This window comes from Eubalaena glacialis, chromosome 5 (genome assembly GCF_028564815.1).
Source record: "Eubalaena glacialis isolate mEubGla1 chromosome 5, mEubGla1.1.hap2.+ XY, whole genome shotgun sequence".
Taxonomy (NCBI): Eukaryota; Metazoa; Chordata; class Mammalia; order Artiodactyla; family Balaenidae; genus Eubalaena; species Eubalaena glacialis.
In genome coordinates, this window is record NC_083720.1 from 28,266,956 (window position 1) to 28,555,313 (window position 288,358).

The following is a 288,358-nucleotide window of genomic DNA, read 5'->3' on the forward strand; positions in this document are numbered from 1 at the left end:
ATAGTTGCCGGAGTGAGGCAAATTCAAGTTTTGCTTTTTGGAACTTTCTAGAATTTTTTTTCAAATATTTTTGATCTGTGTTTGGTTGAATTTGTGAATGCAGAACTTGTGGATTTGAGGGCTGACTGTATACCACAATTTCTTTATCCACTCATCCACTGATGGACACTTAGGTTGTTTCCATATCTTGGTTATTTTAAGTAATGCTTCAGTGAACATGGGGTTGCATATATCTATATAATTTATAGTATATTAAAGTTAACAGAGTTCTAAAACCTAATGAACAGAAAACATTGGTGTTGCAGAATTGTTTCTGGGCCAACCTTTTCTCTTTTTTCTAGCCCACCTGCATAATTTACCATATGAAGCAGTCCTTTACACAAGGCACCTTAGAAAAGAAAAAGAAGTAATAGTGGTGTGAGAAAAAAAGAGAAGAGATGGAAATGACTCCGTCTATCTTCTTTTGCTTCCCTCAGCCCAGGGTGGAGATTCGCAGTTTGGGCTTTCTTTCCCTCTGGGTGGACATGACTTACAGTGGATATGGTGTTGGTGTCTTTTTCTCTGGTTCTCATCTTTCCTATCCTGGAGAGAGACTATCTGGATTGGCTCACAGAGCACCATCCCAGGGTGTACCATCTGGCCATCTGGTGCAGCAGGTCTGGAGAACATGCAGGGGTCAGAGCCTACAGTGTTCTTGCCCTAGCTCCTGCCCATCAGAGCACAGTCAGGCTTCACTCATTCCTTCTCCCCAACGCTGTTACAACAGAAATGGGGTGAGGGACACTTAGCTCTCACTTCCTTATTTCCTTCAAAAACTCACTCAGTAAGAGGAGCTGGGGAATCTATTGACTTTCTCAAAGATTAATTTAATAAATCAAAACATTCTTCTGATTGGGTAGTGTTGACCACTGTAGAGTTGTTTTTGGTTCATGATCTATTCTGAGCAAAAACACACTGTCTGAACCCTGAATATTAGTAGGGCCTTAATTTCTATTTTCAAGAAGAAAAGGGCCATAAAAATTCTTGATAAAGAAAAATCTCCAAAATCCAGACTAATGCCTGCTTTATCTTTTTCATCTCAAATACCAAGGTTAGAAAGACACAAACTGAACTTGAAGGAGTATCCCATTCAATAAACAACAAATATTAAAATTTCTCATGATTTTACAATATACTCAAAGTAGCAGGCCAGTTTTACAGCTAGAGCCATCATATATCTACAGATAGCAATAATATATATATATTTTTGGCCACGCTGCTTGGCATGCAGGATCCTAGTTCCCCAACCAGGGATCGAACCCGTGCCCCCTGCAGTGAAAGTACAGAGTCCCAACCACTGGACCGCCAGGGAAGTCCCCAGATAGAAATAATATTAAAACAATGTTTCCCATCTTGTGCTCAGTAAGTGATAGAATTAAATAAGAATGTTCTCTAAATTTTTATTTATAAGAAAGGTCTGTTAGTTTAGGCATCACATAATGAAACAATGAAATTTCTAGGCTTTAATCCACTCACCAATTGCCTTTGCTTTACACAGGGTATATGTGTGAGGTTTCTTCCAAGATTCTTTCACAAACATCACAATGATCCTTAGGGAGGAGAACAGGTATTTCCCCATTTTATAAATGATGAAGCCAACAGTCAGAGAAATTGAAGTGATCCATCTAATCTACCATACAACGCAGGATACAGGCAGGGCTGGAACCCAGACTAATCCAGCGGAGTCTTTTCTGCTATACTGCACTGCCTGCGTGGTAAGTCACTTCACTTTATCAAGCAGTGAAAGACACTAAAACCAAAAATCATCTTTGACCGAACCAAACAGACTCATTTTCTGATAATTTAACTTGGTTAATTTATTATGCAAAACTTTATTAACAATTTATTTGTTTGAAAAATCTATACCTTCCTGGTAAATAAATTTTGCTAGAAAATGGGATTGTTGATTTTTCTTTGAAGGTCTTGAAGGTCTACATTTGCTACTAGAAGATCTGTTTAGATTTAATGCAAGAAAAACTGATTATTAACAAAAATGTAGTAATAGCTGAGCTGGTGACTCTGTTCTTATTATCAAAAGTCAGTTAAAAACTAATAATTATGTTTCATACTCTGCTCCACTCTGCAGTCAACCCCTGTCCTTAGAAGCATACCTTTCAATATTTGAGTTACTTGTGAAAAATCACAAGTTAAAATCTGAGATTATGAAGCCCGGCTTTAAACTTCAAAATAAAACATAACTATTGGTATTGTTCTTTAATATTTGAACAAAAAGAATGTTTGATTTGGAGATGCCAAAGCAAGCCCCAAATGCTGCATGCTCTTCATTATGATTTAATTTAAAGACAGCTGTGAAATAGCTTTATACTAATTTGATTTTTTTATATTAAATAAGAATGAAATGGAAATTGGTGATTTACTCGACAGATATTGGATGCTGAAAATTAAATAATTGTTCTAAAAGCATTAGCTCAACACTGGTTTGAAATGCCTGCTTTGTAATTAGTCATGAGTGAAATGTATGTTTAGTTCAAGTTGTGTTTTTGTTTTATATTAGCATGACTTGATTATAAAGTAAAGGAAAAATACAATCCAAATATCTCTGCAAGCCCCTGAGTTCCTTTCATCCTGAAACACTAGTTAGGTTGATTTTTTTAAAAAAACTCTTCTTGTTAGTCTCTTAATTATAGATATTCCTTACTATTCTACTTTCTAATTGGGCAAATCTGATCTTGATAATACAGTAAATGAAGGTGTGTGTGTGTGTGAAAAATCAGGAAGCAATCAACTTTCAGGTTAAAAAATTAGTAAAGAATACTTCCTAAGTGAAAGTTTTAAGGTACCTATTGCTTCTTTTAAAACAAAAACTTCCAGTACATTGATTTTATTGGCTGAATGATGATGGATTTGTGGCTTCTTGGAATAGATTCTTTGGTTCCATTGAAGTCAGTGCATTCATTGAGCATCTACTCTGTGGCTGGTCCTGTGTAAATGGAGAGCAGTCTGGTTCAGTCTGGAAGACATGTGCAGCTTGTTTTATTTCTCAGCCCAGGTGTGGAGTATAGGTGAACTAGTTACATATCACTCTACCCCTACATGGGGCAAGCTAAAGCTCTCCCTGATGGAGAAACTTGGTGGAATTCTTGAGGTAAGAAAATTGGGCTTCTTCGGCCATTCTTTTGGAATGTACACTTCTAAATGAACCAAGAACCAACATGGCCATGATGCTCTGGGAGCTCAGATACATTGTCCTCTACATCCTCAGGTTCCTTATCTCTAGAGTTAATGTCAGGCTTTCAGGCTTTGGGTTGTGAGGCAGAGACCAGACCTTTGAGGACCAAGTAAGGCAGTGAGAAGTAAAAGAGGGACGGATATGCACGGTGAGGAAGACACATGGTTGACAAATTCTGGGGCCTGAAAAGATCCTAGGTCTTTCAGCACAGATGGTGTGTGTGTGGGGGAATGTGGGTGTAAAACCAGATCATCTGTGACTTCTTTTAGGTCTCACAGGCCCTATCTAGTGTTTTGAATGGATAATGATAACATTCTCAACCCGCATGGTGACATCACATGAGTACAGGATCAGGGCATCAGGCAAAGTGTAATTGCTGAGTCTAGATGTTGTATGAGACTTGCTTTTTTTTTTTTTTTAATTATTGCCACAAGGTCAATCTTTTCTTTTTTTTAATAAATTTATTTATTTATTTATTTTTGGCTGCGTTGCGTCTTCATTGTTGTGCCCGGGCTTTCTCTAGTTGCGGCGAGCGGGGGCTACTCTTTGTTGTGGTGCGCAGGCTTCTCATTGCGGTGGCTTCTCTTGTTGCGGAGCATGGGCTCGAGGCGCGGGCTTCAGTAGTTGTGGCACGTGGGCTCAGTAGTTGTGGCTCATGGGCTCTAGAGCGCAGGCTCAGTAGTTGTGGCGCACGGGCTGAGTTGCTCCACGGCATGTGGGATCTTCTCGGACCGGGGCTTGAACCCGTGTCCCCTGTATTGGCAGGCGGATTCTTAACCACTGTGCTACCAGGGAAGTCCGAGACTTGCTTTTATGTGCTGGCATACTCTAAGCAAGCTGACTGAATATAAAGGACCAAGGACAAAATAGACAATATATTGTGAAGAAGCTACATGAATAACTTTAGTGCCAATGGCTCTTCAGAATCATATTTTGCATTAATAATTTGGGATCAGCACCAGCATAGTAGGTGCTAAGTGTTTAGCCATTAGATAATATAATCTAGAATGTCCAGTGATCTGCTTTTTTTTTTCTTTTTCTTTTTTTTTTTTTGATTGCCTTCTTTTTAAGCATTTTTGTCTATATTCTAAAACAAATCAGGGACTTCCCTGGCGGTCCAGTGGTTAAGACCCTGTGCTTCCACTGCAGGGGGCACAGGTTCGATCCCCGTCAGGGAACTAAGATCACACATGCCACGCGGCTAATAAATAAATAAATAAACAAATCAAATAGGGCTTGTTTCTCTTACCATCTAGTACTGGTTCACATATGTGCCTAAGCGTATATATATTTGAAGCATACCTTTATATGTGAAGCATGAATACCTCACTTTGCGTTCTGTTTTTATTCATTATCTCACATCTATTTTCTTTTTCCTTGCTTTTTAAATTTTATTTATATATTTTTAATAGGTAATAACATACACATGGGTCAATATTCAAGAGGAGCAGAAGGGAAGAGAGCGAAAAGTCTCCTTCCCTCCTGTGGCCCCCAGCTACCTAGCTCTCCTCCCCAGAGTCAACTGATGTTATAAGGTTCTTATATTTCCTTCCAGAAATAGTTTACTAACATGCAAGTACATACATATAAATGGTCTCCCCTTTTACCTGGTAGCCTACTATACACATCTTCCTGGATCTGGTCTTTTTCACTAAACAGCGCACCTTAGAGTTCATTCCACGTTGTCTAGACTTTTAAAGAATTGCCTGGGATTTGTCAGCCCCTAGATTACTCCAGCACGCCACTGACCACAGCCTCTCCCTCACTTCCCCTACACATACTTTCCTGCCCCGTCATGATCTCGCATCTCCTGACTCCTTACTATTCTATCAGCTGCTTTTATCTCTTCCTGTCACCATTATTTTGAATGATTCTCAGTTGCCTTGGTGCATGGCCTCTTTGCTACACGTTCTTCCATGGATTAGTCCAAACATCCTCTTCCATTTTCTTACACCTGGGCTGCTGGTGCTCTAGGGAAAAGTATACTAATGTGCAGATTAGTGCCACAACACATTTATGATAACTGATCTCACAGGTCCCACAGGCCCAGAAGTTATATGGCCCTAATAAGCTCTTCAACTCATTGCCTCCAGTCACTCTTCCCACCAGAATTTTTCAAACATGCAAAAATCCCACTAATTCAATCAATCCCTCCACCCAAGGTAACCACTAATCCACTCTGTCACCACAGATCAGTTTGACCTGCCTTAAAACTTCATGTAAATCGAACCACACAGTATCTACTCTTTCGAGTCTTTTTACTCAGCATGTTTTCAGGTATATCCATGTAATTACATGTCTCAGCAGTTCATTCCTTTTAATGCTGAGTCATATTCTCTTGTATGAATTTTGTTGTTGTTGTTTTAAATCTGTTCACCAGTTCTTCACTTCAGAGATACTTTCATCTTCTCTATTTTCTCTATCCTCTCTGAAACTCCTACTGGTCAGACGATGGACTCCTGGACTGATAAATGTCAATATCTTTTCCTTACTGTTGTTTAATCTTTGACTTTTTTTTTCTATACTCTGGGAGATTCCTTTGAATTTATTTATTTATTTATTTTTTGAAAGGACTTTATTTTTTTAGAGCACTTAGGTTTACAGCAAAATTGAGACGGAGGTACAGAGATTCCCCATATACCTTCTGTCCCCGCACACGCACAGCCTCCCCATTATCAACATCACTCATCAGAATGGTACATCTTTTTTACCAAGGATGAACCTACATTGACACATCATAATCACCCAAAGTCTAAAGTTTACCTTAGGGTTCACTCTTGGTGTTGTACATTCTAATTCTATGGGTTTGGACAAATGTATAATGACATATAGCCATCATTATAATATTACACAGAGGGACTTCCCTGGTGGTGCAGTGGTTAAGAATCCACCTGCCAATGCAGGGGACACGGGTTCAAGCCCTGGTCCGGGAAGATCCCACATGCTGCAGAGCAACTCAGCCCGTGCGCCACAACTACTGAGCCTGTGCTCTAAAACCCGCGAGCCACAACTACTGAGCCCATGTGCCGCAACTACTGAAGTCCACGCGTCTAGGGCCCATGCTCCGCAACAAGGGAAGCCACCGCAATGAGAAGCCCGCACACCGCAACGAAGAGTAGCCCCTGCTCGCCGCAACTAGAGAAAGTCCGTGAGCAGCAACGATGACCCAACACAGCCAAAAATAAAAAAATATATATATAGTAAAAGAAAAAAAATCATGTGAGTATTTCCCCTGCCCTAAAAAATCCTCTGTGTATACATTATTTGTAGACACTTAATGACAGCCAAATGACACTGTCCTAAGATTTCTCAATACATCTAAAAGAAAAAAGTGGTGGGCATCATCATACAATACTGATGTGATACTAAAGGCACCCAAACTTGAAACTTCACAGTGGCAGGCTGTATAAAATTTGTGTTGTGAGGTCCTTAGGGGAAAAAAAATATAAAATCTATCACATCAAACTAATATTGATTTGGATGGAATTGCCTTTATAGTTGTGCTTATATTTAATTAGTAAATTTGTTGGTTTCCATGGTTTCATAAGAGATTTAAACATAAGAAATGTACACCAAGATTTATGCTTATAGATCTTTAAATAACATCATAACAATAGCCATGGTCTACACTGAGTGGAACACAGAGAATCTTTTCCTTTACAGAAGGATCAACATATTACTCAAAGAAGGGGCACAGGCCTGGAATTGTCAAGTCTTTGTAAACAGTGTGACAGGTCTAGACAGCGATCGGCATCCTGACCTTTAGCCAACATGTGACCTTGGGCAATAGTTTCCTCATTTGTGAAGATGGTAATGCCAATAATGCTCTCCTTGGGATTTGTGTGAAGACTAAGCAAAATAATATATTGAAAATTTCTACCTGGTACAGGGCCTGGCCCACTGTAGGTCTGCTTCCCCTCCACAAGAGGTAGTTTCTATTTCCTCAGTTTTCATCAGGTATCAGCCACAGATAAGCCTATGAGAAAGCACTCCAGAAAACGCTGCCTCCTTGGCCACTCACTGCAACCTAAAAATATAGGGAAAGACTAAATGAAGGAAAAACTGCAAAAGAAATCATTCCTGTAGAAGACAGTTTTGGGAATTCCCTGGTGGTCCAGTGGTTAGGACTCGGTGCTTTAACTGCCAGGGAACTAAGATCCTGCAAGCCGGGCGGTGCGGACAAAAAAAAAAGACAGTTTTGTCAAGAGCGCTGATATTGGTCTGCTCAGCCTTAGCACAGCCATGAACTATGTACCATCCAATCAATATTAATTAAGAGGAGGAAGTGAAAAAAGTGATGGTCCTCATTCCTATGAATGCCTTGTTGACCTAAATTCTGACTTAGCTCCCCTACAATGATTAAATTCACTCTGTGTTCTATAGATACAGATTTATTTCTTCTTAAATATTGAGTTAGAATTTCCAGTTGCCCGCAATTATGACTGAAATCACCATCAAGGTATTCTTTCTTGGCCAAATGCTGGGAACAAAGGAATGTATTACTGACTTCTTATTGGACTGTATGCATATGTTTTTATCTATTATTTTAAAATTCTGTGTGGTATATTTTATTTCATCCCTATTTTGTGCGGAAAAGAAAAACACTTTGAGCTTTTGGGATAAGAGGAAAGGAAAAGGCTGCTATTTTCATAAGATGCTACTTCATAATTAGCTTATTCTGAACAAAGGAATTGTTTCCAAGCATCAGCTCTGGGAAAAGTAAGCATTGTTGATGCCAATTTCATGAGACTGAGGACCAAAGGAAGATTCAGAGCAAAAAACCAGAATACCATGTGATTCTTTGGGAGTGGCCAGCAATTTACCCTAAGGAACAATGCACAAAGCCCCAAAAAAGTCCTTAAACCTCCAATGACTCATTTTCTGAGAAACAGTGTTGGTCTCAAATCCAGTGTAACTCAAATAATTTGTAGTATAAGAGTAGAGGTCACTAGACTCATGAAAATAATAAAACTGTACTTTCCTCTCATTTTTAGTGGCACATTAGATTCTCCACAGCTGGGAAATTTTTAAAAAGGAAAGGAAAAGCTATGTTCTATTTAAGGCATTAACAGGAGTTCAAATTTGGGTTAATATTGACATGAACTTTTAGTTTTTAATTCTAGCCTGTTTTATGTTTTCAGAATTTCTTAGTAAACATTTACCATGAAAATATATTGATTTTTCTGTACAATATTGCATAGTGAGATTATTCTTTCTTTTCTTTCAAGAGAAAATGAACTCTCAAATCCTCAAAAATAAAAACCCTGGAGAAAAAAAGAATTTGCTTAGAAGAATGCCATTATCCTCTTGTAAATCCTTTTCTTTCTCTTATTCTGAGTCCTGCTGTCTCATGCACTGACAATAATACAACATAGTTTCAGTGTGGTGATTGGTGCTATAAAAATGCAGAGTTAAACAGAAACCCACAGTAGCCTCCTTCAGTGTAAAGCTGGCTTCTGTCAACAGAGAAAGCCAAAAGCCTAAAAGCATAGGAAAGCAAAACTCAGAACTAAATATTTTCTGGATCCTGATTATTTTTAAAATAGAAGCATCAGATGCTATATTTTGAAGCACAGAATGACAGAGGAGGAAAGTTTGTAATCACCACTGAGGAGTGGTCAATAAACGCATTTAAGAAAGATTAGACATAAATAATTTTCTGTTACCAAATATTATTAAATAAGGGAATATATTACCTTGAGACACTGGTAAAAAGTCTTTCTTTAAAAATCCATCAAGTCGGGCTTCCCTGGTGGCGCAGTGGTTAAGAATCCACCTGCCGATGCAGGGGACACAGGTTCGAGCCCTGGTCCGGGAAGATCCCACATGCCGCGGAGCAACTAAGCCTGTGCGCCACAACTACTGAGCCCGTGCGCCACAACTACTGAAGCCCGCACGCCTAGAGCCCGTGCTCCGCAACAAGAGAAGCCACCGCAATGAGAAGCCCGCGCACCGCAACGAAGAGTAGCCCCCTCTCACCACAACTAGAGAAAAGCCAGTACGCAGCAATGAAGACCCAACGCAGACAAAAATAAAATAAATAAATAAAAATTTTTTAAAAAGGGGCTTCCCTGATGGTGCAGTGGTTGAGAATCTGCCTGCCAATGCAGGGGACACAGGTTCGAGCCCTGGTTTGGGAAGATCCCACATGCCGTGGAGCAACTAAGCCCGTGAGCCACAACTACTGAGCCTGCGCGTCTGGAGCCTGTGCTCCGCAACAAGAGAGGCCGCGATAGTGAGAGGCCCGCGCACCGCGATGAAGAGTGGCCCCCGCTTGCCGCAACTAGAGAAAGCCCTCGCACAGAAACGAAGACCCAACACAGCCAAAAATAAATAAATTAAAAAAAAAAAAATCCATCCAGTCCCTGGGATGTGATCTCACATCTCTGGGAAAATTAGATGTGATTTACCCAGAAAAGAGAAAATAATAGCACTGAGGAGCTTTCCTTTCTCTGTCCAACCCCAGGAATTGTGATTTGACAAAAATTAAATTTAAAAATTAGCACTGAATGTTTCTCTTCTTTACAACGTTTCCATTATAGTTAAATGTTTGTTTTTAAGTTATAGTATCCCATGTCAACACAAATGGTCCAGCTCCTGGGGACTTAATTTTAACTGTGAGCAAGGTTTATGATATAACTCACCCCACTTCAGACATCTCTGATCTGAAATTTACTCCCAATCTTTAATGAAGACTAAAAAAGACAGAGGCATTTCCAGAAGGCCACTGTTGTTGTTGTTTTTTTTTTAAATAACAATTTCTGACTATAAATGTTCCAAAATTTACTTGGAAAACACAAAAAAGAAAATTTAAATTACCAATAACAAAAAGATAAGTACTATGAATATTTTTCTCTCCTGGATGTATGTGTTTGTATTTCCCTCCAAATCATTCAGAGATATAAATCATCTACATATTGGGGTCATACTCAGCATTATATCAAATTTGAAAAAAATTAAATATCCATCAAAAATATGATTTTAAAGTCTGCACGACATTTTGTTACTGTGGCAGTATTATATTTATTATTAGTTAGTCTCTACTGTTGGTAAGCGTGGACAGCTTAAAAGATTCACCGGTAAAGTGCTAAAATAACACGTCCTTAAGTTGCTTTTGACCCTTGGGAAAGCACAATTTGCCTGACAAAGTTAAGGACAAGCAAATTTAAGCAAGAAAGAGATGAAGCAGAGCGGAGATAGGAATTCGGGCGTCTGGATCCAGGGGATGAGGCCTAACGCGACTGGCACCTTGAGCCTCTTAGACTCCTCCCCCAACATTTTACACGCATGACATCTAGCTAAAATGAGCGTTAAGCACCAATTCGGAAGAGAATAAAAAATACCAGGGGAGCGACAAGCCCTCTGGAGAATGAATCTGGAAGTGGCTCTGGGTGTGAGGAGAATCACAGATCTGTACTGACATAGTATATACCCGCTAAGTGCATATGAGGTCCTTTTAACAGTCTGGAGTCTAAGTCTTGCCTCCAAACTATTGAGTCTTGGCGTCGCTTCTAGCGGCTGAATAGCTAACTCCTCAAAACAACAGTCTTGGGACCGAGGCCCGCTCGTTCTCAAACTTGGCAGCCATCAGAACCACTGGAGGAGGTGTCTTATAGGTCAGTTTATTTCGGCTCCGAGGCGCACACCACCGACGCTTTTGAGCCTGAAGGTTACAGGTGGCCACGTACCTGCGTTCGAAACCCGAGCCGCAGGGGAAGGCCCCAGAGCCGGTCCCGGGAGGGACTGCGAAGCGACGCCCAGCCCAACGCGGTGTCTGCGGCCGGCGGGCCGGGCAGGGGGCTTGTCCGCGGACCCCGCCAGAGGGCGCCAGGACCTCGCCGCGCGCCCAGCCGCCCCGGACCTTAGGCGAGACCTGAAAACGCTCAGGTGCGACAGGAAGGGCGCGTGATCCCGGGCCGCAGCGGGCTGTACGGGCGCCTGCTCCAAACCCATCCGCGCTCCAGCTCCCTCGGCTATCGCCCGAGCGTAAGACCTTGTTTTGTGTTTTGTTTTAAAAGCCTTCTCCGCCCCCGTACTGCTTGAAGCCGTAAATGAGAGAGGGTGGGAGGGGTGAGAGGGGGAAATGGAGAAAAGAGGCGCTGGAAGCCTGAATGCCTTCTTTAAATTACTGCTGACACCTCGGTTCCAGGCCCCTACAATCTCAATCAACAATCCATTAGAACTCAACAGGAGTAAAACGAAATCCTCGTTTAAGTGTATTTATCCGATCTCCTTTCTCTCTTTCAAATGCTAAATCCATTTCAGCATATGCCCCCTTCTTTCTCTCGCCTTTCTCTCAAGACTGGCAGCCCATACCACTCTTGTAAATATGAAAGATGCTAATCATATGACATATCACGTCTCCGTCGGAGCCGGAATAAAGCCTTCAGATTTGGGATCATTGCCTCCAGACAACAGCTACATCAGCCGGAAAGTTGGTTTTTTTCTCCTTTCCTTCAACTCTCAATCCCTTCTTTGTCTGGAGTAAAATGCAGCCGACTCGAGCCACCCAGGCCATATGGTTCACTCTGTATTTTCTTAGTTGAATTCTGAATTGTTTCTGTGACTTGCGAAGTTTTTTTGGAAGTGCGTATAAAGACATAGAAGAGCTACTTGTGCAGGGAGAGCTGCTGGGCGCGCCGCGGCCGCCCCCTCCCGGCCTGGAGCCCCGGCGGCTCCGCGGAGTGTAACACCGGCGACTGCATTGCCGCGCGGGCGGGGACCAACGACCAGCAGGCCGCAGCTGCCCGGTTCGCTCGCGGTGCGTACTCCGCGCCTTGCACGGCGCCCGGCACACAGCAGGCGCTTGCAGAAATATTCGGGGGGAATGAAAAAATGAATAAATCAGCTACTCGGGTTGACCCCGAATGGTTTGTGTCCTAAAGTATCCTTTTGGATCCGTGAAGAGAAAAGGTAGCCTCGCCCTCTCCCGACACACGGTTTTCTGGCATGTAACTTTCTCATTTTTTTGTCTCCTTATTTGAATGTAAGCTCTATGGGGGTGGGAATGGTGTCTATCTTGTGCATGGCATTGTTCCCAGGGGTTGGTACAGTGCTTGGCACACACTGGGTGCTCATTAAGTACATTTTGAAGGTAAAAGGGAGAGATGATTGAATGAATGCGCTAACGTAGAAGGATGATATCCTATTTCCCAAAGGAACAGATTTAAGAACTTTCTCTGCTAAAGATTCGAACTTATTTACCCCACCTCACCCTTTTAATTTATATCATCAACAAACAATAATTTCCAGAAGAGAATTCTGTGAGGTTATGTTTTTCCTTAGTGGGGAGAGGAGAGGGAAAATCGGCTTTCAGATCTTTATCCATTGCTTTGAATAAGTTTTGTGTTTTCCAGGTTCGGGACTGTCCGTGCAAGGGAGCAGGCTGCCAAATTTCCTTTCTCTCAGTCTAACTCCTTACACAAACCCCAAAGAGTTCTTTCACCAAATCATTAAATTCTACAGAGGTGGTCAAGCTCGCACTGCTTTTCATGAAACGGAGAAAGAAAAGGGTCCTTGAAGTTTAGAAGATGCCCAAGGAAAACTCCTTGAATGACATCAAAAGAATGAGTTTCCATAGCTGTTGAAGCACGAGGGCCGTGTATCCGCACAAAGAGGGACCGGGGCACCAGGACGGGCCCACCGCTCTGTCCCAGGACAATTGGGTCACTGAAATAGGGAATTAATTACCATTGGAGAGTGGGCAGCCCATTCACCACTGGCTGAGTTTTATTAAACGCCAATATAAATAACAAAACAACTCTTGTGGCTGCACTATTCCTACACGCCAAAGGAAGGATTATGCTGGGGATTAACATCTTAAAGTCTATGAGACTTTCTGACTCAAGGCTCGGAGCTGGTAATCGTGTTTGTCTCCTGGTTCAGCGATTAGCTCTCTCTTTCTTGCACTTTCCCCTGGATAGCCAATGTCCCTTTTTGCAGGCACAGAGGGGTGGGGGGCTTCTCTCCCTAGTGGGCCCCCAGCCCCCCATTCACGCGCCGGCTGTTCTTTTCCCCTTACCTGAGGCAAACAATCAGAAAGCTGGTGGAGATTGGCAAAATCTCCTACAGTGATTTCTTTCCTTCGTGGGAAAGAAGAGGGGTGCTTGGGCAGCGGGTCGCGTAAGGAGCGAAGAGAGGCCTGCCGGGCGCTGCCTTTCCGGAGCGGGTGGGGAGAGGGTAGAGTCGACGCAGAAGGAAGGGAGCCTTTCGGCACCTGCCGGGCGGATTTCGCCGCCATCAAGACGACCTGTGCGTCAAGCTGGATTTCCTGAATGTTTGACTTGAGGCACCAAAGCACGTTATGCGGGTTTAGGGCAAGGGTCTCGGAATGGGGGTCCCGGGGGAGGGGTTACGATCTTCTCTGCCTCGCTTCTCCTCTTGTAGATTCTCCCGCCTCTCCCCAAATACGGAAGGGGGAGGGGCTGGCGCGCTGACATGACAGCGCAGCATCCTAGCTCGGACCTCTGCAAGACTAGATTGACAAATCCTCCCTGACAGGATCCGAGGGAAAATCGAGGATGAGACTGAGAAATCCGCACAGGGGTCCAGTAAGAAGGTGGGGTGTGAGTTTACATTGTTACTGCTCTTGGCTTCCTTGGCTCCCCAGAAGGGGACTGCCAAAAATTCCGAGCTCACTCTGGCTCCCAAGCACTCACCATCACCGGTAATGAACTCTGACAGGGTGAGGAGTCCTCTGCTGGGGTGGTGGTGGGGGGGAGCTGATCTTTCCCACTCGGGCCTCCTCGGCGCTGGAAACTGTGTTTCTAGTCCGCGGTGAAGAACTAAAGCTCTTCAGGACTGGCTAACTTTTTCTCTCCCTCTTTCCGCCTTTCTGAGAGCTCGCCAGGCAGATTAGGATTTAGGCTACAAAGCCACCCTTGGCAGATAAGTCATCCGGTCCTTTTAGCAGAGCAGAGACCCTCCCTTCCCCTGCAGGCAGGGCGGTTTACTGTGAATTGGGGGACAGGCTTGCTGGGCGGGCAAACTTTTGCTCCTGCAAAGCTCTGGGAAAGGAGCCCTTTTCTGCCGCCGCCCTCGCCCCATTCACCTGCAACAGCAAGAGTATGGCGTGGGGACCATTTGTCCTCTCTGGCCACTTGTGAGGTCGAAGTGTGGAGGGGATGTAGCCTGTGGCTCCACAGCAACACCTACCCTAAACTTTGGGGCTTTTGGGTCGTCTCAAAGTTCAAACTTCTTAAAAACAACAAAGACTTTCTAAAGGTCTCCACCCCCTTACCCCCTCCCCTTACGTCACTTTTCTCTCCCTACATGCACTCGGGCCCCCTTTCTTTTTAAGGCTTGGGGATGAGTTTAAATCATTGGGCTCCCATTTCTTGATAACTGCCTGCTTTGAGCTTTTGTTCCCTTAAAGTAGGACTGCACACTGAAAGAGGGGCTGAAGATGAACAGCTTGACCCTTTAGGACAGTTCACGCAATGGACAGGAGCAGCTCTCGGTCACCAAACTCCCTGACGCTATTCACGCGCTCCCCTCCCCCTTCGCATAACATTTCAGCCTCGTTTCATCTGGACAATCTTTTAGACCACACAAGTGCCTCTTGAATTTATTTAAGTTAAAAGAGTGTAAGAAGAGTCCAGCTAAGGATATTTGGCGTTGGTCACGTCTTTGCAAATCTGAGTACAAATTTTTCTTTCAGCAAAACCGAGCAAAATGCTGAACATGTAAAATTTTGCAACTGAGTGTGAACGGCTGATTTCTGGATTGCACTAGTAAGTTAATTGTTCTTGGCGTTCTTTTAAAAAACAATACTCTTCATGGTGGGAGATATTATCAAGAGTGATGTTTCTCTTGAAGACTACAATGGAAACACACAACCAAAATTCTTAAAATTCCATGATAATATAGAGGGTGACTTTTTTTTTTGAACGCCTGTACTTTTTGCACAGTGATCTAACACACACCACTGCATATACCCAAAGAAGCCCTTATTTTAAAAATAAAGTCATATAAACTCCCTGATATCTTTCAATTTACATAGATTAGAGACTGATTTATGTCATGTGAATATGTACACAATATATTAGTTTCTTGGCATACTTTTTTTTTTTATAAATTTATTTATTTATTTTTGGCTGCATTGGGTCTTCGTTGCTGCGCGCGGGCTTTTCTCTAGTTGCGTCGAGAGGCGGCTACTTTTCTTTGAGGTGTGCGGGCTTCTCATTGTGGTGGCTTCTCTTGTTGTGGAGCACAGGCTCTAGGCGCACGGTCTTCAGTAGTTGTGGCACGGGGTTCTCCCTCGCGGGCTCTAGAGCGCAGGCTCAATAGTTCTGGCGCACGGGCTTAGTTGCTCCGCGGCATGTGGAATCTTCCCGGACCAGTGCTCGAACCCATGTCCTCCGCATTGGCAGGCGGATTCTTAACCACTGCGCCACCAGGGAAGTCCACTTTTTCTTTTTGAAAATAATTTCCTTTCCTGGAAATTTCCAGAATCAGAAATGTGCAATTCATCCTAATAATATTTTACTGTTACTACATATCTGTAGAAGATACACTTAAATATGCACTATTAACTTCTTACAGACAGTAGAGAAAGTTTGGATTTTTTTTTTTAGCATTCTATTTTTTTTTAATTTACTTATTTTTATTATTTATTTATTGTTTTGGCTGTGTTGGGTCTTCGTTTCTGTGCGAGGGCTTTCTCTAGTTGTGGCAAGCGGGGGCCACTCTTCATTGCAGTGCAAGGGCCTCTCACTATTGCGGCCTCTCTTGTTGCGGAGCACAGGCTCCAGACGCGCAGGCTCAGCAGTTGTGGCTCACGGGCCTAGTTGCTCTGCGGCATGTGGGATCCTCCCAGACCAGGGCTCGGAACCCGCGTCCCCTGCATTAGCAGGCAGACTCCCAACCACTGCGCCACCAGGGAAGCCTGAAAGTTTGGATTTTGACAAAGGAAAGCATCCACCGTTTCAGCGCACCATAAAAACATAAAGTCTTGGGAGAACATAAAAACTGGGGGGTCAGATATCCAAATACTGTTAAAAATCAACTAAAGAAATCCATTGTGGGGTTGCTCTGGTGGTCCAGTGGTTAAGAATCCGCCTTCCAATGCGGAGGACACAGGTTCGATCCCTGGTCGGGGAACTAGGATCCCACATGCTGCAGGGCAACTAAGCCCGAGCGCTCTGGAGCCTAGAGCTAGAGAGAAGCTTCTAGTTGAAGCTTCTTCAACTAGAGAGAAGCCCTCGCACCACAACGAAGAGCCCGGGTGCCACAGCTAAGACCTGATGCAGCCAAATAAATTAATTAATTAAGAAAAAAAAAGAAATCCATTGTGTTTTTCACTAGCCCTAATCATTAGAGCCAGCTTGATCTCAGTGTTTGTTTGGAGTTATAAAAGCTAATCAGGTCTTCCTGTAAGCCTCCACTTAACTGGATTCTGATTCTATTCTTCCCCCCAATATATTTTATCGTAAAATCAACCCAGTACTTCCTAGCTTAACCAAAAATTTAAGACCTGTCCAAAGAAACATGTTTCTATGATGCTAAAGTAAACTTTCTTTTGTTTCTATTACAAAATCTATTGGTTTGTCTTTCTTTGCAGGCAGCTCCTTCCATGAGACGTAGATATCTAAAGATTGACACTTCATAGTATCTCCCATCATTCCAGTATTTGTTTTTAGCAGTCTGATCATTTCCTCAGAACCTAGCTTTCTCATCCTCTGTTTCTTTTAAAATTAACACAAAAATCCTGCATCCACTCCCATGTGTCCCTTCAATTTTTTACCTTGGCTAGACAAGACATTAGAGGGTTTTCTTTTAGGAGGGCTGTAAAGAGTATTACTTGTTTGGTATCAGTGATCATCACCTATAAAATAATGCTAATGTGTGCATGCAACCATGGTAAGCACTTCTGCTATCTTTCACTACTGACACATCTTTTGCTTGGTCAAACTCTTTTATGAAGTTCTTATTCTGCAGGTTCATGATACAAAGATAGAGACCCAAAGAAGTGTGAGAGAGGCAAATGCTGTATTCTGGACACACTGAACATTTCTCTTCTTTCTTTTTTAATATCTGCATTTCTGCCTTATGAAATTAATCTGTTCTAAAAGGATTGAGGAGGGAACTGGGGAAATAATTCTTTTAAATTTAGGGAGTTTGTTTTTAAAGTGGAGGAGACGCAAAGCACAAATATCAACCAGCAAGGTGAAAATCGTGGCAGTTTTCAAATAAATTCAGGACAGAAGGAAGTCTGGAGGTTGGATAGCTGCAGCAGATAACAGTCTCTTTCATGGGATTCTAATTTTCATTTTCTTTACTTTGTGCCTTCCAGGCCGGCTCATGATCTCCCTGCAGGAAACATTAAGCAAATTGAAACCACTCCAAAACACTTTCATCATCCTCTTCTCTGAAATACAACTTGTTTCCAATTCCTACAATTCGAATGAGACAGAGACCACAGACAATATCCTTTTGCTCCGGCCACTTTTCAAATCCTAACATTCCAACTGTGCCTTGCTGAAACTTAAATCTGCAAAAGGGACTCCTCTCCACTCTACTGGAGTCCAGATCCATCCCCGCTACTCATGCACCATCTAACACTCGGCCCAGCACACACTTCTGGGGGCTCTGGTTCTAAGAAGTCAGCCACTTCGACAAGAGGGTGGGCGTGAGCGTGAGGAGGAGGAGGAGGACGCAGGGAGGGCTGTTGAGCAATTCAGAACTAGTTCCCTTCGAGGTCCACTAGCCCTCCAGCTCTTTTTTTCCTATTGAAAAGCCGGGAGAATCGGGAGGACGGGCCCCATGTCCCTACAACGCCCCCCAGCGCGGAGCAGAGGTCATGGAGATGTCAACGCAGCCCATCCGCTCGAGGGAGCTGCGAGTCGGCCGCTCTTCCCCCTGCCCTCCACGCAGGAAGCCTCTTTGCTGTCCCGCCCCGCCATAAACTGGGGTTAACCCTAACGCCCCCCACCCCCAGCAAACCAAAAACCTATACCCGTGCTCGGAGCCTCAGTGTGTCACACGTAAAATGAGGAGGTCCCTTTTCGTTCTCATATGTGAGTGCTTTTATTCTCACATCCCCTAAAAGCCTATCAGCTGCTCCCCTACTCTATCTGCCCTGGCAGGAGACGCCCCTATGAATCCTCCAATCTCCTCTCTCTTCATCCTCCCACGTCAGTCTTTCTGGAACCTAAACACGCTTGCCCACCAAGTGCCCACAGCTCGTCATCCATATCCCATTCCTCCTTTAACCAAATGAAAGCGTTTTTAAATAGTTTACTATTTGATACAGCTCCTAAGAAGCTTTGCCAAGAGACGTCCGGCAGCACCAAAGGGCTAACTGCTTTCCCCAGGATTCTGACCCCCATTAACTAATTCCTCGGATCCCGACGTCCGGGAGCTAGGAGGCCGGGCAGCGCCCGTTGCGGTGCGCGCGCGCGCGCGTCGGGGCGGGGGTGGGGTGCAGCCGCAAGGACCCGGGCGGGGGCGGTCGCCTTGGTCTCCCCACCGGCCCCCGGCGCCCCCGGCCCCTAATGAGCCGCTGAAAGGGAGCGGGCTCCGGTGCGCGTGGCTCGCAGGCCTCCCGGAGTCCCGGGCGCCCTGATTGGCCAGCTGCGCCTCGCGACCTCCATTCATTAATAAATTAGCGGCACGCTCCAGCCGAGCGCGAGCCACCAATCACAATGGGCAGCGGCGGCGACAACAGCCGCAGCTTGAGCCGGTGCAGCCGCCACCGCTTCAGCACTCCGACCGCAGCCTCGAGCTCCGGCAGGAGCTTTAGAACCATTTTATGCTGATTAGATAAAGGGGGAGAAGAGAGGTGGGGGCGATGGGAGGAGGAGGATGGATGGCAGGGCCAGGGGAGGGGGGAAGTGGGTGAAGAAAGAGAAAGAAATGAATGATGATAATGCAATGAAAAGAGTAAGCCGGGGAGGGAAAAGCGGGGGAGAAGGGGGGCCGGCACAGGGGGAGGAGGCGGCGGCGGCCGCGGATGGGGGGAGATGGGGGCCCCGGGGGCAGATCTGATTGTTTTCTTGGTGGTATATAAGGGGTTTTAAGGAGAGTCGTGTGCCAGACACGCAGCCACTGAACCACAAGCAGCTTCGCTTTAACTGGAGTGCCTGGGAGTCGCGTGCCAGGAGCCGCACGGCCGGGGACTGACTGACAGACAGACACGCACCACCAGCACAACACACGAGACCCGGGCGGGTCGCCGCGGCCGCCGGGGCTCTTGGCAAACTCGCACGACGGAGAGGTCCCCCGCGGAGCCGCGCCGCAGTAGCCCTAGGCCCGCTGCTTCCAAGGCAGCAGAAGGGGCAGCACTGCGCTCCGGGCTGCTCGGAGAATCGCAGCACACGCCAAAGTAATAGCGACGCCGAGGCACATTTAGAGAGAGAACCAAGTAAGTATCCGCGCGGCGGCTTCCAACTTGGAAGGGTGTTTCCCGCACTCCGCCCCACCACGCCCGAACGCCCTTCGCTCGCGCTGAATCTTTGTCACGGGGGCCGCAGCCCTTTCCGGGGCGGGAACACAGCCGTCAGGGCGGCCCGTACAGTTCGGGACTCAGTTGGCTGGCGACGGGGTCACAAGGGGCGCTCCTGAGCTTGGGGAGCACTGGAGGGGTTTCCTCCCCAATTTACCTTCCTCCTTGGCGCCGTTCCGAGGGGGTCTTCTCGGGTGCGCGCAGCAGTACATCCCGGTGACACCAAGAACATGCCTCTGCTTCTATACTGACACCGCGTTTGGTTCTTTCTCCCTCTCTGCTCTCTTCTCCAGGATGTTCGTCAAATCTGAGACCTTGGAGTTGAAGGAGGAAGAGGACGTGCTGGTGCTGCTCGGCTCGGCCTCCCCCGCCTCGGCGGCTCTCACCCCCCTATCTTCCAGCGCCGACGAGGAGGAAGAGGAGGAGCTGGGCGCGTCGGGCGAGGCGCGACGGCAGCGTGGGGCCGAGGCCGGGGCCGGGGCGCGGGCTGGCTCGCCGGGAGGGGCCGAGGGCTGCCGGCCAGCGCGGCTGCTGGGTCTGGTGCACGAGTGCAAGCGGCGCCCCTCCAGGGCGCGGGCCGTTTCTCGCGGAGCCAAGACGGCCGAGACGGTGCAGCGCATCAAGAAGACCCGTAGATTGAAGGCCAACAACCGCGAGCGCAACCGCATGCACAACCTCAACGCGGCGCTGGACGCGCTGCGTGAGGTGCTCCCCACGTTCCCCGAGGACGCCAAGCTCACCAAGATCGAGACCCTGCGTTTCGCCCATAACTACATATGGGCGCTCACCGAGACACTGCGCCTGGCTGACCACTGCGGCGGCGGCGGCGGCGGCCTGCCGGGGGCGCTCTTCTCCGAGGCCGTCTTGCTGAGCCCCGGAGGCTCTAGTGCCGCCCTGGGCAACAGCGGAGATAGCCCTTCGCCTGCCTCCACGTGGAGCTGCACGAACAGCCCCGCGCCGTCTTCCTCCGCCTCCTCCAACTCCACCTCTCCCTACAGCTGCACTTTATCTCCTGCCAGCCCGGCGGGTTCAGACATGGACTATTGGCAGTCCCCACCTCCCGACAAGCACCGCTACGCACCTCACCTGCCCATAGTCAGGGACTGTATCTAGAGCCGCCATCTCTGCTACCCACGCGAGGCCTTAGTGGCTACCCTTTCCTGTCCCCGTTCAAGCCCTCCTCCCACCCCTCTCCTGACCCCGCTTTCCATGCCCCAGAAACCATCTCACTACTCAGAGCAGGTGTAGCCGTTATGATTCCTCGGTTTGTTGCCTTCCTTGGCGAAGGGCTTCCTTCATTCAGACGGGCTCTCTAATTTATTGGTGTGATGGAGCTTATTGTCAAAGAGGATGGTAGAGTCTGGGGGGCACTTCTTAAGGCTAAAAAGATGCTGGGAAGAGATGAAGGTGGCATGTCTAAAGAGTTTGCAGAGCGGACTGACGCTCCTCCCCTCTCGGTGCAGTGCGTGTGAATCTCCCAGGGGGAATGCAACTGGTTCCTGTGATCTCTTCACCTTTGCTTCTATGTAGAGATGTTAATGTCGAGTAGAAAGAAATGTATCTTAGCATCTGAATGATTTTACCGGTAATAATATTATCCACAGATTTGCAATGGCTGGCATCTGCTTTATTCCCAGTGCTGTCTGCGGGCTGTGGGAATTTCACCTGTCAAACCAAACTTTCCCTCTCTGATGTGCACTTTGTTCTGTTTCCCAGATTCGTCACAATGCCTATTGTCCCGCCCTTCTCTTTCCTTTTTCTTCTCCATTTTGCCATCTGTCTCTTATGATTTATAAGGGGGAAAAAGTTGTTTTGTTAGAGGGCCAGGTTAGAAGTCATTGTATAATTTGTAGGCTTTGTAATGATTGAATGCAAGCGTGGAAATTTAGGCTGAACTCTCTATCAAAAGGAGAAATGTGGAGGAAAAGGGAAAAATCAGGAGGGAGGATTGCTTCATGTATTATTTATCTCGACCTTTTAGGGGAGAAGGAACTCCCCCATTCTTTCAAGAGATTAAAAATAAATCAACAGGCTGAAAACCTAAGCAGACACGGAGCATTAGCAGGATCAGCCACACACGTGTTTCCTTCTATTTATTATAAAGAAAAATTTCATGAGAAAAGTATGTATTTTTTGTATATTCTACAGAGTTTATTCTAGTATGTATTTACGTCTTGGAAGAACAAGAAAATTGTTCTTGTGATTAAACTATAAATAAAATATCTAATTTTCATAGTTTTTGTGTGTTGTATTACAATTTTTTCCTGCTTATGTGGCTTTTAGAAGAATGAGTAGTATTTTTCTGAAATTCTCCCAATATTAAATTGAGTAGAGTACTTGTATTTTTTTGTCAATGTTTGTGTAGAGATTTCACTGACACATAAGGTCTAAGCAATCACAGGAAGCTGAATTATATTCGAGACACTAACACTGATATAAAAGTGTAACTCTCAATACAGACAAAACAGTTTTTAAGAAATCAATTTCGGAGCAAACAAGATTAGTAAAAAAAGGCGGGGGGAGCATTTACGATAATTTTATTTTGATAGTTAATAATTATCATTTTAATTAATGATAAGTCATGATAAGTGCCAATGTTCAGAAACCTTGATTTTAAAAAACAGTGAAGGGCTTCCCTGGTGGCGCAGTGGTTGAGAATCTGCCTGCCAATGCAGGGGACCTGGGTTTGAGCCCTGGTCTGGGAAGATCCCACATGCCGCGGAGCAACTGGGCCCGTGAGCCACAACTACTGAGCCTGCGCGTCTGGAGCCTGTGCTCCGCAACAAGAGAGGCCACGATAGTGAGAGGCTCGCGCACCGCGATGAAGAGTGGCCCCCGCTCACCACAACTAGAGAAAGCCCTCGCACAGAAACGAAGACCCAACACAGCCAAAAATAAATATAAATAAATAAATTAATTTTAAAAAAAACAGTGAAGTTGAAATTTCTTGGTGGAGTATGTAGAAATTTGATTCTTACACTTCACTTCTTTGAGCTTCAGTTATCATCTGTGAATTACAGGGATTGGACAGTGATCTCTAAGGGCCCCTTCCAGCTCTAACATCTGTGACATAACTGAGTATAAATTCATTATTGGAAGCTGATTTCATATTAGCCAATCCAATCTTTGTTAAAGTAGTTTACACAACTTCTTCAAAGAAAAAGCAAAAATGGTTTCCTAATCTCCAGGGTACATAACTCTGTAACTTGGACCTCAATCTCCAAAGCAGAAATCAGTGACCTTTGGCCTTGGGTCAAAGATGACCAAGTGAAGGTTGACCACATTCTAGGTTTAAGCCCCTTAGGGAAGGGTGTCCAGGACAACACAAGCTAAAAAAAGATCATGTCAGTAAAGAAATGTTGGTTGTTCACTGTCTCCCCCACCCTCATGAACTTCATATCTGCTTCTGGTTTGAGCCAAATTCTCCACTCCTCTGCATAAAGCAATGATAACTCTCCTGAGATGTCTATCTTAAACTGCTCTTCCTCTCCATCCATATGGAAAATATTAAGTGTTTAATATCTCAATAACTCCATTTTTAATAAAAGGAAGAACCAACCCAGGGTTTGTCTGGCTTTCATCTCTGGATGTAAGGGAGACCTGTTGGAAAACCCCTTCTAGTTTAAAGATTGTGTTATTCTTAGCCACTCGATTATCTGATATGAGGAGAAAGTGATTTTTCTCGTACATTCACCTTTATGTTTCTAGTGTTTAAAAAGCCAAGCCAGCAAGCAAAGCAATCCTAGTATGAGAGTTTTAAAAATCACGGTTTTAATGCCAAATAACTGTTAATTTAGTGGTGATGATGCTTTTATGGTGATTATAGGCTTCTTTTGGAAACCTGCCAAGGAAACAGGTTCATGACACAAGTCTGGGGAGGTAAATCTTCAGGTGCAGGTACTCAGGAAACCTCAGCTGGTGAGGGGATCCTATAAACAGGTGGTGACCCTAAGAGCTTATTTGGAGAGGCACAGATGGGGAGAGGGTTCAATAGTCATAGTTTTGAGGAATGGTAATACACCTAATGACTTAACCTGCGACCTAGTTGAATCTAGCAGCCACCTCTGCACAGTTTCTCCAGGACCAGAGACCCGTTCAGCAAGAGTTTGCAGGTCCTCTTACACACCAGCATCACGTCATATACGGCAGGAATTCCGTCTCCCATCTGTGATCTACACGGCTTTTTCCTCCGCTATCTACAGCAGACCTTATTTGACACTAAATAGGTGCAATTATTTTTTATGGCGTCTAATCACTTTTAGCGGTTAAGAACGATGTTCTTTCTGCCTCACTTCGCGCTGGGAGTTCTCCTCCCCACCCACTGCAACCTCCGCAGCCTGTGGGTTGAGGCCCAGTCGTCCTCTCCCGTCCCCTGTAGGGATGAGAATTACAGGTCGAAGCTTTAGCGGCAGGGAATGTAGTCGCTCTTCGATTTTACCCGTTCGCCTCCCGCCCTGTGACCAGCTTGGTCTGTCTGCACCAAGCAGGTTCGTGGGCCGCTGAGCCCAGCCATTCTATTTCTGGAGCTCTCTGCTGAGAGCCGTTTCAAGCAAGGCCATGAAGATGTTGTTCTGATGACAGTCCCACACCGCAAAAGCTGCCAGATCTTTCCAGCTCCAGGGGCGCGGTGGCGTGTTTACCTAAGCGCGGAGAGGTGCGAGGGTTGGTCCTGGCCTGGGTGGATTTCTGCTTCGGCGCCGCCACGCTCCGGGCATTGATTGTATTTACTTGTTCTGAAGTGCCCAGGACTTAGGGCTGATTTTCCTTCACCAGATCTAAGACAAATCCATCTGAGGGCGAACAAGGAGAAAACGGAGAAGCAGAGAGGTGGGCCGCCAGGCGAGGCGGGGACGAGAGGAGTACTGGGGCTCCCGGAGCCCCCAGCACCTGGGCAGGAGCCGGGTAGGCTCCCTCCCGGGCACAGCCCTGCGGGCCCGGCGGAGGCGCGGGCTTCGGAAGGCCCCGGGCGGCCTTGGCCGGGAGGGAGCGAGGGTCCTGTTACCCGCGGAGCGCATCTAGGCCCAGGGCCCGCTTCTGCGGCGCCCACCCTCCGGCAGGGCCGAGTCTGAGGCAGAGGCAGGGAGTTGCGAGCCGCCGCCCGCCGCGTGCAACCCCTGCATCGCACAGCCTTGGGCAGGTTGTGACTTCTGGGCCTCGACACCTGGAACCCGTTAAAAGCGCCTCCTCCTCACGCCCGGCCTCGGTCTCTTCCCCCACCCCCAGGCTCTCGGGTCCCAGGCGAGCTTTGAATGTATTAATTAAATAAAGCAGGCAGCCCTTGAATCGCGCCAACGCAGGGCGCTCTCGGGAGCGTGAAAGTCCTGGCCTCTGAATCCGCAAAAGAAAAATGTGTGAAAAGAGAATTAGTGAAATTAGGTTAGACCAATAAAACGTGAGGGCTCCAGCACCCCCCCTTCCCGCTCCCCCAGCCTGAGGCTAGAAGGGCTATCTGGTCTGATCTATTGTTTCCCGCCCTGGCAGGGGGTTCATTGTTTGATAAATAATTCCCCCTCCATTTTATTCTTTAAAAAAAAAGGGGGGTATTTGCATAATCACTGCTTTGATGTGGCCAGAAATCGGAGGCTTGGTCTCCCCAAGTCTGCTATTGGTAGCGAAGCAACAAAGCTCGATCCAGATCTTTCACTTCGCTGGCAGCGTGTGGGGCAGATTGTCAGAAACGGCTGCGTTAAGCTGCTGCCTTCTTTTAAAAAAGGATCCACTTTAATGATTAAACCTAAGGAATGTCCCCAAAGGGGGAAGGCGGTGAAGGACGAGAGTTCTCAGCCCCCTCCACCTCCCTCTGTCCTCCAGGGTTCATTGTTCTCGGCAGTCTCTTTTCCAAAGCCCTTGCGGGCGTGCGCCTCGCTTGGGGCCTCCCCACGTGGCTCGCAGTGGGCACCCGCCGGGGTCCGCCGGGGCCGAGGTCTGCAGGAGCGGTCCTCCTCGCCCCCCACCTGTTTTTCCTTTCCCAGTTTGGTTTACCCAGCCTGGGTGGGGTTCGTCTTATGGAGGACGCCGAAGTGAGCTGCTCTTTGGTCCCCGAGTGGAAACGAGGCGGGTGGGGAGGGCCCCTGGGAACGCAAGTTGGGGGCAGTTTCAGATGGTCCCCGACAGGAGAGAAGAGCAAAGAAATTCAGTCATCCGGAAAGCGGATCGAGAAAGCCAGTGTGGCCGCAGCTATTATATCCCTGCAAGGTGGTGGGAGTCGGAAGATGGAGTGGGAAAGAGTCCTGATGGTGTGTGCGCTTCAATAAATGACTTTTTTTTTTCCTTTCCTCTTGGTGCCGGGGTCGCAGGAGGAGGGAAGGCGGTGTGAGTTCTTTGCTTTCATCTCTGCTTTCTCTCTCACCCAGCTTCTCCAAACCCTCAAGCGCGACGGGGGAAAAGTCAACTTGGATTATTGACTAGGAACGCTACGTGAAAGGCTGGGGCTTCCTGAGCAACCCGCCAGCCGCCAGCTCTGCACTCCAGCCTGGGTAGGTCTCACCTGTGGGAGAAACGCTCAGCCTCCCCGGGCCCTAAGCCCAGGATTCCGGGAAGGCGGGGGCGGGGAGACGCAGGCGGGAACGAAGGGGGATCCGCGAAGCACCTGCGCGACCGGGGTCCCATTCCTCTCCCGAGCCCCCGCACCTCACCAAGCTGGACCCCGGGCCATTCTTCAAGTGTCCCACCAGCTTTTGGACTCAGAGCTTCAACAGTTGTTTAGCTCATTGTAAATTCTCTTTTTACTTATCTTTCCTTTTTACTTTTCAAGGCTGTAATTGTATAAGCAATCGTTTTTCTTCATAACAAGTTTCTCACAAAAGTCATACTTCTTAGGAAATACAAGGACTTGGGATTCAAGATTTTTTCCCAATGGAAGCATACTTTTAATTTTGTTTGGACTTTGGCAATAGCCCCGTAGAGTCATGTTACCTGGTAGACACTGTAGGGTATACTGAATTCCAGAGATGTAAGAAATCAAGAGGCAAAAAGTTAGAGTTATTTAAAAGGACACATCTCCAAGAGAGGCTGTTTGGACTGTAGCTGGTCTTTCAAAGATTCAAAAACAAGTGTATATCTTCTCTGATCTTGTTGAATTGTAGAACAGACTGTGCCACCAGTATTTTTCTTCATTCATCCTTACCTTCTAATGATTCCATTACCACCTTCTCCTTGATTCTCTTCACTCCGGGACCTGGAGGCATACCTGGAGACATTAAACAACGAAGCAAAGAACCAAAATCTTTCACCTATCTTATTTGATCTAGAAACAATTAAGTAAAAGTGCTGAAGTCCATGTTATATGGAAACAGGAACCTTCAAAATAAGCAGAGAAAGCTGGGGGCTGGTTTCCAGGGTAGCAGCTTGCAATAAAGCCTAATTCCTTGTGACAAAGAGGTCATCTTCCTTTTCACATGTGTTTATGATCCCTTTGTGCATTGTATTTTGGCATAAAAGCTTCTATGCTCTGTCAGGCCTCCACAGGCAGCTCTATGACTCTCAAGGGGGTTTATTGCCTCTTTGGTATAAGAATAGCAGAAAGAAGCCAAACTAGTGCCAGTGTGACAAAAGACAACCCCACGGGCTTGCCATTGCTTTCTTTCTGTAACATAAATTTTGCTATGCATTGAAATAATTTAAAAATGAGGGATTCTGGGATAACTTTAATTTGATTTTGTGCTTTTTCTTCATACCTTTCACATATATTGAAACACTACATGCAAACATGTACAAGAAGATTGATTCATTGTGAGGATATGATCAATTTTTTTTTTTTGCCTTATTTTCCAGATAATTTTGGAAAAGAAATCAAATGAGGTAAAACCTTTGAAACTGTATGGAGAAAAGTCTAACCATAAACTTTAGATAACTATTGTATTAATGCATTAATACTTCTTTCATTTCACAGTGCCTAGAACATGATCAAAAATGTTTTTTCTGAATCAAACCTATCTGAACTAATATCTTCCTTAACTCAAAATTGCCATGGCAGCAGCTTGAAATAGACAAAGAAGAAAACATAATTTTGCTGGTGGAGCACTAAAGCAACTCAAAAGTTTTGAATTCAAATCCAGTGTTTCTCTTGAATTAGAAGGAAATGATTTCACCATATCTGCACGACATGGGCACTGCACAGGCAAGCCTTGCCAATAGAGCTCTTGATGGCTTTGCAAAAGAAGTTCTTATCATTTTCAGTAGACCTAGGAGAGTCTATATGACATCTTTAGTCTGGGAAGAATCAGAAAGAGTGTAGTGAAAACTGAGTTTTATTTTTCTGTGAGCAAATAATTTAAAAGGGGTTTCAGTTCTACTTGAGTAAAACAGTTCTGGAATCTTAAGACCATTCTGCTCTCCTACATTGGGGAGACTTGTCTAGACTTCCTAGAGTTTTTTTCAGAGCAAAATGGTTCTAAGCTACATAAGATGAAACTGAACTGATGAAGGCACTGGCCAGAGTACTTCCCTCACCTTCACATTACTCTGAATCTCTCAGATACTCATGTCTTCAATAACAACATGTATAAGATGGTAATGGTGGTAACACATTACAAAGCAGGCTGGAGCAAATCCCTATGGTGGCAACTACTGGTCATAGCTCTCCAGCTAATTGCTAGTTCTATCTCTTTCCACCAAAAAGACACCAAAGTTCAATGGTTCCCTTTTCCTACCCCAGCAAAACAAGTGATGTTACAAGATCTTTCGTAAGGGACTAAAAGGAGAGTATTCGTAAATGTTAGGCTTCTCAACTTTTTGGTATTCATGACACACTTTAGAATTTTGATAGCATATTTGAAGGGATTGGGAGTCTCCAAATAACATTAAACAAGGTAGCTATGATTACACCACACAGTATCTTCACTGTCTCACAGAATCTGTAACAATCACAACCGTCAGCCACTGCCCTTCATCATTGTATCACTGTTTGAGTATTACTATTTCTTGTCCTGATAGCGCCTCCCATATACACTAGGCAATATTCCTGCATGTTTCAGGAAACAGAATTTCATTGGTACTATCTTTATCCTACTCTGGAACTCTTATTCAAAGCCTGTGACTTCATTTCATTCCACCTGGACAAAATCCTGCTGCTGGATACTGTGGAGGACATTTCTAGTCTCCATGAATATCGGATGTTCTAACCCTATTGGGCATGCTCAGGCCCCTTACAATAGGGTGGGGCTCCATCTCTGGTCTCTATCTTCCTCTTCTCTTGAGAGGGTGAGGCCAACATATCAAATGTTTGGGCTGTTTGGGCCTCTGAGTGATCATATAAAGAGTAGTGGTTCTTGTGAGTCACCTCAACTCACAGTGGATGTTACATGAGGGAGAAAAAAACTTGTGAGTTGAAAGCCAGGAAGATTTGAAGGTTGTTACTGCATCATAAAAACCCACTTTGATCAATATGGAAGTATATTTATTTGAAGACTATATAACTTATTTGTAGCAAAAAAAAAAAGTCTGTAAAACTTGGTGACTCACCTCTGAATAGTTTGAAGATTCTGTTATAAAAGACAATTTTATTTTTATTTTTGGCCATACAAGAAAGCTTTATGCCTCAAAGTCTACAGCCATTCTTAGAGTGATTTTTAAAAATCATCTTAACCATTTTTAACTGTACAGTTTAGTAGTTTTAAGTATATTTGCAGTGTTGTGCAACCAATCTCCAGAATGTTTTCATCTTGCAAAACTGTAACTCTACACCCATCAAACAACAGCTCCCATTTCTCCTCCTTTCCAACCTCTGGAAACCAATATTCTTCTTTCTGTTCCTATGAATTTGACTACTTTACATACCTTATGTAATAAAAGCCATTTTTATTTTTAAAGCATATAGTGTCACTGTCCTCATTTTCTCTATTGTAATAAACTTTATTTCTGCATACTGCTGATGTGGAAGCATGTATGAAGTTCTGTCATTCACAACACATAACCTTTCTGCTATCTTGTGGGAAATAATAATATGCAGCTGTACTCTCCTTTGTATAGTGTTACTGATTGACTGAAGGCAGTTTTGCAGGAGGGCACCCATTATCTGAAGACATCTATTCTTGAGAGAGCCCTGCACGTAATTATGTGTTTGCCCCCATCCTATCCAGAAAGCGACTGAGGTGCTTCCATAGGTTCTGGAGGCTAGTTTGAAGAGTAGATTGATTCCTGGGGCTCTATGGATAAAACTCATTGTGATAATTTTATTTGATCCTGTTGTACCCAAGCCTGTAAGGGGACAGTAAAGATAAATTACACATTTGGCCGAAGTACTATAATCAGCTTATTAACTCAGAATATGTGATAAGGCTTTTCATTTTGGGGAAGCCAGAGCACTGGATTGAGTCAAGAGGCTGAATTTGTGGTGAGGGTCCTTTTTGTTACTGATTGGCTGTGTGACCATGAGTAAGTCTCTCAGCCTGATAAGCCTGATAAGACTAGATATTTCCAAAGTCTTTTCTAGTTCTGATTTTCAAAGTTTTTATAAAATACTATAGGTTTGTTTTTAGAAACACTTTTGGACAAACCCTAACTGTTTTATGTTGATACGTGTATTTTCAGGAGACATATCTTCAGAAGAAGAGCTGTGCTGATTTTCAAAAATAGATGAAGACACAAAATTTTAAGTTGCCTTTTATAACTGTGTCTTTAAAAATGGAAACTGGAGGATGGAGAAAGGCAACTGAAATGTCCCTCAAGCTAGGCTAATATTTAACACCGACATCTAAGACTTGCCTTGCACTTTGAATCCAATCTTGTTTTTTATTCAGCGCTTGCATTGAACAGAAAAAGTCAATCATTTTAGGTAAGGAAGAAGAGCAAAGCTTTAAAAAAGATTCTCTCTTTCAAGCTGCCTCTGAGCAGAGGATGACTATTTCTTTTATTCAGAGACATATTTCTTCATCTACCTCCTTTCTCCATCATCTTTAAAGGTATATCTTGATTTGGGCATCATGGATCTACAAACACATCACACAAGTAATTTAAAATTGTTCTTCTTGGGGGGAAAACAGATTAAGTCTCAGCTCCCCATGAATAGCTCTGCTCTCTCCTTTTTAATAAAGAAGAGTTAGACTGGACCAGTGCCGATGGCATATTTACCTTCATGAGCTAAAAAAAAAAAAAAAAAGAAAAGAAAAAGAAAAAAAGTTAATTACTGCTCGGAGCAAGTTAGTCTGGCTGTCCTGAGCTGTCTTTTATTAGTTGTCCCCTTCATTAATTTCCCTCACTGGATTTGCTGCTAATAGCTGCCTGGTCCCAGTCAGCTCAAAGCCACATCTGTGCCATTGAGCAGAAAAGTAGGAGCCTGGCCAAAGGGGGATGGAGATGGCGTGAGGGAGACGCTATTTACAAATCAACTCTTATTAACATGATGGTCTGGTTTGCTGAAGAGGGGAGAGGGTGGGCCTCAGAGCAGAGAGCTGTAGAGCAGAGGAGAGGTAGTGAAAGCTGAAGGAACCAGCCCCAAGCATGGCAGTTTGGATTTTTACTTCATTCCTTATGAACTAGTGTTCTCCTAGCTTCACCTTAGATTAATGTCAATACTTGTTTTCCAAAGGCTGGATGAAGTATACTACTCTGTCACTGAAGCAATAAAAGTATGGATCTTTTAGTAAGGAGGTTTGCTCTTCCCCTTATGATGCAGAGACTCTGAGAGATCCAAGTCAACACATGGCCTTTTTCCTTTATAAGTTTATACCTTATTTTTAGATATTAATTCAATTGGAGACAGTGTATTGAATACATGTATGATTTGTTTATTCTTGTCCACTTGTGTACATTGCTTTGGAAAGGTCAAACCATCTTTATTTTCCTCACACTTATCACCAACAGGTATAAGATCTTACTAAGTCATCTTGTTACCGTAAGCTCCAGGAGGAAGTGTGTGTGCACGTGCACGCACGCCCGTTCTCGTTCTCCAGCGTCTGTAACAGGGCCTCCCATACAGTAGGAGCTCAGCAAGTATTTGTGGAGTTAACGCTGACGAATGAGGAATTTTTTTAATAGACAAAGAACAATCAGTCCTAAATTCCTATTTCTATGCATACTCAATTAAGAAACATCTCAAAGCTCTCCCCCGTTTTTATTTATTTATTTAATTTATTTGGCTGCGTCGGGTCTTAGCTGCAGCACGTGGGCTCTTCCTTGCAGCGCGCCGGCTTCTCTCTAGTATTGGTGCTCCCGCTCCAGAGTGCTCGGGCTGGGTAGTTGTGGAGCGTGGGCTTAGCTGCCCCATGGCATGTGGGATCTTAGTTCCCCTACCAGGGATCGAACTCACATGCCCTGCATTGGAAGGCGGATTCTCAACCACTGGGCCACCAGGGAAGTCCCAAAACTTTTTTTAAATAAATTTTTTTCTTTTTGATGTGGACCATCTTTTAAAGTCTTTTTTGAATTTGTTACAATATATTTTTTTAAGTCTTTATTGAATTTGTTACAATATTACTTCTGTTTCTGTTTTGGTTTTTTGGCTGCGAGGCATGTGGGATCTTAGCTCCCCGACCAGGGATGGAACCTGCACCCCCTGCGTTGGAAGGCGAAGTCTTAACCACTGGACCGCCAGGGAAGTCCCTCTCCCCCGCTTCTTTGATAAGAAGAAAGTAGGGTGTTAAAATGTTAACCCTTCCCCCAACCTCTGTCATAGATGGATGTGGTCATAAATGGGTCTGCCTGAGCAATTCTTTTTTTTTTAATGCAATAGTTCATCATTTCCGGCTGCACCCAGAATCTTCCAAAGCTAAGAAGAGCAGACAGAAGGCTGAGAGGTGAGGTAGTGGACAAGGTGGGAGTTAGCAGTTCAGGGTATATGCTACATAAACACAATTGTTTGAACAGGTTAAGAGGTGACAGTAGCGCCTTTTTTTTTTTTTTTGTCATTACACATTTTATTTCGTAATGATCCTCTGATTCATATTCATTTTTATATGATAAAATTTTAATTTTAAACATTAAGAAGAAGAAACCCTTTTACCTGCATGAAAGAATAATGGACAAAATGTATGTTGTGTATATGTGGATACATACAAATATTTATCTAAAACATTTATGTATGGATATTTGTGTTTATGTGTGTCTCTATGTATGAAACATGCTTCTTGTATATGTATCTTTAAGTGTGTGTGTATATATATATGTATATATATGAAACATACTACAGAAACTTGCACAAATAATAGGCATGTAGCTTGATAAATTTTCACAAAGTGAATATAGCTTGCAAAAATCACCCAGATCAAGAAACAGAACCCTACCAGCAATGCACAAGCCCCCTTAAAACTCAACATCCAAGGGTAACTGCAATCCTAGCTTCTAACATATTGATAGATTCATTTTAGTTTTTCTCAGTAGTTTTCTTTTTTCTTTCCAGTCCGTGAAGCTTCAGAGTTTATATATAACCATATTGGGGTACGGGACTGAATGCTCAAGACTCCTCCACTCTCCAGCTGTGTCTCTCCAGTCCTTTATGATCACAATAGCTCTGCTGGTTTCTTGATTCCCAGCAGTTCTTCTTGGATGTGTAGTTTCCAGCCCTGCACCCAGAATCAGCAAATGCCTTCTGAGAAATGCTGCTGCAGAAAGCTGTGTGACCTACCCACCCTTCTCCCCTCCGTGCATCATTGCCCCTCTTTTTTTTTTTTCTTTTTTAACATCTTTATTAGAGTATAATTGCCTTACAATGGTGTGTCAGTTTCTGCTTTATAACAAAGTGAATCAGTTATACATATACATATGTTCCCATATCTCTTCCCTCTTGCATCTCCCTCCCTCCCACCCTCCCTATCCCACCCCTCTAGGTGGTCACAAAGCACCAAGCTGATCTCCCTGTGTTATGCGGCTGCTTCCCACTAGCTATTTTACATTTGGTAGTGTATATATGTCCATGCCACTCTCTCACATTGTCCCAGCTTACCCTTCCCCCTCCCCGTATCCTCAAGTCCATTCTCTGGTAGGTCTGCATCTTTATTCCCATCTTGCCCCTAGGTTCTTCTGACCATTTTCTTTTTCTTTTTTTTAGATTCCATATATATGTGTTAGCAAACGGTATTTGTTTTTCTCTTTCTGACTTCTTCATTCTGTATGACAGTCTCTAGGTCCATCCACCTCACTACAAATAACTCAGGTTTGTTCCTTTTTATGGCTGAGTAAGTAGCGCCTTTCTGTGTGCGTTGTAATATACTTGAGCTTCCATTCACATTGCTCTATCACAGTAAAATAGAAAAGTTAAATTTGAATCCTCTGAGTATGCCTGGGCTTGGGGATCAGCTTGGGTTCAAATCTCATTTCTAATATTTATTAGCTGTGTGGTCACCTTAATTTTGGCTTTAGTTCCCTATTTCTAAATAGAGTTAAATGAGCCAGTACATGTAATGTGGTTGGCACATAGTAAGTCCCAACAAATGGTTGCTATTTGGTTATTCTTCGGAAATACATGTGTACCAAATGTGAAACCAAGGGTAGTCACCAGTTAGAACCTTTAAATTGCTTAATAAATAATGGACTGTAACGTACCTTCTCTGATAAATCTCCACTTTATTTTTGCAAAAATTTGCGTGTCCTCCTAGTGTCAGGTAGCCTAAAAATGTTTGCCCAAGTTGTTCTATCTGGAACTTGGAGTCAGCTGTGTCTAGTTCGAGCCGGTTTGAGACCACTGACCCTCCAACTGGGCATGTGCGAGTGTCCACTGGTGACCCTGTGATGTCAGAGGGCCAAAAACTCCACCCTTACAGCATGCTAACCGCCGTTTTCCTCCACGAAGAGCCTTGTTATTGAGTTGCACCTGTGGCATCTACAGGGCAGGACAATTACCTCACCTTTTCCTTATCTTCAGTCACCCTTCCCCACGCTCCCCGTGCCTCAGCTTTATCCCATAAATATTCCGAGCCCCTCGCCTTGGGGGAGGCTGACTTGAGACTTGTTCTTCTTTGTCCTCACTTGGCTGCCTCCTGAATAAACCTTTTGTCTGATGCAAACCTCCACATCTCAGCATTTGGCTTGCTGGACTTTGGGGCAAAGTTCAGTAACAAAAAACATGGTATTTTAAGTATAAAAATTATACAGACTTAGGATTTTTAGTTATTTCAAAAATAACATAGAGAACAAACTAGTGGTTACCAGTGGGGAGAAGGGAGGGGAAGGGGGAGGAGGGGCAATATAGGGGCAGAGGAGTAAGAGGTACAAATTATTAGGTATAAATTAAGTTACAAGGATATATTGTACAACACGGGGAATATAGCCAATATTTTATAATAACTATAAATGGAGTGTAACCTTTAAAAATTGTGAATCACTATGTTGTACATCTGTAACATATAATATTGTACAGCAACTTACTTCAATAAAAAAATAAAGTAATAATTGAGAAAGGTAAAAAACATGAGTTCTATTGAAGTATCAAAGAAAAATCCAGATTAGTAAAAATCTAGAATAATCATAACTACCATTGACTTTAGAATGACATTATTTATAGTTAATAACTATAATTAATGTATTTCTTTGGAGAATGAAATAAGATGCTTCATCATTTGATAATACATCGTAGAACAAGAAAGGAGCCTATGTGGTGTGGTTTTGGAGGGGTTGTTTCAAAAATTAAAAAGCAGATACCCCTTGAACCCGAAATTCCATTTTTAGGAAGTTATTCTACAGAAACTCTCTAATTGTCTCTCTGTTTTTACATATACACGCACACACACTCAGATGTTTGTCACAGTGTTACTTGTAAAAAAAAAAGTTTGGAATCAATTTAAATGTTCATCAATAGGGCGTAAGTTACACAAGGCATGGCACATTCACATGGTGGAATACAATGCAAAAAAAGTTTGGAATCAATTTAAATTGATTTAATTTAATCAATTAAATGATTGACTTGGTCACTGACTTGCTGTGGTGACCACAAGCTCATTTTCCACTACTGATATGGCTAATGTGGTCTCTAGGAAACATTGATGGTCCCATTGTCTCCAAACTTGGCTGATCATTAGAATCACTTGTGTTACATTTTATAAATTCCCAGCTCCTTTTCCAGACTTATTATGGGATGAGACTTGTTGAAGCTAGAGCCCAGAATCTATATTTTTTTAAAAACTAGAATGATTCTGACACAGCCAGCTTGGCACTAGTTCTGGGATGGGCATTCAGGAACTGTGCAGTGAAACAGGACAGACAAATATAAAGAATTATTTCCAGATGGCCTTGGTTAAAATACACATATATAATTTGGGAGGGCTTTGTGAGGGAGGCTGTATTAAGGTAATGCTTCCTATTTACATTATTCCTGGTAAAGCCTATCTTGGACAAAATTGGGAAGAGGTAAGTTGTCCACAATATTTTAGTAAATGAAAATATCAATTTGTAGAACATTATGTATGGAATAAATCAATTTTAATAAAAATATCAACATATTTTTATTTGTATCCACATGTTCATATGAGCATAGGAGAACATGAAAGAATGAAAGAGTACATGCCAAATGATAATAGTAGTCACTGGGGAATGGGATTGGATTGGTGGGGTAAGGAAGGCCCTTTTCCTTTGTGCTGTATACAATACCATAGAGTATGAAATTTTATGTTTGTATTACCAGGTAATTAAAGATAACCAGTATACACATTATGATTGAGACAAACCTTCTAAGGTTCCATCAAGGTATATGTTTGGTACTGGCCAGATTGCAGTATGGCTCCTTTCTTTAAACCAGGCCTTATTTTGCTTTTATGATAAACAAAGAGGCAACAATTTTCAGGACACCAAGAAACCTGGAGACCAGTCACGGAGTAATCTCCCTGCCCCTTTATTCCTTGCTTCTCAATGTCAGACTAATTCAATCAGTTTCAGCTCCATCCTTGGGAAATTTCTTCCTTTTCCATCTAAGTGAATCTGGACTTTCCAGTAGGATTTGCCCTCAAGTTGGCATTTGCTTCAAAGTCACCTTAAAGCCCCTCATGGGGCAAATAGGATTGGCAGTGAGAACCTCCAATCCCAGTCTCATTACCTCATTTTGAGTTAGCCTGAATGGGAAGTTAGCTCTCTCCTCTTTGGCTACAACATTAAATAAACAACAAGCTGGTATAAGCTGTTTTGTGTGTGTGTGTGTGTTCTTGTGGTTTTTGTTGCTGTTGTTGTTTTCTAGATTCCACATATAAGTGAGACCATATGCTATTCGTCTTTCTCTGTCTGATGTATTTCACTTAGCATAATGCCCTCAAGGTTCATCCATATTGTTGCAAATGGCAAGATTTCATTCTATTTTATGGCTGAATGATAGTCTATTGTGTACATATGTAACATATTTTCCTTATCCATTCATCTATCTATGGGCATTTAGGTTGCTTCCCTATGTCGGCTATTGTAAATAATGCTGCAGTGAACATGGAGGTACATACACCTTTTTAAGTCAGTGTTTTTGTTTTCTTTGGATAAATACCCAGAAGTGGAATTGCTGGATCATATGATAGTTCTATTTTTAATTTTAAAAGGAACCTCCATACGGTTTTCCATAGCAGCTGCACAACCTTTCTGAACTTTTTTGATTCTACACTTGTAATACCACAAGATATTTAGACAAGTCCAGTTTTCCTCTGGTTTACCCAGTGTGGTAATAAATAGCACTGTAGCTAAAATTTGCACTCACATTTATTTTCTTACAATGAAAGAGTGCATAGGAATAAGAAATCATGTATCTTTTTATTCACAGGGAAGTATGCTTCCAATATATCATTAAAAAGAGCAGATTACAATAATGTGCAGAAAACTATCACGTAATAGGTATAATAAAGGCTAATATTCATCATGTGCTTCCCACATACGAGGGCCATTGCTATGTCTTTTACATAGATTATAGAATAAAAATGCTGTGGTGAGCATGGGAGTGCAGATGTCTCTTCAAGATACTGATTTCATTTCCTTTGGATATATGCCCAGAGGTGGAATTGCTGGATCATATAGCAATTTTATTTTAATTTTTTGAGGAACATCCAATTTTTCCACAATGGCTATACCAACTTACATTCCCACCAACAGTGTACAAAGGTTCCCTGTTCTCCACATCCTTGCCAATGCTTGGTATCTTCTCTTTTTGATAATAGCCATCCAAACTGGTGTGATGTGGTATCTCACTGTGATTTGCATTTCCCTGATGATTAGTGATGTCTAGCATCCTTTCGTACAAGTGTTGGCCATTTATATACTTTCTTTGGAAAAATGTCCATTCAGTTCCTCTGCCCATTTTAAAATCAGATTATTTGGTTTTTTTGCTATTGAGTTGTATGAGTTCTTACATATTTTGGATATTAGTCCCTTATTGGATATATGGTTTGCAAATGTTCTCTAGGTTACCTTTTCATTTTTTGGATTGTTTTCTTTGCTTTTTAGTTTGATGTAGCCCACTTGTTTATTTTTGCTTTTGTTGCCTATGCCTTTGGTTTTCTATCCAAAAAATCATTGTCAAGACCAATTTCGAGGAACTTTCCCCCTATGTTTTCTTCTAGAAGTTTTACAGTTTCAGGTCTTAGATTTAACTCTTTAATTCAGCATAAGTTAATTTTTGTGAGTAGAATAAGGTAGGGGTCCAATTTCATTCTTTTGCATGTAGATATCTAGTTTTCCCAGCACCATTTATTGAAGAGACTATCCTTTCCCCATTTGAATGTTCTTGGTGTCCTTATCAGATTAGTTGACTGTATTTCTGGGATCTCTGTTCTGTTCCATTGGTCTATGTGTTTGTTTTTATGTCAGTACCATACTCCTGATTACTATAGTTAAGCAATATAGTTTGAAATCAGGAAGTGTGATACTTCCAGCTTTGTTCTTCTTTCCAAGATTGCTTTGGGTATTTGAGGCCTTTAGTGGTTCTGTAAGAATTTTAGGATTTTTAAATATCTCTATGAACAAAGCCTTTGGAATTTTGATAGGGTTGCATTGAATCTATAGATTGTTTTGGATAGTATAGACATTTTAATATTAATTCTTCCAATTCATGAACATAGGGTGTCTTTGCATTTATTTGTCTCTTTTTCAATTTCTTTCAACAATGTCTTATAGTTTTCAGTGTATAGATCTTTTACTTCCTTGGTTAAATTTATTCCTAAGTATTTTATTTTTTTTTTATGCTATTTATTGTAAATGGGATTGCTTTCTTAATTTCTCTTTCAGGTAGTTTACTTCTATCGAAACTCTCAGTTTTGTTCATACATTGTTTTACTGAATTTGTCACATTGTCTATCTGTGTGCTCACTGAATTGTACTCACTGAGTGTCCTTAAAACAATTACTATATTTTGAATTCTTTGTCAGGCAATTCATAGATTTCTATTTCTTTGGGGGCAGTTACTAGAAGATTATTGTGCTTCTTTGATGATATCATGTTTCCTTGATTTTTCATGCTCCTTGCTTAAAGTCTTACATTGCTGTTTTCACTTTTGAAGCAGCAGTCACCTCTAGGCTTTAGTGACTGGCTTTAGGAGAGAGATACCTTCACTTGATAGCCCAGCCAGAGACTCTGAGGCTTTTTCAGACCTTTTCTATGGGTGTGCCTGCTCCACACTTTTTGTTCCTTCTTGGGGAAGTTCCTAAGAGTGTATACCTTCTCTCAGTCCTGCAAAGCCTGGCTAGGTGTTGAAAGTGTCCCATTTGTTTTCCCTAATGAGGTGTTCTGAAATGCTCAAGTCTGTGAGTCTTCATCTAATCTTGCAGAATTAGACTGGCTTTCTGTGCTTGCTTGGTAGTCATCTGCAAGCACTCGTTCTCACTGTCCACAGAAGACGGCTACGCGAGGAGGGGGGCAGTTAGGTGTTGGGGGGGGGGCTGCATGTGAGGCATCCATCATTTCTCGTGGAGGGACTTCCTGACAAGAGTCTGTGAATCAGTTAGTAGGCAGAACCATTGAAGCAGTTAGTAGTATCCCTTTGCTGAATTCTGAGCCCTGGCTGCTGTACTCTCAACTTCTCCCGACACTCAAGGTTGCAGATCCCCTCAGTAATCTGGGTGAAGTGAGAAAGAAGCGGGTCTCTTGGGTAGCATCCTGCCCGGCTGGGGAACCCGGGCACTCACTCACATGCTCTCAGTCTTCCCTGTGAAAGAAGTCATGGCTGTGGGGGTCTTTCCTGGCACTGAGCCTTAGAAGAGTGATCTGGGCAAAGTGAAACTGCTCCTCTTACCATCTTCAATGAATCTATTCTTGGATTCTTCTGCGTCAGTGGCACACTGGGGTTTCTCTGCTGGACTCCTGGACTCCCAAAAGGGTGGTCTTATCCGTGGGTGACTGTAAAAGTCGATGTACTGTGGGGGGATGAGGGCAGAGAACTCCTATTCTGCCATCTTGCTGATGTCACTTCAATTATATTTCTATGTACTAGTTAAGAACAATTGGAAATTGAAACAAGAAAATAAGACTATGTACAGCATCAAAATATAAACTACTTAGGAAAAATTTAACAAAATATGGCCAAAATGTGCATGCTGAAAACTAGAAATTATTTATGGAAACATTAAAGAAGACTTAAACAAATGGAGAGATGTATGGTACTCATGGATCAGAAGATTCCACGTTGTTAAAAATGTCAATTTCCCCCTATTGTGGTCAGCCTGCAGATGCACAATGGATCCCCTGCCCCATCCAAAATTTGGATGTCAAAACTGATGATGCCACACATGCACCAAAAGGGTGAGATTATTATTCACATAACAGGCTTTCTGGGGAGAACAAGGCAGCCTCCCAAACGAGTGTAAAATGGCTTGAAAGAATGGGCTTAGGGTTTTATGGAGTTTAGAGGGTGGGGCTGGTGTGAGAGTTCTTTCCACGGGCTGGGGTTTCATGCTTTTAACTTCCTACTGGTGCCAAAGGAGAAAGCACCTAGGCTTTCTGGTCAGCTCATCCAGATGTGGGGCAGAGAGGTTAAGGGACAGTGGAGGGGCTTCATAGCTGTCAATCATCAAACATCAAAAATGGAGTCAGACACTTTGTTAAGATTCCCAATTTGATCCATAGACTTCACACTACCCAATTAAAAACCCTCTTTATCCCTGATAATTTTTTTTCTGAAGTCTGTTTTGCTTGATTTTAGCTTTATGACGTATCCTTAATCTCAATGATGCTTGTCTGCTCTGGCTAAAGGATGAACCACACTCTTTAATTCACAAAACCTGAAAAACAGCCTTCTTAATGCACTTTAAAACACTTGGTTTCTGAGCCAAGACCAATAAATTAGGTCTTCATTATTGCTTATTTTAAAAATAATTCGGTACTTTATTTGACGCATATTATGTAATAATACATACAATGAGGGTTAGCAACATTTAGTGATCATTTTAAAAATTGGATTACTAACACATTTTGGCCACATAATAGTAGAATACTCCTGGTGATAATGATGCCTTATCACTAGAATCCAAGAACAGATGATAACCAATTTCTCCAGAGTTATATGATTGGCAGAGATATAAAATAATGATAAAAATCAACATTAATACAACGCTGGGAACCATTATTTTTTACCAATTTTAATTCATGTACCCAAAATAGTTTAATTTTCTTAATTAAATAAGCACTAAAATTAAAATCATGGAAAATAAGAGGGGAATAAATCTCCCTAAGCGATGGAGCACTTATCACTCTTTTACTTCTTTACCCAGCCAAAAAACAAAAACAAACAACAAACAAACAAACAGAAAAAACCTGTCCACCCAGGAGCTAATCCATTTTCCACACTCATTATCATTCAGATGAGTCTTTTGTAAGACAAAGATGGCGGCATAGTTTTTTTCAGTGTCTGAGAATGCCTTTCTTGTTTGGATTGTACAAATAAAGAGGACCCTCTGGATCTAATTAAGAGATTTTCACCTGCCATCATTCATTCATTCAGTTCACAAACATTTATGGAACACGTGCAATGTGCGTGGCATAATGTTAAATAGTGTATTACACCAGGAGTTATGCCACAATGGGTCAATCATAAAACTACACTCAATTAATCTTGTGATTTTTAATGATTTAATTCTCTCATTCAACAGGGCCTTATTAACGACCAAGTGCTAGGCTAGGCACTGGTGCTGACAAAATGAACTCACAATCTCTGCTTTCACATACTCATAATCTAATGGGGGAGGCAGATACATAAACAAGCAATTACTGCTCAGCTGAGGTCCCACCATAAAGGTTTGTGATGGTGTAATGGAGCCTCTGTGTGTGTGTGTGTGTGTGCGTGCAAGTGTGTGTTTGTGTGCGTGTATAACTAGAGGGAAGTAGGAGGAGAAGAGTCAGAGAAGGTTTCCCTGAGGAGGTGAAACTTGAGCTGAGTCTTGAAGGGCAAATAAGAGCTTCCCAGGAGAGGTAGGGGAGGATATTGCAGGCAAAGGCAAGAGCCTCGGGGAAACAGTTGTAGGAGGGCAGGCATACCTGGGGAACTGCAGTCAGGTGAGGCTGGGAGGATGTGGGACTACCTGGTGATGAGGTTGAAGAGAGATGGAACAAGAGGATCATGTTGAGTATTATTTAGGCTGAGCCATAGTGAACTTGTCAATATTAGACTATTTTGACTCAAAAAACAGTAATTTGATACAGTTTAAATGACATAATGATGAATAAGCATTAGTAAATAACGACATGAATGGAACCTATTACTGTTGCTGTTTTTATTATTTGCATTTCCCACTTCTTCACACCCTGATTAGAACTGACTTCTCCAAAATATTTGCAAACGATGTGACCGACAGGGCTTAATTTCCAAAATATACAAACAGCTCATACAACTCAATAACAAAAAACCAAATAACCCAATCAAAAAATGTGCAGAAGACCTAAATAGACATTTCTCCAAAGAAGACATACAGATGGCCAATAGGCACATGAAAAGATGCTCAACATCACTAACTATCAGAGAAATGCAAATCAAAACTCCAACGAAGTATCACACCAGTCATAATGGCTAACATTAAAAAAAGTCTACAAATAACAAATGCTGGAGAGGGTATGGAGAAAAGGGAACCCTCCTACACTGTTGGTGGGAATGTAAATTGGTACAACCACTATAGAGAACAGTATGGAGGTTCCTTAAAAAACTAAAAATAGAATTATCATATGATCCAGCAATATCACTTCTGGGCATATATCCAGAGAAAACTCTAATCTGAAAAGATACATGCACCCCAATGTTCATAGCAACATTATTTACAATAGCCAAGACATGGAAGCAACCTAAATGTCCATTGACAGATGAATGGATAAAGAAGATGTGGTACATATATACAATGGAATATTACTCAGCCATAAGAAAGAATGAAATAATGCCATTTGTAGCAACATGGATGGACCTAGAGATTATCATACTAAGTGAAATAAGTCAGAAAGAGAAAGACAAATATCATATGATATCACTTATATGTGGAATCTAAAAAGAAGATACAAATGAACTTATATACAAAACGGAAACAGACTCACAGACCTAGAAAACAAACTTATGGTTACCAAAGGGGAAAGGGCGGGGGGAGGATAAATTAGGAGTTTGGGATTAACAGATACGCACTACTATACATAAAATAGATAAACAACAAGGTCCTACTATACAGAACAGGGAAATATATTCAATATCCTGTAATAAACCATAATGGAAAAGAATATGAAAAAGAATGTATATACATATATATATATATATATAAACAATCACTTTGCTGTACACCAGAAACTAACACAACATCGTAAATCAACTATACTTCAATAAAAATTTTCAAAAAAAAGAAATGACTTCTTAAAAGCAAGACTATTCCCTGCATCTGGGGGGAGAGTCCGAGGTTACCTGCAGTTAAGTGGCCTTGGCCACCAAAGTTAGTGAGAGTGGAGCTGGGGAAATGAATACAGCAGGATTGCAAAGGAGAAAGAGTTTAGATAATAATGATAACAAACTTCTATCCTTTACTGAACACCAAAATGTGCCAGCCACTGAGCTAGGTCCTTCACATGCATTATCTCCACACAAGGTGTGTCTTTTTACACCCATTTTACATATGGGAACTCTAAGGCTCTGAGAGGTTAGGTACTACTCTTCTAGTAAGTGGCAGAGCCAGGGCACATACCTGTGATTTCACCAGACTCTTCCTTTCAAGGAGGCCTAATGAGAGTGACTGCAGGTAGAACTAGAAGTGACCTCACCACCTGCTGATGTTTAAAAGTTATTTCCCAGAAGAGGAAAGACCAGGAAATGGGTGTAGCCCCACCTATCAGTTCAGTGCCAGAAGTTCTCGATTTTTAATTTTAATGTTTTTGGCTTTAGAGAGGTAGAAAGGGAGAAAGAGGAGAGGGTGCAGGAGATGAGGATGGGGGTCTATAAGAAGCAGTTTGGTAACATGGGAAGAAAAGTGAAGGCAGGATGCTCTTTCCTCTCCAACCTCCCTGGCAAGCAACCAGCTGGCTCTATAATTTAACTCTTTGTTTACTGTAGCAAGGACAAAGAACACTCTGCTTAGTGAAGTCCTTCCCGACAACAGCTAAATACCAGGGGGAAAAAACTGTGTGCACATCATATAATTAAAGCATTTTCCTTGATTTATTCTCCTAAAAATGTGCATAGGAAGGAATATACAATCACCAAAATACAACATCAAAATCTGAAATACACTACTGAAGGAGTGTTCTTAGCTGGGAAACTTTAGGCAGTGTTTTCATCACTTGGGGATGATGGTCCAGTGGAGATGCTGCAGTTCTCTGCAGCCTTGTAATCTCGAAGCCACCCAGCATGCTCTCACAGTGGGAACAATGCCTCAGGAGCCCATGTGGTCCACGAGCACAGCGTCTCATTTATTATCCAAGTGGCCTATTCTAGAAACCATCTTTTGGGTGTGCCTTTTCATTTGTTTCTTCTGTCCCACATGCTGAGAGTGATGACAAGGGTCATTTCTAGTTAATGTTGTGGACAGTGCACTTAAAGTGACCTTTCTAACTGAGAAGCAGCTATTCAGTCTGGATTTTTAAACAGTTTTCTCCAAAAAAAAAAAAAAAAGTGGGTGTATTTCCTGAAAGGTCATACTTCTGAATTCAGACTTAGGTGCCTGTGGCTCTCTGAGTCTTAGTTCTTTTCACAAGAAACATGATGCTGTTAGTGTTTGAAAGAGAAAATAACTCTTGGGTTATTTTGCAGGGGCAAAAGGGAGGCGACTGTCAGCAGGGTGGAATATATATTTAGTCTTTCCAGTGGAAACACTACAATAAATACACAAATCACTTGGCAGGGTCTCTTCTCTCTTCTAGCAATTGCATGAGTTAGCTGTACTGAACTATGAAATGCTTCCTGAAAACAATATTTTCTTGATGACTGGACTGATTTTTAAAACTTATAAAATATTGACTTTTCTCAAGTACCTTTTTCAATTCACCATTTTAGCATTTGAGATACATTCTGGTTGGTAAATGTTCTGAGCAAGGCATTTTGGGCACATCTTCAAAAATCACCAAGGAACTAAAATAGCTGACATATACCAAGTGACCAAAGCACTTAATTCATCTTGATCTGTCTTTTAATTTAATTTTTAAGTTACTGACAAAATCTGGCATCTCTTCACATCCAGGGCAATTTGGAGCTTTCTATCTCCCAATCATCAGCTACTGTGTTAGCCACTGAACAACAACAATGTGTTATTGGCCTATGTAGAATGGATCTTAAACAAAAGGCTTCGTTTTGATTGTTTGCATTTTTTCCCTTCCCTCTGGTAACCGAGAATGAAATGTAATAAAAGCTGATACTTAGCAATGCAGAGTTTTAGAGATGCCAAGTTTAATTAGCCTTTATATGTGATCATGTTGTCTCAAGATGCTTAGGAATAATTTTTTGTTTGTTGATGGTGTCCTTGCTCAGCTCAGACAGGGCAGGGGCCGTGCTGCCCGGATGGAGTGACGAGAGAGCAGGCAGGAGGGGATGAGCTCGGGTCTCTTTGCAGTAGTTGTCGAGGTCACGCTGAATTGCAGAGCTCTCACTAATATCCAGCTCAATCTCACATCATCTTCCTTGGTGCTCGTCTGAAAGACCTAGGACTTAGATATTTTAAATTGCCTTTGTCAGTACAATTTATGGCTTTGAGTCTTTGCACAAGGCATGTTTCAACGGCCCCAGGCTCCACCGCACTTAACCTTTATCTACACCCATTGAAGGACCTTGCCAACATGTCCATGGTAGGGCAAAGAGGCCAGCCACTCAGATGATGCCTGTGTGCGGGTCGGGCCTGGCCTGGCTCGGCTCCTGCACTAACATGCCCCGGGGGCTGGGGAAGGCTACAGCTGGCCAGAGGCTCCCGTCCCTCATATACCGTCTTCTCCAATGCAGGTGGCTCAGTGACTGCTGTCCAGCCCAAGGGAACGCTGCACACGGTCCAGGTGCTCGGCCCAGAGAGAACGTTCCCCATTGAAACCACGTTGGGAACACGGCCCTTCAAAGCCAGTCTCTGTGGGTCCTTCTGTTATTTGGAAAAGACCATGTCAAATGTCTAACAAAAGTGTTTAAATAGTCCCTCTCCTTTTTGGTGATTTGTGTAGGAAAAGAGGGTTAAATCTGGTGTCTGTCCTTGGCAGAGAAAACTTACATATGCCAGCACTATCATTTATTCTTATAGAACATGTATAGAATATACAGATGCATATAGATAAGTAATGTTTGAAAATTTAGTTAAAAGTAACAAGATAGGGCATTCTTTGATTTGAAACCCCATTGACTAGAAAAATGATCTGTACTTTAAGGAAGAATTTGGTTTGGCAAAGTATGGGCAAAATGTACATAGTGAAGACATTTCTAACAACAGTGTTGCCTAAAATTCATGAGAACCTAAAAGAAAACAGAATTCTTTCTCTTTAACCTGTGTCATTTTCAGTGTATGGCTTAAATGGCAAAACACAAATTAAACTTTAATATCATTTTAAGTTAAAAAATTTAATTAGAGAGAAATGAATTTTTCTCATGTTAACTTTAATTAATGCACTTATTTAATATTAAACAGTTTGATACTTACTTGGGTCTTCTTCCTTTTGAAAATTACTTTTGAAAACAAATATAACAGTTACAGATTCAATTATTTAAAAATACTATTTTCTGTAATATGATCAATGTTTACCTCAGCTTGCTAAACTAAAGGCTGTAATCCCAGACTTCCATTGTGAACTCATTTCTGTATGAGATTCATTAAAAATTTTATTACTGTGTAGATCACACAATGGAATAACAGTGTTAATAACTAGATACTGTAGCTGCAGGATTTGCAACCTACTCTCATGAAGCTAACCGCCCCAGGGCCAGCGGCTGCTCATTTATTTCACCATATTTAAATCAATTGCTAAGGCAGTCAGACAACAAATTGCGTGCCCATCTCTGGTAATAAAATGGGCATCTCAAACAGCAGAGGCTTGTACAAAGATTTAATAGCTCCTCCTTTCGGGATGGATTCTTCTTTGTACCATTTTTTCAGGGAAGGTGCCTAGATGTAAAGTAACATTCTTTTTCTGCCTTCTTGTTAAATTCTCTGATTTACCACCGTATAGTTGAGTCCAACTTTTTCAGTTTCTGTAAAGCTCCCACTTACTGCTTGAGGGGAATTCTTTTGTCTGGGCAGCAGAACAAGATAACTGACTTAATCTTCCTAGTAACACGTGAGTCGCCATGTATCATTTTAATCTGCAAAACACTAGGGCTGAGTAGTGTCACATGCTGATTTTACTTTTCTATGAGAAAGTGACTCCCTGGTTCAATGATGGATTGCTTGTTCTCTTTAAACAACAGTCAAGATGGTGAATGCCCTGGGGTGATAGACAGAGTGTGCAATGGGAGTGGGGGCCAATCTGATGGCCCGGTTCAAGTTCACCTGACAAAGCTGGAGCAGTCTGCAAGCAGCATTTGAGAAAGGATTATTCACACTGGCATTATAGTTTTGAATGCATTTTTCTCCTTGTGCAGCTGCAAAGCTCCCTCACACTGAAGGTTTATGCACCATAATAAAGAGATTTATTTTTTTTCCTCTCACTCTCTCTTGCTTCTTACACTTTACACCTAGTTTCTACTGAACTGTTCAGGCAGAGGACATCTGTATAACCAAACTGCACAGAACAAGCATCATCCTCAAAACAATAGCAGTACTGAAAGACAGTAACAAAAGCCTGACATTTTTGATGTTTGAAGGGACAGAAATTGTCTCCTTACGTTGAACTCAACTCCTCTAACTTAGCTTTTAAAATACTGTCATTTCACAACTCTACACACAAAAGATTGTAATATAAATTAATTATTTAGTTCAATTTAGAAAAATGATAATGGAATTTTTCTAAAAATTACTTGAAAATTTCCTAATATCAATTTTGCTATGAGAAATTAAAGAATAGGGGGAAGAAGTTAGAAAAAAGTAAACACAATGAAGCAAAATAGTTTTCCTTATAAAAACAGAGGTGGAACTGAGGGGAATTTTGCTTTTCTTTCCTTCCAACTTTCTCCATCCTTCTGTCCATCCACTTATCTACCCACAACCCACCTTATTGCAGAATGGTTTTCTGAAGGCTGGAGAGCTCAGACATTCTTTACTTCTATAATTAAGACATAAATTATTATTGCCTCTTGCCTTATTGTAGCAAGAGGTAGTTAGCTAATAAGCACTTACTGAGCATATAAAATACATAGAATTACCATTGATGTCTCATTCATTTACTCACTTAAACAAAAATGAACTAATTACCAACTGTTAAGCAGACACTATAATATGCAGGTGTGGGATGGGGGATACAAAGGGGCCCAAGGCTCAGTTTAGGCTAGTGACATAGACAGAGTCGCCTTCGAGTTGGCCTCCGAGTGATCCCTGCCTCTTGCTATTCATGCCCTTTTGATCTCCTCCCACACGGTACCAGGGTTGGTCTGTGCGACTAACAGAATATAAAAGTGATGGTATGTCACTTCTGAAGCTAGGTTATAAAAGACATTGTGACTTCTGTCTCTCTTGCCCTTAGATTTTTTGCTCTGGTTGAGGCCAGCTGCCATGTTGTCATATGGACAGGCCCACGTGGTGAAGAACTGAGGCCTCTGACCAACAGTCATCAAGGAAGATGCCTCCTGCCAACAGTCACATGAGAAAGCTCGGAAGCAGAACCTTCAGTCCCAGTCAAGCTTTCAGATGACTGCAGTCCCACTGACATTTTGACAGCAACCTCAGGAGAGATTCTGAGTCAGCACTACACAGCAAAGCCAATCCCCAATTTCTGATCTGTAGTAACTTTGAGATGGTAGATAACTGTTATTCTCAGCCTCTAGAATTTTGGGGTCATTTGCCATGAAGCAATACATAAATAATACGACAGATAATTATAATTCACCTATAGTGTAGATAATACGACACAAGGGTATATTAGCTTCCATGGTAACTGTGCAGTGATCGTTGCATAGTTATTCGGGGAGATCAAAGGAGGGGTAACGTACCTAGGTTGTGGGACGGGAGGGAATGAGAATGAAGGGTATCAGGGAGGATTTTCTGAAGGTGGTGTTGGTTGAACTGAGTCTTCAAGGATGAGAAGATATAGGGGGTAATTGTCCCTGTAGGTATAAGCATGAAAACACTCACCAAGTGACAAAGCATCTTTGTACTGGGGTGGAAGGAGGCAGGGTGGATTACAAACTGACACCATAAGCAGCTCGGTGTTCCTAGAGAGTATGTTACAAGACTGGGAGTAGCAATGGGCTAAAGGAGAAAGCACTATATGATCGTCCGATAATGTCGACTTTCTACTGAAAAAGAGAACCGTTTGAATTTCTTATTAAATACTATTTTTTGGTATAAGTAATACATGCTTATTGCAGAAAACTTGGAAAATATAGATAATAAAGAAGAAAATAAAATTCCCTACCACCAATACACTAGCCCGGGAAAAACACAATGCACATTTCCATATATTGTATATATATTATTTTTTCTATTTACATATATATACTGAGATTGTGATCAATACTATAAATGCTATTTTATAGATTGCTTTTTTTTACTTTGAAGTTTGTATATCATTAAATATTTCTGAAAATATACAATTTCAATGGATGAATAATATTTAGGCATATGGATAAATTATAACATATAACTATTTCCCTGCTCTTGAAATATTATTTTTTTACTATTATAAGTAAAGTTATAACAGACATGCTTGTATATAAACATTTGTTCACATTTCTGATTATTTCCTCATTAGAGATTTGTAGAAGTACAGTTACTGGGTCCAAGAATGGACATTATAGATTGTCAAATTTCTTTCTGTAAAGGCTGTCATAGTTTATATTCCCTTCATCAGTTATAAGAGAGTTTCTTCCAACCTTCCCAGAATTATTACCTTTTAACACATTCGCGATTTGATGACTGAAAATAGTATTTCCTTTTTTTGTGAATTCACTATTTACACTCTTTGTCTATTTTTTCCTCCTTGTTTGTTAGTGTTTCATGGTAGGATTTAAAGCAACTTAATGACATGATAAGGTTTGTATTTCAGAGAGATCACCAGTGTCTTGGAGGATAATGTGGGGCAACACTGGAGTCACAGATCATGCAGACCTCAATTAAGGTTCTGGTCATAGGGACAGAGAAAGAAATGAATTCAAGAAGAGCTAGAGAAGGACTCACAGAGAGTTTCCTCACATTATTACCTACATCCCTATTCACGCCCGTGTGCATTGCACTCAGGGCTCTGCCTTCTCACCTGTTACCATGGGTAAACTATCCGTGCTTTGGTCTAAAGCCATTCCCTCCATTTGTATAATGATTCCATCCCTCTCACCTACTCAACGGCATTGCACCAACAATTCTTTATTCTGTTTCTCCTGTATCATCATTTCTTCAATCTCTTCTGTAACTCTCCCATCAATATGCTGTAATTTCTCCCATTTACAAAAAAAAATCTGTATCTCTCCTGATTCCACTTTCCCCACTACCTACCACACCATTCCTTTGTTCCCTAGTACAGCAAAACACACAGAGGGTTCTATTTGCTCTTCCTCCAATTCTTTTCCTCTCTTCTCTCTTAAACCCTTTTGTGTGGATACACTCTAAGGTAAACCCCAGCGAATCACAACCTTGTATAACTCCCTCCCCTTGAATGTGAGTGTAAGTTGTGAGTGGCTTCTATCCATCAGAATAGACTCTTAATTAGGTTATGTTACATAAAGCTCCCTCTTAACCTACTGGAAAGGAAAGAGATGCTCTCCTGCTGGTCTTGAAGAAGCTTAGCTGATGAGAGGCGCTGTGAAAGGGCCCCTTGGCAGGGAGCTGCAGATGGCCACTGGGAGGTGAGCGTGGCCCTCTGCCAACAGCCTACAAAGAAATGTGGGCCTCAGCCCTGCAACTGTGAGGAGATGATTCTGCAACAACCTGGTGAGCTTGGCAGTGCATTCTCCCCTTGTTAAGCCTCCAGATGAGAACAGTCTGGCCAACACCTTGATCACAGCCCAGGGAGACACCAAGCAGAGGACCAGCTAAGCTGTGCCCAGACTTCTGACCCATGGTGACTGTGACATGATAAATGAGTGTTGCTTTGAGCTGCTAGGTGTGTGGTAATTAATTAGGCAGCAATAGAAAACACACCTTTCCATGCAAGTTTTCAACCCCAGTATGAAACTATACTGCCCACATCAAGGTCAGCAGGGAACTCCACATCGCTAACTTCAACAATGTAGTTCATAGTCCTCATCTTATCTATCAGCAGCATCTGACACAATTGATCATGCCCTCCTTGATTCATTTTCTTCACCTGATTGAGAGGATTTCCTCTCCTTCATTCTCTTTTTCTCCTTTTAGAACTCCAGCTAGTGATGTTAGACCTTCTCCTTCTTTCCTCCAAATTTCTTAGTCTCTCTTTTATATTTTCCATCCCTTTATCTTTCTGCTGCATTTTGGTTAATTTCTTCACATTTCCCTTCCATTTTAATAATGCTTACTTGAACTATGCCTAGTCAGCTATATAACCTTTATATTAAATTATAAATATCAGTGACTGTATTTTTCACTTTTGAGAAAGTCTGTGGCTCTTTTTAAACCCAGCTGGTCTTTTCCTGTATTTATACAAAGCTTAAAAGTATTTCAGAAAACTAATACTGGATATTTATTGTTACTTTTATACAAAATATAAGTGTATCACATTAAATAAATGAGTAACAACATTAAGGGGAAAGAGAATCAAATGTTTCTGGGCAGCGACTGCCTCTTGGGGGGAGGAGGAGGTAGAGATCAGGGATGGATCTACTGAAGGATTCAACAGTAGTATTACATTTAATTTCTTAAGCCAGATATATGGGTGTTGGTGTAAATAAATAACAATTTAAAGAGATTTTTTAAATGTAATTTTCTGCAAATTCCTCTCAATAGTTCTATTTCTGCCTTTTGAAATACAGAGATATGTATTGTTTCAAAATCTTTATTCCTTTCAAATTCCTGACTTTGCTAGTCTCATCTCACTTAGCAGGTATCCTATCTTTTTCACTTCACAAAGAAAAATGTGTTCTGACATATGCTTTCTAATAACTTCTTTCTCTATTACCTTCAATTTCCAGTTTCTTCACCCATTATTACCCCTTTTTCTTTTATGTTAGTAGAGATATCAATATTTCTTTGTAATATGTTACCAACAAACCATATGTAACAAACTGTGTAAACATCCCGACCTTTTTTTTTTCCGCTTTCATCTTCTACAACGAGGGTTGACGAAGTTTTTTGGTAAAGGGCCAGACAGTAAATATTTTTGACTTTGCGGGACAAATAGTCTCTGACACAACTGTTCCACTCTGCCACTGTAACATAAAATCAGCCGGAGACAATACATAACTGGGTGAGTGTGACTGTGCTGCAGTAAAACTTTATTTACAAAAACAGATGGTGGCAAGATTTGACATGGGCCAGTTTGCTGATCCCTGTTCTACAACATCCAAAAGGTCACTCTGTCAGTTAATGGCTTCTTTTTGCTGCCAGCAATCTCTTTTCACTGTCCTCAGTCTCTCACCCGATACATAATTCTATTTCTTCTTGATTTTTCTGCAGGATTTTACATTGCCGAACACTCCTTATATTCATTTCTTATTAGTTTGTTTGATGTAAATCTTGGTTTTCATCATCTCTATCTATCCAGTCCTTTGGAGTTTTCTTGGTATTTTTTCCTTTATACGATCTTACATTTAAAGAAAATTTTTGGAGATTTAAAAATATATACAAAAGGGGAAAGACTAGTGTAATGAATTCTTACGTACCCCTCTCCTTGCTTCAAGACTATCAAGAAAAAGCTAAGCTTCTTTCACTTTTTTTTGGCTTTAGTATTTTTAAAAGACGTCACTTCGGGCTTCCCTGGTGGCACAGTGGTTGAGAATATGCCTGCCAATGCAAGGGACACGGGTTCGAGCCCTGGTCTGGGAAGATCCCACGTGCTGCGGAGCGACTAGGTCCGTGAGCCACAATTGCTGAGCCTGTGCGTCTGGAGCCTGTGCTCCGCAACAAGAGAGGCCGTGATAGTGAGAGGCCCGCGCGCCGCGATGAAGAGTGGCCCCCGCTTGCCGCAACTAGAGAAAGCCCTCGCACAGAAACGAAGACCCAACACAGCCATAAATAAATAAATAAATAAATAAATAAAATTAAAAAAAAAAAAAGACGTCACTTCATTAATTTTATCTAACACTCAATACACATTAAAAATCCCTAATTGTCCCCAAAATGTTATTTTATTATTGATTTACTGTCCCACTTTTAGTGATGATTGATTGAGGTGTAGAGTCACCTCATTATAACAAGAGACACTCCTCTCACCAGGAAATTCCAAGGGATTTAGGAGCTCTGTGCCAGGAACCAGGGACAGAGACAATATATATATTTTCTGATTTTTCCAAATGGTGGATAAGGTTGGTATAGTGAGCTAATTTGCTTATTCCCTTTCTCAAATGGAAAACTTTAAGTGCTTCACTATTAATTATGATATTCCTTTTAAAAAAAAAGTTAAAGTACCCTTTATCTGATTCAGAACCTTTTCCTTTATGCCTAGTTTGCAAAGAGCTTTTTTTAACCATAAACTGATTTGTCTACATCTTCGAGATTATAATATGATTTTCCTCCTTTATTTTGTTAATAAGATAAATTAAAATTTTTCCTTTAATAAACTTTTGTTAGTTTGGGTTTTTCAAGAAGCAAATGCCAAGAAGGGATTAGACATATAAGGTACTGATTGGGAGAAAAGACTGTAAAGGATCGATGGGAGGGAACAGGAGTATGCAGGGAGACCATGATGGAGGTCTGGCACTGTGAAAGGAGAGGGCAAACAGAGGAGGACTGGGCAGGAAGAGTCTCAACAGAGACCGCAGCAGAGTTCTAAGAAGGTTCTGGTCAGGCCAATGGGAAGACCTTGTGCATAGTCACCCATTAGAAGTATTTAGAGCCTGGCATCCTTACTTTACTTAGTCACTGGCTGAGAGCACACTGGGGGAGCATGACTTCAATTGTGAACACAGTGGTGGATCGAGAGGGGCGCAAGCTGGGGGTGTCAGTCAACTATACTCCCCATATCAGGAGATCTGAGTGGTTCTCACCTGCTCCATTTGCAATTATGAAAAGACATGTGCAGTAAACTCAAACTGAGAAAGGTATAACTATTTAGAATTCAGAACCTTCACGTATGTAGGCCTGAGTCACATCACTAGGTAAGGCACTCAGATTTGCTGAGGTAATAGTTAAGGGAAATTTAGAATGAATAGTGGAGGAGGGAGAGAGCGTGTACCAGTTGCAGCCCCAAAGACTCACTGCAGTAAGGGAGTATCTCACCAATCTTCTTTCTGTAAACTTCTTTCGGTGAGATCATGGAGGCGCTGATCCCCAAAACTGTGTGAAGCACCAGATCTGTGTGGTGCAAGGGCAGACTGTGGTGGCCATCAAAACGCACCGTCTTCCCTCAGACCTCTCACAAGTGTAAATGCACTAGAAGAAAATATGGGAGGATTAAAAATAACAAAACCCAGAGTAGGGAAGATCTACGGAAGACATATAACCTAGAAGCCACAAAATAAAAGACTGATGAATTCAAGTGCATAAAACAAATTCTGCATGGAAAAAAGTTTCATACAAAGTCAAAAGACAAACAAAAAAATTGGAACGCATATCACAAAGGCCTGAATTCTTTAATATATATATAAAGAACTCCTAAATCAATAAGAAAAACACCAATAGTATCAGTCTTGATGGACAGTGACAAAAGCTCCAAAATTTCCATGGCTTAAGCCAGAAAAGTTTATTTCTCATATGTGTTTTCTGTCCATCGTGGGTCAGTGGGGCTCTTTCCTGTGACTTCCTCATTGCAGGACTTATGCTGATGAGCAGCTATCTCCTGGTGTACTCTTGGTAACTGCACAGAGGGAAAGAGACTCTGCCCTGGTGTTGCCCTGGCAATTTAATATGGGCCTGAAAGTGATACTCATCAATTCCTCTCACAAATCATTGGCCGGAACCAGTCCCACGTTCCCACGTAAACCCAAGGGACCAGGCTGTGCCATAACTGGTGTCCCTGGAAGGAGGGGAGAGCCCGGCACTGGTGAGTAGCACTAAGTGGTCATTATCACTCTAGATGGTCTATGAATTATTTGGTTTCTCAATTGAAGGTCTTGTCAAAGAAAGTCGATGGCATATTTCATTACATTCCACATGCTGGTTATTAAAGAAGTAAAAAATTCCTCTCTTTCCAAAATTGGTAGTGACATCTTTCTGATCAACAGAGTGAATCTGGGGATCTGTGAGGTAGATGAGCCCTTTTCCATTACCAGTCACCCAACCTAAAAGAGAAATACATATGTCTGAGAATTAAATCCTCTATAAGTGTCAGTAAAGTGTTTCTGAAAAAAAAAAAATATGTATAATATATACAAGACACTTTAAAAACCTGGTCATCCACTGGTTTATGATAAATAAATTTCTGTTAAGGGATTTGGTGTTGCATATTCCAATTACTGCTTTAAGAAGAATAATTAAATATTGGGTAATTAAATTTGTCAAATATGACATACCAGACCCAGGAATTAGAGAGCAATAACATGCACTTAGTATAATTATTAAATCACAATATTTTCATGATTCAGAAGTTTCTTTAATGCCTCACTCATTACTTCATACATTCCTCTGTTCATTTAACAAATATTTATTGAGTGTACACACTGTATAAAACACTGTTTTGGGTGCTGGAGATACAGCAGTGAACAAGTTAGTAAAAAATCTCTGTACTCATTGGTGTAACATTCTTGTGAAGGGGGACAGATTAATAAACAATATAAGTAAGTAAAATATGTAATATAACAGAGTGATGATAAATGCTATGGAAGGGGGATAGAAAAGATCTTGGAGGATGGTCATAGAATCTTTACTAGAAATAATTATAATAAAACTCATTTATCATTCAAATGAAGTATAGAATAATGGCTAATAATTCTGATAAATAAAATACCAAACTGAAACAAAATTTAAATGTTAATGCAGATTTTAAAGGAAGTTAGATTCAAGTACACACAGCTTTCTGTTCCATAATGATTCCAATTATGAAACCCAGTACCACACCTATAATAAAGGTAAAGAGCTAGAGGAAAGAAAGTGTGGAAAGACTTTGACACATTAAAACATGCAGTCATAAGAAACCTACATCACTCAAATCCACTTGAGTGAAATTTTAAAAAATGCTGTTACGGACTTGCTCTAGAATGAAGCCCAAGAGAATGTGAGCCAGATCTTCTCACTGATTATTTGACACCTTAGACACTTGCAGAAAGCTTTAAACATTTTTTTCTAGGCATCATTTGCTACATACAGCAAAATTGATTAATTTAATTTCAAATAGTAGCCTATGCACTGAACAATCTATTTATTAAATAATGATTAGTAGAGCTAGTTACAAAACCTCACATTTACATATAAATAATACTAAAAATAAAAAAATAATTCCGTTTCACATACCTTGTAAATCGACCACAACATCTCTATGATTGGAAAACTCATAAGAAAAGTGGCCGTAAGCCAAGCCATATTCTGTGGCTTTGTATTCTGTTTTCACCACTTTCGTGTTATTTGACAATTTTACAAATTCTCCCAGTATGTAAGGTTCCACACTGACACATCCTTTTATTGTCTTGCCCTCTAAAATCTGAAAAGTAGAAATGGGAGACAGTATAACAGCGGTGAAGGCCATGGTCTTTGCGGTCAGAAGATCTCAATTTGAACCCAGGCTTTGCCACTTAGGAGCACTATTACTTCTCTAGATTTTGGTTTCCTTATTTGTAAAGTGGGTGTAATAATAGCTATAGGACCATTAAAAGGATTATATGAGACCATGCATGTAAAGTGCTTAACATGTATGTGGCATATAATGGAACCTAAAATTTTTATTATTCTTTTATTAAAAAGTGCAAATAAAAATTAGTCCATGAAGTGACCTATCCTAGGGGGCTGGCTTGCCAGGGCATGTAGCTAGATCCTGCACTGTGACTCTGCGTTGCAATATCAGCTCAAGCATTTCTGTGCAATGTGATCTATTTTGTAGACGGTAGATCTATTTTGTTTCAAAGGTTAGAGTTAATGTTTGTTTGTTAAATGCCCAGCATAGTGCTTCACATAAAGAAATTGCAAAATAGATAATAGCTATTATTAAATAAGTAACAAAATATGGGTCTAAAAATATCTCTGGCCAAAGTAAAAAAAAAAAATTCTTTAGGGTGTAAATGTGCTAAGATCCAACATCTTTGGGGAAGCAGGGTATTCTTAATCCAAAGAAGAGAAATGTCAGTGGGGATGGGTGCCTTTGCATATTTAAACAGATATCATAGCGAAGAGGGATTGGTCTCAATGGTCCCAGAGGGAAGAGCTACAATCCAGGTAGAAATTAGAAGATGACAGATCTGGGCCAACTTCCTAACAACTGGAATTATTTAAAGTAAAAAAACAAGAATTATTTTTTTCTTACTGAAGGTGTTTAAGCTATGGCTTAGTTATCACTTGATTGCAAGGGGTGGGGGTCAATGAATATGAAACAGGATTTATGCATCATGTTGAGGGAATAATTTGTATTAGATATGATCTTTAGGGTCCTTTCTCTCTCTCTAAAAGTACAAAGACAACACAAAGGAAAAGTATACTAAAAATGCTAACTCGACCATGAGGGACCAGGTACCAGGATCAACAGATCTTCAAATGTGACTTGAAGGATCCAAATGATGCATCAGGGTACAGAGGGTCATATTTCTTACATATCTTACAAGTAGTTGAAGCACATGAAGTAGATGAAGGAAGCTGGTAACTGAGTTTATTGAATTTTACCAGAATGATGGTGGAGGTAGATGGAATGGTAGGTTGGCAACAGAAATCTAACCTAATATATATTTACAGTCCTGCTTAATCAAACTCTTGATCTCTTTAATCTTACCAGTAATATTGAGGATGGTATGTAGAATATCTGTGTATGAATCTTTTGTTCATAGAGTCTCTTGTTAAACTCTGTCACGTAGTGCTGTGCAGTCATCTGCCTCTCCACGTCGATGAAGTGGTGCCAGAGCCCCTTCTGCTCCTTATATTCTTTCCCAACGTATCTGTGAATGGAGAAAAACCACACAAAGAAATGCAAAGTGATCCTACTATACAGTAAGAAAGATCGAGAGAGATGCAAAAATGCTTCAAAGATGTTACTCTTTCTCCGCCTTAGATTGTTAATGTTATCTTATCTCATGACTCAAATAATTTTGTAAGAGCCACCTGAACAGTGGAACATAATTCATACTAGCTGACTGATGGTTAAGTCTATGTGTCAACTTGATTTGTCCACAGGGTGCCCAAATATTTGGTCAAACATTATTCTGGGTGTTTCTGTGAGGGCGTTTTTGGATGAGTTTAACATTTAAATCAATAGACTGAGTAAAGTAGGTTGCCCTCCCTAATGTGAGTGGGTCTCATCCAGTTGAAGGGACAAATGGAACAAAAGGCTGACCTTCTTTCAAGTTAACAGAGAATTCTTGCCTGCTTCTGAGCTGGGACAGTGATCTATTCCTGCTTTGGGACTTGAACTGAAACATCATCTCCTCTTGGGTCTCAAGCCTGCTGGCCTTTGGACTGGAACTACATATCATCAGCCCTCCTGGATCTCCAGCTTGCCAACTGTAGATGCTGAGACTTGCTAGCCTCCATAATTATGGGAGTCAATTCCTAAAAATAAATCTCTTTATATATATATACACACATACACACACACACACATATATATGTATACACACACACACACACACACACACACATACCTTACTGGTTTTGTGTTTCTGGAGAATCCTAATACATTGACCCCAGATGATACTGATTTTAAAGAGAAAGTGTCCACTTAGTGTAGCAGTTCACCAGACTTCTTTGGTAAGTCAAGGGAGAAAGCATGGGTACTGGAAAGTGCATGGACTCTGGAAGCAGATCTTTCACTCCCTGCAGCATGACCTTATATTAGGTCAACTAATCAATCTGAAGCCTTCCTCTACCCTTTCCTTTTATTATAATTACTTCATCTGTACAAATACTGTTTTCCATCATCACCTATTATGTGCACAAACAACACTTTTTATCCTACTTGGGATTCATTGTGATTCCTGTATTTGAAGATTAGTATATTTTGGCAGTTCTGGAAAACTGTCAGAAATCATCTATTAAAATAGTAATTCTTTTCTATTTGCTCTGTTATCTTTTTCTGGTCAGATGTATGTTAGACCCTTTCACTCCATCTTCCCTGTCTCTTCTTCTCTCTTTTATTTCCCATCTCAGATCCTCCTATCATGTATCCTGGTATGTTAGTTGCTTAGGACTGCTGTAACAAAGTGCCACAATGTGGGTGGCTTAAACAACAGAAACTGATCTTTCTCACAGTTCTAGAGTCTGTAAGTCTAAGACCAAGGTGTCAACAGAGCCATGCTCCCTCGGAAGGCATTAGGGAAGGATCTTTTCCAGGCCTCTCTCCTGGCTTCTGATAGTTCCTGCTTGGTGGCAGCATAACTACAATTTTTATATGCATTCTCCCTGTGTGTGTCTATCTCCAAATTTCCTCTTTTTATAAGGATACCAGTCATAGTGGATGATGGGCCTATCCTACTCCAGTATGAACTCATCTTAACTAATTACATCTGCAATGACTCCATTTCCCAATAAGATCACAGTCTGATGTACTTGGGGTTATAATGTCAACTTGAATCTGGGGTTGGAGGGACACAATTATACCCGTAACACCTGGCTTCATCACTTTGACGTGTGAATTGGTGCAGGTTTCTTAACATCGCTGTGTCTCAGTTCCCTCATCTGTAAGATGGGGATAATAATACAGTAGTAACTACCTCATAGGGTTTTTTGAGGATTAATTAAATTAGTATATCAATGACTTAAAACAGGGCTTGGGACATAGTAAGAAATGTACATGTTTACTATTATTATTATCATCAACAACCTTTTCAAGAAATGTATTTCTACTATTTAAGAGTCACCCAATTTCTCTCTTTTTTTCTCTTCCTACTTATTTCTTACATTTTTTGGATTTGGCTAAAGATCAAGGTCTACATTAAATTAAAAGTCTTGCCTATAGGTCCTTTAAAATACGCATATGGTATAAAATTAGGCCTTAAACCTAATGAGTACCACCTGTGATCACTAATTTTCAGGTGAGTTTTTGCTTAAAGTTGTCATCAAGAACTAAGGCCAAACAAAAAACTTTCCAGGTTATTCGCCTCAGTGGGGGTGGCATATTTTTAAATAACCTATTTTTGAGCATGTAGCCATTCCTGCGTCCCTGCTTTATATCGGTGGTCTCTATGGATGGACCTAGAGACTGTCATACGGAATGAAGGAAGTCAGAAAGAGAAAAACAAATATCGTATATTAATGCATATATGTGGAATCTGAAAAAATTGGTATAGACGATCTTATTTACAAAGCAGAAATAGAGACACAGACGCAGAGAACAAACGAATGGATACCAAGGAGGGGGCGGTGGGATGAACTGGGAGATTGGGATTGACATATATACACTATTGATACTATGTATAAAATAGATAACTAATGAGAACCTACTGTACAGCATAGGGAACTCCACTCAGTGCCCTGTAGTGACCTAAATGAGAAGGAAATCCAAAAAAGAGGGGATATATGTATACGTATAGCTGATTCACTTTGCTGTACAGTATAAACTAACACAATATTGTAAAGGAACTATACTCCAATGGGGGGGGAAATATATATATATATATATATATATATATATATATATATATATATATATATATATATATATATATATCTGTGGTCTCTAAATTCATCCGCTTCCATGTGTAACTTCTGTCACTAGCTGCTCTCTCATCCCTCCCCTGCCCAAAACTTCTATGGAGGGTGTCTTAAGGATTCAGTATTCACTTACATCCCTGGATATGCTTCAACCCTGGCCTTAGAGGATTTTTCTGCCTTTTTTTGCAGGCTCACCCATTTACTTAGAAGTATGGTTTGCATAGTTTAGCCTTTCTTGCCAGCATTTTTAGTGACAGTGTTTAAGACTCTGTGGCCTGTCATATAGCCAGGAACACTATTTTTCTTATCTGTACAATGGGGTTTAATGTTCCCTAATGGGTTTGAAATCATGTATATAAAACATCCAGCCCAATGGCTGACATAATGTGGGTCCTCCATATAAGATAACTGTTATTAACTAACTAATGAGGAGGAGGAAAAAGGAGTTGAATTCTGAAAACATACATTTTAGCCATTTTTTCAGCCCTTTCAAAGTCTCATAAACAATTACTTAACAGAAGGGAAAAATTAGCCCTTTTTACATTAGTGATATAGGTGCTTTTAAGCAATACCTCCCCAGAGTTTCTTCTTGATGAAGATGATGCACCCAAAATGCATTCCTTTGTCTGCCTTTCTTCTTCACATTCAGGTAGTCCCCCAAATACACAACAGTTTCCTGGGCGGTCCACAGTTCAGATTTCTTGGAATATTTTAACAAAAGAGCATCTTGAAAAAAAGATAAGATTAATATTGATCTTATTTTTCAAAAAGATCTTACAATTCATGGATAAAACTGAAGTAACACAGGTTCCAGTCCAGCTCATTTGAAATATTCAACTTTTTAATATATTTTCTCAAACTTTATCCTCTTGTATGACTATTACTAAAAAGCTAGTGAAGTCCGATAAAAACGTAAAGCTTGAGAAATTACAATGAAGAATAGCCTTTGGTTCACAAAATCTCTTGTTTGTTATGGCAAGGTATTTAGGTCAGAGCTTCTGTATGAAAGTAATGGAAAATAAAAGGGCTTTTTAAACAGCAAAATCCCAGAGACCATCTTGGAACAAGTGATAAGTGTGTGCATCGTCTTCTAATTATCTGGGGACCTCAAATAATAGAGGCTGCTATCTATGCCAGATCACGCAGATAGAAATAAATTGAATAATTCTACCCCAAAGGTTCCTGGCAACTCCAGGAATCCTAGATTGCATATGAAAGTGCACCCTAGTTTTCTCTTACATATTTTAAGTTGGGAAAGTCCAGGAATTACTGAGAAAATATAGCTACTGTACAAAGATACAAACTCAACTGAAAAAGGAAAAGATAAGAGGAAAAAGTAAGGGTTGTTTCCACCTTAAAGAAAGGAAGACCAGTGCTAGCAAGAAAACATCTCTTTAAGGGGGAAGACCAACTGAACCCTAAGGAAGAAATGCAACATTTTGGGATCTAAGTTAAAGTGAAGTGAACAAAGACTTCCAGTGTCTAGGTTGTGATAAAGGGTAAATGAACAGGAGACTTGGGAGAGAAAATACTTAAAGTGAGATAAACCCACAGGTCTGGGATCGGGGAAGGGAGATGATGGGGTTGGGGGAGATGGTGATCGTGGTTGGGTGACTCAATCAGAGAAACTGGGGAAGGAAATGGAAGGTGAGCTGCGTGCACACACACATAGAAAGGGCAGTGAACTGAGGGAAGAAGCAAGGAGAGAATGCATAACTTGTTCAGTTTTTTCAACTTTGGGCCTTGCTTTCCTCCAACGTGTTTTTTCACCCATAAATTGGCACACAGACAAAACAATAAGGCAGCTACCTAACTCTCAGAAATGTGATTTTGAAACTGCAGAATCTCACAGTAAGCAGGGAAACCTTATTAGAAAATTTTGCTTCTTTTGGCAACAACCTGATCTGTCTTTTAGTCTGACTTCAAGGTAGCAGGCAAAACACTGAAATACTTTGAAACAGAAGTTCTTTACATTGGCTTTACACAAAGTCACTGGGGAGCTCTTAAAAAATAAGGATGCCTGGATCACATCACAGACCCATTAGACTGGAATCTCTGGGGTGAGGCACTGGAAGTTTAAAAAAGCCTCTTGGGAGATTCTCAGGACTTCCCTGGTGGCGCAGTGGTTAAGAATCCGCCTGCCAATGCAGGGGACACGGTTTCGAGCCGTGGTCTGGGAAGATCCCACATGCTGCAGAGCAACTTAGCCTGCGACAACTACTGAAGTCCGCACCTCTACAGCCCGTGCTCCACAACAAGAGAAGCCACCACAATGAGAAGCCTGCGCACCACAACGAAGAGTAGCCCTCGCTCGCCGCAGCTAGAGAAAGCCCGCGTGCAGCAATGAAGACCCAAAGCATCCTTGAAAAAAAAAAAAAAAGCCTCTTGGGAGATTCTCATGCGATACCAGTGTTGAGAACTACTTTAGTATCCAGTGCTCAGCAATCTACATAGTTTATTTCCTCTGAAATGCATTTTACAATAGTTTTTTTTTCTCATTCAAATAATTCTTCAGTACTTTGGAGGGCATTACAATGTGACCCTCTGGGCTAAGAGAAGAACCTTCTTTTTTCTTCTCCCAGCTTCTCCACCACTTCTAAGCTGTGTTGGACATGCTGATGGCTGGGTGGCCCCAGCCGAGGCTTCCTGCTAGGGGAAGAGACCTTGCGCTGTTCCTTAAGCAGGAAGCAGTTGCTAATTGTAGCTGATCAATCCACTGACTGGCAAGAAACCACTTAGCACAGGTGTGAAAATCTCTGCCCACTAGAAGGATGATGTGTAACTAGGTCAAACCCCATCTCCCTAGGATTTGAATGGGAAAAATACAGAAAAATCAGCTGGTTGGTAATGAGAATCAGTGGAGGAGACAAATGCTGAGTGTATATGGCATCGAGAGCTGTTTTAAGCCCTGACTGATGACTGCTCCCGAGTCCTGTAAGATTCTCCCTTACTGCCTTGTGTGTCTTTATAGCAGGGAAGAAGGTCCCTGAACTACACATTTCTCTATATATTCACAAAGCATAACGGGGGTCGATATCTTTCATGAGCTTTAAGTGATCTACATAACAAGAGCTTCAGAGGGCCCCGAACATGCAGAGATGCTTCCTGAAAGGCTGTACTTACTATGTGCTCCATGGAGTTGCCTGGACTTAAAAACTCCTGTATTCTCCAGTCTCCGGAACAGCCAATCATGCCTCACCCCTGCCAAGAGTTTTTCAAAGTCATCAGGCTGCAGGGTGCGAGCCTTAAGGATCTTTTGCGTTGCGATTCCTGGCAATGAAACAAAAGAACTTCCACTGGAATTCAGAAAGGACCATGGGTTTTCTCCCTCAGAAGAACCACTGGAAATTCCGGGTGATTCCAACCACCATGCCAAGGACGAGCTGGAACTCTGGCTGCAGTTTAGCAGGTTTCCAGGTTCATTTGCTTCCTCTGTGGTAGTGCAGTCCTCACTGAGGACAGGGATGGAAGTGTTACCACTTACCGAGGAATTGGGGATCTGGGCTCCCTGACCACGCAGCTGCCTCAGAGCACATGGTCTGTGAGAGCCATGTGTGCTTGTGGCGTGAACATCTGTGCTGTCCAGCAGTTGGCTCTCCTCATCCACCGTGGAGGCATCAGGGTCAATGCCCTGCTCTTTGACTGAGCCACCACTTTTCCCTGAGTCAGGATTTTGAACAAGCCAATGAGGAGTGAAAGTGCTACATGCTGTCATGGAACTTTTGCCCAGAGGCTCATCCACAACTATGTGGAAGTCTACGGGCATATCTTCTGCTCTCTCTGCTGTTTCTTCTTCTGGGTCAACCCAGCAGGGGCTATCTTTAAATGTGGGACCTGCGTCTCCTTTGATTTCTTCTCTCTTATTTTCTTCATGCCTGTCTTTGGCGTCACAGTTGATTTCTGGAAACTTATCAATTATTTCAAAGGTTTCTTCTTCTTGGATCGAAGGATATGTGGCCATGTTCTTGGGCCAACCAGAATCAGAAGACCAAGAAGCAGAACCAAATGAGGGTCTGGAATGAGTAGAAGTATTTCTGGACCTCACATTTCCGGCTTCCCACATACCTTCTGGAGCTCCTTTTAACAGTCCTGCACCTGAGGCCAACAAAGTACCTGCTGTGTTATGAGGAGGAAAAGTTGTCAAGGGCACAGGCTTGTGTAGTTGACTTTGAGAAGACTCTAAACTGTCATCCCTGGACACCTGGAGAGAGAGACCATGAAGATCTGAAGACAGTGGATGTACAGCTCTGCTCTCCCCATCGATCTCCAGTTCTTCTGCCAGGGCAGTGGAACACTGAGTGTCCACATGATGTTCTTCCTTGCTAGGCTCTCTTCTGGCTGACATATCGTCAACATGGTAATTCACTTCCTCCCAGCTTGTAGAAGAACTACCCCCTGATAACTTGCTCCAAGAACTGGAGCTCTGGCTGTCGCTCAGAGACTTGTTCAAAACAGCTCCCCCACCACTCCTATGGTCTGTTGACTCAGCCTCAGTCTCCACATCTTCATCCACGGAGACTCGAAATGCATCAGAACCGGCCCAGTTTCTCCTTCCTACCCTCCTGAGTTTCTCCCAACCATTCTTAGCCATTTGGGAGGAAGATATTACCATGCCTTTTTCAAAACGTGGTTTGTCCTCAGTAGTACTCACAGTATCTATGTTTTTTGTTTCTGTTTTTAGATCAGTGATACAGACTCCTATTTTTGTACCTTTCTGTTTATTTTTGTTGTTTCCACAAGTGCTTTCAAATATTTCACACACTGAAGTGTGGTGCTGTGAATAGGTTTCAACAATTTTTTGGAAATCCACTTGCCCATGCAAGATGGGTTTCTCCAACCCACACTTGAAACCCTCTGGAACATAAGACTTGTCATCTAAATTTGAGAAGCTTTGAACTTGTAACTGTTCCTTCACCCTGGTGATAACAGACATGATTTCCTGAGAGATAGCTTCTCTCTCCTGACTTCTGGAGGAAGTACTGAAAGTATACAGCTTTCCCATAGCTTCACTACAGAGCTGACTTGCTGTGTGGACCGTCTCCATCTCCCCATAGAGCCTCTGGTGCACCGTGGTGAGACCGAAAGCAGCTTTGAGAAAACTATGGAGCTCCTGTTTTCCAGTAACTGGTTCATCACATTTCTTGGTAAGGAGGCCAATTTCAAAGGCCTCTTTGGCTTCACACAGATATGAATTTTTCATTCCTGGACGACAGTCACTAGAACTGCTATATGACAACAGGCATGTGCCGCGAATATTCTGAGGAAAATACCAAATACAAAATCAGACACTGAATTGGAAACTGGAGGTGAATCAGGGAAAACTTTTCATCCCTGGAGGACAGTCATTAGAAATATTATAAAGAAATAAACATGTGCCATGGAAAAATACAGAAACTACCAGCTACCATCCTACTGTACCCGATACTTCTTGATCAAAGACGATAAATTTGTTATTGTTGCTATTGTTAGTTTTAGCAAACAGAGTCTATACGTGGAATGTGGACATAATAATTTTGCCATATACAAACACATCATTTGTTTAATAATAGTTGAAACAACAGATTGGTGGCTTCCAAACCCCTCTGTGCATTTGAATCGCCTGGGCAGTATTTCATAATGAAAGGTTTCTGGGTACAAATCCCAGGGATTTACATTTAGTGGATTTAGGGTAGAGCCCAAGAATATGTATTTTGAAAGGGCTTTTAGGTGATTCTGACATGCGTGGGAACCATTGTTCTAGAGCAGATAACATCAAATCCTCCGGCTGTATTAACTTAGCTCCCACCAGGATGTCACTACTCTGACTCATAAAACCTTTACATTATGTGAGGTCTGATCACAATTATCTAATGATATACACAAAGCCTATTTTAAGGTTAGACCCTTCCCTCCCACCAGTTACATCTGTCACTGGAGAGAGGAGCAGTGAGGGCTGCACTGTTTACCATAGCCGTGAGCACGAAGAGGGGCGTGTAGGGACTGAAGGCAGCTGCCAGCTTGCAGGCTTCAGCGGCTGACAGCAAATGGTGGTCAAACTCCTTCAGCAAGCCCTGTGAGAAAACAGGAGGCCGAGTGTACTGTTGACAATTATTGATCCATTAGCAAAAGACAGGCTATAAAATTCCTTTGTTTTTCTTTCAAGATTCTGAGGCATGCCCTGCGCCACATCACAACCATTTCAGAACAGGGCCAAGAAAGAGTAAGTGGGTCAAAAGACCCCAGGACAGTGTCTGTCCTTTCCCCCATACCCATACATCATCCATCCCCAACTCGTACCGCAGAGAAGGCCTCACGTGTGCAAACATTCACACTGCCTGCCTGTGCAAAGTAATTCAGACAAGTTTCTTTGGAGGATCGTGCAGCTCTTTGTTCACAGAACTCTGCACATTTTGCAGTCAGATTCACTGATGATTTCTGCATTGTTCTTGGCAAAGAGCCCTTTAATGTACGATTTCACAGCAATTAAGATTCAATCATTTATTCCAGAAATATGTATTGAGTACCTCCACATGCCAGGCACTGTTCTAGCCATGAAGGAGAGAGCAGACAGTGAGCCTGCAATAAGCTTATTTTCTGTTAAGGGGAGGGGATCAGTCAATACACAAAATAAGTAAAATGCATAGTATTTGAGATGGCAGCAAGTGTTCCAAAGAAAAATAAAGTGAGAAGAGGTTGAGGAGGTCCAAGGCAGAAGGGCAGTTTGCAATTTTAAACAGTCCTCAGAGACAACTTCACTGAACAAGGGGCATAACCCTTTTCCTGTGTTTTGGTCTGTCTGACAGCAAAAGCAACATTTTGCTAGGATTCAGATCGCTAGCAGCAAGCTGTATGTCTTCTTATGCTACACTAATTAGTACTGAGTACAGTTACTGTTGCTGCTTTGGTATTTTTTTTTATAAATGTATTTATTTTATTTATTTATTTTTGGCTGCGTTGGGTCTTCGTTACTGCGCGCAGGCTTTCTGTAGCTGCGGTGAGCGGGGGCTACTCTTCGTTGCCATGCGCGGGCTTCTCACTGCAGTGGCTTCTCTTGTTGCAGAGCACGGGCTCTAGGCATGCGGGCTTCAGTAGTTGTGGCTCACGGGTTCTAGAGCGCAGGCTCAGTAGTTGTGGCGCACGGGCTTAGCTGCTCCGCGGCATGTGGGATCTTCCCGGACCAGGGCTCGAACCCGTGTCCCCTGCACCGGCAGGCGGATTCTTAACTACTGGCCACCAGGGAAGTCCCGCTTTGGTATTTTTAAAAAGGCAATAATTGATGATACCGTTAAAAATCTCAATTTCAGTGCAGTGCAGGAGAGAAGTCAATGTCTGTGCGATGCTCCGAACTGGTTAGAGACCTGGCTTCTGCTCCCAGTTCTCTTTCTTACTGATTGTACAAGTTGCAGAGGTCACTTAGTTTCTCTGGACCTTAGTTTATTTTTCTCTAAAACGGGAGTGACACATTTTGCTCTACCTACCTCATAGGTAGATGTGGTGTATGTGGATCATATACATATATACACACACTTTTTGAATTATAAAGCAATATACAAATATTTGTAATCATTATTATCACAGATAAGAGCCTGAGCAAGTGACTGATGCTCTGATTTGAAGAGATGGTAATTAAAGTCTTAAAGTTATTACCCCTTTACTTTGTCATTGAGATAGCCCAAGTGTGGAAACTGAATTTTGTGATAATTTGAAAGGAAGTCATGGGGTTCAAAGCATTTATCACTTTGATTTCATTCATTCCTTCATCCATCAGTCTTTTCTTCCCCCAGTGCCCTCTGTAGGTCTGGTACTGGGCTAGGTGCTGGGATAATACAGCCAAACAGGACACCACAGGAACTGTCTCCAGGATTGCTCACATTACTTGAAGAGGGGAGACACTGTGCCCCCTGACTCCTGGAGACAGAACTAACCAAGCACCAAGAATAATGTTGACAGTTTTGTAGGTGATGCCACTCTGCACCATGGTTTTGACAAGTGATAGTTACCAAGTTAATTTCAGGATTGCTTTTAAACTTTTCATAATCTTTCCTGCTCATGGAAACAAAGATATCTGCCAGTATACCTAGTGATGTGGAAATGCCCTGTAAGGAAATACAAACAAAACACAGATTAGGAATTCACAGTCAATTGTTGCTCTCATCTCAAGGCCTAAAGTCAATGATTAGCCTTCTAAATAAACCATTGCTTATTATTATTGCTATTGTTATGATGACACTGCGGATACTTCTCAACTGGATGTCACCGGGCTTGAAAGATCATCACATCCTGAGGACATGGGAGTAATGTAAACTCAGCTATTTCTTAGTTGGGCTTCACTGGATCGTCAACACTAACTTGTCCATACTGCTAGGCATAATGAATTGGCCCAAGCAAGAGTCCCCATGCCCCATTACATTTGTGCTGTTAAAAGGACTGTAGGCAGCAGTGCTGCTGACACAGCTTGGGAAGATGTATAACCCAAAGCTTCAATTAACAAGGAGAATATTCTCACAGAGTCACAGAGAATGAAAACATCAAGTAGGAAAGCAAATGTTGCTTCTCAATTTCTTGAATGAAGATGCTGTGTAAACAGTTAATCGAAGTCTTTTCCCACTCAACTCAAGGAAAATGATTTTGCATATAAGCAACTTGACCATCTCAACTTTGCTATGGAATCAGGTAAAGGCTAAATATATAATAAAATAGGTATCAATAAAAATAAATGGATTGGTAGAAATAAATGCATAAATAGTTACAAATATATATAGAAATACTAAATATATGCCAGGCGTCTAGCTGTGAGTGAGGACGAGCAAGACACTAGAAGGAAGTTACCAAATGTTCCTGGTCCGATGCCTGTGTAGAATCAATAAAAATAGGACCAATAAAATTGATAAATGGTAAACTGAATTGTGCCATAAGGAGATAATCTTTCAAAGACAAGTATAGGAAACGAGAAAATAAGCACTAGACAAACAACCTTTTTATCTGGCTGAGGAAGTGTCAGATATCCTATGATCGAGGCCCATATTAACTCTGCTGCTTCGTACCACATCCCTGCAAAAAAGGAGGAGATGGGACAAACTGCGAGTATCTGTGCTCCTGTGTCAGAAAATACCTTTAAAAACTAATACAGAAAGAAGATTCATTGGATTTTGTTAAGAAAATATATGACTAGATTAGATTGACAGCAATCAGCAGATAGCAATCTGCTGGAAAAACAGCAATCTGTTTTTCCAGTTGGTTTAATACAGATAATTTTTCCCTTTCACAGGGAAACAGTAAGAAATATTATATATTACATGTGTACATATAAGATATATTAATATAGAAATAATTTTCTCCATTACTTACAAGATAACAACTACCATCCTCTGTTAAATTTCAAATACATTAGTTTGCATTTTAAAGTATAATTAGGGTCCTATAAACTTTGCTTGTAAAACTCAGGAATACCTTCCCAGGAACGAATGCGTAAGCTGTCAGGGTGGGTTTAGAGTAAGGTGTCACTATATCAAACGGAGTCCTAATGAGCTGAGAGCCAGATGCCAGAAAGAATACCGAGAATCCTGTGGTTAACAGTCATAATATACAACTGTAAATTTCTTTAACAAAACTCAACAGAAAAATATTTTGTTTTGTTAATGTTCATAACATTCCTGGCATCTTAAGTGTCATTCTCTTTTCCATAAGGAAACTAAGGGAAGTGGGGATGAACTGTATCAACCAGACACAATGAGAAAAGTCCATAGTAAAATCCTGTAGCCAGACTTGGTAAATGAGCCTTGAGAAGATGACTGTACCTAACTTTTGCAGAATTTGCCCTCTGATCTGTATGCAGACCGACTGCACCAGGACCTTGTCGCTTTCATTTCTGTACAGCCAGGTACCTACAATAAAGAGGAAAAAAAGAAAAGCATTTTTGGCCTTGAATTATTTTTAAAAATTTTTTAAAAATTAATGTTTATTTATTTATTTATTTTGGCTGCACTGCTAAGCATGTGGGATCTTAGTTCCCTGACCAGGGATCGAACCTGTGCCCCCTGCAGTGGGAGCATGGCGTCTTAATCACTGGACCTCCAGGGAAGTCCCTGGCCTTGAATTATTAAAGAAATAGCCTGGTGAAATAAAATGATTTTCATAGAAGCCTTAATGAACACATGTGATATAAATTCGGGAGACAATCTCTTCTTTGTATTTAAAATTAGGTCCATACTTCTTGCTGCAACCTATGGGGCTTCACAGGAACTGAATCCTGCCTGGTCTCCACCTCTCCCCGTTACCAACTGGGCTCTGCCATGCAGCTTCATTGTGTTCCTTATAATAGCAGTCGTCTCCTGCTTCATGGTATCTGCACTTGCCATTCCCTCTACCTAGAGGGAGGGATTCCGCCCCCTCTAGCTCCTACTTCAGGGCTCATCCTCAATGCTATTGCCTTCGAGGCTTCCCCAGGTTAATTAACTACAGTGTCACCTCCACTGTCTTGTGGTTGCCTCATGGAGGGCGGGATCCATCCCATCCACCCAAAATTGGTTTGAATGTTGAAACTGATGACTCTACACACGCACTAAGAGTATATGAAAAGACTGAGTGCTCACATAATGAGCCTTTCTGAGGAGAGCAGGGAAGGCACCCAAGCTGGTCCGTTTGACTTACGTGAAAGGAGTGGTGAGTGGCTTTTGTTTTTATTGTGTGGGTCTGGGGTAAAGGTTCCCACACCTAGGCCAGGGTTTACTGATAAATGAGCTTTAAAAAAATCAGCCTGTCCAGATGTGGGGCAAAGAGGGAAGAAGCTGGGGCCTGACAGCTGCCAGTTGCCAAACATCAAAAATAAAGTCAGACTCATTATTACATGCTCTTATTACTCTGTGTCACATCACCCTCCTTACTTTCTCCCTAGCTTTTAATCTGTGTGTGTGTGTGTGTGTGTGTGTGCGTGCGTGTGTGTGGTGTAGAAGATGGGAAGTATGCATATTGTAGGTTAGTGATGGTGGCCACAAATGGGGGTATGTGGTCAATACCTGTATTTCAAACTGCCTCCCCACTGGAAATGTCTACAAGTTTCAAGGAGCTCAGGACCTTATATCCAAGCATATTGAGCTTAAAAGTCGACTAGGAATTGTGTTCAACGTAATGGGAAACTTGTTGACTTAAGTGCCCAGAAATTCAGACAAGGTATCTAAGGCTTAAATTGTTACCCAACTTTTAGGACTTGCTTCCTTTCATGTATGATTAAATATCAAAAGAAATCTATTTCAAAGTAAGTTTTTATTATAGCTCCTCTGTAGCAAAATAAAATTTATTTTCCAGACCCTTTAAATACATAAAACTGTAAGTGTATTCTCCTGAATTTACAGGCTCAATTTCCATTCACAATTCTTTTCAAAGCTGTAGCTGAGCCCTTTCTGAGGTCCAGGGAGTTACCTACCTTCACAGCGAATGTTGATTAGATAACACACTCTACAATAAAGCAGGGCGATATTAGAAGACTTGGTTGGGTTGTTTTGTTTTGTTTTTGTTTTTAAATAGAGAAAATGGAAATACAGAGAAGTAACCTGCTTGACCAAAGCCATTTCATTCATCAGTAGCAGAGCCAGTCCTAGGTAGTTCTGGGAACGTCTAGTGTATAGTAACTACCAGGTCATTAAGTTTTATTTATTTATTTGTTTATATTTATTTATTTATTTAGGCTGTGCTGGGTCTTCATGGCAGCGCACGGGCTTCTCTAGTTGCGATGTGCGGGCTTCTCTAGTTGCGGTGTGCAGGCTCAGTTGCGGCATGTGGGATCTTAGTTCCCTGACCAGGGATCGAACCCTGGCCCACTGCATTGGGAGCGTGGAGTCGTAACCACTGGACCACCAGGGAAGTCCCCATTAAGTTGTTTTTAAACTGGAACTCTGGTAGGGACGGAGGGTGAAGGTCATTGTGAAGATATGAGAGCACCTTACCTGTTGCTCCATTGTTGCTTATTAGACTGCTCAGGATATACTCTGCTTTTAAAAGTTTCCCTGAAAAGAAGCAACACATAATTAGTTCTGAACATGTGCTTTAAATACTGCTGTTCATGCTCTAAGGTTAACACATTATGGGGTGTTACGGGGAAACATTCTATTTTAAAATTTAAAATCAGTAACTACATCATACACAAAAGTGAAAAAGAAGATGAAGTTTTCAGGAACTGGTAAGGTGGGAAGTTGTACAGTATCTGAAATTGCAATTAGATTCATATACATTTACATATATATATACACACATATTCACTCATATGAATGAATAATCCATTCATATAGAGTAAGGCTTGAGAAGTAAAGGCAAACCTTTGTCAAAGGCTGTGTCTCCTTTTTGTGAAAACTATGCCTCCAGAAGTGGAGGAGAGTTGCCCGTGAATAGGTCTATTTACAGAATTATCAGGAAGGAATTTTTTTAGGGGGTGGGTAGAGAGGTTCTTTGTAAACTTTTCATTTATTTCATTAACACCACGTAGGAGGGGCCTAAACTATGGATGGCTGTTTTTCTGTAAGGAGGAAACTCAATCATTCATCCTTTTATCCATTTCGGCTCCCAGGTGCCTCTAAGCCCCATATGACCTGGCCCCTGGGACTTCTTTGACCTCTTCTCTTAGCATTCTTTCCCTCATCCTCACTCCTTCTACTTTGGTTACAGTGGCCTCCTGACTGTTCCTTGAATCTGCCAGGCTTGTTCCCATGTCAGGGTTTTTGTACTTATTTTAGTCTGGAATGCGTTTATTCCAGATATCTCCAAGGCTTGCTCCCTTCTCCTTCAGGTTTTTGCTCAAATGTCACTTCACTGTCTCATAAGGCCTTCCCTGACCACCCTGTTTCAAAGTGCAGATACAGACATATACCTGACTGTGGTAGATTGTGATCCAAAGGAGGTCACAACAATATCTTCTATCCCACATGCTCTTTTGCAACGTGACCTTGCCATTCCTCCATCAAGAAGTGGAATCTAGAATTTATTTTCCTTCTCCTTGAGCCTGAACTGGCCCTGTGACCTGCTGTGACCAATCGATGTGGCAGAAGTGACACTGTGTACCTTTCTGGTCGGGACATTAAGAGATGCCTCTGGAGTGTGGATGTTTCTCTACAGCATAATTTTGTACTTGATCTGCTAGGTCCCAGAAATTTCAGTCCTGAATTAGTTTTTTCTTAATTACTTGGTGGGTGATTCCCTCTCTTGTGGGTAAATTCAGACTCCACACAGACATTTGGCACAGACTTGGGGTTTTTATTTCTTTTCAGAGATTTTTTTTGGCCTCCATCTCAGAGCTTGGGCAGAGAATAAGCTTCCTCATCACCTCTCTGGGTGGGCTGGTAGAGCGGTTCAGTCCCATTTCATAGCTGTGCAAACCTTTAAGAATTCCAGCTTTATGCAAATATTTCACTCCACGTAGGCCCAAGGGCCTGTCTCTTGTCCCTGCACAGGAATTAAAGTGGCAATCCCTTCCCCTAGGACTATATCCAAGTGTAAATCTCTTTGGCTATAGTGTCAGGAGCAGTAGTCCACTATTCTGATTTTGAATGTCTTCTATGCCTCAGGCACTTAAAAAAATATTTAATTCACGATATTTATGTAATGGGAGAAGATTCCGCACTTGCTCAGTCCTCCACGCTGACGGAGCTGGAAGTCTGATTCTTTATTTTTAACTGTGGCTTGAAAGGTTTTGTCTCCTAATTTCAGGCAGGAGTGAGCTGGGCAGGCCCAGGGCATCCTCTCTTGCCTCTGAAATCCCACAACATTGAATGCTTGGACCTTTGGAATGGGTTTTGAGTGGATACCAGGATGGGCTGGGTCAAAGGGGAAAACAGGAAGACTGTGCTGTCCCTTCATATTATCTTTATTCCTTTTCCTTACCCCTCATAACATCATACACACCTCTCCTTTCTCTATCCCAGGATTCCCAAATGCTGGGGATTGAGACCCCTTTTCACTGTACCTTGTTCTCTTTCCAGGACACCACCCCTGCTCTAAGTCCCCCTTTCTGTCTGAGAAACCCAGTGTAGGTAGGGCCTCAAGAGATGTCTGGGGGCAGAAGTTTACAGATAAGCACTTTAACTCTGAGGCTGTGTCTGTTTTCTTGTGGCATTTCTGGTAGTATCTTTGAGGAAAAGACAACCCCAACTGTTGCAGAATAAGATCTAGGACTTTTACCTTAGACAAGGGATGTGCGGGCAGAGGAGCGTACCGCTCATGATGGTATCAAGGCTTAATTGTCATCAGGAGAAAAAGTCTATACCACCTTAGTTAGAGGCATGAGAGGAACAATCAACCAAACAAGTAAGTGAAAAGATTATTTGGTTGTGTAAAGCAAAGCTATCAACATGCCTACTTACCACTTGACCTTGATTTCCACCTCACACTATAGCAAATCTGTAAATCTGTGTATCATGAAACATGCCTCAGTAACTGTTCCAAGTTCCATTTGATGAGAACCAACATTAGTTTGCCCACGCACGCCCAGCCCTCAACTTTCGGTTCCCCTAACAGAATGCTCTACCTACACATTATTCCATCTGATGCCATCAGAAGGCATATTAGTGGTTAGGTTTTTCTCATACCCTCAACATGATAAACCCCAAACATTATAAAATGTCCCAAATCATGGACATTTGAAGTAAGAATTTTTTCCTAAGTTCAACTCTGTTGATGCAATTACTTTAGAAAAGTAAATAATAAGATATGGGGGTACAATTTATGCACAGCTGCAAGAACTTGAGAGTGAATGAACTTGGGCTTTTGAAAAGTTAACCTCCACAAGCCCATGCCTCTCATGTCCTTTTATCTCTGTCCCTCTCTGTACTCAGCAACTGTCCCATTCAGTATAGTTAGTACAGTTCCTTTTCAAAGGAAATGAAGTAGTTAAAAGATAGTTTAACTTCTTCAAGGCCAGAGTTATTAAAACAATAGCAGTAGCTAAACCCAATTTAAAAAATGAGCCAGTCCTGTTTCTGGGAGAGGCAACTTGCATTCTATTTTCATCCTTTATCCTTTCACTCTTGGAAAAGAGAACAGCAGGCTACAGGTTTCTAAACCTCATGGTTATCAGTAATTTAAATAATTCAAGAATTCTATGGAAGTGAACTTTGCTGTAACACATAACAGGCCCCTCTCCCCTCCAGTCCCCCTCTACATTACAGCCTAAGTTAGAATGTCAGCCTCATTTTTCATTTTATTCAAAGTGACAGAAGGAAAAAAAAAAGATACTTTAAGGCCTAATCAGGTACTGTACCAGTGTTCCGTGTGATGGAAAAATATCTCAGATTACTTCAGTGGGTTTGTCAGGTCTATTGTTAGCATAGTCAAGTGGCCCTACAGAAAGGAGACTGGAGAGCTAAGGGAAAATAGTAGAATTCTAATCTGTTTTTTAAAGGCTGCTGGTCAGAAGTATAGCAATTCAGATACCCCTGTTTGAAAGCAGCAGGACAGATTTGTTAGACGACAAAAGCTCCAATTAGTATTTTCCACCCCCTTTCACAATTTTCTCTATTGCTTTTGGCTCTGAAATCCTTTATGCCAGGGCCTTTGTGCTGGCTAGAGGCAGGGGGAAGGGCGAGGCGGCAGGCTGGCGGGAGCGCCGGCGGCTGCAAAAGAAGGCCCGAGGGCCCCGGTGCCCGCCGTCCCCGCGGAAGTCAGGGAGCCCCGAGGAAGGTGAGCCCCAGACGGGACGACTCCGGGACGAGGAGGGCCAGCAGGAGGGAGCCTACCTGAGTGCATCGAGATTCGGGCTTGGCGAATAACCACCTGCGGGGCAATCGGCGTTGCTGGCTGCAGCTTGTGCAGCCCTTTGGCGACCTGCAGGAGTTCGCCCGAGACGTCGAGCCCGTACAGGAACCGGTCGCTCAGGAACACAATGGCAGCGGCGGTGGCACACTCCCGGGCGAGGATGGAGGCTTTCAGGGACGCCTGAATGAAAAGAAATAAAGTCGAGCAGAAAAGAAGGCAGTCTTGGGACCAGTAGTCTTCTAGGTATTACTATCAAAACAAGAACAACAAAACCTAGAGCTAGGAGAGGAAACAGTATGCTACTGAACAAAAAGATAATGATAATGATAATAATAACGGTAAAGAAAAGCCCAATTCATTTGTGGGATAAAATAATATTTCTTTCATTCCATTTTCCCTATTACATTTCTAATATTATACACGTAATAAATGCATATTTCTTGTTATGAAAAAATTCAAACACCAAGTAAAAATTAAAAGTGCCCCTTTGTTTTATTCTGACTCCTGACCTTATTTTTTCCCTTCCTCCCACAAATTTCATTCTCATTCTTCCTGATAGTGGCTTCCCAGAGATCCTTCCAGAACTTCCTCTACCCTTTTCTGTTTATTTAGACATTAATTGATTATTTGTCCTACCTTGCCTTCTCTCTCTCTCCTTTCTCATTTTCTCCCTCTATTTTTCTTTTCTTTTCCTTTCTTTCTCCCTCCCTCCCTTTCTTTTCCTTTCTTTCTTTCCTCCCTCCCTTCCTTTCTTTCTTTTCCTTTCTTTCTTTCCACCCACCCTTCCTTCCTTCCTCTCTATCCCTCCCTCCCCCTTCCTTCCTTCCTTCCTCCCTCCCTCCCTTCCTAAATGACATTACACTAGACATATTGTTTTGCTACTTGATTTTTTTGGTCATCATAACATCTAGAACTTTCCATGTCAGTTCATAATATTCTGTTTCATTTATTGTCTCTATTTTAATTAAGAAGAAATATAGACTTCTAGGCAATATTTTATATTTGTTTTATATGACTGTTTAGTTAATGAATAAAATAAGAAAAGAAACAGACATGAAATGAAAGTATAACATAAAGAGTGAGAAGTAGAGATAAATGAGGCAAACTTTTATGGAAAAAAATCATCTTTTGGCCTCTTAAGGTATTATACAAAAGACACTGAAAGTCATGCAGCTGTTAGCATAAATGAGTTTACCACCCACTAGTACTTTCTCCATTTGCTAAACTATATCAAGCAGAGTTTTTTCTGGGCACGTTAGCTCACGTATGAAGCCTAGAAAAGCACTGTAAGCATTGCCCATTCTCCTACCACAATCTTATCATACAAGCATTGCTTTCTTCACCACATAAGTACTAACACTTATTGGGCAAAACCAGGTGCCAGGCACAGTGCTAAAAGCTTTATATGTATTAGTTTATTCAATCCTCACAACAATCCTAAGAGGCAGGTTCTATTTATTTAAAGGTCAAAACCAATATTTTAATCATCCAATTGAATCACTCCTCCCATTCTTACTCCTAGAATCCTATTTCTTTTCATTTATACCTTGCCTACCGAGAATCAGTACAATAATCCTTCTCTTTTCAAACTGATGCTTTCTTAACTTGTTAAGGGTTTTAACCTATCCCTGGGTTTTTTAAGTTTGAAAAGTGATAATGTGCTCTTGTATTTATCCTTTTGTTCTTAGTTGATCATTACTGAAACTGTGATAGTGATGCCAATTGTTAGGGGAATACCTCTTCTCTCCTTTTGATGTTTCCTTCCACGTGAAAGGAGCTCAAGTACTGTAGCACTCCTGGCCTCTCTCTACTCCTTTACCCACTCTGTCCCAGGAGAGGTGGACTACACTGATTAGAAAATTTGGGAAGAAGAAACTGGGCATGCTTGGCTTAGCTCCTCTCTTTTTTCTTTTGGGAACGAGTTGTCTAAAGGAAATGGATTCTTCTCTGCTCTCCTATATCAGAAAGCCACCCTATATGGGGTGTTCTGCTTGGCCCAGTAATTTCTGTGACTGAATGGGGAAGTCAACATAATTCTGGGGTTCATCTAGCAGACCCCCTTGTTCTAATACCAAGCTATACCTTTCAATTTAGCCTTTGTCAGAATTAAAGGTAATATTTAATCTCTTGTCTGCCTAACTCTTTTGTTTTATATCTTAGTTTGCTCCAGGAGGGGAAGAGAGGTGTTAGTTACCCCAACATTAATCACTGCCTGACATACCATAACCCTTTCTAAGGGAAACTGCTCTGCCCACAGCCACTGCCTTTGAAGCAGCAATGTATTTTGCTACTTGACCTTGATCCCCTCTCCCCATCTTACCACCAGCTCAAGGCTAACCTAAGAGTACCCACCTGACACTTGGCCCATGACTCTGTGGCCTGGCTTGAAAAACGAACTTATTGATCTGAACTAAGAAGGATAGAAAGAATTTTACAGTTGCTGCAGGATGGGAAGAAGCAGAGAGTAGAGTGTAGCTAAGCTACATTTATAGACGACACCAGAGTGAAGATCCAAGAATGTGACTCCAAAGCCACCCTTTCCCAAGTGCTGTCCTTAGAGTTACAGGTTTCCTTTATTGCTCCATGTGTATCTTCATAACAATGTACACTCCATTTTATGAGTTTGCTTGTGTGAGCCTCTGTTTCACCCAACCAAAAAAGCCTAACTAAAACTGAAATGCTCAAAACTGCAATTGAGGTTTGTCAAATAAACTATCAATCTGAAAAACACAAGTTTTAAAATGAGAACATGTCAGTCATTTGACATTCATGAAATGTAAACTTAAAGATGGAATAGGAAATTGATGATTTTATGTATGCCCAGCTCTGTTTAATAAGGACAGTCTCTGATCAAGAGTCCTTTCTATGCTAGCCACACATAAATATAGCCCTTTGGTTTGCAACCTCAGCTGCTATCTGTAGAACTTGCAGCTTCTGCCACTGCCAGGCTCCCTTAAACCTTTCTTTGAAACAGCATCTCTATTCCTGTCACCCTGCTCATGACTATGTACCCTATGGAGGGTACTAAGCAAGCCACAGTGAGTCCCCTCTCTTTGAGGTGCATGCTTCATGTTTAGTTCTGCTCTCCATTCTCACAGGTGTCTCACTTCAGTTTTGGGGTAACTGAGTACCTACAAGGGATGCAATGTTTAGAGGCCGGTCTATTCTCTAGGGCTGATTCTCCACCCTTTCCTCCCTGATAATAATGGTTTCCATCTTCGTAGTACCATCTAGTTTATGAAAAACGTTCACACAAATGAACTCATTTAAATCTATAGTAACTACAAAATCTAACTAAGATAAGGAAACCGCGGCTGAGAAGTTGACTTTCCAAAGTTACAAAGTCAAAAGGGTCAGGGTGAGGCAGGAAGGAACTCGTCTCCATCTTTTTTTTTTTTCTTTTCTATTATGGTAAAAAGCACAGAACGTAAAATTTGCCATCTCAGCTTTTTTTAAGAATGGCGTTAAGTAGTGTTAGGTATAGTCACATTATTGTGAATTAGCTCTTCAGAACTTTTTTATCTTGCAAGTATGAAACTTGATACAACAACCCTTTCTCCCTTCTCCCTAGCCCCACAATTTTACTTTCTGTTTCTATGAATTTGACTATTCTAGGTACCTCGTATAAGTGGAATCATATAGTTTTTGTCTTTCTGTGACTGGCTTACTTGACTTAGCATAAAGTCCTTAAGGTTCACCTGTGTTGTAGCATGTGACAAAATTTCCTTCCTTTTAAATGATGAATAATATTCCATTGTATGTATATACCAATTTTTGTATGGATGAATCTATATCCATTCATCTGTCAACGGACATTTGAGGTGCTTCCACCGCTTAGCTATTGTGAACAGTGCTGCTGTGAACATGGGTGTGCAAATATCTCTTTGAGGCCATGCTTTCAATTCTTTGAGATATATACCTAGAAATAGGATTGCTGGATTAAATGGTAGTTATATTTTTAATTTTTTGAGGAACCACCACACTGTTTTCCATAGAGTTTACACCATTTTACAATACCACCAACAGTGCACAGAGTTTCAATTTCTTTACATCCTCAGCTAATACTTGAGGAACCCAAGTCTCTCAAGGGTCAGTTTTTCTTCTGCTTTCCACCTGTGTCTGATGAAGGTGATTTTGAGCAGGGCCTAATCTGGGCACAGGAATCTGGGTCTTTGTAGCTAGGGCTGAACTCACCACTCACTGAGTCCAAACAGTGGTTCTAAAGAACCTGTATCCCTTATTATGCTAAAAAAAATTCTAAGAAAAAAAAAAAACAGGGACAAATAAAAACAAATCCCAATTGAAAAGAGTGTTCTTGTTATGTGTTTAAAAATAAGAGAAAGAAAAGAAAACCTTCCAGGAGATGGCCTTTAATTACAGCATTTTGAAATTTTCTCGTGAAGGTTGGTACCACAAGACCAAATGATAATTTGGTGATTAGCTGGGGATTACTCCAACTGGGAATTTCTTACACAGAGCTGAAAGGACGCTCTACAAGTCTAGTGAGGTGGCCTTCCCAAGTTGAGGAGATGGAGCTTCTAGGAGTCTGTAGAGGCTAAGGTGGCCAGAGTTCACAGAGCAGAGAACCAGAAGGAGAGAGCTGCACAAAGCAAGAAGTCCAGAGATCTGCAGAGGGTCCCCCCTGAGTCTCCAGCGGAACACTACTGATCAGCTCATGTATGAAAAGACAGCACCCAAGGCCGGGGAAAGAACCACCTGAAAGGAGCAGAGGAAACAATCCCCAGGCCTCATGTAGTTTGTGTTTCTACCAGCCATAGTAGGAAATCATGTCATTCACAGGGCAGGGGGTAGAATATTCAGAAGGGTATTGCTTCAGTAGTGAGACAAAATTAACCTCAGAGGAAGATGGCTCTTGGCCCACTCTGAAAGTTTAGAAGCAAGCATGGCATGGATCAAACTATTTCCTAACTTGACTGAATTCCAGAACAAGGTTCAAGAATATTTATAGGCACCCAAATTATCTGCCATGTTATAAGGTAAAATTTACAATGTTTGGCATCCAGTCAAAAATTACCAGGCATGAAAGAAGCCTACACTAAAAAGAAAAAGAAATCAATAGAAATTGAACCCCGAATGACAGTTTTAACTGTATTTTATAAGTTCAAGAAGGTAGGGTAAAAATTAGGTGGGATTAGGGACATGGGAGATATAAAAAATGATCCAAATCAAACTTCTAGAGATAAAAAAAATGTCTGAGATGAAACCACAGGTATCTGGATTGTGTCCAAGGTCCTCCATTTGCTTGCCATGGCCAGTTACTAAACCTATCCTAGTCTCAATTTCCTCATCTGTGAAATGTGGATAGTACCTATTTTCAGTGTTGTTTTAGGATTAGAGGAAATGTGGGTCAAATGTTCAGCACAGAGCCTGGCACATTGTGGGTGCTTAATAAATGAAGAGGAATACTACAAAAAAAAATAGGAAAAAAGAATTCCGTTCACGTGCTCCCATTCTCCTGTACGACAAAATAACAACAAGCAAAGACAGGTTCCTAAAAGAAATGTCAGTGGAATTTTCAACAGAGTCAAAAGGAAATAACAGATCATGCATATAACATCTCTAAGGTTTATCTCAGAAAATGGTGAAACCTCTCATTTAATTTCTTCTCTTCACTAAGTCTAAGGACTGATGTTACTGGAAGCTGAGAAAAAAAAAAAAAAAGGAAAATGAGCAGGCTCTATGGCAATTGGTGAAGGAAAGCTGGTTCTTGAAAGGGAGGTTTCTTAGCATGCACGTGTGAGTTGCTTTTGGCTGTCGCGAATGGAGGAATCCCTCCCGAGCACCTGTAAAGGATGCCACAAACACCCCATTCTGCATCCTGCGTGAACACGCCATATATTTGAGCAGAGAACATTCCCTCATCTATTTTTCCCCCTTCTACTCTTAATAGTTTGGAGCACAAAGCCTGAGAGAGGGTGACCTGCCAGACAAAGGCCCTTTGAGTTCCTTGGAAAAGTAGAGTTGGAGGAGGATGGAAGGAATCCAAGTGGCCCTATTATTTCCACTTGCACTAATTAGACATTTTTCTGTCAGCTATTGAGCACTGCTGAGAGGCCAAACTCACTGAATTCATTTCTAAAGTGTTTACAGAAGTTTGCATCTGTTTGTGTCTCTTCAGGAGGAAAATAAGCACTTCAATAGCATTGTGGAAAATCTAAACGAAGCATCCTATTCTGGAGGACCTGGCATCCCCGCAGCTGCATAATTTGACTCTGTTCAGGGCCCGAACCTCTCGCATCTCTCTCCAAAACCTAACGACGCAAAATGCAGAGAAGTCAACTCAGGAGAATCTTTTCTTTCTTGTCATTGTCTTTTCTCTCCCTCTTTTGAAACGGTGGCCTGCTGTGCACTACATACAGATTTAGGTGGGTATCATTCTTGCAGCCCCTCTCTCGTGTTTCTACCAGCACTCTGAGAAATTAATACCCACTTTCATTTGTTGCCAAGTGGGGGGATAGTAAATTCCTCAGCAGCAAAGCAGAATACATCACCATCCTGGGAATCTCCCCCAAATGTACACCGGGGGAGCACTCTGACTTCAGAAAGGGAGGAATGAAAGGAGGCCCGAGTGTGTGGTAGGGAAGGACGCTAAAGAGAAAGTTTCCCTACATGGTAAAATGTGCCTGGGTTATGCACAATTAGATTAACATGAAAGAGAGTCCCTTTCCCTCCCCCACTCCCCCAAAAAGAAAGAAAACGACACAAAAACCCTAACCCACTGACTACGTGGCAGTGCCTTTGAAATGCATATTGGTCTACATGGTATTTGATTCAGGATTCTTTTTGTTTGGGTTTTTAGACCCACGACTGACCTGCCATCACAGAGGGCTCAAAAATATAATCTTTTAAGATGGTGTCACAGTAATAGAATTTTAGTGATGGAACCAACATAGGCTAACTCAAGATAAAAAAAAAAAAAAAAAAGGAATTCTATTTTATTATATTTCCTCAGAGGCTGACTTAGGAAGCTTGTCCCAATAGCCACTAAATTGTGGCTTTTCTTCCTGAATGAACCTGTTTAAATAAAAATATATGGATACAGATAAGGGAGTGTGTATGCTGGAGCTCTAAAGAGACAGGCTCACAAATGTGCACACACACACACCACAGTTTTTTCACATCTGTTTTCAGGATGGGAAACATGGGGTCCTAATTGAGTTTATGGCACAAAGGGAACTTCATGGCGAGGAAGCTGAGTCAGGTGGTAAAGGAATTAAACTCCACAATGAGATTTCAATACGCAGATGATTGAAAAAATGCGAAATAGCCTTTTCTAAGGGCTTTTTCTGAACAGCAGCAGGAAAAGTGTGTGCTGTTTTCATGGCTCCTGGCATTAGTGCTAGCCCCTCCCAACGCTGAGCATCAAGTTTGGGTCCCAGCTATGGGTTCAAAGCCACGATGTGTTCACAGCAATGACAATGGCAGCTGTTCTCAAGGGGGGCTGGGTGAGGGGACTCAGAACAGAAGCCATCTGGCATTGCAATTGGCAGGCGCAGTGTAAGGGGAAATTATTGCTGCATAGCAAATTGGGAGATAGGAAAAAGGCAGGGGAAAGGGAGGGGGGAAGTGTCCTGAGGTGAGGAATTAGCAGAATAAACAAATGAAAAGTGACTGACGCCTGCATAGTTATATATCAACAATAAAGCAGAGTAAGAGTCAACTGATCAAACTGGACTACCCAAGGTCAAGGGAAGACCAAGCACAGCATGCACCACGTTTGTCCACCCACCGAAACGTGAGGAGGAGGAGAGGAAAAAACCTGAACTTTCTTACAGTTTATGTTCAGGGCCTGTTAACATTTCACCAATCTTTCCTTCGTTTTACCAGTGGGGCATGCAGATTCAAGCACTTTCCAGAAATAGTTATAACCTTTTTCTCAATCTCAATACCTAAAGATAATATTTTGGATCATCTATACCTGCTTTCTTACCCTCCCTCTCTCAAATCTACTGTGAATGGAGTTGGGCTGTCTGTTAAAAGAACAAGAAAGCAATATCAAAACAGAGACCACCTAACCAGGATCCTGGTGAACCTCACAGCCCCTGGGTACTGTGGACCTGCGTGCCTTACCTTTCTTCTGGACTCCAGGTTGCTATAGCCACCACGGTGATTTCAGCATCCACACTGATGACTCACCCAGCACACTGGTCTCTCTTGCCATGGCCTCCTTATCTCCAAGGATCTTGTTCTACACTTAAGCTTAGTCACTCTCATGGTCAGTCACTTTAGAACTTGCTACTTTGGTGGCATCACAATCAGAATCTCAATTCCAGCATTTGATTCTTTAATCTTTATCTCTTATTCTCCCAGCTCCCTTCCTGGATAGCCCAACTCCAGTAATTCTGCAACCCTTTGGGGACATCCACGCTATCTGCTGACCTTACTGGGGTTTTGTGTGTGTGTGTGTGTGTGCTACGCCATCAATCCCTCATGTCCTCACTTGCCTCTTTAAATTCCATGGTGCATCAACATAGCAACTTTTTAATAAGCATTCTTCGCTCCTTTGCTGCTTTCAACTTCTATCATATTTGTCTGGCAATTCTGACCATGTTTATTGTTAAGGAAAAATGCTGGCCTCGTATTAGAATCCCCTAGGTAGGCTTTTAAAAATCCAGATGCCCAGATGGCACCCCAGGCCTGTTAAATCAGAATCTCTGGAAGTGTACCCAGGCATGTTTCTCTAAACGATGCCCAGGTGATACTGATGATCCCCAGGTGATTCCCATGATTCTAGAGTTGAGAACCAGGGAGCTAGCCTGACCTTTAGCCTCTTACCCCACCCCTCCCTCCTCCTCCCTACTGGGGGTGGAGTGAGTTATCTGATGGGAGTAGCATACCTGGCTCAGACCTTCCTCTTTCCTCTCTTCAAGTCTTCCTCCCCGTTCTACAGTAAGGGAAGGGGCCTGCCAGCAACAAGATGTGTCTGGAGTGAAGAATTTTCCAACCCACTTGTCTGAAAACCTAAAGCTACATTCTCCTATCTGTTTTAGAATAATAAAGGTTGCTCTTTTGCATCTATCTTTCAGTTGGTTCTGAACACAGGAGGGGAAGATGAATATTATTTATTGTCACTTAGTATTTTCAAATTATATGTAATTCTCTGCCTAATCTGAGCTTCTACCCAAGCAAGTGAATGTGGCTGGAGAAAAACACACAACCATAACACTTTAAATTTATGACCATAACCTGAGGCTGGCCCTTAGCATGGCCTAACAATCCAGCTACTATTATACTTTTGCTCTCCTCTCAAGCTGCCACAGCCCCTTTAACCTCCTCACACTCAGCTGATGACCTGGCTTCTTATTTCACTAAGAAAATAGTCAGTGAGATGAGATCTTCCTTATTCTCTTACCCAAATCTGCCAACCCTCTTGTATTGTAACCCATGTGTCCTCCCTACTTTCCTATTGGCATGTTTAAGGCCAACCCCCCACTTAAATACTCAATTCTATCCTGCCTTCTTTACTCTAGGACATTATGCTTGTAAATACTTTCTTTCACTTCTGCATCATTAATTTCCTCATCTCTACTGGATCATTCTCATCAGCATACAAACATTACAATATCTTCCATCTTAAAAAGTCCTCCCTTAACCATATAGCTCTGTCTTAGTCCTTTCAGGCTGCCATAACAAAAATGCCATAAACTGAGTGGTTTATAAACAACAGTAATTTATTTCTCACAGCTCTGGGGATTGGGAAGTCCAAGATCAAGGAACCGGCAGATTCCATGCCTGGTGAGGGCCTGCTTCCTGGTTCACAGATGGCATCTTTTCTCCGTGTCTCTCTGGGACCTCTTTTATAAGGGCACTGATCCCATTCATGAGGGCTCTGTCCTCAAGGCCTAATCATCTCCCAAAGCACTCCCTCCAAAACCATCACCTTGAGGGTTAGGATTTCAACCTATGAATTTGGGAGGTAAGGATACAAATATTCACTCCACAGCATTCCGCCTCCAGCACCTGTCCCATTTCTCTGTCCCTCTTTACGGCCCATCTCAAGAGTTGTCTAAACTCAGTCTTTGCTTCCTCACCTCCCACTCTTTCTTAAATCTATAGCTTTCATCCCCAGCACTACACTGAACCCATTCTTTTCTAGGTTGCCAACAACCTCCAAATCCAATGACCATTTATTAATCCTCATCTTATTCAATCTCCTAGAACCATTTGGCTGTGACAATCAATCCCTCTTTTTTTATTCATGTGACTTCTGGCATTTCACACTCTCCTGGTTTTCTTCCTGTCTCATTGGCTGCTTACTCTACTTTGCTGGAGCATCCTTCTTTTCCAGCCTCTGAATGTTAAAGCCCTAGGATTCAGTCCTAAGACTGCTTGCCTTCTCTAGCTACACTCACTTAGACTGTCCCACGGCCTCAAATATCACTTCTGTTGACAATCCCAAATTTAAATACCATCCTGACTCTCTTTCCTGCAACGCTGCCTAGTGTATGAAATTGCCTAGACAATAAATAGCCCGATGTGGATGTCAGTTAGGTATCTCAAACTTCACATGTTTAAAACAAAACTCTTTATTTTCTCTTTCATATTTGCTTTTCCATCTCAGTAATGACAACTCATCCATTCATTTGCTGAGGGACAAAACTTCAGAGGTTTCATTCTAAGTTTGTGGCTCTTCTCCTTCTCTCATAGTCTACGTCTAATCCATCAGGAAATGCTGTTGGCTCTACCTTTAAAACATGCACAAGAGGGCTTCCCTGGTGGAGCAGTGGTTGAGAGTCTGCCTGCCAATGCAGGGGACACGGGTTCGAGCCTTGGTCTGGGAGGATCCCACGTGCCGCGGAGCAACTGGGCCCGTGCGCCACAACTACTGAGCCTGCGCGTCTGGAGCCTGTGCTCCGCAACAAGAGAGGCCGCGATAGTGAGAGGCCCGCGCACCGCAATGAAGGGTGACCCCCGCTGGCCGCAACTAGAGAAAGCCCTCACACAGAAACGAAGACCCAACACAGCCAAAAATAAATATAAATAAATAAATAAATTTGAAAAAAAAAAAGCATAAAAAAAAAATTGCACAAGATCTGGAGGAGCTTCAAGATGGCGGAAGAGTAAGACGCGGAGATCACCTTCCTCCCAACAAATACATCAGAAATACATCTACACGTGGAACAACTCCTACAGAACACCTACTGAACGCTGGCAGAAGACCTCAGACCTCCCAAAGGGCAAGAAACTCACCACGTACCTGGGTAGGGCAAAAGAAAAAAGGAGAAACAGACAAAAAAATAGGGATGGGACCTGCACCAGTGGGAGGGAGCTGTGAAGGAGGAAATGTTTCCACACACTAGGAAGCCCCTTCGCGGGCGGAGACGGCGGGTGGCGGAGGGGGGATGCTTCGGAGCCACGGAGGAGAGCGCAGCAACAGGGGTGCGAAGGGTAAAGCGGAGAGATCCCTGCACAGAGAATCAGTGCCGACCAGCACTCACCAGCCCCAGAGGCTTGTCTGCTCGCCGGGGCGGGCGGGGGCTGGGATCTGAAGCTCGGGCTTCGGTGGATCGCAGGGAGAGGACTGGGGTTGGCGGCGTGAACACAGCCTGAAGGGGCTAGTGCGCCGGGAGGGAGTCCGGGAAAAAGTATGGAGCTGCCAAAGAGGCAAGAGACTTTTTCTTGCCTCTTTGTTTCCTGGTGCGCGAGGAGAGGGGATTAAGAGCACCGCTTAAAGGAGCTCCAGAGACGGCGCGAGCCGCGGCTATCAGCGCGGACCCCAGAGACGGGCATGACACGCTAAGGCTGCTGCTGCCGCCACCAAGAAGCCTGTGTGCAAGCACAGGTCACTATCCACACCTCCCCTCCCGGGAGCCTGTGCAGCCTGCCACTGCCAGGGTCCCATGATCCAGGGACAACTTCCCCAGGAGAACGCACGGCGCACATCAGGCTGGTGCAATGTCACGCCGGCCTCTGCCGCCACAGGCTCGCCCCGCATCCATACCGCTCCCTCCCCCCCGGCCTGAGTGAGCCAGAGCCCCTGAATCAGCTGCTCCTTTAACCCTGTCCTGTCTGAGCGAAGAACAGATGCCCTGAGGCGACCTACACGCAGAGGCGGGTCCAAATCCAAAGCTGAACCCCGGGAGCTGTGCGAACACAGAAGAGAAAGGGAAATCTCTCCCAGCAGCCTCAGGAGCAGCGGATTAAATCTCCACAATCAACGTGATGTACCCTGCATCTGTGGAATACCTGAATAGACAACGAATCATTCCAAATTGAGGGGGTGGGCTTTGGGAGCAATGATATATATGTATTTTTCCCTTTTTCTCTTTTTGTGAGTATGTATGTGTATGCTTCCGTGTGTGATTTTGTCTGTATAGCTTTGCTTTTACCATTTGTCCTAGGGTTCTGTCTGTCCATTTTGTTTTTTGTTTTTGTTTTTTTTATTACTTAAAAATTTTTTTTCATAATATTTATTTTTTTAATTATTTTATTTTATTTTATTTTATTTTATTTTATCTTCTTTCTTTCTTTTTTTTCTCCCTTTTATTCTGAGTCGTGTGGAGGACAGGCTCTTGGTGCTCCAGCCAGGCATCAGGGCTGTGCCACAGAGGTGGGAGAGCCAAGTTCAGGACACTGGTCCACAAGAGACCTCCCAGCTCCATGTAATATCAAACAGCGAAAATCTCCTAGAGATCTCCATCTCAACGCCAAGACCCAGCTCCACTCAATGACCAGCAAGCTACAGTGCTGGACACGCAATGCCAAATAACTAGCAAGACAGGAACACAACCCCACCCATTAGCACAGAGGCTGCCTAAAATCATAATAAGGCCACAGACACCCCAAAACACACCACCAGACGTGGACCTGCCCACCAGAAAGACAAGATCCAACCTCATCCACCAGAACACACGCACTAGTCCCCTCCACCAGGAAGCCTACACAACCCACTGAACCAACCTTAGCCACTGGGGACAGACACCAAAAACAACGGAAACTATGACCCTGCAGCCTACGAAAAGGAGACCCCAAACACAGTAAGTTAAGCAAAATGAGAAGACAGAGAAACACACAGCAGATGAAGGAGCAAGGCAAAAACCCACCAGACCTAACAAATGAAGAGGAAATAGGCAGTCTACCTGAAAAAGAAGTCAGAATAATGATAGTAAAGATGATCCAAAATCTTGGAAATAGAATGGAGAAAATACAAGAAACGTTTAACAAGGACCTAGAAGAACTAAAGAGCAAACAAACAGTGATGAACAACACAATAAATGAAATTAAAAATTCTCTAGGTGGGATCAATAGCAGAATAACTGAGGCAGAAGAACGGATAAGTGACCTGGAAGATAAAATAGTGGAAATAACTACTGCAGAGCAGAATAAAGAAAAAAGAATGAAAAGAATTGAGGACAGTCTCAGAGACCTCTGGGACAACATTAAACGCACCAACATTCGAATTATAGGGGTCCCAGAAGAAGAAGAGAAAGAGAAAGGGACTGAGAAAATATCTGAAGAGATTATAGTTGAAAACTTCCCTAATATGGGAAAGGAAATAGTTAAGTCCAGGAAGCATAGAGAGTCCCATACAGGATAAATCCAAGGAGAAACACACCAAGACACATATTAATCAAACTATCAAAAATTAAATACAAAGAACAAATATTAAAAGCAGCAAGGGAAAAACAACAAATAACACGTAAGGGAATCCCCATAAGGTTAACGGCTCATCTTTCAGCAGAAACTCTGCAAGCCAGAAGGGAGTGGCAGGACATATTTAAAGTGATGAAGGAGAAAAACCTACAACCAAGATTACTCTACCCAGCAAGGATCTCATTCAGATTTGACGGAGAAATTAGACAAGCAAAAGCTGAGAGAGTTCAGCACCACCAAACCAGCTTTACAACAAATGCTAAAGGAACTTCTCTAGATAGGAAGCACAAGAGAAGGAAAAGACCTACAATAATAAACCCAAAACAATTAAGAAAATGGTAATAGGAACACACAAATCGATAATTACCTTAAATGTAAATGGATTAAATGCTCCAACCAAAAGACATAGACTGGCTGAATGGATACAAAAACAAGACCCATCTATATGCTGTCTACAAGAGACCCACTTCAGACCTAGCGACACATACAGACTGAAAGTGAGGGGATGGAAAAAGATATTCCATGCAAATGGAAATCAAAAGAAAGCTGGAGTAGCAATTCTCATATCAGACAAAATAGACTTTAAAACAAAGACTATTACAAGAGACAAAGAAGGACACTACACAATGATCAAGGGATCAATCCAAGAAGAAGATATAACAATTGTAAATATTTATGCACCCAACATAGGAGCACCTCAATACATAAGGCAAATACTAACAGCCATAAAAGGGGAAATCGACAGTAACACAATCATAGTAGGGGACTTTAACACCCCACTTTCACCAATGGACAGATCATCCAAAATGAAAATAAATAAGGAAACACAAGCTTTAAATGATACATTAAACAAGATAGACTTAATTGATATTTATAGGACATTCCACCCAAAAACAACAAAATACACATTCTTCTCAAGTGCTCATGGAACATTCTCCAGGCTAGATCATATCTTGGGTCACAAATCAAGCCTTGGTAAAGTTAAGAAAATTGAAATCGTATCAATTATCTTTTCCGACCACAACGCTATGAGACTAGATATCAATTACAGGAAAAAATCTGTACGAAATACAAACACATGGAGGCTAAAGAACACACTACTTAATGATCACTGAAGAAATCAAAGAGGAAATCAAAAAATACCTAGAAACAAATGACAATGAAAACACGACAAACCAAAACCTATGGGATGCAGCAAAAGCAGTTCTAAGAGGGAAGTCTATAGCAATACAATCCTACCTTAAGAAACAAGAAACATCTCAAATAAACAACCTAACCTTACACCTAAAGCAATTAGAGAAAGAAGAACAAAAAAACCCCAAAGTTAGAAGAAGGAAAGAAATCATAAAGATCAGATCAGAAATAAATGAAATAGAGATGAAGGAAACGATAGCAAAGATCAATAAAACTAAGAGCTGGTTCTTTGAGAAGATAAACAAAATTGATAAACCATTAGCCAGACTCATCAAGAAAAAAAGGGAGAAGACTGAAATCAATAGAATTAGAAATGAAAAAGGAGAAGTAACAACTGACACTGCAGAAATACAAAGGATCATGAGAGATTACTACAAGCAACTCTATGCCAATAAAATGGACAACCTGGAAGAGATGGACAAATTCTTGAAAATGCACAACCTTCCGAGACTGAACCAAGAAGAAACAGAAAATATGAACAGACCAATCACAAGCACTGAAATTGAAACTGTAATTAAAAATCTTCCAAGAAAGAAAAGCCCAGGGCCAGATGGCTTCACAGGCAAATTCTATCAAACATTTAGAGAAGAGCTAACACCTATCCTTCTCAAACTCTTCCAAAATATAGCAGAGGGAGGAACACTCCCAAACTTATTCTATGAGGCCACCATCACTCTGATACCAAAACCAGACAAAGATGTCACAAAGAAAGAAAACTACAGGCCAATATCACTGATGAACATAGATGCAAAAATCCTCAACAAAATACTAGCAAACAGAGTCCAACAGCACATTAAAAGGATCATACACTATGATCAAGTGGGGTTTATCCCAGGAATGCAAGGATTCTTCAATATACGCAAATCAATCAACGTGATACACCATATTAACAAATTGAAGGAGAAAAACCATATGGTCATCTCAATAGATGCAGAGAAAGCTTTCGACAAAATTCAACACCTATTTATGATAAAAACCTTCCAGAAAGTAGGCATAGAGGGAACTTTCCTCAACATAATAAAGGCCATATATGACAAACCCACAGCCAACATCGTCCTCAATGGTGAAAAACTGAAACCATTTCCACTAAGATCAGGAACAAGACAAGGTTGCCCACTCTCACCACTATTATTCAACATAGTTTTGGAAGTTTTAGCCACAGCAATCAGAGAAGAAAAAGAAATAAAAGGAATCCAAATTGGAAAAGAAGAAGTAAAGCTGTGACTGTTTGCAGATGACATGATACTATACGTAGAGAATCCTAAAGATGCTACCAGAAAACTATTAGAGCTAATCAAGGAATTTGGTAAAGTAGCAGGATACAAAATTAATGCACAGAAATCTCTTGCATTCCTATACACTAATGATGAAAAATCTGAAAGTGAAATTAAGAAAACACTCCCATTTACCATTGCAACAAAAAGAATAAAATATCTAGGAATAAACCTACCTAAGGAGACAAAAGACCTGTATGCAGAAAATTATAAGACACTGATGAAAGAAATTAAAGATGATACAAACAGAAGGAGAGATACACCATGTTCTTGGATTGGAAGAATCAACACTGTGAAAATGACTCTACTACCAAAAGCAATCTACAGATTCAATGCAATCCCTATCAAACTACCACTGGTATTTTTCACAGAACTAGAACAAAAAATTTCACAATTTGTATAGAAACACAAAAGCCCCTGAACAGCCAAAGCAATCTTGAGAAAGAAAAACGGAGCTGGAGGAATCAGGCTCCCTGACTTCAGACTATACTACAAAGCTACAGTAATCAAGACCATATAGGTACTGGCACAGAAACAGAAATATAGATCAGTGGAACAGGATAGAAAGCCCAGAGATAAACCCACGCACATATGGTCACCTTATCTTTGATAAAGGAGGCAAGAATATACAGTGGAGAAAAGACAGCCTCTTCAATAAGTGGTGCTGGGAAAACTGGACAGCTACATGTAAAAGAATGAAATTAGAACACTCCTTAACACCATATACAAAAATAAACTCAAAATGGATTAAAGACCTAAATGTAAGGCCAGACACCATCAAACTCTTAGAGGAAAACATAGGCAGAACACTCTATGACATAACTCACAGCAAATCCTTTTTGACCCACCTTCTAGAGAAATGGAAATAAAAACAAAAATAAACAAATGGGACCTAATGAAACTTAAAAGCTTTTGCACAGCAAAGGAAACCATAAAGAAGACAAAAAGACAACCCTCAGAATGGGAGAAAATATTTGCAAATGAAGCAACTGACAAAGGATTAATCTCCAAGATTTACAAGCAGCTCATGCAGCTCAATATCAAAAAAAAACAAACAACCCAGTCCAAAAATGGGCAGAAGACCTAAACAGACATTTCTCCAAAGAAGATATACAGATTGCCAACAAACACATGAAAGAATGCTCAACATCATTAATCATTAGAGAAATGCAAATCAAAACTACAATGAGTTGTCATCTCACACCGGTCAGAATGGCCATCATCAAAAAATCTACAAACAATAAATGTTGGCGAGGGTGTGTAGAAAAGGGATCCCTCTTGCACTGTTGGTGGGAATGTAAGTTGATACAGCCACTATGGAGAACAGTATGGAGGTTCCTTAGAAAACTAAAAATAGAACTACCATATGACCCAGCAATCCCACTACTGGGCATATACCCTGAGAAAACCATAATTCAAAAAGAGTCATGTACCAAAATGTTCATTGCCGCTCTATTTACAATAGCCAGGACATGGAAGCAACCTAAGTGTCCATCAACAGATGAATGGATAAAGAAGATGTGGTACATATATACAATGGAATATCACTCAGCCATAAAAAGGAACGAAACTGAGTTATTTGTAATGAGGTGGATGGACCTAGAGACTGTCATTCAGCGTGAAGTAAGTCAGAAAGAGAAAAACAAATACCGTATGCTAACACATATAAATGGAATCTAAAAAAAAAAAAAAAAAAGGTCATGAAGAACCAAGGGGCAAGATGGGAATAAAGATGCAGACCTACCAGAGAACGGACTTGAGGATACGGGGAGGGGGAAGGGTAAGCTGGGACAATGTGAGAAAGTGGCATGGACATATATACACTACCAAACGTACAATAGATAGCTAGTGGGAAGCAGCCGCATAGCACAGGGAGATCAGCTTGGTGCTTTGTGACCACCTAGAGGGGTGGGATAGGGAGGGTGGGAGGGAGGGAGATGCAAGAGGGAAGAGATATGGGGACATATGTATATGTATAACTAATTCACTTTGTTATAAAGCAGAAACTAACACACCATTGTTAAGCAATTATACTCCAATAAAGATGTTGGAAAAAAAAAAAAAACATGCACAAGATCTGACCACTTTTCACCTCCTCTAGAGCAACCACTTTAGTTCAAGCCATTATTATAAACTTGCTTGGATACAAGCAACAGCTTTCTAACTTGAATCCCTCCCTTTGCCACCTAAGTCCTCTCCCCCTTCTCCCCACATTTCTCACACAGCAACTGAAGTGATCCCTTTAAAATGTAAATCAAATAATAATGTTGATTCTCTGCTCTCAACTTCAACACGACTTCCCATCACAATCAAAATAAAATTTAAATCTGTTGCCTTGGCCAACAAGGCCCTCTATGATTGTGCCTCTGGCTACTTCACTATTTCCTCTCATTCTCATTATTTCTCACTGTTTGGCAGCCTCCCTGCTCACCCTCCAAGTCAAGCTTGTGCTTTGGGCCTTTACACTCACTGTTCCCTCTGTCTGGAATGCTCTTCCCTCAGTTATCTGCAAGGCTCCCCCATTCAGATCTGGGCCCCAGTTACCCTTTCAAAGAAGCCTTCTCTGACCATTTCTCTAAAATTATAGTATCTATATCCACTTGCTATCCTTTCCTTGACTCTGCTTTATTTGTCTTCATAGCACTTAACCTCCAACATTAAATTGTATATTTTTTAATGTTTATCTGTTTATTTCCTTTCTTCCCACCAAAATATAAGCTTTTCATTTACACTGAATGTCAGTGCCCAGGCACTTTGTTTTGTTTACTGCTGTAGCCTCAGTGTCTTGAAAAGTGGCTCAATAAGTAGTTGTTGAATAAATGAATTAGTTCATGCCTCTCTAGTTGTTTCCCCAATTCATTTGTTTTCACATATGCATGCATAGCTGCCTTAGTGCTACTTCAGATTTTAGATCATGATTATTTGTTATATGAGGCATAAGTGAAAATATTGATAGATCAAAGTTTTTTTCAGGGACTAAAACACCAAATAATTAAAGAAGATCAAAACAGACAAAAGGAATACAGAGGGATTTTAGTTTCCAAGCTAGCTTGCTTTAAAAATATAGACTTTTATCACTGGGTATAAAGTCCGTATTTTTATGAAAACATTTATTAGTGAAACCGATGTCATGATTATGTGCAGTGACAAAGAAATGTTAGAGAAGCCTGAGAAATCAGGATCCTTTCTCTTTCTTTTCTAACTATGAAAATGCCTATAAAACCATAGTAAAACCATATTCTCTTAAAGGACCTTTCCACTAGAAATAACCATAAAATAAAAATGAAAATCAAAATAACACTTTGCTGTGGACAGAACTACCAGATTTGGGGCCCATGAGCTTAATCTCAAAAAATGAGAGGGAACTCATCATTGCAATATACTACATTAATAGGGGAAAATTTTGCACCTGAAACTTTATAATGTAGCAAACGATTCTTGGCACACGGTTTAGTGGAAATTTATTCATTTATTCAACAAAATATTTATTAAGCATCTCGTAGATGCATCTGATATTCACTGGAAAGACTACAGTGAAAGACAGACCTGGTGTTATCTGATCTGTAAACATTCTGAAGATGAAAATTCCCACCTAAATGGGTTGGGTGGGGTGGCTTATAGAAACTATAGCACAGATGAGTATCAGAGTTGGAGATTAAAACTTAATATTTAGACTACAAATTAGGATTCTAATTTGAGTCAATGCATTAACTGCAAGTCCCCCAAAAAAGGGTCCTGAGAGGAAGAGTTATCTAATGAAGAAGAAGATGCATTCTTCTCCCATATCCCAACCATTTGGGGTTATGGGAACATGCCCTTCCTCCCCGAAGAGTACCAAGTCAGGTCAAAGGTAAAAGTCTTTTTTAACTGATATGGAATTGGAAGACCCTTGTAACTTATGGTGGGGTGTTCCTTTGTTTCCTGGGAACTAAGTCTACCCCATGTGGATATTACCCCTTTTAACGACCAGTGTGTTCCATCGAGGGTTAAGGCTAAGAAGTCTCAGGCTTTGCCCCAAAGGCACTGCAGGGAGAAATCCATAATACCGAGTCACCATGACCTGAAGCTTCTTCTATCTCAGCGGCTGTCACTGAGATAGAAGAAGCTTCTATCTTTACTCAGTGAAGAGGTGATCAATAATGAAGTTGCAGAGGAAGTGGCTAGCATGACAATCTGAGTCTTGCTGTCTAGGTCCTCCCACAACTTCATTATTGATCACCTCTTCCCTCCTTTTTTTAAAAAAAAAAAAAAATAGTGACAGTGCGTATCTGGTGGTATTTGGGGAGGGACTCTTATGGAGAAGTTCAAACTGTCAGATTCACTAACATATTATTTGGAATGTTAAGTTGTTTGCATTGTTTGAAAGGTTGCCTATACATGTTAATGGATTATTCTGAAAATATATCACAGTCACTTTTTGATGTCCTGATAGCAAAATTGAGTTAGAGGCTTGATTACGCTATTTGATCTTAGCTTCTATCTGTCTTGCCTCATAACTATAATAATCCCACCTGGCTTTGAGCCATGTCCTTTTGTCAATTAGCTTATACAATAATAAGGGCTATCATTCATTGAGTGCCAGGCACTGTTCTAAGCGTTCTACGTTATCCACTCACTTAATACTCCAAACAATCTATGAAGTAGGGACTGTTATTACTACCATTGTAGAGGTAGAAAAATGGAAGCCAACAGTTTAGGTAAGGTACCCAAGATGACAAAGCTAATAAGGGGCAGCACTTGGATGCAAACTCAGGCAGTCTAGCTCCCAAGTTAGCTTCCTTAATCTCTACCTATATGACCTTAATTTTATCAAGATTGTCATTGTCATTGTTACCAAAACCATATATACTAGAATAGTGGCATTGTTACCAAAACCATATATACTAGAATAGTGGCAGATATACAGTACAAAGAGAACTGTTTGAACTTCATTGTCCCTAGGGCTTTTTACTTGTTCTTAAAGTAATAATTATCACTGAAAGGACTGAGAGCTTAATTGTGCCTTTTGCAGTTTTAGGAGCTATGCATGATTAGAGAAACAGACTGATCTGTCACTTTAGAATCTTATTATCCAAGAGAATCACATTTACATAAGCAAAGCAGAAATAAATGTTTTAACAGTAAGGGTTAGCTTTGCTTTAATAAAACCTCATTAAAAAAATCTCAGACTACTAAACTAGGAAGTGTCAACTTAAGGAATGATTATTCACTAAATCAGAATCTCTGGGTAGTAGGACTTGGGAATATGTATTTTTTAAAAAGCCACACTTTTCCCCATTCTTCCTCTCCCTCCCCAACTAATGCACATGCACACACAGACACGCACATAGACACACAGGCACACAGACACCAGGTAATCTTGATTCAGTCACCCCCTTGAGCAGCATTTAGAATCTCAACCATAAATCATTAAAGTCATAAGTAAGTCTAAATCATGTGCATTTTAAGCATATTAGGCAAAGATTTGGCCTTACACAAAGAGTGAAGAGAAGCTGCCATAGTCTTGTGTTCAAAGTAATAAAATGTGAGAGGTACTGAGAGAGAATGTTAGGAGTCCGACCCCTATGCCCCTTTAACACCCTACCTGACAATGACTCCAGAGGCCCAGAGATTTTTAACTTCCTATACAATGCCAGTGGGAATAATTCATGCCTAACATGATAGAAGGTTTTCAGTAACCATGAAAGAAACATATTTTGCTTCCAGTCTTTACATGGTGAAGAAATATAAAAAGTTCCAGAATTGAGTTGGTAATACTTTCAAAATGTGACAGATTATACATATGTATGGAAAAGAAGTCAATTTGTTTGAGACTATTCTCAGGAGGAAGCAAGTCTAATCAGTTTCTAGAGGGAGATACTTTATAAAATAAAGATAATAATACCACAGAGATTACTGAGAAAATTAAAGAAAAATATATGTAAAGTGCCTTGCACTTAGTAGATGCTCAGTAAATAATAACATTATTTTGAGTGGGTTGAGGGTAGATCTGTGGAATCAGTACCTGAGATCTCAAAATATAAAGAAATTCAAAAAGTTTCCTCCAAAGTTTACCAATGAGAAAGTAAGTAAGCTTTACTAACATTTTAAAAACTGGGTAGACCCCAGCCCCTTACTTTGCCTGTATGTCAGATGGTGACTCATCACAGATGGTACACAAGGAATTCCTCATCTTGGAGGGGCTGATGATGAGGACTCACCCACTGGACTGTTTTCAGCTTATTGTATTGCAGTTTATTTATACCTGGTTAAGTAGATTTACAGGTTATACTATCACAAATCATAGATACGTTAATTCATAATGAGAGGGAGAAAGACTGCAAAAAATCTCAAGGCAAAGTACTTTAAAGAATAGTCAAAGGTAAAGAGTTTGGAAGTCTTTCTATAAAAGAAAGACAAGTGCTAGCTTTGTGCTTTGGCAGTATCATAGCCAATAAATTTTATCCGAGGTGCGATTATTGCTAATTGAAACAAGACAAGCGCTCCAAATTTGCCAACCTTTTCTGTGATGACGAGTAGCTGACAATAGTATGTTATCCAACAGGTATTCTGAAAATATTTTTCAGATAATGAGGCTGGAAGTGTTTTCATCATTGTGATTTTCATACTAAAAAGAAAGTATCACATATAAAAAACACTCACACAAATGGGAAACTTTCCACCTGTTTAAAAATCTCCCAAATGAAGAATCTGAATGAGTTTTTACATCGTTTGTTAAAACATGTCTTCTGATTACCTTGCAGAAACACACAACTGACACTGAAGAAAGTGGAAATTTGCCAGCTGAATTTTATCAAATGATTTTTCGTAATTGGTGGATGGACTGAAATACGAGCAGCATGGATTAGCAATCACAGCCTATCTCTTTTATTTGGATCTACATATCTTTGAGACAGTTTTTCAATTACTACAGTCAGAATTAAGTACTGAAATAAACTGTACTAGCCATATCTTCAAAAGAAAGTGCTAAGCCGAGTTTAAAAAATAATTAAACATACTCAATTACAATTTTAACACAAACAAAAAGGTTCTTGTGCCAATAATGCAGTTTAAAAAATTATTTTAAAATATTCATTTAATCTTTGTTTTGTTCTTCTTAAATTTCTATCCTAAAGAAATATGTATAACATAGTATGCGTAGCACATGCATATAATTTATTAAACAAATAAATAAATGTGTATCAGAGTGCCTGCTCAAAAGTTTTTACTGAGGAGCAAAAAAAAAAAAAAAAAAAATTAAAGACAACAGATTCAGAACGAATTAATCAATGGGATAGTGAAAATCTTCTTTTGTTCTATACAAACACATCCGAAAAAGAAAGAAGTAATTCCACTTATTTATGAATTTGTTTAGCTTAAACGTTTTTGGTTTCTGCCCTCTGAGGCAAGTTGGTTTAATAAGCAGGGCAGGTGATTCTATATCATCAAAGGATGGTGGCAAGCAGATGGGGGTGGCACAGAGGGGAGGTCTGGAGTCAAATCCCAGCTTCAGCACACTTAGTAGTATGGATGGGGAACATCTCTCAAGCTCTCTGAGCCAATCATCTCATCTGCAAAATGGACATAATCAATTCTAAATATTTTGCAGGGTTTTATCAATATTATATGTTGTGAAGAGAATATCGTATCGAATCACATGAAATTGCCAGTATTTGGTGTTTGTTGACATACAACACTGTGGTTCAACTAATATAAACAGTACCAGATATGTTATGGAGGTGATGTTATTCTTACTTGCTGACAGGACTGAATAAGCACATCCTTAGGACTGATCATTTTCTGGAGGTTATCACTTTCTTTTTTCTGCCCAACACTTAAATCTGTTCATTTTCTGCATTTTGAGCTGGGTTGCTCTGCCCACTTGCCTTAGTTTGATCAACTCCTCCAGACTTGGCTCAGCTTTTGGGCCTCATTATGGAGAGACATGAAATCCATGCCACAGGGTTAGTCCTCATCAAAGGGATAACTCGCATGCCTGATTCTGTGGCAACCAAAGTTTCACTGGTTGAATTTTAAGGACAAGTCACCATTTTCATTTTCCTCCATTGAAGCTTGAAAGTACCGTATAAAAAGGGGCAGTTTTTTGACACAGTTGTAGAGCAGGCTTTAAATACTTGGTGATTTTAATCATACTCTGTCTCGAAGTCTGAACACACAGAGGCCTTGGGGCTAGTATTTATCCTCCGAGGGCTCCATTCTCTTGGTGACTGATTTTTACTTATTAAATGAAATTCATTTCTGATGGATCTGAACCTTTTGGCTGGCTTCTTTTCAAAAGAAGAACTATAATGTTCAGCAGAGGAAACCAAAGTTTTAAATGTTGATAATTGGAAATTACAAAATTTCTGTCTCAATTAATTCTGCTCTGAGTAAAAAAGTCAAATCGCACTAACAGAGAGGGCAGAGGGCAGGTTACAGGGCAGCAGAGACGACAGGAATGCAGCAGGGAAAGGCTGCCCCAGTACTGCGATAGCCCTGTGCGAAGGATGGAACTGCGTAGACTGAGGTAGGACGCGCCAGGCTCAGGCTAGGAAACCTGGGTGCTGTGGCCCTGCTGCTCCCACTGACGGGCTGTGCAACTTACAGCAAGCCACTTCTTCCTCTCTCTGGGTTTCAGTTTGCTCACGTTATCAAATGATGGGCTTGAAATACATGACCTCTAAATTGCCCTCCAGTTTTGGTATTCTATCGTTTGATAAAGAAATAACTTGTATTCATGAATATCAATTATATAGATATATATATAATAATGTGTATATTACATAAGTGTGTGTAGGTGTGTTCACACACGTGTGCTAAAATGATCTCCAAAAACTTAACGGGAGAATAATGATACCTAGCTTACAGCAGGCCATCAAATGGGAAAAGAAAAGATTCAGAAACAAGAGCACTGCGTTTCGAATCTTCACTTTATCAGTGAAAAGATGCACTGTCGATGTCATTTAATTCACGACGTTAGCTTCTCCATTAGAATCTGAGCAGTTCAGTATTTGACTTTATATGCTCTTAGAGAAGTGATGCAGCATAACTACTATCCTCACTTAGGTTTTTGAACATTTGATCCTATTTAGATTTAAGGGTAACTGAACAACAGATGCTCTTCTCTTTCTCTCAATCCCCTTCCATTTTTTTTTTTTTATAATGGTAAGAGATGTCTACTATGGAATCAAAGTAATACAAAGAATAAAAGTAACTTGTAATCCCACCACTTTAATAAAAATGTTCATTCAAATTTATTTAGATTTTATTGTTCAGGATTAGTATTAGATGCTTTTGTAAAATATACATGTTATTTATTTATTATTTCTAAATTAACTGAGATTCCCCCACCCTCACCCTAAAAAATTTAAGCAAGAAAAAATGTCAGATTGCTCTTTTAGAAAGATGGCTTTGGTTACAGTGTGGAGAAAAGCTGCGAAGCCATGGCAATAATGGGTACTATCTGCCCATGTATTTCTGGGTCTCCTCCTTCTGAGCACATGGTAGAATTGTGCTTCCCTGGCTCCTAGAAATGAGGTGTGACTATGTGGCTTATCTTGACCAATGGTCACTTCTGTATGAAGTATTTAAGAGCCACTGTGCAAGTCACAATTTCTCCTTCCCCCCTCCCATGGCAACCAGCAATATTCTAAATGATAGGTATCCCATCAAGCTGTCTCTGAGGGGGAGTGACATAAGGCTGAACTCCCACCAACATTCCCTCAGATGGACATGTAGCAAGAGGAAGGAACAAATCTTTATTGCTTTAAACCCCTAAGATTTTGGAGTTGTTTGCGTTTTTTCCTGCAGTATAACCTTACTATCCTTATGACACATGGGACATGACTAGAGATAGGGAGAGGGTTGGATGTGGTCTAGGAAAGAGATAATAGGGGCTGAACTAGTATAGCTGCACTAGGGTTGAAGAAGATGCATTTGGGAGATACTTAAGAGGAAAATTAGGATTTGATAACCAATAAGAAATGAGAGTTGAGGGGGAGATAGAGTTAAAGGAGATTCCTAGGGCTTGATTGGGGTGACTGGGTGGTTCACTGTACCATTTAATGGCACGTGACCACTGGAGGAGGATAAAATGTGGTTGGTGGAGGGAGAAGGAGCTCGGAGATGAGGAGTTCAGGTTTCGACCTATTGGACCTGAGCTATCTGGGACATCCAAATGGAGATGTTTAGTGGGCTGCTGTATTACAGCTCAAAATGGCATGAAGTAGGAAGAGTGATATGTTTTCTCCAGTCTACTTTCTCCAGTCATGTTTAGGGAGGAAATAATACAGCAGATACTAGAACCTACTTTTTTTTCCTCGTAGAAACTATTTTTGTTGAAATGTTCTTTGGAACAAATTCTGTTCTTGACAGGACTGTGGTTTATTTTGCCTTCCTCCCTATGGGGGCAGAGGACCACATGCTAAGAATCTTGAAGTCACTTGAGAGCTTTCTTGTTTCATTATATTCTACATGTGCATAAGCCAGCTTTCACTTGGTGTGCTAGTTTCCTGTGGCTGACATAACAAAGTACCACAAACGAGGTGGCTTAAAACATAAAGATGTGTTGTTTCAAAGTTCTGGAGGCCACAGGTCTGAAATCAAAGTGTCAGTAGGGTCATGCTCTCTCTAAGGTTCCTTGCCTTTCTCTTAGCTTCTGGTGTTGCCAGAAATCCGTGGCATTCCTGGGCCTGTAGCTGCATAACTCCAACCTCTGCCTCCATCGTCACATGGCATTCTCTCTGTGTCTCTGTGTTTTCACATGGCTGTCTTCCTATAAGGACACCAGTCAGATTGGGTTAAGGGCTCACCCTACTCCACTATGACCTCATCTTAACTGATTCCATCTGCAATGGCTGTATTTTCAAATAAAGTCACATTCTGAGGCACTGAGAGTTAGGACATCAGGGTATTTTGATGGGGAACAAATCAACCCATAACACTTGGTAAAACTGTGATAACCACCAAATTTCAGTGCCTTTAACAACAAAGTTTTTGGTGTTTGTTCATATTTCACATTGGGCGCAGTTTGGCTCCAACTCGGAGACCCTGCTCCATGTATCTTGCCCTTTCCAGGATCCAGGCTGAGGGAGCAGCCCTTCTCTTTCTCATGAGGCAAAGGAAAGCTTCCAATTGCTGAACTACGCAATGGCTTATAAAGCTTCTGTCACTTCTAATCACCTTTCACTGGTAGGACAGGTCATGTGGCTAAGTCTGTAGAAACTAGAAGAATTTGTACTGACTACCCACCACACATTTGGTGGTTAATAAATGGGAGGAACCATTCCAACAAGCAGGCCTTTGACAAAGGGTTGCCCTATCTCTTCACTCCGGTAGTTTTTCTGGAACATGAATTAGGTCTTCTATTTCTCTTGCATTACTCTCAGTGCTCTATATCAAATGCCTGGCACATGTTAATACTCAATAAAGTTTTCCTGAATGAATGAATAAATATACAGTTCATATTCACTTTGCTTTTAGCATCCTGCTGAAAAAGATTTCAGTTATTAAAGCCCCAAAGGACATAGTTAAAGATGAAAACCTCATTTGAGAAAATCAGTTGCTGAACAAATCATAACCCCAAAAGCACCTATTACTGTTCTGAGTTCTCTATTATTAATACGAAAACTGGTGCCTGAAATAAATGGTCTTAAAATTAGTTTTAAGAACGTCTTTTAACCCAGAGCTTATTCATGGAGGAAATTTTATTGTTCCCATGGATAGCATCTCATCCCCTTACTTTGTCCTCACACCCGTATCTTTCTTCGACCTCACATTTCACTTTCTAATAAATTCATACTTTAGTTATCTTTTGCTAAAGGCCCTTTTTTTACATTAAAAAAATTTTATTTATTTATTTATTTATTTATGGCTGTGTTGGGTCTTCGTTTCTGTGCGAGGGCTTTCTCTAGTTGCGGCAAGTGGGGGCCACTCTTCATCGCGGTGCGCGGGCCTCTCACTATCGTGGCCTCTCTTGTTGTGGAGCACAGGCTCCAGACGCGCAGGCTCAGCAATTGTGGCTCACGGGTCTAGTCGCTCCGCGGCATGTGGGATCCTCCCAGACCAGGACTCGAACCTGTGTCCCCTGCATTGGCAGGCAGATTCTCAACTACTGCGCCACCAGGGAAGCCCCAAGGCCCTTCTTTACTACCTCTCTGCTTCCAGGTTACTCACACTAGACATTTAAAAATATTTCCCTGCAGTCTTGTAATGAGCGATTCTTACATTTATTCATATTTATTTATGTTTTAATTCTTGACGCTTTAATATTTTAAGTAGTTCAAAATTAAAAATATCAACAATTTAAAGGCACCTAGATTATCTAAAGAGACATATTAGAAACAATATTCTGAAAGCTAAATTTATCAAACTCTATTCATTCACAAATGTTTTCAACCATATGAGCATAAGAAAACAATTATTTTTTTGGTCTCTCTTCAAATCCCTGCAAGGTAGCACAGATATTTCCCTAAAAGTCTGTTGAGTAACAGTTATCAGATTGTCCATCCTCATGGTTGTGAAGTTGAAAAGGAAATGGAAAAAATATCCTCATTGTGAGCCTGCTTCATCTCCTTGTACTGTATGTAGTTAGCCAACCTATAAAGATTACGGTGTGTCTCTTTACAGAGGTACCACACTAAATTCAGGTTCCCTCCCCCCACAGAAGCAGGGTTGGGAAGAGGTCAGTCCCTGCATCAGGACCCCCAAATCTGCAGGGAATGCTCAAAACCCTGGTCTATGAAACAATTCTTGGCCTTGCAGCCCTGTCTACTCCCAACTGCCACTGACATGCAAATCCAAACAGGTCCTTTATCTCCCTTTCAAAAGTTTTCTTTTCATATTTTCTCTTAATCATGTAGAAATTGTCCTTTTCAGGAGTGTGAAAGTCACTGAAGAAATCACGAAAGTTGGCAATCACATTGAGGCCAGTGCCTTCGTGTCCTGGCGTCTCACAAGCAAGGACAGTTTTACTAGTTAGAACTCTGCTGTGTCCTCCCAAAACCAAGCTAAACTGAAGCTAACACTAAAAGCCTTCAATACTTTTTGAAAAATCCATCAAAGGTTTTGCTGAATGATATTTATAAGGGCCTTACTGTTCTCTTTCAAAAACTGAAATGCCCTTCTCTGACAGTTGAAAAAAATTGCTTGTGCTTTTCATCTTTCCCTCTCAGAGTGTAAACATTGTTTTGAGAGAAAGGAGCTGAAGGAGCGCTTACTTTCCCTTGAAATTTTATTTTTAAATAAGAGAGGGAGAAAATCCTTTTTCTGACTAATACTAATAATACAGGTCAAAGTGTCAGGCGATATACAATTAAATGGAAAACAAAAAAGGTTCCCCCTCTTTTTCCCACAGTACAATGGCACTGGAATATAAATTACCGATGAAGATGAAATAATACTTCAAAGCTTGTAGGGCAGGGCAGGGCAGTGTTTACAAAGTATTTTCTATGGCACGATAAGACACTGAAGATGACGGTAACCCATGGACTTGAGGGTGTTGCTGAATAGTCTAAAACTAGCATGAGGTAGGATTTTAGGTCCCTATAGCCTGTGACCCCGTGATATGCTTTGTTTCGCAAGGGCAGCTGCAGTTATCAACAGATGTTTCAGCAATAAATAATTGGTATCATCTCGGAAAAGACCCATCTACCTGGGGAGAGGGCATAATACAAAAAACACTGCCCAGCTATTACAGCCACATTAATCTCCCATCTCTCCAGGTTTCTTGGGGAGCATGCTGCAGGTGTTTTTTCTGAGAGAGAGCAGACAAACTCTCTCAAGTCAGCAAGCTTTGTGTGGAGTGTAAAGGAGGTTGGCCCCTGCCATAAATTTCTGTCTGTGGCCACACACCAAAGGAGAAAAGATTGGGGGGATGGGGACGTAGGAGAGGGAGGAAACAGGGGAGGCTGTGGAGAACAGAAAGGAGAGCACAAAACACGTACGATTTTTCTTGATTAAGGTAAGCCTAAGAGAGGAACATTAGAAATGACCCTTAATTTTACTAACTCAGACGCTCAGCACAATTCTATGCTTAACTTTGCCCTGTTATTTGTGGAGTTAACTTAAAGACAGCGTTTACACTCCAAGTGTAATGTTAAGTTTTAAAATGGAAGGGAAACTTTTTATGGGAAGGATTCATTTCAAGGTAAAAAAAAATCACGGAAATTTAGATTTATAAAAAAAACAGTAAGAAGAGATAACTGAAAAGACAAACTCAGCAGCCTTTAACTATTTTTTATGTAAGAACAGAATCTCACAATTATATTATAACATGGTCATCCAGCTTCAGTAAAGTGTAATATTGAAACCAGTGGTAACGGGACAAAAACAAATCATGGATCATGGAATTTCCTCGAGGTACTTTTGACAAGCTAAGATATTGAAAGTAGCCCGAGTTCACAGGGTGCTATACTTCTCCGTATTTACAAAACAGAGTGGTTTAGCAATTGTGCACTTGGGGTCTGACACAATAAGAAAGTATCCTGAGAGACTTTAGGAGGTGTGGTTGCTTAATTTATAGCTTGCTGGGTAAGCGAAAGAAAACGATGCTCAGAGTTCAAAAAGCTCCCAGGTTAAACACATTACGGGCTAAAGCAGCCTAATGGACTGATTCTTAGAGCTGCGCCTGAGTGATCTTGTGAGCGGGGCACAAACTTCTTAAATTCTCTATGCCTTTACTTCCCCCCAGTTGTGACATCCGTGCAATATATAGAGGGAAAGTAGAAGGAATAATGAATGGACTCCTGAAATAGTCTAACAACTATGAGCTGTTTGTCTCTCAATTCACATTAACCCCAAATGCAGTGAGACTTGGAAGTTTTTAAAACACCATTTTCAGTTTTTCAGCCAATGTCACCACCAGCTTTGAATACAGCGAGGGGGATCTGGTAAGCGTGCATGGAATGAAGGGAATAAAACCCTGGTTATAGTGATGTGCTGCATCTCAGTTTCTCAGCCTATGCTGGAAATTCAGAGGAACTTTCTAAGCCCCAAAGGTCAAAGCAGGGGTCACTCCCTCTGTGAAGCTATCCTGCTCTTACCTTCTGGGGAAGCCGTAGAAAGTTCTTATATGCCACCGGCCGAATCACACAGGGCTTTCCAAGCCTTTCTCCACTCACATTCCTGTTCAGGCTCTCCGCCTTTAATTTATAGCTTGCTGGGTAATCTAAAGAAAATGATGCTCAGAGTTCAAAGAGCTCCCAGGTTAAACACATTACGGGCTAAAGCAGCCTAATGGACTGATTCTTAGAGCTGCCCAATCAATCGCCACCCTATTTTTTGCAACAGTCATTCTTAAACTCTAACATGCAACAGAATCATCTGAAGGGCTTGTCTAATGTTGACTGCTAGACCCTCACACCCAGAGTTTTTGATTTGATAAGACTAGTGCAGGGCCCAGGAACCTGACTCAGTTTCTGCGTGATGCTAGTGCTGTTGTTGGGAGGTCTAACTTTAAGCACCATTGCTTTAGAGCTGCACTATCCAATTAAACAGTAGCCCTAGCCACATGTGGCTATTTACACAGAAGTTCATTTTAAAAATTAAATAAAACTAAAAATTCAGTTCTTCAGTCATTCTAGCCACATTTCAGGTGCTCAAGAGCCACATGTGGCCAGGGGCTAAATGTACCGGGCAACAGAGATATAGAACATTTCCAACATTGCAGAAAGTTCTACTCTACAGCTTGCATTAGAGAAAACAAGTTTCAGGACTTCTACTTGTGCTCTCAAGTTCATTCCTTGAGGCTTCCAGAGGGAGAACTGGAGCAGGACGGATGAAGGGGCTAAGTCACAGCTCCACCACTCACTGGTCTGTTCCCCTAGGCAAGTTAATCTCCCTGCACCTTAATTTCCTCATCTGCAAAATGGGCTTGATAATGGTAATAATCGCTGGAGGGCTACCTTGAGAATTAAATGAGATGATGCATGTGTAAGCATTCTGTAAACCCTACGGTGATATACACACTACAGTTTTTGTTCCATTCCACTTCTCCACTAACAACAAGCACACTTATCTAAAACCCCTGGTTCACCACTGAATTTGTTCCAAGTATTCACTTTCCTTTGCCTACGGTCCTCAGTCCGCTTCACCTCGGGTGTTTGTTTTTTGGAGGGCTGGAAAGTTTTGGGGGGGGCAGTTACTGTTCCTCCAGTAACAGTAATGACTGGACAACAGTAATGACTGTTGGAGTCATTGTCTCCAACAATGCTGTTATGTGTACATAGATTAGGGGATCTTCCCTGGATTTTTGTTTTAATAGGTAAAAACAATGTCTATATCTATACATTTATTTTGGGATGACCCCAAAACACATTCCCATGTAAACCAATAAAATAAAATTTTGGGAATATTATCATTGCTTGTAATGCCTGGTCTCCAGAGAAACGTCTATATTTTATGTGAGAAAAAAAATACAAGCTAATAGAGTCTCTTCTTTGATAATCATCTAAGAGAATGTAGGAAAAAAAAAAAACACTATCAGAAAGGAAAATGGCACTCCTAGTAGCATCCCCAGAACCTAAGCCTGAAATCTGAGCTCAAATCTGAGTTCATGTGTTATTCTTGAGGCTCTCTCATATCTGGGGTAGAGGTACCCATTTGATTAGTTTCCAATAAATGAGTTGAGGAATAAGCATGCCAATGACTTTGACATGATACTTCCTGAACAGTGTGAATCATGAGGAGATAAGGGAGTGAACAGGATTCCAGGCAGGGCTCAGGGAAGGGACATGCCAGACCTCAATAGCTTAGACAGCAAGTCACATGGATGAAATAGTGGTGAATTTATTTTTTTTAACCTACCCAACTTTTAGAAAGTAGTATTTCAAAATAAAAATGCTATGAGGCATGGTGGAATCAAAACTACTGCTTCTGGCCCACCAAGAATATGCAAATAGGGACTTCCCTGGCAGTCCAGTGGTTAAGACTTTGCCTTCCAATGCAGGGGGTGAGGATTCAATCCCTGGTCGGGGAGCTAAGATCCCACATGCCTCGCAGCCAAAAAACCAAAACATAAAAAACAGAAGCAACATCGCAACAAATTCAACAAAGACTTAAAAAAAAGAATATATATATATTTTAAAGTCATGCAAATATTTCAGCATGACAGGTTCTCATTGGGCCCACTGACCACCCTTCTTCACTTGTACTTGATTTGCCTTTCCAACAGAAGGTCTTATGGGCAAGCAAACCCTCTTAAAAAGCTTCCCCCCCAACACACATTAGTCAATCTGGCAGAGCCAACCATAAGGGTAGGGGCTGTTTTATGCTTCAAAGAAATTTAATCTATTAGACCACTTAGAGGCTAAATGCCTCACTTGGGGGTGTCAGAGGAACAGGTGGTGTGGCTCTTCCTACCAGTAACTGCTCCAACCAGGCGCCAATCACATCCTGCAGGTTTGTTTTGTCCTCTGGGCCCACAGCTTGTTTGTACTGCCACTTTTCAGGCACGAAGGGCCACTTCATTTCCTTTGCCTCCTGGATCAGGGTTCTTAATTCGCTGGGGAGTGAAGCTGAAAAGGTCAGAGTTCAGGTAAGGAAATTGCAGTCAAAGAAAAGGCTGTTGAGTTACCAATGTTATGATGAAGCACCTCAGTGGCAAAAAATTTTTTTTCCTACCTCTTGCTAGCTGGCCTGACCTGGTGGTTCTGACTCAAAGAATAATAGCAAAAAGCTATTTGTCAGGGGTGGCCCTGGTCTACTTTGCCCTACAGGTAAATTGGGGTAGTCAGGCATTAAAAAAGGTTTTAGCAGGAAGTAAAGCACTTCAGTGACTATCTCTGCATGAAGAATCAGAGAAAGGAACGAAGGAAATATTATTTTTCCTGTAAAATGAGAACGGGACTGAGATGGAATGGCATTTGGGGCTTGTGGCAGCTGGGTAATGCAGAGAATCAATCTGTACAACCTCTTTTTTCTCCTCTAAGACCTCACCTCACCTCAGACTTTCCCTGTGGACTACATTTGAATATAGACAATGAATGCAAAAAACCCATATCAATTTATTATGAAATGGCCTTGTTTCACATTAGGAGATATAGTTAATCTCTTAATAGACATCAAACCTAGTTAATTATATAAGTCAACAATCTCCTATCCAAACTTGGGAAACCCGAAAAGCTCTGCAAACTAGAAGGTTTTTTTTTAAGTTTGGCACCCGAACCAGACTTGAATTGACTAGAGGCTATTTATAATCTTGTTACAGTGAGATTAGTCACATTTTGTTCTGAAAATTTTAATGTTTGACTGTATATGCTGCCCCAGCTTCTACTGGAGTGTTAGTATAACAGACGGTATATACACCATATTTCCCTTTCTAACATTTGAAAAAATTCTGAATTCTGCAGCACATGTGACCCCCCAGGGCTGTGAATAAGGTATCACGGACTTGTATATATGACTGCCAGCTATAAATCTCCAGGTGCTTGTCTTGCAGACATCTCAGACTCAACGTATCTAAAACTGAACTCATCACCTTTTTTCTAAATATTGTATTTCCCTCTCTGTTTTCTGTTTTGATGAATGCTACTACCATTCACTGAGTCACCCAAGTCTGAAACCCAGAAGTCGGTCTAGACTTTTTGTTCTCTTTTCCTCCTTGAATCTAACTGGTTATCAAATTCTGTGGATACTAAAATCGATTTCTTCCTTTTAATTATCAGTAATTCTTGCCTGAATCATTGTTTTCTATCTCCCCCATCCATTTCATCTTCCACACTGTTGATTCCCATTTTGCTAAAAACAAGATGGACCAGGCCATTGCTCTGCACAAAATTCTTCAATGCTTTTGCACATCCTGTCCTCACTGTTTGCATTGCCTTCCCTCAATTGCCTCATGACCAAGCTCAGGCCCACTGACTTCATTCAGCATTCAATGCAAACACTGCCACTTCTCATCAGCCCTGCCATGATCTCCCAGTGGAATTGAGATGTCCCTCATGAGTGCTCCCAAACCCACAGGTGCATGCTCCTTTCAGCGTTCACCCCACTGCTCTCTAGCCACATCTATGGTTAAAAGAAAGTTAGTCTCATGTTTACATGAGACATGCTAAATAAGACAAAAGAGATATGACAAAGAGAGTGGAAAAAAAAAGAAGAGAAGGAAGAAAAGCTAACTCTGCCTTGGTTCATGATGTCTTTTTGAGTCCTTGCCACCAGCTGGGCAAATGTAAGGAAGTCTCCTGAGGGGAAGGACTGCTTGGCATTGAGGGGATAATGCATGGGCTATGTCAATGAATGATCGATCTGGACTGACTACTAAGGATAACTTACAAGTATCACACTGAAACCATTGTCCCCCCACCCCCTGCCCCATTCAGTAACCCAGAACTACTGAGCAGCCTCTGTGCAATGGCACTCCCCCAGTGAAAGCAAAACCACGAGGTTGGAAACCTATGTGGTCACAATCTCCTCTTACCACCACTGACATAATTTTAATCTCTGAAAATGTTTCCAATATACATATAGAGAAAATTTCTTAAATGATATTTCTAAATAGTCATGAATAGGATGACTATTCAGTTCTGTTTGCTTAGGACAGTCCTATGTAATCATAGTGTACTTATTAATAGTGCTTTTTCACTCTCAAAAGTACTTCAATTCTGATAAATTATTTGGATACTCTGTCCATGAGTGTCAAGCTCAGGAGTCAAAGGATTAGTTAAATGACAACAGAAATGTGATTTCTGGATTCACAGAATTTCACTGTATTTTGGCAATGAATAGCTTTAAATATTTTCAAAATTTCTTCATGATGATCTATTTGTTACAAATCCTTTTTTCCTCCTCATACCACCCTTTCCGTACAGATCGTGCCAGAACATGGATAGTCCACTGGGGAATACTGAAATAAAAGATGCCTCCGAGGTCTGTTTTAAAAAATATATCTCTTTTTGGATTTCAGTTCCTTCTCTATCTCAGGGGGTTAGAATTGCTAGGACTAGTCACCCATGCTGACTATGACAATTTCTGAAGAAAAAGGATGGGGTTGAGAGGAAGAGGGAAAAGAATAAAACCCATAGTGTTCGTGTTCGAGTCCACCGGCTGGCCCTGTCGCCTTAAGTGACCCTGTACTAATGCCCTTCTCTGGGAGCACATGCGGGTGATGACATCACTGGCGGTGGCAGCCCGACCCGTGAGCTAGAGCTGCTCAGAAACCACCTGCCAAGGGACAGGCTCCGTGTCCAGACTGTATCCAACCGCACTGATGGCGCTCGGGTGGACCACGCAACGCGCAGTGGCGATGGGCGAATGCTGAGTTTGTCAACGGCTCAGCACAGGGTTCCTCCCGCACTGGTGTATTGGATTCAGCCGACCCCAGCAGTCAGCCCCCGACGGAGCAGTAGCCTCCTCTGCCTCTCTGATCACTTACTTCCCCAAGCAGCTTACCTGAAGGGCCATGGCTAATTGAGTGATTTTGCAGTCGTGATTTGCCTTATCTGGAACTAAACTGATTATTTCTCCTATTCTGTGGCACTTGGGAAGAAAAAGAAAATGAAAATCCTTCCCGATTGGGGGCTCAGAGTCTTCACTAAGGAGAACACAAAGCTTAAAGGAATTTGGGCTGAAGAGACAAAGGACATGATGTAGTAAAAGGAGAAGAGAAAAACTTCAGGAGAAATAACAGAACACAACACACTGCCCCTGGGGAGAACTAGGACCAGCACTGGAGCAAGCAAAGTTAGACACTGATGTATCTGGCTAGTAAAGAAAGAAAACACTAAGGCTGTGAAACAACCGGACATGGGGCATGTTATCTTGAAAAGAGCATGGTTGACAGGTTACAAAAAATTAGACTTCTAAAGGCACCTAAAAGTTCTCTTACAAAAATATATGTGCCTATATACAAGAATGTGGGAAAAAGACTCTCCTAGAACCTTTTCCCATTACATAATCAACAACAACAAAAGAGATGGGGAGTGTGCATTTTATATGGGGATCTTATTTCTGTAAGGAATAGCAAATGACTAAAAATACAAAGAAAAATATTAAAAGCACATAAAAGGGACACACTGATAGAAATGAAGGGAAATTTATCTGAATGCTAAAAAGAAATCTAAGAAGGCTGCCTCTTCAAAACTGGCTAAAGAAATCAGAATTGCTTTAACTTTCTAGACTTTGTGATTGAAACTTCCCAAACAATGACTCATCTAAAACTATGAATGGCACAAACTATGAATGAGCAAAAAAGCCAAATTCTTAAACCCTGATAATGATGCAATAAGTATTTATCAGTATGAGTGGATTTATTTTACAAATGGCATGTAAATACAAGATGAGAAAATGTACTGATGATCAAAAAAGAGAGATGGGACTGATGAGATGACATATTTGTGGAAACTGTAGAAGTCTATGGAAACTGATGAGGCACAAAAGCCTAGTTTGAAAAAAAAGTATGTGCCACCATTCAGAAGTTGCTTCAATTTTTTAATAATTGAAATTTACGTGCACCAGCCCACTTGGACCCTTTGTTCTTCTTGAACTAAACTGTTTCTGTGGCCTCATGTTTACTGAAGCTTAAAATTAGAACTGACAGCAATTCACTGCAACAAAGTGGGCTTCCTCCCCTGCCCGTCCAGCCACAGCCCATGTCCCATTCATGCCCTAGAAATCCACTCATCTCTCTGTGGTCATCTGCCAAGAGAAGAAAAATAGGGCAGAGATGAGAATGTGTTGTTCAGATAGGGGAAAGGAGAGCAAACCTGCTGCTCCCCACTCCCCCCAGCACCTCCCATCAGGACCTCACCTCTGCACCGCTGGTCCTCCCTCTTGTCCTCCTCTAACACATCTGACGCCTCCAACAAGAGTTGGTCCAGCACTTGCTTGCACTCTTGCAGTAGCACAGCTACAGCTTTTTGATTATTCATGATGATTACCCTCCCTCGATGATGAGTCGAGTGTCCCTGGGTCTACGGTGATCAATTACCTAGGAGAAGACATCGATTCTCAATAAAAGAGCCCCTTCAAGCCTGAGGTACCTGGTGAACAAAAGAGGGGGAAAGATGATTAACTGAAGCATCATCAATTATCTGTAAGACTCAAGCAGGGAGGGATAATAGAGCAAACACATGAAAATACATGACAGCCCCTGAGGACTTTCTTAGGGGAGTGTGTGAAATTACTGCAGGGCCTGGTCTAGATGGGCAGCACCTCGAAGTCATCAGAGAGCAGAAGGGAAAGCGTCCTGGTGCAGACCTGGTTACCCACAGTGAAGTCAGTGGAATCACATGGAGCCAAATGAAATGAATATACCCTACGATTCATGTATCTTCTGAATACCTCGTATCAGTGCCTCTGGATCCCAGTGGCACCACACTTTCTGCCTCTCTGGAAGTCTACAGGAAGCATCTGGCTAACAGTTCTAATATTCAGACACAAGCACATGGTAATATGAAGTTTACCACTCTCATAACCCACTGCTGATTTCCCCTGTGCAGTATTCTTTATGGTATTTAGCATCATATAATTTGGACCAAAATAGGCAATGACAGATGCCAAATTTAAAGCTCTTCACTGCCAGGCACATTGCCAAATAAAATAAAGAAATGTAATCCCAGAAAACCCAATTTCCTAGATCTATCGTATGGATAGATCTACTTATATCCCATTTAACACATATACAGCTGAGAGACTTCTTATATAAATATGAGTATACTGTAATGAGCTACTGCAGTCAAAGTAATTTCAGGAACAAAATAACCCACTGGCTGTACAAAAATGCCTGACAAATACTGAAAAGTCTCTTGATTAACAAATCTTTTTTTTAATTGAAGTATAGTTGATTTACAATGTTGTGTTAGTTTCTGGTGTACAGCAAAGTGATTCAATTTCATATATATATATATATATACACACATATATATACATATACATACATACACACACACACATATATATATATGTTCTTGTTCAGATTCTTTTCCCTTATAGGTTATTACAAAATATTGGGTATAGTTCCCTGTGCTATACAGTAGGTCCTTGTTGTTTATCTATTTTCTACATAGTAGTTTAACAAATCATTTTGCTTGTTTTCCTTTTATTAAAGAATGTACATTGTAAACAAAACAAAGGAAGTTATTCTCTTTCTGAATTTGCCAGAATAGACAGTGGAGCTGCTGTCTGGTTGCGACACTCTTGTACGGCATGTAGAATCTCGTTACCAAAGCAAGAGACTCTGAAAGGGAAGCAAGTACAACAGATATATGGATGATCTACTCCCTCTGTTATCTAGCGGATCCATGCAACACAATATTTTACTGTTTTAGTAATCATTAAAAATATTAAACCAGTGAATTATTGTGTTGGTGTTGGAGAAAATGTGCTCTGCTACACAACGGCCTCACTTTAAGAAGCTGGTTTTGAATTTGAGATAGCAAGAAAGCATTTTTCTATCTTTTTTCTATTCTATGACTTAACAGGAAAATGAAAGGATGAGCTGTGAAATCTAAACTCTGTAATTTTCATTCTAACCTGAATTTTATCCTCGCTATGCTTTAGGTTTTCATTCACACACACACACAGATAGAAGTGCCAAAGCAAAGTTTTAGGATGCAACAGACTTGTTTCATGAAGACAATCATGTATTCGTTGATGAAGAACACAAGCAGAGTTTTCATACAACAGTCTTGTTACTTGAAAGAGCATTCACATAAGTGAAGTCATGAAATTAGTTACTGGAAGCATTTAAACATAAATATAAATTTAATCTCTTTTCTGTTTAAGATATTTCATAGAGTATCCCTGCATGGATTGGGTTGTTGGACTAAATGGTTTTCAGTGTCCCTTTTAGCTCAAGTGTTTATGTCAATGTTTTGTGGTACAAGCTGACCATTAGCTTGCCTTTCTATGAAAAGAACTAAACAGCAAGGGCTGGTCAGAGAGTTAATCAGTAGACTAGAGTGAGCAAGAGGCCATGTAGCAATGATAGCCCATTCCCACCATTCCCTGCAAAAGGGAGATGGTGGCTATAATGGAAGGTTAGTATGGAAATTGAGAAATGCAGTTGGTGGATGAGAAAGTTAAGAACAAACTTTGCTTGGAATGAGTTATGGGTGAGTAGGACTCTCACTTTTCTTCAAGTCCTAAATTAAATCAAGAAGGGAGTTCACTTTCCCAGGATCCTTTTTTTAGGACTTCATATAGAAAGAGAGGTATAAAAAGAAAATATAAAGAGCTCATGCACAAAGAAATAAAACTGCACTATAATATAATTTTAATAGCATATCACCCCTTTGTCTAAAGGCTTATAGTAATGTTTTATTAGTGCTGTATCATCCTCTTAGGGTAGACAGTAGTCTTCCATTATAAATTTTAACTGCTTTGTTTCTGTTAATATTTTAAGCAAAGAGAGTATGTAGTAAAGAAAAGAAGACCTAGAAATAGGAAAACTAATATACATAATAGTGCTCAACGACTAATTCCACTTCATTCTCTACTATTAACTATTTGTAAGACCTCTGAGTTTCACTTTTCTCATCTATATTTTGAGGGGATTGGTTGGGAACAATTGTTAAAATGTTTCCAGGTCTTAAATTACATGCTCAGCAGCAGTTTAGATAGACCAGGTTGTCTATCTAAAGAATAGACAGACTAAAGAATATCTGATATTTATTTACTGAAAAATTCCTGGCTCTCTTCAGAACCCTTAAGTATAATATTTTTATGTATACTTTTCTCTGTTGGCTAGAAGTATGGGCTTGAATCTTAGAGGCTGATTGCTAAATATTCTTCTTTGCTTTTGTTTCCTCACTTGAAACCCTAATTCCTGATGCACAGGATCATAAATCTCTTCCTTTTGTCTAAGTGCTGTGAAAGAGAGATAAGATACACGGTTTTGTGAGGGCAAACAACAGGACCTGACCTAAGCATTTGGGTAAGGATAGGGCAGGTCAAGGGGGGCTTCTCTGAGGATGTGATGCCTGAATTAACCTCTGAAAGAGGAACAGGGCTTAATGAAGTTAAAATGGTAGGGAACAGTCCTAACGTAGAAGGAAATATAGAGGGAATGAAAGAAGGTCAGGTTGGCTGAACTAGACATAAAAGGAGAAAGCTGACATGAAGTGATGCTGGAGAGGTAAGCAGGGACTGTGAAGGGCCTTGCGTGCCAGGTAAGGAATTTTGTGTTTACTCTAAGAGTCACAGAAAACTACTGGTGGTAGTAGGAACACAACCAGATTTACATTTGGGAATGATCATTCTGTTTTGAACGTAGTTTGTGTATAAGGGGGCAGGGAGGAAGAGGGTGACTGCAGGGAGATCAGTTAGCTACTTATTGCAACAATCCAGGTGAGAGATACAAGGACTTTGGACCAGAGTGATGATATCAGAGATATAGAAAATTGGGCAGATTTGAGAACTGTTTAGGGAGTATATGCACTATTGGTGTTGGATGGCTACGAACGGTCTTAAGGATGAGTCCCAAATTTCTGCCTCACCATAGCTCAAAACTGAATAGATGATGTTAGCGTACTTTGAGACAGGGAACATAGATGAGAAAAGACATAAATACATCTTCTATTTCTAGCAATAAAGATAGTAAGGAAGCTAAATCATACTGTTCGACATAAGCAATCAAATTTTAACCAAGAAAGCATGTCTAAAAAGGAAGAAGAGATTCCCAAGATAATGAATGTTTATTACGTGTGACTTCCCAAACTATACCAAAGATACTCTTTATACTTTTTGAAAGTTATAGCATTTCCCCCTTTCCCTGTAGAATTCAGGAGAGACAATAGGAAGAAAATATTGTAACATGAGAAACACTATGGAATCCAACCATCTGTCTAGACTTGTATGGTTCATTGTTAGGCATAACAGAGGCTGGAGCCCAGGAAATTTTCCTTCAGGCAACAGTCCCGCTGAAAATTTTGGTCGGCTTCATTTATAAAAGAATCATTTTCAATTTTAACACATATTGATTTTTGCCCCCCTGGACTGTGATGCTCTGTGAGCTATACATTATTTCTAAATTGGAAAATGAATGTTTCCCAATATTTTTTATTATCTATGAATTATTTTTTCTATTTTAACGTCCCCCATATATTTTTTCTTTAAAAATCAAATAGAAAGAGACCAGAAAAAGCAATCAAACATGCAAAGAGATAACTCTAGAATAAGTTAGAATCATACACTCTAAGGCACACATGCACACACATAGCCAAATGGTTATGTGTTCATACACTCTGTGTTTGATTTTGGCATATGAATACTTTAGTTCTATTAATGACTAAGAATTTAGCTGAGTAGCTGATTTATAGAATAATTGGCAAGTCAGCCATCATTAGAAAGAAGCATGTCAGTGGATTATTCAAAGCCCCATTTCTTTTGGCATTTGTGTTTAAGTTTTTTTCACTGGACAATCAGTATACTTATTAGGGGGTAAATTAGGGAAAATAAAAGAACTGCAAAGGTATTCCATGGTCTACTGGCTGCCACCTTTGTAATAAATGACCAGCCAACTAGTGAGAATCCTTAGGCTTGAAGATGTGGGGAAGCATAAAGAGGTAAAAGAGATGACTCCTACTGTCAAGAAGTTTACAACGTAATTAGAGGAATAAGACATAAATATATAAAAAATGAACTATTCAAAGCATATCACACACGACTGTATTCTAAATGCTCAATTTAAATTATCTTTGTTGGAATTTAATCAATGGTTGGTTAAATTTATAAGCAAGTTTACAGAGCTCATTTAATTCATATGCACATGAATAATTATACTAAAAATACTTTTTCATCTACATTCAAAATTATGTACCACATTGTTTTTAGGAGAAAATATATTCTGGTCTCCAACATGGGACAACAAGAATAAGTTTCTCTAATCAGGCCCCAGCAATGACAATCCAGCCTTTCCCACCATTTCACCCTCTTCTGAGCAACACCACACATCAACTCTGACCATATTACCTCTTGCACTGATTGGTGGTCGAAATGGGTAAATAAAAGGAGAAAAAGAAATCTGGTTGGAGAGTAATAAAACTGTGCAGCTTGGTTAGATACGTTTGGGTGACAGCCATTTGTTAGCATTTTAAAACTGCATGAAAAGGGAGAAGGAGAAGGCAACTTCTAAGCCACCGAAAACCTAAAGGGTAGACTTCTCTTTCTAGCAGTATGGAAGACTGTATGCTCTGACCAACATTCCTGCTGAAAACAACTAAAAATGCTGGAAAAGCATGTTAAAATCTCTAAAATATATCAATGAAATGGCAAAGAAGGAAGGATTACTCAGAAGACAAAAATCAAGTAAAAGATGGAACCCAGAAAGTTAACACAGAGGCTAGCGTTTGCCTTGAGTGTATTTGCCAAACACTGTGAGTTGAAACTGGTTTTCACTATTTTGGAACATGCGAGGATAGGAAATAAAAACAAAGGCCTACCCAGGTGGGAAGTAAAAGAGGAGACTCCCCCCTGCATAAAACTGAGATCCTAAAAGGTTGCACTTTTAGTGTAGGGGTGAGCTAAAAATATATTCTCATCTTCTTCCCCTACCTGCCAGGAAAATTTTCTGTGGCAAAACATGCTGCTTCAAGGAGAAGAACAAAAATTTTTCCCTTGCAAATTTGAAGCCACAGGTCTGCAAAACCTCTGTCTGATAATTGTTATTACTTTTTTAATAGATTTTATTTGCTTATTTATTTATTTATTTATGGCTGCATTGGGTGTTCGTTGCTGCATGTGAACTTTCTCTAGTTGCAGCAAGTGGGGGCTACTCTTTGTTGTGGTGCATGGGCTTCTCATTGTGGTGGCTTCTCTTGCTGTGGAGCATGGGCTCTAGGCGCGTGGGCTTCAGTAGTTGTTGTGGCTCGTGGGCTCTAGAGTGCAGGCTCAGTAGTTGTGGCGCACGGGCTTAGTTGCTCTGCAGCATGTGGGATCTTCCTGGACCAGGGCTTGAACCCGTGTCCCCTGCATTGGCAGCCGGATTCTTAACCACTGCGCCACCAGGGAAGCCCCATCTAGCTGATAATTATTTTTAAATAAACTATTTACAAATGAGCCCAGGTTGGTGGTTTTCTCAGGCAACTGGTGGAATGAAACATAATCTTCTCTAAAGGAATCTGATTTCAATCCAAGTTTCAAAGACTGTCACCTATAAAATACCAAGAAATATGAGCTCCTGGTCAAAGCTCACAAAATGCGTAAGATAAAAAGAAACAATGAATGAAAGCAGAAACAACAGATAGTAAAATTAGACCTACAAAAGACTATAGGTAATGGAATTATCAGATATATACTACAAAATATACATGTTTAAAGAACTGAAAGAGTGATGCTGAGTGTTTGAGTAAAGAGCAAGAAACTATAAAAAGGTACAAGCATATTGAAAAAGAATCAAATACAATTTCTAGAAACAAAAAACATAATAAAAATTTTAAATTCAGTGCATTGGATATATTTGATAAAATATTAGCTCTGGCTAAAGACAGAATTTTTGAACTGAAAAATACATCAGAACACATCACCTAGAATGCAACAGAAAAAGACAAAGGGATGGAAAATACAAGAGAGATTAAGAAACACAGAGGACTGATGGAAAACCTCTAACATATATTCAGAGTCCTAGATGGAAAGAAGCTGAGGAAGCAGAAGAAATTTGGAGAGATAATGACTAACAACTTTTAGACCAGGAGAAAGACAGTAATCAAAATTCCCATAATACTCAAGCAGGATAAATTAATAAAAATTCATACGTAGAAATATCACAGTAAAACTAGGTACCACAAAAGACATAGAGAAGATCTTTAAAATGGCCAGAGAGAAAAGACAGATTACCTTCAAAGAAATAACAATGAATTTATAGATAGCTACCCAAAAGCAAGAGTGGAAACTAGAAGACAGTGAAAAGATAGCTTTAATATGCTAGGAGTGGAAACCATGCAAAATAAAAGTATTTAAAAATAAACATCAACAGTTCCAAACATACCTCTGTAGTATGTACTTTAGATAAAAGGAAAGTGGTCTCAGATGAAAGGCCTGCGATTCAGGGAGAAGTAATAATGATAAAAGTGGTAAGTTACTGGCTAAGTATAAACCAACTTGATTGTATTACGCTACAAAAACAATGTCTGTCTTGTGGGTGAAAAAAATAGAACAATACACATACAAACACCAACAGCACATATGTCAGGAGGAAAGTGATTGATATTAAAGCTTTCTGAGATCCTTGAGTTGGTCAGGAGGAGAGGAGACATTAACTTTAGACTATGATAAAATGTCTAAGATAATCCATAAAAAATTAAAATAAAACATTAACTTTGAAACTAGTAAAAGGAAAAAAAAATGAAAAAAACCAATCTAAAAGAAAGCAAGAAAAAAAGAAAATCAAGAAATATACTTCTAAATGACTCACAGGTCAAAGAAGTCACTGTTATGGAAATTAGAAAATATTATAATGGAATGATAAATACTACATATCGAAATGGAATTCAGTCAAAGTGGAACATAAACATATCAATGCTTCCAATAAATATACATGAATTAAATACTACAGTAAAATAATGATAGACTAGATTAAAAAATAGCTACATGGATTTAGGTAAGCATAAGAATATGAAAATGTTAAAAGTAGTAAGATGAAAACAGATATAGAAAAATACTAACTAAAAGAAAGCTGATGTAGCTATATTAATATCAGATAAAACAGACTTTAAGGCAAAAAGCATTAGTACCGATAAAAAGGTCACTTCACAGTGATACATAGTTCAGCTTACCAGAAAGGTATAGCAATTCTAATCTTGCATATATCTAGTAGCATAACTTCAATATATATGAAACAAAAATTGAAAGAATCATACAGAAAAATATGCAAATACATAATAATAGTGGGAAAATTTAACACACTTCTCTTAGAAACTAACATATTAAGCAGATAAAAGTCAGAAATGATATAACTTATTCGATCAACAGAATTAACAAACAGATCTAATAGATATTTATGAAACAGCATACTCAACAGTAGCAGAATACACATTATTTTGAAGCATACCTGGAACATTTACAAGAATTTAACACCTGCTGTGCCATAAAAGAAATCTCAACAAATTTCAAAGGATTAATATCAAACACATGATATGAACTAAATGACAAAAGAGAGGAGGGCCCTGAACCAAGATGGCGGAGTAGAAGGACGTGCTCTGGCTCCCTCTTGTGAGAACACCAGAATCACAAATAGCTGCTGGACAATCACCGAGAGGAAGACACTGGGAACTCACCAAAAAAGATACCCCACATCCAAAGACAAAGGAGAAGCCACAATGAGACAGTAGGAGGGGCACAATCACAGTAAAATCAAATCCCATAACTGCTGGGTGGGTGACTCACAGACTGGAGAACACTTATACCACAGAAGTCCACCCACTGGAGTGAAGGTTCTGAGCCCCACGTCAGGCTTCCCAACCTGGGGGTCTGGCAACGGGAGGAGGAATTCCTAGAGAATCAGACTTTGAAGGCTAGTGGGATTTGATTGCAGGACTTCGACAGGACTGGGGGAAACAGAGACTCCACTCTTGGAGGGCACACACAAAGTAGTGTGTGCATCGGGACCCAGGGGAAGGAGCAGTGACCCCAGGGGAGACTGAACCAGACCTACCTGCTAGTGTTGGAGGGTCTCCTGCAGAGGCAGGCGGTGGCTGTGGCTCACTGTGGGGACAAGGACACTGGCAGCAGAAGTTCTGGGAAGTACTCCTTGGCGTGAGCCCTCCCGGAGTCCGCCATTAGCCCCACCAAAGAGCCCAGGTAGGCTCCAGTGTTGGGTTGCCTCAGGCCAACCAACCAACAGGGAAGGAACCCACACCCACCCATCAGCAGTCAAGCAGATTAAAGTTTTACTGAGCTCTGCCCACCAGAGCAACAGTCACCTCTACCCACCACCAGTCCCTCCCATCAGGAAACTTGCACAAGCCTCTTAGATAGCCTCATCCACCAGAGGGCAGACAGCAGAAGCAAGAAGAGCTACAATCCTGCAGCCTGTGGAACAAAAACCACATTCACAGAAAGACAGACAAGAAGAAAAGGCAGAGGGCTATATACCAGATGAAGGAACAAGATAAAAGCCCAGAAAAACAACTAAATGAAGTGGAGATACGCAACCTTCCAGAAAAAGAATTCAGAAAAATGATAGCGAAGATGATCCAGGACCTCAGAAGAAGAATGGAGGCAAAGATCAAGAAGATGCAAGAAATGTTTAACAAAGACCTAGAAGAATTAAAGAACAAACAAACAGAGATGCACAATACAATAACTGAAACGAAAACTACACTAGAAGGAATCAATAGCAAAATAACTGAGGCAGAAGAACGGATAAGTGACCTGGAAGAGAGAATGGTGGAATTCACTGCTGAGGAACAGAATAAAGAAAAAAGAATGAAAAGAAATGAAGACAGCCTAAGAGACCTCTGGGACAACATTAAATGCAACAACATTCGCATTATAGGGGTCCCAGCAGGAGAAGAGAGGGAGAAAGGACCCGAGAAAATATTTGAAGAGATTATAGTCGAAAACTTCCCTAACACGGGAAAGGAAATAGCCACCCAAGTCCAGGAAGCAAAGCGAGTCCCATACAGGATAAACCCAAGGAGAAACACGCCGAGACACACAGTCATCAAATTGGCAAAAATTAAAGACAAAGAAAAATTATTGAAAGCAGCAAGGGAAAAAGGACAAATAACATACAAGGAAACTCCCATAAGGTTAACAGCTGATTTCTCAGCAGAAACTCTACAAGCCAGAAGGGAGTGGCATGATATACTTAAAGTGATGAAAGGGAACAACCTACAACCAAGATTACTCTACCCGGCAAGGATCTCATTCAGATTCGATGGAGAAATCAAAAGCTTTACAGACAAGCAAAAGCTAAGAGAATTCAGCACCACCAAACCAGCTCTACAACAAATGCTAAAGGAACTTCTCTAAGTGGGAAACACTGAGAAGAAAAGGACCTACAAAAACAAACCCAAAACAATTAAGAAAAAGGTCATAGGAACATACATATCGATAATTACCTTAAACGTGAATGGATTAAATGCTCCAGCCAAAAGACACAGGCTTGCTGAATGGATACAAAAACAAGACCCATATATATGCTGTCTACAAGAGACCCTCTTCAGACCTAGGGACACATACACACTGAAAGTGAGGGTATGGAAAAAAATATTCCATGCAAATGGAAATTATAGAAAGCTGGAGTAGCAATACTCATATCAGAAAAAAAGGACTTCAGAATAAAGAATGTTACAAGAGACAAGGAAGGACACTACATAATGATCAGGGGATCAATCCAAGAAGAAGATATAACAATTATAAATATATATGCACCCAACATAGGAGCACCTCAATACATAAGGCAACTGCTAACAGCTATAACAGAGGAAATCGACAGTACACAATAATAGTGAGGGACCTTAACACCTCACTTATGCCAATGGACAGATCATCCAAACAGAAAATTAATAAGGAAACACAAGCTTTAATTGACACAACAGACCAGATAGATTGAATTGATATTTATAGGACAGTCCATCCAAAAACAGCAGATTACACTTTCTTCTCAAGTGCGCATGGAACATTCTCCAGGATAGATCACATCTTGGGTCACAAATCAAGCCTCAGTAAATTTAAGAAAATTGAAATCATATCAAGCATCTTTTCTGACCACAACCCTATGACATTAGAAATGAATTACAGGGAAAAAAACGTAAAAAACACACACACGGAGGCTAAACAATACGTTACTAAATAACCAAGAGATCACTGAAGAAATCAAAGAGGAAATCAAAAAATACCTAGAGACAAATGACAATGAAAACACGAGGATCCAAAACCTATGGGATGCAGCAAAAGCAGTCTAAGAGGGAAGTCTATAGCTATACAAGCCTACCTCAAGAAACAAGAAAAATCTCAAATAAACAATCTAATCTTACACCTAAAGGAACTAGAGAAGGAAGAACAAACAAAACCCAAAGTTAGTGGGAGGAAAGAAATCATAAAGATCACATCAGAAATAAATGAAATAGAAACAAAGAAAACAGTAGCAAAAATCAATAAAACTAAAATCTGGTTCTTTGAGAAGATAAACAAAATTGATAAACCATTAGCCAGACTCATCAAGAAAAAGAGGGAGAGGACTCAAATCAATAAAATTAGAAATGAAAAAGGAGAAGTTACAACAGACACTGCAAAAATTCAAAGCATCCTAAGAGACTACTACAAGCAACTCTATGCCAATAAAATGGACAACCTGGAAGAAATGGACAAATTCTTAGAAAGGTATAACCTTCCAAGACTGAAACAGGAAGAAATAGAAAATATAAACAGACCAATCACAAGGAATGAAATTGAAACTGTGATTAAAAATCTTCCAACAAACAAAAGTCCAGGACCAGATGGCTTCACAGGGGAATTCTATCAAACATTTAGAGAAGAGCTAACACCCATCCTTCTCAAACTCTTCCAAAAAAATGGCAGAGGAAGCAACACTCCCAAACTCATTCTATGAGGCCACCATCACCCTGATACCAAAACCAGACAAAGACACTACAAAAAAAGAAAATGACAGACCAATATCACTGATGAATATAGATGCAAAAATCCTCAACAAAATACTAGCAAACAGAATCCAACAACACATTAAAAGGATCATACACCATGATCAAGTGGGATTTATCCCAGGGATGCAAGGATTCTTCAATATACGCAAATCAATCAATGTGATACACCATCTTAACAAATGGAAGAATAAAAACCATATGATCATCTCAATAGATGCAGAAAAAGCTTCTGACAAAACTCAACACCCATTTATGATAAAAATTCTCCATAAGGTGGGCATAGAGGGAAGCTACCTCAACATAATAAAGGCCATATATGACAAGCCCACAGCAAACATCGTTCTCAATGGTGAAAAACTGAAACCATTTCCTCTAAGATCAGGAACAAGACAAGGATGTCCACTCTCACCACTGTTATTCAACATAGTTTTGGAAGTCCTAGCCACGGCATTCAGAGAAGAAAAAGAAATAAAAGGAATACAAATTGGAAAAGAAGAAGTAAAACTGTCACTGTTTGCAGATGACATGATACTCTACATAGAGAATCCTAAAGATGCCACCAGAAAACTACTAGAGCTAATCAATGAATTTGGTAAAGTTGCAGGATACAAAATTAATGCACAGAAATCTCTTGCATTCCTATACACTAATGATGAAAAATCTGAAAGAGAAATTAAGGAAACACTCCCATTTACCATTGCAACAAAAAGAATAAAACACCTAGGAATAAACCTACCTAGGGAGACAAAAGACCTGTATGCAGAAAACTGTAAGACACTGATGAAAGAAATTAAAGATGACACCAACAGATGGAGAGATATACCATGTTCTTGGATTGGAAGAATCAATATTGTGAAAATGACTATACTGCCCAAAGCAATCTACAGATTCAATGCAATCCCTATCAAATTACCAATGGCATTTTTTATGGAACTAGAACAAAAAATCTTAAAATTTGTATGGAGACACAAAAGACCCCGAATAGCCAAAGCAGTCTTGAGGGAAAAAAATGGAGCTGGAGGAATCAGATTCCCTGACTTCAGACTATACTACAAAGCTACAGTAATCAAGACAATATGGTACTGGCACAAAAACAGAAACATAGATCAATGGAACAAGATAGAAAGCCCAGAGATAAACCCACGCACCTATGGTCAACTAATCTATGACAAAGGAGGCAAGGATATACAATGCAGAAAAGACAGTCTCTTCAATAAGTGGTGCTGGGAAAACTGGACAGCTACATGTAAAAGAATGAAATTAGAACACTCCCTAACACCATACACAAAAATAAACTCAAAATGGATTAGAGACCTAAATGTAAGACTGGACACTATAAAACTCTTAGAGGAAAACATAGGAAGAACACTCTTTGACATAAATCACAGCAAGATCTTTTTTGATCCACCTCCTAGAGTAATGGAAATAAAAACAAAAATAAACAAATGGGACCTAATGAAACTTAAAAGCTTTTGCACAGCAAAGGAAACCATAAACAAGACCAAAAGACAACCCTCAGAATGGGAGAAAATATTTGCAAATGAAGCAACTGACAAAGGATTAATCTCCAAGATTTACAAGCAGCTCATGCAGCACAATAACAAAAAAACAAACAACCCAATCCAAAAATGGGCAGAAGACCTAAATAGACATTTCTCCAAAGAAGATATACAGATTGCCAACAGACACATGAAAGAATGCTCAACATCATTAATCATTAGAGAAATGCAAATCAAAACTACAATGAGGTATCATCTCACACCGGTCAGAATGGCCATCATCAAAAAATCTAGAAACAATAAATGCTGGAGAGGGTGTGGAGAAAAGGGAACACTCTTGCACTGTTGGTGGGAATGTAAATTGATACAGCCACTATGGAGAACAGTATGGAGGTTCCTTAAAAAACTAAAAATAGAACTACCATACGACCCAGCAATCCCACTACTGGGCATATACCCTGAGAAAACCATAATTCAGAAAGAGTCATGTACCAAAATATTCATTGCAGCTCTGTTTACAATAGCCAGGACATGGAAACAACCTAGGTGTCCATCATCGGATGAATGGATAAAGAAGATGTGGCACATATATACAATGGAATATTACTCAGCCATAAAAAGAAATGAAATGGAGGTATTTGTAATGAGGTGGATGGAGTTAGAGTCTGTCATACAGAGTGAAGTAAGTCAGAAAGAGAAAAAGAAATACAGTATGCTAACACATATGTATGGAATCTAAGGAAAAAAAAAAAAAGGTCATGAAGAACGTAGTGGCAAAACGGGAATAAAGACACAGACCTACTAGAGAATGGACTTGAGGATATGGGGAGGGGGAGCGGTGGTGAGATGTGACAGGGTGAGAGAGTGTCATGGACATATATACACTACCAAATGTAAAATAGATAGCTAGTGGGAAGCAGCCGCATAGCACAGGGAGATCAGCTCGGTGCTTTGTGACCACCTAGAGGGGTAGGATAGGGAGGGTGGGAGGGAGGGAGATGCAAGAGGGAAGAGATATGGGAACATATGTATATGTATAACTGATTCACTTTGTTATAAAGCAGAAAGTAACACACCATTGTAAAGCAATTAAACTTCAATAAAGATGTTTAAAAAAAAAAAAAAGTGGTGCTGAGAAAACTGGACAGCTACATGTAAAAGAATGAAATTAGAACACTCCCTAACACCATACACAAAAATAAACTCAAAATGGATAAGAGACCTAAATGTTAAGACTGGACACTATAAAACTCTTAGAGGAAAACACAGGAAGAACACTCTTTGACATAAATCACAGCAAGATCTGTTTTGATCCACCTCCTAGAGTAATGGAAATAAAAACAAAAATAAACAAATGGGACCTAATGAAACTTCAAAGCTTTTGCACAGCAAAGGAAACCATAAACAAGACGAAAAGACAACCCTCAGAATGGGAGAAAATATTTGCAAACGAATCAATGGACGAAGGATTAATCTCCAAAATATATAAACAGCTCATGCAGCTCAATAGTAAAGAAACAAACAACCCAATCAAAAAATGGGCAGAAGACCTAAATAGACATTTCTCCCAAGAAGACATACAGATGGCCAAGAAGCACATGAAAAGCTGCTCAACATCACTAATTAGTAGAGAAATGCAAATCAAAACTACAATGAGCTATCACCTCACACCAGTCAGAATAGGCATCATCGGAAAATCTACAAACAACAAATGCTGGAGAGGGTGTGGAGAAAAGGGAACCCTCTTGCACTGCTGGTGGGAATGTAAATTGATACAGCCACTATGGAGAACAGTATGGAGGTTCCTTAAAAAACTAAAAATAGAATTACCATATGATCCAGCAATCCCACTACTGGGCATATACTCAGAGAAAACCATAATTCAAAAAGACACATGCACCCCAATGTTCATTGCAGCACTATTTATGATAGCCAGGTCATGAAAGCAACCTAAATGACCATCGACAGACGAATGGATAAAGAAGACGTGGTACATATACACAATGGAATATTACTGAGCCATAAAAAGGAACGAAAGTGGGTCATTTGTTGAGACGTGGATGGATCTAGAGACTGTCGTACAGAGTGAAGTTAGTCAGAAAGAGAAAAACAAATTATTGTATATTAACGCATATATGTGGAACCTAGAAAAGTCATACAGATGAACCGGTTTGCAGGGCAGGAATTGAGACACAGATGTAGAGAACAAACGTATGAACACCAAGGGGGGAAAGCCGTGGGGGGTGGTGGTGGTGGTGTGATGAATTGGGCCATTGGGATTGACATGTATACACTGATGTGTATAAAATTGATGCCTAATAAGAACCTGCTGTATAAATAAATAAATAAAATAAAATTTAAACGAAAGAACTATCACCAATGGCACTGTATGGCCAAACTTCGATTAAGTTGGTAATCAATAATGAAAAGATGACTAGATAAAAACCCTTATATGGATGAAAATTAAGAAATATGCTTCTAAATAACTCACAGTTCAAAGAAGTTATCATTATGACAATTAGAAAATATTAAAATGGAATGATAAACACTACATATCAAAAAAGTGTGGAATTCGGTCAAAGTGCAATGTAGAAGGACATTTATAGCCCAAATACTTACAATAGAGAAAGACGGAATTATGGAAAATTAATGAGTTAAGCTTATATAACCAAAACTAAGGAAATGAATAGAAAAAATAAACTAAAAGAAAGTAGAGGAAAGAAAATAAAGAGCAGAAATTAATGAAATAAAAAAACAAATAATAGGAAGATCAAGAAAATAAAATTCTTTCAAAAGACCAATGAAATTGACAAACTACCAGTAAACTTGATTGGGCAAATAAATCCAATCTTATGCAAAATATTTTTAAAATCAGCAACAAATGGCTAGAAAATATAATTTAATAAAAATATACCATTTACAATGGCATAAAATACGTAAGTTATAATAAAAACAATATATGTGTATATATAAAGTACCTAAGAATAATTCTAACAATAAATATGCAAGGCATTTACAGAGAAATTATAAAACTTACTTCATTGAAAGATATTAATGAAAATCTAAATACATGAGGAGATAACCCCATGTTAGTGGCATGGAAAACTCAATATTATCAAGACATCAATTTCACCAAGTTAATCTAAATTATTAATGCAATTCCAATCAAAACAAACAGCTCTGTATGTGCCTGTCTTTGTGTGCAACCTCACAAAATGGTTCTAAAATTTATGTGGGAGAACAAAGTTCAAGAATAATCAAGATACTCCTAGTGAAAAATAACAAGGGAGGAGAGGGGGCGTCATACCAGATGTCAATAATTAATACAAAATGACATTAAATGATACAAAAATCACTGGCACTAGGATAGACCAAATGGATCTTCTAAATTAAATCAGGAGTCCAGCAAAGGACCCACGTACATATGAAAACTTGATTTACTACAGAGCTCAATATATGACACTGAGCTAATTGTTTTTCTAAAATCAATATAGGGACTTCCCTGGTGGCACAGTGGTTAAGAATCCACCTGCCAATGCAGGGGACACGGGTTCGAGCCCTGGTCCAAGAAGATCTCACATGCTGCGGAGCAACTAAGCCCCTGCGTCACAACTACTGAACCTGTGCTCTGGAGCCCGTGTGCCACAACTACTGAAGCCCACATTCTTAGAGCCCGTGCTCCGCAGCAAGAGAAGCCACTGCACTGAGAGGCCCACGCACCGCAACGAAGAGTAGCCCCCGCTCGCCGCAACTAGAGAAAGCCTGCACGCAGCAACAAAGACCCAACACAGCCAAAAATAAATAAATAAATATTTTGAAAAAATAAAATAAAATCAATACAAGTCAAAGAGCAAAAAGTGAAAGACAAAACCATGCAACTTCTAAAAGAGAATACCTAAAAGAGAATATGTTTATGAGTTTTGGTTAGTAAAGAATTTCTTAAACACTTGCAAAAAAAAGCAAATTATAAAGGAAAAGACTGATATATTTAATTAACTGGAAAGATGAGTTTCTGATTAGTAAAAAGTCATCAAAAAAGAAAGTGAAAAGAGAAGTCACAAACTGGGAGAAAGTGTTTGTCAAATATGTAACTGACAAAAGATTTCTATCCAGAATATGTAAAGAATTCCTATAAACCAATGAGAAAAGGACTAACCACACAGTAGAAAAAGAATGAGCAAAATAATTGAACAAAACTTCACACAAGGAAACATGAATGGTCAATCAACTTACGAAAAGTGTCCAACCTCATTAGTAATTTGGATATATATATTCAAACCACAATGAAAAAACATTCACAACTTCTTGATTGGAAAAAAATGTAAGTTGGATAACAGTTGTCAAGAACAGTCAGTATTAGTTACTCCCATCCACCATGGTTTGGTATTATCCAGTAAAATCAAAGATGCACACACACTATGACCCAGTGTCACTCTTAGGCATACACTCTAGGGAAGCTCCTGGACCTGTGTCAAGAGGACATGTGTAAGAATGTCCACAGTGACAGCTTGTAATAGCAAACAAACAAAAGGAAACAATCTGAATGTCCATCAATAGGAGAATGAATTAGAAGACTGAAGTACAGTTCTACACTGGAATAGAATAAGCAAATGAACAAATTACAGTTACATACAACATAGATGAATCTTAGAAATAAAAAAGGAAGTCACAGATGAATACATGCATAAAATTTATAAACATTCACAGCTAAACAACATACACAGGATACAAATATATAAGGTAAAATTACAAATAAAAGGGAATGATAAACTAAAAATTAAGAATAGTGGGGACTTCCCTGGCAGTCCAGTGGTTGAGACTTCGCCTTCCAATGCTGGTGGGGGGGTGCAGGTTCGATCCCTGATCCGGGAGCTAAGATCCCAAAAAACCAAAACATAAAACAGAAGCAATATTGTAACAAATTCAACAAGGACTAAAAAAAAAAAGAATAGTGGATTTACTGAGGGAAGAGTGAAGAAGATGGGAGGTAGGTATACGGACACAGGAGATTTCAAAGAAAGTGATAGGTTCTTTTACTTAAATTGGTTGTTTGATCTATGGGTATTCACCGTGTTCTATGTATATTACACCTATTTCACAATTTTTTGATACCTATTTGACATTTAATGAAAAAATTAAAAATAAAATGGAAACCCAAGTCTAGGAGTATTGCACAGTTAAGTCAGTTCCCACCCATAGGGCTGGAGCCAGTGATTCCACTGAAAGACAGTAAAAGACATAGGATTTCAGAGCAGGGAGGGGCACTTGCACAGGGATTTTTCAAGGGTAGGATTTGGAATAGTTGAAGAGAAGATAAGGAAAGAAATCTAGTTGGGGAATGAAGTGAGCAGAGACTTCAAGGAAGAGATCCTCCTCTTGTGTTGGGAAGTCATGAGTATGCATAGGCTACTGAAGTAATTAATGAGACAGGCAGCTTGAACCATTAGTTTAACAAACACTAGATTGCCCAGAAATTCAATTTATCTTTCATTCCATTTATAAAGAAAATGGAGTGTGCTGTGATTTAAAAAAAAAAAAAAGTGAAATAGATTTCAGAAAATTCTATAAGTGAAAATGAAGTTCTTTGCTATGGCTTTTTTATATCAAGATTTCCAGCCTGAGGGCCACACCTTGTTAAAATGGGAGACTGGAGGCCAAAGCTGCCTCTTCCCTCTTTCTCTCTCGCTATTGTGCCCCACCCTATCCAGTTCCCTGCAGCTGAATGTGTTTATCAAACTTGACTGCACAGGAAAGTGCAATGAGAGTGTTCCGGGTCACAAACGGGTTACCTGCCGGCCTCAGGAAGAAAGAAGAGGAAAAAGAAAAGGCCGTAGTTGCAGGGTCTGTTGCTCATACTCCCCGGCTACAGTTACCTACTTTATCAGCCATGGTGACATCTGATGAACTATTAGCCTAGCCCCCACGGCTAGAAGAGCGACATCGCAGGTCAAGGTGAGTCAGGCCTGCCATCTGGTCCTGCTCAGGGCTCCTGTGCTATGACTACCAAATGGTCCTTCTAGGAGAGTTTTCTTTGTATTTCTGTACCCCAAAGAAGAGAAGAGCACGCCCATATACTGACTCCATTATGTCCCCAAATCCAGAGCTGCCATGATACTGGGAGCCATTTGAAGAGTAGGAAAAAATATTTTTTTTAATTAATTCATTCATTTATTTTTATTTTTGACTGCATTGGGTCTTCATTGCTGCGTGCGGGCTTTCTCTAGTTGCTGCGAGCAGGGGCTTCTCTTCGTTGTGGTGCATGGGCCTCTTGTCGCGGTGGCTTCTCTTGTTGCGGAGCACGGGCTCTAGGTGTGCGGGCTTCAGTAGCTGTGGCACGTGGGCTATGTAGTTGTGGTTCGCGGGCTCTAGAGCGCAGGCTCAGTAGTTGTGGCTCACGGGCTTAGTTGCTCCCCGGCATGTGGGATCTTCCCGGACCAGGGCTTGAAGCCGTGTCCCCTGCACTGGCAGGCGGATTCTCAACCACTGCGCCACCAGGGATGTCCTGGAAAAGTGATTTTTATAAACTTTGAAGGGCCTTCAATCTGAGGCATATCCTCTGGGAAGCAGATGTTGTCTACCCAAACTCTAGGTAAAGAATTTGAGCCATGAAGAGGGGGTGAAGAGGCAGAAGGAGGTCGAGTAACTTGCCCAAAGTCCCAAGCAAAGATCAGGTAAGAATTCAGGGTTCTGACTTGTCCTCAAAACACACCTGCTCCCTTTTAAATAGACATTAGAGTTCTGGAGATAAACTCAGCAAGTGTAATTTGCTAGAAGAGAAACAGTTTTCTTTTAAAAGAGAAATTTCTTTAAAAGAAGAAATGGAGTAGTCTGTGCTGTGGTGGATGAAGCACCTGAAATGCTCTGTTTATTCCTACAGGGTCAGAATGGCAAAGTTGCTGGAAGTCTCCAGGGACGGAACAGGAGGAAAGTCTAGGTGATGGTGTGGTATGTATATGGAAACGGCATGAAGCATACTGTGATATAAAATTGCCAGGGCTATGAAGCATTATATACTTTTGATGAGGCCAGCAAATGCAAGGATTAAGGTTAATTCTGCAACAAAATATGTTCAAATCTGTTATCTATAATTCCCACAGCCAAGCGAGTTATTTTGCAAATAACCATGTAGATTTTGAAGTTAGAGATAGCCCACAAAGGAGCAGTCTGTATTGGAGAAAAGGGATGAGGGGCCTCTGGAACTGCTGCAGCAGAAAAATGAAGGTATTGAAACGAAGAACTGCAGTTTCACTGTGTAGGTCATCCATAGGCAGCCAAGTGAAGCACTTGCTCTTTGCAGTCAGGGTTCTTGGGTTTCAATTTCAGTTCTGCTACTTGCTAGCTGAGCAGCCTTAGGCAAATCATGTCTCAGTTTCCTCACCTCTAAAAAAGGGATAGTAATAGGACCAATCTCCCAGAGTGTTAAAAGGATCAATTAATATTTGTAAAATACGAAGAACATTACCTAGCATGTAATAAGTGCTTTGTAGGTATCAGTTTCTGTTATAAATAAAGTTTTCAAGAAACAAAGTTTTACTTTTAAAGGGTCACCCAGTTTCTCCTTAGTTTACCTTTTTTTTTTTGGATTTGGTTTCCTTGTTGGCTTCATTAGCGTTTATGGTTTTGAGAAAGAAAATTGCTTGGCTATGCAAAGCCTTCAGGTTCTTGATATTTTTCCCAGTATAAAGCCATGTAATAATGGGATTATCACCTAAATAATTCTCCAGGTCCACATTCAATTAATGAATAGACATGCTGTTAGAGAACTGAAATATTATGACCAGTCAGACATCTTCAGGAGGAAAGATGTGAGTTTTATTTGCTTAAAAAAAAAAACCCTTAAACCCAGCCAACTTGGTTTAATCAGCTGTCTGAAGTGTCAGAAAAGTGAGTCCTGAAGTGGCTAAGGGAAAGAGCGTCCACTGGATTACAGATCAGACAGAAACACCCACAGCCCCTCATCTTCTTCTTTGCTCTGAGACACATGCAAAGCTCTTTATTTATTTTATACTTGAAATGTCAAAGGCACCTGGGGGTGGGCCTCTGGACCGGGGATTGGCAGACCACACTCCTGGGCAGACATAATAAAAGTCCACCATGGGGCCATGTGATTCACACAGCGTGTGCATGTCACCAGCAACCGATGGGTCTTGGCAGGGAGCCTCCTTCTGGCCTGGGAACAAGTACGGACTTGTGTTTCCTCCAGTGGCAAGTGACTGTGATGGAGAACCACTCAGATATCCACACACTCTGAGGGCCCACAAGCAAAAATATCGTTCAGTGGGGCAAACATCCACACACCAAACTACTTCAACACGGTGACAACCAAGTAGAGCCTGGAGGCAAGGGGCTCTGTAGGACAAAGAGTTTACAGCAAAATTTTACTACTTCTGTATGATGGTAAAGGAAAAAGAAGTGTCTAAAAAGGAAAGGTAGTACATTTAATTTGGGGGGTATTTACCTCTTGAGGGAGGCATCCCACCGCATATGCAAACACACAGAGTCCTCAACATGGCTCGTCTTAGCCAAAAAGGCTCAAGTAGAAAATCAGACCTACTCTGTTCTCTCTGTACCTGCGGAGAACCCCAAGGCCCTCACTTCATCAGGCTGACTTGGAAAATGAGTACAGTTTTAGAATTTCAGGATTCTATGCTTTCTATAGAAGTTCTGCTACTCAGTAAAATGCCGCTCAGTCACGGAGCAAATGCTCTGTGTGTTAAATCACCTGATTTGGGGGATAACTTGATTGTTTTTGAGCCACTCCACTCACTTTCTTTGGTAGCTCCTCAAGTGGAAGAACTCTCATTTTCCCGTTTCTTTAATAAAGAGGATAGAGATCTGAGACTTGGTGTTAATTCTATTCTTTACTTTTAGCTAATGAGGGAATATTTGCCAGTACAGAATTAACAGTGATACAGAAAATTTTTTAAAAATGAGAAAATCAAAAAAGGCAAGTGAAACACACTAGCTTTTTACACAATCTGTTACTGGCAAAAAAGTTTTGTTTCCTACTGTTTCCTTCATGCTTGGCTTTAATAGCTAACTTAGAGGTTTAAAATATAAAATAATACATACTGACTGTATTTGCAAACTGCTGAATGGTAGTTAAGCCTTTATTGAGTATCCATTATATACTGTACTTCAAACTTTTAAAGGTTACTAAGAAACAGAATAAACATTTCCAACCCTCAAAGACAACCTTATTGGGGAAGTAAAATGAGTATATAATTCAACTTACAAAAAATTCCAAAGCAACATTCTGACTCACAGGATGAGTTTATTTAAATTTAGACAAGTTGGAGAACTTATCCTATACTTCCAACTATTATAGAAGAAAAGGCATTTCATATTACACCTTGACAAAAGGAAATAGAAGAACTGGATTGATAATTTTACTTTTATAACATTACAATAAGGAAGGTAGCAAGTAATATGGTGCCAATTTGAAAGTAAAGTCAGAAGTTTAGTGATCTGTCCAAGTTCAGTGGCAATTCACTGGGATTATCTGCAGGAGTTAGACACAAGCTATTAAATATCCAATCCACTGTGGTTTTACATGAGACCACTCCGTGTCCTGGCTTTTGTGGGGGAAGAAACCAATACACACACTGAAAAAATGTATGTATTATTTTGGTAGTTTGTTGATTCTGTGACAGAAATGTATAACCCGGTCTGTTTAAAAAAACAGGCTTGATTCTCAAATTTTAAAGCACTGAAATAACAACTGCTATGTTTTTTCTTGGGAAAAAGTATCCTAATTTGACCTTATTCAAGCAGTAATGTAATTCCAGGGGGACCAATGAAGAGGAAGGAAAGAACTGATGAGGTCTAACTGGTGACTGCATTTACAGATTAATCTTGACAGGGAACAAATAACATCTCCTCCCAGGAGGCCCCAATATAGCCAACTGAGAAGTGGGGTCATTATGAGCACAGTGGATTTTTCTGATTACAATAAACGTTTTAATTACTTTAAGTGAAACATTCTTTTCAGTGTTAGTAAACTTAAAAATTAAGCACTGTACTTTTTTTGTCATACTGGCTATGCATGCAATCCTCTCTTATTCTTTACATTGCTTTGCACAGCAACTCGTCTGCCCTGAAATCAAAATGGGAAAATGGTACACATTTATTAAAAAAGCACTCACATACCAAAACCTGCAAGACCTCACACAGGGAAAGAATGAGCTGAATGAGTGGTCAGCAGCTTAGCCCCAGAGCAGTTTCATTTTTATCCAGGTTCTACAGTGGCCTTTCTCATGTAATTTCATTTGAAGCTAATAAGTTTGGAAAACAGTTATCCGAATGAATCAATGAAGGTGGTGTAGGACTAGAATAAAGATTCAATTTTTATTTTTCAATTAGGTGATAAATTCTCATTCTAGGAAGATACTACAACATATCACAAAACATACCAACTACATACATCCACAATGAAAGTCATTATGAAAGAGTATTCATGAAACGATTGTGTCATGGAAGCAAAACAACTAATTTGGAACATGAGAGCCAAGTAATCAACTTCCTTTAAAAAGCAGGATGGGGGGGCAATGGCATTTTCTGACTGATAATATTAAGTCACAATAAATAATATTAAGGAATCAGTGTTAATTTTCAAGGTGAGATAATAGTACTGTGGTTACGTTAAATAGGAGTTCATATCTTTTAAGGGAACACTCTGAAATATTTACAGATGAAATTATATGAAGTCTGAGATGTAGGGCATGGAAGCGGGGAGAAAGTGAGAATGTAAATAAGGCAAGATTGGCTATAGGTCGTTAAATGTTGAGGCTGAATCAAATTACATCAGATTTCTTGTATTGCCCCCACCACTTCTGCACATATTTGAAACCTTTCATAATAAAAAATTTTAAAAGACTCTGTTTTGAGGACTGTAAGCAAAAAGGAATGGTTTTGATGAACTCTGAGAAGCAGCAAAAGACATTTCTGAAATTATTTTAATTCCACCTAGTCCCTGCTTTCGATAGTCAACAAAATTGGGCTTTAGTCCCCTAATGTGAAGTAAGGCTCTATAAAGTGAGGCTACGGCTTCATCCAATTCTATAATTAAGCCCAGACTGTGATGATGTACATTTGGAGTGTCTGCCTAATGAGTTACCAACAACACGTTGTGTTTTTTATCATGGCCCCATTCTACCTACACGCCCATCATATAACATTTCTAGCGTACTCTGTTGCATTTCCCTGTTAGTTTGTGCTTCGAAATCACACCCGAATTTTAATATTATCTTAAGCAAAATATAAACAAAAAGTTAAATGTGGTGCAAAAATAATCATACCAAATACTTCAAAGCCATTAGCACGGGTAAATGAGCTCTGTCTATAAAAACACAAGAAGTACACCCCCTATTAACACTGTCTTGGGAAATCAGAGGCTATGACTGTGAATGAGTAGAGAGGCCATGCCTGCTTTTACCAAAACTATGTGACATGCTCCTATTTTTCTACTTTTCACAGAATTAAAAAGTTAAACAAAACGAAAATTCCAAACTGTGGAAGGAAAATCTCCAACTTCATCTGTCTTTAAAAATTTTTTAAATATGAAAAAGTAGTCTGATGATTTCAATGTTTAGGGTATTTGAACTAAGTTAACTAATATTTTTAATCCATAGTTTGCTGTCACCAAAAGGCAGCGTGGAGAGGGAATTTTTCATTGGTTGAATACTTTCTATACTTTAGGTACTGTGTACCTCAGACATAATCCCTTATGATGTAGGCTTTATTATTCCCACTTTAGAGATAAGAAAGTTGAGGGTCATGGAGGTTAAGTAATTTGCCTTAAGGTCACATACTGAATAAGGGGCATATTCAAACTTTCCAGAAGATTTTGACCCCATGGGTGTTTTTAAAATCATTTGCCTTCCAGCTTACTGACATAGTCCTGAACATTTCAGAATGCATTAATACATAGAAAGATAGGATTAACAGAAGCCCTTCTAGGTACTCTTATTAGACTTCCAATAAAATAATTCTATAAATATATATGTGTTTATCACATATGTATGCTTCCATTTTACTAATGAATCAATTTCTACCCAGCCGGGTCCAAAGAAAGTTAATCAAATTCCACAATTTCCTCTAAATCCACTAGAGAGAGACAGCTGAAAAGTCAGAGACTAATTCAGCTGGTCACTCCTACTATTTTCACATTGGAAAGACAACTGCTTACAACTGAATTCTCTCTAAACTTCAAGCAGCAATAACTCAGGCCAGAACACGCTCTCCTGTCACACTCTTATCTTCTCCAAGTTCGGGGGAGTTTTGTCTCATAAAGATAATTAAAGACATGGCAGTGCCACTTGCTAGGATTTCTCTCTTTCTCTTTTACCTCTTATAAAAGAAGAAACTTTAGTTTAAAGATTAGATTTTTTTTCTTTTTCTAAAGCTGAGTATACCAACTGGCATCGGCTGTATTAAAATCAGGAAAAACCTCAATCAAAAAGCCCCTCTCGGAAGGCAGGCTTTCTTGTTAATATGCACCAACATGAAAGGCTTTCTTTTCATCCTATACAACTACAGTGTGTGTAAATTGCAGGGGGCTCATTGGCATAAATCTCGGCTGCGACCTCTGAGGTAAACTGGATTTACATTACTTTCTGACAAGAATTAAATGAAGGCCTTGTGGATATACGAACAGCCTTCTAGGCTGCAACAGATGGGCATGAATGTGCTCCCTAGGAAAACTATCAGTGACATCTGTGTCCTCCAAATTCTGGTGGTCTCAGCCAATTAACAGGGGGAAAGAAAGGGTGGGGTTGGGAGGCCACTGCACAGCCCGCAGCCAAAACTGAGGCAGAGTGTTTGTGTTTGGAGATGGGATCAGGCTGGCCCGAAGCATCGAGGTTAGCACTTTATTGTTATCTTTCAAACGGAGAATGTGGCTTACAAGCTATTTGTATACCACAGTGAGGATAATATGATTTTTCTCATTTGACCGGAGGAGATGGCCTTCTCTTGCAGCTGATATCATATTTCAGCGCAATCTCTTTGAGACGGGTGTTTACTTTTGTCTCTTCTGAGGCAGGCTGATGGTGCTGCTGTCTGCCAGTTTATGCGGAGCATTCACGTGTCACAAAGCAGGTGAACTCTAAGACAAAACAGAGATCTCTCCCCAAAACCTTCCTCAAAATCTATTTCTTTCCTCTTCCAAAGTAGCTTTTACTGATTTCACAAGGAAGTCAAAATCAAGGGTTTCTGGTTAAAACAGTCAAGAGAGATTACATCACAGAACTTCAGTGAAGTGATGGAGGATTCCTTGAAAAGACAGCAAAATGAACCATGAACCCTACTGTCTGAATTTATCAGATTTTGGCATGCCAATCCCCCTGTGTTTAACGTGCAGGCAGAAGGAAAACTGGATGAACCTACGCAGAGAATAAGATTCCCCTTGCACTCTCTCGTTTCATTTCCTTGGACTGCACGGAGCAAACGACCAGGATTGGGGAGCTAAAGACATGGCAGGGGAGATGAGAACTAACATTTACTTGTTCAGCACCGTAAGGAATTAGGAGGTGACTATTTAGATATTTTAGGTCCCGTGTCTCCCAGGCCCAAGCATTAAGAACAGAGGCTTTGGACCCAAAGTACCCACATCTGGCTCCACTACTTCCTGGATATGACACGATGGGCAAGTTACTGAACTTCTTCGTGCCTCACTTTCCTTGCCTGTAAAATCAAGTTAATAAATCGTATCTACCTCTTAATAAGGATAAAATAACCTAACACATGGAAAATGTTTCTGACATTGTTTGAGGGCTATTTCTATCCTGAGTTTATGAAGAGGAGTATTGAGGGCCCATTTTCCCCACCCTCCTCCTTAGGCTTGGTTTAGAGGCCCAAACCTCTAAACTAATTTTTCAAAATGAAAGGCATTATGTTCTACTAGTTTTTAGAAATTCACAAAACTGATTTTCAAAAGAAACAATTTGTATCACTTTTAGGAACTTAAGGTCATACTTCACATATTTCCTTTAATGTGTAAGATTTTGAAATTATGATTTGCTAAGATAAACTTATCAATAGCATCTGAATATCTCTGAAATATAAAATAGTCTGCCAAGAGGCTAATAAAATGTTTAGACCCCCCCCCCCAAATTTAAGCCATTTGTTTTAACTCCCTTTTCCTAGTTGTAGAAATGGAAGTGAGTAGCTTGTGCTGTCGTAAATTGAGGTTATTATATGTGAAGTTTTAGAAGACAATAGTTAACTGTGATAGTTTGGATATAAACTATTTACCTCTTTGTCCACGGCATTGTTTATAAGTGGACCTTCTAAACAAGAGAGCCACTAGCTGTACATGCTCCTCTTGCTGTGTTTTTAAAGTAAATTTTCACTTATGGATTCTTAGTCTCTTATTTTCTGCTCTGTATGACTTCCTAATGATCCAGTTATAAAAACTGGAGCAAGCTGAGCCTCAGCAAAATGTAGGACTGCTTCTAGGGGAAGCCAAATTATTGGTCCACAAAGAAGTGCTTGCTCTTTCTCCATTACTTATTTGCTGGCTTTCAAAACCCATGGACTCAATAGTGAGGATGAAGACAATTGTGGGCACAATTTTTATACAAATTGTGAAGTTTTCAAAATCTTCATTAGGCTGTGATGCCAAACATAATTTTCTCTTATTCTATTGGTATGATATCTTCATGTTGATCTTCAGACAGCAGAGGGGCCTTTGTCTGCATAGAGATTCAGAAGAGAATTGACACTAAACAAAAGCACCTGTTGTTTCGTTCGCGTGATGGCCTCAGAAGTGACCAGTTGGCTGCATTTTCCCCACCCTCCTCCTTGGGCTTTTCCCAACACTACCATCTCACACATCATTACTGGACGTAAAAGGAGAATAATTGAGGAGAAGATCAATAAATTTAAAAGCTCTTTAAGGAAAGACATAATGAATTTGGTACAGCACATATTTTTAGATCAAAGATGCCTTTGAAGTGACAAAACCCTAATCCATAAACTACTGAAGCACTTCCTTTCTCTCCCAAACGGCTTGTTGTCAAATAAAATGGAAGTTAATGAAATTATCTTTATCTGAAAATGGCCAAAAGAAGCCATCACCTAATGACAGCCTTGTCACAAACGACAATTGGCGAAACTGTCAGGAAGGCAAGGCCTAACAAGCAGAGGAGTGGGCTTGCTGTGTGCACTAATCTGGCCATGCAGCCCCACACACAATCCCAGCCAGCTTGCTGTGTGAAACAGCTAAGGCTTTGTCAGTGGTGGCAAGGACTGGAAAGAGTGCTCTTTCATGAATATGTATTACCATCCCTCGAAGCCTACAGAGACAAACCCTTCAAAACGGAGATATAAAACACACACACACACACACCACCGACCAACAAAAACCAAGAGAACCTAAGCTACTCGGTTGAGTGCAGGGAAATGCTAGTAACTAATGAAAGATCACGCATTGGAAATCGAGCCACAGGCACGCGGTTCCATGTGTTTGCAGGATCTTTATTTCCCAGCAATTGAGATGAAATCTTTAGGGGGCTTTCAATCTTTGGGAACCACGTCTATAGATTCCAAGAGGCTACACACAGTTACATGGTTTGCAAAGCACACACCTTATAATGAATTCACCTTCCCAATGCCAGATATGGTCTGAAATTCTAAATATGTGAAAATAATTTTCATATTAACTAAGTATAAGTGCAGTTTTAAGAAACCAATCAAATCTCACATTGGCTTCCTATGAAAGTAGTAAAAACACTATATGGAAAATTATGATAAAGATGCATTTGTCTAATATTGAGCAGAAAGACACTGTGCAGACAAAAAGTAAAAACTGCAAGCAAGAAATTTTAAGGTGAAATGGGGAAAAGACCCACTCTGCAAGCCCTCTGTAATCCTAAAATAGTGTTTAAAAAAGAGTGTTAAAATGTTTTTTGAAATTCATATTATATGTATATCCTTTTCTACAAAGATGAATTATTTCACATTCATCGCTGGACACAGATCTAGTAGGATGCTTTTGAATGACTGAACTTTGGTTTTTCTACTGACATGGCAACTTAATTTAGTTCAAATATGAGTATATATTTAAATTCACTTTTCATAGCAGCAGATGCATAGGCAGAAGAGTAAAAGGTTGTTTCTCTTTTAGTTTTTCTTCTGATATGATAAAGTTTGGTTTCCCACTGTGCAAGAGACAAAGCTCAGTTTTGAGGGTTTTCGATATTAATGCCATGTTTGCCACAGATATTTACATTTCATTAGCATATTCTACTCTACGTGAAATCCAGCATTGAATGCTCCCACCGCACTAAAGCTAATCCTCTTTAAAGAGCTACAGGCTATATTACATGTAGCCACAGCAGCAGCCGTGCCATCGTTGCATCACTTTGAAGACGATGAACAGAGTTCTCTTGTGCATCCCCTGTACCCAGACTCATAAACCACTGCTTTCTGTGCTGTGAAATCCTTCTGTTTTCATCAAGGAGAATTACGAGGAGGCTGAAATCCACGTTACCACTCTGAAAGCTGGATTGTACTTGAAGAGGAGACGTTATGCTGATTTCACTTTTTCCTAAGTGTCTATCCACAATGTTTTCAACTAAGATTAAAATGAAGTATATCCAAGTATTTTGGGTCCTTTGATTAGCATCAAGTGCTAACCACATCTTTCATCTAGGGAATCTGATCCTGGATAATCAGAGGAAAGAGACTCAGTGATGCCACAGGTCCTCTTTTCTTCACCCTATTTTTATAGGATAACATTTAAACATTTAGATGTAGTAATTTGTAGTAGCTCACTTCCCTGCAGACAAAGATGACTTAGCTAGCATTATCTATGCAGCAGACAGATAATCCAGTATCCAATTTCAACAAAATATAATAAACTAACAGTTGTACAACGTTGCAGAAAATGTAATTTTTTAGTTAAAAACAAAGAAAAGTGAGTACATCCTTCTACTGATGATATTCCCTTACTAATGCTTAGATTGTACTATAAATAAAATTGATCTTTTTTCTTATTTTATTATAATTAAATTGTAAAAAGTGGTTTATAAATTGTAATTTTGAAAATAATTATTTGGTAAAAATTGCTATTGAAGATGCCATTATACTGCTTAATGTTATTTTACTTAAAGTGCCACATGGTAAATTCTCCTATGATTAAAACAGGAGACACTTTGATTTTCATACCAAATGGAAATATTTCTTTTTATTAGACTATGAGAATCTAAACCCCATCATATTGTCCCTTTTCACCTTTACTCCCAGGAAACTCAGATTTTGTGATCAGTTCCATGCTGTCTTTCACTTAGATAATCTTGTACAAACCATCTAACCCAGACCCTTTGTTACTTGGTCCACATTCTTTACCATTGGCTTAGTAGTTCTAGAAATATGAATGTGTCTCTTTATAGGTAATTTCAAATATTTTTGAACGTGTGTGCAAGTTAAAATACAATTCACAATAGTGTTCCTTATTTCATTTGGCCATTTTCTTCACAAGTGTATGCCAGAAAGTCTTTTTGGAACAATGGAAAGAACTCAGCGCTTGGAGTAAAATAGGCCTGGATTTGCTGTACACCTACTATGTGGCAGGAATTATTTGCCTGCTCTTCTGAGGTGACTGAGCCATGAGGCAGGCAACCAATTATTTCTGTTGCTGTAGGCAACTTTGGCACTTCCAGACAACCAAAGAAAACTTTGCTGTAAGTTTTCTTGCTGTACCCCTTTAATCCTGGCAATACCTAAATTCAGACTAAAGCCTCATTTATAATTAGTATAATTCTCTGCTTATTCTTATATTCCAGTAATTTCCAAGGTAAAACATACTCTGAAAGATTTTATTACAGTCATCCAGACATTAGCAAATACCTTTCCTAGGTGGCGTGCCTCCTTCTGTGTCTGTACCACTTTAAAGCTGTTAAGGCACCTCTTTCTGGGTGATTTTCCTATTCTCTCTTACACTTCTTCCTGAGTGTCTGTTTAGAGTCACTTTTCCCCCACACTACTAATTTAAACAAAGGAGGAAAAGAAGTCGAGAACTGGGTATATGTAAAATTGTTCATGATATTTTACTCAAAAACTATCGTCTTAGGAAAAAGCACTAAGTATGAATGTACTTAATAAAAAATGACATAAAATGGTTTGTTAATCAGAATGATTTAAAGAATGCAAACCCTTCAGCTGTTATTCAAATATATATATTTAAATGTGTGTTACTGCTAAACATTTATAAAAATGGATAATACAGTAGCCCCAAAGAAACTTCATAAATCAGCAAAAGGAAAAAATATTTGACCAAAATTCATAAAAGCACTAAATTATTAACACAACATTTAAATTTATAATTGGCTCACTTGGAAATTTCAACAGCACTCACAAGTCATCTCACTCTTATTTTCCGATACATTTTTAAACTTCAGGGATGCAACCAAAACTATACTCAAAAGAAAATACATAGCTTGATAATCTTTTATAATAAAAATGAAGTACAAACTGTGCTTTCATCTTAAAGAAAGGGAGCAATAAACAGTCTTAGGGAAACGGGAGGGATGAATAAACATAAAATGTTTTAAAATAATTATTTGTAAAGTAGTAAATAAATCAAAATGGTATTTATTTGAAAAGGCCAATAAGTTGGCTTTCAGGAAAATCTAATGGAAAAAAAGAAGAGAGAATATTTTCAGATCAAGAAACGTGGTACAAACTTTAGAAGTATAAGAGACTATATGTAAAAATCCACCTAAAAATGTGAACATTTGCATAAAGTGTATATTTTCTAGGACAATTTTGATTTACTATCAAAACTGAAAAAAAATCTAGAATATAATTAAGACTAATAGTAAGTGAAAAAATTCTTTTACTTTCAAGAAAGGTGTCAGGTTCAGATGATATCAGAATCAATTTCCACCAAATCTTTCAGATTTATGTGATTTCCAGGATATTTAAATTATTACAGAAGACAGAAAAGTGTAAAAGACATTTCCAGTTCATTTTATGAGGCTGACATAACACTACTATTAATATCCGACCAAGACAATGAAAAAAAAGATAACTAAAGATAACTATAGTAGACACAGTTGTTGCCCACCCATATCTCCAAAATATAAACTGCCAAGTGTAAATTTAGTAAGAGGTGAATCTGAGCCATAAGAGGAAAGAAAGCTTTACTGAGGTGAACAAAAGAACAAATAACCAAGTAATATTTATGGATTCAAAGCCTTAATATTTTAAAGATGTCATCCTCTCCTAAATCATCTATACTTTTAATAAACAACCCCAATGTCCATCAGCTGATGAAATGACAAAGGGTAGCATACCCATACAATAGAATATTATTCAGCAGTAAAAAGGAACCTGCTACAACATAAACGAACCTCAAAAACATGTTAAGTAAAAGAAGCCAGACACAAAAGACCACATATTTTGTGATTCCATTTATAAGAAATTTTAAGAAAAGGCAAGTCAAGAGATATAGAAAGAGGATTAATGTAGTAGAACGAGGGCTAGGGATAGGAACAAGGATTAACTGTAAATGAGCATGAGGGATCTTATTTGGGTGATTAAAATGTGCTAAAACTGGATTTTGGTGATATCTGCATAACTTGGTAAATTTACTAAGAAGAATTTAATTGTACTGTTAAATGAGTAACTTTTATGGTATGTAAATTATAGCTCAATAAAGATGTTAAAAATTGTATTTAGCTAATAAGTTTCGTTCATTAATTTTTGGTTATCCCTATTTACAAAAGAGGCAAATGAGGCTCAAGGAAATTAAGTAACTTGCTTGCTGTTAAAGCTTTTTGTTTTACACATCAGAATTCATACCTCAAACTGTAATTTCTGTCTGCTGTCCTCCCCTGATCGAATGCTTAAAGACATCTATCTGAATCTCATTTTACCCACTCTATTAATGAACCTACTTTCCATTATGCAGGGTACTTCCCTATCTATCCCCACTGTATGTTGGTTACGCAGATCTATGTATGTGTTAAAATTATAAAATAAAGACCAAACTAAAGGTCAATTTTACTGTGTGTTAAGTTAAACAATAAAATAAATAAAAATAAAGCCAATTTATTCTGGTTTCCAAAAGAAGAAAGAAAGAGAGAGCGAAAGAGAGGAAGAAAGAGAAAGGAAAAAAATCATGAAGCTGTAATGTCTTACCTTTTAAAACTGAGGTATCTAAATAGCAGAAAAAGAGTCTGACCAAGTTACACCTGGAGGAGTGGGCTTACACACCAAAAAAAAAATTGCATGATTTTTTTCTGACTTATACTGGTATCAGCAGAAACTAGGGGAATGTGTGTGAAAATAAATTCTAAAATGCTAGACTAAGGAAGGAAAAAGGAACATAGCTCCCTTGGGTCAAAATGATTAACATGGGTACATTTACCAGAGATTCTAGATTGTGCTGTGCTGTGCTGTTTCATTAGGTGGGATTGGTTATCACAATTTGGTTAGAAAGTAGAAAATACAGAAGACGCCTTGGTAAGACACACATGTAACTGAGGATAAGAGATAAATTCCATGAGAGTTCAGAGATCTATTAATTCACTGATGTTTCTGCGAGTCTAGAGATCTGGGGTACACTGAGGTATCCCCTCCAAACTAAAAGACAATTTGCTGCACCTTGTATCCAGTTCCACAAAGAAAGAGGCACACACATTTGGTGGGATTCTAGTATAAGAGAGGCAAAATAATATTACATTGGTGTTGCTCCTTCCTACTTATTGAATAAGCCATGCTTCTATATTTAAGGAAGGCTCAAAGCAAACGAATATTCTTCAGCCAGTTCAGTTTAAAGAAAAAGCCACTCTTGCCACTTAGCTCTTGTGACCCAGGAAATCTAATGTGTACAACGTTCTGTAGCAGATCATTGAGCCCATGGAATTCCCAAATAACACAATAATAGTACAGCCCCTAGAATTGACAGCAAAGCCATACCTCTTTGACAAATAACTAATTTCCTCAAGAAACTTCTCCTGTTTTTTTCTGTTGGATTCTGGTAAAGACTGAATATCTGGTCATGGGAAATGAACTGATAATGAGACCTGTGCTGTCTCTCCCAAATTAGATGCTGTTTGATGGACCTATTGTTAAATTTGGATGGGCAGAGCAGCTCTCCATCATCAAGATGAAATGGCACATACAAGGTCCCCCTCAACCACGTTCTAGAAGCACAAGAAACTTTCATGAGCAAATGGCTCCAACTCTTGTGGCCCCTAATCTTGCTGTAATGCCACCTCTTCCTGGACCCACACATATAGGGGACTGCCTTATGGACAGGGAAGAAACAGTTCAAGACTGATTTACTAATGGTTATGCATAATATACTGGCAATGGCCATAAATAAATTGGTGCAGCATTAGAGTTTTCCACACTGTTGGCCATGAAGGACAAGTAGGAAGATAAATCTTCACAGTAAGCAGAACTTTGAGAAGTACATCTAATTGTATATTTTACCTAGAAAGAAAGATCATCATAGTGAAGATTTATACATAGAGCCTAAAGGTTTGTTTCAATGATGAGCAAGTTGGAAGGAACAAGATTGGATGACAAGGAGGTTTAGGGTAGAGGTACATGTATACACCTCTCAAAATAGGTTCATGCTGTGAGAATACTGTGCCTCATGTGAATGCTCAGCAAAGGGCTCTCACTACAGAGGAGACTCAATAATCAGATGGGCAGGAAGCTCAGTACTGCAAACATCAGCTATCCTTTTTCCCCAGAAACACGACTATTCCTCAGTAGGTTCAAAAGCAAAGTGGCCATGGTGACAGAGATGGAGGTTATCCATGGGCTCAACCACAAGAACTTGTTACCAAGGCAGATCCAGCTACCACCTCAACTGAACGCTTAAAATGCCAGCAGCAGAAACCCATGCTGAGCCCTCCATACAGCTCCAAATGTGGGGAATAGGGTGGCGTGGCTAGCCTCCTGTTGACTGATTATACTGAACCTCTTTCACTGTGGACTTGGTAGCAATTTTTCTCACTAAAATATGTTATGCATATAGATTTTACTTCCCTGTTATGCTTCTATTAGCAAAACTTTCTGTGAACTTACTGAAAGCTTATTTAGCCCACAGTAATCCATATACTGTTACTTCTGGCCAAGAGTGCTATAGGATTCCCACAGGATTCATTGGTTTTACCATAACCCAGGAGGAGCTGGCCTTGTAGAGAAGTGCAGTAGTCTGTTACAAAGACTCACAGAGCCAGCTGGAGGACATCTTATGAAGATGACGTACTGGCATAGAGAAAATGGTGTATGCTCCGAATCAATAACCAATATATGGTGTGTTTCACCCAAGGACAGGTCACATGGATCCAGGGATCATAGGGAAGAAGTGGAAGTAGAACCTCTCACACTACGCTTCCTCCCCTTGCTGAGAGTGCATTAAGGAAGCTATAAATCTAGCCTCATAATAGTTGCGAAAAGGGGGGCTGTGGTCAATATTTATATTTTCTTGCTTTCATGGTAGTGTATATGTTCATACAGTAACCTATTTGTTTTTTCCCCATCTCTTTTCACCTATCATTTTACCTAGGCTGTGTCGGTGGTGATGATCTTTATAGTTTAGTCCGTGAATAATATATATGTAGCTTTCACAAAACTTATCAAATGTCCTCTTCTTTCTCTTATTTAACTGTCTACACAATAAATTCTTTCTAGAATTAAGTTCTAAGAATGAGTCTGCATTTCCAGATGAATTTACACACTTTACTGACTCATGAGAAGAGTACAATCTAGCATGTTTCTCTTTTAAACTGGTTGTCTGGAAGCTCAGAGATTCCTATAAACTCCATTGTAATGATTCATTCACTTCAGGTTTCCAGACACTGCTTCTTTCCTTTCTTCTAAATGTTTCTGATCAGTGCTTTTCACTTTAACTTTTCCTGCACTGGTTTATACCCACTTTTAACGGTGCATATCACTTTGGTTCCTATTTATAAATAAACCTGCCTTTAGCAAAGCAGTTCACGACTTCCCTTAGCAACAGCTGAGCCACAGAACGATCTGTTCATTCAACGAGGATTTGTTGAGTGCTTACCATGTGCAGACACAACAGTGCTACTCCTCATCTCTGTGCACGGTCCTCATATCCTCGACTATCCCTATTATTTCATGTCAGATGCCCATTGTCAATTCCATGGGCAACACTTACGTGACGTGTGGCTCCTCTTATTTGGACTGTCTTTCAGAGTCTGTTTCTGACTGTTCCTCAGTCCCATCCTCTAGGTTCTGTCTTTCACCAGTGGGTGCCTTTAGACTCAAATCCACTCTTAGATAAGATCTTATAATTTCTGAATTTTCTGATAACTTCTCTATTTACCATGGCTTAGATTAACTACAACGTTTTAGAAGCTTTTAGAAGCTACCTGAAAACCAGAACTGCCTCATCCTGAGAGCTAGGGACTTTCTTCCTTTTGAAATGAATGAAGATGCCGCGACCGTATAGTGGTTAGTAGTCTGCATTGTGAAATGAATGAAGATGTGAAATACATGGAATTGGGACACAATGCAATCTCTGGAGAGATGTGTTCTCCACTGGCAATAGTCAACCAGGATGTTGGTGTATAAGTCAGTCTCTTGAGAGTCTGGTTAGTAAAAATAAAAGGATTAGGCTGCACACAATCCACTGCTCTTTCCTCTTTTTCTGTTCTTTAGGAATAATACTTGTCTAATATAGGTACAATCCCTCATGGGTAGGTGGACTACCTTCCTCTTTTTTCCCCCTAAATTGACCTTTCCTCCTTCCTCGCTGCTTGTTCTACCCAAGCACATATATTTATTCTTTAATTCATTCAACATTTTTGTAAGTACCTACTATGTGCCAGACACAAAATGTTTAAGGATAAAGAGATGAATATGGTACTGTTTCTGGACTCTAGAAGTACATAGTTGTGGGGAGGCTGATATGTAGACAATAATTACAGCCTCATGATAAATGACAAGGCAGAGGCACTATAGAGGCCTAGAGATGTCCCTTCACCTGACCCACAAGCTGAGAGGCTCTTTGGGGACAGTGACCCTGCTTTATAATGCAGCAAAAAGTCATCAATCCATCATGTTGGGTGAGTTGCTGAGCTTTTTCACAACTGAAAGAACCAACAAAACATCTCAGGCCACTGCAGGAGCAGGCAGTTTTGGAAAGTCACACTAATTTTCCCACAAACTCATATAGTTGTGATCTGCGATAGTAAAACCTGTACTCCAAAGTAGAATTTTGAGGGAAAAAAATGTGTTTCTCCAGAAGGTAGGGCACATAGATTATACAAAGTACTACAGAGCTCCCTTAGGAGTCCTGAATGCCCAGTGTGGTACTCTAGAAATTTCCTTCAGCCAGTGAAATGATGTCACTAAAGGATGGTAATTGGTCCCTAAAGGATTGCCTTGGGGAGGGTACAGAACAAATACTCAACAGTGGCATAATCAAGCAAGGGAGGATATAATTACTTATACACATCAAAACATGTGGACTCTTCGGACATGTACAATGGGTTCAGATAATTACATAGTGTTACATATGGATATTCTGAGAAGGTAACATTTCTGTACCCCTCAAGAGACTTACAAGAAATCTATTGATGTTCCCTACTTGATACTCCTTTTCTTTGTATCAGTGACTAGCAACCGGCATGAATACTCAACCAAAACATTTCTACCAGAAGCAAATGCAGGCTTGTCTCTCACAGCACATATGATTGTGGGTGGACTCACTTCGACAGACAGATTAATGGTCCCCTTGGAAGAAGGAACCCAGTGTGTCGGCAAAGGATGCTTTTGGCTTGTACAGCCTTTATTAATGTATCCACTTTACTGAGCCCTCCATTCAACAAAACAAAAACCACTGCTTTCTTTTCTAGGTAGTCATTGCTTAATAGTCACCCTATCCAAGTTCGCCATCTGCAGGTCATACAATTTACAATTGCTTTTGAGAAGACTGCATGGGAGGATTCACATGTGCCTCCTTTTGGGGGAGTTTATACTGCTGTTGATTGATACCACAACTGATGGCTACTTACTGCATAACTACTGTCTTGTTAGATATTTCCTGGACTCTTCTTTTACATTTGTCTACACGCAGGGATTTACGTTAAAAAGGAAACAGTGAAGAGGAGCTATGAAATACATGTGTTAGTGTCATGTTTCTTAACTTAAAAAAATGCAACCTTCCTTCTGGTTAACATAAAAATAACACACTTTCATTAATGCTTGTATTACAAAGCACTAATAATCCTAATCATCCCTACCATCTACTGAGCCCTTAGCTTGGCACCATTGGCCTAGGAACTTATAAACATTATCTAATTTAATACTTACAGCACATTTATGAAGTACTTTTATTCTCATTTTGTAGATGAGAAATCTGAGGTTCTAAGAGGTTAAGCAGCTTAGCCAAGGACATAGAGCTAGTTAGTGAGTTGGTTTTGGAGATCTGTCTCACTTCAAATCAATACTCTTGAAAAACCCACCATACTGCCCCCAAGTATTTCATTTTTCTGTGTTTCAAGCCTACGATGACTGCCTATATATTTTTCAACTACTCCCCTGCCTTTGAGGTAAACATATAAATATAAATATGTGTCCTCCCAGGCAGGGAGCAGGAAAGAATAACCTTTTTCCTCAACGTGCTGTACAACAGCCAAGAGTACAACCAGAAACTGCGAAGCAGTCTCTTGCATCACCAAGTTAGTCCAGTAGCATTCCAGAAGCATTCCAGAAGTCCGGGGTAAAGCTGTGACCCACTCTTCTGCTTCCTCTTCCTGGAGCTTAGGTTGGCAAGTGTGTCCTGATCATATCTGACCCTCTCCACTGACTTTAAATAAAGTCGTGTTCAATCAACAATGCCTAAGGTCCAACCCTCTCTCCTAAAGGATCCTCAATTTGCAGTTTCTGTCATATTTTTCTTCAGAGTTTGCCTTTTTAGAAGATCAAGAAGATTTATTTTGGGAGGTATTTTCTTTATTTTCAGTTGAATTTGAGTTTCTATTCTTTTCTGTCCCCAAAGGTGAGGTTCACTTGGGCAAAGTGGAGGCATGCCCACTTCTGGAATTCAGTAATTTTTGGATAGGCCACCGAAATAACTAGTTTGCGTGAGAAACCATAGTTCCCTGGGCACAAGAAGACTTTAAAGACTGAATTAGGAGATTCTTCGGTTTAATTTAGCTGCAAGGAACAGAACATACCCAAACTAGCTTTAACATAAAGGGGAAATTATTGGGTGGACACAGGGATATCTCATGGACGTAAGGACAGAAAATGAAGATAGTCTTCATGAGGGATTACAATCAGGACACGGAAATTTGTTGGAGGCAAAAATAATCTCTCTCTGTCTCTCTCACTCCACAGTCTGCTTCATTCATTCCACCAAGACTTACTGAAAGCCTACTACGTCAGGCACCATGCTAGGTGGTAAGAGTGCAGAGGTGAACAGAACAGACAAGGTCAGCTTCATTCCTCTCTGTAGACCATCCTTATCTGATCCACTTACCCTGGTTTTACATGCCCTCCTGATTCAAGCCCTCAACAGAAACGGACTCAGTCTCAGCATCCTCAGTTCAAAGACAAAATCTTAGCACAACACACAGCTTGTTACCTCTGGCATCAGCTATCCACCCCTGGTGCAATCAGGTATAGCAACAATGACTCTGGTAGGGAGGGAGGGGGAGTTGCATGGGACAGTCTCAGCAGTCAGGGAAGAAGAGAGCAAATCGTGTGAAAACGGGTTGTTGGTAAGGAGGATATGACCGGTGAAGGAAATGATGATCATCTCATCTCTACTGCAAAGATTTTCAAAGATAAAAGAACGATGAAAGTTTCCATAACTTGAGAAAAGAAAAGGAAAGTGCCTCAGAAGGGCTGAAAACTCACCATGAGGTATGGAAGGGTTCCCAGACATATGGCCTATGTGGGGACACAAGTTTGAGTCTGAGTGGAAGGCTCTGAATGAAGAACGGGTTACTCAAAAGCCCTCTAACCCTGCATAAGGGGAACCTGGGTGACTTTCCTTGCGAGCAGAGAGGAGAGAGCAGGGGAATTACAGATCTTAAAAACAAGGCCTTCCTTGAAAAGTCTGAAAAAAACTTGTGGATGCTTAGAAGTTCAAATTATCTAAGGTAAGATGAAACATTTGTAAACCCTGGAGGCAGTCAATCTCCAATTTTAAGAGCAGCAGATGGAGAGCAGTGACATGCAGCAGTAGCTTACGAAGACTGGAAAGCATCCCCAAAAATGGGGAGTGGAGTGGCTAAAAGCTGAAATATGCAATAACAAAATTTTTGTGACGGTTGCCTAAGTTTTTCAGTCATTAGGGCTAATGTGGTCTCTGGAAATAGGAATTATAATTATGAATGTAAAAATAAACTCCCCTCTGAAGTCTGGACTGCCAACTTGAATGTCTCAGGTACCTCACTTCTATACACTGACGAGATATTTCAGGTTAACTCCTTTCTTTCAAGAGAATCTTGAGAGGGTAAGATATGTCATTTGTTCAACTGCAAATTTCTAAGGAAGTGTTTAATTCTGATCAGATTTACTAGCAGACTCTACTTTGATTTGTAGTTCAATTTACCATTTTGAGAAAGTAAAAATCATGTCTGGTAAAAGTTCCCAAATGAGTATAGTGTCTAAAGTTCTTTAAAACTTGCAATGAAATTCAGTATATGGCAAAAGGCTGCAGATGTAAAGAACTATAGTTACTGTAATACTAACTTAGCAAGCTACAGACATTGCCTTAGGTTGTTTGGACTTAGCAGTTATTTTGTATATGAGTCATAGACTCACTTGCCATGAGGTAAGGTGTTTAGAAATTTTATTTGTTATGAAACCAGGCGGCCTACAATATCTTATTCTCATTAGCCCTCTGATTTTTTTCTCCTCATCAGATCTGAAATCTAGAACTGTTTTCTCAGGGGATGGTCATCCTCAACAGGGGACTCTGCCTTTTTTCAGTTCCTTAGCGGTTCCCCTTCTTCTCATTAATTAATTTGACTCAACAAGTATTTATTGAGCCCCTCTGATGTGCCAGGATAACCACAATCCTTATTCTCACCACACGATTTGGGGAGGGGCAGTCCACCCTGGGCTGTGGGCATGTCTGCAAGTTCTTGCTGGATGTTAAGAATGCCAGACCAATCTCTCCTTGCCTGGGCTATCTATCAGGTTTGTATTTGCCTCAACCTTGAGGGATGAGGTAATGTCTTACTCTGGGCCAAAGAGTAGCCTTGCTATAAAAGCAGTGGATTCCCCAAGCTCAATGTTCCTTGGCTGCAACAGAAACCCACTAACCTCCACGTGGATCGCGCAGTATCACCCCTTTGGACTAGGAGGACGTGAAGGACTGATGGCGACGTGACGCTCATGCTGCTTGCTGTGCTCTGAGTAGCAAAGTCCTTTGCCTTTGACCCAAGAGTCTCATGTCTTCTGCCAGCATCCATGGAACAGCAGCAGGCTAACTTACTAACTCTAAGGAGAGTAAAATAAAATCCCAGACCCTGAAACAATCTTAATTTCCAAGAATTTCATCACCCTTAAACAAGCCTCTTGCAGAGTAAAATTCCCTAAAAGTCTGTCTAAAATAGGACAAAGGTAAAAATGTCAACTTTATTCATTATAAATTTGTTTTTATACTTTCTACATTCTCCCAATTTTGTAGCCTGCATATTACAAATTCCATGCTCTGCAAAAGTAACAATTCTTTTTTTTTTTTAGAGAGGGGTTTTTTATTTATTTATTTATTTATTTATTTATTTATTTATTTATGGCTGTGTTGGGTCTTCGTTTCTGTGCGAGGGCTTTCTCTAGTTGTGGCAAGCGGGGGCCACTCTTCATCGCGGTGCGCGGGCCTCTCACTATCGCGGCTTCTCTTATTGCGGAGCACAGGCTCCAGACGCGCAGGCTCAGTAATTGTGGCTCATGGGCCCAGCTGCTCCGCGGCATGTGGGATCTTCCCAGACCAGGGCTTGAACCCGTGTCCCCTGCATTGGCAGGCGGATTCTCAACCACTGCGCCACCAGGGAAGCCCAAAAGTAACAATTCTTAAAAATTAAGATCTGTGGTACTTTTCTTCCAACAATGCAAACTAAGCAAAATTTCCATGGTTTCTGCTATGTGCCAGGGTCTGCAGGGGATATAAGGATGAATGAGACATAGTCCCAGTACTTTTAGGACTCAGGGTTTAATAGAGACAGCAAACACAAATGTGTATCTCAAATACAAGACTGAGTGTGATCAGATATAGTTGAATTCTAAGCAAAGAATGGGTAAAGGATGGGGGAGAGGAGATTTAGTTCAGTTATTGTTTATTCAGAAGTCCAAACATGAGCCAAACACTGAAGGATGGAGACACCAACAAGTAGGAAAAATGGGCGAGAGGCAGGGTATAGGAAACAAGGGAAATGGTGTGAAGAGATGCACTGCAGACAGATGGGGACACAGCAAGAGCAAAGATGCAGAAGGATCTTGCAGATCATAACAGAAACCAGCAGGTAGTCCAGGGTGCCCGGACACCACTGAGAGGTGATGAGTTCAGGCCATTTCTGCTTGAAGTGCCCATGAAACCTTGTAGAGAAATGGCGCTCTCTACAAGATGTGGGAAATGTTAGTTAAACTGAGGAGAGAGATTAGAACAGGAGACGAATCTGGGAATCATCCACACGGGGGCAATAATTGAAGCCATTACATGAGATTAAAGGAGGCAAAGGTTGGGTATGAAGAAGACATGGACTTCTAGAGAATGCCTCTATCCAGGAGCCAAATAGTGAAACAGTGGCCTGCAGAAGAAGCAGCTGGAAATTTGAGAACCAGGACAGTGTAGAGACATGATACTGTGCAACAAGTTCTACAGGAAGCCCCAGGATAACAACTAGGAAGAGGCAACTAGACTGGGTGCCTGGAATGTTCTCACTGATCTTGTAAATAGACGTTTCAGAAGAGGACAGACCAGAAGAAGTTGATGGATGAGTGTTAAACAAGGAAGTTTAACAGAACTATTCTGAGAAGCACTGCTGTTAAGGGAAGGAAAAAGAATATAGTCTCAAGGGGAATGAATATTTCATAAGAATCATTAGATTTTAACATGTGCGTAGGCTAAGGAGATGTCAGGAGGCAAAATTTTTTAAAAAGAGATGAAAGAAAGGGACTATGAATAATGAGAAAAATCACAAAATAGGTAAAAAGATGTTGGTTTAAGAAGATAGAAGGAGTAGGCTTGGATACAAGGTAGAACATTGTTCTTCTGAGGCAGAATGGAAGGAGAAATGAATGGCTAATGATTTAGAGAAAATCTGAGAGTTCACCGTGGATAACCCGGTAACCTAAGTCAAATAGATGGAAATTTGGCAGGAGTGAGTTCAGCTTGAAAAGAGAGATCCTGGATTGAAACAGGTGCTGTGGAGAATTGGGAAGACAATCAATTAAGGATGAATAAAAGAATCGATAAGCATCTTTGAGAACCCAGCTAAGGTTCACCTTAATGGATCTCATTCAGAGTCAGCTGGGGAACCGTCTCAGCTCTGGCTTAGAGAGCTGAGCCAACCCAGGACTGGGAAGTGCATACAATGGAGGTCAAAGAAACAAAACAGAAGTCTAAGGAGGCACGGGACATTTTACAACACTTCAAATTGGCAAAGTGTTTTATTGCTGCATATCAACTACCCAAATACTCTTTTACAATGTTATTTTCACAACTCTATAAATTTTATCTGATCCATTTTATGTATTGTGAAAGACATAAGTAATATAAATGGGTATGAAGAACTTCAGACAAGTTGTTCTTGAGTCCTTTTTAAAACTTCACTTAATTTCCAATTTGGGGGTTGAGCCCAAACTAATTTATTTAGGGCTCTGTGGTAGACTGTTTTCCATTTTTTCTCTCAACTGTAACTAATGAATTAATTGTGAGGCTCTGTGTAAAGTCTATCCTCCCCACTATAATATACATTCCAACTGGGCAGGGAATGTGCCTGTTTTGTTCTGTTCTATATCCTGGAATATTCAGCACCTGCAATAATTCCTAGCACATAAGAGGTATTCAAAAATATTTGTTGTTGACATGTGGTTGCCAAGGGGGAGGGATGGAGTGGGAGTTTGGGGGTTAGCAGATGCAACCTATTATGTATAGAATGGATAGAAAACAAGGTCCTACTATCTAAACCATGACCTTCATAATTTTCATACATGTACTGACCACAATCATTTCTTCCACTACTAAGCTATATAATAATAAAAGATGAACAATCAAAAAAAAGAAAACAAGGTCCTACTGTATAGCACAGGGAACTATATTCAATATCCTGTGATAAACCATAATGCAAAAGAATATATTAAAAAAAGAAGGTATATATATATGTATAACTGAATCACTTTGCTATACATCAGAACACAACATTTACACATTGTAAATCAACTATACTTTAATAAAAAAAATTTGTGGTTGGGCTTCCCTGGTGGCGCAGTGGTTGCGAATCTGCCTGCCAATGCAGGGGACACGGGTTCGAGCCCTGGTCTGGGAAGAGCCCACATGCCGCGGAGCAACTAGGCCCGTGAGCCACAACTACTGAGCCTGCGCGTCTGGAGCCTGTGCTCCGCAACAAGAGAGGCCGCGATAGTGAGAGGCCCGCGCACTGTGATGAAGAGTGGCCCCCACTTGCCACAACTAGAGAAAGCCCTCGCAAAAAATAAAAAAATAAAAAATAAATAAAAAAATAAAATTTGTGGTTGTTAAATATTTATAAAAGAAGATACCGGATAAGTCTGGGCAACCTCTCTTAGTCAATTTGTCCTATGCATTGCTTACTGCATGTTTGATAAGTTCGAAATATTTCTTTTTATTTCAGGAATATCTATAATGTTCAAAGAAGGTAATGCCTTTTATTGTCTCTATAAACTATTACATTCTCTGTCTACAGTGTTGAAATGACAAGAAACAACATGCTTACTTTTAATTCACCCTCCAATCTCCTCCTTTCAAACTGATGTAAAATTTTCAGAGTATCTCTTGGTGTCGATCCTCACCAATCTTAACAGAAATTTCCACAAATTTATTACCATATTGCACTACAAGATCATCATCAGATTTTCTGAAAATTCTGTGACAATGTTTATGTCATAGTCTCTGGCTCAGAAAATGAGTCAGTTAATTAGGATGTCTGCCCAGACAAATGTTTTCTTCATTCACATCATGATCTTAACTGTCTTTCTGCAATTGAAGAGCCTGTAAATTTATTCTTTCTAACGCCTCACTGCCGCCCTCTTCTGGTGGCACATAACAGCACAGGCACATGAGATAACTTAACTAGATGTATATTTTTACTTATTAATGAAAACAAATATGGTACTCCACAGAACAAAAAAGATACCAATAAATTACAAGATTGAGTAATGATGTAAGAAGATGGAAAACTATTTTGAAACATTAAAATAGTGACATATTTACCTAACCAATAATCTTCTTTTAACTCCATTTCAGTAAAAATCCATTAATCTTTTTGAATTTCATTATAGAAAAAAAATTAATCCATTGTTTTATCTCTATGATGTTTTAATATAACAACAATAAAAATTACACTTGTACTATGGAGGAAGAGTTTGCTAACCAAATTAATAGTGTAAATAGCACTGCAGGGCATGTTTAAACTGCTTGAGAGAAAAAAAATCTATTCAACTATTAGAGTATTTTAGAATGACTAAATATATGAAAGAAATACTGATAATTCAAAAGAGTATTATCTATTTATGAAATGCTCCATAGGTCCTTCACTTTCAAATAATGCAGTGGTTCTGAACATACATATCACCTGAATCCTCTGTTCACACTATTCTCTTGACTCCTACCTTATTCTCACTACACATCCTACAGTCGATGAGGTCTGCCAGCTTCTCATAAATGTGGTCTCCACGCTCTCTTTCTCTCCTGTTGCTGCCTGTACTGGGTCCTCTCCAGTTCAGACTGTTAGCCTCTATACTGGTTTTCCTGCTACCTGTCTCTTCCCCCATTTCCACGTTCTACTCTTCACGGACTGCCAGGTAGCTTCTTAACAACAGAACTGTGTCACTTCTCTACTTAAAAATGTCTGTTGGCTTGTTGTTGCCTATAGGACGAAGTCCAAGCCTCTGATCTTGGCATGGAGAGTCCAACCTGCCATGCTCAGCACTACATACAGTGCAGCACAGTTTCTGCCATTGAGTACCTGCCCTTAGTATCCTGGAATAGCATCCCCCAGCACTTTGTTTTTGACTCTGTGGCAGAGCTTGGTCCGAGGCTCTGTCATACATCAGTTACTTAACTGTCTCCCAAGAGACTGTGACTCCTGAGAGTGGCCAGTGTCTCACTGGTTCTCTTTTGAATCTCCAGCACACAACTGGAGCTGGCTGTGTAACTAACACACAGGAGAAGCTCAGTGCAGGTTTGTAAACAGATAAGTGAATGAATGAATGAATGAACGAATGAATGAAGGCTGCTCTCCCCATCTTCAATGAAATCCTCCATTTTCGAGTCTAAGATTATAATGCCATCCCTCTAAAGCCTTTCTTGACTCTTATCTAGCAGAATTAACTGCTATCACGGTTTTTTGTTCATGTTACAGTTAGCTGTATATACTCCTGTCTCCTGTGCTAGGTCATAATGGCTGAAAGGCAACCTGGGAGAGTGAAAAGGGCATGAGCTGTGGAACAGACAGCCCTGAGCTTGTATTCTAGTTCTGCCACTCATTCTCTGTGTCACCTTCAACAGGTAGCTCAGCTTTTCTTTTTTTTTAATGTTTAATTTTTTTTTATTGAAGTAGTACAGTTGATTTACAATGTTGTACCAATCTCTGCTGTACAGCGAAGTGACTCAGTTATACACATATAGACATTGTTTTTTTAATATTCTTTTCATTATGGTTTATCACAGGATATTGAATATAGTTCCCTATGCTATACAGTAGGACCTTGCTGTTAAATTATTTTATTTTTTTTGGCTGCACCGTGCAGCTTGTGGGGGATCTTATCTCCTGATCAGGGATCAAACCCACGCCCTCGGCAGTGAAAGCGCGGACTCCTAACCACTGAACCGTCAGGCAATTCCCAAATTATTTTATTTTATTTTTTTGGTCAGCTTTTATGAAATGAACATTATTTTCCTCATCTCTAAATGGGGCTAACACTGCTTCCCCATAGGTTTAATGCAAAGATTAAAAAAGAAAGTGAGGGAATTCAGTGGCAGTCCAGTGGTTAAGGCTCCACGCTTCCACTGCAGGGGGCGCGGGTTCCATCCCTGGGCCGGGAACTAAGATCTCACATGGCTCATGACTCATACTGGACTTTCATGAAATTTTAGTATTTATTCCCTTTCCCTGAGGGTGAAGACCATATCTAATGTATATCTAGGTTTCCAGGGCTTCAAAAACTACAGAGACTCAGTAATGTTTGCTGAGTAAATAAATGAATTCCAGAGTTGTATTTGTTATACAAAATATAAGTATATATTTTAACAGTCTTTTAAACTAATACAATTGGTTGTCATTCCTTCCTACTCACAGTATAAATATTGCATCCTAATACTTTGACATGTCTCAAATCAAATTTTTCTCATTTTTATGATTATAGTATTGAAAAGTATACAGATGTCACATAATTTGAGGCATAAATGTTTTCTAATCTTTCAGTTATACTTCCATTTTATATTTTCCTTTATGTAGTCACTGTAAAGTATGTTTATGAAGTGTTTCAATAAAAAGAACTAATGTTTATTTTTCAATGGGATAACTATATTATAATGTTAAGAAAAAGCAGAATATAAAATAGTTCATACAGTATGATAGCAATTATATTTTAAAAAGTCACTAAGGACCAATGATGTTTTTTCCAGAAATAGCAAAAATCCACCCTAAAATTCATATAAAATCTCAAGGGACCCTAAATAATCAAAACAATCTTTAAAAAGAAGAATAAAGTTGGAGGTATCCCACTTTTAGATAAATTGGACTACATCAAAATTAAAAAACTTCTGTGCATCAAAGGACATAATGAAGAGAGTGAAAAGGAAACCCATGGAATGGGGAAAATATTTGCATATCATATAGCTGATAAGGAGTTAATATCCAGAATATATAAAGAATTCCTACCACCAAACAACAAAAACACAAAAAACCCAACTAAAAAACAAAGGACTTGAACGTTTCTCCAAAGAAGATATACAAATGGCCAAAAAGCATATGAAAAGAAGCTCAACATTACTAACCACTAAGGAAATGACAATTAAAATCACAATGAGATACCACCTTACACCCACTAGGATGGCTACTATGAAAAAAAAAAAAAGGAACAGAAAAAGTTTTGGCCATGATGTGGAGAAGGTGGAACCCTAGCATGCTGTTGGTGGGAATATAAAATGGTGTAGCTGCTATGGAAAACAGTATGGTGGTTCCTCAAAAAATTAAAAATAGAATAATCATATGATCCAGCAATTCCTCTTCCGAGTACATACTCAAAATAATTGAAAGCAGGGGCTTGAAGAGGTATCTGTACACCATATTCATAACAGCACTATTCACAATAGCCAAAAAAAGATGGAAGCAACCTACGTGTCCATTAACAGATAAATGGATAAGCAAAATGTGGTATATACGTACAATGGAATGTTACTCAGCCTTAAAAGGGAAATTTTGACAACTGCTACAACATGGATGAACTTTGAGGACATTGTACTAAGTGAAATAAGCCAGTCACAAAAGGACAAATATTGCATGATTCTACTCACATGAGGTCCCTAGAGTTGTCAAATTCAGAGAGACAGAAAGTAGAATGGCGGTGGCCAGGGGGTGGTTACAGGGGAGAATGAAAAGTGTTTAATTGTACAGCGTTTCAGTTTTGCAAGATGAAAAGAATTCTGTGGATGGATGGGAGTGATGGTAGCACAACAACGTGAATGTAAGTTAATACCACTAAATGTGTACACGTAAAAATAGTTACAGAAGTAAACTTTATGTGCATTTTACCAAAATTTAAGAAAATAATTTAAAAATAATCAGAAGGAAATACACCAAAATATTGAGTCTTTGCCTCTAAGTAATATTTTTTGATTATTTTCCTCTTCTTTTCACATTTTCTACAATGACTATATATAGCTATATCATTAGGAAAAAAGAATTTAATTCAAAAGTTTCACATGAAAACTTACCCCAAATCCGTGTTTATTAGATTTCAATCCACTTCTGATTTAGGAGAACTTCCTAGTTAAAAAAAAAAGTTAAACTCAGAGGCCTCTCTTATAATAAAAGTATAAACACAGTAGGAAATAATCTCTACTCTTCATTTCCTGCATTATGTCATAGGCATTGTTGCATGCTTGCTATCTGAAACATCCGGGTAAGAGAACAAAGGAAACTCATGTTCCTGTGTCCCCAGCGAGAGTGGAGAAGTTACAGTTGGTCATCGTTGTTCCTCACTTTAGATACACGAGGAGGAGGAATATCACATCAAGGAAGACCAGATCCTGTCCAGAGTGCCTGACGGGGTACAAATCTCTTTTGGTCTCTCCCTTACCCCATCCCCTTAAATAGAGGAGGAGGTTTCAAATCTCTCCTTAGACTTCTGAAGCAGTTCAACCATAAAGGAGAGAAACCTCACTATTGCAGGTCTAAACTATCAGGGGTGGTACTACCTGATAATTTTGTTAGGCAGGAAACAGAGAGCCTTTGCAGAAAAAACCCTACTGGATATCTTGTCTCTTGAAGTTCTGAACTTTCATTCACCGACTTTTTAAAAAATCTATTTATTACTTTTGGGGCTTGCCAGAGAGAGGGAATTCCCCTGGTTATTTATACAAAAATTTTGCTAAAAGAGTTTGCAATAATAATCACTACTTTTTCATATGTTAACAATGGCAATACAGGACTTCCCTGGTGGTCTAGTGGTTAGGACTCTGCACTTCCACTGAAGAGGGCAAGAGTTCGATCCCTGGTCGGGGAACTAAGATCCCACATGCCTGCTGGGCAGAGTGGCCGGAAAAAAAAAAAAAAAAAAGGCAATACATTACATTTCATAACGCTTTACATTTTTCAATCACCTTGAAAAATCTCTCAAGGGGCAGCTTAGGTTCCTAGCGCCCCGGAACCACCAGTTCTGGATAAGCAGCCTCCTGTGCTTTATTGCCACTTTGGACCTTTCTTTTTCCTTCCTTGTTTAAGCTGCACACCCCTCCCCCGACAGCTTTGAATTTCATGTCATCACCCACTGCCCCTCATTGTTGCTGTCAACTGCCAACTCCCAGGGCATTTAATTGCTGGATCATTACTATTCTCTCCAAACCACCCCTACTCTTGGAGAATTCAACTATATAGTGATGAGGGGTTCTCAGTTCCTTGAAATCGTTTCTTCAAAGATCTTGTCCTTAACCCACCTTTAGGTATTCATTCCCAAGGTCATACAGCCTACACTTTGTTATGACCAAATTTATTCTTCCATACTTTCAAATTCATGTATTCCACTCTCTGTCCACTACCACACATCTTGTCCCTTTTGAGTCTCCCAAATCCAACAATCCTAACATTCCACTGGGACTTCTAATCCACTGACCCTATCACCTTTCCATGGACCCTCACCCCCTTTGAGGTCCTGTCTCTTTTTTAACCAGCTTAATTTCCATGGTCAATCATGATAATCACCATCCACATACACCTCTGACTCCCTTGTTTTTAATATTTGCATGTCAAAATCACAACTCTAGTTAAATCCAACTTTTACACAGCTGAGCAATGATGGGACAAAAAACATAACTGTGCCACCTGTTCACTTTAAATTTCTGACTCTGAACCTGTTGGGAAAATTAATAAAGTAGTCTTATTCAGGCTTCAGAGGCAGAAGCAGGCCTCTGCCAGACCTGTGACCCTGCCCGGACTGCGCCGCCCCTGCATGCACACCTAATAACTGCTGCTAGCAAGTCAAGCGGCGCTTATGATAAGAAAGGGAGTGGGTCTTGGAATTTCTTGAGCCCTGGGGACCTGGCCAGTCCCCCAGGGTCTGGAAAATCTTGTGACTCACATGGTGAAATCAACAGCATTTTTTAAAGTGAATCCAGAGCTGCATTTTTGCACGCAAACTGATGATATCAATTTGCGGCCTGGAATTATAAACGGAAGCCCCCAGAACTCCAATCTGAAGTCTCACCTGTGGGGTAGATGCATGGCCCGGGACCTTTCCCAACTGGGGCTCCAGATTGCTGTCACTCAAGACTTCGCAGCTGCTATTTGGATCTGGAAGTAGGTGTCAGCCCAATTCCGTGACGTATACCCTGTTATGTTTCCCTAATATTCTTGTTTCTTTCCTTCTAATGATTATATATTGAAATTGAGCTGAATCACCTTTCATTAAAGAATTGATTAAAGCTATTTATGTGAAACGAGTGGCTATTCTGCCAGTGAATCCAATGAACCTTAAAACCGAAAGCAGGCTTTCAGCAAAACAGAACTTCAGCAACTAATGCTGCAATCACACTGCACTTCTTGGGTCCATTCACCTTCCAATCTCTTAGTTGCCTATTTCACACTTTCTCTCCCTCCTCTACCCTCATTCTCAGCAATCAGAAGAGGATTTCCACAGACTCCCACCCCCCTCTACCAATCTAACTGCACCCCACACCCTGCCTTCCCATCTGCTGTCAGAGATGAATCACCCATTCTCTTTTTTTTTTCTTTGTGTGTATGTTTAAAAGAAAATCAACAAATGTTTATTGAGATGTCATAGAGTACAAAATAGATTTTTAAATGCTTGAGATAAAAATCAAGGAACTGTTTATGTCAGTAAAAAAATTAACTTTAATATGCTGTCTTTTGTGTATGGAAATGATGGTCTTGATTTACTATCAGTAGGACATTCCCTTTGATTTGTTTACTTAACTAGTGATTAAAAAACTCTTACCTCCTGAAGCAATTAAATGGATAGTGCTGGTCTCACTAACATGTTTGGACCATCTGATTCACACGGAGGTAGATAAATCTGAGAAATGTGAAACTAATAAAAACAGATAATTGCAAAATTACAAAGCACACTGGATGAAACAGGGCTAAAATCACTCACTTATACTGCTTTGTGAGAGTGTACATTGTAACAACTCTTTTTAATTAATTAATTTTTTTTAACAGTAGGTCATTGTTGGTTATCTATTTTATTTTATTTTTTTAAACTTTTTTATTTATTTTTTATACAGCAGGTTATTACTTATCTATTTTATACATATTAGTGTATGTATGTCAGTTCCAATCTCCCAGTTCATCCCACCACCACCACCCCCGCAGCCACTTTCCCCCCTTGGTGTCCATATGTTTGCCCTCTACATCTGTGTCTCTATTTCTGCCTTGCAAACTGGTTCATCTGTACCATTTTTCTAGATTCCACATATATGCATTAATATACGATACTTGTTTTTCTCTTTCTGACTTACTTCACTCTATATGACAGTCTCTAGGTCCATCCACGTCTCTACAAATGACCCAATTTTGTTCCTTTTTATGGCTGAGTAATATTCCATTGTATATATGTACCACATCTTCTTTATCTATTTGCCTGTCGATGGGCATTTAGGTTGCTTCCATGACCTGGCTATTGTAAACAGTGCTGCAATGAACATTGGGGAAGAATCAATATTGTGAAAATGACTATACTACCCAAAGCCATCTACAGATTCAATGCAATCCCTATCAAATTACCAATGGCATTTTTTACAGAACTAGAACAAAAAAATCTTAAAATTTGTATGGAGATACCAAAGACCCCGAATAGCCAAAGCAATCTTGAGGGAGCTGAAGGAATCAGACTCCCTGACTTCAGGCTATACTACAAAGCTACAGTAATCAAGACAATATGGTACTGGCACAAAAACAGAAACATAGATCAATGGAACAGGATAGAAAGCCCAGAGATAAAGCCACACATCTATGGTCAACTAATCTATGACAAAGGAGGCAAGGATATACAATGGAGAAGACAGTCTCTTCAGTAAGTGGTGCTGGGAAAAGTGGACAGCTACATGTAAAAGAATGAAATTAGAACACTCCCTAACACCATACACAAAAATAAACTCAAAATGAATTAAAGACCTAAATGTGAGACTGGACACTATAAAACTCTTAAAGGAAAACATAGGAAGAAGACTCTTTGACATAAATCACAGCAAGATCTGTTTTGACCCACCTCCTAGAGTAATGGAAATAAACAAAAAACAAAAACAAATGGGACCTAATGAAACTTAAAAGCTTTTGCACAGCAAAGGAAACTATAAACAAGATGAAAAGACAACCCTCAGAATGGGAGAAAATATTTGCAAACGAATCAACGGACAAAGGATTAATCTCCAAAATATATAAACAGCTCATGCAGCTCAATATTAAAAAAACAAACAACCCAATCCAAAAATGGGCAGAAGACCTAAATAGACATCTCTCCAAAGAAGACATACAGATGGCCAAGAGGCACATAAAAAGCTGTTCAACATCACTAATTATCAGAGAAATGCAAATCAAAACTACAATGAGGTATCACCTCACACCGGTTAGAATGGGCATCATCAGAAAATCTACAAACAACAAATGCTGCAGAGGGTGTGGAGAAAACGGAACCCTCTTGCACTGTTGGTAGGAATGTAAATTGATACAGCCACTATGGAGAACAGTATGGAGGCTCCTTAAAAAACTAAAAATAGAACTACCATACGACCCAGCAATCCCACTACTGGGCATGTACCCAGAGAAAACCATAATCCATTCTCTTATCTAAAACCAATCATTCCATTCACGCAATAATTCTACCCCTCTCTCTACTCAAGCCCATTGATGCACGTTTTCTCTCTCCTCTCTCTGCCTCTTACATCACCAAGTTTTTGCTCTCCACTGGCTCATTCTTATCAATTTACAAACAAGCCATTATTTCTTTCACCTTAGGAGAAAAGTCTCCTGACTTCACTTTCGTCAGTACCTATTGCTCTTTGCAGCAAAAATTCCTTGAAAGAATTGTTCCTACTTCAGCTTTCAACCTGACTTTTCCCATTCTCTTTTAAATGTACTCCAATCAGACTATTGTTCCATCACTCCACTGAAGCTGCCCTGGTCAAAGTCACTGATAAACTCCACATACCTAAATCCAATGGTCAGTTCCCACTCCTCATCTTAGTTGACCTACCAACAGTATGTGACACAGTCCCTTCCTCCTCTACTGCCCTCCGGGATACCACACTCTCTTGGTTTTCCTACTACCTCACTGATGACTCCTTCTCAGACTTTTCGGTTGGTTGCCCCTCCTCTCTTAGACCCCACCATATTGGAATGTGCAAAGGCTCAGTCTCTGGCCCTCCTCCTTTCTCAATCTAAATCCACTCCTTGGTGATTTCATTCAGTTCATGGTTTTAAATACCACGTATTGGTTGACAGTCATCTAATTTCTATCTCCAGTTCAAACTTCTCTCTTGAACTTTTCAGAAACATATTTTCAACTGTTTATTTGATATGTGCACTTGGATATCCAATAAGCATCACACTTTCAAGATGTCCACATTGAACTCCTGATCTGCCTCAGCTAATGCCTACACCCTTCCAGGAGAGTGAAATGAAAGACCAGCTCTTAGAAGAGCTGTGCATTCAGAAGAGGCTGAGTGGGAGCAGATGGGGTGACTGGAAGGGATACATATTTTCGGAAAAATTTGGCCAGGGGAACTCCTTGATTCCCTCATGTTCACTCAGCCTTTCACTTTGTATGTGTGCAGCTTTCACTCTAAAAAGCTTTTCCTCTGACAACCATGACTTGGGGGAATTACCGTGTTGAGATGCTGTGGAACTTCTGAAATCTGTTGCATAGTAAGTAATGCTTTTCTTTTCTTCCACTCTGACTTCCTTTTTCACACACAGTGGCTACTAGCTTGCAAGTGAGAGGTATTACCAGCCTACTGGATGCTTCCCAGTAGCCTTGATCAAGAAGTATTTAAATTATAAAAGTCTTGAAGGTTGTGCCACAGTAATCTCTGATATATTATTTAAGAATTTAGATTTTTGAAACAGTTTATTATTATGAGAGCAAAAAGTGTTATTGTAGAAAATCTGGAGAACAAATATGGCAAAAAAGAAAATAAGAATTACCTATGGTCTCACTAATAAATAAGCGCTATAAATATTTTGATATCATTGTTTCTGTGCATGGTTATAATACTTATAATGAAGTTTTAAAAAGTGTAAGTTTTCAAAATTTGAGTATTCTTTGACTATAATTAAGCAGTCTGATTTTTGCCTCTCAATTACGATGCCTACATATATTCAGAAGTGATTTAACAAAACATGGTGACACTGTACATATTTTGGTGGCACTTCCTTTTACTGTGTCCTATGGTTAACTTAGGGATGGTTACTGCATGTGTTATCTTCCGTTTTTCTTTCAGCCTTACTTTGCAACTAGACGTCCTTACCACTCTGCCTGCCCCCTACATCCCACCTATCACAGATGACTAATCCCAACCCTCATCAGTGAGTGTTAACCTTTATCAAAGTTTTCCTAAGAAAAGATCTCTCCTAGCGTGTATAGGGCAGGCATAGTGCACTTAATAGCAGGATGCAGGAGCCTGGAGTAAGGCCAGAACCTCCTTTGGAGTTATCTGTTCAAGTCAGGAAGGCACCTGAAGGACAAACACAGCTGCAGGTACTGGGGAAAGTCTGGTCTGGCAGGCATGTCATCTCACTTGGGAGGGATGTGAAGAGACGACTGGCAGAGTTCTGGCAAATGGTTGCAATTAGAGGTGGAGGAAGTGTATTGCATGAGGTAGAGTAATGGACTCACGCTAACAGCACAGCAAACAGGTGGAAATAATAATTATTACCATTTATTAAACAAATACGACAAATAATAGTACCTGACTCACAAAACTGTAGTACATATTAAATAAGATAATGTATATAAGCCTTGTAGCAGCAATAAGACTGACATAACAGTAGTCCCCCCTTATCCACAGGGGATCGGTTCTAAGACACCCCAGTGGATGCCTGAAACCGTGAATAGTACTGATGAAATAAAATTTGTATTTTAAAGCAGGACAAGAAAATTTAAGCATAAAATTCTCTCTGTCCGTTTGGACCTCCTCCCTCCCCCTTCAGTGTGCCGTGTTCATCTGCATTATACATTAACCAGACCTCCCCAAAGGTGGGAATGCCTGCTGAACCGCAAACGTCAATTTTTTTTCCCCTTTCTTCGACACTAACATTTTCTTCTTAACTTGGTAAGTGAATTTTCGTTGACAGTACCGAACCTTATATATACCCTACATACATTATCTATGACAAAGTTTAACTTATAAATTAGGCACAGTAAAAGATTAACAATAACTAATAATGAAATAGAACTGTAATAATACACTGTAAAAGAAGTTACGTGAATGTGGTCTCCCTCTGTCTCTTTCTTTCTCAAAATATCTTTCTGTACAAATTTAATGCCTTTCTCTTTTAACTACGCACGAATCATGCACTAGGGCCAAAATTGTTGCAGTTTGAGGTGTGACAGCAAAACTAGCACAAATTTCATTTTCTTTCTTTACAATTTCACGAACAGAAGATTCGTCCTTACCGTAGATCTTAGCAAATTCAGCATGCGATTTTTTTTCCTTTCCTTATTAAGTCGAGAACTTTCACCTTTTCACTTAGAGGAAGCACTTTACGGCTACTCTTTGGCATATCCGAATTGCCAGTATCACTACTCGGGCTCTTTAGGGCCACTGTTCGGTAAAATCAGGGTGACTTGAACGCAGTGCCTGCGTATCAGACACCGCCTCAGTCGGCCTGATAACCAAGATGGCCGCTAGGTGACTAATAGGCGGCTACACTCCGCAAACAGAAGATCCACACTATTCACGCCCCAGCCAGACAGCGCGAGATTTCATCGCGCTACTCAGAAGGGCGGGCAATTTAAAATTTAGGAATTGTTTACTTCTGAAATTTTTCATTTAATATTTCCGGATGGAGAGTAACTAAAACCATGGAAAGCAAAATCATAGATAAAGGTGGACTACTGTACAGAATATGCTCAATAAATATGCATTAACGAATAATGGATACTTATTATTAACTATCTTTATTTAGCATTGGTGAACAGATTGTCATTTACCATGAGTAGGAGAGAGACCTGCTTCCATGGCTTCTTAGACTTTTAGATACTGCCTGTTCATGAATTCCCTGAACTCTGTGATCTGTTCACTTCATGTTGGATCCCAACCACACAGTAAGTCTCTTGCTCCCAGGCTCTTTCTATTCATCACACATTAGGATACCTGGGTTCTAATTCTGGCTCTGTCACAAACCAGTTGTATGAATTTAGGCAAGTCACCTTTCCCTGCTAGACCTCAATTTACTCACCTCTAAAATTAGGGGGGTTTTGGAGATTATCATACTAAATGAAGTAAGTCAGACAGAGAAAGATAAATATCATATGATATCACTTATATGTGGAATCTAAAAAATTATACAAATGAACTTATTTACAAAACAGAAACAGACTCACAGACTTAGAAAACAAACTTATGGTTACCAAAGGGGAAAGGTGGGGGGGAGGGATAAATTAGGAGGTTGGGATTAACATATATACACTACTATATATAAAATAGATAATCAACAAGGACCTACTGTATAGCACAGGGAACTCTACTCAATACTCTGTAATATCCTATATGGGAAAAGAATCTGAAAAAGAATAGATATATGTATATGTATAACTAAATCACTTTGCTGTACACCTGAAACTAACAAAATACTGTAAATCAACTACACTCCAATACAAAATAATTTTTTTTTTAATGTTAAGAAAAGAAAAAAAAAATTTTTTTTAATAAAACTAGGGGGCGTTGCTAAGGTCTCTAAAGTCCTTTCCAACTGTATGATTCTGTAATGCTATTTCCACCTCTCAAAATTCAGCAGCAAGTAACTGAAGATCAGTGTCGGCCTGGTCTGCTAGCATAGGAGCTACATGGTCTCCACGGGACTTAACTTAAAATTATTTCCTCCCTAGAATGAATTCCCAAAAAGAAATTGCCAATATGACCATTTTAATGGTCACTGGCACATACCATGTTATGTTAACAGCCCTGGACCTAGATGATGCTCTCCCCAACTCCCACCCTTCAGCCCCAACCTGACCCCCACTTCAGAGATAATGGTGTCTCAGTGAAACCAGCAAAATGGAGCTATAATGCTTACTCTGGGATAATTCACCCTCTCTATCATTCTTATTTCAAAAAGTATTAGCTACATGCTGCATCTCTTCAATTCTATGACAATTCATGAGGACCGCAGGTCTGATAAAAGTTTGATAAAGCATTTCTTTATCTATCTATATTTTGTACATCTATAATTAGGAATTTCAACAGATTGTATTATCAGTTGAGCTCTGTCACCAAGGACCAGTGAAGTTCAAAGATATTGCACTGGTTCGGAAAGTATCCACTTCTCAAACACATTACAGCAGTATTTCCAAAATTTTAGCCATTTACATGCCACCTTAACAATCTTGACCATATCTGCATATTATCTGTAATAGTAGCTATTTAATCATTTCCTTAAAATCAATAGTAAAGTGGCTCACTTTCTTTTTACTTAACATCTTTCTGGGCAATAATATCCATGAAATCATACATTTTAAAAGCTGATTATATTTTTAATGCACATTAAACTAAGCACAACTCAAATTTTCAAAGTTTGGATATGTGACACCTAAAATCAGTAGTTTCTATACCATACTTTGGGCAAATGATATTAATATGTAACTGATATTTAAGCTATGATCATCTCTTTCTGTTCTTCAGACATAGAAGAATGATAGCATCAGATAATATTCTTACTTTTAAATTCATCTATTTCACTGAACTCTATAAACAGAGCAAATCACAACATCCTGAAAAAATAGATGTCACTGTCAATAACAAGAAACAGAGTCCCCCATATAGAGAGGCAACAAATACAATAAACATAAATATGGAATGAGTTTACAACAAAAGTTTGAATGTCCATTCCTGTTAAAGTTCTTCAACCCATAGAACTTAAAATATCAGGAAATAAAAGCATTTACAATGAACATTGTATTTTGAAAAGCTGTCATTCTCTGCAAAAGATTAAGGGACAGGAAAAGTAGTACATGTGCCGTGTTCTGGGAAAGGGGTCAGTGAAATTCTTTTGGAATGGGAGAAGCCATGGAATTTCAGAAATATTTTGAAATGCACACACTTATTCTTAAGGAAAATTCCAGGTTCTAAACCCAAACTTAGATCACATAGCACTTAAGGGGGGATTGTTACAGCTTAACAAATCAGGCGTGCTCATTACACAGTATTATTTTATGTGAGATTTTATAATATCCATCACAATTTACATACAGCTTTTTTTAACTTCAAAAAATAATTTTTTAGAGTTTAAAGTAGTTATTGTCTCCCTACTCATGCAAGTGGATGCTGTAAAATTCTGGAGTCTTGTTGGGGGAAGAACTTGAAGAATTCATCTCAGACTCAAAAAGACATTTGAAGTGGAGAGTAAATTATTGCTAGAATAATTTAAAGTGTTCCGTTTCTTTTGAGGCTGCAGGTTGACAGGATTTGGACAAAGGAGGTGGGAAGAGAGAAGTAAATTATTTTGGTCAGTGGATATAAAGACTTGACTTGGCTTTTGTTTACATCTGTTGTGTTATCCAAGTGGTAAATTAACCTACACCCACCCTTACCCAAAATAATGCACACCGTACAGTCATGTAATCTGCTGACACACCACTCAGACCTAGGGGTGCACAGCTTCTGTGGTACAATTACTAATACTCTTTTTGGTTCACTTGAATTTGAGGTCAAGGAGGAAAGAGGAGAAACAACAGAATCTTGAGACCATGATGAAGCATCATGTATAAACTTGTACAGCAACAGTGATTACATGTGAGGAATTAAAAATGTTCTTAACAATGAAGTATCAGCCAACCAAAAGCGATTATTGTTTCTCATAAGAGTACTAGCTGCACTAAGTAAAAAGAAAAGGCAGAGGGAGACAGAAGCAAACAGAGATGCCATTATGTTGTGCCATAAAGTCCCCTCCCTTCTGATCCTGCCTCTCTTTGCGCCCTCACCCACCTGCAAATTCCAACAATTCTAAAGGTTTTAATCTGTGGCTTTCCAAAGTCATCTGGACCCCTAATTTTAAATGCTAAAATTGGTTAATGAAAGGACGCTTTTGAATAGAAATACGAAGGATTTTAATTTTTCATACTTTCTCTCTACATAATGCTTCTCCACATCCAGAATTCCCCTCGGGGTTCATCCCAAATGAGAAGAGCAATTCTTCAGCCTTATCTGTTTCCTGGCAAAACTATTGAGGCCATCAAAAAAGTGACAGTTTCTGTTATCACTACCTATGTACTCCAGGCAAAAGTCCCAAGGTTAATTTTTCAAATAAGTAATCCCAATTCCTGTAATCAAACATCATAATTCAGTGCTAAATAAAGCCTGATGTTCACTAGCAGCAGCTCTAGCAAGTCTCATGACTTGAGGACTTTATTATTTAAACCTTTTTTTTTTTTTTTTTTTCTTTTTTGGCCGCCCAGTGCTGCGTGGGGGATCTTAGTTCCCTGACCAGGGATGGAACCTGCGCCCCCTGCAGTGGAAGCCCGGTCTTAACCACTGGACCGCCAGGGAAGTCCCCATTATTTAAACCTTTAAAAGAAACTGGTTTCAGGACTTCCCTGGTGGCACAGTGGTTAAGAATCTGCCTGCCAATGCAGGGAACACGGGTTCGAGCCCCGGTCCGGGAAGATCCCACGTGCCATGGGGCAACTAAGCCCGTGCGCCACAACTACTGAGCCTGTGCCCTAGAGCCCGCGAGCCACAACTACTGAAGCCCATGCACCTAGAGCCCGTGCTCCACAGCAAGAGAAGCCACCACAATGAGAAGCCCGCACACCGCAACGAAGAATGAGCCCCTGCTCGCCGCAACTAGAGAAAGCCCGTGCGCAGCAACGAAGACTCAATGCATCCAAAAAATAATTAAAAAAAAAAAAAAGAAACTGGTTTCTTTTCTCCTTTTCCTAATAACCTAACTTTACTGCTGTAGGTGGTCCTTCTCCCCTCCCCCTCCCTTTCTGGGGAGTTTTCAGAAGTGCAAATGTTCTTGGAGCTCCAAAGTTATTTCAATGTAGAGAAGACCACCAGGTGGAAACAGGGTCACAATTTAAGAAAATACTTCCTTAAAAACTATGTTATCTTTTATACCCACATCTACTGCGTTTTTGTCATTAAAAGGCTGATACTCACCTTTATCTCGAAGAAGAGGAAATACACTATAAAACCAGCAAATCTAACTCTGAAAAAAGTTAGTTATAGCACAACCTCCCTGAAATATACGGTTTCTCATAAACGGCCTCCGTTTCAGGAAGTAGGAATTTGAAAGAAAACATAGCCTGTTATTGTCTCAGAGTTTGATTGTGTAATTCAACTCCGGGACTTTCAGCAGTTCTGCACCATAAGACACGCCCATTTAGGAACTGCTTTAGTTAAAGGTATTCTGGGAATTGTATTACTACAGAAAAGTTCCTTCTTCTAAAGAAAGCGCAAGAAAACTCCTTATTTGGACTAAGTCAAAATGGAGAGCCAGTCCCCTTGAGAGCCGAGGAAAGAGACGGTTAGTAAGAAACAATGAACATGACATTGTTTTTGATCTATTATCAAAAGAAATTCATGTTAAAGCTCCATTCGGCGCTCCATCTATTTTAGAATTAGTGTGCAGAATTGAGCTTATTGTCACAAGGACACCTATATTACCAAGTTTTTTGAATTGAAAAATGAAGTTGGGATTGACATGTATACACTGATGTGTATAAAATTGATAACTAATAAGAACCTGCTGTATAAAAAAATAAATAAAATACAATTCAAAAATTAAAAAAAACCATGAAGTTGGAATTTATCTCATAGAAAATCTCATTGGGCTGATTGGTTTAACAGTGAGGACTGTCAACTCATGTTATATAGGGGATATCATTGTTCAATCTAAATCTGCGGCTCCAAATATTGACAAAAAATATCAAAAGTACATGAAAAGATTTTTAAATGTTTAACAACATTTTATTGGAAAAGTTGTTGACGTCAACAATATTTTAATTTCCTCAGTCCTTTCTGAGCCTGCTGGGTTAAAGAAGTGTCCTCTCCAGTGAAGGAGTAAGAGATTTCATTAGTAGTAATTTGATAAGTCTTAGTAAAGCCTTTTTGATATAGTTCCCCAAAATTGAGAAACTGAATGACGAATAAGTGGGTGACAAATCCTTCGGCAAGTTGGATGGTTTCCAACTCTGCTTCTCAACAAAATAGAAAAAGAAACTACTTAAGTATTCAGCTACTAAGTATTTTAAGTACTAAATAGTATTTAGACAACTTAAAAAATTTTTTTATGATAGATCACTATGTAATTCTTAATATATGACCTTAGAAGAAGTTCAAATAACCAAATGAATTGTATATCAAAACTCTTTCTATCTCCTTTTATTTATGTAAAGAGTTTCTCTTTTCTTTGTATGCATTTTTTTGTAGAATGCTGGTTTATTCTAGCTTTCAGTAACATTCATCCGTGAACTAATTTTTAAAAACCTTATAAATCTCAATGAGAAATGCATTTTCCATAAAATCTTATTCTGTTTAATAGTTATTCATCAGACTATATCATTTATTTTTGTCTTTCTAATCTATTATGAATTCATAATCCTTGTAATGTATAACTCAGTATTTAAAGAATTAACACTTAAAGCCTATAGCCAGAGGAAATAAAAATGAAATTTAAACGTGTTTAATTTTAATATCTACATGTTTTTATTGTAAAGAAATATGATTTTTTTTTTTTTTTTTTTTTGGCTGCTCGGCTTGCAGTATCTTAGTTCCCCCACCCAGGCCCTCAGCAGTGAAAGTGTGGAGTCCTAACCACTGGACCGCCAGGGAATTCCCAAGAAATATGATTAAAATAACTTTCAAGCATATAAACTACTAATATTAGGAGAAAATTCTATAGAGAAAGTGGAATGGAAATAAAAGTTAAAGGAGATGAATAATATAAACTTTCCAGTTGTTAAACTTGTACATGTAGAAGAACTTGTACATGTGTTTTTAAATGGATGATGGGGTCATCAAATTACCAGCATATATAATTTCCATTGGGTACATCTAAAAGAGTTATTAAACATCTGACTTAGATCCTTTGCAACTATTTAAAGTGATGATAAAAGATGAATATCAACTTAAAAATGTGTGAGAGGGTTGTTTTTGTAAAATTCTGTTTGAGAGTAAATGAGCAAAAATGTTAGAAATTCAGTATTCTAGAGCCTAAAAGAGGGCATTGGATACTTGGGAATGGAAAGAGAGAAAAGGGTACTGATACTTTTATCATCCTTATTTGAGGGATGCAATGAGGCATTTATCTTCCCTACTATCTGGACAACAGTTGAATCTGTCTCCAATAGCGATTTCTGGTAGAATTCCCAGAGCCATGGAAACACAAAGATAGAATGTCTCATTTATGATCACAATGTTGAGCTTTAGAAAGATTTCAAAGATAAAAATTCTTTGAGATGGAAAACTAATAACGCAAGCCTCAACTATTGTGAGATGTACACTTATAAAAGAAGTACATTATGATACACTTAGAAAAACTGGTGGCACCATCATATTCATTTTTATTTTCTAGGTTTGACTATTTTCTAATCTTGACTATAAATCGCTAAAACAAGCTGATATCATTCATTTGTTCAAATAACATGTTTAGAGCATTTATATTGTGCCAAGTGTTACATTGGTGCCATGGATTCAGACTGACCACGTAAGAAATACCCTTAATGCAATCACAGCGACAGATAGATTGGTGGATATATGGCTAGAAATTACCTGGAAAGATAGGAGTTAGCTCATAATATGTCATTCTGGAACTTTCTTCTCAGAATTAGTTGTCAGCACAATGATGATAAGCATAAAGAAAGAACCAGAGATGGAGGATAAAAAGAGAACTTATCAGGTATGGCATTTTTCTGGGGAAAGACTTTCTGTTTTATTTTATAAGAAAATGAAATTATTATATTATAAATTAAATAATGTATATTGTCTAATCCCTCATTAGTAGTATAAAGTTATTTGTTAGGATGTTAGTAATTCATTAGATTTTAAAAATTAATGGATAAGTACTGGGACTTCCCTGGTGGCGCAGTGGATAAGACTCTGTGCTCTCAATGCAGGGGGCGTGGGTTTGATCCCTGGTCAGGGAACTAGATCCCACATGCATTCCGTAACTAAGAGTTTGCATGCCGCAACTAAGGAGCCCGCCTGCCACAACTAACACCCAGTGCAACCAAAAAAAAAAAAAAAAAAAAAAAAATTAATGGAAAAGCACTAACAAATGAAATGTAAATATTTAAATATAATATTAAAGAGGAGGAGATTTTGGGTTTTTATTTTCTTTTTTACTAAAAATTACACTAATAAGGAGTACTATATGACAAAGTTTAGATTTAACAAGGCAAAATTAAGTTACTTGGTTTGGAGGATATGTGACAGGTAGAAATAATGCATCCCTTCCCCCAAAACTGGCCCTTCTTTTCCTGCTTACATAGCTCTCATAATAAGTGACTGGGGATTCCAGGATCAGGATCCACTGGAGACTCTCATAATCCACTGGGCTCCTCTAACCAAAAAACCTTATTAGTGTTCTATTGTTGTCTAAAAATTACTACAAATTTAGCAGCTTAAAATAGCACCCATTAAATGATCTGTTCTATGAACTAAATGTAAAATATTTATAAATGAAGATGCATTTTAAATGTCTATAAAATGATATTATAACTAGAGCATGGACATTTTATAAGTATTTAAGAATTTAGAGGAAAAGTAATAAAGGTCCTTTGGTATACAAAAACAAAAAAAAACAGCACCCATTTATTATTTCAAGGTCTCGTCAGTCAGAAATCTGGGCACGTTACAGCTGAGAATACCGCAGTTCTCATGTGAGGCCTGGGGGTACTCCTTCAAGGCCCATTCAGGTTGTTGGCAGAATTCCATATATAGGACCAAGGTTGCCAATTTTCTTGGTAGCTGTTGGCTGGGGACCACTCTCAGCTCCTAGATGTCAACCACAGTTCCTTGCCATGTGGTCTCTGTAGACAGTTCCTGACATGGATGTTTGCGTCCAGGCCAGCAGGGGCATGTGTCTCTGACTTCCTGAAGGGCTGAGCCCTTTTAAGGATTCACATGTTTAGGTCCGGCCCAACCGGATAATCTCCCTTTGGATTCAAAGACAACTGATTAGAAACCTGGTCACAGGAAGATATCCTATCATATTCACCGATTCTGCCCACACTCAAGGCGAGGAGATTTTACAAAGTGTGTATACCAGGGGGTGGGAATCTTGGGGGCCGTCTTAGAATTCTGCCTACCACACAAGTTCCCCATAACTGCCCAAGGAGGGGCCGGACAAATGGCCCGAGACAGCATGACTCCTCCTCCCCCTCCACCCTCCAGGTGTCCTACCTCTGGGGGCTCCAATTTTCTCCTCACCATCTGATCACCCTCTTGAAAGCCTGAATTTTATTGCAGTTCTCCTCATGTGAAAAATATTGAGGCATCAAAGCATTAAGTGAGACCTTTCTCTCAGGAGACTTCTTTCATTTGGTTCTTCTTAAAAAAGCTTTTTTGTGTGTGCATGGAACCATATTGCTTGCAAATGAGACCAAAATCCAAACAGTTTGAAAAAGTACACAATGAAAAATCTCTCCCACCTCCACATTCTGCCCTCTGTCTCCCAAATTCTTTTCCTCAGACTAACAGGTATTACAGTTCCATTTCTTGGATCTCTTTGTAGATAGTTCATGCATTTACAGAAATTTTTTTCCCCCCACAAATACAGCATTTTTGTTCTGCACTTTGGTTTTTTGCTTTAGTGATGCATCCATCAGATCTTTCCACATAGATCTAAGTTGTTTTAACTGCAGATGCTTGACCCCAAAATAGGGAGAAAGTGAAGTCCAGACTAGTTTTTCTTCATTCTCAATACTTTGGGCCTACTCCTGTCTCCCATTAGGGGATAATGGGAAAAGAGCTAAGTGAGTTATCTCAGTTGATTCTGAATGTTTTCACAGGTTGGCAGAGAGCATCAGCCCTGAGATGGAGCACTCCTGAACTGAGTCACTCTGAATCTGAACACCTTAGCTGGGCCGGGGAGAGTTAGATGCGTCTGTATCCAAGGTGCTTAGAGTGCACTGAGCAGAAGGTGAGTATCATATAACCCAGTTACCACCAGGCAACACAAAAAAGCAACACTTTCTAATTTTTTTCTATAGTGTGCAATTGTATTACCACAAATTAGCTTCTTCTATTTTTGATTTTTAAGTGAAATACAGTAGGCTTTCAGGTATATCAGCTTAATTATGGGCTAGTGAAAGTATCTAAAAACAGTTTTTTAGATTGTTTCCATGGACAAATATTTTTGTAATTCCAAACATGGAAGTAACTGAATTAGAAATTATGTTGCAACCCATATCATGGAGGTGAGTGGTAGTGATAGAAGGGGAAAAAGTTACTGAAGGGGACATCATCAATTGAATATGAGAGCTGAGACAAAATTTTACTTTATTGTTTAACATTAATACAATTTGGAAATTTCAAATTGTTCAAAGCTAGATAGAAATTTATTGGATTGTAGGCATTTTATGTTATTTCCAGATTAAATGATTCATCAATAATTCATATAGTAAATCCCTCTTTTTTTTTTTGTATCAATAATATAGATGCCTAGTGTTTCTTCTGTTTTGCTTTGATAAACAATTCTGGTCTGACTTTTGAGGTACCATTTCTCTGAAGGGTTCCTTTTAATCTCTCTAATTAGTAGCCTAGGAATACTTAAACCCTCCGGAAAGCATTTAACTTACTCCATATATCCCCGGCAACACTCACAGCATTTGGCTGTGTCAAGTGAAGCTAACCAAGCTTTAAAGCCATCCAAAGCCTTCCTTCATTAAACTCACAGGAAAGGAGTTTAACCACATTCTGTGTAATTTAAAAGATGTTGAAAGCTCATGAGCAGTTCTGAGTGCAAGAGAAAGTTCTTGAAACTTCAAAATCAAAGAACGGGTTTGTCAAAATGACACAACCGCATCGAAACCAAAACAAAAATTGTTTTGCTCCTTTCCGAAAAGGAAATCTGCAAATAAGAGGCCCTCAAAAGTGCTTTTCAGTAGGTATGTTCTCATCAGCACATGCGTGATGGTAGCACATGCTGGAATCCTTACATTTCTTCAGACTGATGTTACTTTGGCTGAAGTATTTTCACACAGGCTTTTAGTAATTCTCTTGCTTTCAGAGAAATCACAGGCTGAGATGAGGATATTTTATAAACCTCTTCCTGTAATATCTAGTAAACTTTCATCACATAAAGTCCTATTGTGTTCCTTTAACAGCAAAGACATTTTCATTATCAAAGAACGATGTTCATGTTTCTCTGTAAATGTTATTGTTACTCTATTTAAACTTTGATCTTGAATAACAGTAAAAAAAGTAAAATCTGTAGTAGAACTGTAAAATAATCTCTTCTACTAAAAATGTTTCTAGTGGTTTTACACAAACAGAAACAGTAACAAAATAAAGCAATTATTACAGAGTATTTTGCCTAATTTACATATTAGTGATTTAAAATCTTTTTTTTTTAAATTGAAGTACAGTTGACTTAGTATATGAGTTTCAGGTGTACAACATAGTGATTCGATATTGTTATATTTTATGAAATGATCACCATGATAAGTCCAGTTACCATTTCTCACCAAAGTTATTATAATATTGTTGACGGTATTCCCTATCTTGTATGTTACATCTCTGTGACTTCTTTATTTTACAACTGCAAGTTTGTACCTCTTTATCCCCTTTCCCTATTTTGTCCACCTTCCCATACCCCTCCCCCCTGACAACTACCAGTATGGTTTCTGTATCTATGAGTCTGTTTCTGTTTTGTTTTGTTTGTTCACTTTTTTTTTTAGATTCCACATATAAATGAAATCATACAGTATTGATCTTTCTCTGTCTGACTTATTCCACGTAGCATAATGCCCTCTAGGTCCATTCATGTTGTCATAAACGGCAAGATTTCATTCTTTTTATGGCTAATATAACATTGTATATATTTACCATATCTTCTTTATCCATTCATCTATCGGTGGACACTTAGGTTGTTTCTATATCTTGGTTATTGTAATAATGCTGCAATGAACATTGGGGTGCATATACCATTTCAAATTCGTGTTTTCATTTCCTTTGGATCAATACCCCAGAATGGAATTGTTGAATCATGTGGTAGTTTTATTTTTAATTTTTTGTGGACTCTCCATACTGTTTTCCATAGTGGCTGCACCAATTTACATTCCTACCAACAGTGCAGGAGGGTTTCCTTTTCTCCAAATTCTTGCCAATACTTACTTATTTGTTGTCTTTTTGATAATAGCCATCCTGACAGATGTGAGGTGATATCTCATTGTAGTTTTGATTTGCATTTCCCTGATGATTAGTGATGCTGAGCATCTTTTCATGTGCCTGTTGGCCATCTGTATTGTCTTCTTTGGAAGAATGTCTATTCAGGTCTTCTACCCTTTCTTTTCTTTTTTTTTTTTTTTATAAATTAATTAACTTATTTATTTATTTTTGGCTGTGTTGGGTCTTCGTTTCTGTGTGAGGGCCTTCTCCAGTTGCGGCGAGCGGGGGCCACTCTTCATCGCGGCGCGCGGGCCTCTCACCGTCGCGGCCTCCCTCGCTGCGGAGCACAGGCTCCAGACGCGCAGGCTCAGCAATTGTGGCACACGGGCCCAGCTGCTCCGCGGCACGCGGGATCCTCCCAGACCAGGGCTCGAACCCGCGTCCCCCGCACCGGCAGGCAGACTCCCAACCACTGCGCCACCAGGGAAGCCCTACCCTTTCTTTAATGTTAGTTTTTTTGATGTTGTATGAGTTCTTTGTATATTTTGAGTACAAACTCCTTATCGGATATATCATTTGCAAATATCTTTTCCCATTGAGTATGTTGCCTTTTTGTTTTGTGATGGTTTCCTTCACTGAGCGAAAGCTTTTTAGTTTGATGTACCTTCATTTGTTTATTTTTGCTATTGTTGCCCTTTCTTGAGGAGACAGACACCCCCAAAATATTGCTAAGACCAATGTCAAAGAGTGCACTGCCTATGTTTTCTTCTAGGTTTCAGGTCTTACATTTAAGTCTTTAATCCATCCTGAGTTTATTTTTGTATATGGTGTAAGAAAGTGGTCTAGTTCTATTCTTTTGCATGTAGCTATCCAATTTTCCCAACACAATTTATTGAAGAAACTGTCTTTCCCCCATTGTATATTCTTGCCTCCTTTGTCTAGATTAATTGACCATAGGTGTGTGGGTTTATTTCTGGACTCTATTCTGTTCCATTGATCTGTGTCTGTTTTTGTGCCAGTACCATACTGTTTTTTTTTTTTTTTTTTAAATTAGGTAACAGTGCTTTTTTTTTTTTTTAAATATTACTTTATTTATTTATTTATTTATATTTTATGGCTGTGTTGGGTCTTCGTTTCTGTGCGAGGGCTTTCTCTAGTTGCGGCAAGTGGGGGCCACTCTTCATCGCGGTGCGCGGGCCTCTCACCATCGTGGCCTCTCTTGTTGCGGAGCACAGGCTCCAGACGCGCAGGCTCAGCAATTGTGGCTCACGGGCCTAGTTGCTCCGCGGCATGTGGGATCTTCCCAGACCAGGGTTCGAACCCGTGTCCCCTGCATTGGCAGGCAGATTCCCAACCACTGCGCCATCAGGGAAGCCCCTACCATACTGTTTTGATTATAAAGCTTTGTAGTATAGTTTGAAACCAGGAGCAGGTAGCCACCACCAACTGTCCCTTCAAAACTTTAAGGAACAGAAACTTTTCATATGTGCACTCTTGGCTGTTTCTCAACTTGCACAAGCCATTTTCGGTTCAAGGCCCATTGTTTTTAACCAGTTGTCTGAGGGTGAAAACCATTACTGAGATTAGATACTGATCTGGAATTGAAGGCTTATTCAAATTTCATTTTGGGTCATTTAGTAAATCAAATAAGTCATCTTAAAGGAAAGAGAAAAATGGAATAATGTTCAGCATCATGAATTTTAACAGTTGTTGCATTTTCTCTATTAGTGTTATCGATAACACCTACTTAAATAGTCCTTTGCAGTTTATAAAGCATTTTCACATCTCATTTAATTTTAAAGGTTAGAGATCAGAAACTCCAATTCCAGTAATACTATTTCATTGTGTGAGTTTATTGGTGTAGTCAAATTGCATGTCTTATCTTCCACCTACTCTAATGTTCTTTGACTGGAAAAAGATACTGTGACTGTCTTTCAGGGAAGAAACAGTAAGTGTTGATGATTAACGAACAAAACTGCAGCCTTACAGGAATCTACCTCACTTATAGATGCACCGGTCCTTCCTCATGCTTATGGTTCTTGATTACATGTAACTTTGAGAGTTCAACACTTCACCCCTCCTCAGAACCTCTTTATCAAGTGGTGAAGCAGCAAGCATCACTGTTATTTTATTGCCAGTGAAACGGACCCCTAAACAAGCGCTGTCCTGAAGTCAAGGACAGAACCCAGACAAATGAGCGGCTTCCATCAGACATTTAGCAGAGTTGGTGGGCGGTTTCCCAAGCCTTGAAGTAAGTAAGCCAGTATGACCTCGGTCACCAGAAGCTTTGTCCCCCCACTGCTGTTCTCAGCCCTTTTTCTCTTCATACAGTCTCCTGTTTCCCTCTAGACACCTATTGTCTTTAGGCTCTCTCCACCGTTAGTTCATCCCAGATCTTCTCCCTGAGGCAGGAAAATCGTATCATCTTATTTACTCTAAGCTATAAAGGACTCCTGGGAGGTTGAGTGTTTCCTGTTGCACCAAGTACTAGCCCTTACTTTTGGGACCCGAGACCCTGTGTGTTGAGTGAGGACTGCCTTTAGGTAGATGGAGAGAGAGGGAGCGCCTGGACGCTCGGGTGTAAGGTGAGAGCACCATGGGTACCAGGAGGCTGATCAGGAGCTCTGGACCAAGTTCTGCCTCTTCCTCGCTCAGAAACTTAATCACTCTCTGGGCCTCAGTTGACTCATCTGTAAAGTGGACCTACTCTCCCGACTGTGAGAATTACATAAGAATAACGTGCGCCCCGCACCTGGCTTGCTTGATGGTTAATTCAACTCCTCGCCTCTCCTCCCCACGCCGGTCCCAGGCCAACACTCGCAGTGTGTGTGGGGAAGTCGCCCTTAATGTTGAAGTGATTCCGTCCCCTTTTCAAAATCCGCCTCGCAAGCCACACCCTCTTCGGAGGGGCCCTCGTTTGGGAGGTGGCGTCCTCGCCAGCTTACCTCGCATCCCACGCGACCTGGAATCTGGGCTTTCTGGTCTGACAGTGCAGCGTCGGACACGGAGAAGGCGGGGGGCGGAGTCTGGGAACCTCCGCGCTTTCGGTCTTAAGGGTTCAGCGGAGGGCCCGCACTCGGCCTACCGGTGGAAGGAGTAGCCGTGCGCGCCGCCGCGTCTGAAAGCCGCAGCCCCCCGCGGCCCCGGCTGGGGTGCGTCTGCGTCCCTCTCTCCCAGCTCGGCCCTGTCCCTCCGCTTCGGCTCACACCTGCTCCCCCTGCTCGCACCCCAGACCGCAGTGGCGGCGGCGCGGCCGGCGGGCGGTGACCACCCCCCGATCCAGGGCCTCCGCCAGGTCGCGTCCATTAACCTCGTGCCGAGCCCGGAAAGCAAAGGGAAGTTCACGGACTCTGGGACCCCAAGGTACCTGTCTAGGGGCGGTCTGGGGTGTAAAGTGGGGACTGCGTCTTTTCTGTTTATCGCCCGGAGAGGGACGCTTTGTCGAGGGGTCTTCCGGGGCGTTGCGTACGTAGAAAGTCATCTCCTGCTCCTTCCGCGGACTCGGCATCGGGCAGACGCTCGAGCGATTATTTACGGCGTGATCCCAGCTTTACAAACTATAGGAGTATTTATAAATGGAGCGAGGGAGCACTGAAAGGAAATATTGGAGATGGGTTTTCCTTGTACTTTTCTGTGCTTTGCAAAGTTCCCCCCCCCCCAATCAGTAAACAAAAAGGAATTCCATTTATGAAGTGTAGCTCACCGAGCGGTTGCATGTAGACCTGCCTTGCTTCAGCCTGTTTGGTTAGGAAAATAACGTAATCCGTTATTTCCTGGGACTTTTCCCAGCTTTCAGATTGAAAGGAGGAATTTCCCAGATTTTCTGGAGCGAGAATACACCCTGAGCCTCGCAGCGGAAGTCCGCAGCCACGGAGAACCGGACTGTGCAATGTTGGCTGGCTACAGGCCAATCAGGCAGAGTGGGAGAAAGAAGACATCGTCTCTGGAAAAAACTGAGCTTTACTAAGGTTTTCCTCCTGTTGATTTTGGTTTTCACGACTCCTTTAGCAAGACCTGTTGCTTAAGTAAGTATTGATTCTGCTGAACAATAGCGTTCACGGAGGTCTTCAAAGCCGCACTACAGGGTGATGACCTGGTGAGGAGGGTCAGGATAGTTGTCTTTTGTTGTGCTTGCAAGTTTCTCTTCCCTTCCTATTAGCTCAGTGCCAGCAAAGTTATTGTAGTTCATTTGTTAACACAAATATTACTGTATGTCAGGCATCATTGCAGTGTTTTACAGCTTTTTGATGTCAGAGATCATGGTTTAAACCCGCTTTGATGATAATCTCCAACTCCATTTAGTTCCATAAAAATCAGATGGTTTGTGACTTTGTAAAGAAAACATTTGTTATATGTCTGAATAGATATTAGATGCACATGGTATAAAATTCCGTAAGTACAGAGTGTGCAGTGACAAGTCTCCTTTCCACCATCAATCCCAGTTTCCCTCTCCAGAGGTAACCACTGATACCACTATATAAGCTCATTGTTACTGTGTTTTTTTGATAACTTAGGCCAAACAGATTTGAAAAAGCTGCTTTTGAGCACCTGCACACTAGTGACTTTTTAAATAAAAAAATCCAACAATTTTATTATTTTAGTTTTTTTGGTTAGTTTCTGTGTTTTCTGTTTTTCTACTGACCACTCTGAAATGTCAGAGATTCAGGTCACTTTGTAGAGGGAACTTGCAGCTCTGCAAACTAATGAATAGGTTAGTTTCTGAGTTCCTTGAGGTCAGATACCATGGTTTACTCAACTTTGGAGCTCCCTAACAACCTGCCATAATTACTAGTGACCTGTAATTACTAGTGCCAACATCCGTACACCCAGGCTTAAGGATAACTGATACTCGAAGTAACCTGGTGCTTCACAGCCTCTTCCTCTTATGAGGAGCCAGTAACGGTGTGTTTGCCTCCCCAACACTAGATTCTAGGTTGGTGTCCTGCTAGTTCTGACAGACACCTCCGTGGCCCTCTTCTCTACTGGTTAGCTGCTACAGTTTGTGAAGTAACTGGTATTTGGGAGTAATGTTTGTAGTGGGCAAGAGAGAGGGTGCATTTCTGTTGTGTGAATCCTGCCTTTGACACTGTCTTTGTGACCTGGGCTACTTAGATAAACCCTCTGAGACTTAGCTCCCTCATCTGTGAAGCGGTGATTCATAGGGTTAGTTTGAAAATTAAGTAAGACAATACGTATAAAGGGCTAGCCCTGTGCCTGGCACATGAAAGGCATACAGTAAGTAGCAGCCTTTGTTATTGTCAGGCTTTGTCATCGTTTCATATATTCATAAGATAGGTGAGTGCATGTGTCAGGGTACCTTATGGCTCAGTAACACCTTACAAGAAGGGTTAATTTTTGCTTATATTATGAGTCTCTATGGCTCTGTCTTTGGCCCTTCCCTCTGGGACCCCGCGCTGAGCTGCTACTTTTGTGGACCACCGATGTGGCATATGGAAAGAGGAGAGGCAGGTCTATCTACACAGTGGTTTTTAAAACCTGTGCTTGGAAATAAGCTTCATGTTACTTCCATTCACATTTCATTGATATGGTTGTCACTGGAGTGGGAAGTATCATCTTTCTAAAGGGGCAGAACCAGTAGAGATAGGCCTGGTAGTGAGGGGCAGCAAATACTTGATAGTAACACGGGTTACAATTGTGAACCTAGAAGTTCATCCAAAGCTGAGAATTGAGTCACCCCAAGACACTTGTAGCCACTGATTTACAAGCCAGAATGCCAAATTTTTCCTTTAATATATCTTCCCTGGGTACTAGGCATAAGAGCCTGTACTGGGCAAAATTTTCTTGATGGTGGATTTTCTCAAAAGACTGAATTAATTCTAAGCTACTAGGTTATATAAAAACACAAAAACACAAATTTGGGTGTTACCAAAAGACTGTATCCAGAATATACCACGTTTTAAAATCCAGGTCTCCTTTTGGAACTGTTATTGTCCAAAGTCCAAGAGTGAATTAGAGTGATGGCAGTGTATCCTAGACAAGGCGGAAATCATGACAGATTCTTGCTCTTTCTTTTTAGGCTCTTGTTATCAGCTAATTGTTTTCTTGTCAACCACTAATTGCATCATCTCATGATTTATTATATTTATTCTCTTTTAAGCTGTCTGCTTCTTGAATAATGACTTTATTATTGTAATTAAAGTATTTTCAAATCATGGTGATTAACCAGTTCTACCCACTGTGTGTTAATTCTTGCTGCCTTTGGTTTCATAGTAATTTTTACCACCCTTGCCCCAAGATTCTGAGCATTCCTTTCTCTTTTTCTGCTTATAGCTGGACATTTGTTGCTTGGGTAAGGCAATATGGTAAAATAATGTCCAAAAAGAACCTATTATGAAAGTAAATTTAAAACTAAAAATACGTTTCTAAATCAAGAAATTTTGCTTAGTTATTTGTTAAGTAATTGAATAAATTAAGTTTGATTTTTTGCAACACAACTTTGCAAAACAGAAGATTGTATTTTAAAAGTAAATAGCAGCAAGCATGGAAAGAAAAGGAAAACATTTTTTTCTTTTTAACCAGCATAATTTTGATACCAATATCTAATATAGATGGCAAACAAAAACCAATAAAACTACAAATCAACTTTGCTTAAGGCTATTGCTCCCCAAACCCCACTGTAAATACTGTATAGTATTTAAGGAATGCAGGGAGCACTCTGCATCACTCTATCTACTGGTATAATTTACTACCACATTAGATTAAAGGAATTCTATGCAGCTGTTTAAGATTGAGGTATATTTATATGAATCGATATGGAAAAAATCACCCATTTGTGTTATTAATTGAAAAATACAAGGTCTAGAACTAAATACAGTATGTTCCTATTTGTGTAAGAAATTTTTTTCTCTCTGTGTAGAAATGTGCTATGTGTCTTTGAGTGCACAGAGAGTTTTGCTTGGGGTGTAAAGAAGACTTCTGTAAGGATAAAAGCAACGTTTATAGTGGTTGACTCTAGAAGAATAAAAAAAGGATTAGGGTGGAGGGAAGATACTTAAAAAAAATCCTTTTTAAGTGTTTGAATTTTTAAATTATGTGCATGTAATTCTTTTAAAATAAATTGGTTTTAAAATGGCAGTTCTGGGTCAAAATAACCTCTCATAGATTTTAATAACTAATTCTTCTGTTTTACTGCTTAAACTACTCCACTGATTATTAAAGGTACATATAGTGAGTTGGAGGTGGAGGGCACCACGGGGCCATGCACTCTAGAGGGATGGGTTAACAGCAGTTAGATGGAGCTGCTTGTGGCTAATGACAGTTTGTCCAGTCATTAGGAACCATTGACAAAAATAAATAATTCCAGTAGAAGTACAGACTATGATATTTAGAACTACCTCATGGAGATTTTTTTTTTAAATAAAAAGTGTGTCATGTCTAAATTAAAAAATTATAGAAGTAAACTTTTAAAGCATTTACTGTTTTTAACCCTTTACCTACTAGAAATCTAAGTCAGGATATAAAGGACAAATGTTGCAGTTATTTGTATATAACTTTTACATGTCTTTAATCAGGATAATACATAATACCTCAAAAGTCACAGAAGCCCATACCTGAGTGTGGTAGTTATTCATCCTGTTCCACCCAAAACAATACAAAATTCATAATACATTAAGTTTTAATTCAGTTAATAAACTGTAGGTTTTCTTCATGTGTATATCCTTGTTTCTTTATTCCTGATTTTCTGTTTAAAGTACAGCTGTCATGTTTGGTCTGGGATCAAGTCACTCTATTTAAATGAAAAAGGAACGGAAGTTTCTTTATGCTCCCCCCAAATTACGTTATCAATAGTCATTCCTTGTTATCGTCCAGATTATATGTATGGTCTTACTGTCAAACTAGAAATGAAAAATAGAGAGGAAAAAGTAATGCACCAGTTCGTATGGGGTTTGGTATAAGATTTCACATATCTACTCATTAACTGAAAGTATCCTGCCTATGTATTGTTTTCTTAAAGTCTAAACAAATCAGAAGATTTTCATCAAAATATTACAATCAAAGATCTCAATGCCTGATGTATGGGAGTGAACTAACGTGCTGACTTGATTGTTGCAGGCGGGTCAGATTCTGGTGTACATCATGTCCAATTTCGAAGATGCTGACACAGAAGAGACAGTAACTTGTCTCCAGATGACTGTTTACCATCCTGGCCACCAGCAAAATGGAATATTCCAATCAATAAGGTTTTTTAACCGAGAAAAACTCCCCTCCAGCGAAGTGGTGAAATTTGGCCGAAATTCCAACACCTGTCATTATACTTTTCAGGACAAACAGGTTTCCCGAGTTCAGTTTTCTTTGCAGCTATTTAAAAAGTTTGATAGCTCAGTTCTCTCTTTTGAAATTAAAAATATGAGTAAGAAGACCAATCTGATTGTGGACAACAAGGAGCTGGGCTACCTAAATAAAATGGACCTGCCACACAAATGCCTGGTTAGGTTTGGGGACTATCAGTTCCTGATGGAGAAGGAAGATGGAGAGTCATTAGAATTTTTTGAGATTCAACTTTCTTTGTCTACAAGACCACTCTTGCAAGAAAACAACTGGCTACCACAGAAGCCCATACCTGAGTGTGGCAGATATTCATCCTGTTCCACCCAAAACAATTCTCCTATAGAAATGGGTGAAAATGAATGGTAAACGCAGAGGGCTAAGAGAATCATGAAGGATGAAGAACTCTGTAGACACTTTATAGACATTCCACTTAGTAAGAGTTTCTTAGTGTAGTATATTACTGTCATCTATTACTTTGTCAAATTTGAGATCTGGTGTTATCATTTGAAGTCTGTAACTTGTGTTACTCATTGATTTAGTCACCTGTTGCATTGCTGGATGTGTGAAGAATTACTGTAAGTGTATATCTGTGAGCATTAATGTACAAATAGTATCCTTTGTGATGAAGGAATAGTGTTCTCAAAATATGGTTATGTTACTTTTTTTTTATGCCTGATTTTGGTCCTATGTTTTATATTGTTTCATTTTGGTTTGTAAGTTTTGGTTTGGTCATATTATTTCACAGTAGTCATTTGTTTTCAAGGTCAGGGCTACAAACAAGTTATTATGGGTGTTGTAGCCTGTTGGTACTTGTAGTACCAGAGTATTGGAACAGAGCATAATGTTTTTTAGTGTGTCATTGTGGTTTTAATATGGGAAGACTTATTTGAGCAATAATACCTTGATTTTCTGTTTTTTTCTCTATAGATTTACTTATACTGTTTATTCCCAAGAATACCGTTTTCCTTGTCTGTATTCAGTATCTAAAACCAATGTTTTAAACATTTTAACGAACCACTGTGTTAAGTTTAGAATTCTTTTTCTTTTCCCTTTTTTTTGGCTGCACCACATGGCTTGTGGGATCTTAGTTCCCCGACCAGGGATTGAACCCCGGTCCCTGGCAGTGGAAGCGCCGACTCCTAACCACTGGACTGCCAGGGATTCCCAATTTTTCATTTTTCTTACCAAATTTTAAATAGTTTTTTATGTAGTACAGAGTTTTAAATTCCATGAATTCAAAATTTTAACAGCATCCATGTACATAATAAAGTCAAAGTTTAATTCTCTAAACATTTTCTTTGAAACTCTTTCTGAATAAAGGGAGGAACTGTTTTTAGACTGCTCTAAGGGAGGACTGCAGTAGGCCGCAGGCAGAGGCTGTGGCTGGGGACTCAGACACATCCAGCTGTGCCCCTCAATGCATATTGGCTCCATTATTTGTTCCACACCCCACATGGAGGCACATGGCCACCAGTAGCTCCCAAGTGCTATATGTTACTGATCACCCACCCAAAGAGAACCTTATCTCCCAATTCCAGTCCAAGAGAAGGGTCAGCTTGGGTCAGGTGCCCACCCATCTACCAATCAACTTGCCTCAGGTCACGTTAAATAATGGCTGCTCCAGTCAGTGACCATGTGGATGAGAAAAGCATTTTCTCAGAAAGTGGCCACAGTGGGGTGTGGGTGAGGGTAAACAGAAATGTTGGTGTTTGATACTAGGCACTGCAGGTAAGTTGTGAGACTCGCAGTTCACCTCTTAAGGACTCACTTGTCCCAGGAAACTGATTTTTCTTGGGCGCTTTCAGTAAAGGGGTGTATTAATTGGTGCCAGTGTTACAGTCATAGGCAGTCTCTTCTTGAACCTGCAACTTTATGACAAGGGGGTGCTTTCCAATGGTGAAATCTCATATGCTATGTGATTATATAACCATATTCTAGAAGATTCTGTCTCTATTATCTACTGCATTGACTGACTTGAAGAAGCATTACTTTTAGGCTCTAACATGAGTGCAGTATTAGTTTTAATATGCCTTGTGGAAAAATTAGCTATAATCTTTACTACCAGGAGATAACTGTTGTTCACATTTCGTGTGTATATATTTGGTAGCTGATTCCATGTTATCTCATGGCCCTTTTAACATCTTCAGTTCTCTAACACTTATTTAATTCCTTACAGTAATTGTTATCTGTTAAAATAACAGGGTTACTACTTTACTTTCTGGAGCCTGATTGAAACAATTAGATCTTCCATTTCAGGTGATGACTGACGGAGGATGAGCACTTGGAAAATTGTGATTGGAATTTACTGGGCTTCTAGTTGGTATGAGTTGTACCCAAGTCCAATCACTCATCATTCTACTATTCAACCTACATGAATATATTTATTTGGCCAGGTATCTCTCTAAGCGATGCATTTAGGGCAGGGACAGTGGTGAAAAAAATAGGAAAGCAGTGGTTTTAGCGCTGATGCTGGTTTCAACATTTTGTTGCTGGTGGAAGGCCACTAAAGGACTAGAGACGAGCCAGTCTGGCATTGCTTACTAGCATCTTCATAGAAGAGATCATCGTGAGATGCAGGGGAACACAACGGCTTTCTTAATACTGTTAGTGGAATCATTTCTCAAAAACCCAAATCAAGGTAGTAATATTTTAAAACAGGAAAATTCTGAGCATAGACAGTCAAAATAAGGTGTGACATGGGAATTCCCTGGCGGTCCCGTGGTTAGGACTCCGCGCTTTCACTGCCGAGGGCGCAGGTTCAATCCCTGGTCTGGGAACTAAGATCCCCACAAGTTGCACAGCACTCCAATTACTGGAAAAAATAAAAATAAAAGCAGGCATAATTCCTGGTTATACCATTTAAAAAGTTCTAGCATCTTAAAACCCTCACACAACTCCATATACCCTCCAGTTACCCCATTTCTCTGCTCTGACCGCAACTTTTCAAATAAATTATCTACACTGGCCATTCTTTATTCTTCACCCCTTACAAGATACTTCTCAGTTTCCATCCCTTCATTTGAAAAAATGGAACATGCAATATTCATGTTCCCAAGCCCAGCTGATGCACCTGCCCTTTCTCTCAGTGCCCAAGTAGCATTTGATATCATTGACTCTTCTCATTCTGGCTCTGGTGACACCACATTTCTTTGGTTCCTCGAATTCCTCCCCTATCTGCTTCTTTTGGCCTGTTCTCTACCCCCGACTTCTGAAGGGCAACACTTAATTGGGCTTCTCTGCCTGTCTGCTTCCTCAGGGGGATCTCAGCTGGAATAATAAATTACTATTTACCTACTACTGACTCCTAAACGTGTATCTATTCTTCTCTGAGCTGTAGACATATATCCCATCACCTACTTGGCAGACATCTTCATTCAGGTTTTTTTTTTTATAAATACCTCAAATTTAACTTTCCAAAACAGAGCTCTTAATTTCCTCCAATTTCCCAAACCTGTTCCTCCCACTACATTTATTAAGTCAGAAACCAAGAAGTTATCATCAAGAGTAGCCGTAGCTGCTAGTTTGGCTGTCATACTTCCATAGATTTGGCCAATAGAAAGGCAATGCACCCAAATAGATTTAGAAAGTTTATTACTTACACAGACAGCAAAAGCAGGACCAGTGAGGAGTCAGTGTCCCACATCCCTGGTCGCTAGGGATATCTGGAGCTAACACTGAACCGGGGGGGCCAGATGACAGATGCCTTAAGTGGAGGGTAGCTCTGTTATTGAGGAGCCAACTCTAAACTCCAACCAAGCAGTCTTATTAGCCTACATCTGTACCTGAATGTGGGTGAGGTGGAAATCCCATGCCTCACTGGAACCAGGGAGTGGGATGAGAAATTGCCTCATGGCAGCCTTCTGCAAGCTAGGGAGCCAGATGATAAATGGCCTTGAGATGGCTCCCCTAAGACTGCCTGTCTTACCATGTTCCAGGAAGGATCGTAGGGGTTTCTGTCAAGACTTGGGTCAGGCTACAGTTGAGTGTTGGCTATGCAGATATGCAAAGTGAGCAAGGTTGCCATGCTGAATGCATTACCCTACAGTTATGGGCAGAGGATCTGAAGACGTTTTACCAAGGAAGACATACAGATGGCTAACAGGCCATAAAAGGATGCTCAACATTAATCATTAGGGAAATGCAAATCAAAACCACAATGAGGTATCACCTCACATCTGTCAGGATGGCTATTATCGAAAAGACAGCAAATAACAAGTGTTGGCAAGGATGTATAGAAAAGGGAACCCTTGTGCACTGTTGGTAGAAATGTAAATTGGTGCAGCCACTATGGAAAACAGTATGGAGATTCCTCAAAAAATTAAAAATAGAACTACCATATGATTCAGCAGTTCCACTCCTGGATATTTATCTGAAGAACACAAAAACACTAATTAGAAAAGATATATACACCCCAATGCTCATTGCAGCATTACTTACAATAGCAGAGATATGAAAGCACCCAAAGTGCCCATCAATAGATAAGTGGATAAAGAAGACATGGTGTGTGTGTGTGTGTGTACGTGTGTGTGTGTGTGACTATTACTCAGCCATAAAAAAAAAATGAAATCTTGCCATTTGCGACAACACGGGTGGACCTACAGGGTATAATGCTAAGTGAAATAAGTTAGAGAAAGACAAATACTGTATGATTTCACTTATATGTGGAATCTAAAAAACAAATGATCAAACATAACAAAAAAGAAACAGAGTTAAAGACAGAGAACAAGTGGTTCCCAAAGGGGAGGCGGGTAAGGAGAGGAAAGAAATAGGTGAGAGATTAAGTGGTAAAAACTTCCAGTTGCAAAATAAATGAGTAATGGGTATGAAATGTACAGTGTGGGGAATATAGTCAATAACTATGTAATAATATCTTTGTATGGTGACAGATGGTAACTAGATTTATCGTGGTGATCATTTTGAAATGTATAGAAATACCAAATCACTATGTTGTGTAACAGGAACTAACATAGTGTTGTAGGTCAATTATACTTCAAAAACAGACAAACAAAGAAATAGAAAAAGAGATCAGATGTGTAGTTACCAGAGGTGGAGGGTAGGGGGAGAGGGAATTTGGAGGAAGGCAGTCAAAAGGTACAAACTTTCAGTTATAAGATAAATAAGTACTAGGGATGTAATGTACAACATGATAAATATAATTAATACTGCTGTATGTTATATATGAAAGTTAAGAGAGTAAATCCCAAGAGTTCTCATCACAAGAAAAACAGATTTTTTCCTGTTTCTTTAATTTTGTATCTATGAGATGATAGATGTTTACTAAATTTATTGTGATAATCATTTCATGATGTATGTAAGTCAAATCATTATGCTGTATACCTTAAATTTATACAGTGCTCTGTGTCAATTATATCTCAATAAAACTGAAAAAAAATCCTGTTGGTCTACCTCTAAAGGTAATCTGTTCTGCATTCCTATAGCAATTATCAATCCAAGCCACACCATGTCCCACTGGGAGTACCATACATATATCCACTTGTGCCCTCCTACAGCATATTCTCTACATAGCAGCTAGAGGAATTTTTCGAAAATGCAAATCTGATCACTGTACACTCTGGCTTACAAAAAGTCAGTGGCTTCCTATTCTACATCAAATAAAATTCACTCTCCCTAACATCCTACCAGATATAGTAGATTCTCCAATATTTGCTGAATAAATGTTATTTCTAGTGTTTTTTATAAACATATAAAGCAGGAAAATTGATATCCTTTTCTTAGCAGTTCAAACACATTTTCAAGTTTAGTTCCATCCTGCTTTACCAATTCATTCCTTTTTGTCTTCATAGCAGACTTAATAAAATAATTACAAGTCAGGAGTCAAAACTGTTGCATGTTTATGGAGTAAAACTAGTAATAATCAAATAATTTATTATTTTTAAATGTAAAAATGTGTTTATTCACAATCTTTGAGAAGATACCATTCCTTCAAAAAATTCTTTATGAACAAAATGCCAAGAAAAATTACAATAGTAGCTTATGCCAAACCAAAAATATACATCTGATGTATACAAACTTTAAAAAGCATAACACAGGCAACGTGAATATAGATTATCTTTAAAATAGTTCCAATGACATAGCTACAACTTAAATTATGTTGAGACATAAATAACAGCATTACCTAATATATTTACATATTTAAAGTGTCATATTTATTTCTATGAGATAAAAAAAGGTGACAAAACTATAGATGTCATTGCCCAGCAGTTCAAATATTGAAAGGGCCACATGATATTTTTAAAGTATAGCAAGAACTTTAAGTTACTATTTATATCTGGACCTTCCTATATTTTCGAGAACATGCAGTCTCATTGTTGCAAGAAAAAGAAAAAAAAAAACACTAAGGAAAAATTGAAAAACAGTTTGCTTACTAAAGTCATATTCAATCCTCAGCAAAATCAAGACAAGCAATCAGGGAGTGTCTTATATCCTTGGCCTTTTAAATTGATAACGTAAACTTTAGAGAAAAGAAAAGTTAGCTGTATATCGTAAAATTCAGTTATATATATTGATTTACTTAGTTCCATCCCATTAAAGCACCTTGTATTACAAGGCAAAGGAAAGCTTAATAAAATCAATGGATTCTTTCATACCAGAAAGGATTTTATTTACTTTGAAATACCCGTATTACCTTTTTCAGGTTTTCCTTTCTTAATAAATCACGCACAGGGAATGTGTTCTGTGTAAAATCTTTCAAGACCATTCATTGGAAATACAGAATTTTTAAAAATGACAGTTAGAAATTTACTATATCAATTGAAGTCAATGTTCATTTATAGTGGCACAGAAAAGGAAGTGAAAAACCTAAGTATATATATTTTCTTAAATATCTTTTGATTACTCACTTTAAGTGTCCAAACTCTGAAAGATTATTTTAACATATCACATACTTTGTTCAGATTGAGTCAACATTATTATAGTAGGATATGCAACAAGTGTAGAAAGAAACTGATACTTCGGCCTTTCTTTCGGGTCATCTACTCAAATTAATTGTGCTTACTATCACATAATAAAATTTAAGTAAGTCATAGGAATAAATAATGCTGGAAAAGGGAACACTATTCTGAATCTGAATCTGGCAGTCCCTCCTCATGCTCCCTTCACATCTGCTGAGAATTAACACAAAATGCCTTAATATTTTCGTAGTTAGCTACTGAAACAGAGTTAAGAAAGCATTCAAGGTGAAATTAATAAAACTATTTTAAAAGCTGAAAATCTACAAACAGTAAACAGGATTGCTATGAAGAAAAGAGTTAAAGAAATTTAATTAATAACATGACAGAACCATTAAATTGTTTTTGAAAAGCAGAAGGCAGATGATGAAATTGCACTTAATTCTGAAGCAATTCAGATATAACCTATCATTCCTATTCCTTTCTAATAAGCATTTATAACATGTTTCTTACTTCCCCTCTTACAAAAAGGCTCAGCACAACCATTTATACATTCTAGTTGGTTTTAAACATTTGGTCGTAACTGATAAACAAGATCACACAATCTTTCCCTATCGTTTTTGTTGATCCACATCATATTGCTTTAGGCCAGAATCAGACAGTTCTAATACAGGATTTACAAATCCAGAATACTCGGAATTGCCATTATCATCCATTTCGGCACTAACAAAATCATTCTCCCACTCCAGCCCGTTGGAATCATCAGAGGCTGATGTAGGATTACTTCCAGTCTTCTTGCTGCTATACTTAAGTGCTGCCTGGAGAATGTCTTCCTCTGTTTTGGAACGTTCTCTCATTGGAAGCATCCGATTCATTCCTATTATATGGGCAGGGTTATTAGAAATCTCAGTAAAGATTTAAAGAGCTATATTAAAAGACTTAAACTATCAGACTTGATTTGTGAATTAACTTAAAAAGCCAGTCATACGGAAGCCTTTCTTAAGGGAAATGTTAGGGTATAATCCTACAGTGAACATTAATACTCAACAAAGGACAGTTTTGATGCAACACTGGTAATCTAGTAAGATGAAATTTCTGAAGAGCCATAAGTAAAGCAGAATGCATGGAGGATTTCAATTGCTATTAGTCTTATATGGCCAAATTAGTGTGTCTGCAAAACTTCTTTCCTACCTAGATGACAATTTCCTTTCTCAGAGATAATAATAACTCTAATGATAATGATAACAATATACACATTTCCAGCACTTACTAGGTTCCAGGTAACGTTGTTTGCACTTGACATATATTAACTGATTTGATCCTCAACAACTCTATGAAGTTACGTACAGTACTATCATTATCCCCCATTCTGCAGTTGAGGAAACTAGGGCAGAAAGAGGAAAGTGATTTGCCCAAGGTCACATAGCAATAGAAGTGGTGGGGCAAGAAACAGATTTCATGCAGTTTGGCTTCAAAGTCTGTGCTCTTTTGCTAGTCTGACTCTAGTATAACAAAGTAGAGACATTTCTAGGGGAAACTGTTCTAGATCTAATTCTGAACAGAAAGAAATTGATCGGTAAAGTGAGTGTCAAAAATCGTGGAAGAAAAAAACATCATTTTGGCAGAAGGAAGAGAGGGAGGACAGAAAAGAAATTTGAATTTGCGAGTGCAGAATCAACACTGCTAATAGAATTAAAATCTAGGAAAAGAGATTATAAGAGAATATCTCTAGACACACCCAATAATTTTGTTTTCTGAGCTTAAAGAATCAGATCCTACAATAATAAAAGAACATTTAGATCTAGGGACTTCCCTGGTGGTCCAGTGGTTAAGACTCCACGCTCTCAATGCAGGGGGCTGGGGTTCGATCCCTGGTCAGGGAACTAGATCTCGCATGTTGCAACTAAAGATCCCACATACCGCAACTAAGACCCGGTGCAGCCAAATAAATACATTAAAAAAAATAATAATAAATCTATCACTATTGTCTGTCACTCCCCCAAAATCGCACACTCAACCTAGCAAACTAAATCATCCTTATAGACACAATAAAAATATGAGCTGGAGACTAAAAAAGTTTGTGGATTTGTATTTAATTGAATAATATGTCTAAAGGAAGCTGGATTAGCCGTCATCAGGTTTCTACAGGGGTTCTGTCCTCTACCTAGTCTAGTTGAATAATTCTGTTATAATAACTTGAATAACAAACTTGAAAGTCATGTTATCTAAAAATTTGATTAGCATACAGCGAGGATGACAAATCAGGAATTAAAAGACCTGAAAGGCTTTAGATCAAATTGAACAAGATGCTAAAATAAAAATAAATTTAAAATCTAGATTGGGATCTAAATACACAATAACAAAAGTATAGGGTTGGGGAAACAGTGTTTAGCTGAGAAGACTTAAGTAAATTAATGCAATCTTTGCTAAAGTTATTCAGTTTCTTTATTGATAAAACAAATGGCTCAACTAGAGGATATCTAAGGTCTATTCCATCTCAAAATTCTATGAAATATTTAATATTTAATATTAAAAAAAATTAAAGTTCCATATTCTGTAACTGATTCTTCCTTTTGGGATTACCTATTTCTTAAAATGAAAATAAAGACTTGGGCCTTATTCAGTGAAATAGCTGAATATTTAAAAAAAAATTAAAAAAAAAAAAGTCCACATTTAGCTATAATTTTGAGTACCTGCTATGTGCCACACTATGTTCTGGGTGTTTTATATAAATTTTATTTAATCCTCCTAACATTCATGATTTAATTTGTTCAAATATTTATTGACTGTCTATTATGAGCCAAGCTTTTTTAGACCATCAGTATATAATAGTGAATTATCATTCTTGAAAGTAGGTTTATAATTCCCTTTTTATGATGAACTAACTACAGTTTAGAGAGATTAAGAAACCTATCTAAAGTACTACAGCTGGGAAGACATACCAGGTAAAATTCAAACTCATGTCTGTGTTACGGCTTTTGTACTACCAACAGAACTAACAAATTGCTTATTTATTATGAACCAAAAGTTAATTAAATTTTGGCTTTAGGTTGCTCACAAGCGGGCAGTAATTCCTACAGAGTAAAATGGGCTGGATTACAAAAACCTTAAAATGAGAAACAACATTTATTTTCTAAATCTCAAGAAACACTAAGAACTAAGCAACTTTCAGACTTCCCTGGTGGCACAGTGGTTAAGAATCCACCTGTCAATGCAGGGGACACGGGTTTGATCCCTGGTCCGGGAAGATCCCACATGCCGCCGAGCAACTAAGCCTGTGCGCCACAACTACTGAGCCTGTGCCCTAGAGCCCGTGTGCCACAGCTATTGAAGCCCACACACCTAGAGCCCGTGCTCCGCAACAAGAAAAGCCATCGCAATAAGAAGCCCATGTACCGCAACAAAGAGTAGCCCCCGCTCGCTGCAACTAGAGAAAAACCCATGCGCAGCGACAAAGACCAATGCAGCCAAAAATAAAAACAATAAAAAAAAAAATTAAGAAACTTTCTAAACAATTTACAACAAATGATAATCACTAATAATATAAGAGTCTAAGAAATTTTTACACTGATTTTTCAAGGCCTTGCATTCCTTTCAGTTTAAATAAAGTAAAATACAAAGTAGATTTCTATAAATTAACACAAATAAAAATATTCAGGTAAAATTGTAAATATAAAATACCTTCTTCATCTTCCCATTCTAGATCTAAAGATGTGCTGTCATCATTTCCACTAGTTGATTTAGTTTTGGTCATTAAATCACAACTGCTTTCTGTATTTGGTGTCAAAACTGTGGCATCTGATGAGAGTCCTAGAATATACACCAAATACAGTTAGATGTGGTGAGCTATACTCTTTTACTACAACCATTTATTTTGCAATAATTATCTCTCTTCAAACCATAACATCATAAAAAACAATTATTGAAATCATTACATTGGTAAGTTTCTGTTAGAAATAGTATAAAGGGCTTTTCCCACTTTCTTTTTACTTTTTTTTTTGCCATATAGCACAGTACACATGCAAATTTAAATGAATTATAAATTTTTCAAATATGATGAACTCTAGGCAGTATTTTTAATAGTCAATTACAAAAAGGCGCAAAAAAAAATGAAAAAATAAAAATGATAAATGAAAAGCAGCCTATATTTTCAAAAGGAACCACTATTATGCTTCCGTATCTGGGGAGAATAGGAGTTTTGACTTTTGAAACTTGGAGAAAAGTTTAATCTTCTAAATTAATTTGTAGTAAGTAAAATAAATACACTTTTGTGTACCTACTTCCCTTTTCTGGGAGAAGGAGAGGTGAGATCAGAGTGGAAATGGAAAAAGGAATTCCTGATTCCCTATACATATCTACAGAAATAGCCTGAGGTTTTTCTTTGCTCCAACTCCTATTATTTTTTTATTTTTAAAATTTATATTATTGAAGTATAGTTGATTTACAATGTTGTGTTAATTTCTGCTGTACAGCAAAGTGATTTAGTTAATACATATATATTTTTTCATATTCTTTTCCATTATGGTTTATTATGAGATATCAAATATAGTTCCCTGTGCTATACAGTAGGCCCTTGTTGTTTATCCATTCTATATATAATAGTTTGCATCTGCTAACCCCAAACTCCCAATCAATCCCTCCCCCTTCCCCCCTCCACTGGCAACCATCAGTCTGTTCTCTGTATCTGTGAGTCTGTTCCTGTTTCTCCAACTCCTTTTTAAAAAGGAAAAATAAAATTGTATAATTAAGGACTAGTTAATTGACTTATTTGGGCAACACAAATTGAAGGGCAGGAAGTTCTTCTCGAAAAACAGAGCCAGAATCTTCAATTATCTGTTTAACGTGGCATAAAGTAACCTTAAAATGAACGCAGATATTTTAAAAGACTTACTACTACTTCGAAAAACTTCATACTGTGACTTTATATTTCTCAAACAAGATTCAAAGTCATCTTCTGGTCCTGAACTGTAATAAAAGTGAAATAATTTTTTTAATATATTCATAGTAGATACAACATAATTCATGCTTAAGTTAAATGATGGCATTTTGGTTTGAAAAGGTCTATCCCACACAAATTCATAATTGCTGTACAATTAGAATAACCTAGTCAAAACAGGTCTTACTTTTCCTAATGCTAGCAATAAACTGAAAAATAATAAGATTTTGGTTAGTCTTGAAGTCAAAATCCAAAGCTTAGCCATAAGTCTAACTTGTAATTTACAATAATGAAGCATGAACAATTTTATTTGAGCGAGTAGGAAATACTCCTGGAAGTGTGACATTGAAATGTATCTTCTAAAAAATGATCACACAGGGACTTCACTGGCGGTTCAGTGATTAAGACTCCTTGTTCCCAATGCAGGGGGCACAGGTTTGATCCCTGATCAGGGAACTAAGGTGCCGCATGCCCCATGGCACAGCCAAAAACAACAAAAAAAGATCACACATAAACTTTATTATAAGAAAAGAGAGGAGCTAAGGAAAACACAAACAACCAAGGCATAAACAATTTATCCAAAGGCATTCAGTGTGCTATTGCATCATATTCTGTATGAAAGATGTGACCACTCTTAAGAATGCAATAAAGTCAATTTAAAATAAATGATGATCATTTTCCAACATAAAGAAAGCAAATGTTCTCAGTATTCTTACAAGTGTCTTCAAGAAGCAATCATTTTTTATGCAACATATACACATGAATATGTATATAAGCATCCAGAGATGAACTGTGTTCTCTTTGGAAATAATATTTTCTACCACAAAGGGAAGAAGTGTATTTCACTATTTACCTTTGATATTCTCCATTGTTTGAAGGATGGTATTGCTGCACAACTCTCTGTCTTTCTTGCTTTGGAAACATAATGCAACACAAAATCACTCTGTTGTAAAATTATGTTTTTTAACACTATTCATGCAATGCCAAAAAGTGTTATTTTCTAGTTTCAGGGAAATAAAAACTTTAAAAGTTATTCTATTGAAGTTTTTTTTCCCTTAATCACTGTCCACTTCTATGTCCTCTTATTCATGGGTAGAATTTCTCTCAATTTTTCAGTGTATAATCCTTAAGTGGTCAGAATATTCATACTGTTATTAAAAAATAACTTTAAAAATATATATTGGTGTATCTGACTTCCTTATTACACCTAAGAACTTCTAATAACTGGAAAGATGAGGGGTAAGAAAGTAATAGTTAAAATGGTATATGAAGTTCTATTTTGGGTGAAATAAGTAGCAATTAAACAAAAGATCTAAAAGACCTGGCTGGCTTGACTCAGAAATAATAAAAACAAAGGATTTAGAAAACCTGTCAGAGTTATGGCTCTGACAGTTATTACTGTATGTCCCTGGCATGTCCTTTATTTTCTGTTTCTTCATCTGTAAATTACAGATGGCTATAATACTGTCCTAGCAAATTCATAGGGCTACTGTTAAAATCAAATGAATTTGCATGTATCTGTATATCTTTGTGTGTCACATATGTTGTACAGGCTGCTATGTGTTCCCATATCAATATTTATTCAAGGAAGAAAAAACTCAAGAACTCAGATTTTGCATATGGAATCATTTTAGTCTTTAAAAGGTGAGCAGCAGAGAATTTATTATAGCAAAAAGAGATGTCTAAATTATAACCAGAAAAATACTTTCCTTTCTTAGTAGGTGAGTTAATTTTTAAACTTTCCCATTACTTAGAACTTACTAAAAAATAAAAATAAAAAAGATACTCCCTCACATAATCTAATTAATCTGCTGAAACACCAAAAAAAAAAAGGAAAAAAAAAAAGAGAGAGAGAGAGAGAGAGATGAAGAGCACGGATCCCATAGATACCACACAGAAACATGATACATGATTTTTTAGTTCATCTAAGTTACAGTAATTATTATGTGACATAAGCCTTGTACTACACTTCAGTTAACACTGCAGTAGAGTTCACACAGGCAAAAGATGGAGGAAGATACTAAATAGAAAAGTGGCTAAGCAGTGCTTGAATTCTGGCTCTGCCATTTATTAGCTGTAGGATCTTAAGTTACTTAACATCTCTGTCCCTTGGTTTCATCACCTATAAAATGGGGATTGAGAACACTACCTTTCTCCTAGGATTGTTGTGACGATTAAACAAGGTAAAACATGTAAACTGATCAGAACAGTTCCTGACACTTAGCCAGGGCTCCATAAATGTCTATTATTAATAGCTGTCTGGCATTATGACAATGCCATGTTTGAATACAGCATGGTAAGATATGATAAATCTGTTGTTTTTTCTGATAACACATCAAAGATTTCCCAAGACCCAAACTCCCAATCTCCCAAAGACACAAGTATAAAGATGAGAAATACAGAGTATTCCTATGGGGCAAAATTGCTCAGCTTACCCAATTTTAGGAAGTATAAGAAAGTCTAGCAGTTCAAGAAATTGTTAAAAAAAAAAAAACTCACAAAAATAAACTAAAAAATGCTGCAGAAATGATATTTAAAGGCTAGTTTTACAATGTTTCATCTAAGAGTATATTTATTTTTCCAAAAGAATGCTGAATTTTGGAAAAGTATAAAGTTCATTTTTGGGATAAACAAGAATTAGCTTCTGGTAATTTAAAGGTAAACAGCATTCAGTATCAAGCATATAATTTGATGTTATTTCTAGCTGTTAAAGACCAACTAATTTGCCTTTAAAATTCCTACGAGTATAGGAATAAATACATTTGTTGTTAAACAAGAAGCCCTTGATTCTAGGGGAAAAAAGTCCCAACTAAGATTTGTCAAAGAAAATCAGGAGAAAAGCAGCCCTAATATATGTCGGGGTCTTTTCCCCTCACCTCCAAGAGCTTTCGCTGCTTTGCTGCCCTGGCTGCTTCACGCTGTGCAGCGTATAAAGCTTCTTCTTCTAGTCTTAACTTCTCTTCTTGTAAGGCTAACTGTACATGAACAAAACAATAAGGATTAACAAAAATCAGAACCTGTCTAACTGCTCTAAAAATAAAATGTTTCTATTTATAAAATAAAAAATAAATTATTAAAAAAAATAACTGAGCTCTACAAAGCATAATAGAATTAAAATTTCTGTGATTTCTCAATTTCTCTATTTACAAAATAATTCAAATGATACCAAACATGTTACAGAATTCTTTAGAAGTTGAATTATAAAGTAGAGCATCTAGTTTGCATAAATACAAAACTGTTTCTTTCTTTAGAATATACAGTGATGTTCATTCTCAACAATCGTTCCAATGCCGATCACCCTGATTAGTTTCATGGTTTGGGCCCTCCTTAGTCCAAGGTCTTTAAAACTAAGGTCAATCATATCACTGCCTACCAAAGCCAAGTAAGCTTTCACAAAGTTCATGGTGCATTGATACACATGTCCTGTGTTTTATTACCATCAAGTTATTAAAAAATTACTTCCAAATTTAAGTTCCTGCCATTCATAATAGCATACGAATTGCTTTAATGATAATCTACTGCAAGTCAAATCAAATTTAAAAATCAAATTTCAACACATTTTTCTTTAGCCTAATATTAGCATCTATTGTGTAGCTTAAGTTAATGCTGTTGAAATCACTAATTGGTGATTAAACAGACTATTTTTAAATGTATAATGGGATATGACTAATTCCATTTAGTGAATGCAAAACTATAATTACAGGCCACCTCTGTAAATATATTAAAGTAAATATAACATTTACGATTGTTAGAAGTACTTGGTTCACTTACTAAGAATAAATAAATCCAAGACAAAAAAAAAGATTAAAAAAAATAAACCACTTATTGTGAAACAGAGTAATTTTTAAAGTTAGTTTTAAACACAAAGGTGCATGTATCTTGCCAGAGTCCCTACTTGTGAATTCAGAAATTATTTTCAGAAGAATGTATTCTCTTCACTTATTGGCAGCATATGATTTCTGATAAATTGAACCAAACTAAACCAAATTATTATAGGCTGGAATAATTTTTTAACTTTTAAATAATTTTCACCTCTATATATCTAAATTTAGGTCCAATGAGTGTTCACATGCAATATATTATTTAATGACACTTTTCCCATATAAACAGAGACTTTATTATAATATATATTTAGGCAACATAAGACTATTTACCTCTTTTTGGATTTTCATATCAAGATCTTTCTGTTTTTCAACAATAGAATCATAACGCTTCTCTCTTAGGGCAACAATTTCTTCCTCAGTAAGAGGCCTACAGAGAAAAATAAGGCAGAAAAAGAAAGAAAAGGAAAAAAAAAGTGCTGATGAGTCCAAGTTAAATAAAATACTCATAAAATCAGTGAAATTCTGAAATTTTACTGTCAAAAATGTATTAAAGCAATTTGATGCTGTGATTTCAATTGTTAGAGTAAAAAATCATACATTCTAATACTTGTTATAATTTGGCATATAAGTTGAATAAGATGATATACTATCAGAGTACCTTTTTTTAGCCCTATAATCAACTTTAAAGAAATGTGGATTCCCTTTCCTTTGGCTCTTCAGCCATCTGACTATATCCCAAAATGTTCATCATAAAATATAAACTTCAGTATACTATACTTTGATCTCAGCCCTCATATCATTTTGGAACTCTTAACTCTCATACCCACTGCCCTTCTATTTATCCTGCTCAATCCCTCTAACCACCCCAGGCCCTTGATCCTCCCTTTTCTCTCAGTTTATCGATCCTGATCATCTCCTGGCTTTACTTCACTTACAACCAGTGTGGACTCTGTGGCAAATCTGAAGTACTTTCTCACCCACATACTCGCCTTCCTGCACACCTGTCATTATGCCTTATTCACCCAGATTACTCATTCTCTGACCTTGGATCATTTCCATGATTAGCTCTTTCTGCTGAGAGCTGCGAGAGAAAATCCAACATCTGTTTGGCCCTCTGCCCCTAGCAATAACCCTTTACTTATACATGGCCAACTCCCTCTCACATCCTATGCTAACTACTTCAAAATCTTCACAAACACACTCCTTAAGTTCTTCATTCAAACTCTTTTCTCTTAGAAGTCAATTTCACCCCACTCTGAGACATGACGAGCATGTCTCCAACCATCAAATCCCTCAACTTCTTGCCAGTCCTCCTCTTACCTAAGTCTATCCTCCCTACTCTTCCCTCCTTCCTCTAAAGAGGTGGTATTCCTTAATTTGTTCAAGGTCACCTGTCACACTTATACTTGATTCATTCATCACTGATGCCACCCCATACCACCTTCACTCCAGAGAATTCTGTGGGACATTGCTTCATCAATTAGTACCTCTTTTCTTTAGTCTACTCTTTTTGTCTGTTTTCACCTCTCTTCCTTGTGAAGATTGGAAGAAAGGAAGGAAAGAAGAAAGGAAGAAGGAAAAACTTTCATTTGACCTATACCTATCTCTAACTACTGCTCCCTCTCTCCTTCCCATTTCAGCCAAAATGTCTGAAATTAAAAGTTTATTGATAGCACATCTAGCACTTACTATGTGTCAGGTTCTTTTCTATGTGCTTTACATATATTGACTAATTTTAATTCTCCAAACAACCCTGTAAGGTAGATACAGAGATCATACATATGAGGGAAATGAGATGAAGACAGATTATGTCCAAGTAAGTCATATAGTATGTGGCAAAGCTAGAATTTGAACCCAAGTAGTCTAGCTCCTTGCTCCTAACAACTGTGTTTCTCTTCCCTTCTACGTCCTTACTTCCCATTCTCTCATCAACTCACAACAGTCTGCCTCTGCTTTCATCGCTCTACTAACTCTAACAAAGGTAATCAATGGCTTCTATGTTGCCAAATATGAGACAGTTTAAGTCCTTATATTATTTCTTCAGTTTCATGTGGCAATGCTGACCATTCCCTCCATTCCATCTGTCAGTCTGTCTCTACCTCCTCCCTTGGCTTTCTATGCTCTCCTGGTTCTTTTTGCCCACTGCTTCTTGGCTATCTTCTGAATCCTCTTCTAGTGTCTGCCTATTCAGTCTTCAGACCAACTGCTCTCTCTCCCTGCTCCAATCACCCCACTTCCTCCCCCTTCCCCAACTTCAGGTCTTGATAATTATCATGGTTATAACCAGCCATGTATAAGGTAATGTCTCCTCCTACTTTTGTTCCTTTAGCCCTAACTTCTGCCTAGGGCTTTTTGTTTGTTTGTTTTTTGAGGTATTACTTATATAAAGTAAAAAACATGATTAGTAAAACAAGTTTTAGAATGTCATAAGGAAGCAAAAGGGGGGGGATAAAGTTTTACAAATTCAAAGAAATGTACTTATCAATATTAATATATTAAATAGGTTTTTTAAACTAAAATACACATAACAACTTAGGTTCAGTAGGAAAGCACTTAGGCACTTATGTAGATTAAATTCTTTAATGTTCAAAACAACCTTTTGAGATATGTTATTATTTGCCTCAATCTTATAGAAAGAGAAAACCAAGGTCCTGAAATGTAAACTGTTCAATGCCTCAAAGCAAGCAAATGACAGAGCTTGGATTTTCAGAGAGCTTCTTATAGTTCACAAAGAAGTCGTTTGTTTTATTAAAAAAAAAAAAAAAAAAGCCTTACCTATGATTGCTTCCTGGGCTTTCCCCCTGTGCAAGAATTAATTAAACAATTATACAAATTTCACTAGCTGAATTCTATTTAAGGCAAGCCAATAAAATTTTTATTTAATCAAAATATTTTCTGCTTATCTATTTTACCTTGGTAACAAATTTCATTATTAAAAGTGTTTTAAACAAAAAGCTTTAACATTTTACTATTTCTCAAAGGCAAAATTTAGTTTAATAACTATCTTAATTATATAGCAACCAATTGTTGGACATTTCCTAATTTTTTATAACAAATATTTACTCTACACCAAATGACCTTCTGGGTTCAAGATGGTACTAGAGAACATATTCTCTATGTTCTCATCATTTACAATCGATCTTCTTTATTCGCAGATTCTGGATTTGCAAATTCACCAATGAGTTAAAATTTATTTCCAACATCAAAACCAATGCTCCCCTCACTCTTATGGTCATTCATGGGCATGCAAATCTGGTTGCCTGACATACACATTCCCAATTGAAGTAGAAGGTGATGCTCTGCCTTCCTGTTTCGGCACTCTTACTGTGCCCTCTTTGCAGCCTATGCAGTGTCACTTTTTGCATTTTTGTGCTTTTTTGTTCCTGATTTTGCTGTTTAAAATGATCCCCATGTGTAGTGCTGAAGTGCTGTCTATTGTTCCTAATCATAAGAAGGTGTGACATGCCTACATGTGCCTACACATACATGTGTTAGATAAGCTTCATTCAGGCATGAATTATTAGTGCTGTTGGTAGTGAGTTCAAAGTTAATGAATCAATAATATACATTAAAATAAGGTGTCAAACAGAAACATAAAACAAGGTTATATATTGATCAGTTGATGAAAATGTTGTGATCAGAAGCTTGTAGGAAGCTAATTCTATATTTCCCCTAGGAGTAATGTTCCAGTATCCACTAATTCAGTATTCACGGCAACTCATAGAATGTAACTACCACAAATAACGAGACTGCTTTTGTTCTCTTTCGTGGGATTCTGAAATTACCTATAGTTTTTTTCCTCCAAAGCAAACTGTAACTACTTTCAAGACTGATTTGGATTTATGCATTTCTTACACATTTGTGCTATTCACATCTCACAATTAAAATATATGACTAAGTAACAGCAGAAATAAAATTTCAAATGGTCCAAATTAACTTAGGAAAAAGCACTACAAAGCAGGATGTGACATTCAACTAAACCAAACACTAACTATGACATGAGAGAGGAAAAGACTGGTTAGCAAAACAAACAAACAAACAAATAAACTCAGACCAAACAAAACGCACCTTAGGAAAACACTTGGAATCACACATTCCTTTAAAAAGCTGTATGATGGGGGGATGAACTATATTGAAGGTTAACAGAAATCTTACATTTAGTACTTGTCAGAAACTTTAAAAATATCATGTTAAGTGTTTGTTTAAAAAAATACACAGGGCTTCCCTGGTGACGCAGTGGTTAAGAATCCGCCTGCCAATGCAGGGGCCACGGGTTCGAGCCCTGGTCCGGGAAGATCCCACATGCCGCAGAGCAACTAAGCCCATGTGCCACAACTACTGAGCCTGCGCTCTAGAGCCCACAAGCCTAGAGCCTGTGCTCCACAACAAGAGAAGCCACTGCAATGAGAAGCCCGCACGCCACAACCAAGGGTAGCCCTCGCCGCAACTAGAGAAAGCCCGCACACAGCAACGAAGACCCAACGCAGCCAAAAATAAATAAATAAATAAAAATTTATTAAAAAAAAAAAAAAAACACAAAATTAATGCTACTTCTGAAAAGGGAAAGAAATGAGATTCTATGAAACACTAAAATATTTGGGAGAAATTTTACTGGGAAACAAAAGGCTAAGACAGGTCCTCAAATATATTCTACCAGATAATAATAAATATGTATTACTATTTTAAAAATGGATTTATACCCAAATTAATTTGGGAAATGCTAAATTGGACAAGTTTAAATAATGTTCTTTAACAGTTCTTTAACAATTTCTCTAATAGTTCTTCCCAGAACCTTTAATATGCCAATTTACACTCTGAGACTAGTATTCTGCACACACTCTGGGAAATGCTGGGCTAAAGAATAATTTAAATTTGGTTTAATACATTTTTCTCTTTCCTTAGAAAACAAAAATGATGAAGAAAAAAAAAAACTTGCAATGTTCTTCTAGTCAAATTCACTTTAGAGATGTGGAAAGTAGGCCCAAGGCAGGTTAAATAATTTACACAAACTCATATAATTAGTTTAGCAAAGTTGGAAATTAACACACAAACTAAAACTCTTCTAACTATACCAGTGCATAAGAAATATATACCATATTTCACTAATTCTAAAATGTACTTTTTTTTTTTCCATTTTAACATTTCTGTACTTGGGATGCATCTTAAAATTGATTTTTAGATGAGGTGAAATACAAAAATCAACAAAAAGAATAACTTATAAAAAAGATAATGGCTAAAGTCAGAAAGTGATTGTAGAACAAACATGTATAAATTCTACCCTCAGAAATCTATAAAAACTATGGTCAAACAATGGGTCTACTCTGGATTGTTGAGGAATTTTACCTTAGGTAAGATGGCAAGATGTTAGAAATATCTTTTTTTAACGTTCCTCAAGTTCTACAGAATACTTCAAAAACCTGTTTTATATATATGTATACATATACACACACACACATATAATACATAACTGATATATGAAACTATATATAATATATATGTAGTATATATAGTATTACATATGTTAAATAATAGAAAATTCTGAATAATTTGCTAATATAAATTAGTAAAAGAAGGAAACGATAAGGGACTAAAAAGTAAAAATAACAACTAAGAATTAAAAATTCTAAAATAAAAGATAATATAATAAAAACTAAAAAAAAAAATTGTCAGAACTTATGACTAATGAGAACAAATATGGATTTTATACTGCTGTGAAAATACTTACTTCATCACTTTCTACTAGATTCTCAAACTGAAACAACAAGAAAGTGAGTGTTAGGATGAATATTTGTCTAAGGTACATATCTCACAAAAAATTATACAGTGGAGTTGCTCAAAATCAACTTGCTGTTTTGATTCTGCCACACCTCTACTAGGGCAGACCAATGATCTGTCTCTAGAATCACTGGTTACTATAAGCCACTATAATTGATAGAAGTGTACCCTCTCCCTCAGTTGTGTAGGGCAGAAAAAAGACAAAAATAAACAAAAAAACCCACCACTTCTTAAGTAGAAATAACAATTCTACTAGAAGAATGGGATCATAATCTTTTGCAAACTTGTTCTCCCTATTCATGCTTCCCCCACCACTCCAATTCTCTCCCTATTCACTAGTATCAATAATATTGAAATATAAATAGTCCATACTAAATTTAGGTACAGAGCCTTCCCCTTACTTAAAAAAAAGTGTCTCTCCTGCCCTTCCGAAGGTAGTTTTATTCAATCAGATTTACGACTCTACTTACCTCTATAGTTAAGTGCTCACCTCTTGAGCATGTTCTAAAATACTTGGATCTGGGAAGAAAAACAGGAAAACAACTTTAAAAACTACAATCAATCCTGTGGCATAAAAACATTTCCTCAAAAGCAACTTTTAATTCTCCAATATATAGTATCATATTTACAAAAAGAAACCACTAAACTTACATAAGAATATAAACACTCCAGATTTTTAAACTTAGTTGTGGGTTTAAAAGTGTTTAGTCAACCAATATTTTTCTATTGGTCCTAATATTTTCTACACCTGTAATAATAAGTTAATTTACTATATTTACTACATAGAACAGAATACAATTAAATTTAAAACTTTATCTCATTATTTTTACTGTATCAAGAAAAATATCTTGTTAAAGTACTGCTGTGTTAAATAATGTATAAGAGCATGTTCCCAATTTTGTTAAACATTTGCAAAACAACAAAAATCTAAAAAAGATATACGCCAATATGCGAAGAGTAGTTATCTCTAGATGCTGGGATCATATATGTTTATATAAAGCTTAGGTGCTGGGGTTTCCCTGGTGGTGCAGTGGTTGAGAATCTGCCTGCCAATGCAGGGGACACGGGTTCGAGCCCTGGTCTGGGAAGATCCCACATGCCACAGAGCAACTAGGTCTGTGAGCCACAACTACTGAGCCTGAGCGTTTGGAGCCTGTGCTCCGCAACAAGACAGGCCGTGACAGTGAGAGGACCGCGCACCGCGATGAAGAGTGGCCCCCGCTCACCACAACTAGAGAAAGTCCTCGCACAGAAACGAAGATCCAACACAGCCAAAAATAAAAAAAAATTTAAAAAAAAAGATATACATACTACTCTGTATTTAAAAAAAAAAAAAAAAAGCTTAGGTGCTTTTTATTCTCATCCCATGCCTGCACAAATAAAAGAAAGAAAATGAAAAACAATGTACATCACATATACATCAACCAAATAATCCATTACATTAATTTTTCCAACTAGGGTGAAATATTGACTTTAATTTTAATTTCTCCTCACAACGTATACATATATCAAATCACCACAATGTATACTTTAAATGTCTTACAATTTTGTCAGTTATACCTCAATAAAGCTGAAATTTAAAAATTCTGGTTATTATCTTCTGCTCCTACTAGTGAAACTTACATGTAGTCAAATAAGCATCTCCTTTGTTATATCTGCTCCAAAGATATCACCACATTCTGTTAACTATATGTTCTCTAACTATTATAGTATGAAACCTGGTACAGGACAGAGCCCCTCAAGCTCCTTTACTACTGGAAGTACCAGGAAATTTTAAGACTTTCACTTATAATGTGGATCCTGTTATTGCTGCCTAAATTGATGGCACAGAAGACCCCCCATCCTCCCATGGGGATCCAAAATCACACTATAGGTTCCTAATGTGTCAGGACTCTTGAGCAAAAAGCACCCCTTTGAGAGATGGGAAGAATCCTGGGGTTATGACAGGTCAGAATGCTCTGTGTTATGAGTGTATGTGTGCAGAGGTGGTGGATGGGTTTAGTAAAAGAGAATGGTATATTATCATGACTAAGTTTTTATTACCATAAAGAAGAAAAAAAGCAATTTTTCCTGTACAATCTTTATTTGCTAACAGATGCAAGGCAGTTTTATTGCCCATTAAGAGATCGTTGGTAAAAATGGAACATTTGGTATTGTCATCCCATAGATCTAATAATTCATGGAACATACCCAATATAAATAAAATACCCCAATTCTCTAGGCATCTAGTGCTCCCATTCTTTTATTTTCCCTATTTCTCAAATAAAAACAGACATGAGTTGAGCCTTCCAGTAGCACTGTGTTCTGGCATTAGGATTCATGCATAAAGTGCTATACGCTCTCCCTCAGCAACCATCACTCTCTTCCCTGAATGAAGAGTTTGCCTCTGATTAATCTATTTCCTCTTCCAGGCTTACTGAATGATATAACTGAATAGTAAAATAAAGTTCAGTAATACCAAGTATCCCAGTATAAGCCATCAGTGTGACTTCACTGCTGAAGCAAAGCCTGAAGCTAAGACTGTCTCAATACAAACCAAGGGAAGTAACTGTTGCACTACACTTACATTAGATGGCACAGTACTGTGTTCTGTCCCAATTTTATACAGATATATAGCTAACTTCAGTAGAAGCCCAAGGTGTTGGCTGTTGTAAATGTCTACCTTTTCTGTCCCCTCTCTCCACATCTAACTATGATGAGGACAATCATGCTCTTGCATGACTCTGACTCCCTGATTATCTGACCAACCTAGATCATAGCCATCCCCCAGACCTCATGTGATTGGTTCAGGGTTATAGAGAAACTGACCAGACAGAGATATACCCTCCTGAGAGCTCTAGGGAGCTGCTAGGGGTTATACTTCTGACAATCTGCAAAGAGGAATGAAATCAATTGAAAGAGTGTTCTGACAGTGTTGAAGTCATCCCTAAGGACCAGTTGCATCCCTGCCCTGCCCTGCCCATAGTTTCCTTAGTACTTGACAAACCTAGTATCCTTATAAGAAATTCTACCTTTTGCCTACGATAGTTTGATTTGGGTTTCTGTCCCCATAACCAAAGTCCCGTCTAATAAGTAAACAAGAGTCTAAGGGACAGAATGGCAAAAGAGCAAATTAAAAAAATAGCAAAAAACATTTTAATGGAAGGAAAACAAAAAAGCAAAATAAGTTTGGACGAAAATTCAAGCTTTCCTTTTAGGACAGATTAGATTGAGACCTTATTACTCACAAATGGCACATACTGACTCCTACTACCATAAATGCTAAGATTATATTGATAGATTAAAGTAATACGCAATTTGGCAAACTCAGGGGTAACATTTTTATTAGAAGAGCTTTATCCTGGAATTTATCTGAAAAGAAGATGAGAAACTTTGTGATACATATTTTAAAAGTAATTAGAAAGCCAGTTTTTGAAAGTATCCTTCCAGATTTCAGAGTGCTCTCCATTACTTAAGTAGTAAATGAAAGAAACTGAAACTAAAATCTTTCTGTATTATTGGATGCTTAAAAGCCTAACACATTTTGAATGTGACTTTTTCAGTATTTCCCATTATAAACTGTCCTGACAGGAATAAAGATGCAGACGTAGAGAATGGACTTGAGGACACGGGGAAGGGGAAGGGTAAGCTGGGAAGAAGTGAGAGAGTGGCATGGACTTACATATACTACCAAATGTAAAATCGATAGCTAGTGGGAAGCAGCCGCATAGCACAGGGAGATCAGCTCAGTGCTTTGTGACCACCTAGAGGGGTGGGATAGGGAGGGTGGGAGGGAGACACAAGAGGGAGGGGATATGGGGATATATGTATATGTATAGCTGATTCATTTTGTTATAAAGCAGAAACTAACAAACCATTGTAAAAAAAAAATTGTCCTGATATTTTGTGTTTTCTTTTAAAAAATTTTTTAAAACATCTTTATTGGAGTATAATTGCTTTACAATGGTGTGTTAGTTTCTGCTTGTTAGGCCTCTTAAGCCTCTTTAACAGCCCTCCTTCCTGCACCATCACCTTTTTTCATGTCATTTGCCCCACAGAATTTCTCACTTCCTAGATCTGGCTGATATTTTTCCTCTTGGTATTTTTAAAGTTTTTTCTCTACCCTCTGTATTTCCTGGTAATTTTATTTAAAACCTTGATTATATTGAGTGCAATTTTTTTAGGCAAGAACCCTTCATATGTGGTACTTGCTACTGAATCAAATCATGAGGAACTTTATTTTTGTCTGCTTCACTTTTACTGACACTAAGAATGACCTGTAGGTTCAGGTATTATCCGTCTAATCCATCCCTTACAAAGCTTCACATCATCCTTTTACCAAATGGTTTTAGCATCCATTGATAAAATCATTTCAGCTCTATTATTTCATTAGAAGGTACAAAAATCATGATTTTTTATTACTAACATTCCTTAAGAATTTATTAGCGGTATAAAAACTTCAGTGGAAAATCCAGAATAGATGATCTGCCATAAGTTTTAAGAGGCCCAATTAGGAAGCTATCATAATAGTACAGCAGAGAAATGATGGTAGCTTGGATCACCAAATTGAAGTAATGAGAAGTAGTTCTGAAGAAAAGGCTGATAGAATTTCCTAATATATTAGCTGTAAGAGTATATATTAAAAGGAAGAATCAAGGATGCTCCTAAGTTTTTGGCCTGAACAACAAGAATGGAGTTGCCATTTACTGAGATAAAGAAGTCTTGGAAAGGAGCAGGTTTGCGTTTTTAGATGCCTTGAGCTTGACGTCCACACAGTTAAGAGTCTAGATGAGAGTCCTCTATTCAAATTCCAAGCCTAGAACATTAACATCAGTCCAAACACCCCTTGAGAGTACTTTCTATAACTAACCCTGGGGCTACTTCTCAATCTCAGATCAGTAAGAATACTATACTTTTCTTTCTTGCTTCAAACCTAGGAAATTAATCTTGTTTTCTTTTCCTATCCTAAGGAATGTTGGCTGTAGACACAGATGCAATGTCAGCAATCTTTCCCCTCCTATACATATGCTTCATGTTATCACCAATACATACACACGTCTATTGTTTCTAAGGATTTTACTTCTAATCACTATGGAAAAATAGAAGTATAGCCTATTCCTGGGAGAGAGAGGAAGAATGAGTTATCTCTGAACAAGTTAGAAATATAGGAACCAAAAATTAAAACTACAAAAACAATACAGAATGGATCAGTTACCTTGACAAGCTGGCTCACCTTTACAAAACAGAATGGCTCCTGGGTTTTAAGACTTAAAGGAGAGGTAATAAGATGACATCTAAAAGAAGAACATGATAAGTAGAGAAAATGGAAGACCAGAACAAAGAGAAGCAAATGTTAGCAGAGTTCATCCAAAGTCTACCTGTACTAGGGTCCCTGGTTCAAGGAACTGAGCTGTCTGGCCCCAGTGGTAGGTAATGCTCCAATGTAGAGTTATTTGAATTGTATAATTAACTTTTTCTGAATCTATTCTCACTAAGCACCTCCACCTCATTATTCTTTACTCATAATGAAAGAATGTCCTTATCTCAAGATACAAGTACTATATAGTTCCTGGACAGTTATATTTTTCATTTTTAATTCCTAAATTTGCCTTTGTTTTTTAATATCTGACCCAATAAGGCTGAGAGCAAGAGCCTGAGACAAGGTGAAATCACCAATGTGGTTGTTCAAACAAAATTACTATGTATCAATGAGACAACAAAACTAGCCACAGGAAAAATCACAGGGCTTAATCAGGTCTCCCAAGTACTGTGCAGTTATATTTCATTATAGTACAATACATAGCTCCTGGTTGAGAATATTTTCTTCAACAATGAAGTTTTAGTTGTGTATAAGGAGGCACTGTTTAAAAAAAGAGCAAAGTAAAATGAGATAAAAAGAAATAGGACCATAGTCTAAAACCAGAAATTTGGCACTAACCAATTAAAGAACATTTCCAACAACATTCAGCGAAAGTTAAATCTTAGAAGGAAAGATAAAAAACTGAGTAAAAGCAATGTTTACTGCAAAGGCCTGACTCTTGATTACTGTTACTTAATTTAGAGAAATAACATTTTGCTTCCTTCAATTTGAAAAAAAATTAGTACTTTATTGACTTGAAGTTTCTGACTATATATGACGCTACAAAACTAAAGTGTAACAAACAGGCTATTTCTATAATGGACAGCAAAGAGAGACTTATATTTACTGAGTCCCTACAATGGGCAGGTTTGGTTAAGTATGTATGAGCTTAGTTTTTATATGTATTTTACATACATTCCTTCCCAAATAATCCTAAGGTACTGTAATCTTATTGAGTGGATCTTCACTGTCTAATATGACAGCCACACATGTGGCTATCAAGCACTTTGACATACGGCTAGTCTGAATTGAGAAGGTTATTTGAAATACACACTGGAATTTGGAGACTTAGTACAAAAAAAAAAGAATATAAAATATCTAACTCCAATAACTAAGCTCTTTATAACATATATCCATGATCAAACACATATCTTTTATGTTGTTTCCTTAATCCTCCTCCAAGTTTAACTGATCATAGTTCTGCAGTTAAAAACACTGATGTTCATGTTTGAATACTACTTGTGCAACTTGTACACTAAAAAGTATGCTGATTTTACATGTAATGCTGCTCACAATAGGTGCTTTTAGTACACTCTTAGAAGAAAAAATAAGTTTGTATTATTCATAAAAAGTTTTTCACTAAATATTGGGGGTAGATAAATCTGGTGACATTTAAAAGAAAATCTGGTCTAATATCTTCATCATTAACTTCTTAAGAATCTAAAAAATAAAGGAGCATGGCCATCCTACTTTTGCAGACTCTACTGTTAGCATTTAAGTGGGTCATATTGTACAAAGCTCCCTAAATTTACTAAGAAAAATTATAAAGTCAAACAGTATACAACAATTTAAGATTTTTCTATTATGCAAACATGATTGTTTCAAAATAAAAATACAAAGCTAAAAACCATATTCTCTGCTTTCATATGTGTAACATTTGACTAAAGCTATTGAATATCAAATTAATTTCATTTACAGGCATACTTCAGAGATAGTGTGGGTTCGATTCGAGACCATTACAATAAAGTGAATACTACTGTAATAAAGCAAGTCACACGAATTTTTTTGGTTTCCCAGTGCATATAAAAGGTATGTTTATTATACCTATTATCTTGTAATAACCTATAATGGAGTATAATCTGCAAAAATACTGACTCACTATGCTGTACACCTTAAACATAATATTGTAAATCAACTATACTTCAATTTTAAAAAAGTTATGTTTACACTATACTGTAGTCTATTAAGTGCGCAATAGCATTATGTCTAAAAAAAACAATGTACATACCTTAATTAAAAAATACTTTTTTGCTAAAAAAAGCTAAACATTGACTGAGCTTTCAGAGAGATCATAATCTTTTTGCTGGTGAGGGTCTTGCCTTGGTGTTGAGAGCTGCTGACTGATGAGGGTGGCGGTGGCTGAGGGGTGGGTGTCTGTGGCAATTTCTTAAAATAAGATAACAATGAAGTTTGCTGCTTGATTGGCTCTTCCTTTCACAAATGGTTTCTCTGTAGCATGCAATACTGTTTGATAGCATTTTACTCAGTAGAGCTTCTTTCAAAATTGGAGTCAATCCTTTCAAACCCTGCCACTGCTTTATCAACTAAGTCTATGTAATATTCTAAATTCTTTGTTGTCATTTCAACATCTTTACAGCATTTTCACCAGGAGTAGATTCCATCTCGAGAAACCACTTTCTTTGCTGACCCATCAGAAGCAACTCCTCATCCATTAAAGTTCTATCATGAGATTGCAGCAAATCAGTCACATCTTCAAACTCCACTTCTAATTCTGCTTCTCTTGTTATTTCCACTACATCTGCAGTTACTTCCTCCACTCAAGTCTTGAACCCCTCAAGGTCATCCATGAGGGTTGGAATCAACTTCAAAACTCCTGTTAATGTTTAAATTTTGACCTCTTCCAATGAATCATGAATGTTCTTAATGGCATCTAGAATGGTGAATCCTTTCCAGAAGGTTTTAAATTTACCTTGCCCAGATCCATCTGAGGAATCACTATCTTTGGCAGATATTGCCTTACAAAATGTATTTCTTAAATATAAGCCTTAAAAGTTGAAATTACTCCTTGATCCATGGGCTGCAGAATGGAGGCTGTGTTAGCAGGCATGAAAACAACATTAATCTCATTGTACATCTCCATCAGAGCTCTTGACTGACCAGGTGCATTGTCAATGAACAGCTGTATTTTGAAAGGAAACTTTTTTTCTGAGCAGTAGATTTCAACAGCGGGCTTAAAATATTCTGTAAACCATGTTGTAAACAGATGTGCAGTCAATCAGGCTTTGTTGTTCCATTTATAGAGCACAGAGTAGATTTAGCATAATTCTTAAGGGTCCTAGGATTTTTTGAATGGTAAATAAGCACTGGCTTCAACTTACAGTCACCAGCTGCATTAGCCCCAAACACGAGAATCAGCCTGTCCTTTGGAGCCAGGCATTCTCCTCTCTAGCTATGAAAGTCCTAGATGGCATCTACTTCCAATAGAAGGCTGCTTCATCTACATTGAAAACCTGCTGTTTAGTATAACCACCTTCATTATCTTAGCTAGATCTTCTGGATAACTTGCTGTAGTTTCTATATCAGCACTTGCTGCTTTCCCTTGCATTTATAAAGATGGCTTCTTTCCTTAAATTTCAGAAACCAACCTCTGCCAGCTTCAAACTTCTCTGCTGTAGTTCACCTCTCTCAGCCTTCACAGAATTGAACAGAGTTAGAGCCTTGCTCTGGATTAGGCTTTGGCTTAAGTGAATGTTGTGGTTGCTTTGACTTCTACCCAGACCACTAAAACTTTCTGCATATCAGCAATGAGGCTGTTTCACTTACCATTTGTGTGTTCAGTGGAGTAGCACTTTTAATTTCCTTCAAGGACTTTTCCTTCGCATTCACAACTTGGCTAACTGGCACAAGAGGCCTAGCTTTCAGCCTATCTTGGCTTTTGACATGCCTTCCTTATGCCATAAAAATTGCTGGAATCAGCTTGTCAAGTTCAGTGCAACTGCTGGAATTGCATTGAATTCAGATCTTTCTATTCATGAACATGGTACTGTCCTCCATTTATTTTGGTTTTAAATGTTGTTTTGGTCTTACAGATCTATTATTGATTTATCCCTAGTTCTTTATATTTTTCATTGCTAACATAGAAAGTAATTTTTAAAATATGCATTATCTGTTTGTTGCTGGTATACAGGAATAAAGTTTTAATACAACTAATAGATAGCATTTCACATTAATAGATCAGGAACAATATCTGATAATACCAAGTGTTAGGAAGTGGTACAATGAAAACCCACTGTTGGCAGAAGTATAAACTGAGATAATTGCTTTGAAAAGTCTGATATGTTCTAGTAAATTTGAAGATGTGCATGAGCTATGACCCAGCAATTCAATTCCTGGGTATATATGCCTAAAGAGTCTCCTGTACATGTGTACAAAGAAACATTTACAAGAATGTTAACTGAAGTAGTTTGTAATAGTAAAAAAAAAAGTCTTGAAATAATCTAAATGCTTATCAACTTAAGCATTGGCTTATTCACTCAATGAAACACTACAAAGTAGTAGAAATGAATGAACCTGAGCTGCATGTATTAAGATGGAAATTTTGAATGAATATTTCAGTTAAGAATCACTACCCTAAATCAAAGACTTAATCAATCAATGTTTATTGTATTTAAAGTGACTATATCGGGGAATGAAAACACCATTATTTCCTTCAAATTAAGAAGAGAAAACGTGGTCCTCATAAAAAGCTGCAAGTGCTAGCAACCATGTGAATCCTGGAGAAATGAGTGGGGATAAATGCACAGAGAGTGAGGGAATGCATGAATAATTATGCAATTAAAATTTGAGTCTAGGCAAGAAATGATGATAGCTTGGACTAGAGTGGTGTAAGAGAAATGAATAGTTTAAAGAAATATTTAGAAGATAAAAAACATCTGGTATGGGAGATGGACTGGAAAATGAGAGATGAGGAGAAGTATCAGAATCTCAATGGGGATGTAACAGAAAAGCAGGAGTCAAGAATGGAGGTACAGGGACTTCCCTGGTGGTGCAGTGGTTAAGAATCTGCCTGCCAATGCAGGGGACACGGGTTCGAGCCCTGGTCTGGGAAGATCCCACATGCTGCGGATCAGCTAAGCCCGTGCGCCACAACTACTGAGCCTGTGCTCCAGAGCCCATGAGCCACAACTACTGAGCCCGCATGCCACAACTACTGAAGCCGCGTGCCTAGAGCCCATGCAATGAAGAGTAGCCCCTACTTGCCGCAACTAGAGAAAGCCAGCGCACAGCAACTAAATGTCAGGGGTGAAAACGATAAAGGACAAAGTGATGTAAGATGCTGGAAAGGCCCTCTAGGAATACACATAAAATAAAGCTGAGCTGTGAAATAACTGGTTAAAGTCCCATCATGTGTGCATTTAACTTTCATGAATTCAGTCATATGCCCTGGAGGGAAGGGTGAGGTGAGAAATAAGATGGTCAACAATCCACCATCGTATTCAAGAGTGTGTATACTCAGGTGTATTAATTATGGTGAAAGTTGAGCTGCTGAAACAGGTTCCAAAAACAATAATCTAAAGAAAACAGAAATCTATTTTCCCTCTTTTTAAAAACAGTCTAGAGCACTCCAAAGCCATCCATGGACATTCCTTTATACACAATCCTTATGCCCCTGAGAGCTGTCTCTAAGTAATGTAAGTTTCTATATAACCATTCTACTATTGCTGATGATGTGAAAGTAGACTCAAATATGCAAAGGATATTAAAAGGGTAGAAAGATAGGCTATCATACTCCGAATGATCGTGGCATGTAAAGGAATTTGGAAAAGCTTGAAAGTAAAGAGGTACAAAAGTGGCAATTCTTGCATATATATTTATTTGTCAGTGTTGTGAAGGCAGATATCAAGACAATCTTTTATTAAGGACAAAATCAGTCTCATCAAGAATAGAATGACGGCTTCCCTGGTGGCGCAGTGGTTGAGAATCTGCCTGCCAATGCAGGGGACACAGGTTCGAGCCCTGGTCTGGGAAGATCCCACATGCCACGGAGCAGCTGGGCCCGTGACCCACAATTACTGAGCCGGCGCATCTGGAGCCTGTGCTCCGCAACAAGACAGGCCGCGATAGTGAGAGGCCCACGCAACGCGATGAAGAGTGGTCCCCGCTTGCCACAACTAGAGAAAGCCCTCGCACAGAAATGAAGACCCAACACAGCAATCAATCAATCAATAAATCAATCAATAAATAAGAACGTGAAAAAAAAAAAAAAGAAGAGAATGAAAATGCAGTTTTTTATGCTTCTACATGTTATTATGGAAAGCAGGCAAATACTCATATCAAAGTGACTTAAGTAAAAAAAACTAAAAAATTCTCATAAATCCTACATTGTTATTGTTCCTTTTCTTCATATTCTCTTGTATAGTATCTGTTAAAATAATAGTCTTTCCTTATATCTTCTGTTTGACATTATAAAAAAATAATGAAGAACTATGGTAAACTGTTCCACAGTCTATTAAAAATTAAAAGCTTCCCAAGTCTACTCTTTTCTGGACAAAAGATTGGAAAGGTTACAAATAGAAGCCTGGCAAAAACTATTACATTGAAGATGATGGACACATTGTTTTTCAATTAGTATCAAATACATCAGTGAAGATTTAACCATTCAAATCTCAAGGGACGATCCATCAACAGATTTTCCAGGTAGAACAGCATCAACATAGGTGGTAATAATAAAGTAATAATATTTACTGTTAAATAAGCCCCTCCCTAATGAAGGCAAATTTAGGAAGACTGGATGTTCAAAAAATTTATTGTGTTCCTTGGAAGAGACAAATCTTCCTGTTGAACATGTTGAAGATGGAAACCATGGGTTTAAAAAAAAAGTCACTGTCCTTTAAGAGGAGCCTGATTTAGAGGAGAACAACAACTAGAAGGGATCTTAGAGGTCTTTTAGTTCTTTCTCGGTCATCCTCTGCAGTCTGTGAGCAGCATCTGAAATTGTTGACCACCTTCTTCTTTCAGAAACTGTTGCCACTTACGTGTCTATGATTTTGAACATTCTAATTTTTCTTACTTCCCTGGATAACTGAATGACAGACATAGCTATGTATTTATATTTAAAATACAGAAGTGAGTAAAAATTGACCCACGTACCCAGGAGGTTTACAGTCTAATGGGGTAGCCACACAGGTAAATTAACAACTACCATGCTCTGAAAGGGATATGTTCAGATGAAGAGCATCAAAAATCAGCTGAAGGAGAAGGAATTACCCAGGCCCCCAAGTAGTGGAAAGGAATGTTTCAGGGAGCATCAGCTACCAAAGGCAAAGGGGAATGAAAAGATCAAGACTGCATACATTAATTCTGTCAACAAGTATTTACTAAACATCTACTACATACTATGCACATAACTTGGAGCTGTGTATTCAATGGTAAGCAAAACAGGCATGAACTTGTTCCTTTACACTGAGAGCGGAAGACACACATTAACCAAATAATCACACTATTTCAGGTATAATTATAACCTGAGGAAGTGCTGAGAGGATAAGGAAGATGGTTCCATCATGGTGTGAGAACTCATCCCCTGAGGGTAGGAAAGAGACTGGGAAGACTTCTGTGGGAAATAATCCTTGAGCTGGCATCTAAAAGATGAGTGAGTAGGAGTTATCTAACTAAAAAGGGAAGAAACTGATTCAAGGAAGAGTGTGGCATAAATGAGGCAAAAAAAAAAAAAAAAAGGCAAGGAATAGATAATGCGAGGTCTTGAAAGCTACATTAAATATTTCAGTCTTTATCCTAGAAGTATGGTAAACCACTGAAGAAAATGGTAGGGGACATTCAGAACTTGACAATGTGGATTTGGAGGATGAGTGAAAGGGAGGAGTTTATTATGATTCGCAGGTTCATGGCTTTGGTAACTGTATATTATTTTACTACTCACAAAGTAGGACACAAAGTAGTAAAAATGGTCGGGGCTTTAAAAAAATGAAGAAAAGGAGTAAAGAACTGTGAGCAGGAAAGAAAGATGAGCTCAACTTTACAAACCGAATTTGAGGTTATGTTGATACCCAAGGGGAAATAGTATGCAATTAATAAGATATTCAGGGCTCAGACTGAGATGACTGAGCTCATTAGTACGCAGGTAGTAGGTAAGGTCATGTGTTTTCCTGCCATCACCCAGGGAAAGTACATTAAGGAAGGAAAATATATTAAGGAAGAACAGAGTGAGATTCAGAACACAGCCCTGGGGAGTCTTCAAGGTACAACACAGAATGTTCAGGAAATTCACATCCATTTAAGTCTGCTACTATTTTCCTTCCTAACTTTTGAAATTTCAAGAGAAATATCTTATGCTTGTATATTTCTCAAAGCTGACAAACATGCAGAAAACCAAACTGAATCGTTCAATAATGACTACTGATTAGTATATTTTAGCAATATACATTATGATAAAATATTTAAAATTCTCATTCTCTATACGGTCTCTTTAAAAAGTAAGTCAACATAAAACTGGTAGGATATATATTTAACTATGTGAGTGATGCCAAAGTTAGGGAATTATCTTGAGGAGAAAATACTGTTCCCTAGATTTTACAAGTTCATAAATAATATTCATTCAGTAAACATGAGATACTAAAAATGAAGAAAGATAAAGATAAAACATAGTCCCCGACCTTGAGAAGCTCTCAACCCATACCATGGTGTATACCAGGAGGCAGCAGACTATGGTCCACAGGCCAAACCTGGCCCAATGCCTGTTTCTGTAAATAAAGTTTTATTGGAACAGTCACATTCACTTATTTACATATTATCTATGGCTGCTTTTGTGCTAAAACGGCAACGGTGAATAGCTGCAACAGAGACCTTATGGCCTGCAAAGCCTAAAATATGCATTATTTGGCCCTTTACAGAAAAAGTTTTCAATCCCTAATACACAGCAGATTTAGGCCTGTAGAAAATATTACTGCCTCAGGGAGATAATATTGTTTCAGGGGGTTAGAGCAGGTTTCACAGGGAAGGTAATATTTAAGGATAAATAAAAGCTCACCAAGAACAGGAAAAGAAGAAAAATATCACATACAAAGGCACAAGATGAGAGAACACTGTATCTTAGGAAAACAGAAACAGGTATAGTCCAACTGGTATACAGGCCATTGGGGATGTACCAAGTGAAAGAATGGCAGAGAATCCTTTCACTAATTCCCCCCGCCTGTGCTGCCACGCTATGTACACAAGGAGTAAAATCTACAATTTTAATGCTATGCTCTAAGGAAAATATAATTAGAAAATGCAGTTAGGCTGGTAAAATAGATTAAGGTTAAGTTATCTTGTCAGGAGTCTGAACTTCATACTACTCTGAATTGGAAGGTTATCATTTATCAAAAAAGTTAAAATACTAAGGTTTATGAATGAGTTAAAGTTTTTGAAATTAGAATAGAGTCATTGTTTTCCTTTTAATGTTATTCTGATGTGTATTCTGACATGATTTTCTGAATGAGAGAACAAAGAGTGAGATCATACTCTTTACCCAAATGCAGAACTGCATATAATCCTGAGTATTCAGATGGACATTATGTTGCATGTTTGAATGCCATGCAACTCATCATCTGTCACAGAAGGAAAAAAAGGTTGAGCAACTTAGCTGTAGGAAACAGTTGGCAGATGGAAATTGTTAAGCAAGGGAATGGCATGATCCAGTGTGGTTTTTAGAAAGCTTAACTCTACTGATAGGAAGGGGAGATGGCATGAAGTGTAGAGATACAACAGGGAGAGCAATTTGAAAGACAAAGTTTAAGGAAGAAGCACAGAGGAAGGAACAGGTTCAGTATGTATTAAGGAAAGACTGAATAGCTGATTAGTGAGGACTATAATGTTCGTGGTATAAAGACTGTGAACAGAGCTGTTAAGGGAGTCCCTAATCCCTGATTAGGGAATACATGAAGCAGAGGAAGAAAAAATCTAGGGGGAAAGGAAATGCACTATTTCAGATATTTAATGGGACACAAATATTAAATATTAGATACTTTAGATAAGTTGATTTGAGGGGCTTTGGTACATCTAAGTATATCTCTTCAATAGGCAACTGAAAATACAGTGCTGAACCTCTGAAAAGAAGTCTGTTCAGAAGACATGAGATTTGGAAGTGGTGGTGGCTGAAACCATAGGAGTGGATGAAATTAAGGGAACTAAATAAAGAAGAGAAAAGACAGAGAAAAATTCCATATTTAATGGACAGATAGAGTAAATATAGCCAGGACAGGAACAGGAAAATAAAAAGATAAAAGCAATGTTGCAGAGGTCAAGTGCATAGTTTCAAGAAAAGGAAGACAGCTTATCACACAGAATAAAGAGCCAAGTTGTGGAGATATATGCATAAGATCTCCCAGTGACAAAGTACAAGATAATGCACTGAGAGATAGAGCAACTAAATGTTTATAATATTTATGTTTAATAAAATGTTTATAATGTTTAATACAAAACCATGAGATATTAGTGGTTAAGGGTAAAGGCTCTCAATTCAGAGGGACCTGGGCTGCAATCCCAGCTCTGTTATCTTGGGCAAGTTAAACTTTCTAAGCTTCAATTTTCAACCTACAGTGTATATGATAGTACTCACCTTCCTCACAGAATGGTGGTGAGGAATAAATGAGATAATGTAAAATACTTAAGAACAGTGCCTGGAACACAGAAGTAATCATATGTTGGCAGCTATTATTAAAATCATTTCTACCAGGAAAGAAAACAGCAAATCATTGTAAATTATCGTCTGAAGGCAACTTTGCTGCTGGAGCCAAAAAGGCCAACAAATGTTAAATATCAAGAGAGATATAAAACATGAGCATACTTTCATATAAAACTACAGTACATCTTAACCGGAACCACTATGTGCAATTATATGGTAAGATAAAAATAGGAATTAAAATACAACACAACAAAACTTAATTGGATCTTCAGTTTGAGAAAGAAAAAATTAAGAACACGGTAAGTGTCTATACAAAAGATTTCTCGTACTACCCAAAAAAAAAAGGAGAGCTGACCAGCAGATGGAGCCCTCTAGAATGTGTGGTAGGCAAAACTCCCTGGAGTGAAAAAGGATGACTCATTAGGATGTCTAAATGTTATTCCTTGAAGATATTTAACTCCCTCTGCTTTAACCATCAAATAACTTTATTAGTAGCAAGGTTTCTGACATACCTTAACACTGATATTGATATTGTGACTAGTCGACATATTCTAGAATATAAAATACTAGAATTCTCTAATATGTTATAAATTTAAAAATAGGTAATTCTGGTTTTGAAATTGGATAGTGAAAAGTGAGTGATCTGCCTCTGAGCTACCCCTGGGAAATCTACAAGGATAAGAAATCAGGCCCTGGATTATAACGTACCCTTGTGAGGCCCAGCTTAAAGCAGCCTAAGAAAGCCCAGGATTCTTCCACCTATGGTCACTACATTGACAAAATATAAATCAAGTTTTTGAGATTGCTCCTCAACTTTTTTGCCCTTAGATGAACTACTAGTTAAGTACCTAGACCTATAACTGAAAGAAAATCAGAACTACCAGGTGATTAAAAAAAAAGCGCCTACTAACATGAGAGGTAAAGTTTAACCTTATTCTGTAAACAACAATTAACTATAACCACGTTCCTCTGCATGTTTATTAGAAGCTCCTAAAATGTTAAAATGAATATAAAACAATAAGTTAATCAGAAGATTCAAGTCATGGACTGTCTAAACCTACACTTATGCATTAAAACAAAAGGATGGATATCATTATTATATTGTTTTAGATGACAGTGTCCACAACCCACAGACTCTCACTGCCGCAATAGAACTTGTTTGTTCAAGTTTTGCCCACAGCCAGAAGAGTACAGATCCAACTATTATGATTTTATGACACATCTAGAGACAATTAACACTCACAATGATTCACTGATCTTCCCCTCACCCTTCCCCATGCTGTCAAGTTCATGTGCTCAGGGAGTAAAACCTGTAATTTTAATGCTATACTCTAAGGAAAACATTTTCAGTTTGTAAAATCACCATCAAAGGGCTTCCCTGGTGGCGCAGTGGTTGAGAATCTGCCTGCTAATGCAGGGGACACGGGTTCGAGCCCTGGTCTGGGAAGATCCCACATGCCGCGGAGCGACTAGGCCCGTGAGCCACAATGGCTGAGCCTGTGCGTCTGTCTGGAGCCTGTGCTCCGCAACAAGAGAGGCCGCGATAGTGAGAGGCCCGCGCACCGCGATGAAGAGTGGCCCCCGCTTGCCACAACTAGAGAAAGCCCTCGCACAGAAACAAAGACCCAACACAGCCAAAAATAAATTAATTAATTAATTAAAAAAAAAAAAGAAAGTAACAAATGTCCAAGTACAATTGGTGTCTTTAAAAAAAAAAAATCACCATCAAAGAACAAAACCCCAAAATCCCACAGACACCAAACAATGTACTCCAAAGTGAAATATAAATGATTTTTGCTTACCTAATTTGAGTATAAGATCCTATTTTTAGTTATCCTACAACACAACTACAAATGAACAAATAAAAATATTAACAAAGCCAAAGATTCTGTGGCACCTAGTCCTTAGGCAAGCCTATTTAAGCAGCTTGACTATTATGAGTATCCACGAATAAAAATTAGAAGTAACTTAGATGACTTTTGCTGACAAGATAAAAGAGCTGCCATGTTCCCCTGTAACAGTAATAACCCTTAAGTCAGGAAAACCAAAATACTAAAACTAGGCACAAAGTCTTCAAGTCCTTACTTTTCCATTCAAGGGACGCTTAGTGTAAAACCCTAACTACTCTGCATCAGAGAGGTGACACAATGCCTGATGAACGAATGAGTGACTCATATAAGATCTACACCGCCAAAAGATCCAAATGATAAATCACTTGGCTTCAGTATGTGTATGTTGAACATCTTATTACCTAATGATGTTGGTTAAATGGGACAGATCGTGAAAACTTAGCAATCTGTTCCAGAAAGTGCGAAATTAATGTCTTATTCCTTACATAAAGTGGTGTGGTTCAGATTTTCAATTCTAAGTTTGAATTCCTGGGAAATATTTAACAACAACAACAAAGGCAATTTCCAAGGAATTTAAGTTTTTCACTACCTTATGAAATAAAAAACACAAAAATGGAATAATTACAAAATTCTATTATTCTATGGATGGTAGATGAGTAGAAAAACCTAGGCATATCCCAGATTTAATCAAGAGAACTTCAGAAGGACTGTGATTTCCCTAGTGTTACAGAGCTTGTGGGTAGTAGTCAGGGTATGGCATTCGCCTCGAAATTCCAAAAAATTAATATGAAAAAGCTACACACTGCTCCTCTTGTTATTAACATTAAGAATCCGAATGCCCAGTGGAAACCCAGCAATTCGCAAGTATCAAAGAACTGCTCAATGTCTGAAACCTTATTTTACTCCAGCATCCAAATGACTTCTACTAAAAAATCTCTCAGAGACATCAACTTTTTGGAAGAGATTCTCCACCTGCTCTGTCACAGCCAAAGAGAGAATCAAACACATAGCTACTACCAGCTTTAGCAATAAACCAAGCTCAACGTAGGGAGTGCTCGGGTCGCCGTGGATCCTGTTCTACTGACCATTTGTGTGAGGGTGCCCCGTGCTTCCTAGAGATGATGCCTCCCGTCACTCTTTCCCCGCGTGATAGCGCGCCCGGCGAGAATCTCGCTCAGAGGCGGCAAGAGCGACACCCCGCCCCCTTCTCTACCTCTTTCCCAGGGCCTCCACTACAACAACCCGCTCGACGCCTGTTCAGCCATGAGGGTACCGGGGCTCCCAGCCTCCTCTAAGCCATTGGGGGAGTGAAAGGGGTTCCCCGCCAGGGGCCGAATAGGAGGAGCCAGTGGGCGCCGGGCCCCTCCCCCCGGGGGCTTACCCTCCGCCTCCGCCTACTCGCTGCAGCCGCCCAGCTTCCTTGCGGAAGAGTCCGAAGCACTGCGTCCAGCAGCAGTTCCCCATTGCATGCCGCCCAGGTGCCGCCGCTCCTCCTCCTCCAGCTCAAAGCCCAAACCCAGGCCCGTCAGCCGCATCCGCGCGGCACGAGCCGAATGGGGGTTCGGGGACTGAGGGCGGGCCGGCCGGAGCGCGGCGGAGTGAGAGGCTAGGGCGACGGGAGGGACAGGCGCTCGGAACAAAGGCCGCGGTTACTCCAGCGGCCGCCGAGTCGCCGCTGTGCGAGGGAGGAGTGCCGGGCAGCGGGCTCTAGACTCCCTCGTTGTCCTCATGGCCCCTCGCTCGCCTCAGACCCCCAAGCTCAGATCCAGTGACCGCCTCCTGGCGCCGAAAGAGGCCAGTCCCCGCGAGTCGCGCGCCCAGGCCCCGCCCGCCGGCGCACCCAGATCGGCGCCTGGCCACAGTCGCCGCCACACCCCCGGGCTTTCCCGGGCCCCAATAGGCCGTTACCTCGGCTGCCCCGCCTCCTCCGGCGACTGGCCTTACGTCACTTCCGCCAGCTCCGGGGTACGCATCTCAGTTCGTGGGTGTGGGTGTTTGTTTTGTTGGACCTTGACCTGACTAGGAAATCTTTTTTCCTTGCAGTTTCCCGCCTCTGGGTCCCGAGCGTCTCCGGTGTCACACTATCAAGGCTCAGTTTTCGAACTTTGTACCAAAGCCTTGTGAGCGGCTTACCTAGAGCCCCGGGCCAGGAGTCATCAGGTGTGAAGGGGGCACTTCTCTGTGAGGTGTGTGCTTAGGTTTTGTTTATATTACACCATAAGTGGCAAATAGAGTCAGGGAACTGACTGTGGTTGTTTTGAAGCACTAAGAATTTTTTCTCTCTGGTCTCTAGTTTGCGTTTCAGTCTCCATACTGTCAACATTGTAGGGAAGTTTATAAACAGTGCCCTACTGGCCTTATTTGTTCTGTTTAGAATCAAACAGTCAAATAATTTCAGAGGAGCAGTTGGGGTCCAGAGGAAATATGTTAGAGGGCTAAGGTTTTTCAGGGACACCAGCCTTGCCAGTCCAAGCGTGCTTCCCAGAACAGTAGTAGGTGGGAAGAGACAGCTACCCTGATGCGACTTGGTTTGCGGCACCCTCCTCAAGTGCTCCTTTAAAACTAGGCTTTTTTCTGTGGTTGGCCTTAAAATCGGGTGTAAGTCATGGCTTAGTAAACGCCTGGTCTAGTGAATAGGATGCTTTAATTACTAACTAACCGGACATGCCAATTTTTAGGAATATTTTTACATTTTAGAAAATTGTTATTAATTATAACATATTCTTTGACCTACTCATTTTCTTGCTTCCTGAATTCTATTCCGACCTGGGTTTCAACCTTAGCCCTGCTACTTCACTAATTTTGATTTTATTTTGGTCTTAGTCTTTTTTCATAATCAAGTGTATAGGGATATATTTGGCCCAATAGTCTGCCATCAGTGAATGTTGGCGGAATGACTGAATGACTTCCTGAATAGTGACTGTATTTTCTTTTCCCGTTTCAGCCCCTGAAATCAAGCAATTATATTTGTGAAATAGTCTTTAAAATTTAACTACATATTTAAAGCAACTGGAATTTCTATTCCAGTTGGAATTTCTATTCCAATGGAATTTCCATTCTATGGAATACTAGTCAGCAACAAAGAGGAACATATTATTGATACACACACCTTAAATGAATCTGCAGGAAATTATACTGAATGGATACAGTATCACTTTCCCAACCCTACATTTGGGCATGGGTATGAAATCAGTAAAGACAATAGACAAGTATATCACAGCTAAAGAATTCATTTATATGGCAGTTGCCCAGGCAGAATATTCAGTTAACCAGTAAGAGACACAAATAGATTATTTACAATGATGGGCACTTAATGTCAGCCTTCTGGAGAGACCCCATGTGCCCACCTTCCAGGTAATAGGACCTTTCTCCGTCTTCCCCATACCTTTCAAAGTTCCTTTCTCTCTCGTAGTTTATCCTGAAGTCAAAGCAAGAGTTTTTCTTATAGATGCTCTGGAGTCAATCAGGATGCAGTCTGTACCTTGAACTGTCTTTTGGATTATGTGGTTCCAAATTGGAATCTCTCTTCGCTCAGAAGTCCCTCTGTATTGACTATTAATCACTTTTTGTTCTTTTGAGATTGGTTGCTACCATCGTGCTGTTTTTAGGGTTAGGGGTTCCCTGCTGGGGAAGAATTCTGTGCTCCCCATTGCCACACTGGTCCACTGAGTTTATCGATGTAAATGCATCCTTTTAATTCATTGGAGCATTGTTTGAATTACCAAATTTACACAGGATACTAGATATGACCACTACAACATGGAGATAATAATGAAATTTACCTTATGGGATTGTTGTCAGTATAAATGATTAAGCATTTAATCAAATGCTTAGTAATATAAAAGTAAGTGCTTAGAATAATATAATTACACATATAATTCCAATCGTGTACTCTGTATATTATGCTGTACTTATCTGTAATACCATAAATGTAATATAAATATTAGCTGTTATTATTATCCACAGACCAAAGGAGATTTTCATCAACAAGTTATTCTTTCCTTTGTAGCTACATCCTTGGCATCCCATGAAAAAAGTTAGCTTTTTCAAAATTGCACTTCTTAGGCATGCATTCAGGCATACCCCACATTACTACTTGAGATCAGGCTCTAAGCAAGTGTGGCCTACATGGGAATGAGTTCTCAAACTCTCAGGCCTTATCTGTCCCATGATCTGCCTCTTTCCAGGATGATTGAAAGTTAGAATATCCACTGACTTACAGGGAGACCTCATCCCCTACTAGCTAGGAGTATTTGTCTTGGGAGCCCACAATCTCACCATAACACAATAATCCAGTATCATTATGATTCCTAAAGTCTTGTTATTAATTCTTAACTGTGTAAAAGACCAATAGTCCAATCCAGGTTTAACTTAACCCAGCATTGCCTAGTTCTTTTGTACATATTTACCTTCATTATGAAGTGAAAATTTAGGTGCACTAAACCTAGTTTCAGCTTCTGAATGCTCAACAGTGGCTTGAAAAGAGCGTATTTCCATAAAAATAAGTCCTAACATTTTGCAGGCATGTCACAGCTTAAGTTCATACTTAAAAAACAAACATTTTTCCAAAAAAAAGTCCAAGTGAAACCACTCTGCCTACAATGCAGACAGCCTTTGCATTATCTTACAGAGGGGTTTAGCTCCTTAAAATCACTCTTCTCAAATGACTTTATTTCTGCAGTGGTCTTTTACTTTACATTTGCATAACTAAATAGCTAAATGGACCGTTTAAGTGATTTTCCAAGAACAAAGGGATTCAAAGATGGGCTTAAAGATAAAAGGGAAAGTAGAAGGGGAAATTACTTATCTCTTGGCTGAATCACCAGTGACCCGTTTATTCTGACTTTTGGGTGTGTGATGAGCTTCATCAGTTGGTCAGTACCACTGAGTACAATGCACACTGAGTGATTTCCTTCCTTCTTTGCTCATTCAACATTTACATTTCACAAAGAGAGGGATTAATAAGAACAGTTGTGTGATTAATATGAAGTGCTTCCGCTGGGTAGAGTTTGTCCCAGATCTCTCTTGCCTGTTCAGAAACTGTGTACTAGTAATTTGAGCAGGGAAAATTTAACACAAGGAATCATTAAGTAGGTAAGTAGTGGTTAATGCTAGAAGGAAACCTGAAGGTCTAACAGATGTAGCTACTGCAGGGAGCTGCCACCAGCCCGGGACTGAGGAAAAGTGAAGAGGGAAGAAATTTAGACATTTAGAGGAAGGCCCTACATACTAGACATTCACACCTCTGAGAAGACAGTGTGGATGCCATAGAAACATGCTGCCTATCATGGTGGTAACTGAGAAGCTAGATGGAAAGCTGTCTGCTGGTGAACCCACTTCTGTAGGCTAGGGGGCATTCACCACTGAATAGAGGGCTGTGGCCACTGTGGTAATCACTGCCAGGATTCCTTCCTGCTGATCTGCTTGTCACCATATGGAGAACAGAACAGCAGAAAAAGAGTGAATTGCTTCTTCCAGCCTTGCAGTGTCCCTCTAGCACCCTTATTGGAAGATCCCAGCATAGAGCCTGCCAGCAAAGGAGAAAGGTAGTCTGCACAATTGAGTTGTAGCATCAAAAAACAGGGCAAAGAAAGGCGGGAGATATAAAGGAAGCTTTTTAATATTGATGTGATCTGGGTTAGGGAAAAAAAAAACAAGGTCTGTCTTCTTTCTACTTAAGGAGTTGGAATTTACAGTAACCTCAGAGTTTTGAAATGCCAGGCCAAGAAATTAACATAAAAGTGGTTTTGATGCAGTGATGCCCTTGAGATTTCTTGCAAAGCAAAAACATGTTTGGTCTGAGGGAGGGATATAACTTACATCTAGGTTGCACAGGACTCCCGTGGATATAAAACCACACTGAAAATGAACCTGTGATCACATATTACAAACTACCATGACATAGGCATGACACAGGGATAGCAGAGGAAAAAAAATCCCATGCATTTTATAGAATAAATGTAATAAAGCAAGCAGATAGATACTCTAAAATAAGTATGTTTAAAATAGTTAATGTCATAAAAAAGAAAGCAAGGAAATACAAGAGAATAGTTAATTAAAACAACTTATAGAAATGAAAAATGAAGATATTAAAATCAAACACTAAGGAGAGATTTCTGCTTTCAGTTAAGATGTAGAAGTACATGAAAGACAAATGGTAACAACAAGAAAAACCTCAACAAAGTTAAAATCATATTTTTCAATGAGGTCAGCGAGGAATGAAGAATGAAAGAAAACCCTGAGGACCTGCTTTTCAAAGAGAAATGAGGCATTCATAAATGAACAGAAAGCCTCAGCAATTTCCCACTTCGAGTGGGCACCTGGTCTAAATACAGGCAGATGGAGAATTAGCTTGTCAAAGATAGAGATGAGAAGAAACCAAGATTTTGACAGTAATGTGGGCTTGTGGGATGCACAGGAATTTGGAAGAAGACTATAGTAGATTGAGTTTTCCAAAAATGTCCTCAACAGTATCTTCCATCCTACAGAATCTTTCCTACAATGTGACAATGACATTCCTTACACGGAGTGGTAGTGTTCATGGTCCCTGCCTTGAATCTGGTCAAGTTTGTGACAATGGTGAAAATAATGATATGTGATTTCTGAGGCTAAGTCATAAAAGGTGTTATAGCTTCTAGCTGGACCTCTCGGGATGCATGACTTTGCAACCCCAACTGCAATGTAAGGAGTCTAAAGCTGCCGTGGTGTGAGGAAAGGTCATGTGGAGGTGTTCTGGATCATCCCAAGCTGAGTTCGCAGCCAACAGTCGGGATCAACCCGCAAGCATGTGATTGCAGCCACCTCTAGAAGATTCCTACTCCCTGGAGGCAGGTTACTTCCAGCCTGATTCACATGATCCCTGAACATAATAAAATGATCTTATTTCAAATTTTATTGTTTTATTTCAGTTCAAATGTCTTTGTTTCAAGTGTTTAAACGGCTAAATTTGGGGTAATGTGTGATGGAGCAATAGATAACTGGAATAAGCTCCAAATTTGAAAATAAATTACCCACCTTGAAAATTCTCCCCTCTCCACATACCACTTACACCCAAATATTGCCAAGAAAGCAGCAATAAGGAGTAAAGCCTGGAAAATAGATATAAAAAATATACTCCTCCACATCCTCACAATGTTTGGTGTTCTGGGCCTTATCAGAGTTGAATCTAAAAATGAGCCAAAATTATCTGAAAGTACCCAACCTCCTCCCAACTCAAATACTTAAAAAAAAAAAAAAAAAAAGACATAGAGTTAATGTGTTGGGAGTTGGGCTAATTATGGGTGAATTAAAGCTAAAAAAAAAAAGTGTGGCTTGACTCTGTTCAACATAACTTTTGGAATAATCTGAATAATCACCCTCACCCTAACTGAGGAAAGGGGTTACACTCTCTGGGAATAATCAAAATGAAACAAATTACATTTTTGTTTTCATTGCTGTTTTACATAAATATCTGTAAATTTTTTTTTAACATCTTTATTGGAGTATAATTGCTTTACAATGGTGTGTTAGTTTCTGCTTTATAACAAAGTGAATCAGTTATACATATGTTCCCATATCTCTTCCCTCTTGCGTCTCCCTCCCTCCCACCCTCCCTATCCCACCCCTCTAGGTGGTCACAAAGCACCGAGCTGATCTCCCTGTGCTATGCGGCTGCTTCCCACTAGCTATCTATTTTATGTTTGGTAGTGTATACATGTCCATGCCACTCTCTCACTTTGTCACAGCTTACCCTTCCCCCTCCCCATATCCTCAAGTCCATTCTCTAGTAGGTCTGTGTCTTTATTCCTGTCTTACCCCTAGGTTCTTCATGACCTTTTTTTTTTTTTTCTTAGATTCCATATATATGTGTTAGCATACGGTATTTGTTTTTCTCTTTCTGACTTACTTCACTCTGTATGACAGACCCTAGGTCCATCCACCTCACTACAGATAACTCAATTTCGTTTCTTTTTATGGCTGAGTAATATTCCATTGTATATATGTGCCACATCTTCTTTATCCATTCATCTGTTGATGGACGCTTAGGTTGCTTCCATGTCCTGGCTATTGTAAATAGAGCTGCAATGAACATATTGGTACATGACTCTTTTTGAATTATGGTTTGCTCAGGGTATATGCCCAGTAGTGGGATTGCTGGGTCGTATGGTAGTTCTATCTGTAGTTTTTTAAGGAACCTCCATACTGTTCTCCATAGTGACTGTATCAATTTACATTCCCACCAACAGTGCAAGAGTGTTCTCTTTTCTCCACACCCTTTCCAGCATTTATTGTTTCTAGATTTTTTGATGATGGCCATTCTGACTGGTGTGAGATGATATCTCATTGTAGTTTTGATTTGCATTTCTCTAATGATTAATGATGTTGAGCATTGTTTCATGTGTTTGTTGGCAATCTGTATATCTTCTTTGGAGAAGTGTCTATTTATTTAGGTCTTCTGCCCATTTTTGGATTGGGTTGTTTGTTTTTTTGTTATTGAGCTGCATGAGCTGCTTGTAAATTTTGGAGATTAATCCTTTGTCAGTTGCTTTGTTTGCAAATATTTTCTCCCATTCTGAGGGTTGTCTTTTGGTCTTGTTTATGGTTTCCTTTGCTGTGCAAAAGCTTTTAAGTTTCATTAGGTCCCATTTGTTTCTTTTTGTTTTTATTTCCATTTCTCTAGGAGCTGGGTCAAAAAGGATCTTGCTGTGATTTATGTCATAGAGTGTTCTGCCTGTGTTTTCCTCTAAGAGTTTGGTAGTGTCTGGCCTTACTTTTAGATATTTAATCCATTTTGAGCTTATTTTTGTGTATGGTGTTAGGGAGTGTTCTAATCTCATACTCTTACATGTACCTGTCCAGGTTTCCCAGCACCACTTATTGAAGAGGCTGTCTTTTCTCCACTGTATATTCTTGCCTCCTTTATCAAAGATAAGGTGACCATATGTGCGTGGGTTTATCTCTGGGCTTTCTATCCTGTTCCATTGATCTATATTTCTGTTTTTGTGCCAGTACCATACTGTCTTGATTACTGTAGCTTTGTAGTATAGTCTGAAGTCAGGGAGCCTGATTCCTCCAGCTCCATTTTTCGTTCTCAAGATTGCTTTGGCTATTCGGGGTCTTTTGTGTTTCCATACAAATTGTGAAATTTTTTGTTCTAGTTCTGTGAAAAATGCCAGTGGTAGTTTGATAGGGATTGCATTGAATCTGTAGATTGCTTTTGGTAGCAGAGTCATTTTCACAATGTTGATTCTTCCAATCCAAGAACATGGTATATCTCTCCATCTATTTGTATCATCTTTAATTTCTTTCATCAGTGTCTTATAATTTTCTGCATACAGGTCTTTTGTCTCCTTAGGTAGGTTTATTCCTAGGTATTTTATTCTTTTTGTTGCAATGGTAAATGGGAGTGTTTTCTTAATTTCACTTTCAGATTTTTCATCATTAGTGTATAGGAATGTCAGCGATTTCTGTGCATTAATTTTGTATCCTGCTACTTTACCAAATTCATTGATTAGCTCTAGTAGTTTTCTGGTAACATATTTAGGATTCTCTATGTATAGTATCATGTCATCTGCAAACAGTGACAGCTTTACTTCTTCTTTTCCAATTTGGAGTCCTTTTATTTCTTTTTCTTCTCTGATTGCTGTGGCTAAAACTTCCAAACTATGTTGAATAATAGTGGTGAGAGTGGGCGACCTTGTCTTGTTCCTGATCTTAGTGGAAATGGTTTCAGTTTTTCACCATTGAGGATGATGTTGGCTGTGGATTTGTCATATATGGCCTTTATTATGTTGAGGAAAGTTCCCTCTATGCCTACTTTCTGCAGGGTTTTTATCATAAATGGGTGTTGAATTTTGTCAAAAGCTTTCTCTGCATCTATTGAGATGATCATATGGTTTTTCTCCTTCAATTTGTTAATATGGTGTATCACGTTGCTTGATTTGCTTATATTGAAGAATCCTTGCATTCCTGGAATAAACCCCACTTGATCATGGTGTATGATCCTTTTAATGTGCTGTTGGATTCTGTTTGCTAGTATTTTGTTGAGGATTTTTGCATCTATGTTCATCAGTGATATTGGCCTGTAGTTTTCTTTCTTTGTGACATCTTTGTCTGGTTTTGGTATCAGGGTGATGGTGGCCTCGTAGAATGAGTTTGGGAGTGTTCCTCCCTCTGCTATATTTTGGAAGAGTTTGAGAAGGATAGGTGTTAGCTCTTCTCTAAATGTTTGATAGAATTCGCCTGTGAAGCCATCTGGTCCTGGGCTTTTGTGTGTTGGAAGATTTTTAATCACAGTTTCAATTTCAGTGCTTGTGATTGGTCTGTTCATATTTTCTATTTCTTCCTGGTTCAGTCTCGGCAGGTTGTGCATTTCTAAGAATTTGTCCATTTCTTCTAGGTTGTCCATTTTATTGGCATAGAGTTGCTTGTAGTAATCTCTCATGATCGTTTGTATTTCTGCAGTGTCAGTTGTTACTTCTCCTTTTTCATTTCTACTTCTATTGATTTGAGTCTTCTCCCTTTTTTTCTTGATGAGTCTGGCTAATGGTTTATCAATTTTGTTTATCTTCTCAAAGAACCAGCTTTTAGTTTTATTGATCTTTGCTATCGTTTCTTTCATTTCTTTTTCATTTATTTCTGATGTGATCTTTATGATTTCTTTCCTTCTGCTAACTTTGGGGTTTTTTTGTTCTTCTTTCTCTAATTGCTTTAGGTGCAAGGTTAGGTTGTTTATCTGAGATGTTTCCTGTTTCTTAAGGTAGGATTGTATTGCTATAAACTTCCCTCTTAGAACTGCTTTTGCTGCATCCCATAGGTTTTGGGTCGTTGTGTCTCCATTGTCATTTGTTTCTAGGTATTTTTTGATTTCCTCTTTGATTTCTGTGGTGACCACTTCGTTATTAAGTAGTGTATTGTTTAGCCTCCATGTGTTTGTATTTTTTACAGATCTTTTCCTGTAATTGATATCCAGTCTCATAGCGTTGTGGTCAGAAGAGATACTTGATATGATTTCAATTTTCTTAAATTTACCAAGGCTTGATTTGTGACCCAAGATATGATCTAGCCTGGAGAATGTTCCATGAGCACTTGAGAAAAATGTGTATTCTGTTGTTTTTGGGTGGAATGTCCTATAAATATCAATTAAGTCCATCTTGTTTAGTGTATGATTTAAAGCTTGTGTTTCCTTATTTATTTTCATTTTGGATGATCTGTCCATTGGTGAAAGTGGGGTGTTAAAGTCCCCGACTATGATTGTGTTACTGTCGATTTCCCCTTTTATGGCTGTTAGTATTTGCCTTATGTATTGAGGTGCTCCTATGTTGGGTGCATAAATATTTACAATTGTTATATCTTCTTCTTGGATCAATCCTTTGATCATTACGTAGTGTCCTTCTTTGTCTCTTGTAATAGTCTTTATTTTAAAGTCTATTTTGTCTGATATGAGAATTGCTACTCCAGCTTTCTTTTGATTTCCATTTGCATGGAATATATTTTTCCATCCCCTCACTTTCAGTCTGTAGGTGTCCCTAGATCTGAAGCGGGTCTCTTGTAGACAGCATATATATGGGTCTTGTTTTTGTATCCATTCAGCCAGTCTGTGTCTTTTGGTTGGAGCATTTAATCCATTTACATTTAAGATAATTATCGTTATGTATGTTCCTGTTACCATTTTCTTAATTGTTTTGGGTTTATTATTGTAGGTCTTTTCCTTCTCTTGTGTTTCCTGTCTAGAGAAGTTCCTTTAGCATTTGTTGTAGAGCTGGTTTGGTGGTGCTGAATTCTCTCAGCTTTGCTTGTCTGTAAAGGTTTTAATTTCTCTGTCAAATCTGAATGAGATCCTTGCTGGGTAGAGTAATCTTGATTGTAGGTTTTTCTCCTTCATCACTTTAAATATGTCCTGCCACTCCCTTCTGGCTTGCAGAGTTTCTGCTGAAAGATGAGCTGTTAACCTTATGGGGATTCCCTTATGTGTTATTTGTTGTTTTTCCCTTGCTGCTTTTAGTATGTTTTCTTTGTATTTAATTTTTGATAGTTTGATTAATATGTGTCTTGGCGTGTTTCTCCTTGGATTTATCCTGTATGGGACTCTCTGTGCTTCCTGGACTTGATTAACTATTTCCTTTCCCATATTAGGGAAGTTTTCAACTATAATCTCTTCAAATATTTTCTCAGTCCCTTTCTTTTTCTCTTTTTCTGGGACCCCTATAATTCAAATGTTGGTGCATTTAATGTTGTCCCAGAGGTTTCTGAGACTGTCCTCAGTTCTTTTCATTCTTTTTTCTTTATTCTGCTCTGCAGTAGTTATTTCCAGTATTTTATCTTCCAGGTCACTTATCCGTTCTTCTGCCTCAGTTATTCTGCTATTGATCCCTTCTAGAGTATTTTTAATTTCATTTATTGTGTTGTTCATCATTGCTTGTTTCCTCTTTAGTTCTTCTAGTTCCTTGTTAAATGTTTCTTGCATTTTCTCTATTCTATTTCCAAGATTTTGGATCATCTTTACTATCATTATTCTGAATTCTTTTTCAGGTAGACTGCCTATTTCCTCTTCATTTGTTAGGTCTGGTGGGTTTTTACCTTGCTCCTTCCTCTGCTGTGTGTTTTTCTGTCTTCTCATTTTGCTTATCTTACTGTGTTTGGGGTCTCCTTTTTGCAGGCTGCAGGTTTGTAGTTCCCGTTGTTTTTGGTGTCTGTAAATTTTTTTACAGGGCGTGAAAATAAGTAGAAAAATGGGACTATAATCAAGAAAAATAGTCAATAAAAGTAGATTTAGAGATGACCCACCTATTTGACTCTACAGACAGGAACTTCAACACAACTGTTATATGAAAGCATATACAAGAAAGCATGGATGTAATAGGTGAAGATATGTAGTATTTCAGGAAAGAAAACCATCAAAAAGAAAATGAATTTTAGAACTAAAAATTACATTGAAAAATACAATACCAGAAAAAAATTTTAAAAGTATCAGTTACTCTTAACAGCAGATTTGATAGTGCAGGAGAAAGGATTAGTGAACTTGAAAATAGTGAAAAAGAAGTTAATCCAGAGAGGAAAAAAAGATTGGTAAAAAAAGTCAGATTGTCAACAGCCTATGAGATAATATCAGGTGGTTCAACCTATTTGTGCTTGAGTTCCAAAAGAGGGGGAAAGAGAGAATTGGGTAGCAAAAAGTACTTGAAGAAGAAATAATAGCAAAAAATTATTTACACTTGATCAAAAACATCAAACCACATAGCCAGAAAAACTTAACAGAGCTCCGGTACGATTCTCTCACGGGCTTAGCTGCTCTGCGGCATGTGGGATCTTCCCAGACCAGGGCTCAAACCCCTGTCCCCTGCATTGGCAAGCGGATTCTTAACCACTGTACCACCAAATCATCAATACTTGATGAGAAATGAATCCTCAGATTCAGAAAATACAATTCATGAAGAAAATAAATCCATATCTAGACACATCATATGAAAACTGAAAAACACCCAAGTCATAAAGATCTTAAAAAGGACCCCAAAGAAGAAACACATTGCATTTATAGGAGTGATGATCCTCAAAAGACTTCTCAATGCAACAAGAAAAACCAGAAGACCATGGAGTAATATACTCAACGTGCTGAGAGAAAATAAAGCAATACCCAGCTAAAACATTGTTCAGCAGTGAGAGCAAAATAAAGGTATCTGTTATATCTAATATATAAAAAGTCACACAAGTATGGCATTTACTGTTGTTCAGATACTGGGATACTTTCATACTGATTGGTAAACAACATACTTGTTGTTCCAAGCCCTTGGAATGTCCCTTAGGACCCTCCCTCCCATCTCTATAGAATCTAACAACTAAAAGGTTAATTCCTGGCACAGAGAGAGGCTTCCAGGACCTTGTTCCAGCCTTGTGATTGGTGTCTATTTTGATTAGTTGGGTCGTGCCCATCTGCCAGATCCTGCTTCCCAGGCACTGCCATTGGATGTCCCAGAGAACCCCCAAAGGACTGGCCTATTCTTTGCCTGAGCCTATCACCTGGTCCTTGTTGTGGTGGAGGTCAACGTGGGTACCACTGGAAGTATGTGCAGGTACCTGCCAGCCTACAGGTTTATAAGCCAGGTTGCTGTGGCTCCCATGTGGTAGCACCCAATATACAATGTTCTCCAGGCCAAAATGGGCTTCTGTTCCACTGGAGCAGCCCTTGTATTCTTGGGGACAAATGCTCAGCACCAGTCTGACTCCCTCCCCAATGCTGTGGCCACCTGCTGCAGGCTGACTCGCCTTTGGATTCACCTTTGAATGGTCACTTGTGGGAATTGTAATCTCCTTAGGACTTTGAGAAAGCTATGAAGAAACAGAGAAATCAGTTAATAGCAGTAATGGAGGCTACCTTTGTCCCTGCTGAGGTGCTGCAAGTTCTTCCAGCATAGGAGACATTCCATGACAGACAGAAGGCCACAGAGGATAAGCAGACCTACATGGGTGGTTTGGAGCCAGAGGATGCCCTTTTTATTACCCTATTTATTTTCAGTTCTATTTAATAGGATGACTTTGTTAAAACCATTTTTACACCCTCCATCACAGGCACACAACATTTGTTTTTATAGTAAAAATGAGAACTAAATTATATACCGCTTGCTCTGTGTCAGGAGTCACTGTAAACATATATTAACACATTTGGGTCATAGAATCACATTTGGGGCATAGAATTATCACTGTCACTCTCATTTTACAAATGGCAATACTAAAACATAAACAAGATATTCAAAACTTAAGTTGAAGAGTTGGTATTTGAACCCAGGAAGCCTAGACACAGAGCCAGTCATAATCATTGCAATGTTGTGCTTCTTTTCTTCTGGATTGTAGGATTAGGTTTAACCGAATTAAGTATGATAATCCTGTAAGAGATAATAGAGTTAATAACTATGTAAAAATCTTAGACAGTAATATAAGAATTGGAAAAAAAATTAATATAGGGCAATATTTTAACAATTAAAATTATTAATATTATAACCACAGGACCAGCTCAAACTGGTCCTTCTCTGTTGATAAAAAGGACGTTTAGTTGTCCTGCAGATACAGCAGAGCCAAAACTGCAAGTCATGTAACCTGGGCATGTGCAGAGAAGGAAAGCCCCCCTCAAATAACACTCAGAACCTACATCTCCTCCCCTTGGAACCTGAACACTGGAACCCTTTCAGAAACAAGGGGTCTGTTGTCCAGGAAGATCGGATGCTGAAACCCACCATTACATACCTTACCATCTATGGCCAAGTGTAAAGCTCTCCAGTGGAAACCTGCCCCGCCAGCAGTTGTGCATACCAGCCTGTCCTCCATAATTCAAAAAAGTTGAGCCCTGCCTCCTGTCTTGCTGGTCGACCTTGCAGTAAAGCTCTTTCTTTTCTCAAAGGCCGGTGCAATAGTATTGACTTCTATGCATGTCTGGCAGCGAGCCCTTGCTTGGTAGCAATATTAAGATAACTTCTTTGTGTTCTGAGACTGTAATTTGCCTAATTACTCTCAATTTAGTGCAGAGCTTATTGAAACAGTTTGATATAGTTTCCTATGTCAAGTCATGGCTAAGAGAGGGGTATCATTCAGCAAGGGACACCTATGTAAAATAAAAGATTGTAATGGCAATTTGTAAAATTCAGTAAATGATTTGGAAATAACTAGAATGACTTGATGAATGATACACATTATAATTTATATTACTAACAAGCAGTTTTATATAATTCTATAGTATAGAGGACAAAAGTGAAATACATTTTTAATATTTGAATCTATATATTGATTTCTATAGTAATTTAGATTATCATATCAGTTGTAAAAATTTTTAATAGCACCTTGGAAGTTCTTGAGAAAAAGGGAGGGGGGAGCCAGCAGTGCCAGGGGCCACCTTCAGAGATTTGATTTAACCAATCTAGTCTCAGTACCTAGCATGGGTATTTTTAAAAGGCTCTCCAGGTAACACTAATGTACTGTCAAGGTTGAGAACTACTGCTCAGCAGCTGAGGTTGGCAAACTACCGTCCACAGCTGCCTATTTTGGTAGATAAAGTTTTATTGGAACATGGCCATCCTCATTTGTTATGTGTCGTGTATGTCTACTTTTGTGTCAAAACACAGAGTAGTTGCTGCAAAGCCAATATGGCCCAAAAAGCCTAAAATATTTTCTATCTGGCCCTTTATGGAAAAAGTTTGCCAGTCCTTTCTCTATAGCACTGAAAATGAATGAACTAGTACTATGATAATATTTTTTAAAATCTCCAATAAAATTTTTAATGAAAAAAAGCAAACTGGTGAATGACATGTACAGTGTAATACAATTTAAATGGAATTCCAATATACACAATGCTACCGTAAGGTACTAATTTATGTAGTAACTATTTTTTAAAAACTACATAGAAATGTTAAACACAACATTCAGGATAGTAGCTACATGTAGGGAAGAAGGAAGGGAAATAAGATTGGGAAACAGTAGAGGGAGAGGAGAGCTAAACCGAACAAAGAAACAAAACGAGGCAAAAATGGCAAGATTGACTAGAGCTGGAGGATAGGTACATATAGGTTTATGTTGTTCTCTATACTTTTCTAAATGTTTCAAAACCTAAATAAAGAGTGGTGGGCACTGAGGCATTTAGATTTTACCTGTAGTACATTACAACAAAATATTTTAAGTATATTAACTTGTTTCATTCTCACAATAATCCAGTGAAACAGGTTTTTGTTTTTGTTTTAATTGAGGTATAGTTGATTTACAAAGTGAAACAAGTTTTAGTAACTCCATGAGGGTAGGAACTATATCTGTATTTGCTCACTATTGAATCACTAGCAACTAAAGCAGTGCTTGGTACTTAGTATGTGATCAAGAAATATTTGTTGAATAAATAAGCCAAAGAATGCATTTGTAACTGCAGAAGCCCAGCCAAGCAAAGTGGCTTATACGAAGTAAAACGGTTCATTCATGGAAGAGCTAGCATTTGAATTCTGGTTACTGACAGCTAGTCTAGTATCATTTATAATATTCTAAGTTAGCCTCTTTTCTCCTCCTTTTCTATAAGCTGTTATGCCTTTGAATCAATGTCTTGACAAGAGCTGAACTCGTGCTAGCATTTTTCTGCAGTTACTAGAAACATAATCTTGAGACCATCAATTTAGTGATTTTGTGTTTTTTGTTGTTGTTTGACATATACAAGAATGGGCACATGGCTTGGTTAACTGTTTCCTATGGGATTGACATGTTTTATGAATTACACATCTGGGAAGAAGGGCTAGGTTCACTGGTTAACTAGGATGGCTGCCTAGAAGGTGGATTGATTTAGTATACAAATCCCATATTAATATTATTTCTAATGTAATTGCCTTTGTTAGTCATTTATTGAATGGAAAAAAAGCCTGCCCCACCAGCCTCTTCTTTCATGCTGCTGTTGTAGCATTTTCTTTTTCTTCTAATGTCTTGATTCTATTGATTATGAATAAGGTGGTAACCCTGTCAACCCCTCACCATCAAAACCAACTTCATCAAGAACAGAAACACAGTTGCATAGCCTTTTAGAATCCTAAAGTAGTTTAAATTATTTCATTTTTCTTTCTCAATGAGGAAGTTAGATTTACAAATGAGAAAGCTGAAGCTAAAATAATTAGGTATCATCCAAATTCAAAAAACCAAAATATGGCAAAGTTATGATTTAGGCCCAAATATGATTTCAAAACCATTTTTTCTTTATGGTTCTAGGAGGCTAATATCAAGTTGGACATGGAAAACTAAAGAGCAAGTCTAAAGCAGTACTTTTCCTAATCTTAGGAGGTAGGTTGTTTGGTTTGTCTTTTAATTGGTTCTTAGGCTTTGGATTTGTTATTTTCAGTTCAGAGTACCTAGTGAGTTCTAAAATTGTGTTGGGGCTTTAGGCCAAGGCTAGATTTCCAGATGAAATGTCTGTCACATGTCCTGCACTACACACACTTGCTGATAAATGAGTGTTTACTCCACAATGGACTTTTCTCCAATCTGTGAGCCCATGGTGGTTTAGATCTATGCTACTAGGGCTTGCTCCAAACCAAATGGCTCAGTGATTGCAGGGAACATCTGTCTATGCTTGCCAGTTCATATAATGTATCTTCCCTAGCCATATAAATCCTCACTTGTGTGGATAGATTATAGCTATATACAATATAGAATATTTTATATACTATTCCTAATGACATAATAGGCATGAAAGGTATTATTCTAAAACAGGTCATGGCGTGAATATACACGTTCAATATTAATATTCCAAGTGAAGTAGTAGATAAGGAGATATACTGAGTTAATCTTCTTTAGTTATGTTGTATTTGAAATTTACACAATGTAAAATATGAAAGTCAGGACCTATGCAGACTTTTGTCAGTAGGGAGGAAAATATTTTCAAATGTAGATTTTGAATTATCACTAACCCTCTGTGAGAGGTTGGACTTTTCCATGCTTTTTCTTTTAGAGTACAAGAACCATGTTGAGTACCTAATAGCTAGCAGAACAAAAGATTCAGCATTTTTTTCAAAGGCAAATTGTTTGGTTTATGTCTGTTCTCATTTTTCAGATCTTTTAATTGGTATAAATACTATTTTTGTGATTGGATTAAAAGATTTTTAGAACTATTTAGACTAGAGATTAGCAGCCAATTATCTCATTTCATAGTAAGAAAACCACAGCTCACAGAAGTTAAGAAGCAGAGTTGGGACTAAATCCAAAAGTCCAAATTAAGAGTGTTAACCCTGACCTCCCTGAATAGTTCAGTTGCTAATTCATATTGAAAGTTATTTTGAAATGTTGGATTTATCTAATTCTTTTGAAATCTACTGCTAATTCCTCAATCAAAGCATTTACTAGGTATCTAGATATCTATAGGATTTTATTTTATTTTTTAAATTTATTTTTATTTTATTTTATTTTTTATTGGAGTAAAATTGCTTTACAATGTTGTGTTAGTTACTGTTGTACAATGAAGTGAATTAGCTATACATATACCTATATCCCCTCCCTCTTGGACTTCCCTCCCCCGCCTTCACCCCCATCTAGGTCATCACAGAGCACCGAGCTGAGCTCCCTGTGCTATACAGCAGGTTTCCACTAGCTATCTATTTTACACATGGTAGTGTATTTATGTCAATCCTGATCTCCCAATTCGTCCCACCCTCCCATTCCCCCACTGTGTCCACATGTCCGTTCTCTACGTCTACATCTCTATTCCTGCCCTACAAATAGGTTCATCTGTACCATTTTTATAGATTCCACATATATGCGTTAATATGCGATATTTGTTTTTCTCTTTCTGCCTTACTTCACTCTGTATGACAGACTCTAGGTCCATCCACATCTCTACAAATGACCCAAGTTTGTTCCTTTTTATGGCTGAGTAATATTCCATTGTATATATGTACCACATTTTCTTTATCCATTCATCTATCGTTAGACATTTAGGTTGTTTCCATGTCCTGGCTATTGTAAATAGTGCTGCAATGAACATTGGGGTACATGTGTCCTTTTCCATAGGATTTTAAATTGGACTTAGTGCTTCCAGTTTCTTTTTACTCCAATTCATCTTGTTTTTGTTTCTGAATTTATTTACTCCCTACTAGTGCCCTAAGTAGTCCTTAAATTTTTTTAAATGATCATGAAATATTTTATCTTTACAAAATGATATTATTGTAGATCAGGAAACACACTCTGAGAGGGAGATTTATGCTCAGGAAGTCTACTGTGACATGTTCTTGAGATCAGTGCCTATAAGGGGAGGAAAAGAAGTAAGATTGGGCAGAGGGAGTTGTTGGGCAGCTCTGGAGGCCAGGCCTTTATACTCCTATATCTGCCTATACCTGCTGCTTCTGGAGAAGGGGAAAACATCAGGTGAAGTGCCTCTCTTTGGTTAAGGGCAATTCCTAGAGAGGGCACTGTCAGCTGCCAGTTTCCCCAGAAGGCATGAGTGCTTTAGGCCTGAACAGAATTTTGAGTGGTACACTACAGCATCCACTATGAATATATATAACATATGAATAAGACATAAGAAATAAAACAAGCACTCACTGTGTTGGAAAGAATAATCCCTGCCCTCCTCCCCACCATACACACCAAGATGTCCATGTACTAATCCCTGGAGCATATGAATATTATACCTTACATGGCAAAAGGGACTTTGCAGATGTGATTACATTAAAGATCTTGAGATGGGGAGATTATCCTGGATTATCTGTGTAGGCCCAATGTAATCACAAGGATCCTTATTATAGGGAGGTAGGAAGGTCAGAATCAGAGAAGGACATGTGATGACAGAAGCAGAGGCTGGAGCAGTATGGCCAGAAATCAAGAAATGCAGCAGCCTCTAAACACTGGAAGAGCCCAAAAATGTATTCTCTTCTGGATCCTCCAGAAAGCTCTCAGCTCTGCCAACACTTTGATTTATGCCCCATAAGATGCATTTCAGACTTCTAAACTTGAAAACTGAAAGATAATAAATTTTAATGTTTTAAGCTACTAAGTTTGCAATAATTTGTTACAGCAGCAATAGGAACCAGTACACCTCTGTGCTCTCACCCCAGAGTAAGCAATAGAATGCTAAACGTGCCTTTGAGAGCCTCTGTCTACCCCTCTCCAGTCACATCCCTCTCCTTTCCTACAAAGGGTAGCTACTATTCTGAATATTAATTTGACCATTTCCTCAATTTTCATTATAGTTTTACTCTATGTTTATATATTTCTAGTGGTACATTAAGTGTTTATATTTTTATAGTATTCTGAAGTTGCTTTGTCACTCTACATTGTGTTTGAGATTCATCAATGTGATGTGTGGAGATATGGTGCATTTATTTTACTGCTGTTGTATTCTAGTTTTATGAGTATATGGCAATTGAGTTATCCTCTTGTTGGTTGTTATTCTACCTTCTCATACTTGCTTTAATCTAGTAAAATTACTGCAAATTGTCCTCTGAATGGGTAAGGGCAACGTCTAAGGAAAAGCACATCAGAGAGATCAGTGTAGTATCACAATCTTTCTTTCTATTTACCTCACCTTCTTTCCTGACAAATGAATATCCTTCTCATTTTCATGGCCTTATTTATTTATTTAAATCATTTTTACATCTTTATTGGAGTATAATTGCTTTACAATGGTGTGTTAGTTTCTGCTGTATAACAAAGTGAATCAGCTATATGTATACATATATCCCCATATCCCCTCCCTCTTCAGCCTCCCTCCCATCCTCCGTATTCCACCCCCTAGGTGGTCACAAAGCACTGAGCTGATCTCCCTGTGCTATGCAGCTGCTTCCCACTAGCTATCTATTTTACATTTGGTAGTGTATATATGTCAATGTTACTCTCTCACTTCGTCCCAGCTTCCCCTCCCCCCTCCCCGTGTCCTCAAGTCCATTCTCTACATCTGCGTCTTTTTTTTTTAAACTTAAAAATATTTATTAATTCACTTATAATAACAATAATCAACCTATTACGTGTCAGCATAAATCACGTTTTTAACAGAAAATATCTATATTTTCCAAAACCAGAGAAAATATGTGAGAAGAGTGGCATTGTTTTACATTAAGTTCTTTTTACATAAATTTACATCACATTTTTTTTATTCAAACAGAAAGTCACAAAAATTATAATCATCCTCATCAGTTCATTCAGCCCCATGTAATTAATTTTTTTTCATCTTGATCTGTTGTTAGCACTTTTATGAATTCATCAGTTTTCCATTAGAGTTCTGAAAATGCTTATTTATTCATTTCAGCAGTATAGTCAGTTACCAGAAACCTGTACTTGTCAGAGTCTTCTCCATGAATTCCTTGAAGATGAAACCCTTTTATGGGAACATTTTTGCAAAAGCATCAGAGTACACCCAGGACTGTCTGTAAATGACAAAAGACTTAAAAATGACCACGGTTAAAGATTTGATGAAAGTTCATAATAATGCAATTGACAAGGAAATTTAGTTATTTCTGAGATATACATTTTAAAGTAATAACTAGAATTATGACTTATAACATTATACCAGAACATATAAGATTTTTAGAAATTTCATGTGATGTCTGAAACATTTATATTAACATATGTCCATACAAATAACCCAAAGAAAGTTTAGTATTAGTTTTTTTTTAATTTTTAAATTTTATTTATTTTTTTATACAGCAGGTTCTTATTAGTCATCCATTTTATACACATCAGTGTATACATGTCAATCCCAGTCGCTCAATTCAACACACCACCATCCCCCCCCCCCACAGCTTCCCCCCCTTGGTGTCCATATGTTTGTTCTCTACATCTGTGTCTCAACTTCTGCCCTGCAAACTGGTTCATCTGTACCATTTTTCTAGGTTCCACATACATGCATTAATATACGATATCTGTTTTTCTCTTTCTGACTTACTTCACTCTGTATGACAGACTCTAGGTCCATCCACCTCACTACAAATGACTCAGTTTCGTTTCTTTTTATGGCTGTGTAATATTCCATTGTATATATGTGTCATGACCGAATTTAAATAAGTTCCTAGATGATAGGAATTGTGATGCTAAACCTGTTATATTGTACAGTACTTTGTATGAGGTATTGCTGGTGCTGAATAATTGTGAAATAATAATAGCAATAAATGTTATGTACTGCCAGCATGTAGGTGTCAGGACCATTTGGTTGCAGACAACAGAAACTCAACTCATACAAGCTTAAGTGGAAAACATATTCTTTTGGTTCACATATGTGGAAATTTCAGTGGGAGGAGCTAGAGCTTTAGGGCACAGCTAGATACAAGGGTTGAAATGATATCCTTAGGACTCTTTATTTCTTTCCATCACTCAGATTATCCATCTTTGCCTGACCTCATTCTCAGAAAGAGAATATCATAATGGAAAGATGCCTAGTGTTGCTCCAAATCTACTTCATTTTACAAGTCATTTGTCCAGAAAAATAGAACATTACAATCCCTCCTAGTTATCAGATATGAAATCTCTGATGATCTGAAGATATTTTAATAGGTTTTGTTTGAGTCATGACAGTCTTACCTGATTTGCATGGACTGAAACTATTAATATGGAATGGATGAGATTCCATGTTAATCCAAAGGAAAGGTTGCTGAGCAGAAAAGAAATGTCCTCTGCCACATGTATCAGAAAACCTTCTCAAGTTTAATATATTTAACACTATGCTAAGTGTGAGGATGCTGGGATCTTAATCTAAAGAAAAATAATCCTTATAAGCATGGATTCTCCCAGTCAAACATAAAAATCCAAATAAAGTTTAGGTTGATAGCCTATTATCTGGTTACATTTTCTCTTTGGGATCCAAATTGTTCTTAAAATAAAAGGAAAAACCTGTGAGGTATATGCCATTTTGTTGAATTTTGAACCACAAAAGCTTTAAGCTTCGAATACTGATTTTCACAGTGTCCATGCTGTGAAAATCCCTATGATAAAACGAATTTCACTTTCAATTCGGTGTTTCTCTACTTTGGAACATGAGTGTATTATTTTTAACCTGACTCTGAGTTTGTATGTATACATCTGTGTGTGTATTGGGTTATATGAATAGACAAAATGGTTGAGTGGGAAGAACACAGGGTCTGTGAGTAATAAGGCTTGAATTCCCACAAAACTTTAAAAATAATGCTTTAATACTATGTTGCAGTTATCCCCCACGTTGTAATCTAGCCTTTTACGTATTTTATTTAATCATCAGTAGGATGTGAACACCTCAAGTTCAAAATAAGGATTGTGTTTTAGTTATTTTTATATTCCAAGCCTTGACCAACATCTGACACATAGAACTCACTGAATAAACATCTATTGAATTCTTATTGTTAACATAATATTTATCAAAAATAGTGATGTTAAGCATAATACTAATAAATATTACTTATTAAGTAGCTAATATGTATCATGTTCTGCCAGGTACTTTTCAAGTTAATTTACTGTTTATTAAATTATTAACATCACAGCTTGGATGAGGCTCCTCATTTGTAAAAAGAATGTGGCTACATAATATCTAATATCTCTTCCAAGTTAAATGTTGTAGGAATTTATTTTCCCTTTGACTTCCTTTATAAGATTGGAGATGAGTTCTTATGGAAAGTATTTAAACCAAGTACATAATAAAATTTCACTTGGCACACATTGGACAATAGTTATTCACTAGGGGCTATATTCTGTGTTCTTCTAATACTTTCTCTGTGGGAGAAGGCTGTCTGCTCTTCTCCAAAGATAGCCTATTTTTAAAAATTCCGCTTAGAGTGGGCAGGACACTAGCAGTCTCCTCCAGGCTTCACTGTACCAGAACTTGAGTTTTATGTCTACCATCACCTTGAGAGTTTCGGAGCAGATCCATTCCCTCCCGATATCAATCTGCCTCTAATTATTACAAAGGAAAAGACTTCTGAGTTATGCAGTAAGATGTTTATTTCCAGCTTGCCTTTCTTTCTTCAAGCTGACTTTTATCACAGTTCAACTACCAACATATCTCATGTGTACGACTGCAATAATGAGTTTATTCACATCCACTCTAGCCCTCTCTAATCTCTTTTCCACATTGAAACCAAAATAATATCTTCAAAATTCCTATTAGTCCCTACTTACAAGACTTAAATGGTATCCATTGTTCTAAGAATACAGACAACATTCTGCAACCTGGTTTAGAAGGTTTTGCATAATAGGCCTCTACTTCCTCTCAGAGACGTCTTCATGTTTCTTTCCCCTCTCTGCCCTAGCCACACTGGCCTACGTTGAATCCCCATACTCCCCAAGCACATGGGGTATTTTCATGTATTGTTTCATCTGCTTGAAATTCTTTCTCTTCCCTCTTCATCTATTAATTTCATAGTTGAGAGTGTGGACTCTTGAACCAGATTACTTTGGTTTGTAATCCCAGTTCTACTACTCACTGGCGGTATGACCTCAGGCAAGACACTTAGCTTTTCTGTGCCTCACTTTCCTAATTTGTAAAATGGGGGATCTTTTTAGTTCTGAGCACCCAATTCTAAGTTATGGGGGTGGAGATTTTGTCCCCACACCTCTAGCAAGCAATGCTCTGATACCAGCTGAGTATTCTACAATTCTACCTTATCTACCCAGAGACAGCATCAGATTCCACAAGTCGAGGGCTCAGTTCCACAGTACTCCCTAATCCCTCCCTACTCCAGATGCCAACCTCAAGCCCAGGTTGTTACCTGTACTTGTGACCAACCAGCTGTATATTGAAGGTTCCCATGAACTCTTCCTTCGGTTTGATTAATTTGCAAAGCGGCCCACAGAACTCAGAGAAACATTTTGTTTACTAGATCACTGGTTCACTGTGAACGGCTATAACTTAGGAACAGCCATTCCTAAGATGGAAGAGATGAATAGGGCAAGATATGGGAAAAGGGGTGGAGCATCTATGCTCTCTCTATAGTCACAGTCATAATTTTACATTTATTTATGGATTTAAAAAATAACCTAGGTGTTTCTTTTATTCTCTTTTTCCTTTTATTATTTTACTTTAAACTGTACATTAACATTAAAATTTTTTTCCTACCAAATATTTGCCAGTTTTATTGAGGTATAATTGACATACATACACTGCACATATTTAAAGTACAATTTTATAAGCTTTGACATATGTATACAGCTGTAAAATATCACCACAATCAGGCCTATCAAAGTTTAAAGTAGACCTACTTCCCATAGATCTCAAAGCCTCCAGAGGTTTTTGTTTTTGTTTTTTTATTGCCAGAGCACTTCTAGAAATGTTTTCAAAGGTGGTCTTTATGTGATGAATGTTCTGATGCTTATGTGCATGAAAGAATCATTATTTCAGCCACACACTTAGATAATAGTTTAGTTTTATGTAAAGCCCTAGATTTGAAGTTCTTTTCTTTCAGTACTTTGAAAATATTGCTTCATGTTCTTCTTATACCTTTTAAGTGATTATTTGACTCATGTCTTTTTCCACAACTATACTGTAAACTCTATGAAGGCAGAGGTCATGTGGTTTTTGCTCATCATTGTATCCCCTTGTGTATCCAGCATAGTGCCTTGGTACTTAATAGGTGCTCCTTCACTTTTGTTGAATGAATGAACAAAGGTTTAGGGTGAAGCAAGACTAGAAAGATATTTGGGATGTTTTGGATGGTCTTGAAAGCTAGTTGAAAAGTTTGTATTTAATTTGGCAAGCAATAGAGTTACACAGAGTTTTAAGATAGTGTTCCTTAGTCACATAATTAGAGCAGCCCTTTAGGAAGCTTATTCTGACAACAATATATTAGATACATTGGAGTGTTAGAAGCATGGAAACCAATTATAGTGCTGCAATAACAATGCAGGCTAAACAATGAAAGCCTGAACTCCGACCTGGGTGTGGGAATTGCAAACTGGAGACATATTTGAGACAAGACAGGACTTGACAAGGGTAGTGAATGATTTTTAAACTTCAGGTCTGGATGACTGGGAGACAGTGTTCCATGAACAGAAATAGGAGATTTGAGACAAGCAAACAGTTTAGATGAGACATATGTTCTGAGTTAGGTTTGAAATGGTTTTGGTTTGAGGTGCTGATAGGATGTTCAGGAAAAAGCTGAAATTGTGGCTGTGGAGCTCAGGACATGGTTCACAACTAGAGATAAGGTCTTAAACAGGGCTGGCCATCTATGACCCATGGATAGCCAACCTGCTACTCACTTTTGTATGGCCCACAAGTCAAGACGGTATTTTACATTTTTAAATGCTGAGAGAAAATTAAGAAAGAGTAATATTTTGTGACACATGAAAATTATATGAAATTCAGATTTTAATGTTCATAGGTTTATTAGAACAGAGCCACACTTGTTTCTGTATTGTCTATGGTTGCTTTTGTACTACAAAAGCAGAGTCAAATAGCTCCATCAGACTGTATGGACTGCAAAGCCTGAAATATTTACTGTCTGGCCTTTTACTGAAAAAAATTGCCACTGTATACATACATTCCTGAGTTGTCAACTGTTGTCACTCTTTTGCAAAGCAGTTTGACCAGAACAGAACACAAAAAAATGATAACAGCTGTATTAAAATAACAAAGTTATGCACTTTTCTCTCCTTTTACAAATTCAAGTATTTTAACAAGACACTGATAATTTTTCTTAAAATAAATTTTATAAAAAATCCATTCAAGTATTTCAGGCAAATGCAAATGTATTTAATGTTTGAATGAAGAGCAGAATTCTAGGCCTGTAATAAAAATTGGAACACTTCATTAGGTCATACCAAGCAGAATTTTACACAAATGAAGGTGACTGTAAGATGTGGCAGGGAAAGGGGAAACTAGATTCTGCTTGTTCAGCCCTAGGGAGGGGCTATGTTATAAATGGATCAGTCACCTGTGGTTGAAGGCCCAGGTCTTAGCTTTAAGGCACAGGAATTCAATTTTTCAGTTATCTTGGAGTTGGTTTTTTTTTTTTTTTTTTTTTTTTGGAGTTGGTTTTTGATTGCATTTTTTCCCAATAAGAAGGACCATCTGGCACAGCAAAAAGGAAAAGTAGCTGGGTGGACCTGTGGAGAGTTGTCATCAAACCAGAAGAGCTTCTTACTATTATATAAAGACAAAGTGAATCTGACGCAAATGCTTGAATTGGTCAATCAAGTTACCTTCTGCTATGAATACAGTTGATAAATATTGACAAACATTGCTCTTTGGCTGTCTTATTTTAGACCCTATAATGATCATTACTCTTCAGTTACATAGCATGACACCATTATAGACAACAATAAAAAATACCCAAAGTTATCTTTATATTTATTCCCTTTGATAAAATTAAGGAGCAGTTTAATTTGGGGGAACACTCTAACATTGTGAAAGGTAACTCAGAGAATGATTTTTATTAAGCTCTTCCCCCAAATTCTTGGGAGTTGATCCTTTTTAGGAATTACATTTTCATATTTTCAGCTTATAATGAGTATTTAATATATTTTGTGATAATTCTTCAGCTATTTTGCCAGAAGGTAAGAGTTATTCCCCTTTTAGCATGGTCAGTAACATAGATAAGGAATGTCACATCATTAAAAAATACAACTTTATAGGGTTTGAGGTATGTAGAATTTTTTCAATATTTAGTGTGACTTGAAATATGTTTTAATATTTTCTGTGGTAATTTTTTAGCACATATTTTCTGGCATGATATAAAATGGCAGCTGGAATGGCATAAGTATTTCTATGTCAGACATATCAAGTTTGAGGGGCAAGAGAGGACAATATGAAGAAGTCCATCTGTTGGGAATGTGGCCGTAGACCTGTGGACAAAGGGCAGACCTAGAGATGCTAGAATTGAGATTTGAGGCAGAGCAACAGATGAGGTCAACAAGAGAACCTGTGGAAATGGAGGAGAGGCTGTGTGATGTGAAGGTAATATGTATAAAAGTATCTGCCACAGCGCCTGGCATATACTATGCACCTTATATATGGTCAGTGCTATAGAGTGGACTGGCAGTCAAGGAGCATTGGGGTTGTGCAAAGAAAAAGAAGCCAGAGAGAGTGGTTTAAGAAATAGGAGAATCTTCAGCAAAGTAGCAGGATACAAGATTAACATTCAGAAATCAGTTGCATTTCTTTACACTAATAATGAAATATCAGAATGGGAATGTAAAAAAAAAAAACCTTTTGAAATTGCACCAAAAAAAAAAAAAAAAAACCTAGGAATAAACCTGGCCAAGGAGGTGGAAGACTTATACACTGAGAACTATAAAACATTAATAAAGGAAATTAAAGGGGTTTCAGAGAAATGGAAAGATATCCTATGCTCTTGGAATGGGAGAATTAATATTGTTAAAATGGCAATACTACCCAAAGCAATCTACAGATTTAATGTGATCCCTATCAAATTACCCATGACATTTTTCACAGAACTAGAACAAATAATCCAAAAATTTATATGGAACCATAAAAGACCCAGAATTGCCGAAGCAATCGTGAGGGAAAAAAAGCAGGAGGCATAACTCCCCCAGATTTCAGACAATACTACAAAGCTACAGTAATTAAAACAGTGTGGTATTGGTACAAAAACAGACATACAGATCAATGGAACAGAATAAAGAGTCCAGAAATAAACCCACACACCTACAGTCAATTAATCTTCAACAAAGGAGGGAAGACTATACAATGGGAAAAAGGCAGTCTCTTCAGCAAATGGTACTGGGAAAGTTGGACAGCTGCATGTAAATCAATGAAGTTAGAACACACCCTCACACCATGCACAAAAATAAACTCAAAATGGCTTAAAGACGAACATAAGACATGATACCATAAAACTCCTAGAAGAAAGCATAGCATAGGCAAAACATTCTCTGACATAGGTTGTATCGGTGTTTTCTTATGTCAGTCTCCCAAGGCAATAGAAATAAAAACAAAAATAAACAAATGGGACCTAATCAAACTTACAAGCTTTTGCACAGCAAAGGAAACCATAAAAAAACTAAAACTAAAACAAAAACAAAAAGGCAACCTATGGAACGGGAGAAAATATTTGCAAATGATGCAACTGACAAGGGCTTAATCTCCAAAATATACAAACAGCTTATACAAGTCAACAACAAAAAAACAAACAATCCAATTGAGAAATGGGCAGAAGACCTTAATAGACATTTCTCCAAAGAAGACGTACAGATGACCAGTAGGAACATGAAAAGATGTTCAACATCACTAATTATTAGAAAAATGCAAATCAAAACTACAGTGAGGTACCACCTCACACTGGTCAGAATGGCCATCATTAAAAAGTCTGCAAATAACAAATGCTGGAGAGGGTGTGGAGAAAAGGGAACCCTCCTACACTGTTGGTGGGAATGTAAGTTGGTACAGACAACAATGGAAAACAGTATGGAGGTTCCTCCGAAAACTAAAAATAGATTTACCATATGATCCAGCAATCCCACTCCTGGGCATATACCTCCCAAAACTATAATTCAAAAAGATACATGCACCCCTATGTTCATAGCAGCACTATTCACAATAGCAAAAACATGGAAACAACCTAAATGTCCATCAACAGATGAATGGGTAAAGAAGATGTAGTACAAATATACAATGGAATACTACTCAGTCATAAAAAAGAACGAAATAATGCCATTTGCAGCAACATGGATGCAACTAGAGATTATCATACTAAGTGAAGTAAGTCAGAAAGAGGAAGACAAATAACATGATATCACTTATATGTGGAACCTAAAATATGGCACAAATGAACCTATCTACAAAACAGAAACAGATTCACAGAGAACAGCCTTGTGGTTGCCAAGGGGGAGGGGGGAGGGAGAAGGATGGACTGGGAGTTTGGGGTTAGTAGATTCAAACTATTACATTTAGACTGGATAAACAACAAGGTCCTACTGTATAGCACAGGGAACTATATCCAATCTCCTGGGATAAACCATAATGGAAAAGAATACAAAAAAAAGAATGTATATATGTGTATAACTGAGTGACTTTGCTGTACAGCAGAAATTAACACAACATCGTAAATCAACTATACTTCAATAAAAAAATAAAATTAGAAATAGAATCTTTTTATTAAGGGCTGGAGTATTGAATAAAATTTCTTCATCATTGGGGTCCTTTCTCCCAGGATTGAAATCTACACAAGTATCTGTAATAGTTGGTAATAAAAAGACTCAAAGTTCAGTTGACAAGAAAATTAACTTCTTTACACTGAGTGAAGTTAGCAACATTGGCAAACAAGAAGATTGCAGAGGTCATGGGATGGAAATGCAATAATCAGAGCTTCTGAGTTAATTATTAGGGCAAATTCCTCACCACTCTTTCTAACATCCTTCTGCTTTCAGAGGTGAAATCCTTTACTTTATAAATACAGTTTATCAAAGACTCTTATATTTTAGAATGAATATTAATTATAAAGCAGTTTCTAGAATATGAAGCCTAATCTCTAAAGTGTTTCAATCTTCAGGCAATTATTCAAAAACTTTTTATTCTGGAAAATTTCAAACATATACAGAATTAGAAAAAAAAAAAAAAGAATATTAATCTCCATCTGCCATCACTCATTTTGCCAGTCTTGTTTCATCTATCTCCTTGCACATCTCCCATGGCCCAAAAAATAAAAAGTGTCACTTGCATCCTAACATTGAGAAAAAACCAGGTAATAACTTATCAAACCCCTCAGAGAACTGAGGTTGCAAGGCAAACAGATAAATTCTAAAGGGTGACAAGTCTCTCCAAGGAGAAATGGCACAGACAACCTGTTTTACCTTTTGCAGAGCATAGACAGAAGAGGTTGTTGTCATAAAAGCAGGAAAAAGAAAACAGTTAAAGTTTTAACAAAACCTTAAAGCTGAGTGGGGGCTACCCTGACAGTTTAGGGTATTTGGGAACTTTTGAGTCATTCATTCATCAATTCTTGTCCATTGGTCTCTACCTGGTGTTCACAAAAAAGACTGTGAGTACAGTCTTGGGTACAGGCCAGGAGATCCGAGAGCATGCTCCTTGGTGAAAATCTGTCCACTTTCTAGACTTTTCTCACATGCAAAGTAAAAGCTGTAAACTTCTGGGGGATGGGCAGGAAACCATTCTACTCCCAGGGCCCAGGCATAGCTACAGTGCTGCTGAGGAAGGGACAGAAGCAAAAGCCATATGCCACAGTGAGAAGGACAGGAAACTCCTCTGCCCAACCATGAGTCTTGCACTGGGAAGAAGAGCTGTATGCTGCTGGAGGAGAGGCAGAAAACCTTCTCCAGCCCAAGACTCCCAAGAGTTTGATTCCTAGAGCTGGGAGGGACAGAAAAACTGGGAAAGCCTACACCTAAGCACCTGGGTACACATGGCCTGCCTAAGGCTGAGGATGGGCAGGAGAAATAAGAACCCTCTACATCCCACCATAAACTACTCATCAAGTAACAAACAACGACAGTCCACTGCTGGAGAAAAAGGAAAAAATAACAAGGTGGTAGGTTTCAATTCAATCATATAAATAAGTACATTAACTATAAATGCTTCAAACATCCCAACTGGATGGCAGACATTGTTAGATTGAATTGAATTTGTAATTAAAACCCTCCCTACAAAGAAAACTCCACGCTCAGATGGCTTCACTGGTAAATTCTACCAAACATTTAAGGAAGAAATATACCAATTTTACTCAAATGTTTTTGGAAAATAGAAGAGAAAGGAATACTTCCCAACCCATTTTATGAGACTAGCATTCATTCTGATTCCAGATCAAAGACATTTCAAGAAAAGACAATTTAAGACTAATATATCACATAAACATGGATGCAAATAACTTCAGCAAAATATTAGCTAATAAAATCCAGAAATATATAAAAAGGATAAAACATCATAACTAAGTTGGATTATCCCAGGACTGTAGGCTTGGTTCATGTTCACTAATCAGTGTAATTCACCATATCAATAGACTAAAAAGGAAAAACCATATGATCCTCTCAATAGATGCAGGAAAAAAAAAGTATTTCATGCCACATTCACAGAAAGATAGGCAAGATGAAAAGGCAGAGGGCTATATACCAGACGAAGGAACAAGATAAACCCCCAGAAAAACAACTAAATGAAGTGGAGATAGGCAACCTTCCAGAAAAAGAATTCAGAATACTGATAGTGAAGATGATCCAGGACCTCGGAAAAAGAATGGAGGCAAAGATCGAGGAGATGCAAGAAAAGTTTAAGAAAGACCTAGAAGAATTAAAGAACAAACAAACAGAGATGAACAATACAAGAACTGAAATGAAAACTACACTAGAAGGAATCAATAGCAGAATAACTGAGGCAGAAGAACGGATAAGTGACCTGGAAGACAGAATGGTAGAATTCACTGCTGCGGAACAGACTAAAGAAAAAAGAATGAAAAGAAATGAAGACAGCCTAAGAGACCTCTGGGACAACATTAAATGCAACAACATTCGCATTACAGGGGTCCCAGAAGGAGAAGAGAGAGAGAAAGGACCCGAGAAAATATTTGAAGAGATTATAGTCGAAAACTTCCCTAACATGGGAAAGGAAATAGCCACCCAAGTCCAGGAAGCACAGAGAGTCCCATACAGGATAAACCCAAGGAGAAACACGCCGAGACACATAGTAATCAAATTGGCAAAAATTAAAGACAAAGAAAAATTATTGAAAGCAGCAAGGGAAAAAGGACAAATAACATACAAGGAAACTCCCATAAGGTTAACAGCTGATTTCTCAGCAGAAACTCTACAAGCCAGAAGGGAGTGGCATGATATACTTAAAGTGATGAAAGGGAAGAACCTACAACCAAGATTACTCTACCTGGCAAGGATCTCATTCAGATTCGATGGAGAAATCAAAAACTTTACAGACGAGCAAAAGCTAAGAGAATTCAGCACCACCAAACCAGCTCTACAACAAATGCTAACGGAACTTCTCTAAGTGGGAAACACAAGAGAAGAAAAGGACCTACAAAAACACCCCAAAACAATTAAGAAAATGGTCATAGGAACATACATATCGATAATTACCTTAAACGTGAATGGATTAAATGCTCCAACCAAAAGACACAGGCTTGCTGAATGGATACAAAAACAAGACCCATCTATATGCTGTCTACAAGAGACGCACTTCAGACCTAGGAACACATACAGACTGAAAGTGAGGGGATGGAAAAAGATATTCCATGCAAATGGAAATCAAAAGAAAGCTGGAGTAGCAACACTCATATCAGATAAAATAGACTTTAAAATAAAGAATGTTACAAGACAAGGAAGGACACTACATAATGATCAAGGGATCAATCCAAGAAGAAGATATAACAATTATAAATATATATGCACCCAACATAGGAGCACCTCAATACATAAGGCAAATGCTAACAGCTCTAAAAGAGGAAATCGACAGTAACACAATAATAGTGGGGGACTTTAACACCTCACTTACACCAATGGACAGATCATCCAAAATGAAAATAAATAAGGAAACAGAAGCTTTAAATGACACAATAGACCAGATAGATTGAATTGATATTTATAGGACATTCCATCCAAACCAGCAGATTACACTTTCTTCTCAAGTGCGCACGGAACATTCTCCAGGATAGATCACATCTTGGGTCACAAATCAAGCCTCAGTAAATTTAAGAAAATTGAAATCATATCAAGCATCTTTTCTGACCACAACCCTATGAGATTAGAAATGAATTACAGGGAAAAAAACGTAAAAAACACACACACGGAGGCTAAACAATACGTTACTAAATAACCAAGAGATCACTGAAGAAATCAAAGAGGAAATCAAAAAATACCTAGAGACAAATGACAATGAAAACACGAGGATCCAAAACCTATGGGATGCAGCAAAAGCAGTTCTAAGAGGGAAGTTTATAGCTATACAAGCCTACCTCAAGAAACAAGAAAAATCTCAAGTAAACAATCTAACCTTACACCTAAAGGAACTAGAGAAAGAAGAACAAACAAAACCCAAAGTTAGAAGAAGGAAAGAAATCATAAAGATCAGAGCAGAAATAAATGAAATAGAAACAAAGAAAACAATAGCAAAGATCAATAAAACTAAAAGCTGGATTTTTGAGAAGATAAACAAAATTGATAAACCATTAGCCAGACTCATCAAGAAAAAGAGGGAGAGCACTCAAATCAATAAAATTAGAAATGAAAAAGGAGAAGTTACAACAGACGCTGCAGAAATACAAAGCATCCTAAGAGACTGCTACAAGCAACTCTATGCCAATAAAATGGACAACCTGGAAGAAATGGACAAATTCTTAGAAAGGTATAAGCTTCCAAGACTGAACCAGGAAGAAATAGAAAATATGAACAGACTAATCACAAGTAATGAAATTGAAACTGTGATTAAAAATCTTCCAACAAACAAAAGTCCAGGACCAGATGGCTTCACAGGGGAATTCTATCAAACATTTAGAGAGGAGCTAACACCCATCCTTCTCAAACTCTTCCAAAAAATTGCAGAGGAAGAAACACTCCCAAACTCATTCTATGAGGCCACCATCACCCTGATACCAAAACCAGACAAAGACACTACAAAAAAAGAAAATGACAGACCAATATCACTGATGAATATAGATGCAAAAATCCTCAACAAAATACTAGCAAACAGAATCCAACAACACATTAAAAGGATCATACACCACGATCAAGTGAGATTTATCCCAGGGATGCAAAGATTCTTCAATATACACAAATCAATCAATGTGATACACCATATTAACAAATTGAAGAATAAAAACCATATGATCATCTCAATAGATGCAGAAAAAGCTTTTGACAAAATTCAACACCCATTTATGATAAAAACTCTCCAGAAAGTGGGCATAGAGGGAACCTACCTCAAGGTAATAAAGGCCATATATACGACAAACCCACAGCAAACATCATTCTCAATGGTGAAAAACTGAAAGCATTTCCTCTAAGATCAGGAACGAGACAAGGATGTCCACTCTCACCCCTATTATTCAACATCGTTTTGGAAGTCCTAGCCACGGCAATCAGAGAAGAAAAAGAAATAAAAGGAATACAAATTGGAAAAGAAGAAGTAAAACTGTCACTGTTTGCAGATGACATGATACTATACATAGAGAATCCTAAAAATGCCACCAGAAAACTACTAGAGCTAATCAATGAATTTGGTAAAGTTGCAGGATACAAAATTAATGCACAGAAATCTCTTGCATTCCTATACACTAATGATGAAAAATCTGAAAGAGAAATTAAGGAAACACTCCCATTTACCATTGCAACAAAAAGAATAAAATACCTAGGAATAAACCTACCTAGGGAGACAAAAGACCTGTATGCAGAAAACTATAAGGCACTGATGAAAGAAATTAAAGATGATACCAACAGATGGAGAGATATACCATGTTCTTGGATTGGAAGAATCAATATTGTGAAAATGACTATACTACCCAAAGCAATCTACAGATTCAATGCAATCCCTATCAAATTACCAATGGCATTTTTTACAGAACTAGAACAAATCATCTTAAAATTTGTGTGGAGACACAAAAGACCCCGAATAGCCGAAGCAGTCTTGAGGGGAAAAAACGGAGCTGGAGGAATCAGATTCCCTGACTTCAGACTATACTACAAAGCTACAGTAATCAAGACAATATGGTACTGGCACAAAAACAGAAACATAGATCAGTGGAACAAGATAGAAAGCCCAGAGATAAACCCATGCACCTATGGTCAACTAATCTATGACAAAGGAGGCAAAGATATACAATGGAGAAAAGACAGTCTCTTCAATAAGTGGTGCTGGGAAAACTGGACAGCTACATGTAAAAGAATGAAATTAGAACACTCCCTAACACCATACACAAAAATAAACTCAAAATGGATTCGAGACCTAAATGTAAGACCGGACACTATAAAACTCTTAGAGGAAAACATAGGAAGAACACTCTTTGACATAAATCACAGCAAGATCTTTTTTGATCCACCTCCTAGAGTAATGGAAATAAAAACAAAAATAAACAAATGGCACCTAATGAAAGTTCAAAGCTTTTGCACAGCAAAGGTTTATGGTTTATAAACAAGACGAAAAGACAACCCTCAGAATGGGAGAAAATATTTGCAAACGAATCAACAGACGAAGGATTAATCTCCAAAATATATAAAGTCTCATGCAGCTCAATATTAAAAGAACAAAGAACCAATCCAAAAATTGGCAAAAGACCTAAATAGACATTTCTCTAAAGAAGACATACAGATGGCCAAGAAGCACATGAAAAGCTGCTCAACATCACTAATTCTTAGAGAAATGCAAATCAAAACTACAATGAGGTATCACCCCACACCAGTTAGAATGGGCATCATCAGAAAATCTACAAAGAACAAATGCTGGAGAGGGTGTGGAGAAAAGGGAACCCTCTTGCACTGTTGGTGGGAATGTAATTTGATACAGCCACTATGGAGAACAGTATGGAGGTTCCTTAAAAAACTAAAAATAGAATTACCATATGATCCAGCAATCCCACTACTGGGCATATACCCAGAGAAAACCATAATTCAAAAAGACACATGCACCCCAATGTTCATTGCAGCACTATTTACGATAGCCAGGTCATGGAAGCAACCTAGATGCCCATCGACAGACGAATGGATAAAGAAGTGGTGGTACATATATACAATGGAATATTACTGAGCCATAAAAAGGAATGAAATTGAGTCATTTGTTGAGATGTGGATGGATCTAGAGACTGTCATACAGAGTGAAGTAAGTCAGAAAGAGAAAAACAGATATCATATATTAATGCATGTATGTGGAACCTAGAAAAATGGTACAGATGAACCGGTTTGCAGGGCAGAAGTTGAGACACAGATGTAGAGAACAAACGTATGGACACCAAGGGGGGAAAACCGTGGTGGGGTGGGGATGGTGGTGTGCTGAATTGGGCAATTGGGGTTGACATGTATACACTGAGGTGTATAAAGTTGATGACCAATAGGAACGTGCAGTATAAAAACAAAAAACAAAAAAAACAACTAATACTAAACTTTCTTTGGGTTATTTGTATGGAAATATGTTAATATAAATGTTTCAGACATTACATGAAATTTCTAAATATCTTATATGTTCTGGTATAATGTTATAAGTCATAATTCTAGTTATTACTTTAAAATGTATATCTCAGAAATAACTAAATTTCCTTGTCAATTGCATTATTATGAACTTTCATCAAATCTTTAACCGTGGTCATTTTTAAGTCTTTTGTCATTTACAGACAGTTCTGGGTGTACTCTGATGCTTTTGCAAAAATGTTCCTATAAAAGGGTTTCATCTTCAAGGAATTCATGGAAAAGACTCTGACAAGTACAGGTTTCTGGTAACTGACTATACTGCTGAACTGAATGAATAAGCATTTTCAGAACTCTAATGGAAAACTGATGAATTCATAAAAGTGCTAACAAAAGATCAAGATGAAAAATAAATTACATGGGACTGAGTGAACTGATGAGGATGATTATAATTTTTGTGACTTTCTGTTTGAATAATAATAATAAAAAAAATCCCACAAGGACTCAGAGGCAAAAAATACACAAATCAATTTTCACTGCAAAGTAAAGGAGCTGTTACAGTGGAGGATTACTAGACTGAATGTCAATATTATGACATAGTATGAGTGTGTTTCTAATTGCAATCATTGTTGCTTTTGTTGTGGTCATCCATTTACAATGCTTGGTGTCAGTTTATTTATCTCTTGTAAAAATAAAATACAGTGTGTGTGTGTGTGTGTGAAAAAAACAAAAAACAGATTCTATGCCTACTCTGAAATATATTCTATGACATAGTTAAATATATTTAGTCTTTATTTCTATTAGCAAAACATTTCCATAAAGTGATTATGGTCAGCAATATTAGTCTATAAAATTTGCATGTGATAAGATGCACAGAATGCCTGTTGACAAGTGATTCTCTTATTAGATCTCTTGATTTGAAATAAATCTTTCAAATCTACTGAAAAAAAAAATTAATTAAAATAAAAAAAAACTTCCAAAATTAGTCAAGTGAAATCTGGAGCCAAATTAATACAACATGAGATTTATTTATAATGCATTAACTATATACTCATGCTGATTGATTGATTTCAAAGGGATTTGTGGAGATTTAAAAATATGTCTACAAATTCTTTGCCATTCTTCTCTTCTAAAACTGGAACCTAATTTCTAAGAGTGGGCTGGACTTAGAGATGCACTTCTAATAAAATACGGTGGATATTATGATGGGTGTGACTTCTAAAACTGTATCATAAGAAGCATCATGGCTCCCTCCATGCTTTCTCCCTTGGGTCACTGGCTTTGGGGGAATATACCAAACAGCTCTATGTACAGTGAGGAACTGAGGCCTCCTGCCAACAGCCATGTATCAGAACTGGTGTAGAAATGGATTCTGTAGTCCCAGTCAAGCCTTCAGCTGAAGCTCCAGCAACCTCATGAGAACTCCTGAGCCAGTACACCCAGCTCTGAAACTCCAGACCCATGAAAACAGTGAGATAATAAATTTTTTTTTAATTAAAAATTTATTTTATTTTATTTTTTTTTGGCTGTGTTGGGTCTTCGTTGTTGCGTGCGGGCTTTCTCTAGTTGTGGTGAGCGGGGGCTACTCTTCATTGCGGTGCGCGGGCTTCTCATTGCGGTGGCTTCTCTTGTTGCAGAGCACGGGCTCTAGGTGCGTGGGCTCAGTAGTTGTGGCACACGGGCTTAGTTGCTCCGCGGCATGTGGGATCTTCCTGGACCAGGGCTCGAACCCATGTCCCCTTAATTGGCAGGCGGATTCTTAACCACTGTGCCACAAGGGAAGCCCAATGTTTTTGTTTTTAATCACTATGATTTGGGGTAATTTGTTATGTAGCAGTAGATAACTAATTCAGTATTATAAGGTAAAATCAACTTTATTGGCATAAAAAATTTCCTAATGAAATGCTAAGTAAAAACATTTTAATTGGCACTAACACTTTTAAATAAAACTGTGAGTACTTCATGTGTGTAGGGGAGGAAGAGGGAAATGAGGGGTGGAGAACTGTTATTCATTAATTTTATTGTCCTCTTACAATATTATATTAACAAAATATTAACCAAATAATTCAGGAGAAAAACCAAGAGAATTTAGATGTTTTCATTTAAATATGTCAATAATACATAGAAATTTAATAACTGCAGTATACTCTCAACATTAAAAAGGATTCTAACTTAAAAATTAGTCATAATAATGTTTAGTTTACAGTAATTAAAATACGGATTCTGCATAATCTGTGTGTAAAATATACAAGATGTATTGATGAATATTAAAAGTCAGACTATGGCCATATTCGTGTATACTGCCAAACACTTGCTGTAATGAGTCAAATTAATATTTGAGGCCACATTGTTATCAATTTTCACTGTCATTGGTGATAAGAACTCTAAAAATAACCAGAACCCCTATGCTATTATAATGAAAGTCTGTGAAAAAGCATATTTGCTCTTATTTGTGTGTCATATTACTTTTCTTTTGGTAATAAGTTCCAAAGTAAAATTTAAGAACTAGCATATCCCTGAGGAGATTTTAAATATGGTCTGTATTGCATTAGTTTTAATATTCTATTTAATAAGTAACAGTAACACCATTGTCTCCCAAAGAATCAGCCCGCATGATCCTTATGCCCGTGGGTCAATAAAGTTGACCAGGTTGATACCCTGACCTTGGGCATGCAGCTCATAATGAAATTTTAAAAATCATTGAGATATAATTCACATACCATAAAATTCACCCCTTCAAAATGTACAATTCAGTAGTTTCTAGCATATTCACAGGACAGTGCAATCATCACCTCTGTCTAATTCCAGAGCACTTTCATCACCCCCAAAAGGAACTCTGTGTCCATTAGCAGTCACTCCTCATTTTCGCTTCCTCTCAGCCCCTGGCAACCACTAATCTATTTTCTATCTTTGAACATCTCATATCTATGTTATCATACAACATATGGTCTTCTGTTTTTGGCTTCTTTCATTTAAGCATAATGTTTTCAAGGTTCATCCATGTTGTAACATGTGTTAGTACTTCATTCTTTTTTATGGCTGAATGACATTCCATTGTATGGGTGGATATACAACATTTTGTTTAGTTATTCATCAGCTGATGGGCATTTATGTTGTTTCCACTTTTTGGTTATTATGAATAATACTGCTTTGAACATTCGTGTACAGGTTTTTGTGTGGATGTGTGTTTTTATTTCTCTTGGGCATATATGTAGAAGTGGAACTTCTGGGTCATATGGAAATTCTATGTTTAAATTTTTGAGGAACTACCAAACTGTTTTCCAAAGCAGCTACACAATTTAAAATTCCCATCAGCAATCTATGAGTGTTCCAATTTCTCCACATCCTTGCACATGTGTTATTATCTGTTACTGATTATAGCCATCCTTGTAGGTGTGTACTAGTATCTTGTGATTTTCATTTTTATTTCCTAATGACTAATGATGTTGAGTAGCATTTCAGGTACTTATTGGCCATTCGTATATTTTCTTTGGTGAAATATAATGAAAAAATTTAAAAACTTTCTCATGTCACCTATATCCAAGACATTAATAGATATAGGTATAAAAGTTTTAAAGATATTTTATGTATGAAATTATAATTTTTACATTACTCATATCAGCTGCATCTGCCTCTCTAGGGCCAGCCTTGAGCATGTGATATGTGGAAGTTAGCCACGGTAGAGCATGTTAAGAGTGCTGCTTATACAGTTTTGTACTTCCTAGGTACCCAAATGTCCAGGGTAGGTACCCAAATGTACCAGGGTAGGCACCACTTAGTTCAGGTATCTGTACCTGATGAGTTCCTTAAGATGTGAAATTAATGAAGAAAAAAGTTCGTTGAAAGTGAATACTGTTTAATGACAACTGTATTTAGTTTTCTATACTGTTGATGTAAGTGAAATTATATGCAACAACTACTAATACTATACAGTAAGAATGTTGATATTATTAATTTTATTTATTTTGATTCATTGGTTACTCACTATTCTATGTTTTTAAAGACATTTAATGGTACATATTTTTGTGATTATAAGATTAATACACACTCATTGTAGAAAATTTGACAACTATAAAATACAAAAGAGAAAAACAATCAGTCTATTTTTCAGAGATAACCACTATTAACATGCTGGTATGAATCCTTTTGGATATTATATATATGCATTTAAGATTATTTACTTTTTAAAAAACTAGTTAATACATTCACATGGAACACAGTGAAATGTTAAGTCTCTCTCTCCCCTGTGCCCCAGTTTCCCTACTCAGAAGCAACGTCTATTACCAGTGTCTGGTATAATCTTCCAGAGATGTTACACATACAGACACACACACACACACACACACACGTGTTTTAAAGTCCTCTTTATAGTATTTATCGGTGAAAATTGCAAATCATGGATGGTTTAAGACAATGGGTCCCTTTTCTGGTCTAATGTGGTTTCTTTTTCTTTTTGTTTGTTCCACTTCTGTTGATCCTATTCTTTCCCTATTATTTTGCAGAATTACCAGTCTCTTTGTGTATGTTCCATATTCACTTGAAGTACTGAGTTTTTATAAATGGTGTTCCTAAGAAAGTATACTTCTACAATATGCTCTGTAAAATATCTCTAGTAGTTACACAAAGAAAAGTTTTACCTTTCATAGTTCCCTTAAACTTGCTCTGAGTGCTCTAATTTATACCTCTGTAGGGATTGGAGAAGGCATTTTAAATTCTGTTCCTTTTGGCAGAAAAAGTAATTTCTTGATTGAGCCTTAGCCAATAATGGATTTCTCCATTGGGCAGAAGCATGGGCATCTTTATCCTGACTATGAAATACTATTAATACTTCCTAGGGGCATAAGGTTTAACTATTTCACTCTCAGTATCATGTATCTTACAAATATACAGAGAAGCTAAGAATGTTTCTGGTTTTGAATTGATAATAAATTTGGCTTTCTGGAATTTGTTGCTGATACTTTGCTGTGAAATCTTCCTGAAGCAGAGTCAAACCTTTTCTGAAATAAGCAGTTTCTACTACTCTTTCTTTTTTTCTTCCTTCCTTCCACCAGGATGACTATTTCATCCTTCCTTTCATAAGAGGAGGGATTTTAGACATAAAATTAATTTTCTCATGGTACCATTTTCCTTACCTGTAGTTTAGTTCTGTAATATCTGATCATCTGTGATGGTGTCGGAGAAAATGTAATTTTTTGAGTAAATTACTAGATATTCACTTTCTGGACTTAAGAAACTCCCACAGAGGATTAACCAAGATGGCGGAGTAGAAGGACGTGCTCTCACTCCCTCTTGCGAGAGCACCAGAATCACACCTTGCTGCTGGACAATCATCGACAGGAAGACACTGGACTTCACCAAGTAGGATACCCCACGTCCAAGGACAGAGGAGAAGCCACAGTGAGACGGTAGGAGGGGCGCAATCAGAGTAAAATCAAATCCCATAACTGCTGGGTGGGTGACTCAGACTGGCGAGCACTTATACAACAGAAGTCCACCCACTGGAGTGAACGTTCTGAGCCCCCCGTCAGGCTTCCCAACCTGGGGGTCCGGCAATGGGAGGAGGAATTCATAGAGAATCAGACTTTGAAGCCTAGTGGGAATTGATTGCAGGACTTCGACAGGACTGGGGGAAACAGAGACCCCACTCTTGGAGGGCGCACACAAAATAGTGTGTGCATCGGGACCCAGGGGAAGGAGCAGTGACCCTGGGGGAGACTGAACCAGACATAACTGCTGGTGTTGGGGGGTCTCCCGCAGAGGCGGGGGCTGGCTCTGTTTCACCGTGGGGACAAGGACACTGGCAGCGGAGGTTCTGGGAAGTACTCCTTGGCATGAGCCCTCCCAGAGTCTGCCATTAGCCCCACCAAAGAGCCCGGGTAGGCTCCAGTGTTGGGTTGCCTCAGGCAAAACAACCAACAGGGAGGGAACCCAGCCCCACCCATCAACAGTCAAGTGGATTAAAGTTTTACGGAGCTCTGATCGCCACAGCAACAGTCAGCTCTACCCACCTCCAGAGCCTCCCATCAAGCCTCTTAGATAGCCTCAACCACCAGAGGGCAGACAGCAGAAGCAAGAAAAACTACAGTCCTGCAGCCTGTGGAACAGAAACCACATTTACAGAAAGATAGACAAGATGAAAAGGCAGAGGGCTATATACCAGATGAAGGAACAAGAAAAAACCCCAGAAAAACAACTAAATGAAGTGGAGATAGGCAACCTTCCAGAAAAAGAATTCAGAATAATGATAGTGAAGATGATCCAGGACCTTGGAATAAGAATGGAGGCAAAGATTGAGAAGATGCAAGAAATGATTAACAAAGACCTAGAAGAATTAAAGAACAAACAAACAGAGATGAGCCATACAATAACTGAAATGAAAACTACACTAGAAGGAATCAATAGTAGAATAACTGAGGCAGAAGAACGGATAAGTGACCTGGAAGACAGAATGGTGGAATTCACTGCTGCGGAACAGACTAAAGAAAAAAGAATGAAAAGAAATGAAGACAGCCTAAGAGACCTCTGGGACAACATTAAACGCAACAACATTCACATTATAGGGGTCCCAGAAGGAGAAGAGAGAGAGAAAGGACCAGAGAAAATATTTGAAGAGATTATAGTCGAAAACTTCCCTAACATGGGAAAGGAAATAGCCACCCAAGTCCAGGAAGCGCAGAGAGTCCCATACAGGATAAACCCAAGGAGAAGCACGCCGAGACACATAGTAATCAAAGTGGCAAAAATTAAAGACAAAGAAAAATTATTGAAAGCAGCAAGGGAAAAACGACAAATAACATACAAGTGAACTCCCATAAGGTTAACAGCTGATTTCTCAGCAGAAACTCTACAAGCCAGAAGGGAGTGGCATGATATACTTAAAGTGATGAAAGGGAAGAACCTACAACCAAGATTACTCTACCCGGCAAGGATCTCATTTAGATTCGATGGAGAAATCAAAAGCTTTACAGACAAGCAAAAGCTAAGAGAATTCAGCACCACCAAACCAGCTCTACAACAAATGTTAAAGGAACTTCTCTAAGTGGGAAACACAAGAGAAGAAAAGGACCTACAAAAACAAACCCAAAAGAATTAAGAAAATGGTCATAGGAACTTACATATCGATAATTACCTTAAACGTGAATGGATTAAATGCTCCAGCCAAAAGACACAGGCTTGCTGAATGGATACAAAAACAAGACCCATCTATATGCTGTCTACAAGAGACCCACTTTAGACCTAGGGACACATACAGACTGAAAGTGAGGGGATGGAAAAAGATATTCCATGCAAATGGAAATCAAAAGAAAGCTGGAGTAGCTATACTCATATCAGATAAAATAGACTTTAAAATAAAGAATGTTACAAGAGACAAGGAAGGACACTACATAATGATCAAGGGATCAATCCAAGAAGAAGATATAACAATTATAAATATATATGCACCCAACATAGGAGCACCTCATTACATAAGGCAACTGCTAACAGCTATAAAAGAGGAAATTGACAGTAACACAATAATAGTGGGGGACTTTAACACCTCACTTACACCAATGGACAGATCATCCAAAATGAAAATAAATAAGGAAACAGAAGCTTTAAATGACACAATAGACCAGATAGATTTAATTGATATTTATAGGACATTCCATCCAAAAACAGCAGATTACACGTTCTTCTCAAGTGCGCACGGAACATTCTCCAGGATAGATCACATCTTGGGTCACAAATCAAGCCTCAGTAAATTTAAGAAAATTGAAATCATATCAAGCATCTTTTCTGACCACAACGCTATGAGATTAGAAATGAATTACAGGGGAAAAAATGTAAAAAACACAAACACATGGAGGCGAACCAATACGTGACTAAATAACCAAGAGATCACTGAAGAAATCAAAGAGGAAATCAAAAAATACCTAGAGACAAATGACAATGAAAACACGACAACCCAAAACCTATGGGATGCAGCAAAAGCAGTTCTAAGAGGGAAGTTTATAGCTATACAAGCCTACCTCAAGAAACAAGAAAAATCTCAAATAAACAATCTAACCTTACACCTAAAGGAACTAGAGAAAGAAGAACAAACAAAACCCAAAGTTAGCAGAAGGAAAGACATCATAAAGATCAGAGCAGAAATAAATGAAATAGAAACAAAGAAAACAATAGCAAAGATCAATAAAACTAAAAGCTGGTTCTTCGAGAAGATAAACAAAATTGATAAGCCATTAGCCAGACTCATCAAGAAAAAGAGGGAGAGGACTCAAATCAATAAAATCAGAAATGAAAAAGGAGAAGTTACAACAGACACCGCAGAAATACAAAGCATCCTAAGAGACTACTACAAGCAACTTTATGCCAATAAAATGGACAACCTGGGAGAAATGGACAAATTCTTAGAAAGGTATAACCTTCCAAGACTGAACCAGGAAGAAGCAGAAAATATGAACAGACCAATCACAAGTAATGAAATTGAAACTGTGATTAAAAATCTTCCAACAAACAAAAGTCCAGGACCAGATGGCTTCACAGGTGAATTCTATCAAACATTTAGAGAAGAGCTAACACCCATCCTTCTCAAACTCTTCCAAAAAATTGCAGAGGAAGGAACACTCCCAAACTCATTCTATGAGGCCACCATCACCCTGATACCAAAACCAGACAAAGACACTACAAAAAAAGAAAATTACAGACCAATATCACTGATGAATATAGATGCAAAAATCCTCAACAAAATACTAGCAAACAGAATCCAACAACACATTAAAAGGATCATACACCACGATCAAGTGGGATTTATCCCAGGGATGCAAGGATTCTTCAATATACGCAAATCAATCAATGTGATACACCATATTAACAAACTGAAGAATAAAAACCATATGATCATCTCAATAGATGCAGAAAAAGCTTTTGACAAAATTCAACACCCATTTATGATAAAAACTCTCCAGAAAGTGGGCATAGAGGGAACCTACCTCAACATAATAGAGGCCATATATGACAAACCCACAGCAAACATCATTCTCAATGGTGAGAAACTGAAAGCATTTCCTCTAAGATCAGGAACGAGACAAGGATGTCCACTCTCACCACTATTATTCAACATAGTTCTGGAAGTCCTAGCCATGGCAATCAGAGAAGAAAAAGAAATAAAAGGAATACAAATTGGAAAAGAAGAAGTAAAACTGTCACTGTTTGCAGATGACATGATACTATACATAGAGAATCCTAAAACTGCCACCAGAAAACTGCTAGAGCTAATTAATGAATATGGTAAAGTTGCAGGATACAAAATTAATGCACAGAAATCTCTTGCATTCCTATACACTAAGGATGAAAAATCTGAAAGAGAAATTAAGGAAACACTCCCATTTACCATTGCAACAAAAAGAATAAAATACCTAGGAATAAACCTACCTAGGGAGACAAAAGACCTGTATGCAGAAAACTATAAGACACTGATGAAAGAAATTAAAGACGATACCAACAGATGGAGAGATATACCATGTTCTTGGATTGGAAGAATCAACATTGTGAAAATGACTATACTACCCAAAGCAATCTACAGATTCAATGCAATACCTATCAAATTACCAATGGCATTTTTTACGGAGCTAGAACAAATCATCTTAAAATTTGTATGGAGACACAAAAGACCCCGAATAGCCAAAGCAATCTTGAGGGAAAAAAACGGAGCTGGAGGAATCAGACTCCCTGACTTCAGACTATACTACAAAGCTACAGTAATCAAGACAATATGGTACTGGCACAAAAACAGAAACATAGATCAGTGGAACAAGATAGAAAGCCCAGAGATAAACCCACGCACCTATGGTCAACTAATCTATGACAAAGGAGGCAAAGGTATACAATGGAGAAAAGACAGTCTCTTCAATAAGTGGTGCTGGGAAAACTGGACAGCTACATGTAAAAGAATGAAATTAGAATACTCCCTAACACCATACACAAAAATAAACTCAAAATGGATTAGAGACCTAAATGTAAGACTGGACACTATAAAACTCTTAGAGGAAAACATAGGAAGAACACTCTTTGACATAAATCACAGCAAGATCTTTTTTGATCCACCTCCTAGAGTAATGGAAATAAAAACAAAAATAAACAAATGGGACCTAATGAAACTTCAAAGCTTTTGCACAGCAAAGGAAACCATAAACAAGACGAAAAGACAACCCTCAGAATGGGAGAAAATATTTGCAAACGAATCAACGGACAAAGGATTAATCTCCAAACTATATAAACAGCTCATTCAGCTCAATATTAAAGAAACAAACACCCCAATCCAAAAATGGGCAGAAGACCTAAATAGACATTTCTCCAAAGAAGACATACAGACGGCCACGAAGCACATGAAAAGATGCTCAACATCACTAATTATTAGAGAAATGCAAATCAAAACTACAATGAGGTATCACCTCACACCAGTTAGAATGGGCATCATCAGAAAATCTACAAACAACAAATGCTGGAGAGGGTGTGGAGAAAAGGGAACCCTCTTGCACTGTTGGTGGGAATGTAAATTGATACAGCCACTATGGAGAACAATATGGAGGTTCCTTAAAAAACTAAAAATAGAATTACCATATGACCCAGCAATCCCACTACTGGGCATATACCCAGAGAAAACCGTAATTCAAAAAGACACATGCACCCCAATGTTCATTGCAGCACTATTTACAATAGCCAGGTCATGGAAGCAACCTAAATGCCCATCAACAGACTAATGGATAAAGAAGTGGTGGTACATATATACAATGGAATATTACTCAGCCATAAAAAGGAACGAAATTGAGTCATTTGTTGAGACGTGGATGGATCTAGAGACTGTCATACAGAGTGAAGTAAGTCAGAAAGAGAAAAACAAATATCGTATATTAACGCATGTATGTGGAACCTAGAAAAATGGTACAGATGAGCCCGTTTGCAGGGCAGAAGTTGAGACACAGATGTAGAGAACAGACATATGGACACCAAGGGGGGAAAACTGCGGTGGGGTGGGGATGGTGGTGTGCTGAATTGGGCGATTGGGATTGACATGTATACACTGATGTGTATAAAATTGATGACTAATAAGAACCTGCAGTATAAACAAAGAAACAAAACAACTAATACTAAACTTTCATTGGGTTATTTGTATGGAAATATGTTAATATAAATGTTTCAGACATTACATGAAATTTCTAAAAATCTTATATGTTCTGGTATAATGTTATAAGTCATAATTGTAGTTACTACTTTAAAATGTATATCTCAGAAATAACTAATTTTCTTGTCAACTGCATTATTATGAACTTTCATCAAATCTTTAACCGTGGTCATTTTTAAGTCTTTTGTCATTTACAGACAGTTCTGGGTGTACTCTGATGCTTTTGTAAATATGTTCCTATAAAAGGGTTTCATCTTCAGGAAATTCATGGAAAAGACTCTGACAAGTACAGGTTTCTGGTACCTGACTGTACTGCTGAACTGAATGAATAAGCATTTTCAGAACTTTAATGAAAAACTGATGAGCTCATAAAAGTGCTAACAAAAGATCAAGAGGAAAAAAAAAATTAGTTGCATGGGACTGAGTGAACTGATGAGGATGAGTATAATTTTTGTGACTTTCTGTTTGAATTTAAAAAAAAGAAAAAATCCCACAAGGACTCAGAGGCAAAGAATATACAAATCAATTTTCACTGCAAAGTAAAGGAGCTGTTACAGTGGAGGATTACTGGACTGAATGTCAATATTATGACATAGTATGAGTGTGTTTCATGTTTGGTAATTGCAATCATTGTTGCTTTTGTTGTGGTCATCCATGTACAATGCTTGGTGTCAGTCTATTTATCTCTTGTAAAAATAAAATACAGTGTGTGTGTGAAAAAAAAAAAAAAAAGAAACTCCCACATTATTTACATACTCACTGCAATTTAAAAACTTTCATATTGGTTGTCTGTCTTATTAACAAAATATCCTCTTAATTAAAATGCATAAAGACACTCATACTTAATGTATCCTTGATCTTTCTTTTGTATATTAAGAAATAAAAAACATTAAATGAACTCCCAAAGCATACCGTTGAATTGTAGACTTTTTTCTTTGGTGATTTTACTTCAGTTGTAATATGAAGACAGCAGGGAGGCATGGAATGAGCATGTGACCAGAAGCCTTGAGACCTGGGTGGTTATCCCAGGTCTGGAACAAAGAAGCTGGGTTCACTTGGGCAAATTACTAATCTGAGCCATAGTTTTCTCATTTCTAAAATGACACAGATGGACTTAGTATTCAGTGTCCCTCTCAACTTGTAAGGCCATGATTTTAGTTCAAAAAAATTGATAGAATGAAAAAGAAAGATCCCAGGGGAGAGACAGGATGACTAATGGCAAAGCGAAACAAAAGACGAAATTAAAGAAGGGGGCTGGCAGACAAACACTGAAGACAAATTCCAGTTCATCATAATTTCTTTGCCTACTTTGTTACCTCAGTAGCATGTAGCTCAATAATACTGCCCATTGGGTTTCTGTCTACCTGTGACTCTGAAGTGGAAGGATTTGCCCTTAATCTCTCTCCCTGACAGACTCAGTTCAGGACTGGTAGATAGGGAATCAAGACTGGGTCCTCCTGAGCTGTAAGGAGCTAGCAAACATCACATCTAGTCGAATTCTGTTAATAGTGACCTAAGCAAGTAAGTCAAGGACTGAGAAAATAATAACTGTGCTGTTGGGTATTTATAAGAAGCCAGACTCATTATCCCTAGCTGTCAGAACATCTCAACAAGGTAACAGATGAGAAAATTGAGAGATCAGAAATTAGGAGGTAGGGAAGCTGAGATTTAGACCCAGGTCTGTTTTGTTCTCGAGTCCATGCTCTATCCTGATTTATGCAGCTCTCTGTATATGAGTGATTCTGGGCTCACCTAAACCCAGATGTAGGAGTTCTGCATCTCCAGTCCAAGCAAGGAAAGCAGTGGTTCTTGTTTCCAGAAGTGCATAGGAGAGCAGCTAAAACTATAATTTCTAACATTAGGGGAAGGAACTAAGGTTAGTGTCTCCAAGGAGGGAAAGGAGCAATTCCTAGTGGAGGGAGCTAATCTGGAGTCTAGGTCTGCAGAGTGTAGCTTGGTGCTGGAGAGGGCTGAGGGCCTGGGGCCCCGAGAGCCAGCCTGGTGCTGGGGTAGGTTGAAAGCCTGCATCTGTGGTAATTGGCCTGGCCCTGGGCCCGGTTGGGAACCTTGGTTTGCAGGGGAGGAGCGGGGGCTGACTTGGAGCCTGGGGCTTGGGAGCTGTCCTTCACAGGGGTGAGCTGGGAGCCCGGTGCTGCAAGAGCTGCCTGGGGCCTCAGGAGTCACCTGGGGCTGCTGGAGCCAGTAGGCACTGGGGTGAGCCCGGGGCCTGGTTTCGCAGAAGCCCACAGGGAGCCAGCTAGGGCCGTGGGAGTCATCCTGGTGCTGGGGTCCAAGGTGAAGGCGGCTGCTCCCTTCACTCTCCTTCCACGGGGAGGGTCCTCTCTCCATGTTCGGGGGCCTGGGCTTGGGGGAGGAGTGATGGGGATAATGTGAATCTATCTTTCCTATCTTCCTCACTGCATCTTTTCTTATTTCTATGCTTTACCCAGGTGCTGTAATCCCTCTCCTGGAATCCTTGGCTCTGTGAAGATATTTTCATGCATGGATAATTGTTCAATTTGATGGGGTTTTTTTTGGCAGGGACAAGCACTAGAAATTCCTATGCCACGATTTTGCTGATGTCACTCCCCCGTATAATAGTATTCTAACTTTATCATATTCAACCACAGAATTGGATCTATAACCTATTTTTATCTCTTGGTGCTATTAAAATTTTCACATTTATTTCTGATTTCTTCCAGCTAGATTATAAGCTCTGTAACAGTTAATACCAGGCTTTATAATTTGAATTTCTTATAGCATGTAATGCCTGCATTGTTTTGCAGATTGTAGGTGTTTAATAAGTGTTTGCAGATTGAGTGATTCAACAGAAAAAGCAGACCTCCAAAATTTTTCCAGAAGACCAAAATGAAACAAACCCCCAATATCTCAGTACAGAAAGCAAATGCCAAGTGAAGGCGCAGACTGCTTTTCCAACGGGTTCTCTTCCCTGCAAATGTCTGGATAACATATAGGTGAGAAATTTTTACTTTGCCCATTGTTTTGAGAAAATATTGAAGAAAGTAAGAAAATCTTCTAAAAATCTGTAACTGAACTTTTTTCTTTTTTTTACTTTTGCAATATTTAAATAAGTTCTGTACAATTTTACATGAAAGGAAATGAGGAAAACAGTCATAATGTTTGGGAGATAGACACTTATCCTTAGACTTGAGCAAATCACTTGAGAGCTGGGCCGTATTATTTAGTTTCAGCTACTACCTAACTCCCAGACTATCCAGAATGTGGCAAAGCCTGGTTGAGCAGGTCTGCAAGGCACTTTGATTATGTATAAGGGAAGAATTAAGATTTAAGAAATAAGAATTTTGGACTTGCTGTTTATTTGATTAGTTAGATTAAAATAGGCATTTTTGCCAACTTGAGGGAGAGAACAGGACTGCTCCAGCAGATGGTCCAAGTGGGTTTCAAAAGGAACTTGTCTTGGCCTTGTCTGGAATTATTCCCCTCTTTCCTAGCATTCTGTTATGATGGGAGTGGAAGAGCAGCAGAGGTAAGGAACTTCCTGAAAAATGTTTTCAGGGATTCCAGAATTTAAACTTTCATTATTTATCCTGGGTATGCAAACAGTTGAACAAAATAACTGTATAAAAATTACGTTCAAAGTACAGTGATGAGAAGTTAGTTCAAATGGTTTTCAGTGTTACAATTGACCTTTCTGTGACATTAAGCTCATTTTCCCAACAACCAATTATGACATCAGCTGTGGAGCACTTTGGGCTCCCATAGACCAGGTGCAGTGTAAAGAAAACAGCTCAGGGTATGGGCCTTATTATCCTTTTTGTCATCTAGGCATCACCAAGTTTCCCCATCTGTGTTCAGGCCTGACCACTCATGCAATTTTTATAGTAGCAAGTGAAAACAGTTTGGAAATTTCCATCTTGAAGGCCAATACCTCATGGAAAACTTCGAGAAGCATTTTATTTATGAATAAAAACTCAGTTTATTAATGTTCTTAGTATGTATTTTTGCAGCTTTTCTATTTCACTAAATAGATTATCCTTTAAAAAAATCACTTTTCTGCCAGGCAGGGAGCAGATAGAAGGTAGAGAAATTTAATGTACTGAATGCATAAATTAGCATAGATTAAAAACAATAGCCTTTTGCTACTAGTGTACATGGACTGCATTGTAGAAAATAAATTAAGCAAAAATGATTAAATAAAAACATGTCCACCACTCTTAACACCTTACTATGTCTTCTGGAAAATGTATATAAAAATTAAATAAGTATAATAAATATTCATAATAAATATATATATAATTGTAACCCAATAATTTAAATTTAATATTTAACCAAAGTCAAGATGTTTTTTAAACCTTATCTGATAATGTTTTACCCCTTTGAGAGTTAGATTAAATTGACATTTACAAACAGGAAAACCAAAGCACAGCCTGCTTCCTCGAGGGCAGGAGTGAAGAATAGATTGCAAGTGAAATTCCTTTTTCTCTGTTATGTCACCTGTTCAATGTACAGATAGTCTCCATAATCACCATTGGATAGTTAGAATCGCTGACCTTCAAAAAATGATAGGGAATATACTGAAGATACTCAGGCAGAAATAGTTTCAAATGCTGAGAAAGCACAAGATCGCTTAATGAGAAGAAAACAGGTGTTGCTGTCAGAAGCAGTTATCAAACCTTGTAAAGCCTTACCCTATAGAGAGTACCCAGCACCTGTTATTCTCCCCTGAGAAGGCCTCTTAGTGACATGCAGATATGAGTGCAAAAGGAAGTTGCCAGGCTGCAGGACCCATCCTTGCATGCTTCCTCTCCAGGGTCCTTAAGGCCACAGGGGCATATCAATATGAACCTTAGAGGCTGCCCTGGAAAGACTTTTTAAGATATTTCCAGCCTAGGAACTCTCTTCTGGGTAGGCTCTGAGATTAAGACTTTCCTTTGGGGGTTGGTGGGGGAAGGAGACGGCATTCCAGTTTGGTGTGTCCTGAGCAGGTCAGAACATTCAATAGTGGTGAGGCTCTTCAGGACCTCTGAGCCAGCAGACTCTCTGTTGCATTCACAGTGTGTCCACTTCCAGGGCATTCTGGAGGCACACCCCACACCCAGAAGGAACATCTACAAGTATAGGAGTATATGTCAAACCCAAAGGCTCTCTTGGGTATGAGCTAATTGCTTTGTATCAGGACATTTAGATTCCTATTCTTTCCCCTTCCCCTGGAAATTTATTAAACATTAATCAAATGCTCACATGGAAAGTTACAGGTCAATGATTTTTCAAAGAAGAGTGAATTAATGTGAATTTCATATTGCTGTTATAAAATAATATATAAAGAGGATGAAAAGAAATCATCAGAAACTCGTGTTGTCTGATAACACAAATTACATTTACAGTAAAGGGGATAATACACAGTTACTGACATGACTAAGGGTTTAGGTGGAATTCATTAAATTACTTTTTTAAAAATAAACTTTTAATTCTAGAATAGTTTTAGATTTGTGGAAAAGTTGCAAAGATTGTACATAGGGTTCCTATCTATCCAAGCATCCAGTTTCTCCTATTAACATCTTACATTTACATTTATACTTATAGTATTGTACATTTGTCACAACTGATGAACCAATATTGATACATTATTATTAACTGAAGTCCATATATTATTCAGAATTCCTTAGTTTTACCTAATGTCCTTTTTCTGTTCCAGAATCCTTTCCAGGATACCACACTACATTCAACAGTCATGTCTCCTTAGCCTCCACTTGTCTGGAACAGTTACTCAGAATTTCCTTGTTCTTGATGACCTTGACAGTTTTGAGGAGTACCAGTCAGATATTTTGTAGAATGATACTCAATCAGGATTTGTCAGATGTTTTCCCCATGGTTAGCATGGAGATACGGTTTCTTGAGAGGAAGATCACAGATGTAAAGTAACATTCTTATCATATCCCATCAAGGGTACATGCTGTTAACATGACTTACCACTGATGATACTGAGCTTGATAACATGGCTGAGGTAGTCAGGCTTCTCGACTATAAAGTTACTTCCCCATCTCCCTTTCATACAGTAATCTTTGGAAAGTAAAAGCCCATACTTAAGGGGTGAGGAGTTATGTTCCACCTTCTTGAGGGGGCAGTATCTATATTAATTATTCTGAATTCTTCTGTACAGGAGATTTGTCTATTCTCCCACATTAATTTATTTATATCAGGATGAACTCATGGGTATTTATATTATACTTTGTGTTATAATACAATACTACTTCCTATATTTTCTTGCTCAAATTGTTCCAGCTTTGGTCATTGGGAACTCTTTCAATTGGCTCTTATACCCCTTCTGTGTGTGTGTGTGTGTGTGTGTGTGTGTGTGTGTGTGTTTGAGAGAGAGAGAGACAGAGACAGAAAGAGACAGAGAGAAACATAGAGAGAGAGACACACACAGAGACAGAGACAGAGAGATAGACAGACAGACAGAGAAAGAGAGAGACTGACTGATTTTAGCCCTTACTTTCTGGCACTGTAAGATATCCCAGGCTCATCTTGTATATTCCTTGCCCAGTCTAGAATCGGCCATTTCTCCAGGAAGCCTGGGTTCCTTTTATTAGAGAATGGTATTAGAAACAAAGGTCTGGGTGCTGGTGTACTGATTACCACTGGGGTGTTTTTACTTCTAGGTGCTCTCAGTTTGGAAATATATGAGTATATGCTGTAGGGGAGCAAAGACTTTCCCTCTGTCCTCCTGGATTGGATAGCTGTGTCTTTGAAATAAACTGACAACAGGCAGATTAATAGGAGACAAGGTATACAAATTCATTAAATTTTAATATTTCATGCATGGGAGCATCACAGGGGAAAAAAAATGAATTAACCCTCACCCTGCCAATTGGTGAGATTTGAGAACTTATATACCATCTTATAGGGGAAGGGGAGTGGGGATGTAGGCAATTTAGGAAATGATTTTTAGGAAAGTTGAATGGGCTCTTAGAAGAATGGGAGATGGGAGGTATGATGGCTTGTGACAAAGTGTGTCTGGCTGTGGTGTCCACTAGTCTCCTCCCCTGTGATAGGTGTCAGCGTTCCCTGGTTGATGAAACTCATGTCAAGGGGATTTATGACTGAGTTCCTTTTAGAGCATCTGTCTTTAGTCAGATAAGGGGAGTTCAGAGAAAGCCTCCTCTGCATTTGCTGCTTTTCAAGTGCTTTCGGCTCAAAATAATCAATGTACCAAAGTGGTATATTTTGGGGTGGCATGTCCTGAACTCTTTCAATACTAAGCCACTGCATATACTCATATCTATACTTATTTCTATATTTATCTGTATCTATATTAGGCTAAACATGAGTTCATACTGATGTTCCTAGTTCCGTAAAGAAAAAAGTTGGCAACAGATGGTGTCTTGCAGCAAGTTTCCTTTCAGTCTTGCTATGATTATATGTGCCAAATCTATGAAAAAAAAGTATTGTCCATTCTCTAGGCCTCCTCTGAAGATTAGATTGTATTGAAAAACATGGTTCTATGAGGCACAAAGCCCTGCATAGAACTGGAAGCTCGGTCAACATTAGAGGAAATAGAAGAGTTGGGCAGGTGGAGCAACAACCTTGCTCTCTGACTAGATGGCGATGAAGAGATGAAGTACGTAGTTTAGAAATACTTTGAGGATTCACTAGGATCATTTTTTCCTGATGTGACCACTTCCGCTAGGCATTGATGGAGAGAAGTGACTCACCTAGTAAAGAGGTAGTTTTCACAGCAGTTTGTCTTACTTGCTTTGGCAGAGATGAAGCAGCAGCACCTAGCACTAGTAAATGATATCAGTAAAGCACCTGCAATTTAAAACAGGCATGGAAGTTCAGGCTTTTTTGTGTCTAAACCTTTCTGCATTACAAAAATAATGTCTTCTTTGTTAGCCTAGGTCTTTTGCAAGTCAGGCTGGTGGAAAAAAGCCTGTGTCATCGACTTGAGTGTCAGTGATATGGCAGGGGAAGGAAAAGCACAGTATCTTTCCATTACAGAGGAAGGAGATTGTGATGATTAGGTAGCTAGGCATGGCGCTCTCAAGAAATGTTTCTTACAAGTTGAAAAAGGAAGAAATGCCTGAGGAGAGCTCTATTTTGCCAACATTAGCTCTATCTGAGCATCTTATAAAAATATCTGAAAGCATAAACTGACAGTTAAGGAAAATGTGGGAGAACCAGTTTTGAAATGCACTAGGAGATGGCACTAAAGATATGCCATAGTTTATTATAAAACATTCATATCCATAAACATCTGATTTGAGGAACTTTCACTTTTCAGGTAGGGAGAATACTTAAAAGAAAAGGAAGTATGAAAGAGAAACCCAGGGTGGAACAATGTAATTGAAGATTTACTACAATAGAAATTAAGATCCTAATATGCTTTTAGCATGTTTTTACAGACTAAAAAGATAAGGCTTCATGAACAAATTAATAAAACTCTTTTAAACACTATATATTAATAATCTTTACTGGCTTGTACTATCTACCTGTGTACAGAATGTATCCATGTATGTACTGGATTTTTTATGTGAGAGTACTAGTGTTCAATTATACATATCTTGGTGATAACATTTCTAGTGCACATTGAAAATGTAATATAACATATAAACCAACAGATTAGTCTGAAATTTCACTTTGGAATCAAAGCAAGATACCGTTTGCGATTCTATAAACATAACATAGTACTCTTGGCCTATGCAATGGAGTAAAACTTAGAAAAGTATTTTCAGAATTGATTTCATTTTGTAAACTGTGCAAATCCACAGCAGAATTGTGTATGCATTGGTGAGTGTGATTCTGCACCTAAGTTTACTAAGGCAAAGGAGCAATAGAAAGTGCATGGTATTGTGGTAAGCAGGTGGTTAGAGAAAACAACATCTCGTTAAGGAAGGTGTGGTTGCACAGAGCATATTTCGTTTCTGTTCAAGTCTTTAGGCTCTTGAGTCCTTATTTCTGTTTTTTGATTCCTTATTTTTATGACCATTTTGATTCATGAAGCACTAATAGTTGAAATTAATAAGATATCACAGAAGATTTCAATCATGAAGAATTGTGAACCATAGCATTGTAATAGAATTCCCTTGTATTTATCTATCTTTTGGCAACAATAAAATACTCATCTTTTATGGCTCTGAATGTATCCATGGATAATGAAGAATGTCCTCTCCTATGTGTGAATGTTTATATTTAATGACTAGCGTTTATTGAAAGCTGGCACTAC

General features: G+C 39.1%; 4 protein-coding genes across 7 annotated transcripts; 2 read left to right on the forward strand and 2 right to left on the reverse strand.

Annotated features, from left to right (window-relative positions):
• Positions 1-19,967: 19,967 nt before the first annotated feature.
• Positions 19,968-20,786, forward strand: NEUROG2 (neurogenin 2). Its single transcript, XM_061191145.1, has one exon. The coding sequence runs from the start codon at positions 19,968-19,970 to the stop codon at positions 20,784-20,786; it is 819 nt and encodes a 272-aa protein (XP_061047128.1).
• Positions 20,787-54,800: 34,014 nt separating this feature from the next.
• ALPK1 (alpha kinase 1) lies at positions 54,801-186,365 on the reverse strand. Of its 3 annotated transcripts, none has more exons than XM_061192046.1 (15): positions 186,128-186,365; positions 163,890-163,941; positions 114,446-114,625; positions 110,059-110,213; positions 76,621-76,819; positions 72,844-72,903; positions 70,699-70,785; positions 69,876-69,952; positions 68,902-68,997; positions 66,868-66,972; positions 64,046-66,179; positions 61,495-61,648; positions 58,050-58,212; positions 56,588-56,774; positions 54,801-55,419 (listed from the first exon to the last, which is right to left on the reverse strand). In XM_061192046.1, exons 3-15 carry the CDS (start codon positions 114,564-114,566, stop codon positions 55,220-55,222), a joined length of 3,738 nt encoding a protein of 1,245 aa, XP_061048029.1. In that variant the 5' UTR covers positions 114,567-114,625; positions 163,890-163,941; positions 186,128-186,365; the 3' UTR covers positions 54,801-55,219. The 3 variants fall into 3 exon arrangements, with proteins under 3 accessions (XP_061048029.1, XP_061048027.1, XP_061048028.1); XM_061192044.1 differs by lacking the exon at positions 186,128-186,365 and adding an exon at positions 176,010-176,101 and having other exon boundaries at positions 114,446-114,677; XM_061192045.1 differs by lacking the exons at positions 163,890-163,941; positions 186,128-186,365 and adding an exon at positions 156,017-156,037 and having other exon boundaries at positions 114,446-114,677.
• Positions 186,137-196,685, forward strand: TIFA (TRAF interacting protein with forkhead associated domain). 2 transcript variants are annotated; one of them, XM_061192047.1, is made up of 3 exons: positions 186,137-186,545; positions 186,972-187,207; positions 191,256-196,685. In XM_061192047.1, the coding sequence occupies exon 3, from the start codon at positions 191,280-191,282 to the stop codon at positions 191,835-191,837; it is 558 nt and encodes a 185-aa protein (XP_061048030.1). In that variant the 5' UTR covers positions 186,137-186,545; positions 186,972-187,207; positions 191,256-191,279; the 3' UTR covers positions 191,838-196,685. The 2 variants fall into 2 exon arrangements, with proteins under 2 accessions (XP_061048030.1, XP_061048031.1); XM_061192048.1 differs by lacking the exon at positions 186,972-187,207.
• Positions 196,686-197,386: 701 nt separating this feature from the next.
• On the reverse strand, positions 197,387-232,377 carry AP1AR (adaptor related protein complex 1 associated regulatory protein). Its single transcript, XM_061191146.1, has 10 exons — positions 231,904-232,377; positions 213,385-213,433; positions 212,865-212,891; positions 209,915-209,940; positions 207,470-207,566; positions 206,192-206,290; positions 204,169-204,227; positions 203,271-203,344; positions 202,061-202,189; positions 197,387-199,256 (listed from the first exon to the last, which is right to left on the reverse strand). The coding sequence occupies exons 1-10, from the start codon at positions 231,984-231,986 to the stop codon at positions 198,991-198,993; spliced, it is 909 nt and encodes a 302-aa protein (XP_061047129.1). The 5' UTR covers positions 231,987-232,377; the 3' UTR covers positions 197,387-198,990.
• Positions 232,378-288,358: the final 55,981 nt, after the last annotated feature.

Excerpts from the sequence above, each read along its gene's own strand:
- NEUROG2 (XM_061191145.1), top strand. The coding sequence starts at position 19,968 with ATGTTCGTCAAATCTGAGACCTTGGAGTTGAAGGAGGAAGAGGACGTG.
- ALPK1 (XM_061192046.1), bottom strand. The coding sequence starts at position 114,566 with ATGAATAATCAAAAAGCTGTAGCTGTGCTACTGCAAGAGTGCAAGCAA. Across the intron at positions 66,973-68,901 it reads GCAATCCTGAAATTAACTTG|GGCTTGCTGAAGGAGTTTGA; the intron begins GTAACTATCACT and ends GTTTTCTCACAG. Across the intron at positions 58,213-61,494 it reads CAAGAAGAAACTCTGGGGAG|ATACGTTGGGAAAGAATATA; the intron begins GTATTGCTTAAA and ends CTCCATTCACAG.
- TIFA (XM_061192047.1), top strand. The coding sequence starts at position 191,280 with ATGTCCAATTTCGAAGATGCTGACACAGAAGAGACAGTAACTTGTCTC.
- AP1AR (XM_061191146.1), bottom strand. The coding sequence starts at position 231,986 with ATGGGGAACTGCTGCTGGACGCAGTGCTTCGGACTCTTCCGCAAGGAA. Across the intron at positions 203,345-204,168 it reads AACAATGGAGAATATCAAAG|TTCAGGACCAGAAGATGACT; the intron begins GTAAATAGTGAA and ends CTTTTATTACAG. Across the intron at positions 202,190-203,270 it reads TGAAGTTTTTCGAAGTAGTA|GACTCTCATCAGATGCCACA; the intron begins GTAAGTCTTTTA and ends TGTATATTCTAG.